General features: G+C 45.1%; 1 protein-coding gene across 1 annotated transcript; it reads left to right on the top strand.

Moving 5' to 3' along the window:
- Positions 1-63,163: 63,163 nt before the first annotated feature.
- STYXL2 (serine/threonine/tyrosine interacting like 2) lies at positions 63,164-203,650 on the top strand. The gene is made up of 6 exons (XM_073617369.1): positions 63,164-63,285; positions 91,682-91,810; positions 173,127-173,221; positions 182,948-183,179; positions 189,154-189,371; positions 200,202-203,650. The coding sequence occupies exons 2-6, from the start codon at positions 91,704-91,706 to the stop codon at positions 202,913-202,915; spliced, it is 3,366 nt and encodes a 1,121-aa protein (XP_073473470.1). The 5' UTR covers positions 63,164-63,285; positions 91,682-91,703; the 3' UTR covers positions 202,916-203,650.
- The last annotated feature ends 84,708 nt before the right edge of the window (positions 203,651-288,358 follow it).

Here is a 288,358-nt window from a genome sequence, read left to right as displayed (position 1 = left end):
AGTGTCTGAGTGGACACACGGAGCTGCAGCTCATGGCTCGAGTACCCCCATAGCAAGCTGCTTGCTGTGGGGCTCTCCACAGGAGGGAGGGGCCAGAAGCAGCGATAAGGGACCCAAGGAAAGGAGAATCCAGGCTGCTCAGTGCAAATCCACTGCAACAGAGCAGGTAAGTATAACAAGGTTTGTTAAAAAAAAAAAAAAAAAAAAAAAGAAAAATTATGAAAGTGATGTTTCAGAGCCACGCAGGACCCCTCCATCAGGCAATGTTGCTTCTCTTCATGTTCTTATTAAATGGTCCTCAATTTGAGCATTTTGATGTGCTAGTAACTACACTATATTGTCAAAAGTATTGGGACACCTGCCTGTACACACATATGAACTTTAATCGCATCCCAGTCTTAGTCTGTAAGGTTCAATATTGAGTTGGCCCACCCTTTGCAGCTAAAACCACTTAAACTCTTTTGGGAAGGCTGTCCACAAGGTTTAGGAGTGTGTCTATGGGAATGTTTGACCATTCTCCCAGAAGCGCATTTGTGGGGTCAGGCACTGATGTTGGACGAGAAGTCCTGGCTCGCAGTCTCCACTCTAATTCATCCCAAAGGTGTTCTATCATGTTGAGGTCAGGACTCCGTGCAGGCCAGTCAAGTTTCTCTGTCCCATCCATGTTTTAATGGGCCTTGCTTTGTGCACTGTCATGTTGGAACAGAACGGTGCCATCCCCAAACTGTTCCCACAATGTTGGGGAGCATGAAATTGTCCAAAATGTCTTGGTATGCCGATGCCTTAAGAGTTCCCTTCACTGAACTGAGGGGCCAAGCCCAAAAAAAACAACCCATACCATAATTCCCTTCCACCAAATTATTTGGACCAGTACTCAAAAGAAAAAGAAAAAGAAAAGGCTAGTAGTACTTGGTCCAATGCCGCTTCCCAACCCTAGCTATGAAGTCCAACATGAACCCCCTTCCTTGCTGCCACGGCTGATCTTGACAACAGCTAGGAAGGAGACAGGCAATTTCTTAATAGCAATTGTATTGGCTCTGAGCACTTTCTCCAGACAAGCAACAGCAAGAGGAATGCAAAGATCAACACCCCCTCTCTCCATTCCTGCTGCTAGTCAAAAAATAAATAAGTGCTCAGCCCAGACAGGCTGCTGGTTAAAAACCGTGTCCATTTTCTTCCTAGTTGTGGTCTGATCGGCCACAGTAGGAGGAGGGGTGCAGATCGGCTCTTGTAGCTAGGAATAGGAAGCACATAGCAACATGGGACAAAAGTACTACATGTACTTTGCCCCATAGGAGAAAGAACAGTAAAAAACAGTAATATAATAATACATTTGCATTAAAGAGGACCTACCTAGGCATACTGGCCTTTAATCACTGTCAGAGTAACACAAATGAAATCCGAGGCACCCTGTAAAATGAGATGTCCAATACGTGGGGATGGGTGATGAGACAACTCTTTACTCTCTTGAAGAGCCATCTCCAGAAAGTCTTTGTGGGGGGGGGGGGGGGGGGGGGGGGGGTGTCTACTGCTACCCAAAAACAAAAGGTTGTGAGTATAGATACACTTTTACACCTTGAGGCGGTACAGAACTCAGAAAAAAAAAAAAAAAAATGCATAAGTGTTGGTTGTGCTGGAAATTGTATCTTTTGTTTTGAATTCCTGCTGAAAAAAAATAATTGTGTACTTCCTACTACTCCTGTACCTACAACCTCATAGCTGTATATCCGCATTGTGGGATCTAAGGCACTGCTGCCCCTGACTGCTAGTCTCAGGAGATTTAGTGAGGTTATTGCTCAGTTATCCTTGCTGTAGGTGCTAAGGAAAAGAGTCCTGCCTCTACCAAGATGGCCGCCTCCATACAGAGGCAGTACAGAATAAGACATGGTAAGTCTTTCTAAAGAAAAAAAGATCAGCTGCAGAGAGACAACATGCAATACTAGTGACTAGTTATTTGCCCTTTGCTTGCCCTCCAGAGTTTAGGTCAGCTTTAAGATTATGCACTTCCATAGCGCCCAACTGTCCCCGATTTGGAGCAATGTCCCTCTGTCCCTCATTTTGGTCTGATCTATATAAAATGCACTTTTTAAATCAAAAAGTGTTTTCCAGTGCTAAACCTTTCATCAGATTTCTAAATTGCTGTATTTGTAAATTCCAAAAGCTAAATATTAAGAAATAGTAGTGGTAAATTAAAAAAAAAGCACTTTTGGGTTTAGCCAATCTTGTTTTTTGTACAATTCTCCTTTAAGGGGGAGTGGCAAGGGGTGTTGTCACCAGAAATAGCAAAACACCCCAATCTCCAAACACCAGAACTTCACTATAAAAGTAGAGGCTATGCTACTGCGCCTCCTCACAGTACAAGTCTATGATTTGGCTGATGGACCGAACGCACTATCTCCATGACTGACTGATCTGCTTTTATGTTAAAAGGTTCATTTCAAAAAGTCCCCCCCCCCCCCCCCCCTTAAATTGGTTGTAGCTCCATTTTAAGCATGCTTTAAGAGTATAGGAGGCAGAATGAAATAGACATAGACAAACACTAACATAAATATAATATATTATATTATATTATATATTGGTTAGATGTGGAATATCCCTTTAAAAAAAACCCTATGCCAGAATAATCCTATTATGGCCATAAAAGAGCAGTTTCACTCATTTGGCATTTCAAAGTGGAATTGGCAGCTGTAATATATTTATTTTAAATGACGGCTCATTAAACAAGGGTTTGACCTGAATCGTCTGACTCAAATACTTTATGGCTCTGCTTGTAGATTACACTTCATGTGGCTGTAACAAGCCAGTTTGAATGTATTGAAAGGTTTGGAACTGAACATGAAACCATCTTAAAAGGTGCATGCATCATTTATACACTTGGGCGGGGCCGCTGGTACTTTGGGGCCCATTCCCTTCACTCACAGCATGCACATCGCATTTTTGGCTTTCTTTTGGCTCAAGAATCAGTCTAGGGGTTTCTTTAGGAACAAGACTAGGGATGGGGTGCTTGGGATACCCTGAACTGAGCACTACTAGGCTTCTGGCTGCTCTGTACAAAATATCAGGCTGTATTGCGCTCTCTCCTGGCTAACTAGTACAATTCCTGTCTGTCTTGCACAGCTCCTAGCACACGTTTAGCAGCATTGCACTATGATTCTGACTCTAATCCAGGATCTCGCTTCGGTAGGTCCCTCAGCGACGCCTAGCTGGGACTGCTATGTCTTTAAATTAGGGGCTCCTTAGCTTCCCATCTCTCTCTCTGCCCCGGGGCAGAGCCCCCAGCACAGAGGTCTCCCCCAGAAGGCTGGACCCTGAAAATCTGCTACCAGTCCTTAGAATATTTATGGGCTCTTCCCCCACCTTCTGGGCACACCTCCCCAGGAATTGGCCGGAGTTCATAAATATTCAGGCTACCTGTCCTGCTCTTCCTTTCGCTATACTTCTAGAAATCTCTAGAAGACAGGAGGGAAGTAGCCTTGCAATCTACTCTAAACTAGGAGGGTGCTACACACTGTAAAGAGGACCATTCTGCTTTCCTGAATATTAAAAACACAATCAGGTCAGTGGGGTTCATTATCAAAAAGATATAGGGATGCCACTCTGATGCAGTATCTTCCTCAAGAATCACCCCCGCTGTCCGTCTGGGTCCCTGGCTTGGCACTCACTGATGCTCCACAAGCGTCACTTCCGCTGTCCAGCTGGGTCCCTGACTTGGCACTTGCTGAAGTTTTCCCACTTCTTCACTGTCCCCGGCTAGCCAGAAGTTTGCTCTGGTACTAGTCTCAACTTACTCACAGTGGTCTCCGGTAGCAAGACGAATGGACCCTTAGTGGCGCCAACTTCCCCCTCCGACCACAACTGGTTCCCCAGCCGGCGGAACGGTTACTTCTGGTTGGACTTCAAGCCCGCAGTCCCAACCCTACACTGCTTTTGGATAGGCCCTCAGACAGCCTAGCAGCCAAACGTCCCAGGGATAGGCCTTAGGCCAAAATTACATACACACTTTTTTTTTTTTAAAGACATAATAAAGAAGTAAACCAATGCACAGGACATTTACCTAGCAGGAGCCACCCGAAGCAAGTAGGCAGGGAAGAACATGGGCTGCTTGAGAGTTGGGTGAAAAGTATCAAAACAAGGACAGCAGGTTGGGACCAAGAGAGGTAGAACATTTACTCAGGAAGCCATGTTCACATCAATCATGTGCAAGCCAATTATTTTTTTAAATTTGTCTGCACATGATTGGGTATTCAATGTGAAAACAGGTTTACTTTGCTAAGTGAACATTTTGCACTTCAGTGAATCAAACCATGGAAGGGGTGCCAGCACACAATCGGTGAGCAACTCAATTTGGGTCAACCGGAAAACAACTCACATCACCAGTGAACAAGAGTCACTCAGGAAACTGGTAAAAAAAAAAAGAGGGTTCACAGGGCGACTTACCAATTTACTATTATATGCAGTGTCAAGCAGACCACCCTAAATAGGAAGTCTAGACTCTGGTCACCTGGAAGGAGGGTCCTGCTTTTAATGCTGAAGGGGGTCCTCGGCCCTGAGAGACAGCACAGCCAACTCTGAGACTTCCATAGGACTTGGATAATCCCCCCAGCTTACCAATTCCATCGTAAAAAGGAGCAGCAGTATACAGTGGAGGTCATCCGTCTTCTCACACTGCTCTTCCTCCAATCATCATGTAGGTGGTGTACCAGACTTATGGAGGAACCACGAGATAGCATGGCTGGGCACCGCTTTTTATGAAAAGGAGAAATAAAATTTAAAAAAAAAGTAGTGCATCAGACCTATGGAAAAACCACGACAGAGTGGCTTGGGACTGCATTTTACGATAGAGAAAAACTAATTCAAAATAGTCAATGGGCACAGGGACGAAAGAAAAAAAAAAAAAAAAAAAAAAGTAAAAAGGAAAGAGAGAAAAGAGATCTCCTCCCGTCAGACAAGACTGTTCTGTGTGGCAGAGCTGTGTAGATCACAGGACAGACATGAATACCAATCCTTTGGCAGGTAATAGATGTATTACATCTGGGTTTACCTGTCAGTCACCTTTGCAGCTTCTGAACCAAAGCTAAAACAAAAAGGAAAATGGTCCTGAAATTAGTGTAAATTTTGTGATGGATTTCTTAGAGAAGATTTTCTTGCCCCACTAGGGGGCTTAATGGCCAAATCACCAGGTAAAAAGGAACATTTATTGGAGGAATGTTAAACAACCTTTTAGCAAAGTGCAGAATGAGAATGAAAGGAGATGGGTTAGATAACTCAGCATGTTCAGACTAGCAGCAGCACCAACTGGAAGGTTTACATCAACAAAAGAGTATAACAAAAAAAAAAAAAGGAAGGAAGAAGGAAAACCCCACCACACAATCATGACAAGGCAAGTTGCATTAGATTGTCCTATTCCATGCAGGAGACATCTGCTATGCATTTAGTTCTGGTTCAGGTCACACCAAATATTGAAGGAAAGAAGAGGACATAGCGCCCAGCTCACCCTCCTGTCCCTCATCTGGAGCCATCCTTTGCCCGTCTTTCCTCGTCAGCTCTTCTAATTCTCAGTCAGATGTATAGACCTCTATAAAAACTATTTTACTCCTTAGTTATACTGCACTAACCCCTCTTATACATTTCTAAGTGAATGGATTTATTATTTTGAAGAGCATTGTAAAAAGGAAAAAAAAAAAAAATATATAGATTTTCACAAATTTGTATTTATTCTTAAATAAAGTCAACCCCCGATGTAGATCCATCGTAAATCATGGAGAAGGAGAAGGATAACGAGAAGGATAACGAGAAGGATAACGAGAAGGAGAAGGAGAAGAAGAAGATTTAACTTTTTGCTATAATAAATATCCCCCAAAAAATATATAAAAAAAAAAAAAAAAAAAAAATTTTCTCCTCAGTTTAGGCCGATACCTATTCTTCTACATACATCGCAATAAGCGTTTGATTGGTTTGCGCAAAAGTAATAGTGTCCACAAAATAGGGGAGGTTTTATGGCATTTTTATAATAGTTTTTTTTTGGCGGCGATCAGTGATTTTTATTGTGACTGCGACATTATGGCGGACACATTGGACACTTTTGGGACCATTCACATTTATACAGCGATCAGTGCTATAAAAATGCAGTGATTACTGTGTAAATGTGACTGGCAGTGAAGGGGTTAACCAGGAGGGGGCACTGAAGGGGGTTACATGTGTCCTAGGCATGTGTTCTAACTGTGGGTGGGGGTGGGCTACGCGTGTCACGACACCCGATCACAAGGAGCAGTGATCTGTGTCCTGTCACTAGGAAGAATGGGGAAATGCTTGTTTACATCAGCATTTCCCCGTTCTTCCTCTCCGTGAGACAATCGCGGGTATCCCAGCGGATATCGAGTCCGCGGGACACACGATCACACTCACGGAGCTCGCGCCCACAATGCCGCGTCTTAAAGGCAACATACAGGTACGTTAATATGCCTGTCCGTGCCATCCTGGCGACGTATATCGGCGTGAGCTGGTCGGCAAAGGGGTTAAAAACGCGCTGGAAAAACACATCAAGCGAAGCCGCATAGATGTGAACCTAGACTTACAGCCAAGGTTCTTTACGGTCTTTGGAAAACAGTTGCCTGCGAAATTTGGATCATCATAATATACCAGGAGAGAAAAATAAATAATTGTTATAGAAGGCTGTACTAAGGCAACAAATCCTTTTTCTAAAACCTTGAGGTCCTCTGTACTCCGCTTCCAGCTTTTTCATGCTGCACTAGTTTATTACTAGACCCCTCCGATATTGTCCTCCAGCTCCCTCTGGTGCAGGTTATGTACAAAAATCATGCCAAAAATTCTCAAAATTTGAAAGCTTGAGACTAGATTAAGAAAAAGGGATTAAGGGGAAAAAAAAAAAAAAATAAAAAATAAAAAATCTAAAAAGATAGTGTGTGCCTAAGCAGTATGTACCTTTTATCTTGAATTCCTCCTGAATAATAGCTAGCAGATCACTTCCTATTACGTGACTGTGCCTAGGCTCTCCTGTGCATTCAGTCGCATAGCTACAGTTTTCTCATTAAGTATTCAGACCCCCCCCCCCCCCCCCCCTTCTATTTTGTTGCTTCCTTATGTCAGTCTCCGGCAACTGTAGTATTGGCCTGCAATATAACAAAAATGTTTTAAAAAAAAATGCACTGCATATATCTGCATTGCGAGAGCCAAGGTACTGCTGCCTCTGACTGCTAGTCTCAGAAGATTTGGAGTGGAATTTCGATGAGGTCACTCTTCTGCCATTCACGGGTCTCCTTGCCGATGTTCTGTCAAAATATCCAACTCGTCAGAAACTCCTTACTACTTAACTTCCAGTTTTTTTAAACCATCAGTAATTGGAGATTGAAGAATTGCTGATTGGACACAACACCGGCAACCGAATGCAGTCTGATGCATACTATGAGCAGATATTGTTACTCCACACTGATACTAGCCAACAAAATGGCCGCCTCCGAGGTGGCGTCAACTTTGGCCTCGTTACCCGCTGTGCTCTCAAAACAGCTAAATCTTCCGGTACCAGCCTATATTCAGTAGCCGGTGTTGTTTCCAAACAGCAATTTGTCAAAAGCTCCCATTACTGATGGTTTAAATAAACTGGAAGTGACGTGGTTGGAATTTGACGAGTTGGCTAATTTGACAGCAAGCGTACTCAATCCAAAACGCACATGTTCCTTCAGCAATGGCTGAGCTAATAGATGGGTGCTGCAGCGACCAAGGCTGGAACCGTCAAACTGAAGAAATGTCACCCACACATCAAGGATCTCCATAAAAAATGGGTTCAAACCTTTATTGAAGATCACATAGTTAAGCGTTGCTAAACTGCTGTAACTATGAAGGCCTCTTGAGCTCCCCCTAGGGAAAGAGAGCCTTGACTGATGGGTGCATGGTCAGGTGCCAGACAAAGGGCAGGATGGTGATGAAACATGGGGATGGGACGGGCCTGAACTTAGGGAACGTGTGCCCCAGGGAATTCTGGGTTTTGCGGAAGAATTGGATGGAAGAGCTGCCCACCCTCCGCCCCTTTTTTCTCTGTTATGGTATGTCACAGCTTGCTGCGGTTTCTTGACCTTGCCAGTATTTAAAAGTTACTGTAATAGGCTATGCCCTTGATGAAAAATTGGAAGTAGGTCGTTTGTCCAGCACTTATGGCAAGGACAGGCCCTACTGCCCCCCTCTTTTGGAATTGAGTGCTCACAGTACGGACTGACTGGCACTGGTTAAATGTGTTCACATGTTACGTGGTGGAATTTAATAAAAGCTGTGGGCCTTTCCAACCTAATGGTTGTAAGTGTTTTTATTTAATGGGGTAAAAGGGCAAGGGTGGTGGGGGATTATATCCCATTGTGTTACAATAATTTGTACCTAGGCCCATTGCTCCTCAGCAGTCATGATCTTCAATGAAGCTTTGGACCCATTTTTTGGAGAGCCTCGGTGTGCTGGTGACGTTTCTTCAGTTCGGCTAATTTGACAGAACACCGGAGACTGACATAAGGAAGCATAGCCCTGCCTCTACCAGAATGGCAACCTCCACACAGGGTCACCATGTAGAACAAAGGCATGCAAGTCTGTAATGAAGGAAAAAGAGGACCACAGACAGTACCAATGACTAGTCCTTTGCCCTGTACCTGGCTTTTTTTGGGCACAACTTCCATATTTCACTTCCTCTTTGAGAAAGAAAAAAAAAAAGAAGGAGAAAAATCAAATCAGTTCTCTGGTAAGGTAAAAGGAAATGTATGCAAATCTATACAAGTTATTTGTCCAGAAACATGCTAGAGTCAAAATGTTTGTGAGATGCATGCGATCAGCCTTAAGCTTGGGTAACAGCAGTTGAATCAGGTTTTTCCAGTTTTGTTGAAAGCCGCCCCCCTCCTGCCCCGAGGCCAGGATTCCTCACCGTTTCACCTGAGAGTCAAACGTCATGCGAGACAACACGATGCCGACCGTTTAGTTACGTCACAACTGTGGCCAAACCCATGTGATCCCACAAAACTCAATCTGAAGATCCCTCCCTTTCTGGGTAATGACTGCTACAGGACAGAAACTATATACTGGAAACCGATAAGATAAGAATTTCTTGTAGTTCAGACCTGGATGACGCGGTATTGCCATTTTGCAATGTTAAAAGTAAAAAAACTTTCCAAGTCTGCATGAAATCCTGACGTGTCACAATAAAAAAGGGAAAACCCTTTGCAATAAAGTATATGCAAAGCCAAGAGTTCATTTTAGTTTTGGGTGGAGCAGGGAATGGTTAAGCCCTGTCTGGTTTTTCTTTGTGCCCATGTCCCCGCCAGGGAGACTCACTCTGTTTGTACTGGTGACCCATTGTCTCTGATACAGAAAGTAATGGAACAGAGGGAAATATACCAATCAAGGACACTTGTTTTGGTGGCAATTAAAATGGGATATTCTTGCATTGGAGAGATTTTCTCTGGTTTTACTGTTGTGTGTTTTTGGAGCAAGAAATGGTGATATCTGCATGATGTGACAACAAAGAAAGAAAAAACTGGCAACTGGACACATGTATGGCCTCTCAGCGGGTTGCATTTAATGCCCACAGGATGTATATGGGGCTCAAGGGAAGTTTACTGTGCTGGGAGAGCACTAAAGTATCATGGAAAGCTCCTGATTGGGAGCTTTCGATCATGTGACCACTTCTACAGCCGGTCACATGATCGGAATGCCCACCTCCTGATGTTTTGATCCCTTTAGGACCCGGGAGGCAGCAGCGGGGAAGGGGGTTAAGGAATCCTGTATGCAGAAGAATAAGGGGACCATCATGGTTGGCCCTCCATCCTTATAAAAATAGTAATAATAAAATTATCTATCTATCTATCTATCTATCTACATACATACATACATACATACACACACACTGTTAAGTTGATCATTTCAGAGTCACAAATTTAAGCAGCCCATACACTTTCTTGCAACCACACTCTTGATTTCAAAAGCCCCCCCCCCCAATCAACACAGATAGTGTTTATAGGGGGAATCCCTCCTGCCGAGCCATTGTATTCTCACGGTGGGGGAAGCTGTCCTCACCGGCACAAAGACAGCGATTATCGCTAGTGGCCGATATAGCCGCCAGCAATAATCACATGCAAAAATCTGGTTCCGGCCTTAGATCAAATACAAGAATACCAGCTGTTCTGGATAGTGCCAAATTTCATTATGGCGATTGAGGCCACAAGTGGTCGGTTCTTGCATAATTTATGCAAGCAGGGTAAGCCTGACCACTATTGTAAGTGGGCGGAGACTACAGTCACTGGGCAGGACTGAGGCAGACTGTGGACAAAGTGAAGTGTTGGCAAATATACAGATATGGAGCATTGACATTCATGATTTGCATGCACATCCCAGGTCAGCATTTTACACAACAGATAGAAGTACACATAGTAAAAAAAAAAAAAAAAAAAAAAAAAAAAAAAAAGCCAGGCAATTGGTATTTTCAGAGGAAGGTCAGCTGTAGCAGCCTCTGTATTCCTTTCACTGCAGATCTGCATGAACCCAGCAGCAGAAGCCAGACATATTGCCACCATTACTATTATTTACATTCCAGTAGTCAGCCAGTTGCCAAGGACATGCTGGAAGACACATGGTTCACATTGTGTGCATAATCCGCTCATCAATCAAGTCATACATACCATATTACAGCACAGAAAATGCAGATGATGTTTATTCAGACCTCAGATCACCCCCAATTCCTGCACTTTCCTGAACCTGAGACCAATTCCTAAACCTTTAGATCGCCCAAATTCCTATACCTTCAGATCTCAGACCATCCCAGTGTTACCAACCTCCCGAAGTGAAATTTACTGACAGGACGCCAATAATTTACTGACGGCACAACTGGAAATTTGCTGACAGGCCCCAATTTTTTACTGGCTTTACAAATTAGACAAAACGGCCGTTTTCAGGGCAAATATCAATATTTACGCTATAAAAATGTAACTAGTGTGATTAGCAATGTGCTTAAAAAAGGTATAACAGAAGGCAAAAAAAAAAAATAAATAAAATTTCTCCTTCTACATGAAGGTCAGTTTAATATAACCCAGCACAGAGTTCCCCATTACAGTGCACAGACCCTGATGTAAAAGGGGAATGCTGCAAGGGGGGGGGGTCCTTCAGACCATCCCCAGTCCCTGGACCCTCGGACCATCCCCAGTCCCTGGACCTTCACACAAGGCAGGGTCGTAATATTTACCTCTCCGATGGATGGAGATTCCTGACTGTACTCTGTTCAGGAGTTAGGTTGGCTAAAGAACCATCAGCATCCAGAACACTTCCGGGTGTTTCGGCTGTAACCATTAGTTGGGTAGTTGCCTATAGCAAGAAGGCAGGTTCTAGGGACAAGAACCTCATTTGGATCAGTGGAAGGTTAGTACGGGCTTCCTCCATATTACTTTCTGTGCAGATCCGCATGAATTGGGCAGCAGACTTCAGACAAGCCCTTGCTTTTATTTACATTCCACTAGTCAAGGCAGTTGCTAAAAACATGCTGGAAGACGATGTGAATACAGAAAGGTGTGACACCCGTCCTGTACAGATGCAGAATTCCCTCACCAATAAAGTCAGTCATTTATACCATTAGACAATACAGGAAATGCATTATTAAGACTTACAAAACGTAGATCACCCAATATCCACCCAACATTTAACATAGTTATTATAGTACAATGCAAGTGTGTTGGACAATTAATGACATCACACTGCACTTATGCATGTAACGTGTTAACAGCAATGCAAAATGTGACCTTATTTACTTCTCTGGTGGGTGGAGATACCCGACTACCCTCTGCTCAAGAGGTAGGTCAGATGAAGAATTGTCTTCTGGGTGGTATGGCTGGTCCCCAATGGTTCCTCATCCTGGCCAATAAGTTACTATAGAACACATTGTTGAGACCAGGAGGAGGAACCATCAGTTGGGTGGTGTCTTATAGCAACCCTAAGGCTCTGTTTCCACTACTGCGAGTTGTTGTGCGACTTGACACATGTGAAGTCCCATGACAAGTCGAAACCCATGTATTTCAATGGCCCCCCGTTCTAATTGGTGCAACTCAAGTCGCAGTGACTCCAAAAAAAGATTCTTGCACTACTTTTTTCCTACTTCGGTGCGACTTGTTCTCACATGGCTTTCACCAGTCGCATGACATCGCAACACAAATCGCACAGCAAAGTCGCAGTGTAAATCGCACAACTTTTGGGACGCAATAGTGGAAACATAGCCTTAAAGTGTGCAAAACCCTAAGCCTTAATGAACACGGGACGTTTTACAACCTCTCCTGAATGATTTAACTTGACAGATAGTAGCCGAAGTTTAAATATGTCCGCTTTGCCGCATTCACATGCCACGTTTGCAGTTATTTCTTATTTTTAAAAATAGTCAAAAATGAAAAACACCTGTAAACGAAACACGACTAAACGCAAGTTACAGCATTTACCAGCTGTTAAAAGGCGTTTCAAATGCCTCTGAACATCCGCATTTTTTTTTTGCGTTCCAAAAAAAACAAAAAAAAAAAAACAAAAACAAAAAACACCCAACTTCTCCTAAATGTCCGTTTACCAGCAGCAGTGTACATGAGTCCTAATAATAAAATGAATTTCTTTGTTTTCTTTTGGTCTCTTAATTATACCATTGCAATACTTTTGTTATATTGGTTTAATAAGTACAAAAACAAAACAAACACCTGTTGAGCCTTCCAGAAATTCAGTGAGCTCCTAATTTTATATGCCGGCTCTCAATAGTTACATTTTTCCAGTTCTCTCTGTGGACTATAGAACACCTCCCAAAGCGTTATGGAGATTAGGTGCAAAAGATGTCTACGGTTGTCCTGTCCTGGTGACAACACTGCCACTCTGTAGATACAGTACAGCAAGCGAGAGTTGTCACCTTAGAACATGAAATGTGTTACTGGCCGCGTAGACACAGTTGTACTTTCCGACAGGAAACGTTGGATGTGAGCTTGTTGTTGGAAAGTCTGACTGTGTGTAGGCTCCATCGAACATTTGCTGTCGGACTTTCCGCCAACAAATGCTTGAGAGCTGGTTCTCAAATTTTCTGCCAACAAAAAAAAACAAACAAAAACGTTGTTGTCGGAAAGTCGCACAAACATTCACGCATGCTCGGAATCAAGCAGAAGGTGCTGCACTGGCTATTGAACTTCCTTTTTCTCGGCTCGTCGTACGTCACCGCATTCCCATGTTCTGAATCGTTGGCCAACATTTGTGCGACCGTGTGTATGCAAGACAAGTTGGAGCCAACATCCTTCGAACAAAAATCCACGGTTTTGTTGGCGGAAAGTCCGATCGTGTCTGTTAAAACTCTCTCACTTTTAGGCTAGGTTGAGATCTTGGTATCCCAGGATCATGTGCTTTCCCGAAATGCAGAGAAAAACGCACTGCCCTTTAGCAGACACATGGCGGTGCCATGAATTAATGGCACCCACGCACATCCGCAAATATGTGCCAAAACCGGTGCAGTGTATTTTTGGAAAAGAGGGACATCTTTTCTGCGTTTCTCGCCTGTTCGGCAGCCCATTAAAATGAATGCGTGGAAACGTGCCCGTATATAGTTGCACCCGTAGGGGTGAACTGAGCCTTATGCCCAGTGTGCAGTTCAGCCAAGGAGGGGGGGCTCCAGCTTCTTCCATTTGAAAGTGACCAAGCACCACGCTGCTGTAGGCACCTGTTCAAGGAGCTTTGTTAGACGTTTCAGAGAAGGATTGAGGGGAGACTCCCAGGAGAAAAGGTTTTGGGGTTGAATGGGATCCAGGATCCAAAGATGGGATGGACTAAAGGAATGCACCATTCGCCAGTAGGGAGCGATTGATGGGCATGACCAGTAGCAAAACATACTTTTAGATACCCTTTAAAGCAACCCATATGCAGGCGATGGCCCCCCGCCCATAAGAAAACGCCCTTCAGGTATAAACGTATAAAGGGGGAGCTTCACCCACCCCTCAAAAAAAAAAAAAAAAAAAAAAAAAGTCAGCATCTACAGATATTGTAGATACTGACTTTTAATATTAGGGCACTTACATGTCCAGGCATCCAGCGGTGTCCTCACCCGAGCCCATTCTTCAATCAGCTATCGGGTGCTGGCGCCACCATCCTGACTAAGGGAAACCAGCAGTGACTGACCATTCACATTTCTGTTCTCAAGTGCTTAGAAGAAAAACCGGTGAACATACCTCCAAGCCGAAATACTGTTGGAATCTTAGCAGAAAATCAGATAAAGTTTTCAAACGTTTCTCAACCACTAAACCAGTGGATGTCAACGTATGAGCTAAAGGTGGCCTCAAATGTGGCCCCCGACATCACCAAAAGGGTCACATCTAATGTTCAATATATCAAGCTTGAAAGGACTGTCAGAGACTGCAGACCTACTAGAGGAAATGATCAGAGAGTGAGGACAGGATACATTTGTGGCTGGAGATATGCTGCAGAGGACAATACAAAACTGGGAACATGTCATAACGAGGCTAGAAGAGATCAATCCCACTACAGACTGCTGAGCTTGGTGGGCTGCAAATCATTAACCAAAGGGCCACATGTGGCCCTCAGGCCGCAGGTTGGGCACCATACCATCCTTTGATATCTCCCAGAAAGATGTGCCCATCTAGGACATGAATTCGAAGCCCAACCCAACAATCGGTTGGGGGGGGGGGGGACCCTTACACCCTATATCAAGTGTATTTTTAATTTTATCCATTACAGGCGTTTGACCTCTTCTGGACCACGCCACGCGCATATACTGCGGCAGGGTGACCCTCCTGCATGAAATCAAGTACCTGTATGCGATTTTGCGCAATGCGGCGCGCGCACGCCGCCGGCGACACGCTCCTACTGTGATTTGACACAGCCTGAGCCAATCAGTGGGTCCGGCAGACCCGATGTTCGCCGGCACCCCAAGAGCATTCTTAGGAAAGGCAGAATGGTGGTCTGCCTATGTAAACAAGGCAGACTGTAATTCTGTGAGAGGGGGAGATGGAGACCTTGTGTCATTAGTACAGTGAAAGTGCATGTTGTTCTTTTTTTGTTTTTTTTAAGCACTGATCACTTTATTAGTGTCACTGGTCCCCAAAAAGTGTCAGTGTCCAATTTGTCCACCACAATCCTGCAAAAAAAAAAAAAAAAAAAAAAAAAAAAACACCCCACACACCACACAAACCAAAAACCTCCTGATCGCTGCGTTTACTAGTAAAAATAAATGAATATAAATTCCATAAAAATATCCCATAGTTTGTAGACGATATAACTTTTGCGCAAACCAATCAAGATACACTTATTGGGATTTTTTTTTTTTACCAAAAACCATGCAGCAGAATACATTTTGGCCTACATTGATGGCCAGTTCCGTATTGTCTAATTTGCACAGAAGCCAATTAACCTACCAGCATGCACAAATGGAAGGCTGGAGTCACACCTATGCGTTTTCCCCTCGAAGGAGTTTTCCATTGAAATCAGTGGAAATGCATAAAAATGCCAACGTGCATTGCAATGGATAATGTATTGAATGTCAGAATACCCATCACGATAGGTCAACATACATCAGTACTTGCATCTTAGGGCCCTTTCACACTGAGGCGGTTTGCAGGCGCTATTGCGCTAATAATAGCGCCTGCAAACCGACCCGAAAGTGCCACTGCTTTGTCTCCAGTGTCACACTGGAGCGATGCGCTAGCAGGACGGGAAAAAAAAAGTCCTGCTAGCAGCATCTTTGGAGCAGTGAAGGAGTGGAGTGTATACCGCTCCTGCCCATTGAAATCAATGGGATGGCGCGGCTATACCGCCGGCAAAGCACCTCTTCAGAGGCGCTTTGCGGTGGCATTTAACCCTTTCTCGGCCGATAGCGGGGGGTAAAACTGCCCCGCTAGAGTCCGAATACCAACGGTAAAGCGCCGCTTATAATAGCGGCGCTTTACCGCCGACGCCGCCCCCGTGTGAAAGGGCCCTTATGGTATGCATTTTGATGGTCCAATGGAAAATGCATCAACCACATAGTTCTACTTTTAGGGCTGGATGTAGACACAAAAAAAAAAAAAAAAAAAAAAAAAGAAGAAGGGGGAAGGGCAAAAACTTTTTTGTTTTGTTTTAAACAGAGTGGAGATGCATTAGAACCCCTGTCAGATTTTATTGATTTATTGCGGTCTGTGTCCCCATAATGGAGATTGACCCTCTCTATTCCTCCTTGAGACCGTCACACCAAAAGTGAAAAAAAAAAAATTCCAGATTTTGGGGTGTCACCAGAACAGGAATAGAGAGGAAATCTTCAATCTTCCAATGGGGACAACCAGGGATTGCATCTCATTTCAGGTTTCAAAAAAAAAAAAAAAAAAAAAAATAATAATAATATTAATATAATTTTTTTTTTTCAGAGGAGAACCGCACCCAGCCTTTGGTTTAGCGCTAGCAAGCAAGTCTTTGACAATTGTCATTACTTTGTCTGGAATGATTATGCTTATCTTGTAATCTTTCTTTGAGACTATATGAAATAAAGCAACAGAGATTTTTTTAAGTGCAGCAACCTCTTGTATTATGTAAATTTATATATATATATATATATATATATATATATATATATATATATATATATATATATATATATATATATATATATATATATATATATATATATATATATATTTTTTTTTTTTTTCCCAAGAGGAGGAAGAGGAGCCACATGTAGTTGCGAGTCATATTATAAAACTTTAGACAAAATGAAAAGATCACACTCAGTAAGTTTCATTTCCAGTTTGGCTCTGGGACAGGAAGTGAAGTGAATATATTTTTATTAATAATAATAATAATAATAATAATAATAATAATAATAATAATAAATCTTTAGTTCTACTGTAAAGCTAACTCAAAATTTGTAGTTATTAAATACCCAGAAGGATAAACATGTCAGCAAATATTTAGAAAACAGATTTCCGCCGCCGTTGCCGTACGCCAGAATAAACTTTATATGTAAAGATTATCGGCGTTGTGTGAATTCTATAGCAATCTGTATTATATAAATAATAACGTCTGATAAGAAATATCTGAGTTTACCCAGCAAGCAAAACACCGATAGCTGGAGACTCCCTCCCAGCACCCTGAGCAGTAACCTGAGCTGGAGGGTGGAGGATGGGGATGGAGGGGACTTACCTGCACACAGGTAGACGACGATCGCTCCCCTTGTCTTCATGGTGGGGATCTGTAACCCTCAAGCTGTGTCCTCACCAGAGATCTCTAAATCACACAGGACTATCTCAGCTCCAACCAAGAAGAAACCTTCAACTGAAATGTCCCCTCCCTGCTCCCTTCTCTCTTCCTGGCTCATACACACAGGTATCAGCCAATCACAGCCTTTCTTTTGTCCTTGGTTGTCTGGGACTCCTCCCCTCCTCCACACCTTTTACCATGTATTAGTAAGGAGCTACTGCTGGTCACATGGTGCGCTTCACTTTATGATACATTGTTTCAGTTCTTTTTTCAGTTATGCAATTTGAACCCAGCGTAATCTGCTGATTTGTAGGATAGTTACTTTGTAAAACCTCCATTCTGGGACTACAATGACATATTGTACGTATTGTACATACACATTATTATTTTTTTTTTTTATTGTTTCAAAAATGTTATAAAACAATAAAAACATATAAAAAATAAAAATGGTTCTTGCGCATATCCACAAGCACATAGGTGAGTTATAACTCCGGCTATCGCTTTGCATTTCACAGATTTTATTTATTTTAAAATGATTTAGCCCCCCCCCCCCGTTCACATTGGTCACAGGTCAAATCGCATGTCAAATCGCAGACTATTGTCGGCAATAGGAGAGTCCTAATAGGTGCGACGCTGACTTTGCGGCGCCACATCGATTTTCAAAACTAGGTCCTGCACTACTTTTGCCGACTTCGGGGGAGGGGGAGATTTCAATAAACATCTGTGCATGAACCCGCACAGATGTCTTTCAAGTCGCCCCCTCCGAAGTCGGACTGAAATGCGGCTTTGAAACTGTGCGCGTTCAAATGAACTTGCGGAAACGCACTACAGTCCATTTAACATGGTTTCCTATGGGACACGTTCACATCTATGCTTTTTTCAGCTGTTGTCTTTTTTTGGAAAGGGTCAGGGACTTTTGTAAACTCAAAACGGTGCTTTTTGGTTCAATAGACTCCAATCAAGATGCAGCAGAAGCATGTTGTGTGTTTTTGATGCATTTTTGATGCGTTTTATGTTTTTTTTTCATCTGCCCAACAACACATTGCTAAAAACCCATAAAGAAAAAACGCAAAATGTGTGAAAAAACATGGCAAAAATGCGTGTGCAAATACACAAAATGCACTGCAGAAATGGATCAAAAGCAAACTGCATAGGCGTGAACCAGTCCTAAGGCCCCTTTTACACAAGAGGTCCGATCGGGTCTGGCTGTCAATTTTTCAGTTCCTCCATATGCACCATTGCATGGCAGTCTGTTACATGGAGTTGGGTACATGTATTGTAGAGGTTTATGATTTATATACATATGTACCATTGGTAATAGTTTTTTCTTTTTTTTATCATTTGTGTTTTTTTTTTCTTCTTTTTTTTTTTCCTGTTTCAGTATTGCTAGTTTATTTGTTAAAGCGGAGGTCTGCCCTCCTCAAGTCAGCAGCTACACATACTATAAGATTAGGACACCTACCTGTCCTAGAATCCAGCGATGTCCACACCCCAGCTGATGTTTCCATCGACTGTCAGGTGCTGCCACCGCCATTGCCGGGTCCCTACTGCACATGCGTGAAGCGCACTGGACTTCCTGAATGGCCCGTCGGTGGGGGGAGGAGAAGGGGAGGCCAAACTTCTGACGGACTCAGTGGGGGCAGCGTCCGCCGGAAGTGGGGAAAGGGTACCTGTCAAAAACAGGTACCCGCTCCCCCCCTCCCAAAGGTGCCAAATGTGGTACAGGGGGGGGGGGGGGAGAATCCGATAAACAGAAGTTCTACATTTGGGTGGAACTCCGCTTTAATGATTTTAATCGCTTCAGCCCCGGAAGATTTGGCTGCTGAATGACCAGGCAATTTTTTGCGATTCGGCACTGCGTCGCTTTAACTGACAATTGTGCGGTTGTATGGAGCTGCACCCAAACAAAATTGATGTCTTTTTTTCCCCACAAATAGAACTTTTTTTTGGTGGTATTTGATCACCTCTGCGGTTTTATTTTTTGCGCTATAAACAAAAAAAAAGGGATAATTTTGAAAAAACGCAATATTTTGTACTTTTTGCTAAAATAAATAGCCCGTTTTAAAAAAAAAAGCTAATTTTTTTCTCAGTTTAGGCCAATATGTATTCTTTTACATAATTTTGGTAATAAAAATCGCAATAAGCCTATAATGATTGGTTTGCGCAAAAGTTATAGCTTCTACAAAATAGGGGATAGATTTATAACATTTTTATTATTTTCTTTTTTTATACTTGTAATGGCGGTGATCTGCGTTTTTTATCAGGACTGCAACATTATGGCGGACAGATCGGATACGTTTGACACATTTTTGGGACCATTGTCATTTATACAGCGATCAGTGCTATGAAAATGCACTGATTACTGTAAAAATGTCATTGGCAGGGAAGGGTTTAACACTAGGGGGCGATCAAGGGGTTAACTGTGTTCCCTCTCTGTGTTCTAACTGAAGGGGGGAGGGGACTGTCTAGGGGAGATGACAGATCTCTGTTCATACTTTGTATGAACAGACGATCTGTCTCTTCTCCCCTCAGAGAACCGGAAACTGTGTGTTTACACACACAGATCCGGGTTCTTGGTGTGTCACCAGCGACCGCGGGAGCAGCGGGTGAGCACCCCTAGTGGCCACAGGGTGAAGCGATGTTACATAACGTCGTTTCGCCCAGCCGTGCCATTCTGCCGCAGTAAAACTGCGGCGGCTGGTCGACAAGTGGTTAATCACCTGTGTCCACTTGTTATACACTGGTAATTGTGGGTGTACTTCCTGTTGGCTGCACACATAAATAGCTGAGGCCTGGGTTGTATCTTTGTTATGAGTAAGCACGAGTGATTCGTGTGAAACGCGTCAATCGTGTCCCTGTGTATCTGTCTGACTTGGCAACAATAAAGAACCATCAAGACTTTGACTTCCCTGTGGTGTGCTACCATTTTCCTTTCTCTGTTGTCAGTCTCCCAGTCTGTAGCCACCCCCACTGGGAGAAGACAGTGATTATTGCCAGCAGCTATAACAGCTGCTGGCAAGAATCGCAAGTGAACCTGGCAGGCTGGTTGTACCCAAGTTGATCGATCGATCAGCTTGGTACATTCAGCCTGCCCACACACGGTTCCAATCTCGGCCGATTACTGCTGAACCTTGACGCACCTAGCGTTAATATGTGTTTAGATGTGTTTTCATGCATTTATACGCATCAATTGTTTTTTTCGGTCAAAATGCTGCTTCTCCTGGACGTGTTGGCAGTGTGGGGGTTTTTTTCTGCCTCTAAGCGCCTGTAAAAGCCTATGTGTGCATGTACAACTCAGCTAACATGCAGGGGCATTTAGAGGCAGAAAAAAAAAACAGACTCCACTAAAAGCTGCGTTTTTATCATAAGCGTTGTTACATTTTGGTAATCACGCGACAAAGTACTCAGGTGTAAATGGGGGCTTAATGGCTCCTAAACTAAGCTCTATTCTGCATACTCCACTCGTCCTGTGCCAGGACCCCCTTTCCCATGAAAGCATGCACGACATGGGCCAAAGCCAGAAATCTCTGATTATCCCCAGTTCTCCACAATTCTTACCACATGCTTGAAAACTTCTGCATGAGATAATAAGTATTTCCAATGTCCCCCCTATTCTTTTCTTCATGGAATTAGGCCGTATAATGTCAGACTGTAGTGATCCAAGAAATGGCATCACTGATTAGCGCCCCTAACTACCCTCAATGTAGTTTATCTAAACCAGTGGTCTCCAAACTGATTTTTTTGCACTGATCACTGTATTGGTGTCACTGGTCCCCAAAAAGTGACAAAAGTGTCAGTTCGGTGTCCGATTTGTCTGCCGTAATATCGCAGTCCCGCTATAAGTTGCTGAGCGCAGCCATTACTAGTAAAAAAATAAATAAATAAAAATATCTCATAGTTTGTAGACGCTGTAACATTTGCACAAACCAATCAATATACACTTATTGGGATTTGTTTTTACCAAAAATATGTAGCAGAATATACATATTGGCCTAAATTGATGAAGAAATTGGATTTTTTACATTTTTTTTTTATTGGATGTGATTTATAGCAGAAGGTAAAAAATTTTTTTTTTTTTCAAAATAATGTCGCTCTTTTTTTGTTTATAGTGCAAAAAGTAAAAACTGCAGAGGTGATCAAATACCACCAAAACAAAGCTCTATTTGTAGGAAGGAAAATACACAAATGTTATTTGGGTACAGCGACGCACGACCGAAGCAATTGTCAGTTAAAGTAAAAAAGTACCTGATCACCAAAAATGGCCTGGTCATGAAGGGGGTAAAACCTTCCGGAGTGTTTAAGTAAAAAAATACCTAATGATGGACAATCAATCTGCAATGAAGCGTAGGTGACAAGGGAACAGATTGTCACAAATGCCCCTAAATCCTAAAAGCCCAGAAAATTAGGGACTAATGTGGATGGTTTTGGTTTCAGGCTCAGAAAAGATCAGGATTCGGAATGAATTATTAAACAGGAAGTGCGGTCAATAGCAGAGTAGGACAAGTGCAGTCAAAAGGGTCATAAAACTGCTGGAGGCACGGTGAAGTCACAGGTCACATAGGGTGTGTCTGCAGTACAATAATGCAGTTCCAGGACATAGCCCTCTGATGCCCAAGGCCAGGGTGCCAAAGTGCCCTCCATTGCCCCTAAGCTCTTTAATTTGGTGCTACAGAAAAGTAAGGGAATAAAAGGAGTTAAAAATAAAGGTTAACTAAAATTTAGCCTAGCTCTGAGGAAGGGGGAGCGCCCCCCGAAACGCGTTAGCTGTGCCCAGTGTCCTGTGCATGTCCATGCACTCTGTTTATGGCCTTTTTGTCAGTTGCATTTTGTGAGTACCCACTTTTATATAAAAGTTTCTTATTATTAAATTATCTTTGGTAGCGCACTAGGTGTGCGCGCCTTCCATTTCTGTTTAACTAAAATTTAAACTAAGGATTTTCAGCTACACATTTTATTCTGTGATTAGTCCCTTTTATAAAGGTGCCAGAATTGCATTTTCTGGTACAAAGCAATTTAAAAAAAACACAAATGAATGCAAATGTATAAGGTTAACATGCTAATAATAATAATAATAAAATATAAAAAAAAAGAAAGAAAAAGAAGCAGATGATAAAAACTGAGTAGGGTTCAATAAATGTTAATAAGGGGCTAAAAAAACTGTTTTAATTTTTTTTAATTTTTTTTTACTGCACTTAAAAGTAATTTATGAATGAAAGGTATGATAGTAGTCTTTATCTATAAATAAATGCAGAGTATGACCCGAGCTGTCAAATTTATATTTCAGACCTGAAGATTACATAGGAAGAACGCGGATCTCCCTGTGTAATCACCGGAGCTCTGACAGCCAGGCATTGTGCTGTGTTTATCAGGGGATCACGACTCTCCCTGTGTAATCATTGGATCTCTATAAAGCCGGAGCCAAAGATGGTGCGATTTTCTTTCCTGCAACCTAAGAAAATCACTCGCATCCCCCATCAACATAGTCAGTGCTGATGGGGGAATCCCTACCGTGGAGCTATTGTGTTCTCCCAGTGGGGGGAAGCTGTCCCTGCCAGGAGAACACACAGTGATTATTGCTAGCAGCTATAGCCGCTGGCAATATTCACATAAAGGCAGGTTGTACCCAAGCTGTTCGATCAATCAACTTGGGTACAATCACCCTGCCCATACATGGTTCGAATCTTGGCCTGTCCCTGCTGAACTGGCTAAGATACGACCCGTCTATGGCCGGCTTAACAGCCAGGCATTGTGCTCTGCTTATCAGGAGAATGCGGCTCTCCCTGTGTATTAGTTGGAGCTCTATGATAGCCGAGCGTTGTGCTCTGTTTATGATGACAACACAGCTCTTCCTGTGTCATCATCAGTCATACCTCCCAACATTTTGAGATGGGAATGAGGGACACCTACTTGCAAATGAATGTAGGCATAGGACACGACCCCCCGGCACACCCCCTTAAAGGAGAATTTAAAAAAAAAAATTTTTAAATTCATAAGGACTTTTTTTTTTACCACTACTATTCCTTTATATTGGCTTTTAAAATTTTCAAATGCAGCAATTTAGAATTTGGATGAAAGGTTTAGTAGTGGGAAACATTTTTGAAAGATAAAAAATGCATTTTATATACAACTATACAGATTAGACCAAAATGAGGGACAAATTAGGAGGAAAGAGGGACAGAGGGACATTGCTCCAAATCAGGGACAGTCCCACGAAATCAGGGACAGTTGACAGCTATGATCAGTGCCAGGCTTGATAGAAGGTCTAAGAAGGGGTGTCAAACTCAATTTCATTGCGGGCCGAATCAGCATTATGGTTGCTCTCAAAGGGTTGGTTGTATCTGTAGGACTATATACATTTATCCAGGGCTGTTTTTTCTCAGAAAATAGGTGCAGGAACTCAACCATGCCCCCCCCCCCCCCAGCCGAACCGCAACGAACACTGGGGGTGGCCAAATTACAGTGGGAAGATCTTAATGGGGCAATAAATAACAGGAGTGCATGATGCATGAGTAGCCAGAAGCTGGCTATTGTGCCTGCAATTCAGGGACAGTATGCAGTGCTATTGATGTGGAGCTGTCGTGGGATGTGTAATTTAGAATGCTGGGGTTTCAATTTCAGCAGGACTGACCTGGCCTACAATTACTAGATTGCCGAGGAGAGAAGAACAGGCTGCTGGGAGAGGGTATAAAAGGCTGGTTCCGGCCTAGGTAGCTCTCTTGGGACGTCAGCCTGGATCTGCCAGCAGGATCTCTGTGCCAGTGCCGAGTTGCGGCCTGCATAGGAAAGAGTTGTACAGTTGCGTCCAGAGGGACATCTGCGGACAGCAGCACTTCCTACCTACAGCGGTCAGGAGGCTGTTCCTGATCCCTCAGCGGTGCCGGCACTTCAGATCCGGGTAGGCCGTAGCACGGTGTGACGGAGGTCGGACGCCATTTCCTGAGCCAGGGCCAAGAGGAAGTTCCCGAAAGAGTCATCATTATCATCTGCATCGCTATCAGCAACTGCTGTGACACTGTAGGTGAGCGGGCATCTGCCCATTTAATCCTATAAGACACTGCAAATAGACATCATTTGTCTCTGCCCAGATTTCTGTTACTTGAGGTTCCACTGTAAGCAAGTTCTTTACTCCAATAGACACTGTATGCAGACATCAGTGCTTTGCTCACACCCCTATCATCTGTAATCCTACTGGCTACAATAATACTAAAAAGCATCTATGGTAACCATGCATGCTTAGGTCATATAGGAAAAGGCTGCGATTGAAGAAGGGTCAATCACATACCAGCTAAATTGACTCTGTTCTATCATAAAGGATTATTCCATTCATTCATCATACATCATTCATCATACCTTAAGTGCTAACTGAAGGTTTGCAGGATTCCCTGCAGTTACTATTAACCTCTTTTATTCTCTCCTCATCTGCCCAAGTGACTAGTGTAAAGTTAGCACAAGTGGTCTTTTCTTTGTTTGAACTCCTATACATTAAGGTGAAAAAACTTCTGACACTGACCGGCCCCCTAGCCCCCCCGTTTTACTCACCTAACCCCCTTCGATCCCTCGGCGGAGACGCGCTGCACTCTCTGCCTGGGGTTCTCGGCTTTTGATTGGATAGATTGATAGCAGTGCAGCCTTTGGCTCCCGCTACTGTCAATCAAATCCAATGACGTGGGCCGAGTCCTACATTCTGCGTCTATGGACGCAAATGCTGGACTCGGAAGCGTGCCCGCAAGGTAACCCCCCCCCGGGAGAGCGCTTCTCCTAGGTTGTTATACAATGCGGGGAGGAGCTGATAGTGCCGCCGGGGGACCCCAGAAGAGATATGTATAGGGTGCACGGTTCAGGGGTGCCTTATGCACAGAGTGCAGAGTTCCGGGGTGCGTTATGTACAGGGTGCAGGGTTCAAGGGTGCACTATGTACAGGGTGCAGAGTTCAAGGGTGCGCTATGTACAGGGTTCAGGGGTGCCCTATGCACAGAGTGCAGAGTTCAGGGGTGCGCTATGTACAGGGTGCAGGGTACAAGGGTGCTCTATGTACAGGGTTCAAGGGTGCTCTATGTACAGGGTGCAGGGTTCAGGGGTGCCCTATGCACAGAGTGCAGAGTTCAGGGGTGTCCTATGCACAGACTGCAGAGTTCAGGGGTGCCCTGTGCACAGAGTGCAGGGTTCAAGAGTCCTCTTGTATAGGGTTGCAGGGTTCAAGGGTGAGCTATGTACAGGGTGTAGGGTTTAGGGGTGTGCTATGTACAGAGTGCAGCGTTAAGGGGTGAGCTGTGTACAGAGTGCAGGGTTCGGGGGTTCCCTATGCACAGAGTGCAGAGTTCATGGGTGTGCTGTGTACAGAATCCAGGGTTGAAGATTGCGCTACATACCAGGGGCGTAATTAGAAATAGCAGGGCCCCATAGCAAAATGTTGTATGGGGCCCCCCTGCAAACAGCCCCCCCCCACAGCTGCCCTAGTGTCAATGCAGCGTGACCTGTGCCACATACAGCGTGCCCTGTGCCCAATACAGCGTGACCTGTGCCCAATGCAGCGTGACCTGTGCACAATGCAGCATGACCTGTGCCCAATGCAGCGTGACCTGTGCACAATGCAGCGTGACCTGTGCACAATGCAGCGTGACCTGTGCCCCATGCAGCATGACCTGTGCCCCATGCAGCATGACCTGTGCCCAATGCAGCATGACCTGTGCCCAATGCAGCGTGACCTGTGCCCCATACAGCATGACCTGTGCCCCATACAGCGTGACCTGTGCCCAATGCAGCGTGACCTGTGCCCAATGCAGCGTGACCTGTGCCCAATGCCGCGTGACCTGTGCCCAATGTAGCGTGACCTGTGCCCCATACAGCGTGACCTGTGCCCCATGCAGCATGACCTGTGCCCCATGCAGTGTGACCTGTGCCCAATGCAGCGTGACCTGTGCCCCATACAGCGTGACCTGTGCCCCATGCAGCGTAACCTGTGCCCCATACAGCGTGACCTCTGCCCAATGCAGCGTGACCTGTGCCCAATGCAGCGTGACCTGTGCCCCATACAATGTGACCTGTGCCCCATACAGCATGACCTGTGCCCCATACAGCATGACCTGTGCCCCATACAGCGTGGAAGTAGAAGAACAACAATGGCGCCACTCTAAGTGCAGTATTAAAACAAATTTAATAAATCATAAAAACAGGTACTCACAAAAGTACATGTATTCAGGCATATAAGTACTGGGCAGGAAATGCCAGGTGTCCCAGGGGTATGATCCGGTCACGTCCTCAGATGTTGTTCCGCTCGGAGACGGGCTGTGCTGCTGTGTGGGCGGCAGATCCGGCTGCTGGAACGCACTGTGTGTGACGTGATGATCTGGGGGAACGAAGGCACTTCCGGGTCTAGGCAGGGGTGACGAATAGGCGACGCGTTTGCGGAGCTGCGCTCCTTCCTCAGGCCTCTGAGGAAGCGTGACCTGTGCCCAATGCAGCATGACCTGTGCCCAATGCAGCGTGACCTGTGCCCCATGCAGCGTGACCTGTGCCCCATGCAGCGTGACCTGTGCCCCATACAGCGTGACCTGTGCCCAATGCAGCGTGACCTGTGCCCAATGCAGCGTAACCTGTGCCCCATACAATGTGACCTGTGCCCCATACAGCATGACCTGTGCCCCATACAGCATGACCTGTGCCCCATACAGCGTGACCTGTGCCCCATACAGCGTGACCTGTGCCCAATGCAGCATGACCTGTGTCCAATGCAGCATGACCTGTGCCCAATGCAGCGTGACCTGTGCCCCATACAGCGTGACCTGTGCCCCATACAGCATGACCTGTGCCCCATACAGCGTGACCTGTGCCCCATACAGCATGACCTGTGCCCCATACAACGTGACCTGTGCCCAATGCAGCGTGACCTGTGCCCCATACAGCGTGACCTGTGCCCCATACAGCGTGACCTGTGCCACATACAGTGTGACCTGTGCCCAATGCAGCGTGACTTGTGCCCAATACAGCGTTGCCTGTGCCCAATACAGCCTGGTCTGCCTGTGCTCCATACAGCCTCACCTGTGCAGAGGAAGAGGCAAGCCACCCGGATCAGCTGAGAGCAGGATTGCCCTCATTCATTTGAATTTCCCGTCTTCCCGGGGGTCGTCGTCACATAGCCCCACCTCTTGGCCTGACGCCTTTGATGACGTCACACGTCCCGCATTGGATTGGCGTTCTGTCTATCAAAGGCGCCGGGCCAAGAGGTGGAGCTATGTGACGTGAGCCCCGGGAACACTGGAAGTTCTAATGAAAGCTCTTACATCGGGCAATTCAGCTCTCTGCTGATCCGGGTGGCTTGCCTCTTCCTCTGCACAGGTGAGGCTGTATGGGGCACAGGCAGACCAGGCTGTATTGGGCACAGGCAATGCTGTATTGGGCACAGGTCACACTGCACTGGGCACAGGTCACAGCTTGCCTCTTCCTCTCCTCTCTCTTCCCCTGGCTGGGAGACTGTGCCGGCGGTGCTCTCATCCTCACTGGGCCCCACTTGGCTGCGGACCCATAGCGCTCGCATGGGTCGCTATGGTGATAGTTACGCCCCTGCTACATACAGAGTGTAGGGTTTAGGGGTGTGCAGGGTTCTGCAGCCTCTGGCTGAAAAAAATCCCTGGGTGTGAGGGCCACATGAAATGGCCAGGTGGGCCAGAATCGGTGGGCCTTGACACATGTGGTCTAAGCCTTCTCCATGCATTTAAATACACACTAAAGAACCCAGAATGCTCTACAAATCCAGTGTAATGGATATACTCTGTATTAAATGTTTATTGCTAAGATAACAATTTTATATCGATAGCAAACGGATATAAAAAAGGTAAAGGCTGAACAAAAAATAAAATAAAATTTCCCAAGAGCCTTTATATTTCCCCCATCACACCCAGATCTTATGTAGGTAAAGAAACTACATAACAGAGGGCCTAGTTCATACTATTCACCAAATTCTTATTCTAGAATGGGAAAAAATATCAAAACTGACTGCCAAAAGATAAACCTGGGAATCAGGCCAAACCAAATGATGTGAGCATGTTTCGAGCCGTGTGCTGCTTTTAGAAGCAGGAGTAGTGAGGTCCGTGCAATAAAACACAAGCGTGTCTTAACATACACCATACTAATGGACAATAAAATATTATAGTGAATTTATGAGATTTTGCAGAGCTTAAGTAGGTAATTACGGATGATTGTGTAGTATACCTGAGATGAGATCATGGGCTGGGGTTAAGAGGTGACTTCTACAGCACCTATTCCCATGTGTGGCTAGGAAATCCAACTCCACCCAAAACTAAAATCTTCCCTTTGGGTTGAAGTGTACCAGTTCTGAAAAAGGTGCAGTGACTTTCTTTTGTGGCTTCCTTCTGAAAAGGCTAACTGCCTGGCTGTCTCTGGCTTCAGTAATCACCGAGTCACTGACCTGGACCCCCACTGAGCTGCTCAGAGAACTTGAATTGCTTCAGTGCTTATTCTGTGAACTTTGAGGACAAATTGTTGCACAATGCTTGTAGCTGCAGAGGTCAGTGAGCGCTTGTTTTAAAGCTGAATTCTGGTCAGCATGTACAAATGCCTTTTAGGTAGCTCCCTCATCTCTAATGCTTGCTATGTCTAGGGGGCTATACTGGAGAAACAAACTCCCATGGCAGTCAGTTTTCTCCTTTGCGCCTGCAATGTTGGCAGGTATTTGATGTCCTTGCGTACAATGCAGGAACACTGGTTCTGTATTGTACATAATGATGTTGGTGAAGGGGCAGCTGCACAACCGTGATGAGGATATTGGAACCAGTCATCAATCAAAGAGGAGGAACCCTGTGCAAGGAATTAAGCATGTTTCTCAGTTATACTCCCCTAGACTTAACGAGTATTAGATTCTTACTACAGAAGAGTACCAAAAGTGTTCTGTGCATCCATGTGATGGCAGTCCCATTTATGTTTATTGGAATGCAGTGGTTCAGATGCTGGTTCATGCTGTCGGTGTTTGGGGACCCTTTCTCTCTCTTTCTCTCTCCTCCCTCACTGCCCCCTCTCACCCCCTCTGTCTCTCTTTCTCTCTCCCCTTCTCTCTCACCCTTCTCTCTCTCTCACACACACCATCTCTCTCTCACTCCCCCTCTCTCTCAACCCTCTTTCTCTCTTTCTCTCGCCCCCCCCCCCTCTCTCTCTCACCACCCCTCTCTCTCTTTAACCCCCCCTCTCTCTACCCCCCCTCTTACCCCCTCTCTTTCTCACATTCTTACAAACCTGTGAAGAGTGAGAGGGAGGGGATTTGTGAAGAGGTGAGAGCTGTAAAGAGTGGGGGGGGGGGATTTGTGAATAGTAAGGAGGGGGAAATTTGTGAAGAGTGAAGTCAGAATTTGTGGAGTGTGTGTGTGTGTGTGGGGGGGGGGGACTTTTGAAGACTGTGTTGGTTTGTATGTAGGGGGGGGGAATTGTGAAGAGCGTGGGGGGGATTTGAGAACTGTGAAAAGTGTGTGTGTGTGTGGGATCTCCAAAGGGGGGGATTTTTGAAGAGGTGAGAACTGTGGTGTGAGGATTTGGGATTGCAGAGAGGGTAATTGGTATAATAATAAGGCGTTTCCCCCTATAACAGATTTTTATTGTCATTCTTTCTGGCCAGCCTATAACCCTAATGTAACGGTGACACGTCAGGGTTATTAGCTGGCTGCTTTGCTGTAACTAAGTTAAGGAGGGCGCAAATTACTTGCCTCACCTCGGGCACTGACAACACATGCTACGCCACTGAGTAAAGGTACCCAACGTGTAGAAGAGTGACCTGTATTAAGTGCCCAGCGTAGCCCAGAAGAACCCACCCATGTGACCCTTGCTTGGCGCCCAACGAGGAGGAAAACACGGAGGACGTGATGACCACCCCACAACTCCCCTTACAATTTGGCACCCAACGTGGGGCTATGCCCACTGCATACACTTGAAGACCAGTGCTAAAGGGACCATGGCAAACGTTAGCTAGTTAGAACTTGTCCAGGCTTGCCCAGCAATACACCACCTAAAAAGCACATGTCTACTTCCTGATTGGCTCCTGTATGAGGCTCCATCTCCTCATTGGTGGATACCCTGGTATAGGGTGTATATAGCAACTGGACTTGGAATGACGCTCAGAAGCTCCACTTGCTTTGCTGCCAGCCACTATGGCCAGCCCCCAACTACCATGGAAACAGACCACCACTGATACCGGGGAATGATACCAGTCTGCATATGGGTTTGCCCTCTGCCTTTCAGGCATCCAGGAAAAATTCCGAGCCCTATGCCCAACTTGCAAGAGGCACCTGGGCATCTTCTCCTCGGCGCATGCTGGAAGAAGAGCCTAGCTGTGAAATGAGACCGGACTATCTGCCCAGGAATGATTCCATTGCTGAGCCTCAGGCAAAAATTTTAAAGCCCAGCCATGACAAGATGGCCTCCCCCATGGCTTTTGGGGTTAAGTTGCCACTCTGCAAGGCATCTGCGGACCCTGCACCCCTTCAGGAGGAACATCGGAGTCCCTGCAAGCTCTTGCTGGATGATCTGCCACCACCTCCAATCCAAGGCACACTGATAGTGGATAGAACAGACAGTACCAGTGCCACTCTTCTGACCTTGAGGCCTGCAGCTACAGGAGCAGAGCCTAGGCTCCCCTGGTTGGTGTGAGCAGACACCATGGCCTGGACGGCGCAAAGGGTTTTCTGTGAGTGAGCCTTTTTCCTGGAGGCAAATCCGCAACTACCAGCTTCTCATCAGTAGAGTGACTCTGACCTACACCCACACAGATGATTTTGAATCCCTGGGTCATCAGGTGCACAGCCAGGCATCTTCAACCGGTTCCAGACTCTTCAAGAGCCTGATCTGGGACATCCTATCTCCCTGAGTCTTGGTATCCTCAGGATTGAGCCCACCCTAAGTATTATACACAGAGACACTGCATGCAGACACATTTACCCCCATCCTATCCACATTAAGGGCCCTCCTCTGGGAAACAATTTACTTATTCTATTCACCACTGCTGGTCGCCATTAATCAGCAACATCTTTGGGCCCCTACATAGCTAGCTGAAGATACTTTCACTTCAAGGACTCTTCTCTCCCCCCACACAAAGGATTCAACCCATATCTGTTCACCTTAAAGGGGAACTCTTACTCAAATTGTACGTTTTGTATTATTTTGTTATGTCTTTATGCCTGTGCCATCAGGGCTTAGAGGGAGCTGATTGACAAAAAGTATTTTTTTCCCCCTCTTGTACTTGAAGTCATAGGTCTCTTTAGTTCTGCTGGTTTATACTGCTAGGTTCACTGTTCCTGTCAGTTCTTTGCTTATCTCTGTAGTTTTTTGTATGCTAAATAAATGCACTTCGGGGAAAAAAAAACATATTCTACATTTATTTCCATTGTTGACTCAAGTATACCCAGTAAAGTATCCATTTGCAATTTCTGAAACCTTTTTATGTGTCTTTTGCATTCGTAATTTTTCTTTGAATAATATCAGAGCCCAGGGTGTCAGGAGGCTTGCAAGGTCAGGGCTTCCATTAGGGACGGTTATCTTACAGCGGCCCCTACGGGGATGGCGCTACACACGGACCTGCACCAACGCGGACGTCAAATTGGGACCAGCAGCTGTGTCTATGGAGCTGCTGCATCCTATTAGACATGAATGGGACTGCCTGCACGCGGAGACAAAGTTGGTCCTGTGCATTGATGTATGCATAGATACACCTGTGCATATGAGGCCTTAAAAGCTTCTTTAGGGGCCATTCACACTAGAGGCATTCGGGTACTTTCTTAACCACATGCCGACCAGCCGACACAGTTTTACTGCAGCAGAATGGCACGGCTGGGCGAAACGGCGTTATGTAACGTTGATTCGCCCTGTGGCAACTAGGAACGTGCAAGCTGCTCGCCCCTGGAGCCGATGCGAGTGATCACCGCCGGGCTCCCGCGATCGCTGGTGACACACCGAGAACCGGGATCTGTGTGTGTAAACACAGTTTCTGGTTCTCTGAGGGGAAAAGAAGGTATAAACAGCGATCTGTCATCTCCCCTAGACAGTCCCATCCCCCCTTCAGTTAGAACACAGAGAGGGAACACAATTAACCCCTTGATCGCCCCCTAGTGTTAAACCCTTCCCTGCCAGTGACATTTTTACAGTAATCAGTGCATTTTTATAGCACTGATCGCTGTATAAATGACAACGGTCCCAAAAATGTGTCAAAAGTGTCCGATGTGTCCGCCATAATGTCGCAGTCCCGTTAAAAATCGCAGATCGCCGCCATTACTAGTAAAAGAAAAAAATTAATACTAAAAATGCCATGAAACTATGCCCTATTTTGTAGACGCTATAACTTTTGCGCAAACCAATCAATATACGCTTATTGCGATTTTTTTTTACCAAAAAATACGTAGAAGAATACATATCGGCCTAAACTGAGGGAAAAAATTGTTTTTTTTTATATATTTTGGGGGATATTTATTATAGCAAAAAGTATAAAATATTGCGGTTTTTTCAAAATTGTCGCTCTTTTTTTGTTTATAGCGCAAAAAAAAAAAAATGGCAGAGGTGATCAAATACCACCAAAAGAAAGCTCTATTTGTGGGAAAAAAAGGATGTCAATTTTGTTTAGGTGCAACGTCGCACGACCGCACAATTGTCAGTTGAAGCGGCGCAGTGCCAAATCACAAAAAGTGCTCTGGTCAGGAAGGGGGTAAAATCTCCTGGGGCTGAAGCGGTTAAGCACATTTCCATTTGCATATACAGGTACAGTAAAAATCTATGCATTCCAGTGAGCCTAGTTCACACCACTGTTTTTTTGTTGCAGTACACTTAAAAAAAGTACAGCAGGATGCATTTGTTTGCAATGCAGATTTATGCAACGCACCACAACAGGAAAAAAAAAACAAAATAAAAGTGAAAACGAATGCAAAAAATGTTGTAAACAATGCATTGCAATGCAACACAACTCCAGCAATTCAGGTCAAATAACAGCCAACCTGTTGCATGGAATATGGCATCCCACACAAGGTCCTACTGCCCTGGGAGTATAATCTTTGCTTTAAACTGTACATCTCAAGGAAGGCTGGGGGTATGGTTTTGCTTACTACACCCAGGGCTGCTGTTAAGCACAGGGCCCCATACAGCCAACCTGACAGACTGCAACCCCCCCCCCCCCCCCCAAAAAAAAAAACAGTTTACTATGCTTCAATTATGAATGAACACAGCGAGTGATCGGTGCTGATCACTCATGTTCATTCAGGAAAGGAAGGGGCTCATATATATGACATGTTTGCTGGACCCTTCCCCTACTCTCACTATTGTGTGTGTACAGGAAGGAGAGGAGGGAAGCCAGCTGCACCGCAGGGGTACACAGGGGGCCTGGACAGCAGGGGGAAACATGTGGTTTACCGATAGGGTGATTGTTGTGGCAGAGGGGGGGGGGCAATTATTGGAACCGATTCCCTGTATGGCTCTCTCTGCAGCAGCTGAAAGTCGGCGGGAGGGAGGGGAGAAGAAGCCAGTTTTCAGCTGCCTCCAGGAGAGCCATACAGGGAATCAGTTCCTGTAATTGCGCTCTTGCCATGCCAATCACCCCCCCCCCCTGCTGGCCTGGGCCCAGTACAAGAGGAACAGTGGTACCCCCTTATTCATGGCCCTGACTACACCCCGAAGTGATCATAGCTAGAATCCCCTTATTCCAGAACTCATGTATGGGGCACAGCAGTGTGCGTGCGTTTGTGCGTGCCTTAACATGCGTTCGCTGGTATGAATGAACCTTAAGGGGGCCGCAGATGTGAGACTGCATGACCTATTCTATTCCTTCTTACCCATATCCCCCAACTACTGGAAGTGGTCCATTGATTGTTGGTGTGAAGTGTTTTGACGGCAGTGTGACCATTTCCAGTATGACATACCAAACAGTGATAGCTGGAATTTGATTGGCTGCTGTGGAGAATGCAGGCAAATAGCCTTCCCTTGACTTCTGTGTACAGTCTGCTGAGTTGTCAGTCTTTGTTGGTGGATGGGGTGAGGACGGTTTATGGAAAAATGCCTTGTTTCCCTTACAAATGACTCGGAGGATCTGTGGTCACCGCCTACGTTTACAACTCCTGCCACTCCTGTAATTAACCCCGACATGCAGTGAAAGTATTTGTTCAGCAATGCTTTACTTCACTTGCTGGCCTTTCAGTTTTACAGGTGAAAAGTGTGTCTACGGACGCAATTTCATGGAAATATCCTTTGCCAATAATAGAGATACTAGGGCCGAAACAACTGATCGATTAATCGACAACTAATCGATTATGAAATTAATCGATTACTATTTTCATAATCGATTAATCGGCCAGTAACATAATGGGGTTAAAAAAAGCTAAAATTAGCCCTATATAGTACAAAAAGAGCAAATAATCTCTACTGTAAATATTACTTTAAATTAAATAAATGTAGCGCTAAAAAAACATGTATGGGTGATCTCTGTGCACATACACATAATGTCCCAATGGTGCCGTGTTGCTGAAACACAAAAGTCCCCAATCAGTGTAAGTGATCCGTGTGGCAATATATTCAGCTTCTCAACGGTGTGCTCAGATATCTTCAAAGTAAGTGAAAAGATGGAATACGCTTACCGGATGGGTTGGATTCTACTGCCGTAAGCATAGAATCGGTAAAGCTTTGTGCCACCAAGGGCAGAAATGTGGAGTGATGGAGGCAAGGGTAGAGCCTCTGTCACGCATAGATGTCCCTCACGGTCCACTGGAACTGGATCAAAGATGGTGTCCACAGGTAAGTAGTTCCTTGATGCACCAGAACATGTGGAGAGAAAAGGGATGCTTCCACATAGTGTGACTCCGTATATTTTTATTGCTAAAAAGTCGCAGTACAGGTAACAAAAACCATAAAACGTGATCACGAATAAAAGCAGTGTATGGGGTAAGTAAAAACACCCCATACACTGCTTTTATTCGTGATCACGTTTTATGGTTTTTGTTACCTGTACTGCGACTTTTTAGCAATAAAAATATACGGAGTCACACTATGTGGAAGCATCCCTTTTCTCTCCACATGTTCTGGTGCATCAAGGAACTACTTACCTGTGGACACCATCTTTGATCCAGTTCCAGTGGACCGTGAGGGACATCTATGCGTGACAGAGGCTCTACCCTTGCCTCCATCACTCCACATTTCTGCCCTTGGTGGCACAAAGCTTTACCGATTCTATGCTTACGGCAGTAGAATCCAACCCATCCGGTAAGCGTATTCCATCTTTTCACTTACTTTGAAGATATCTGAGCACACCGTTGAGAAGCTGAATATATTGCCACACGGATCACTTACACTGATTGGGGACTTTTGTGTTTCAGCAACACGGCACCATTGGGACATTATGTGTATGTGCACAGAGATCACCCATACATGTTTTTTTAGTGCTACATTTATTTAATTTATGGTTTTCATTCTTGTCACGTGGTTTGTAGCAGCTTACCCACTAATACCCATCTTCATTTTTTAGGGTAGCGCATTAATCATCCCCCCTCGTAAATATTACTTTCACTGTTGCACAGTAAAAAAACGAAGGGCTAATTTTTTATTTTTTTTAAACTCCATTATGTTACTAAGGCTCCATTCACACTAGCGCGTTTTTTGATGCATTTTGCATTTTGCAGAAATGCACGGGAATTTTTTAACATGGGTTCCTATGGAACATGTTCACATCAATGCCTTTTTGTTTCTCTGCATTTTTGGAAAGGGTCAGGGACTTTTTTTCATGCAAAATGCAGTGTTTTGCATGTAATAGAATTCAATGGACAAGCATCAAAAACGCAAGTGCACCGTTTTTGCAGCGTTTTTGCAGCGTTTTTGATGCGTTTTTGCCGTTTTTTTTTTTTTTTTTTTAATTTTTTTTTAGACTGTAAAAAAACCTGAAAAAAAAAAAAAACTCAAAACGCGGCAAAAACGCAGCAAAAACGCTACAAAAACGCTGCTCAAAAACGTGGCAAGCATGAAAAAAAAAAACTCCAAAAACGCTCAAAAGCAACATGCATAGGTGTGAATCGAGCCTCAGGCCCCATTCACACTAGCGCGTTTTTTGATGCATTTTGCATTTTGCAGAAATGCACGGGAATTTTTTAACATGGGTTCCTATGGAACATGTTCACATCAATGCTTTTTTGTATCTCTGCGTTTTTGGAAAGGGTCGGGGACTTTTTTTCATGCAAAAAGCAGCGTTTTGCATGTAATGGTTTTCAATGGACAAGCATCAAAAACGCAAGTGCACCGTTTTTGCAGCGTTTTTGCAGCGTTTTTGCAGCGTTTTTGGTGCGTTTTTGCCGTTTTTTTTTTTTTTTTTGTAATTTTTTTTTAAGACTGTAAAAAAAATGAAAAAAAAAAAACGCAAAACGCAAATCGCGGCAAAAACACGGCAAAAACGCGGCAAAAACGCTACAAAAACGCTGCTCAAAAACGTGGCAAGCATGAAAAAAAAACCTCCAAAAACGCTCAAAAGCAACATGCATAGGTGTGAATCGAGCCTCAGGCTTGATTCACACCTATGCATTTTTAGTGCTTATTGCATTTTGCAGATTTGCACTGCAGTCCATTTAACATGGTTTCCTATGGAACACATTCTGTAGTGCAAATCTGCAAAATGCAAAAAGCACTAAAAATGCATCGGTGTGAATCCAGCCTGAGGCTGGATTCACACCTATGCATGTTGCTTTTGAGCGTTTTTGGAGGTTTTTTTTTCATGCTTGCCACGTTTTTGAGCAGCGTTTTTGCGGCGTTTTTGCCGCGATTTGCGTTTTGCGTTTTTTTTTTTTTAACAGTTTTTTTTACAGTCTAAAAAAAAAATTAAAAAAAAATTAAAAAAAAAAACAAAAAAACAAAAAAAACGCCAAAAACGCATCAAAAACGCATCAAAAACGCTGCAAAAACGGTGCACTTGCGTTTTTGATGCTTGTCCATTGAAATCCATTACATGCAAAACGCTGCTTTTTGCATGAAAAAAAGTCCCCGACCCTTTCCAAAAATGCAGAGATACAAAAAGGCATTGATGTGAACATGTTCCATAGGAACCCATGTTAAAAAATTCCCGTGCATTTCTGCAAAATGCAAAATGCATCAAAAAACGCGCTAGTGTGAATGGAGCCTTAGGCTGGATTCACACCTATGCATGTTGCTTTTGAGCGTTTTTGGAGGTTTTTTTTTTCATGCTTGGCACGTTTTTGAGCAGCGTTTTTGTAGCGTTTTTGCCGCGTTTTTGCCGCGATTTGCGTTTTTTTTTTTTTTTCATTTTTTTTTACAGTCTTAAAAAAAATTACAAAAAAAAAAAATTAAAAAAAAAATTAAAAAAAAAACGGCAAAAACGCACCAAAAACGCTGCAAAAACGCTGCACTTGCGTTTTTGATGCTTGTCCATTGAAATCCATTACATGCAAAACGCTGCTTTTTGCATGAAAAAAAGTCCCCGACCCTTTCCAAAAATGCAGAGAAACAAAAAAGCATTGATGTGAACATGTTCCATAGGAACCCATGTTAAAAAATTCCCGTGCATTTCTGCAAAATGCAAAATGCATCAAAAAACGCATTAGTGTGAATGGAGCCTTAGGCCTGGTTCCCACCCATGTGTTTTTTGGTGCTTTTTGCAGAAATGCACTACAGTTCATTTAACGTTCAAATCTATGCTTTTTTCAGCTGCTGTGTATTTGGGTGCTTTTTTGGTTCAATATACTTCAACGGAGAAGCTGCAGAAAAGCATATAATATTACAGTTCTGTTTGAAAATCTGCAAAACAGTCTAGAATTTTTTTTTCTTTAAATAAAAAAATTTCATCTGAATCTGATAATATTTACCAGATTCAACCTCTAATAGCCGGACTGGTCTGACGGTCTATCCGACCGACTTTCGGCGGACTTCCAACAGACTTTCCAAACGAACGGACTCCCGCACACACGACCGGACCTTCCGGCAGAATAGGTCCGACGGTCTTCCCGAAGGACTTTCGACGGCGTTACGGCGGACTTCCGGACTTGCCCACACACGTTCATTTTAAACGTGATGAAGTACGAGGGGACTAGAAAAGGAAGTCAATCTCGCCGCTTTTATCGGCGAGATTAACACCTTGCGAGCCCCGTCGCAGAGCATACCAGGCCCTCAGGTCTGGGATGGATTTTAAGCGGAACCTACTACGCCGAAAAAACAGCGTGGGGTCCCCCCAAAATCCATACCAGACCCTTATCTGAGCACGCAGCCCGACCGGTCAGAAAAGGGGGTGGGGACGAGTGAGCGCCCCCCCCCCCCCGAACCGTACCAGGCCGCATGCCCTCAACATGGGGACAAGGTGCTCTGGGGTGGGGGGGGCGCAGGGTGCCCCCCTTCCCCAAAGCACCCACCCCCCCATGTTGAGGGCATGCGGCCTGGTACGGTTCAGGAGGGGGGGGGGGGCGCTCGCTCGTCCCCACCCCCTTTTTCCTGACCGGCCGGGCTGCGTGCTCAGATAAGGGTCTGGTATGGATTTTGAGGGGGACCCCCACGCCGTAGGGGGTTCCCCTTAAAATCCACACCAGACCTAAGGGACATTGTCGCCTCCCTCTCGCGCTCGCTGCAATAGGAAAATGTGTTTTTCCTATTGCAGCGAGCGCAAGATGCATAGTACCCTGTCGCCGAGAACCAGCGCGATGGGATCGCGCTGGAAACATTCTCGCGGGCAGGTGCTGTAGCTGCCCTTGCATCGTATTTGAACGGGCTTCCCAATAGGAACTGGGTCCGGCGGAGTTCCGGCGGAAAGATTTGAAGCATGTTTCGACCAAATAGGTCCGTCGGAAGTCCGGTCGAAAAGTCAGCTCGTGTGCATAATGGTCAAATGACTTCTGTTCTAAATCCTATTCAGTTGTGGCTTCTCCCTTTTGTCAGTAGGTGGCATTGCTGCCTTTAATACATTAGTGTGATAAACTACAGTACGTTCAAGTTATGGATAAACATACTTTTCTCAGCCTATCAGATTCGCTGCTATGAATGCCAGGAAAAGATATTTAACCACCTCAATACCGGGCACTTACACCCCCTTCCTGTCCAGGCCAATTTTCAGCTTTCAGCGCCGTCGCTGTTTAAATGACAATTGCGCGGTCATCCAACACTGTACCCAAACAGAATTTTTATCATTTTGTTCCCACAGATAGAGCTTTCTTTTGGTGGTATTTGATCACCTCTGCGGTTTTTATTTTTTGCTAAACAAATAAAAAAAGACCTAAAATTTTGAAAAAAAATAAGATTTTTCTTTTGTTTCTGTTATAAAATTTTGTAAATAAGTAAGTTTTCTCCTTCACTGATGGGCACTGATATGGCGGCACTGACGGGCACTGATAAAGGCGGCACCAATTAGGTGGCTCTGATGGGCACTCATGGGTGGCACTGATAGCTGACACTGATGGGCACTGAAAGGCTGCACTGATGGGTACTTATGCATACTTTACCTCCCAATATTTTGAAATGGGAATGAGGGACACCTACTAGCAAAAGCATGTAGGCATAGGACACACCACACTGCCACGCCCCCTTAAAGGAGAATTACCTAAAAAAAATATGATTAGTTAAACCCACAAGGTTTTTTTTTTTTTACCACTACTATTCCTTTATATTGGCTTTTGAAATTTACAAATTTAGATTTTGGATGATAGGTTTAGAACTGGGAAACACTTTTTGAAAGATAAAAAGTGCATTTTATATACAATTATATGGATCAGACCAAAATGAGGGACGCATGAGGAGGAAAGAGGGACAGAGGGACATTGATCCAAATCAGTGACAATCCCTCGAAATCAGGGACAGTTGGGAGCTATGCTTATGGGTGGCACTGATAGGCGGCACTGCTGGGCACTGATATGCGGCACTGATTGGCATTTCCCTGGTGGTCTAGGGTGGCATACCTGGTGGTCCAGTGTGGAAGCCATCCCTGGTGGTCCTGTCGGCATCCTGGTGGTCCAGGGTAGGCATCCGAGGGGGGGCTGCGCTGATAAACAATCAGCACAGGCCCCCCCTCCCCTGTCAGGAGAGCAGCCGATCGGCTCTCCTCTACTTGCGTCCGTCAGATGCGAGTGAGGAAAGCCGATCAGCGGCTCTTCCTGTTTACATTTGATTGATTGATGATTGGACACGGCTGATCACATGGTAAAGAGCCTCCGACAGAGGCTGTTTACTGAGATTGGTGTAGCAGTGTGTCAGACAGACGCCGAGATGCATGCCCCCATAGGCACACGAGAGCGGTTGTTCTGGGTGGACGTCATATGACGGCATCCCAGAACGAAAGCCGCGCCTCCCAGCGTCATTTGACGGCCGGCGGGCGGGAAGCGGTTCATGAAAAGAAATCAAATGATCAGGGTTAATCTTCCCGCCCAGGGCTGAGGCCTGGGTGGAAGTGTGTACCGTTCCTGGCTGCTAGGCCTGAAGCCTGAGACCTATCCAGGCAGCTGCCGGCTGCTGGGCCTGTCCGAGGCCTTTCCGGGTGTTAAAGTTTATGCAGAGGAAAGCCTGCCAAAGATCCGGAAATGATTCTAGAGGGATGGCGTTCTGAGGAAGCACCAGAGGTGACTCTTTATGAGCTGGAGACTTTGAAGTGGCTGGGAGGACTTCAGAGAGAACTCATTCAAGGGAATCTGTGTATGAAGCTGTGAGTAAAATTCAGTTACTAGAGGAGACAGCCTGTCCTACAAAGTACAGATGTGCTGGTTCAGCTCTTTTTCCTGTACTGCTTTCTACCTTATCTCACCTATTTGTGTCTAAGGAGTCTGCCTATTGCTGATCGCTATTAAGGGTGTCCTGTGCCCGATACCCTCTCTCCCACATTTTTCCTGTTTGGAAAAATAGACTTCTCTCTTGTTTAAAGCATAAAAGTGACTGGCACCCAACTTTCTTGCTTTCTTTCTTGTTCGTCACCCACCATGCCCAATATCCTGCACCCTGAGCATGTATGTCAGTCCCCCACCACCCCCCCCCCCTCCCCCATAGTCACCATCAAGCTCCTGGAAAATCGGGGTAGGAGCCACAATAGTATTGCGCTATATTGCTCTTAAATTTAGTTATTGCTCTCCAGTTGATTACTTGAATATATATATATACTGTTACTGTTTGTTACTTTCCCACAGAAATATTGCAGCTAAGACAATTTCTGTGTTTTATCACAACGTGTGTTTCTCATTGGTCCTTGCACTTACACTATTGCCAGGTGTGCCAGAGGGGGCTGAGACTGTTATTGGGGTTGAGAGGCAGAGTACGGAACCAAATACACTTAAGTTGCTCCTGCGGCGGTAGCGCTACATGTGTATAGAGGCGGAGTTACTGAGAGCCTCACGTGCTGTGGACTGTGGGGTATAGACCTGCTGCTCCTACCTGTCTGTTCTTACACCAGAGAGACTGAACCTGTGAGGATCGGAATGCTGGGGACAAGCCACCAACTTTTGGGACCCTGAAGACTGCAGACCGCTAAGTGTCCGGGGCAAGGTTCACTGTGCCTGAAGACAGGTGAGCGGATGCAACTGTGCTTATTTCACTACTGTTTAGCAAGGTAAGTACTTCAGGAGACTGCCTTTTTGCTTAATAGCTTAAAATACAAATCACTGCATGCAGTCCTAAAGAGACAGTAGTAAGTGCATCACCGTACAGATGGATCCCAACGTTAGCTGGTTTAAGTGTGCAAATTAGGTACTAAGTACTATACAAGCACTGCGCAAGGGTACCCCCTCTAAGGAAAACCTACATATATCTATGTCCAGGGGTATATATACAGAGTGCACACTGGAACATGTTACTTGGTCAGTTGTTGCAGAGAGTTACTATGAGACTTTTCATTGCCATTTACACTTTTCACTATTTATGCTGTTCTTTATTGATGCTGTGTTTATCAGGTTAACTTGGTTTAGTATTATTGTGATCTAGGTTAACTGACATATCATAGCCTAGAATTCACGTTACTGCAATTTAACAGATTCTTTACTTGTTTATTAATGCTTGCGTACTGTCATTTACAGTACCTTGAAAAAGTATTCACACCCCTTGAAATTTTCCACATTTTGTTATATCAAAAAACGTAAATGTATTTTATTGGGATGTTATGTGATAGACCAACACAAAGTGGCACATAATTGTGAAGTGGAAGGAAAATGATGAATGGTTTTCCAAATTTTTTCAAATAAATATTTGAAAAATGTGGCGTTTTTATTTAGCCCCCTTTACTCTGATACCTCTAAACTAAAATCTAGTGGAACCAATTGCCTTCAGAAGTCAGATTCAGCCCAGGTGGGAGAATCTGTCCACAGGACAACTATTAGTCGTGCTCTCCACAAATCTGGCCTTTATGGAAGAGTGGCAAGAAGAAAACCATTGTTGAAAGAAAGCCATAGGAAATCCTGTTTGCGAGAAGCCATGTGGGGGACACAGCAAACATGTGGAAGAAGGTGCTCTGGTCAAATAAAACCAAAATTTAACTTTTTGGCCTAATAGCAAAACACTTAATACACATCACCCTGAACACACCATCCCCACCGTGAAACATGGTGGTGGCAGCATCATGTTGTGGGGATGCTTTTCTTAAGCAGGGACAGGCAAGCTGGTCAGAGTTGATAGGAAGATGGATGGAGCCAAATACAGGGCAATCTTAGAAGAAAACCTGGTAGACCCCATACACACTATTAGATTTTCTGCAGATTTTAGCCTTCAGATTTACCAAAACCATGTAGTGCAAGGGCCTACCTGATTGCATACAAATTGAAACTCTGATGGAGCGTACAAGCAGTCAGATTTTCCGTCAACAGCCTGTCATCACACAATTCCCGTAGGTAAATCCGATCGTGTGTACGAGGTTTTAGGTTTTCATGAGAGCAGAGAAGTGCTTTAATCAGCCATCATATTGGTATCACTACCAGTAATGTATTTATTGTTCTCTGTCTTTTATGCATTTGCAGGTAAACATGACTCACTCTTCTTCTTTGTACGCAATAAAGTGGACAATGTGTCATCCCAGGTAAATAGAAGATACTTAGGATAGGAGTTTCCTGCAACTGCAGGAAGTGACCTTTTCTCTTTGTTTAATCAAAAGTAGACAGGAGTATTGCTCAATGTCCAGATCTTCTCTACCATACCGCCACCTAGTGGCTATTATAAGTAATGCAATGAATAGTTTTTATTTATCAGTTATATTAGAATTCCAGGTTTCATGTCACCTTAAATGTTTTTTTGGGCCAAGGTGACCCAAACAAACGATTTTGATTACATAATAATACAGCTGCTATGTGTGCTATAACATATTGCGGTAGCATTAGCTACATGCAGTAAGCGACGCTGTGCTGCTGCCAGAATGAAGAAGTTGAGTTTTTCTCCTCCACTCAGGAGAAGTCTTGTATACATCCTTGAATACAAGGCATTCTCTGATTGGTTGAGGTGGAAATTTTGACGTTGAGTTTGAAGAGTGAATGGAAGTTAGCAGGTAGTCAGCATGCATTCTGGGTCCTCATTGCTTCCTGTGTATTTGTGTTTCCACAGAGGAGCTTGGATGACATCAGCGGTGAGATCAATGACTGAGGACAACAGACATTTTTATATTATATACATGTCTACATTAGTAAGGATTTCAAGGCTCACTACACCCACAACTGACATCTCTGTCTTTGGTAAAGGCTGTAGAGTTAAACCACCTGAAAGCTTTTTATGTCTCCCAGAAACCCAATTGGGATTTTGGGATAGGTGCTGAATTTTCTGAAAACTGGTGAAAAACAAGTTTGCCTTCCATTAAATTGCAGTCCCTCTTGGCTCCTCATTGAATGAATGCTGAAAATGTCCACCACAAAATTTTATCTTTTGGTGACATTTCTGGGAAATATGTTGAAATCAATATTTTAAAAAGGTTCTGTGAACAAAGCCTTGCGGTGCATCAACACAGAGGGAAACAAGGAGAGGGAGTAGGGTGGAAATGAGAAACCCTGAAAGTCAACTAAGATGTCAGAGGAGATACCTAAAGAGGAGAGTCTGGAGTAGTGGTGTCAAGAGAAAACTATGGGTTATATATGGGTCATACAGAGCATGAAGAGCGAGGAATAGTGGTCTAGAGATGACTAAGGACAGGGTATGAGGAGTGAGAATGAAGTAGTGGTCAAGAGAAAACTATAGGTTATATATGGGTCATACAGAGCATGAAGAGCGAGGAATAGTGGTCTAGAGATGACTAAGGACAGGGTATGAGGAGTGAGAATGAAGTAGTGGTCAAGAGAAGACTATGGGCAGAGTATGAAGAGTGAGAATGAAGTAGTGGTCAAGAGAAGACTGAGGACAGGGTATGTTCTGTCTCTGGGACAGATAGCTAAACCTCCTTATCCCAATAACTTCAGATACCATATTTCTTTGATCTCAGTTTTATTAGAACAAGCCAGGTGAAACTACAAAATAACAGAAATAGACCTCAATAAGTATAATATTGCATACAATACAGCATACATTGCATAAACAACGATATACAGTACAAGATGAGATAATAAAAACTTACTTTTTAAGTTCTCTAAGGGGTGATGACGATAGATTGAGAAAGACATGTCTTCCTTCCTGCAATGTGTTGAAAAGAATGGTGGCTGGTTCACTTCCTGTTAAGATTCTACCCAGAATTCCCTGCTTGCTGACAACTTCCTTAATTACACATACAATAAAACAATAAAACAGAACTGCAGCAATACCAAAAAGGAATGCTAGATGGAGCCTGCACACCACACATGATTGTCTTAAGTAAATTACACATTTTGCATGTAAATTTAACAACACGGGTACAAATAAGGTACAAATAATCAGCAAGACATCTGGTGGACAGAACAGGGTATGAAGAGTAGTGGTCAAGAGATGACTGAGGACAGGGTATGAAGAGTGAGAACGAAGTAGTGGTCAAGAGAAGACTATGGGCAGAGTATGAAGAGTGGGGATGGAGTAGTGGTCAAGAGAAGACTGAGGACAGGGTATGAAGAGTGAGAATGGAGTAGTGGTCAAGAGAAGACTATGGGCAGAGTATGAAGAGTGAGAATGGAGTAGTGGTCAAGAGAAGACTGAGGACAGGGTATGAAGAGTGCGAATGGAGTAGTGGTCAAGAGAAGACTATGGGCAGAGTATGAAGAGTGAGAATGGAGTAGTGGTCAAGAGAAGACTGAGGACAGGGTATGAAGAGCGAGGATGGAGTAGTGGTCAAGAGATGACTGAGGACAGAGTATGAAGAGCGAGGACGGAGTAGTGGTCAAGAGAAGACTAAAGACAGAGTATGAAGAGCGAGAATAGAGAAGTAGTGGTCAAGAAAAGACAAAGGGCAGAGTATGAAGAGCATGAATGGAGTAGTGGTCAAGAGAAGACTATGGGTAGAGTATGAAAAGCGAGAATGGAGTAGTGGTCAAGAGAAGACTATGGGTAGAGTATGAAGAGCGAGAATGGAGTACTGGCCAAGGGAAGACTATGGGCAGAGTATGAAGAGCGATAATGTAGTAGTGGTCCAGAGAAGACAAAGGACAGAGTGTGAAGAGTGAGAATGGAGTAGTAGCCAAGAGAAGACTATGGGCAGAGTATGAAGGATGATAATAGAGTACTGGTCAAGAAAAGACAAAGGGCAGAGTATGAAGAGCAAGAATGGAGTATTGGTCAAGAGCAGAATTAGTCTAAACACTATAACAAACAGGGCACTAGATTTAGATGTTATAAGGGCCACTGAAATTGTCACTGGGCACACTGGCTCCAGTTTGGCAACACTACACAAAACAGGGACTCCCCGCAGGAACATGGAAAGGACCCAGAGTTGAGAATCCACATACAATCAATCCAATGACAGCACTAAACAAATGTCCAAAAGTCTAAGGCAGGAATCTCCAAAGTTTCAAAACTAAGGGCCATGTTTACGGGCCTTCAGACATTAGGAGGGCCAAAGTGTAGCCTGCAGAAGTAGAAAAATGTCCTGACATCAGTGGGAATAAACAAGGCCCCATCTTTGGTATAAGGGGAAGGAATAGTATCCCATCATTGGTGTCAGTGGGAGGAATAGTGCCCCATTGTTGGTGTCAGCGGGAGAAACAGTGCCCCATTTTTGGTATCAGTGGGAATAACAATGCCCCGTTGTTGGTGTCAGCGGATGGAATAGTGCTTAATTCTTGGTGTCAGTGAGAGGAATAGTGCCCCAAGGGCAAGATAAAGGCAAGCAAACGGCTGCATTTGGCCCCCAGGCCACAGTTTGGAGACCACTGGTCTAAGATCTTTAATGACAAAATTGATTTCTAGCAATGAAACGCCAACACGATTTGGGGGTCAAACACACTTCGGTTTAATAAAGGCTTAGTAAATTTGACTATGCCTAAATTGACTCAGGTAGGCAGATACCAAATGGATCACTGCTTGAGACAGTTTCAGGAGGACAGGTTAAAGTGGTTCTAAAGGCAATTCTTTTTTAAATTAAAATAAAAAATATGTTATACTTACCTGCTATGTGGAATGATATTGCACAGAGCCAGCATCTTACCTCTTCTTTCCCCCCCCCCCCCCGGCGCTGCCCACCCCTTCTTCCTGTGGGAGCATGTGGGCGAGCTCCCTAACCGGGCTGTGTGCATCCATAGGCAGACAGTGTGGTTCGACCCCACTCCCTCCTCACAGGATTTGACTGACAGCAGCAGGAGCCAATGGCTCCCACTCCTCCCAGATTATCCTGTGAGGTCAGGAAGAGAGGGGAGAAGAGATGCAGATGGGTCAGTGCTGGAGAAAGAGAGAATTGAGAGAGGTAAGTGTTGGGGAGGTGGGAATAGTTAAAGAGAGAGATCGAGGGGACCCCCTTCCGCCATGGACATCTGCTGCTGTATCCTGGGAACTGGTGAGAGAGCTATCTGCCCATTATTGGCGCGGCTGGCATTACTGATAGCTGAACACCAGCTGCATCCCTCACATACTGCATCTACACCAGCCTTGCACAGCACCTCTTCAAGACCTATACCCTATCAACTCTATACCACTGTTCTACTGAACTACATCTATTCTGCGTCTGTGCAAAAACGATTCCACCTCAATAGTATACATTAACTGCATGCATGTTCATCAGGACTGTTGTTAAGTGCATCAACGCCTCTTACAGGACCCAACGATAGCCAGCAGAAGGACTACCTCTGTCATGCAACCTGCCCACCAATCCCCCTCCGTCTCCCTACACCCATTCTTGTTATCTTAAACACTAACAGTGCTTACCAGATGGTCTTAAGAGCTAGCATAGCCACCATTAGTGCAGTTTAGCTTTGATGGTTTATAGATTCAGTCTTGTTTCTGTCACTGCTGCTACAGTCTGTGGTGTCCTCAAGCTGCAATCCAATACTCCGGCAGCGGCGACTTCTCTCCTTGGCAGACACCAGCCACCTGCAAAACTGTTAAATCAGCTTGCCATAGGCTCCTCCACAACCCTGACCTGCCAAGATGAGGAGGAGCCTAGGAAAAAGGACATGACATCTTCCATGCTGCATCTGAGGTTGGTGTGTTTGAGGGAGGAGGAAATTGTATTGGGGACATGCGTGGCAGGGCAGAGTAAGAAACATTTGTGCTGGGCATAAGTGTGCTAGAAGGAGGGAAAGAAAAGAGAATTAATGCTAGGTGGTGGAGGATACGCACTTTGGAGGGATATATGCCAGGAAGAGGGGTTGAGGAGGGGGAGAGGTTTTTTTTAGGGGGTGATTGGGGGGGTGCTAGGAAAGGTGATTTGGGGGAGATTTGTGCTGGAAGGGTGGGGGTTTTTTGCTAGGACTAAGAAAGGATTTTTTTTTTTGTGGGGGGGTATTAGTAAGGGGGACTTGGGGGGGGGGGGCTTTTGAGCTTGGAGGGGAAATTTGAGGGGTAGAGAATTTGTGCTAGGATGAGTGATTTTTTTTCTTCCAGGGGCGGGGTGGGGGAGGGTGAGGATTTGAGCTGGGAAGGAGATGGGGGCCAAACATTTGTGCTGGTAGGGTTATTTCGGTGGGGGCTGGTTTTTGCATTGGGAGGAGGGCGAACTATTGTTTGGAGAGCTTGCATTGGAAATATGTGTTTAGCAGGTTAGTGTGCAGACGACCAGACTTTCGACGAACTGAATCACGTCGGACTTTTCGACGGACTTTCGACGGACTTCCGTCGAATCGGACTTGTCTACACACAATCACACCAAAGTCAGACGGATTCGACCGTGATGACGTACAACCGAACTAAAACAAGGAAGTTCATAGCCAGTAGCCAATAGCTGCGCCCTAGTGTCGGTTTTCGTCCGTCGGACTAGCATACAGACGAACAGATTTTTCGTCCAGACTCGAATCCGTCGGAAAGATTTGAAACATGTTCCAAATCTAAAGGCTGTCTGATTTGCAACTGAAAAGGTCCGCTGCAGCCCACACACGGTCGAATTGTCCGACAGATTCGTTCCGTTGGACAAGTTTGGTCGAAAAATCCGGCCGTGTGTACACGGTATAAAGCTTGATTTTTTTTTTATGTAGGGGGGGGGGGAGAATATGTATTAGGGGTATATGTGCTAGTAGGGAGGGGGATTTGAGGAGGGGGGAGAGGATTTTTGCAGGGGGGTGGTTTGTGCTAGGAAAATAATTTTTTTGGGGGGGAGAGTTGTATTAGGAAGGGGGGATTTGTGCTAGTAGGGATGATTGGGGGGGGGGGTGTTGAGTTCGGAGGTGGCATTTAATGGGTAGAGGATTCTTGGGTGATTTATTCTTTCTTTTTTTTGGGGGGGGGTGTTGTGCTAGGAGGGGTCATTTCGGGAGGGAGATGATTTGAGCTTGGAGGGAGTTGGGGGGCCAAATGTTTGTGTTGGGAGGGGGGATTTCAGTGGAGGTGGGGTTGCATTGGGAGGAGGGGGAACTTTTCCTTGGAGAGCTTGCAAAGGGATTATATGCTTAGGGTGTTAGTGTGCAGATTAGTGCTTGATTTTTTTTTTTTTTTCTTGGGGGGGGGGGGGGTGATTTTTGTTGACATATATTCCTCATACATCTTGGGAGGAAGGGGGGTGAACAGTTTGGCATCTCCACCTTGGGCACTAGATGACCTTCTCCAAAATGGAGCACAGTGGAGAAGTTCAGTGTTGGGGTTCACATACACTTTAAATCCAGCTGGTCCCTTCATATATTTATGTGAAAAGCTTTAGCCAATCATTATAGATTCCCCTCCGGTAGCAGAGTGTCAGTCACATGTCCCTGAGCGGCACGATCGTGGATCCCGGCACTCAGGGCGTTAATGGCGGAGGCATTAAATGCGCCGCAGAAGACATATTTTGTTGGGAGCGCAAATTGCCTGGCCGTCAGAAAATCAATAAACACCCCAGCGACAACAGCGAAATGAGAGTTATTTTCCCTGATCACTATCTTTGTGGCCAATGTGTACTTAGAGCAAAGCAGAGTCTCTCTCTGGACGCGTTGTGGCAGCTGACGCCGCCGGTAGACATCCCTTCCCTGCCTGCGCTATTGTTGTGACACCGCATGGCGGACCTGGGACAATGGAGAGCGCAAACAATTGTCCCTTTGCATCCCTTAAAACCTGCAGTCTATGGCGGCGTTCATACCTGTGCACAGATCCATTCCTATTACATTTCTCTGCTGCCATGGAAAATTCTTAGTGGGTCATTCACACCAGCAGGGGTCTCTACCGCCGCTCTAAAAAAGCCATCTGAGGCAGATCACCTTTCAGAGGGCGGTAGAGCAGCAGCTGCCAGGCATTCAGGAGGCAATACTGCCACTCTGTGAATGTTTACTTAATTTTTTGACAGCCAATTGGGGATTTCCTATTTAACCTCTTAAAGCGGAGTTCCGCCGGAAAAAAAAAAAATTTAAAGTCAGCAGCTACAAATACTGCAGCTGCTGACTTTTAATATATGGACACTTACCTGCCCAAGGTGCCCGCGATGTCCTCACCCGAAGCCGATCTGTCTCTCGGCTCCCGGGTGGAGGCGCCGGCATCTTCGTCAAGGAAACCAGGAAGTGAAGCCTTGCGGCTTGACAGCCTGGTTCCCTACTGCGCATGCGCAAGTCGCTCTGCGCAATCTCACTGGTCCCTGCTGTCTTCTGGGACCTGTGTGTCTCCCAGAAGACAGCGGGGGGGGGGGAACAGAGGAGGGGCCGGACATGGCGTAGATCGCCGCGGATACTGTGGATTATACAGGTATCTCCCCCCCCCCCTCCCCCCTGAAAGGTGCCAAATGTGACACCGGAGGGGGGGGGGGGGGGGAGAAATCTGATCAGCAGAAGTTCCACTTTGGAGTGGAATTCCGCTTTGAGGACCGAGCCTCTTTTTTGACACTTGTTGTTTACAAGTCAAAATGGCGGTCATTGCAATACTTTATGTCACACAGTATTTGCGTAGAGGTCTTACAAGCGCAATTTTTTTTTGGAAAAAAGACACTTTTTGAGTTAAAAAGTAAGACACCAGTAAAGTTAGCCACATTTTTTTCTATATTGTGAAAGATAATGTTACGCCGAGTAAAGTGATACGTCACGCTTCAAAATTGCGCCCGCTCGTGGAATGGCGACAAACTTTGGCACTTAAAAATCTGCATTGGCGACGTTTAAACATGTCTACAGGTTACCAATTTTAGGTTACAGAAGAGGTCTAGTGATAGAATTATTGCTCTCGCTCTACCGTTTGCGGCAATACCTCACATGTGTGGTTTGAACACCATTTTCATATACGGGCGCGACTTCGTTTCTGCGCGCGAGCTCAGCGGGACAGTGCATTTAAGAAAAAAAAAAAAATTTGCACTTAAATGCGCAGCGCAGCGGGAGGGGGGACCCCACTCTCATCTCCGATAAAAGTGATCTTGCGGCGAATCTGCCGCAGAGACCCCTTTTATCCTAAAGAGAAACGCACGCCGCTTCTGAAAATACCGAGGTGATGGCAGCTATCTGCTGCCATAACAACGGTATTTAGCGTTGTTAGAGGACTGTGGGGAGAAGTTAGCCTGGAGGGCTAGTGAAAGGGGCAGCTGCAGCCAGGTGGGTTGGCAGTGCCTGAAGAGGTGGTCCTGGGATCAGTACTAGTAGCCACAGGAGTAATACAAGCTGGACACTGAACTTTGCTACAAAACCAAAGGGGCCTCGGGTTCCTGCCTGTAGTGGGCTATTGCTTCATCTAACTGAGTGACTGTTGGATAATGCACAGTGTTCCAACTGGGATCTGCAAGTGAGAGTTGGAGGAAGAGTGGAGCTGTATATAGAGAATGTATATAGGAAGAGTTGTCCTTGAAATTTGTTTTGAAGTCAAGTGGGCATCCCACAATCTCCCATCTCTATCAAAGTTATTATCCCCCAATAAACAAAAAGAAAAAGAAATCACGGACTGTTCTCTGACTCTGCAGTGCCTGTGGAAATTCGGTGTGCCTGGCTGTGCAGGGTGGGGGATCCCAGTTATCTGCGGCCCTTAAAGGGGTGCGCTACATGACTTTGGATCAAACCCAAACCAAAGCAATCCTCATCCCTAATGGGCACCATTGAATATAATGGGAATCTTGATATTGAACATTGAAATGCTTTGAGAAATGCACTTAAACCACTTAAAGTGGAGGGCCACCCTAAGATAAAAAATAGCATGAAAAATCCAAAAAAAAAAAAAAAAAAAAAAAAAAAAAACATTTGAAAAAAAAATGTTTTTTTTAAACTTACCTGAACCCTTGTTGCTAGGCAGTCTTCCCAATCTGCCTCTTCCTATTCCGCGGCGTGTTCTGCTCCTAGCTGAGCGGCCCCGTTGCCTTCTGGGAACTGTGTGTGTGTTCCCAGAAAACCACGGGGGCCATTCACAGAGCGCCGCGCCGCTCGCGCGTGCGCAGTAGGAAACTGGCAGTGAAGCCGCAAGGCTCCACTGCCTGTTTCCCTTAGTTAGGATGGCGGTGCCGGGACCCGAGAGCCGAGGGACGGGTCGGCCTCGGGCGGCCGACATCGTGGGCACCCAGGACAGGTAAGTACTTATTTAAAAACAGCAGCTACAGTGTAGCTGCTGACTTTAAAAAAAAAAATTTTCCTGGCCAGAATCCCGCTTTAAGGACCGCCCACGGCATATATACTGCGGCAGGGCGGCCCTATTGCGTGAAATGACGTACCTGTACATTGTTTCGTGCACGAGATGATGTGGCCGCGCGCACAGCGGGGGGAGCCAATGCGCGGTTCTGGCGGGCCGCGATGTCCGCCGGCCACCCGCGACCGCTCCTCAGAGAGTCAGAACGGGGATCTGTCAATGTAAACAAAGCAGATCCCCATTCTGATAGGAGAGTACAGTGAGATCTGCTGTTCCTAGTGATCAGGAACAGCGATCTCTCTCCTCCTCCAGTCAGTCCCATCCCCCACAGTTAGAAACACCTCCCTAGGACACATTTAACCTCTTGATCGCCCCCCTAGTGTTAACCCCTTTCCCCGCCAGTGTCATTTATACAGTGATCAGTGGATATTTTTAGCTCTGATCACTTTAACCGCTTGCCGACCAGCCGCCGTGATTATACTGCGGCAGGTCGGCGCGATCCCGCTTACCGTCGTAGCTATACATCGGTCCCTTTAAGCAGAATAGCAGGCGCGCACGTGTCCGCTGCACAGCGGGGGTGACGATGCTCGTGGCCGACGGTCGCGATGACCGACGGGCACGAGCGATCGTGGGCACGAGAGGCCGAAAACACACACATCCTAGTTCTGTGAATAGAGGAGAGAAAGATCGTGAGTCCCTATGAGCTGGGAACCACGATCTGTCATTTCCTCTAGTCAGTCCCCTCCCCCACAGTTAGAACACACACACATAAGGAACACAGTTAACCCCTTGATCGCCCCCTAGTGTTAACCCCTTCCCTGCCAGTGACATTTAAATAGTAATCAGTGCATTTTTATAGCACCGATCGCTGTATAATTGTCAGTCGACACAAAAATGTGTCAAAAGTGTCCGATGTGTCCGCCATAATGTCGCAGTCTCGATAAAAATTGCAGCCATTACTAGTAAAAATAAATAAATAAAAATGCCATAAATATATGCCCTATTTTGTAGACTCTATAACTTTTGCGCAACCAATCAATAAACGCTTATTGTGATTTTTTTTACCAAAAATGTGTAAAAGAATACATATCGGCCTAAACTGAGGAAAAAATTTGCTTTTTTAAAAAAAAAAAAAATTGGGGCTATTTATTACAGCAAAAAGTACAAAATATTGTGTTTTTTTCAAAATTGTCGCTCTTTTTTTGTTTATAGCGCAAAAAATAAAAACCGTAGAGGTGATCAAATACCGCCAAAAGAAAGCTCTATTTGTGGGGAAAAAAGGACATCAATTTTATTTGGGTACAGTGTCCCACGCCCGCGCAATTGTCAGTTAAAGCGACGCAGTGCCGAATCGCAAAAAATGGCCTGGTCATTCAACAGCCAAATCTTCCCGGGACTGAAGTGTCAAAAGTGTCCGAATCTGTCCGCAGCAATGTCGCAGTCCTGCTAAAAATCGCTGATCACCGCCATTACTAGCAAAAAAAAAAAAAATTATAATAAAAATTCCATAAATCTATCCCCTATTTTGTAGACGCTATAACTTTTGCTCAAACCAATCAATATACGCTTATTGCGCTATTTTTTTTACCAAAAAATAGGTAGCAGAATACATATTAGCCTAAACTGATGAATAAATTGGTTTTTTTAATATATTTTTTTGGATAAGTATTATAGCAGAAAGTAAAAAAATGTTTTTGTTTTTTTTTTCAAAATAGTCTTTTGTTGTTTATAGCGCAAAAAATAAAAACCGCAGAGGTGATCAAATTGTAAAGAAAGCTCTATTTGTGGGAGAAAAAAAGGACGCCAATTTTATTTGGGTACAGCGTCGCGCGCCCGGCACAATTGTCGGCTAAAGTAACGCAGTGCCGTATCCCAAAAAGTGGCCTGGTCATGAAGGGGGTAAAACCTTCCGGTCCTTAAGTGGTTAAGGCCTCATGCACACTGGACATTTGGTCATCTCTCCTAGACGCCTTTCCTCCTAGCAGTAACGCTTTGCAGGAACAATATTTGCACAGAATGTGTACATCCTTTCTATGTTTGTGGGTTTCCTTTATATGCTCAGACCTCCAAACACACACAGTGCTGTTAATTGTCATTATAGCTATGCCCACTAGGTGTCGCCCAAATCCCACAAATATGAGACACTGGAGGACATCCATCACACAGCCATTAGTGACCAGTGTGATAGAAACATCAAATTTACAGTGCATATACCATAGCTCCCAACTGTCCCGGATTTCGAGGGACTGTCCCGGATTTGGTGCAATGTCCCTCTGTCCCTCTGTCCCCCTCATTTGTCCCTCATTTTGGTCTGATCTATATAGTTGTGTATAAAATGCACTTTTTATCTTTCAAAAAGTGTTTCCCGGTGCTAAACCTTTCATCTGATTTCTAAATTGCTGCATTTGTACATTTTAAAAGCCAATATAAAGGAATAGTAATGGTAAAAAAAAGTCCTTGTGGATTTACTTACCTTTTTTTTTTGGTTAATTCTCCTTTAAGGGGGTGTGGCAGGGGGCGTGTTCTATGTCTACATACATTTGTTTGTAGGTGTCCCTCATTCACATCTCAGAATGTTGGGAGGTATGGATATACTGCGTATTCAAGTAACAGCAGAGTCCTACGGCAGTGCAGAGTATTACAGGAGAGGAGAGTTAGCTAGAGGAAGGAACACAGTACTACTCCAGCATGTAGGCAGGTGCAGTTTACTTTATCCACTGCAGGTGGCGCTCCCCTGCAGCTGAAGAACAAGTCAAGAGGAACTCAGTTCCTCTATGGTTTCCTGGGTCACTGGCAAAGCACCCAATTAGATGTTGCAGTCCCATGTGACTCTGGTAGCCATCTTGGGTCAGGCAGAGCCTATTTTAGGGACCTGGCTCCCAGGTTTGGTATGCTTTATGCGAGTCGGCAGTAAAGGGTAAGGTACCCTGCCTGTTAGGGACAGTACTAGCGGTAGGGAAAGGTTCCTGACGAGGAGGGAAAGCACAGGGTCGCAACTCCTTTGGACCACATTCCGCTTGGGCAAGAGATGACCAAGCCAAATTCCGCTCTCCTAACAGACGCTATCAACCCGGCTGATATCTGTTCTCTTCACATGGATTGAAACCATGAGTGTACCCAGTTGGGCAGGCGTCCCTCGGGGTTTGTTGTGAATTGGGATGGCATCACTTTAATATAAACTTTACTATTGCACCTGACTGTGTGAATTATTGCCACCGCACCACACTAGTGGAGAGTATTTCAGGAGAGGAGAGTTATAGAGGAAGGAGCAGAGTCCTCCAGCAGAGCAGATTATTTTAGGAGAGGAGAGTTATAGAGAAAGGAGCAGAGTCCTCCAGCAGTGCAGAGTATTTCAGGAGAGGAGAGTTATAGAGGAAAAAGCAGAGTCCTCCAGCAGAGCAGATTATTTTAGGAGAGGAGAGTTATAGAGAAAGGAGCAGAGTCCTCCAGCAGAGCAGAGTATTTCAGGAGAGGAGAGTTATAGAGGAAAAAGCAGAGTCCTCCAGCAGAGCAGATTATTTTAGGAGAGGAGAGTTATAGAGAAAGGAGCAGATTCCTCCAGCAGAGCAGAGTATTTCAGGAGAGGAGAGTTAGATAGAGGAAGGAGCAGAGTCCTCCAGCAGAGCAGAGTATTTCAGGAGAGGAGAGTTAGATAGAGGAAGAAGCAGAGTCCTCCAGCAGAGCAGAGTATTTCAGGAGAGGAGAGTTAGATAGAGGAAGGAGCAGAGTCCTCCAGCAGAGCAGAGTATTTCAGGAGAGGAGAGTTAGAGGAAGGAGCAGAGTCCTCCAGCAGTGCAGAGTATTTCAGGAGAGGAGAGTTAGATAGAGGAAGGAGCAGAGTCCTCCAGCAGAGCAGAGTATTTCAGGAGAGGAGAGTTAGAGGAAGGAGCAGAGTCCTCCAGCAGTGCAGAGTATTTCAGGAGAGGAGAGTTAGATAGAGGAAGAAGCAGAGTCCTCCATCAGTGCAGAGTATTTCAGGAGAGGAGAGTTAGATAGAGGAAGAAGCAGAGTCCTCCAGCAGAGCAGAGTATTTCAGGAGAGGAGAGTTAGATAGAGGAAGAAGCAGAGTCCTCCAGCAGTGCAGAGTATTTCAGGAGAGGAGAGTTAGATAGAGGAAGGAGCAAAGTCCCCCAGCAGTGCAGAGTATTTCAGGAGAGGAGAGTTAGATAGAGGAAGGAGCAGAGTCCTCCAGCAGTGCAGAGTATTTCAGGAGAGGAGAGTTAGATAGAGGAAGGAGCAAAGTCCCCCAGCAGTGCAGAGTATTTCAGGAGAGGAGAGTTAGATAGAGGAAGGAGCAGAGTCCTCCAGCAGTGCAGAGTATTTCAGGAGAGGAGAGTTAGATAGAGGAAGGAGCAGAGTCCTCCAGCAGTGCAGAGTATTTCAGGAGAGGAGAGTTAGATAGAGGAAGGAGCAGAGTCCTCCAGCAGTGCAGAGTATTTCAGAAGAGGAGAGTTATAGAGAAAGAAGCAGAGTCCTCCAGCAGTGCAGAGTATATCAGGAGAGGAGAGTTAGAGGAAGAAGAAGAGTCCTCCAGCAGAGCAGTGTATTTCAGGAGAGGAGAGTTGGATAGAGAAAGGAGCACATGAGGTAATCACCTTTAAACAGAAACAATATTATGTTCTTCATTTATTTATCCACGCTGACATTGTAACCTTTACTGGTTCCTGACTTGGCCCCGGGGAAGTCTCATGTCGGACCCCCTCCTCCTCCTCCCGCTATCACTGGACCACGCTCTGCCCCGGGGATTTAGCAATGCTGAAACTGTTTTATGAAAAACAACTTCTCTGTTGTGGGAAAAAGTAAACTTATTCAGCTTATGGTGAAATATATTCCAGGAAGAATGAAATATGCTAATGTAGGTATAATACATGCAGAAATATGCACTAGTGCTGGAAAATATGCAGAAGCTCAGAGTCCCCAATATTCCTCCCTGACACCCATGAGAAGGATCCAAAGGCCAAGACACCACCGAGCGCCGCAAAGCATTCTGGACTTCCTTCAACGCCAACAACAGTGTTTAATGAGAACAACCAATTATCTTCTCTGTTATAATTACACTGGTATGCTTTTATATAGAATTGAAGATATTATCTGTCTGTCTGTCTTTCTCAACCAGGGTTCCTCCAGAGGTTGTTAGGGGTTCCTCGAGCAATGAGCAATTTCTGCCTCTCAGGTAAGTTCCCCCTGACCCCAAATATAAGGAGCGTTCTTCCCACCGACCATCACACTAATGTCCTATGGCCTGTAGAGTCATTTCTATCAGGGGTTCCCTGAGACCATAAAGGTATTTCAAGGTTTGAATTGGTTCCTCTGTGTTAAAAAGGTTGAGAAACGCTGTTGGATGGATGGATATTGGATGAATGGACGTTGGATGGATAGATTGATATAGTTACATAGTAGGTGAGGTTGAAAAAAGACACAAGTCCATCAAGTCCAACCTATGTGTGTGATTATATGTCAGTATTACATTGTATATCCCTGTATGTTGCGGTCGTTCAGGTGATTATCTAATAGTTTCTTGAAACTATCAATGCTCCCCACTGAGACCACCGCCTGTGGAAGGGAATTCCACATCCTTGCCACTCTTACAGTAAAGAACCCTCTACGTAGTTTAAAGGTTAAACCTCTTTTCTTCTAATTTTAATGAGTGGCCACGAGTCTTGTTAAACTCCCTTCTAAGAAAAAGTTTCATCCCTATTGTGGGGTCACCAGTACAGTATTTGTATATTGAAATCATATCCCCTCCCAAGCGTCTCTTCTCCAGAGAGAATAAGTTCAGTGCTCACAACCTTTCCTCATAACTAATATCCTCCAGACCCTTTATTAGCTTTGTTGCCCTTCTTTGTACTCGCTCCATTTCTAGTCCTTCCTGAGGCAAAAAGGACGTTCTGGACAGCCGCACTCCAGAATATAGCCTTTATTAGTAAAAAGTCCAACAGATACAAGCCACAGCAAAAAATGGGACAAACGAACTGACGCGTTTCACACTTAACAGTGCTTAGTCATATGACTAAGCACTGTTAAGTGTGAAACGCGTCAGTTCGTTTGTCCCATTTTTTGCTGTGGCTTGTATCTGTTGGACTTTTTACTAATAAAGGCTATATTCCAGAGTGCGGCTGTCCAGAACTTCCTTTTTGCCTCATGTTGCTGTATGCTTAGCCGGCACCTGGTGTTCCAGTTCCGAGAAGATTTCTCTATCCACATTTCCACCTGGAGCAGTGATCCCTTTCACATCCTTCCTGGGGACTGGTGCCCAGAACTGGACAGCGTACTCCAGGTGCGGCCGGACCAGAGTCTTGTAGAGCGGGAGAATTATCGTTTTATCTCTGGAGTTGATCCCCTTTTTAATGCATGCCAATATTCTGTTTACTTTGTTAGCAGCAGCTTGGCATTGCTGAGCCTATCATCTACTAGGACCCCCAGGTCCTTTTCCATCCTAGATTCCCCCAGAGGTTCTCCCCCAGTGTATGGATTGCATTCATATATTTACCACCCAAATGCATTATTTTACATTTTTCTACATTGAACCTCATTTGCCATGTAGTTGCCCACCCCATTAATTTGTTCAGATCTTTTTGCAAGGTTTCCACATCCTGCGGAGAAGTTATTGCCCTGCTTAGCTTAGTATCGTCTGCAAATACAGAGATTGAACTGTTTATCCCATCCTCCAGGTCGTTTATGAATAAATTAAATAGAATTGGTCCCGGTACAGAACCCTGGGGAACCCCACTACCCACCCCTGACCATTCTGAGTACTCCCCATTTATCACCACCCTCTGAACTCACCCTTGTAGCCAGTTTTCAATCCATGTACTCACCCTATGGTCCATGCCAACGGACCTTATTTTGTACAGTAAACGTTTATGGGGAACTGTGTCAAGTGATTTTGCAAAATCCAGATACACCACGTCTACGGGCCTTCCTTTATCTAGATGGCAACTCACCTCCTCATAGAAGGTTATTGAATGGATGGATATTGGTTGGATGGATGGATTGATAGACATTGGATGGATGGATGGTTATAGGATGGATGCAAGCATGATGGATATTGAATGGATGGATATTGAATGGATGGATTATTATTAGTTGGATGGAAGGACATTGGATGGATGGATGGATTGATATTGGTTGAATGGATGGATGGATATTGGATGGATTGATATTGGATGTATGGATTGATATTAGTTGGATGGATATCGGATAGATGGATATTGGATGGGTGGATGGATTGATATTGGTTGGATGGATGGATATTGGGTGGATGGATGGATGGATGGTTAATGGATGGATATTGGATGGATGGATGGATATTGGGTGGATGGATTGATGGTTATTGGATGGATGGATGGATGGATATTGGATGGATGGATATTGGATGGATGGATGTTGGGTGGATGGATGGATATTGGGTGGATGGATGGATGGTTGGATAGATATTGGATGGATGCATGGACATGTATGTAACTATGTAACATTGAATGGATTCATGAATGGATGAATATTGAATGATGGATGGATACTGGATAGATAGAGGGATGGATATTGGATGCATGCATGGATCGATATTGGATGGATGGATGATTTTCGATGGATGGCTATTAGTTACATAGATACATATTATGTGTCATATGTTGTGTCATGTGTTGTCATATGTTGTGTCATATGTTGTCATATGTTGTGTCATATGTTGTGTCATATGTTGTCATATGTTGTGTCATGTGTTGTCATATGTTGTGGCAATACACTTTGACATGTGCGTGTTCACAAGTGTGAATAGAGGTGATAGAACACGTGTGAACGGCCCCTCAGTCAGGTCTGATTCGATGCATTTTTAGTGCTTTTTGCATTTTGCAGATCTGCACCGCACTCCATCTCACAAGGTTGCCTATGGATCACGTTCTGTGGTGCAAATCTGCAATATGCTATTATGCTAATAAAATTTATAGCAATTAATTGATCGGCGTAGGGTTTGATCGATCCCCATGAGTATAATGATTGTGTAATGTTTTCCTAATCGTCAGTACATAATCCTCGTGTGCCTCACCTCATAGGAAGCCAATTGTTCCATCTGTGTAGCGATCGATCGCAGCTCTTAGAAATTCATTACTAATCTTGACAATCAATTGTTGGAATTTTAGAAAAATAAAGTCTCCTGTGCTTCTATCCAAAATCGGATTGGTTGTCATGATTCATTTTGCGATCACCAATTTGTATGACGGTATTGTGTCAGCAAACAGGTTTTGGGCATAGAAGACACTGCAGGAGGGGACAAGAGATTTGCAGTGACAGAGCCCCCCCCCCCCCCCCATAGTACAGACAGGCTGGGAGACATGACACCAGGCCTGTGGGGGAGGGGATACACAAGATTCTATTTCTGTCTGACAATACTCCCGATTCTATTTCAGTCTGATATGTGTCCATGTGACTGCGAGAAGAATCCCGTATAATGCCTGACGGCAATTGGGCCAAAATTAAACCTTGCGGGGATCCCCCCCAAAAAAATCACCCTTCAGCCACATTATCATCAATTTTTTTTTTAACATAAATAAAATATTTTATATACTTTTTTTAAAATTATTATTTCAATAATATTTTATATACTTTTTTTAAGTTATTATTTCAATAATATTTTATATACTTTTTTTTTACTTTTGAATAGATGGAGTCTTTTATTTTTTATTTTTATTATTATTTCAATAAAATTTCAAAATCAAATTCATGCATTAAAAATAAATGTAAAAATTGAGGTTATTTTAAATAAAACATTCCCCAGTCAAATTATGTTTCTGATTTTAATTATTTTAAACTATAAATAAAACAAATAAATAAAAATAATCGATTAAATCATTTCACGTTATGGCTTTTCAGTTTGATAACGTTGTATGGATAGAGCAGTATTAAACCCAAAAAGCAAACATTTCTTACATTGCAGGTTATCAATTCATACAGTAGATGAGATGGCTGCATTTGTTTTCTTTTTTTTTTAGGCTTTCTTTGATCTATTTTCATCTGGTGATCCAGCCAGCAAGCCTGTTGTTTTTTTTCAAAAGAACAAGCTCTCCAGCAGAATGTATCAGTTACAGGGATGAGGCAAACCATTCAACACTGGCAAAGGTGCTTACAATGATCAGCTTTCATTTATTTATGCAAAACCTCTATCCCAAAATGAAAACTGAAAAACAGCTGTAAGAGCTTATAAAGTGTGACCTGGAGCTTGGCTTCAATTGCTTAGTATATTCAAATCTGCTAGTCCATCTAACACTCCCCTCTCCCCAGACTGACAATGCTGCTGTCCAGAGGTGCCCCCTGTGCTCCTTCATCCAGAGTGGGGGCGCTCTAACAAAGGAGGTGTGTTACTGACCAGATCACCAGGTAATAACAGAGGGGACAAAAAAAAAAACAACTAATGCAGCCACCACATCTAATGATTCGTAAGCTGCAATATATGACATTTGTGGTTGTGGGTTTAATGCTGCTTTACCTATTGTAAAGCTAATATGGATACTATTGTTCGTTTTATGTGGTTTGTGTCACATTCGCTTGTTTTTTTATTTTTTTTTCCGGAAGCTATTTATGGCACCTGGCTGGCCCCTCCCACCAGCCATGATCTGCCCGCACTGCATAGAGAGGCATGGAGACCCGGTGATGATGTCACTGCACCTACAGTAAGACCCCTTTCACACTGGGGCCCACCCATGCGTTAGCCGTAAAGCACCGGTCCTTTTAGCGCGCGCTTTGTCGGCTTGTAGCGTGGCTCTTTTGACCCCAAAGAAAGGGTTGAAAAAAACGCCCGTGTTGCGGTGCTTTTCAGGAAAAATATAACCAGATAAGATTTCAGCTTTAAAATTTTTGATCCAACATCACTTTTCGATTGGATGACAACAGTCACCAAATAGGGGGAATCTCAGAGATGGCAATAAAAAACCTGACGGAGGGGGTTCCAATCCCCTTCCACACTATCCGAAAAAAAAAAAAAAAAAAAAGTTATTTTAGATACTTTTTTTTTTTGTGTAGCTAAAAAAACTTTTTTTTTTTAGTTTTGGATAGCGTGGATTTTTACATTTCTGTAAATATTTTATTCTAACTTTTTATATATATATATAATTGTTATTATTATTCAGGATTTTTATAGCGCCAACAGTTTACGCAGCGCTTTACAATGTAGAGGAGGAACAGTACAATTACAATACAGTTCAATACAGAAGGAATAGAATGGCCCTGCTCATGGAGTTGTACACATATATATAGATATCTATATCTATATATAGATATGTATATCTATACATATCTATCTATCTATCTATCTATCTATCTATCTATCTATCTATCTATCTATCTATCTATCTATCTATCTATCTATCTATCTATCTATCTATCTATCTATCTCTATAGATATCTCTATCTCTATCTCTATCTCTATAGATATCTCTATCTCTATCTCTATCTCTATCGATATAGATATAGATATCTCTATCTCTATAGATATAGATATAGATATCTATATAGATATAGATATAGATATAAATATAGATATAGATATCGATATCGATATCGATATCGATATCGATATAGATATAGATATAGATATAGATATAGATATAGATATAGATATCGATATCGATATAGATATAGATATAGATATAGATATAGATATAAATATAGATATAGATATAGATATCGATATAGATATAGATATCGATATAGATATAGATATAAATATAGATATAGATAAAGATATAGATATCTATATAGATATAACGTATACATAATATTTTGGCATCTCTTCCTTCCTTTTTTTTTTTGAACACAACTTTTGGCCGTATTTTTCACCTGTCGCAAAGTTTGTGTTGCTGTGTCACACTTGATGTGATTTGCAGGGTCCCGGCCCCCCCCCCCCTCCTCTGACATTCCATGTGGGGACACGCTATCAGCAGCCAATGCTGGCCGGCTACTAAATATAGCGCGCTCAGGGCTCACAGCCTGTGACTTCACCCTCCCGGGTGTGAATGAGTCGGTGATTCTCAGCGAGGCACCCCCCCACCACCACCACCACCGTCACGCCAGGTAAATCTGTATATTTCGTGTCCGTATTCTTGTTCCTGAGTCCCGTCTGCTGTCAGTGAGCCCGAGCTCCAGGTCTGGGTGTGACAGGCGCGCCGGCTACGCGTTCCAAACGCCCCCCCCCCCCGCTGCTTTGTGGGGTCTCGCTCCTCGCTGGAGCTGCACGCTTAGCTGGAGCCTGACTTAACAAGCCAGCTGTCTGCGGACCTCAGTGGCCTATGACAGCCGCCCGGCTAAGGACGCACAAGAGCGAGCCGGCTACACTTCTAATGCTTGCTGCCCCCGAGGGGCTCCGTCCACTTTATTGAATTATAATAAGCTGTAGAAGAAAACATAGGAGAGCAACGGCAGAAGAAGACCAAGTGGTCCATCGAGTCTGACCCTTTTTTTATTTTCTTTTATCCTTTTTGGATCTCTGTCTGTTGGTTGACTCACTACCTTTGCTGGAAGTCTACTCCAAGCATCAATTACTCTTTCGGTAAAATAATACTTTCTAAGATTAGTTTCCTCCGGATAGTTGAGCTGGGCAGAGGGTGCACTGTGGTATTCAGTATTTTTCATTGGGAATTTTTTTTTTTTTTTAGATTGTAAGCTCTTTTGCCCGGATTCCAAAGCTGGTCATACAAATGGCGACTTTTAGACCATTTTAGGGCTCGTCCACACCAGAACACGGGAAGCCTGCGTTCCAGGCGCGTTTCCCACACCACGTTCAAAACGCATTGGGTGTGCAATCTTCTGCGGGTGTCAATATATTCCTAACGGCATCCCAAACACAGACCGCAAATGCATTGCGTTTGCCTGCTTTAGATCGCATGCTACAGCAGTATCAGCGCGTTTCTTTTTTTTTTTTTCTTCCCCTTTTATTGGTTGAACTGGATGGACTTGTGTCTTTTTTCAACCAGACTAACTTTGTAACTACAGTGCCTTGAAAAAGTATTCATACCCCTTGACATTTTCCACATTTTGTCATGTTACAACCAAAAACGTAAATGTATTTTATTGGGATTTTATGTGATAGACCAACACAAAGTGACACATAATTGTGAAGTGAAAGGAAAATGATAAATGGTTTTCAATTTTTTTTTTTACACATAAATATGTGAAAAGTGTGGGGGGTACATTTGTATGGCGCCCCCCGGAGTCAATACTTTGTAGAACCTCCTTTCTCTGCAATTACAGCTGCAAGTCTTTTTGGGGATGTCTCTACCAGCTTTGCACATCTAGAGAGGGACATTTTTGCCCATTCTTCTCAAAACATCTCAAGTTCTGTCAGATTGGATGGAGAGTGTCTGTGAACAGCAATTTTCAAGTCTTGCCACAGATTCTCAATTGGATTTAGGTCTGGACTTTGACTGGGTAATTCTAACACATGAATATGCTTTGATCTAAACCATTCCATTGTAGCTCTGGCTGTATGTTTAGGGTCGTTGTCCTACTGGAAGGTGAACCTCCACCCCAGTCTCAAGTCTATTGCAGACTCTAAAGCCGTGTACGTACGAGCGGAATGTCCGACAGAAAAAGTCAGACAGAAGCTTTTCATCGTCTATTCCGATCGTGTGTATGCCTCATCCGACTTTTGTTTTCAAAAATTCTGACGGACCTAGAGATGGAACATGTTCTAAATATTTCCGACGGAACCAATTCCTATCGGGAAAACCGCTCGTCTGTATGCTGCTCCGACGGACCAAAAACGATGCATGCTCTGAAGCAAGTACGAGACGGAAGCTATTGGCTACTGAACTTAACTTTTCTAGTCCCATCATAAGTGTTGTACGTCACCGCGTTCTTGACGGTCGGACTTTGGTGTGACCGTGTGTAGGCAAGACCGCTGGAATGGAATTCCATCGGAGTTTATTCATTGGAGTTTATTCCGACAGCAAAACCGGTCATGTGTACACGGCATAACAGATTTTCTTCTAAGATTGCCCTGTATTTGGCTCCATCCATCTTTCCATCAACTCTGACCAGCTTCCCTGTCCCTGCTGAAGAAAGGCATCCCCACAACATGATGCTGCCACCACCATGTTTCACAGTGGGGATGGTGTGTTCAGGGTGATGTGCAGTGTTAGTTTTCCGCCACACATAGCGTTTTGCTTTTAGGCCAAAAAGTTCAATTTTGGTCTCATCTGACCAGAGCACCTTCTTCCACATGTTTGCTGTGTCCCCCACATGGCTTCTCACAAACTGCAAACAGGACTTCTTATGACTTTCTTTCAACAATGGCTTTCTTCTTTCCACTCTTCCATAAAGACCAGATTTGTGGAGTGCACAACTAATAGTTGTCCTGTGGACAGATTCTCCCACCTGAGCTGTGGATCTCTGCAGCTCCTCCAGAGTTACCATGGGCCTCTTGGCTGCTTCTCTGATGAATGTTCTCCTTGCCCGGCCGGTCAGTTTAGGTGGACGGCCATGTCTTGGTAGGTTTGCAGTTGAGCCATACTCTTTCCATTTTCGGATGATGGATTGAACAGTGCTCCATGAGATGTTCAAAGCTTGGGAGATTTTTTTTATAACCTAACCCTGCTTTAAACTTCTCCACAAGTTTATCCCTGACCTGTCTGGTGTGTTCCTTGGTCTCCATGATACTGTTTGTTCACTAAGGTTCTCTAACAAACCTCTGAGGGCTTCTCAGAACAGCTGTATTTATACTGAGATTAAATTACACACAGGTGGACTCTATTTACTAATTAGGTGACTTCTGAAGGCAATTGGTTCCACTAGATTTTAGTTAGGGGTATCAGAGTAAAAAGGGGTGAATACAAATGTACCCCACACTTTTCACATATTTATTTGTAAAAAAAAATTGGAAAACCATTTAGAATTTACCTTCCACTTCACATTTATGTGCCACTTTGTGTTGGTCTATCACATAAAATCCCAATAAAATACATTTACGTTTTTGGTTGTAACATGACAAAACGTGGAAAATTTCAAGCGGTATGAATACATTTACAAGGCACTGTATGTAACTATGTAACTATATGACAAAAAGTTGAGCTCATCACTAGGTTGCTTCTCTTTTTATTTCCAGTTATACAAGGGGGGTGGGTCCAGAATGACCTGGGCTCAGTGGAAGTAGGTTGAATGGTGCTGGTTTTCAGACTGATGACATCTAGTGGCAGAAACAATGTACTCCGGGGAAAAGGGGAAATCTCTGGTTTGAAGCTGAATATTGTAGCAAAATCTGGCCTCGCCCTTTTGTTGCCACCATTGTAAGGCTTCCATCGTCAGCAGTGGGGGCTTTTATATACACCCCTGTCAATATTCCTATCGCACACGTTCCTGTGAAGTATGGCTCCTAAAATGGTGGGTGCTGTAGCGATTACCAATTGGGTCCTGGAAACAACAAGCAAGTGTACATATTCGCCAGCACACCATGGATCAACAACTTCCATACAAAAGTTTCTTTTATTGAGAGAGATCACATCACAGAGATAAGTGCAACGTTTCGGAGCAGAGCAGGGCCCCTTCATCAGGCCCGACGAAGAGGCCCTGCGAGCCTCCGAAACCTTGCACTTATCTCTGTTATATACACTCCTGACTGCTGTAATGTATAAACATTACATGCCGACTGTCAGCTTTCAGGGTCTGTTGGAACGTACCTGCCTGTCATGTTTTTAAGGCTTGGCTGTCTCACCTACTGACCTGGGACCAGCATGGTGAGTGTCCTCGGGTAGTGTAGAGGGGGGACCAGCAAACATCTAGTACGTTGATCTCCACTGGCTATTAGGAATTGCGTTGGTGTGCTATTTTGTGTGTGATATTTTGCACTAATATCGTATGACATAAAAAAATTGGAACTACCACCATTTTATTCTTCAGGGTCTTGGCCTTCAGAAAATACATAATGTTTGGGGGTTTTGACTAATCTTCAATTTGCATTTTAACAAGTGTGTGGGAAAAAAAATGCAGCAAAAGTGTTTAAGTGGGGGTGGGGGTGGGGGGTGTCTATTGTTTCTAAGGAGGTCCATTGTTGCTGGTGGGGGATCTACTGTTGCTGGGGGTGGGTCTTATGTTGCTGGGGGTCAGTTGTTGCTGGGAGGGATCTGTGGCTGTAGGGTAATCTGTTGTTGCTGCTGGGGACTATTGTTGCTGGGGGAGGGGGTATTTTGTTGCGGGTGATCCATTGTTGCTGGCTACTGGAGAATCTATTGGTGCTTGCTGCAGGGAGACTTGTTATTGCTGCTGCGAATTTCCAGTTGAGTTTGCCCGCAGCAAAGTCAGCTGGAAGTGGTTACCTTTCAAAACCAGGTATCTGCTCCCCCCGAAAGGTGCCAGATGTGGCAGTGGAGCTCCGCTTTAACAAATTCCATAAAAATTACTTAGTACCAAAATTCTTACTTGGTTCTGTATTCTCTAAAAGGGGCAGTACTGGGAGGTGGATAGGTGGTGGAACCAAGGAATGGTGCAGGAGGTGGATAGGGGGTGGAACTAAGGAATGGTGCAGGAGGTGGGTAGGGGGTGGAACCTAGGAATGGTGCAGGAGGTGGGTAGGAAGTGGAGACCAGGGGTGACTGGGAAAGGGGGAATTCCTGCACCTATTGTCTGAGAAAAAAAAGTCCTGCCTATAGGCAATGGCGGTGCGTCCATAAGGGCACACGGGCGCCGCCCCTTCTCTCCTGCCACCCCCTAGCACCAATAGATAGATTCATGCATTGCATGAATCTATCTATGGCCGCCGCTGTCACCCCCTATTTAGGCGCCCGGCCCCTTTTCGGGCGCAGGACGCCTTTATTACAGTGGTGGGGGGTGGTTTTGAAGCACCTGATTAGGGCCATAGGCTCTAATAGGTGTCAAAAAAGGTGACCTGCGAACGCCATGCTGGGCGCTCGCAGGTCACTCAGCTGTGTGTTAGAAAAGCGAATGAATATTCGCTTTCCTAACACTAAACCGCCTCTCCGCCAATCAGGTGCTCGGATCTGTTACCCGTCACCTAATTGGCTGAAACGGCAGGCGCTGTGATTGGACGCCAGGCGTCCAATCATAGGAGAGAAGAGGAAGAGAAGATGGGAAAAGACATCGAGGAGCTGTCCCACCGAGACAGGTAAGTGCAAACGGTGGGCCGGTGGGGGGCACATTGGCAGCATTTGATATGGCACAGTGGCTGCGTTTGATGGGGCACAGTGGCGGCAATTGATGGGCACAGTGGCGGCAATTGATGGGCACAGTGGTGGCAATTAATTTGCACAGTGGGAGAAATTGATGGGCACAGTGGGAGCAATTAATGGGCACAGTGGTGGCAATTGATGGGTACAGTGGCTGCGTTTGATGGGCACAGTGGCTGCATTTGATGGGCACAGTGGTGGCAATTGATGGGCACAGTGGCTGCGTTTAATGGGCACAGTGGCTGCGTTTGATGACACAGTGGCTGCGTTTAATGGCACAGTGGCGGCAATTGATGGGGACAGTGGCTGCGATTGATGGCACAGTGGCGGTAATTGATGGGCACAGTGGCTGCATTTTATGGGGCACAGTGGCTGCATTTGATGGCACAGTGGCGGCAATTGATAAGCACAGTGGTGGCAATTGATGGGCACAGTGGCTGCATTTGATGGCACGGTGGTTGCGTTTGATGGCACAGTGGCGGCATTGATTGGCACAGTGGTGGCAATTGATGGGCGCAGTGGCTGCATTTGATGGGCACAGTGGCTGCGTTTGATGGCACAGTGGCGGCAATTGATTGGCGCAGTGGCTGCATTTGATGGCACAGTGGCTGCGTTTGATTGGCACAGTGGTGGCAATTGATGGGCGCAGTGGCTGCATTTGATGGGCACAGTGGCTGCGTTTGATGGCACAGTGGCGGCAATTGATGGGCGCAGTGGCTGCATTTGATGGGCACAGTGGTGGCAATTGATGGGCACGGTGGCTGCATTCGATGACACAGTGGCTGTGTTTGATGGCACAGTGGCGGCAATTGATGGGCACAGTGGCAGCAATTGATGGGCACAGTGGCTGCGATTGATGGTACAGTGAGGCTGCAATTGATGGGTTTTTTTCAGAATTTTTCAGTTTGCGCCCCCCAAAAATTTTTGAGCACCAACCGCCACTGCCTATAGGTAAGCCTATAATAAGGCTTATCCATAGGTACAGTAAATATTTCCTAAACGGGCGCCGTTTAGGAGATATTTACTTTAGATGCAGCTGGTGACATCACCGGCACATGCGCTCTGAACCTGTGCCACTCCTTCAGAGTCCTGTGACATAAACGGCGGCTCCCACATGCATGTGCGAGAGTGACGTCATTGCGTCCTCCGGCCACTCACACAGCCAGAGGTTGCGAACCCGGAAGGAAGACCGGGTGAAGATGGAAGCGCCTTCAGTGGTAACAGCGCGCCGCTGGAGGGCTTCGTTCTATTCTAAGCTTCACATAATAGTATGCACCACACAGGTTAAAAAAAAACTGCGGTTTACTACCACATTTTTATATTGTTATTTTTTGGTTGGAGTTCTTTATTACCAGTTTTATTGATATTTGGGCCGTTTGTTGGAGAGATTTCTACTTTTTATTTCCCGCCCCAGTGACTATATGCCTTGTGGTGCATTGCAGTAAGCTGTGCATTGGGCTCTACTATACATTGCATTGGGGTGCCATTCACAATAAAGAGCAGATGCGTTGTGGGCGACGCACGTTCACTTGCGTATTTTAGCATATATTGCCCCAAGTGTTAATTGGCCCCTTCAAAGTCCCAACTAAATTAAGACTTACATTAGTTGAGCTCCGGGGCAGGGAAAGGTCAATGAGTCAGTGGGGATGAGAGGTCAGATAGCTTTGCTCATTGATCTCATTGATCTGCTGTTCCCGGCTGTTTCCCAATTACATGACAATGATTAGCTCAGCTTCCACACTTCAGTACATAACGAGCATTAAATAATGTATAGAAGACATCATTAAAGTCCCTGAGGGTCGGCCGCAGCCATTAAAGGAACTCCCAACGTTCAGCAATCAATTACCGGCATTTAAGCTCAGTATGGATTTTCTGCTAAAACACAAAACGTTTGCTGCCTGACATCCATGGAGTTAAAGGTACGCTCCGGTGTAAATTGAAAAAGAAGTCTTGAGGTGCCCACAGGGAGCCCTACCTACAATGACATACACCCACCGGCCATTTTATTGAGTACCCCTTGCTAGTACTGGGTTGGACCCCCTTTTGCCTTCAGAACTGCCTTCATTCTTCATGGCAAAGCCATAGATTCACAAGGTGTTGGAAACATTCCTCAGAGATTCTGGTCCATAGTGACATGATAGCATCACGCAGTTGCTGCAGATTTGTTGGCTGCACATCCATGATGCGAATCACTCGTTCCACCGCTTCCCAAAGGTGCTCTATTGTATTGAGATCTGGTGAGTGTGGAGGCCATTGGAGTACAGTGACCTCATTGTCGTGTTCAAGAAACCAGTGGTGAGATGATTGGAGCTTTGTGACTAGAGATGGGCTCAGGCATGTTCGAAACCCCACATGCCCGATCTAGAGTTGCCACCTCATCCCTTTAAACCCGAACACATATGAATTACATAGGTTCTGAGGCTAATTAAATGTAGATAAGGCACCAGTGAGTTTAATTACCACCTTAATCAGCCACAGAACCTGTGTGATTAATATGTGTTCGGGTTTAAAGGGATGAGGTGGCAACCATAGCCTGATCCCGCCAGGAAGCCGACTAATCACATGTCTATTCATAGGCAGTGAGACACTTCCCGGTCCACAGCTGCAGAGATCGGGGAATGTCTCACTGTCTGCGATTAGCTGCGTGCAGTGTCGGCTTCCTGGCGGAATCGGGCATGTGGGGTTTCGAACACGCCCGAGCCCATCTCTATTTGTGACATGGTGCATTATCCTGCTGGAAGGAGCCATCAGAAGATGGGGACACTGTAGTCATAAAGGGATGGACATGGTCAGCAACAATACTCAGGTAGGCCGTGGCGTTTAAACGATGCTCAATTGGTATTAAAGGGGCCCAAAGTGTACAAGAAAATATCCCCCACACCATTACACCACCACCACCAGCCTGAACCGGTGATACAAGGCAGGATGGATCCATGCTTTCATGTTTTTAAGTAGGGTTGCCACCTGTCCAGGTTTTGAATCATGTGCCTGGGTTTCAGGCAGACTGCGGACACATTATTTAGACCGGGCTGTGGCTCCCCAAGTAACCAAAATAGTCACAAATCTGTTGCCGTTTGGGAGCTGTGGCAGGCTGTCTGGGGGCAGGTTCGGCATCACTGGAGGGCAGGGCAATGATGTCAGCAAGAGCAATTTGACCACACCCACTGTTTGCTGTTGCACGCTATGTGCACCGCATTACTATTCTCCTTGGGGCACCCAAAGGTGTGTTCAGGTTTGGCCTGAAGAAAAGGTGGCAACCCTGTTTTTACGCCAAATTCTGACCCTACCATCTGAATGTCTCAGCTGATATTGAGACTGATCAGACCAGGCAACATTTTTCCAATCTTCTATTGTCCAATTTTGGTGAGCCTGTGCAAAATTAGCTTCCATTTCCTGTTCTTTACTGACAGGAGTGGCACCCGGTGTGGTTTCCTGCTGCTGTAGCCCAACTGTGCGTTCAGAGATGGTATTCTCCTCTGACCTCTGACATCAACAAGACATTTTTCGTCCACACAGCTGCTGCTCACTGGATACTTTCTCTTTTTTGGACCATTCTCTGTAAACCCGAGAGATGGTTGTGCATGAAAATCCCAGTAGTTTTTCAAATACTCAGATCAGCCTGGCTGGCACCAACAACCATGCCACGTTCAAAGTCACTTAAATCCCCTTTCTTCCCCATTCTGGTGCTCAGTTTGAACTTCAACATGTCGTCTTCACCACATCTAAATGCCTGAATGCATTGACTTACTGCCATGTGATTGGCTGGTTAGCAATTTGTGTTACCAAGCAATGGAATAAGTGTACCTAATAAAGTGGTCCATGAGTGTATATCTGCCAATCTGGGAACTCCTGCTTGGGGGGTGCAGGAGGAAACTTCCCAAACACACCCCCTATAGGCTTCTTGTTGTCTGTTAAATACCAAAAGTCTCACCTAAAAAAATGCCTGTATGAGAGTTTTCTAACAACCACTGACCATATTATGACCCTCCTTGAAAGTTTGAATTGGATTGGTGATATAGGAAATGGAGACAGGGGATGTTACACAGCACAACTCCAGGAAGTGCACGCCCAGTGACTCTGCAAGGTGCTTTGTGAATTCTTGCAGCAGGAGATTACACAAAACCCAGTTTAAGGCATTTTAGGGGAACTTTTTTTATTTCAGGACAGTTGTGATGTTGGCTGGATAGCAGAACTAGCCTATTGATTGCTTTCACCAGTCTGAAAGGAGCTCTCAGACATTACATGGACAGAAAACAGCAAGGATCAGGTGACAGCCACATTTTGCTCTTATGACAGGTGCTCTATAAAGCTGTCAGTCAGGTTAAAGTGAACCTGTAGTATTGAAGCTGTACCAAAAACAAGCAAATGACCCAAGACAGGAGCTTCCTACTCATCAACCAGTGGACAAGGAAAAGGGGGGAAGGCAGAGAAAATGAACAAGCTATAAATGAATCTATAGATTCCTTGTTAACCCCAGAAAGTCCATGTAAATGAGTCCATAAAGTCTGTATCCTGCTCCACCCAACACCAGCGACTGCTCCTCATTAGAGTGAGACGACCTCTGAGAAAATAAACTGGAACAGCAGAGAGCACCAGACTAAATGCAGTAGTATGAACACACTTTTTATTAAAAGATAATTGGCAACTCACTTTTAGCTGTAAGAACAAAGCATGTCTCCGCTATTTAAAACACTGCTCTACATAGGTCCGCAAGGTGGATAGTCGGGATGCTGCTGTGGCCACCAGCAGGATCAGATGCCGCTGTAGGGTAAGCCAGGTAATGCAGAGAACTAGGCTTGAACACACAGGGGTACTAGACAGAAGGTGACGTCACCATGGGAGGAACAGGAAGCAGAGGGGCGTGGTTACATATTTCAAAGCCCTGGGGCTTCCTCCTCAAACCAATGTTGGAAGCTATGTCCAAAAAATCGTGCATAGGGCAAAAGTCTAGTCACCTGTATTCACTGTGGTCTACCTGCATCTGATCTTTCCCCCATTACTGACCTAACTTGCCTTGTTCTGCTCTCTATGTGGAGGTGGTCAGCTTGGTAGAGGCAGGGCTTTGCTTCCTCATATCAGATTCTCCAGCAAGGAGGACAGTGAGCAGTAGAGCAGTAGACTTTTTTGGGTAGGTACTAATTAGGCACAATTTATTTTCAAAATGTCCCCTATAACATAGCAATTCTTCAATTTTTGAGTTTGGTACCAATTTAAAGTTGGCCACGGACAGCCAACTGTAGGAATCCAACTGTAGCGCTTACCCCCTAAAGGGCCGGCTGAGTAGTCCCAAGGTTCTTTTCCCAAACTAGTGTATCAGCAGAGAAGCACACAGCTTCACTGACTCTTCTGGTTCAATTAACAGTCTAGGGCAGAGGTCTCAAACTGGCGGCCCTCCAGCTGTTGCAAAACTACAAGTCCCATCATGCCTCTGCCTGTGGGATTCATGCTTGTAACTGTCAGCCTTGCAATGCCTCATGGGACTTGTAGTTTTGCAACAGCTGGAGGGCCACCAGTTTGAGACCCCTGGTCTAGGGAAATCCTTTTCTGATGCTTTATTATTAGTTGAACTTGGATAGGGTATGGGGAAGCCATGAAGAAACTCCAGTAACAAAATGTAATAACACAAGGACACTTCTCACTTTCTTAGAACAGTCCAAGGGAGAATACCATAGAAAATGTCCAAATCTGAGCACATAGTCGCTAGGATCTCACACACTGGTTTGTACAAACAGATGTCTCTGGATACTTGGATGCCTCCTTCCAATTTCAGCCAGACATTTCCCCTATGAATACTCCAGACCAGATCCTCAGTGAAATCCCCTAAACTGTTCCAGTGAAATCCTTTAGAACAGGCCCCCCAGCTCAAACACAATTGGGACCACGATTGAGCACTTCAGCGGCCTCCCAGCATACTTGATGAGCAGTTCAGCAGGCCCCCCAGCTTAAGCATAGCAAGGACCTCGATAATAAAGTGTAGAAACACAGTTGGACTGCCCAGAAAGGCAGCAGCCCTTCAGGGTGGGAACTTTTTCTGGACCAGAACAGGGCCTTCTGGACAAGAACAGGGGTCTCTGGCCCAGACTATTTATGCACGCCTCAACCACCTACTGGGCATCCTCCCCCAGGAATTGGCTGAGACCACATAAATAGTTAGACTGTGGGCTTGGCTCTTCCAGCCCTCTAAATTCTAGAATCCCTCTGACAGCAGGGGTAAGCAGTCAAACCTAGAACCAGTGAAGCCTAGAACAGCCCAAAGCAATCACAAACTGCTCCACTGATTGCAGGGAAGAACTACATTTACCTAGTCTGTTTAGCAGCCTGCCTAGGAGGGTGCTACACCACATAATGCTCTGACAAGGACTGGGCATTTTTAGAGCATTGGAAGACTAAGATGATGGGCATTTTTCCCTGGACTTTTACTAATAAGATATGTTGGCTGGTATCCCTGGGTGGAGATACTTCATTTTTCAGGCATCAATTAGAGCAGGATCTTCAGTCAGTGACACATGCCGGTATACTTACCAACATTATGCCCCCCATTCCTGGAGTGTTGTTAACCTTGCTCATGGTCTGTCCTTTGTTGACCCACTTTCTGGATGGGTGCGCCATAGGTTTATAGGTTGGTCTCATTAAACCCCCCTCTAAATATACAGAGACCACACTTCACACCCACTTTATATGTTGGTCCTGCCTTGAGCCCACTGCTAAGTACCTGGGGCTCTCCAACCCTTGTGCTTGATCATTACAATTGATGCCTTTTTGAGTAATTGCACATGTGCAGTAACTCAAACAAGGTTGGTGCTGTGATCCCTGGACACGGGACGCAGCATTGGTGGGACAGAGGGCCAAGATGCGGGACTGTCCTAGCAATTCTGGGTCTGTTGGCACGTATGTGCTGGGCATTTCATCTGTACACCTAAAATAACAGTATCTGCCAGAGGGAAGTCTGCTCTAACATGTAATGTGACTGATCGCTGATGACCACAAAGGAAGCTGGTGGAAGATGTGAAAAGGTGCGCCACTTGACAGGGGTTGCTAACCTCCATTTGCATGAGGTCTAAAAAAAATTTGGGGGATTTTTTTTTATATATTCGGCACCTCTGTTGCCGCGTACACACGATCGGAATTGCGGCCCGCAAAAGACCGATGAGAGTTTTTCGTCGGAAAATGCGACCGTGTGTATGCTCCATCGGACTTTTGCTGACTGAATTCCAGCCAGCAAAAGATTGAGAGCATGTTCTTAATTTTTCGGTCGGAAAAAGTTCCTATCTGAAAATGCAATCGTCTGTGACAATTCCGACGCGCAAAATTTCTACGCATGCTCGGAAACAATTCGACGCATGCTCGGAAGCATTGAACTTTATTTTCTCGGCTCGTCGTGGTGTTATATGTCACCGCATTCTTGACGGTTCAGCGAACTTTTGTGTGACCATGTGTATGCAAGGCAAACTTAAGCGGAATCCCGTCGGAAAAGCCATCATATCTTTTTCCGACGAGAAGTCCGACCGTGCGTACGCGGCATAAGGGCCAATTTACACCAGCAGATGCTCAATATGGTGCTGGCGTGTGTTGTGCATTGTGCTACAATGTGTTGTGACAAGGCATCACAGTGTTTACTTTTTTCTCTTTTATGCTTCATCAATTGGCATGACCAAAAAGGCATCAATTGCAATGATCAAGCACAAGGGTTGAAGAGCCCCATGTACTTAGCAGTGGGGTCAAGGCAGGACCAACATATAAAGTGGGTGTGAAGTGTGGTCTCTATATTTATAGGATGGTTTAATGAGACCAACCTATAAAGTGGGCCTGATTTGGGCCCACTCACCCAGAAAGTGGGTCAATAAAGGATTGCATAGAACAATTTTGTGTCATGGTGTTGAGCTGTGTTGATCAGTGCAGATTAAAGCAGCACCTATTGTGAATGAGCCCCATAAGTATTGTAGAAATTTTTGCTCTCAGAAAAACTAAGCAGGTCGTTATATTGAGAGTCCATTGTGCCTGCTGCAGACTTTATCCTGGTGTCCCCAGAGTCGCGGGGCCAAGACTAAACCACACAACAGGCAGATGCCATCAGCAAGGCCACCTGTGGACAGAAGGGGTAGCATGTCAATCCTCCCCGCCCCCACCTAAAACACCAACAGCCAGGTCCATCTGCTCTCCTACCAAACCCTCCCCCAGGCCTGTTCACAATTCTCTATTTTCTTGCAGTAAAACACATTTTTTTTTAATGTGAAAACAATTCCATTCTTATACGCCTTAACAAAAGTTATTTTCAACATTGTAAAACTGCAGATTTCATCCCTGGTGATCCTTCAATGAAAGATCTTCGTTAAGGCACTTCCTGTTATAGGGTGATAACAACCCCCCCCCCCCCCATTTCCCAGTTGGGCTACTGTGTTGTCAGCCCATCACTTGGGCTTCAGCTGGAGGCTACACGTGACTTTTCTAACACACATGACACTGGAGTAGTCTGTAAGAGGGGACTGGCGACTGGCTAATAAAGGCGCCAAGAGCACAAGTCCTAGCCCCGCTTCTCCTCCTATTAGAACAGTGACCCTCCTGCTTGAGGATTTAACCCTCCACCATCTTGTGCCCTACTCCATGCCAGAGGCCTCCTCACAACATTCCTGGCCGTTAAAGTGATTCTAAAGTCGCAACGTTTTTTACCTTCATGCATGAAGGTAAAAAACCTTCCGTGTGCAGCAGCCCCCCCAATACTTACCTGAGCCCCATCCGATCATCGCAATCCAGAGATCTGCATGAGAGCCCTGGCTCTCCAGGGACACTCCCTCCTCATTGGCTGGGACATTGGCTCCTACTGCTCTTAATCACAGCCAGCGAGCCAATGAGTAGAGAGAAGGGATGGGGCTGAGCCATGGCTCTGTGTGTGAATGGAGAGAGCCTGCTTAGGTGCCCTAATTGCAAGCTGCTTGCTCTGAAGGCACTGGGCAGTAGGGAGGGGACTGGAGCACCGGGGAGGGACCTGAGAAGAAGAGGATTGGGGCTGCTCTGTGCAAAACCATTACACAGAACAGGTAAGTATAACAAACAAAAATTTTAATATCACTTTTTTCCTATATCCCCAAAGGAAAGAGTGTCCACACAAAGATAGGGATGCTACACTTGGCACAAACAGTCAAATCACATAGACATACTATCTGGGGGTCGCTTGACAGTACATTGTTAATCACATTTAGTGGACGATCCACAGTAGTCACATGTAAAAGCATCACTCTTCGTAAGCCACCTTCTCTTGACCACTTTAAGACCAGGCCTGTTTCTGACCTTTGTTGCTTACAATTTAAAATCTGTATTTTTTGCTAGAAAATTACTTAGAACCCCCAAACATTATATATATTTTTTTTAGCTGAGACCCTATAGAATAAAATAGTGGTCGTTACCTGTTTAGAGTTACAGAAGAGGTCCTGTGCTAGAATTATTGCTCTCGCTCTAACGATCACGACAATACCTCACATATGTGGTTTGAACACTGTTTACATATGCGTGCGTGACTTACGTATGTGCACACTTCTGCGTGTGAGCTCGGAGGGATGGGGCACCTAAAAAAAAAAAATATATATCTTATTTAGTTTATTTTTTATTTTTACACTGTCCCATTCATTTTTATTGATCACTTTTATTCCTATTACAAGGAATGTAAATATCCCTTGTAATAGAAACAAGCATGACAGGTCCTCTTTATTGAGATATCTGGGGTCAAAAAGACCCCAGATCTTTTATTTACCTTAAAAAAAAAAAAAAAAAAAAAAAAGTCTTTTTGACTTTAAGAAGAAAAAAAAATCCCTTTAAGGCCGAGAGGCAGGTGTTGCTCTGGTCCTCCAAGGGCATAGAGCCGAGTGGGGGCTATCTTGCACAGGCATCAGACGGAATGTGCCACCTGACCCACTGCTTATAAAAGTGATCTTGTGGCGAATCCGTCGCTGAGACCACTCTTATATGAAAGCTGGCCACCTGCTGCAAATAAAGATACCAGGGTTGTGGCAGCTAGGTGCTGTCATAACCCTGGTATTTAATGTAAAAATAATGACATATATTTACAGTCACTCTCCTCCTGGCATCATTAGTACTCACTGGAATGGGATCTCTGCAGTCTCCTTCTACATGGGTGCACCTCTCCTGGGACCCTCTAGGGCAGGGGTGCCCAAGCTTTTGAGGAGCGAGGGCCACTTTAGCGACTTGGTAACTGGTTGTGGGCCACAATGAGTGGCCACAATGAGCGGCGCTCTCCTCTATGGGCCCTCCGATCCGATCCACTCAGACAGAAGGGCACGGATCCCCTTCTGTTTTTTTAAGTGGATCGAATTGGAGATAGGCGGGTGTAAACTGACACATTTAGTCCGTTTACATCTGCCGCACTATAGAGTACAACTGGGTCCAATTGGGTCCGCCTGAAAAATGGACAGGCGGACCTGAACCGACCGTTTATGTGAAAGGGGCCTAAGGCTGCTTTCACACTGATGCACTGCGGTTTACCTCCACCTCAACTGACCCCCATCTTCACTTCTTCCTCAGGATTTCTGCAGGTATCCCTGGCTGCTGCTGTCCTCCAGGGCTGGTACTGCTGGCTGGTACTGCTGGTGGGTACTGCTGGCTGGTACTGCTGGTGGGTACTGCTGGTGTGTACTGCTGGGGGGTACTGCTAGCTGGTACTGCTGGCTGGTACTGTTGGTAGGTATTGCCTGCTGGTTCCCGAACTACCATCCCTATGCATCAGTGTGACAGGAGCCAGCGCTAGACGAAGCACGCGGCTGCAGTAGAGAGCAGAGCCAATGCTTTCTGTATTGCTCCTGTCACAGGCGGGGTACATTTGGTATCACTCCGCCTGTGACAGGAGCTGGCGCCATTCTTCACACTGATGCTCCGGGATGGCGGGTCGGGAACCCGCGATCTGGGCCTGCCAATCCGCCATCCCAGAGCAGGAGGTGGCGGGACACATCAGAGGGCGCATTTGGCACGCAGGCCAGTAGTTGGGCACCCCTGTTCTAGGGGGATAGCCTCACTCCAAGGAACACATTTTTAGTTTTGGATACAGCAGAGAGGGATTAGAATACCTGTTGGGTTTTTATAGCTGTTTGCAGGGCTTTTTTTCAGCTGGAACTTGGTGGAACTCAGTTCCACCATCTCTGACTCAGGCCCTCTGCTCCCTGCTCACCACTATCACTTGTAAACGCAGGAGTCCGTCTTCTGTGTTTACCAGTGATAGCTTGTCTCCCAATGGCTCCCACAGATCTTATCTCCTGAGCAGCTCCCACTGAGTGCAGAATGGGAACAAGGGAGATGCAGGTGCCTGGCGGATGCAGACACGGTGTGGTTGAGTTCCTGCACCTATTTTCTGAGAATAAAAGCCCTGGCTGTTTGTGTCCCCGTTAGGGAGATTCCCCCACTCTATTTGTCCTGTTTAATCATAAGTGTGCGCAGCCTATTGTATTAGGGTGTGCACCTCAAAGCTCCAGCACATACAGTATGCCTTTGTGACATATTAACCGGCCTCTTCCCCACTCGTCATCCTAAAACAATGGGGGGGAGCAGGTGAGCACACAGGGGGACCTGGGCAGCAGAAAGAAAAAAAAAACTGGGACAAGAGGGGTGGCGTACATTGGTACAAATCCCCCATATTTTTCTCCCGTGGCAGCTGAATATCGGTGGGAGGAAGAGGAGGAGAAGCCTACTTTCAGCTGCTGCAAAAGAAAATACAGATCGGTCCATTAATTTCCACTCCAGCTGCCTACCCTGTCCAGGTTCTGGGGGTCGGCAAGTAAGAATTGCGGCTTACCTGTCACCTGCCCACAATTGATGGGTTGCCAACTGCAGGATTAGGGTGTGCCCAGGCACACCTGGCACACCCCTTGCGCACGCCTATGTGTTTAATGTTATCACTGTGAGTGAAAGAAAATCCCACTACTTACAGATATTAATGGAGGCTGACCCCATGTCTTCAGTCCCTCTGACATTCTCCATACAGCCCTTTCCAGATACAGATAGCAGGCCTTAGATTGAACGTTTGATCTAGCTCCGTGTCCCCACGGTTAGTAATAGGACTCGGCGGAGAGGCCCCAATAGCAGCCACTTTGAAAACCCTCCTTTCTGTATTCTTGATGGCCCTTCAGATGTCTTAAGCGGCCCTCGAAGACTACGGATAAAATTCCTGCAGCGTCAGAGGGCCCGGGCAGTGTGCTGAGGATCTCTGAAGGCTTTAGAGGCAAAGCGAAGCCAGCCTTCAAACTGAAAAATGAAAAGCTTTCTCTGCCCTCCGCAGAGGAGCCGCCGATGTGTGAGAATTCTCCTAACACTGAAACATTTAGCTAGAACAGAGCGAAGATACGCACACGCACACACACCAAAGGCGCAAAACCTGACCTGCCGTGTCCTAGTAAATGAAATTTCAACTATTGTGTGCCTGAGGGTATGGCGGGCAAAGGAAATTCTTAAACGGCAAGCAGAACAGAGTAAAACAAATTATCACATATAATGTATAAAAGCAGACCGAGTCTTTGAAATGTCTCACTGTTACAATAGTTTTGTTAAGTCCAAGTAATATATTTTTTTACATGTGTTTCCTCTGGCACTCATTGTGCATAAACAATGATGGAGTACTATACCTTCCACTGACACCAATGATTGGGCGATATTCCTCTCACTGACACCAACAATGGGGCAATATTCCTCCCACTAACTCCAAGATGGAGCAATAATTCTTCCCACTGACACCATTGATGGGACATTTTTATTCTCTTGCTGACCTCAACGACCGAACACTATTCCTTCCAATGAGACCAATGATAGGGAACTATTTTTCTCACTAACACCAATGATGGGCCACAGTTCCTTCCACTGACACCAACAATGGGGCACTATTCCTCCCACTGACGCCAATGATGAGGCACTGTTTTTCCCACTGAGCTCAATGATGGGGCACTATTCTTCTCACTAATATCAGTGATGGGGAACAATGTGACATCATTCCTCCCACTGACACCAATGATGGGTCACTATTCTTCCTAATGACACCAATGATGGGACCACAACATGATCCTTGTATATTTAGTCACCATGATTCTTACCCCCCGATACATACGTAGATGTTACCTCTGGTCAGAGAATGGCCATCAGAAGAAGGAAAGCTTTTTTTTCCAAGTTACCTTCATGCTATTCTTCTTCCCTATCCACTTTGTTTCCTTCATTACATCTCAGGGCTGCTGATCTCATGTAGCCATTTTGTATTCATGTCCTATCTACATGCACTCCATAATAGGTTTCCCGATGGAGATAGGTTTCCTGGTGGCTCAGGTTAGGTTTCCAGATGGAGGAGATAGGTTTCCTGGTGGCTCGGGACAGGTTTCCTGATAGTAATGGGTTTTCTGGTGGCTCAGGATGGGTTTCCTGATAGTGATGAGATTTCAGCTGGCTCAGGATGGGTTTCCTGATAGTAGGGGGATTTCTGGGGGCTCAGGATGGGTTTCCTGATAATGATGGGATTTCTGGTGGCTCAGGATGGGTTTCCTGATAGTAGGGGGATTTCTGGGGGCTCAGGATGGGTTTCCTGATAGTAGGGGGATTTCTGGGGGCTCAGGATGGGTTTCCTGATAGTAGGGGGATTTCTGGGGGCTCAGGATGGGTTTCCTGATAGTGATGGGATTTCTGGTGGCTCAGGATGGGTTTCCTGATAGTAGGGGGATTTCTGGGGGCTCAGGATGGGTTTCCTGATAGTAGGGGGATTTCTGGGGGCTCAGGATGGGTTTCCTGATAGTAGGGGGATTTCTGGGGGCTCAGGATGGGTTTCCTGATAGTGATGGGATTTCTGGTGGCTCAGGATGGGTTTCCTGAAAGTAGGGGGATTTCTGGTGGCTAAGGATGGGTTTACGGATAGTAGGGGGATTTCTGGGGGCTCAGGATGGGTTTCCTGATGTTGATGGGATTTCAGGTGGCTCAGGAAGGGTTTCCTGATAGTGATGGGATTTCTGGTGGCTCAGGATAGGTTTCCTGATGTTGACAACAGTGGACAATGCCTTCATAATTAGTGAGATTTGTAGTCTCCATTGGAAGCATGTGTGCAGGGTGACAATTCAAGAGAGCAGTTGAGAGACAGGGACCTTATAGAGCGTTCTATAAGAGGAAATGTCTTTGTGTTCAAAAATGTTATGTATAATAATAGAAAAAGTACATCTGCAATAAATGTGACAAACAAAAAAGTTGCTGTAAACAAGTTTCAAAAGGATGAGTGCAGGAAGCGTCTTCATGGTAGGATCACCACCAGGGCTGGTGCTAGACTATTTTGTGTTCTAGGCAAGACCAGCTACTTGCAATCCCCCCTCCCCTCCAAAATAAAAGCAAGAAAACCAGCGGCCATGGACAGTGGCGTAACGTGGTTTGTCGGCGCCCGGGGCAAGGCAAATAATTTGCGTCCCCTAAAACATGGGCTATTAGGATCCATGCACACTAGCAGCTCCAAAACCGCTATAAATAAATAATATTCGCTTTTTTTGCCAGCGTTTTTGCACTGTTTAGGAGCGTTTTCAAAAAAGTGTTTAGAAGCGCTAGCGTTTATAAGGAGCGGCGTCTGCTGGCATCCTTAACAACCAGCTAGTTGTCAAGGAGCGGGCCAGCAAGCTGGCCATTGCGCGCCTAACAACAGATAGAGTCATCAACTGTCAGGAGGGTAAACAAACAATTGCTGGCCATGAAAACTTCAGAAAAAAATGCCATGGCCTGGCATGGATTTTGAGGGGAACCCCATGCCCAAATAAGACATTTAAAAAAAACGGCATCGAATACCCCCCAAATCTATACCAGACCCTTAGGTCTAGGTCTGGTATGGATTTTAAGGGGAACCCCATGCCAATCTTTTTTTTTTTTAAATAGCGTGAGGGTCCCCCTCAAAATCCATGCCAGACCCATCAACATTGGGACAAGGTGCCTTGCGGGGGGGGGGGGAGCCCCCTTACCCCAAAGTACCCTCCCCCCATGTTGAGGGTATCTGGCCTGGTATGGTTCAGGGGTAGTGCTGGCTCTGATCATCACTGCTAATATTTTATGGGCCAAGTCTCATAAAAAAAACAGATCCCAAAGGGGAAGTTTAAACGGACACAAAGTGGGGGGGGGGGGGGATTTACTATAGCTGGAGCATGCAAAATCTGGTGCCTCTCTGCAACAGCTCAGCTTCCATGTTTTATTGTCAAAGCTTAATTGAACAAGCTGTTCAAGCAAGTTAGAAGCTGAATGGCTAGCATGCACAGCTGCACCAGAGGGTGCTCCAGTTTTAGCAAATCTGCACCAAAATGTCAAAGACTATTCGATCAACTGCAGGAAAAAGGTTTACGCCTAGTATAGCTATCCTTAGATGTCAGGGAAAGGAAGTTGAGGGAATGTGGTCTGGCTTGGTTAACGGGCGGGGTGCTCACCCCCCCCCTTTTCCTGGCCTTCCAGGCTGCATGCTTGAATAAGGGTCTGCCATGGATTTTGGGGGGGACCCCCATGCAAATTTTTTTTTACATTTTGGGGTGGGGTTTCCCTCAAAATCCATACCAGACCCTAAAGGGTCTGGTATTGATTGGGGGGGACCCCCAAGATGCTTTTTTGACTCATCCATTGTCAAGGACGCATCGGCCGGCTAGCCGTCCACTCCTTGACAACCAGCTCTTTAAAAATGACTGTAATTAACCAGAAGGGCTAGCGGCAATTGTCTGGGGCATCAGACCCAGCACACTTGGAACGTAGCGCCCGGGGAGACTGCCTGGGCTACGCCAATGGCCTGGACTGCACCCAAGGAGGCTGCCCAGTTTGCCTAGCAGTAGCGCTGGCCCTGATCACCACCTTTTAAATTAAAAAAGCTACAAACTTAAAAATATTGAAAATGACTTTCAAAATTACATGAACATTAAAGCTTATATGAGATTTTAGTGGTTAGGTTTACTGTATATATACTTTAGGACACAGCAACAAAAATGTTTGAATCTTTGCTCCTGTGGATTGACATTTTTTCATAGCAAAGTCTAAAATAAAAATAAAAGTCTCAGAAAATAAAAACTCAGCTCTCCTATAGGAGTGTAGGCTTTTATTCATGGATGGTCTTCTGCTGGACACAGCTGTAAAGAACGGTCATCGGGTCACTTGTGGAGTCAAAAATAAAAAATATAAAGGTTCAAAGCCTCTAATATTTTTCTGCTGGTTCCTCTGCAAACTCAGCATGAATTTCGAAAGATAAAAGTGATCTCGGCGTTGTTTCAATCCACACTACTAGGCGATCGCGCTTCACTTGTTACCGGTCAACTTTTTTCGGGAGTTTGAGAAACCTCAGTTTTGCTTTACTCTCCCTTTCCTTTTTGCCAAAGACTTTCAGCATTTTCGTTTCTGATGTCTTGTAATCAGATAAAAGAGGGGAGAGATGAAACATCCGTCCGTGTAAGAGACTCATAAATAAGACAAGTGGCCGGACTACAGAGCGCCGGTCTGCGCCGACATCAGAGGCGTCAGATGTGTACGGAGATGAATATGGAGCAGGGCAAGGGATGGCGGAATTTATCAGATACTTCTGAGAAAAAAAAACAAATTAATAAAGGAAAAAAGAAGAAACTCTCTTAACCCTGGCTGTGTACGTCTCACTCAAAGAGAAATCCGAGTTCTAAGATTTTACCCAGGTGAAGGGAAAGACTGGAAGTATCCATACATAGACTGTTTTACAGAGCCAATTAATGCTTTGGGGTCCACTAAACTGTGTATGTGTGCAAAAATCAGATACAATTCATAGACGAGCTCGTAACACCAAAAAATTTGGTCTCTAAAACAGAAGATCCAGGATAATATGGAAAATTGCTTTCCATGCTTACCGTAATTTTTCTTTCCTGGAGGCTCATCATGTCAGCCTACCATTGGGGTGGACCTGACCAAATAGTAGGTTGACATGATAAACTCCAGGAAATTTATTGATGGTGAATTTTACACCTGCCAAAAGCTATGCAATTCAATCCAGTGTGGAAGAGGGGCTTCAAGGTTGGCTAATTTTGGCACCAAAGCTCCAGCACTGCTAGAACAGCGTGCCTCCTGCTATCTTGTGCTCTGCTACGTACCATAGGCATGCACATAACATTCCAGACCATAGACCCAAGGAAGGAATGTCAGCACAAAAAAGTAGTTTAAATCACCAAATTTTACTTAATGAGATGGAAGGAACAAAGTAGAGAGTCAATACAAGTTTACACTTCAAACTGTTGTTTACTGAAGGAATGTTATCAATAACTAAATGACAATCTCTTATCAAATTCAAACATTTCACAGTGAACACTATATTCACGGTTCTCAACTAAGCACATCAAATGCTTATGTGAATAGGCTACAGGAGAACAGAGGAGTGACTTTTGTGAGTGTCAGGCCCCTCTCTCTACTGCTCCTCCACTGTAGCCAGGAGCTGGATATATACATATTCCTGCAATCAGGAGACATTTTGGTGTGTATTGCAAGGGGAGCTTTTTTCCCCCTAGTGTTGAGTGTGATGCTGACCTGTACATGCTTATTCAGAGACAAGGCTGAGCAAAGCATCTTGGGATATGTAGTCCATATGGATGGGATTCGCCCTCTGGCTGAATCATGTGGATCTACAACTACCAGCTGGCTGATGGGGAAGAATAGATTGCTGGGAGAGACTATAAAAGAGAGGGAGGAAGGCCTGGTGCGCTCTCTTGAGACCGGCGTGGATCTGTGTGTAGGGACTCTGTGATAGTGTGGGCTGCAGCTGAGTCGTGGCACTGGCAGAATTGTCCAGCGAATATCTGAAGGGGCGCTTGTGGACAGCTCCTCCTTAGCTGTTCGGCAGCAGTTTCGAGGCTGTTACTTCCCAGTCATCCAGCGGTGCATTGGATTCGGGTGAGCCGTGGCGTGGGGCAGTGGAGGCCTGATGTCATCCCCTGAGCTAAAATCTTGAGAGATCTTCTTCATCATCATCTTCTTCATCATCTTCTTCATATTCATCATCATCATCTTCTTCTTCATCTTCATCATCTTCCTTATCTTCATCATCTTCTTCATCTTCATGATCATCATATTCTTCATCTTCATCATCATCATCATCTTCATTCCTGGTTCCAGTGTGATGAGCTGGAAACTTTTTAAGATGATGATGATCTCTCAGCAATGTGGGTCAAGGGATGACATACGCAGGATGTCTGGGTAGGAATGGCTTCCAGGCTGCCGCCGTACAGTAGAGAGGAGCTACGCACAGGTGTCCCTCCAAATGTCCGCAGGATAATTCTGCTAATGCAGGCCACGATTCAGCTGCAGCTCACACTATCACAGAGTTCCAGCATACAGATCCACGCCGGTCCCAAGAGAGTGCGCTAGGCCTCCATCCCTCTTATAGACTCTCCCAGTGATCTGTTCTTCACCATCAGCCAGCTGGTAGTTGCAGTTCCACCCAATTCAGCCAGATGGCGAATCCCATCCAAACGGACTACATATCCCAAGATGCTTTACTCAGTCTTGTCTCTGATTAAGCAGGTAACAGGTCAGAATCACACTCAACACTAGAGAGAAAAACAGCTCCTACTACAGCAATGCCACAAATGTCTCCTGATTGTAGGAATATGTATATATCCAGCTCTTGGATACAGAAGTAAGCCGCAAATAGCATTAGTCACATCACGTCGACATACTGTACATTCCAGAGTCACTTGACTTTACTCAGTCAATCACATTCAGTGGACGGTCTGCAGTAGTCACAAGTGAAAGCATGTGTAGCACCTCAATAGCCATCTCGCTTACAGTCTCCTTTGCCCAGGGTTATTAGAGTTCACAGGACTGTGCTAGGTACATCTCTCCTGGGAACCCTCCAGGGAAGCAGCCTCACACAGGGATCTCCAACCTGGCCTAAAAGGCCTTTTGCAATCCGCCCTAGCCCCCAACTCCATAAGGGACAGAATGACTACAGCCGGCTCCTCCTGAGGAACAGATCCACTCCACGTGGCCTCCTGCTTTGTCATTGTTTACGTATGCTGGATACATCCTCATAGGTGTGGGGTGTTCAGCTCCCAGGCTCCAAGTGTGTGTGTATTTGAGTGTGCGCCTTCAGACCTGGCTTATGAGTGGGTGCTGACTCACCCCTGACATCACTGTGGGAGGGCTCTACCTAAAAGGGACCTAACACCTGGTGTTACTACCTGCAGTACCACATACTATTTTGGTCCAGAGCCACCTAGTGGCAAAGTAGCTAACTGCACCTGCCTACAAGTCAGCCTTTAAATCCAGAGACCCCCTATAGCATAATTAGGTCCCCGACCTCCACTGCGGTGAAGTAGTACGGCCTGGTCACATCCCTGCCCCCAGCCTAACACTAAATGATATCCTTTTTTTTAAAAATTATTCCATACACATCCATTACCTTAAGCCCCGCAATCCACAGTATTTTTCATGATACTACTTCTTGCTGTGTTTATCTGCCACCTTGTGATATCCTCTGTGAGATCACGAATCCCAATCCCTGCTGACTTTTAATATTAGGACACTTACCTGTCCAGGGGATCCCAAGATGTCGGCAACCCAGCCAATTTTTCAATTGGCTCTCGGGTGCTGCAGCTGCCATTCCTTCGTAAGGGAAACCGGCGGCTTAACAGCCGGTTCTCTACTGCGTATGCGTGAAGCATGCTGTGCTTTCTAAATGGCCTGTTGGCAGTGGAAGGAGGAAGGGGGCCGAACCTCCGGGGGACCTTGCCGCGGTGCGGTCTCCCGGAAAGTGGGGATGGGTACCTGTCAAAAACAGGTACATGCTCCCCCCTCCGAACCGAAAGGTGCCAAATGTGACAGCGGAGGGGGGGAGGAAGAAAAACAAGCAGAGCTTCCCCTTTTGAGTGAAGCTGCGCTTTAAGAATACATGCTTAAATAGATATTAAAAAATAAGAGTTTGGTGTCTCTTTAACCACTTCAGCCCCGGATGATTTGGCTACTCAATCACCAGGCCATTTTTTGCGATTCGACACTGCGTAGCTTTAACTGACAATTGCACGGTCGTGCAACTTTGTACTCAAACAAAATTGACGTCCTTTTTTCCCACAAATAGAGCTTTCTTTTGGTGCTATTTGATCACCTCTGCGGTTTTTATTTTTTACGCTATAAACAAACAGAGGGCCAATTTTAAAAAGAACATTTTTTTTTACTTTTTGCTATAATACATATCCAAAAAATATATAAAAAACTAATTTAATTTAATTTTAATCAGTTTAGGCCAATATAAATTCTTAATACATATTTTTGGTAAAAATAAATCACAATAGGCGTATATTGGTTTGTGCAAAAGTTATCGCGTCTACAAAATAGGGGATAGATTTAGGGACTTTTATTTTTATTGTTTTTACTACTAATGGCGGCGATCTGCGATTTTTAGCGGAACTGCGACATTGCAGGGGACAAATCTGACCCAAAATGACACGTTTTGAGGACCAGTGACATTATTACATTGATCAGTGCTAAAAAAAAAATGCACTGATCAATGCAAAAATGACACTGGCAGGGAAGGGGTTAACACTAGGGGGCGATCAAGGGGTTAAGTGTGTTCCCTCAGCGTGTTCTAACTGTAGGGGGGGTGGGCTACTGGTAACATGACAGAGATCACTGTTTCCGATCACTGGGAACAATAGATCTCTGACATGTCACTAGGCAGAACAGGGAAATGCCTTGTTTACATAGGCAGTTCCCCGTTCTGCCTGTGTACAAGGCAATCGCGGGTCATCGGCGGAGATTAAGCCCGCCCGACCGGCGGGCACTCTCCCGCAGCATGCAGCACGAGCGAGAGTGCATCCAAGCCGTCGTAAAGCTACGGCGATTCGCGCAGGAGTGCCATACTGTCTCCATATAACAGTATACTGGCGGTCGGGAAGAAGTTAAGCTGGCCAAATATTTCTATAAAAATTCTCAGTACTTTCGATGACGTGACAAATTTTGTTTCAAAGTACTTCAAAAATGTATTTTGCTTTTAACATTCGATTTTGGAACGAATGTGCTTTCCTGGACGAAAACCACATTCACTGTTAGAAATTTGCTCAAAATTTTCCACTCCTTCGAATTTTATTGTTACTGTGGTTGAAAATGAACGCCCATTTGACCCCAGTAACCATTAGAAATTTGAACGCATGTTTCTAAAATGGAAAATTACGATCAAAAGCCTGCTAGTGCATGGCCTGTTTTACCCTTTCCAAATAATTGATGATACAAAAGGTCAACCACACACACAAACATTAGCTCTACCTCCGTACCTCTGCTGCCCGTGGGAAACCGGTCTCAAGAGCTAGGCTTCTGTTCACCTTCCATACCATTAAAATAGACACAAATGCTGGAGTCCGTCTATAATCCTTATTATGCCTCATTGGTTACAGGGCAAGTTATCCAGGCTATACCCATGACCAACAAGACGCTAATGCATTTCAGCAAAAGCCTTGATCACAGCTAAGATTAAGACTTTTGCCGAAATGCGTTGGAGTCCTCTTTATCTTTTGGATACTTGCCTTTTAATCAATAAAGCATAATAAGGATCATAGATGCACTCCAGAATTTGTATGAATTTTAATGATACAAAATGTGAACCTAAAACTTTTCAAATGTTTATGTTTTTGTCCGTTTTTCACTTCACTTCAATATTAAAAATGGTGAACTAAACTGGGTTAACTGGGTGAGGATCTCATGTGTATAGACTAAGGTGTCCGTTTATGAAGCAGTGAAATCTATTCACTGCTTCGTTCTCCGGCATTCACAGTGAAGATCTTTCTCCTCTGTGTGCCAGTTTATGAAGCTTTGTAGATCGCTTCACCTTTGGAGGAGTGAAGAGATCTACAAATGCTTCAAACAGTGGAGAACGGCCCCTGATACTGGAATCTCGTGAGACTTTACGAGATTACAGCACCAGAAATACAGAGATGTCAGTTTATTAAGCGGTGATAAATTATCACCGCTCAATACACGGACGATTAATGTTAATAAAATAATGAGTCCCCCTACATTATATACATATGTATACACACACACACATTATATATACATGTATATACACACACATTATATATATATATACATATACACATTATATGTATATATGTATATATATGTATACACATAAATATGACAGGGGGACATGCTAACAGTGTTGGGGGGTCTGAACGAGGCATAAGGAAGTTAAAAATCTTCCTCCTTCCCCCTCAGATCCCCCCAGATTTCCTCTTCACTCCCCGATTCACCACCTCTGAGCTGGTGAACCTGGGAGTGTGAATTCTGACTCAGATCGCCAGTGAAGCGGTGAGATCACCGCTTCATAAACTGGCCGTTACTGTGTCATTCATGAGAATTCTCCGTGTGTAGAGATAATCGGCGGGAGAACAAGTTCAAACATGTTCTCCCCCGATTATCACTGTTTCATAAACTGTTTATGGACTGTGATCAGCGGTGATCCTCGGGATCACCGCTGATCACTGCTTCATAAACGGACACCATAGGCAGAGTCACCTAATTGCTCCCATGAGGATCATTGGTCAGATAGGTTAGAAAAGTGGTTGTCAACCTCCGTCCTCAAGTACCCTCAAAGAGCCATGTTTTCAGGCTTTCCTTAACTTTGCACAGCTGCTTTAAATCAATATCAATGACATGGTATTGATAAGAGCTATTTTATCTAAGGGAAGTTCCCAAAACATGGCCCATTGGGGATACTTGAGGACTGAGATTGAGAACCACTGGGTTAGAAAACAAGTTCACACGCTTTATGGAGTACTTTGTGTTGTCAACGGCCATCCAGATGGTGCCTGCATGCTTGAATGTTGTCCCATGCCTATAGCCACCTATAAAGTCAACCTATGCTTTGCCCTTGCAGGTAAATAAAGGAAGGGGGTGGGAATAGTGGTGACATCATTGCCCAAATATGGCCATGTGGCCTCATTTAGGCAGTGATGTAAGGCTCCTTTCCCTACCCGTTTGCTTATGTGGGATTCCTGACCATGTAGGTGAATGGGCCAGGTGACATCACTGGTTGGTAAGGATGCTTCCTTAGCAGCCAATGACAGCCGGAAGCTGTCACATTCATCCACGTCAAATGCCCGTAACATTCAGCATTCAGACAAACATCCGAACAGCCAGTGTTTGGTCCAAACTTATGTTTGGACCAAGCACTAAGCTCATCCCTAATGACTGCGTATGCTGGTAAATTTGCTGGAGATATCTATATGTACTCAGCTTTTCATTTCCTAATCCTTTCTATAAGACTCTCAGACCACTTTTACATTTAAATTCTAAACTTGATTATTTTCCTTCAGGTCCATCAACCTGCCAATCACAATGGCAACAGCCCCAGACGAGGAAAAGGAGCAAGTTGTACCTGATAAAGATGATGATGATATTTTGGCTGTCCAAGCACGCTACATGCGTAGCCCATCACCTACCAGGTGAGTATCAAATCTACACGCCACCATATTCATCCTGCGGGTAAACTTGGCCAATTGGCTACCCCAGAAGAGGGATTGGTTTGATTGTATTATGTTGTTTCCTCCTTCATATTTTATAGTAAATAGGGTTTCACTTTTTTTTGCTGAAGGCTCTTCTTTAGGCCTCACCCAACTCCCATCCCTCTGTCTAATAAAAGAAAAATAGTACACAATGAGGCATTCACATTGGAAAATAAAAATGGTAGCTGGATGGGGCTTAGTTCTAAACTCAGGGTTAAGTCGAACCCTTCAAAAAGTGAAGCCAGTTTAAAGGACATACTAGTCATACTAGTGGACATCTTGTGGTGTCTGTTCTCAGAGAGGATTTTCACTTTCACAATAGGTGACATCTTCACTTTTCAATATAAAAAAAAAAATTGTTACAACTGACAAGACACCTTGGCTTTCTTGCTACACGTTATAGTTTTGCAATGTTTTCATTTGCATTTATTGGTACAGAGATCATTTTTAGACTCAAATTAAGGGGATTTGGCAGGGAACTTGCAAGGATTTTGCAGGAAAAAGTTGTATGAAAAAACTTTATTTGGCAACCGACATTACATTGGACTGCAGCCCACCTTCATTAAGAGAACTAACAGACACACACATACCATATACTGTATATCATCTCTAGTCCAGTGTTCCCTAAACTGTGGCCCGTTTGCTTGCCGTTAAATAGGGCACTATTCTCTCTGACACCAACAATAGAGTATTATTTCTCCCACTGACATCAGTGGTGAAGCACTAATAGTTCCCCTGACACCAACGATAGGGCACTATTCCTTCAACTTACACCAATGATGGAGCATTATTCCTTCCACTGAAACCAATGATGGGGCACTATTCCGCCCACTGAAACCAATGATGGGTCACTATTCCTGCCACTGACACCAACAATGGGGCAATATTTCTCCCACTGATATAACAAGACACTATTCCTTCCACTGATACCAACAATGGAACACTATTCCTCGCACTGGCACCAAAGATGGGGCGCTATTCCTCCCACTGACACCAATGATGGGGCGCTATTCCTCCTACTGACACCAAAGATGGGGCGCTATTCCTCCCACTGGCACCAACGATAGGGGTGCTATTCCTCCCACTGGCACCAACGATGGGGTGCTATTCCTCCCACTGACACCAACAATAGGGCGCTATTCCTCCCACTGACACCAACAATGAGGCGCTATTCCTCCCACTGACACCAACAATGGGGCGCTATTCCCCCCACCGACACCAACAATGGGGCGCTATTCCTCCCATTGACACCAACGATGGGGCGCTATTCCTCCCATTGACACCAACGATGGGGCGCTATTCCTCCCACTGACACCAACGATGGGGCGCTTTTCCTCCCACTGCCAACGACGATGGGGCACTATTCCTTCCACTGACACCACTGATAGGGCACTATTGATCTTTTATTAAAAAGAATCAAGCAACCAATTTTATACAAAAGTAAAAAACAAAACCAAAGTACAAAACTTCAACATAAATCCAAGGAATACACATCCATGTTCAGAATATATACAATATATACATAATCCACTACCAAAACTATTTACATAAAGCAGCAGAGAGGGCCTAAGAGGCACAACCCATCACCTATGTACGCAGCCATTTATCAAAAAATAAATCCAAATAATAATAATCTAGGGTGATAAGAGACAGACAGCCACACCCGGGAAAGAGACTCCTGGCAGTCAGGGAGGCTTGAAACCCCTCCACGCCTTCAACCAAGCCCCCTGACTCCGCTTGTCTCTCTCGAGCACCCGAATCTTCTCCACCTCATGCAGAATGTCATACACCACCACCTCAACAGGAAGAATTTTACGCCGAATGCAGACCTGACACCGTGCGTTCCAAGTGAAATAACGGACTACTAGGCTAACTAGAAAAAGTGTATCTAAACAAAAAAGCCCACCAGTATTGAATGCTCCATACACCCACTCAGCATAACCCAGCCTGGAGAGGAAAGGGACACCGAGGGCCCGCCCCACCTGTTTGTACACTTCTATGTTAAACGGGCAATGAAGCAGAAAATGGTCCATAGTCTCCTCCTCACCTGCACACTCCTCCCGAGGACAGCTACGATCCACCCCACTGCGGAATTTCAAATTGCCCCTAACATAGAGCCTCCCATGGAAGCACAACCAGGCCAGATCCCTAAATTTAGGGGGTACTCTGTCCAAATTAATAAGTCTTAACCCTGCCCTCAAAACTGGGCCTGGGCAATCCCTTAAGGCCAGTGGGTCATGAAAGACTTCGCTCAAGACTCGACTCATAAGGACTTTCCTCGGAACCGATCTGAGATCTTCAGCCGACAATCGCCACTGCCGTAGTAACTTCAGGCACGGAGCGACATAGGCTGGTAGCTGACCACGATGACCCCTGAGATTCTTCACTTGGCCACCCTCTTCCCAAAGTCGCAGAAAAGGCCTAAACCAAGATCTAAAGATGCCTACCCATCCAGGAGGTTCCACTGCAAGCATATTACCAATGTTAAACTTGAGAAAAAGCAGTGAAAAGAAAAGAACTGGGTTGACCATACCTAAGCCACCCTCCCTCCTGGATAGATAGGTGACATTCCTCTTGATGGGGTTCAGTCTGTTCCCCCACAACATCTGGAAGAACACACTACTGACCCTAGCATAGAGAGACACTGGCAAGATGCAGACAAAGCTGACATACAAGAAGATCGGAATCAGGTAAGTCTTAATCAGATCAACCCTTTCCCTCATAGATAACTTCCATCTCTTCCAGCTGACCACCTTAGTATTGGCAATTTCCAGTCTGCCTTCCCAGTTTTTGAGGCCATAATCGCCAGGTCCAAATTCAATGCCTAGAATCTTAATTCTTTCCTGGGGCACTGGAAAGGTGTCTGGGAGATCAAAACCCTCACCTTCCTTTCCCATCCAGAAAACTTCAGTCTTTTCCTGATTGATCTTGGAGCCTGATGCTTCAGAATACCGTGATGTCAGAGAGACCACCTCCTCTGCTTCATCCGCCCCAGTGACAATCACGGACACATCGTCCGCATAGGCAACAACCCTCAAAGGCGGCTCACCTGGGAGCCCCACTGGCACCCCACACAACATGCCGCTCTCTAGCCTCCTGATGAAGGGGTCGATTGCAAACACATAGAGCAAGGGACTCAGGGGACAACCCTGGCGCACCCCGGAGCCAACCTCAAAGGACTGCCCAACCCAACCATTAACAAGAGGAAAGCTTTCTGCCCCCTTATACAAGACTTTTAACCAATTGACAAAACCACCCGGCAGACCGTACGTACTAAGGAGCAACCACAGGTACTCATGGTTAACACGATCAAAAGCTTTTGCCTGATCCAATGTCAGCAAATACTTTCCCCAGCCTGCAGCCCTGCATCGCTCCAAGGCCTCCCGGACAGCTAAAACTGCTGTGAAGGTGCACCTACCCTGGACCGAACAGTGCTGATGACGAGAAAGCAAAGACTCTGCTACTGACGATAGGCGCCAGAAAATGATCTTTGCCAGTATCTTTCTATCGACATTAAGAAGGCTGATGGGGCGCCAATTCTCAATCATCGAAGGATCTTTACCCTTTGAAAGAAGAATCACAGCTGAGTGCCTCATGGAAGGGGGAAGTACCCCCTCTGCAAGGCAACTGTTAAAAACCTCTACCAAATGTGGGGCCAGAATAGGCTTAAAAGCTTTGTAAAACTCAGCCGTCAAGCCATCCGGTCCAGGTGACTTTTTGATGGCAAGCTGTTCAATTGCCCTCATCACCTCTTCAACTGTGATCTCCTCTGTCAAATTCATCAATGGGACATCTTCATCATTTAGACCTGGAGTAGAGTCCAAAAAGCTTTCCATCTTGTCACGGTCAAGCTCTTTCCTCCCAAGAAGGTCAGCATAAAAGGACCTAACGACCTCCAGAATCCCTGACCTGGACTTTGTCAAGGAACCTGTACTGTCCTTAAGGCCAACGACCGTTTTAACAGCTACACCTTGTTTGCAGTTCTGGTAAGGGTCAGGCGAGTGGTACTTCCCATAGTCCCTCTCCAGAACCAAAGAGGCATGCCGGTCATATTGACACTTCCTGAGAAGGAGTTTCACTTCCGAGATTGCCCCAGGATCTCCTCCTCTCGAGACAAGAATATCCAGCTTCCTCCGTAAACGTTGGTAGGTCATGTATTTATTAAACTGCTTTCTATTGGCTAGGCCCCTGAAGAATCCAGCAATCCTCTTTTTGGTCAGCTCCCACCACTCAGCCTTGCTGCTACAAAAGTCCAGGATGGTCACCTGTGCCTGAAAGAATTCCTCAAAGGATTGTCTAACATGTTCTTCCTTGAGTAGAGTCGAATTCAATCTCCAGATGCCCTTACCCCTCTGAGGGGCGTCTGAAGCATTCAGGACCACAGATAGCATACAGTGATCAGAGAACTCCACTGCCTGCACCACTGGGGGTGAGAAAGCAGAGGTCTCCTTCAAAAAAAACCTATCTATTCTACTCTGACTATTACCTCGATGAAAGGTGAACCCAGTGTCATCCGGGAGGTGCTTAATGTGCACATCCACAAGACCAGCATCCCTAACCATACTATTTAAAAAAACGCTATCATATCCCAGCCTGTCCTTGAAGTCCTTCCTGTCCTTGGGCCTAGTTACTGTATTAAAGTCACCTCCAAAGACCACTTGCCGGGATGTAAAAAGAAATGGCTTGATCCTTGTAAAAAGGCATTTCCTGTCCCACTTTGTGTGCGGCCCATAAACATTAATTAGGCGCAGGTCCTGCCCTCCCACAAGGACGTCTAAGACCATACATCTCCCAATCTCCACCTCAATAACCCGCCGGACAGTTACCATGCCGGTTTTAAACAACACCGCCACACCGCCGTAAGGCTCGGCCGCAAGAGACCAGTAAGATGGACCATACCTCCACTCTCTCTTGGCCATATGAATATCTGCCAAGGAGGTGAGCCTAGTCTCTTGCAAAAATAAAATTTCAGCATCTAATTGGCTGAACAAAAAGAAGGCCATAGAACGAGCTCTTACTGACTTAATGCTGGCGACATTTATTGTCACCACTTTTAACGGAGGGGGAACCGCCATTTGGGTTATTGGGTGGAATGCTTCTTAGCTCCCCTCTGCTGCTCATCACCAGAAGCCTCTCTCTTTCTTGAGGCCGCCTCAAACTCCATCTCAGAATCAGAACTTCGCTCCGAAGAAGCTCCAGATGAAGAAATTTCCCAATTAGAGGACCTATAACGGTTGGAGACAGGCACTGGAGCCTGTTCCGTCCTCACCACCTGCTTCTTCCGCTTCCCAACCTTCCTTCTCTCCTCCAGGTACTGCAGGTCAGCTTCAGAGATGCCGTCATCTCTTACTTTTTTCTGTGAAGTCTTTACAGAAGACTTCTTTATAGAGGAAGAAGCAACCTTTTTAGTACCCGCTACCACTCCTGGTGGGGGGGGGGTGCTCCCTTTGAATCAGACTTAGGAGGGGTAGACTCCTGGGGGGTAACTGACTCGGGGGGCATAGACTTGGAAGGTTCTGACACAAGAGGAGGGGATACAGTAGGCTGGGGGGACACAGAGACAGATACAGAAGGAATACTTACAGACACAGGAGGGGTGGCCACAGGAACTGGAGAGGGATCCTGAGCAGGACCAAGGGAGTCGGTCACCGCAGAGGAGGATGGTACACCAGGGGCCTCACCCTCCATCCTGTCCAGCCTTGACATGTCATCAATTACCTCCTTCTCCATATTGTGCCAGGCTTCAGGACATCTGCTATAGGGGTGGCCAAGGCGCAGGCACAGGTTGCACCTGATCATCTCGGTGCAGTCCTTGGCCATATGACCCTGACCCCGACACACTGAACATATCAAGGCTGAACAGGAAGAGCTCAAATGCCCCTTTTCTCCACAGCGGTGACACAGCTTCGGCTGACCAGGGTAGAAAATAGTCATCCTATCCCTCCCTATAAAAGCTGAGGAGGGCAGGTGACGGACAACATTCCCATCCCTGGCCAACCTGACTGTAACCGACCAACCCCCAGTCCAGATGTTACGCTCATCAAGTATTTTATCGGGCTTAGTCAATACCTCACCATAATTCTTTAACCAGACCTCTAGATCTCGAGCAGGAACACTCTCATTAGTGAGAATAATTGTGATTTTTTTCACTGTAGACCTTTGTGAAACTGCAACTGGGGTCAGACCTTCCCATTCGGGTCTTGACCTGCACCGAGCCTCATATCTCTCCCAGAACAGGTCAAGACCCTCTGGCCTGGTGAAACTAATAGTATATTCCCGGCTCCCAGCAACATGTATTAGGGCATACAGATCGTTTGCCCCAAAACCCATCTCCAAAATCATGTCCACCACTGCACGCCGTGCTGGAGGGGTTGCACCACCTTCCCATTTAAGAATCACTACATTTCTTCTTGGACCCCCAGCAGAAGCCAGAGACCCAAGACCAGATCCCAGGGTGCTCAAGGTGGTAGGTCGCAGGAGGAAAACCCTCTTGGGGGCGGAGCTACCAGGAGCAGAGCGTACCACCTGAGCAAATGTAGGCTTATCAGGGCCAAGGCCCCACACGGATGTTACATTAGTCTGTACATTACAATTATTATTATCTGCTGGAACGGAGTTGGTAGGACTGTCCATCACACTTGAACTGGGACCATTATTCATCACACTTGTACTGAGATGATTTTTATCAGTCACACAAACATTCACATTCCCATCAGGAATAATCACAGTTTCTGCTGCAATACCAGCTGTCTCCTGAAGCTGTGCTGTAGAGTCCTCAGCAGCTGTGGGGCAAACAGCTTTAGACTCAGCTAAAGGGGGGTTAATTGGCTCTGCTGAATCTTGTAGTTCATCTGCAGGAATGTCATTTTTTAAATGCAAACTTTGCTGTACTGCAGCATCAGCAGGCACAGCATTGCTACACATGGGATTAGCAGCCTGATTGTCACTGGGCACATTGTCTGTATCAGTCACAGTGTTCACAAAAACAGTTTTATGCACCACATGGGGCTTGACAGGCTTTACCTTGTCAGGCATGTTATCAGTAATGTCCTCCTCATGGAACACCAACTGATCTTCCCGTATAGGAGACTCCATTGCCTGGATGGCCCTGAGCATGCCTCCTGAGTCCTGGGAAGGCATGGGGCTGCTTACCTCTCCCTGAGGGGGCAGGGGGTCTGAACTGGGGGTCTCCTCCTCCACCTCCATTTTTGTCATCCTGGCAAACCTTCTGTCATTGCAGAACTTTTCCTTAAATGGCCCATCTCTTCCTTCCATGATGGACACAATGGTCTCCTGATGTTCCACCCGGACCTTGGCCAGTTGGATCTCCGGATCCATGGACCCACGTTTCTGGCTGTGCAAGCCCTCACGCTGTCTTCTCAAGCGCTTCAGCTCCGCTCTCAGTTTATAGAGTTTGTCTCTTTCCCTATTCAGGGCTTTAATCCCGGCCACCACTCGCTCCTGAATTGCCTCTGAGCCTTCATCCTTACCAGGGACAGAGAGATCACAAGCCATGGTTTGTACAGAGGAAGGCATGTCACCTGATGGCCCAGGAGATGGCTGGGAGCTTCCAGCAGGAGAGGCCCTGCTGGCCTCCATGGCTTCCCCAGAAAGGGGCCAGGAGAGCTGGGATAGATTTCCTCACCAGTCCCCTCTCACACGGATCAGCAGCAGCTCCAGAGGCAGCCTCCTCCTGACACACCTGTGCTCCAATGATGGGTGGGGCACTATTCCTCCCACTGATACCAATGATGGGGCACTATTCCTCCCACTGACACCAGCAATGGGGCACTATTCCTCCCACCAACACCAATGATGGGGCGCTATTCCTCCCACTGCCAACGACGATGGGGCACTATTCCTCCCACTGACACTGACAATGGGGCACTATTCCTTCTACTGACACCACTGATAGGGCACTATTCCTCCCACTGACAACAGCAATGGGGCACTATTCCTCCCAATGACACCAATGATGGAACCCGGTTCCTATTACTTTTCCAGTTATTTGGGAGGACTGCATTATTTTTTCCTTTTGAAATATTTGTTGGAATGGGGGGTCCCCATTAAAATCTATAACAGACCCGAAGAGTCTGGTATAGAATTGGGGTGGACCCCAAGCTGTTTGTTGTGTGGGGTCCCCCTTAAATTTTTTAACCTACAGCACCAGGTATGAATTATGGGGGAACTATCTGTTCTCAATTGCTCTTATGGCCGCGGATGAATGGGGCCGGTAATGTCACTCGTTCTTAAGGATTTGGCATCGCCTGCAACTGCCAGCGTACTTAAGAACCATTGACCGTAGGGTGCTGTCACGTATATTAGTGGTAATAATACAGTTATTATACATGATGTTTAGATGTTCGTCCAAATGGCCGAACAGCCAAGGGTCAGTCTAAATTTCTGCTTGGCCTGAGCCTTAAGCTCATCTCTACTCAGAATACATGGTACTGTATACCTGACCTATTGAAAACAATGCACTCCCTGTGAGGCTGATAACTTATATCAACTCTTGTTAAAGTGTAAACCCTAAATCAATTTTCAGTAGTTGTGGCCCCATGCTTTACTGTATGCCATCAGTCTGCCATGTGCACTTTTTGAATTTTTTTTTGAAACTCCGCGGTGCAGTGTACACACTCGAAACAAAACACCAGATGCAAAAATAAGTGAGCACACAAATGTGAAGCACACAAAAATGTACAGGGTGTACAAATGGTCCTTCTCCAAAGAGAAAGCACCCTGGCCTTAATTCCCCAGGGCGCAAGGCTCCTGACAGGGACTGGGGTACTCGGGGTCCACCCAGCTGAAGCCAAGTGGACCCCATTCTTCGGGAGACCTGCCAAAGCAAGGTCTACCCAAGTACTAGGTGAGGCTCTTACAAAAGTTCTCCCCCTCATGGGAGGGGAGAACCTGACCAAGAGCCAATCCCCGCAATGCTTTCAGGTCAAGTCCAAGGGCCTACACCCTACTATGGGGCTAACTGTCAGACAACAGAGCATGCATGGCAGGCTGACAACGCTGCTGTTATTTGTCAAGGAGATTGACGGAGGCTGCATCACTTGAATAGAAGGATGGTAGGAGGGACCTTTCAGCTCGATCTTTTTAGGTGATTTACAGGATCCGAGTTCTACTTTAAAAACTGTAAAACTTCTCTAAGTGGGAACTTTCTCATTCATGAAATATACAGTTCTGCTGCCAGCAGAATTCTATTCTGAAGGATCGGCACTGTCCTATTCCCTGCAGCGTAATAAAAGATGGAGACACGGTTATAATCTTAACAAATGACTCCGGCTACAGAACAAGCGAGAATTACACATGCATCTGAGGAGCTGCTTAAGTATGCAAATTAAATTATGCGTATGCAGATAGCAATGAATAGGGCTTAGCGGCATATCTTTGCATACTTAATTCTCATTTGACTATGCTAATCGGTGCTGGCGGTATGTGAGGGGAGATAGAGATATATCCAGGAGCTTGTTTGTCTGTATTGAGACTCGCGGTTAAAGCAGAGCTCCAGCCAAAAAAAAAAAACAAGCAAAAAATGTAGAGCCCATAAAAGATAAAATAACAAAACAAGCTTTTCCTGCAGCAATCCAGAGATTTCCTCCTCATTTCTTTTTTTGGCCACTAGATGTCCTTAGTCTGATAGCCAGCAACATTCAACCCACTTTAATCCTAGGTCACCATGGACATGCCCCCAACCTGTGACTGGACAGTGAAAGAAGAAGTAGGACAGTGATTAGCTCATCTTTCTGCCACTCTGCTCTCTACTCCTATCAGCGTGCTTCTTTTTTTAGCACATTAACTGATTGGCTCCTTGTGTTGCTTCTTCCTCTTGCACTCCAGCCCTGCTGTACAGGGATTTCAAGAGGCTGATACTCCCAGCAGGGTCCTTCTCTTCCCCATAGTGCTTCAGTAATAAAAATGTTAGCTGCGCAAACCCAAAGACCCCCGAAGACGTGCATTTGCATGAAACGCGTAGGGCGGAGCTTACAATGGGACATCACGAGAAGCAGCGGCCATAGTTGTAAGTTCGGCCCGGATTTTTTCCTTGGATTTCCAGTCTATCGCATTTACAGTTGATTCTTTGCTTATTATTGTGTATTACCTTTTACTAAATGCAATAAATAGTAATCTATGTTGGGTATTTGTGGCTCTGTGTGGTGAGCAATTTCCCCAAACAGCACAATGTAATTATCTGCTGCCCCCCCAGTGAAGAGGAGAGAGAGGTGCCGGTGGTGTTTGCAGAGGATTGGAGCACAGCTGAGGAGGAGTGTGATCCTATTATCATAAGCTGCAAATATGGGCACTTGGGCAGCAATACAATCTAGGGAGAGCGTAGTGGTGGAGGTGTGGTGTTACTCACTCTGGGAAGACGAGTTTTGCTGACTCACCTAAAGTGAGCGAGTTAAGATTTATTTATACTTAGTTACATGTATTTTACACTTTATTCATTAAATTTTATTTTTATTATATTTATTGGTAATGCAGCTCAGTGAATTGATTTGGCAGTTATATTGGTTTTGTGGACATTGGTTATATGCACTTTGCACTTTATTGATGATATTTTATTTGAATTATATTTGTTGATTCACACAGTTTATTAAATTGATTTGGTAATAATCATATTGATTGTTGGGGCGCTGCACATTAAATATATATCCTAAAAACATTGTTAAAGCTTTGTAGGGCATATCTCCTACATCCACGGCGCCCAAATGGTCAAAGTGGGAGCAAAATATAGTACAAATAGTATCAATTACAATGGATAGAATAGTCCATTTGGGGGGCATTGGGCAGATTCACCTTTTATTGGTGGTAGTCAGTGGAAAGAATGCCCCCCCTTACAGTGGTGGTCAGAATGCCACCCTTGCAGTCATGCTGTTGGCTCTACCAGGAACAGGACATAGGAGATACATCCTAATAGCTTTGTCGAAGAGTTGTAGGGCAGATCTCCTACATGTACTGCACACAAGTGGTCAAAGTGGGAACAAAATATAGTACAAATAGCATCCATTACAATGGATAGAAAAGTCTTTTGTCACTGAAGTTCACCTTGATGGGTTAGAACAGCCTTTCCCAACCTTATAACATCAGAGGAACCCTTGAAATAATGTTCAGGTCTCAGTAAACCCCTGCTGTGAATAGTCCATTGGGGAGGGCGGGGGTATGCTCAGATGCACCTTAGATTGGTGGTGGTCAGTGGGAAGAAAGCCCCCCCTTACAGTGGTGGTCAGAATGCCACCCTTGCGGTCATGCTGCTGGCTCTACCAGGAGCAGGATGTATGAGATACATCCAAATAGCTTTATTGAAGATTTTTTAGGATGTATCTCCTACATCTAAAACATGCAGATGGTCAAAGTGGGAGCAAGATATAGTACAAAAGGCATCAATTACAATGGATAGAAAAGTCTTTCATGACTGAAGTTTCCCTTAATAAGTTATAACAGCCTTTCCCAACCTTATAACTTCAGAGAAACCCTTGAAATAATATTCAGGTCTTGGTGATCCCCTACTATGAATAGTCCATCGGGGGAGGGGCATTGGGCAGATGCACCTTAGATTTGTAGTGGTCAGGGGGAAGAGTGCTCCCTCTTACAGTGGTGGTCAGAATGCCACCCTTGCAGTAATGCTTCTGGCTCTAACAGGAGCAGGACATAGGAGATACATCCTGATAGTTTTGTTGAAGTTTTGTAGGGTGTATCTCCTACATCTATGGCACACAAGTGGTCAAAGTGAGAGCAAATATAGTACATATAGCATCCATTACAATGGATAGAAAAGTCTTTCATCACTGAAGTTCCCCTTAATGGGTAAACCAGCCTTTCCCAACCTTTTAACCCCCAGGAGAATGCTTGAAATAATGTTCGGGTCTCAGGGAACCCCTACTATGATTAGTCCATTGGGGGTGATTGGGCAAATATTCCTTAGATTGGTGGTGGTCAGTGGGAAGAATGCCCCCCCCCCCCCTTACAGTATTGGTCAGAATGCCACCATTGCAGTCATGCTGCTGCCTCTACCAAGAGAAGGACGTATGAGATACATCCTAATAGCTTTATTGAAGATTTGTAGTGCATATCTCTTACATCTATACATCTATAGCAAATATAGTACAAATAGCATCCTTTACAATGGCTAGAAACGTCTTTCGTGACTGAAGTTCCCCTTAATAGGTTAGAACAGCCTTTCCCAACCTTATAACTCCAGAGGAACTCTTTAAATAATGTTCAGGTCTCAGGGAACCCCTACTATGAGTAGTCCATCTGGGGAGCATTGGGCAAAGACCCCTTAGATTGTTGGTGATCAGTGGGAAGAATGGGAAGAATGCCCCCCCCCTCCCCCTTACAGGGGTGTTCAGAATGCCACCCTTGCAGACTGCAGTCATGCTGCTGGCTCCCCCAAGTGGTGTTGGACCTGGAAATATGCAGGTCAGACAGTTACCCACTACTCAAGGAATGCCTAGCCTCCTCTGAAGGAACCCTGGTTGAGAATGGTTGAGTTGAGTTAAGAGTATACAGACATCCCTTTTTACATGGAGTGCATGATGTGTTCACTAACGGTTGCAATAAGTTCTGAAGCCCCAGAAAGCTCCATACCAGCAGGAAAGGGGGAGGGGAACGAGACAGAGAGAAGAAAATGGGGGGGAAATAAAAATTTACGACATCCATTTGTTCCTCGCTGAAATACTTTTCACAGTTTAACACGGCCCTGGGACATTTTCTAATTTTCTTGTTTTGCCATAAATTGATTCCCTCGGTACTTGTTACACTTTGGCTAAGCTTTTCATTTATCAGTTCTTCCACGCTAAAGTGAGAGAGCGAGAATGACACCTTTGCTATTTTGTCACAGTTGTCAGTTAAAGGCACCGGCGGCCTTTATTGGGCTAAGGAAAGGTGGGGGGGAGGGGTGAGAAGGTAAAGTTGCAGCTGCTTCGCATATAAGAAAAAATAGAGTTAATTTTGTTACCCCGACATGTGGAGTACACAAGGCTATTGGGATATGGCCATTACATAGCTGGACCAATGATACGTATGGGTTTATCTTTTTCAGGCCCCATTTTTTGAACGACGACCCTTTGCATTCAGCACCTCAAAACATTTCTGAAAAGCAGCATTGTATAGCTTTTAATGATACCTTCTGCAAAGTCGAGGAATCCTGATCCTCATTACCCCTTACCTTTCAAATTAGCCCCACCCCCTTTCACATTGGAGTCCTTAGCCCCTTTAAGATCTACACAGCTAAAAGCCATTAGTTGTGTATATGGAACATACCTCCAAGGGGAAAGGACACTGCGCGGATTGTTTTTTTGGTGCATAAGGACGAATAGACTAGAAGAATGTACACTTTTGCAATCTTTATTCACATAAGATATATAGATAAAAACGTGTGTGCGCCATTCTTAAGATAAACAATATATTTCCTTCTACAGTGTTATGGACTTCCCTGTACGTATATAAACTTTAGCCTTCAAATCGTAACAGGGGAGGTCCTGGTCCACCCTGTTGTTGCCTCTACGCGTTTCACAGAATAACCCACTTCCTCAGGAGGACTTTTTTCACAATTCTCAGTTTAAGGCACCTGCTGCCTTTATTTGGTGAAGGGGAGATGGAAGGGGAGCAGATAAAGTTGCAGCTGCTTCATAAGTAAGAAAAAATAGGGTTAATGTTGTCACCCCAGTATGTGGAGTACATAAGGCTATTGAGATATGGCTATAATATAGCTGGACCAATGATATGTATGTATCCATCCGTGCAGCGGCCTCTTTTACCTGTGCATGCGCTTATTTTTTTCAGGACATTGTCAGGTCACCTGGGACCAGGTGACAGATGCACTCTGTAGGAGTCGGAATTGCACCGCTAAGGTAGTGGACCCTAGGACTGACTGCTGCGGATTGAACCCTGGAAGGTTCAGGAAGCAGGTCTACAGGATAACTAACATGGATCCCAGTGGGAGCTAAAGCATAGATTCCCCAAGGCGCGGAGTCTAAGAGCCAGCGGGTGTTCACCAGAGCCTCTAGTGGTGAGGATGGACTGTGCTGCAGTCTGGCTCCAGGTCGCGGCCCCCAGGGTCTCACAGCTCACACTCACCGTAGACTACAGGAGAAGAGGAAGGAGGCAGCAGGCTGGAACGACAGGGAAGTAAGGGGTAAGCCAAAGGTCAGGGCAACTAGCAGACAAGGATAAACATAACATGCCAAAGGTCAGGGTAACAAGCAGACAGGGAGAGTCGAGAACAGGCCAAAGTCGGTAACAGGAATCAGACGAAGGAAACACAGCAAGTACACACGGAGGCTAACACACAATAGTTGATCAGCACTGCTGGCTTGCAGTGCACAGGTTAATATAGGGTTCCCTGATAGGGCCTGGGGTGGGGCCATGCTTAGAGGAGAGGTTATAAAACCAGTCAGATGAGAAGCAGCTGGTCATTAGAGATGAACACATGGAGTTCAGGTAAGCTGACAGAGAAAACTCTATTGCATAACCATGACAGACATTTAGAAAAATTTTTGGGCCCAGCTTTTGAACCGTAATCTTTTGGACCTAGCACCTCAAAACATTTTTTAAATGCAACATTATATATCTTTTAATTGTCCTAATTTAAGTCCTCATTCCCCCTCACTTTTCAAATCAGACCCTCCCCCTTTCACAGTGCCCTTAGCCCCTTTTAAGATCTGCACAGTGAAAAGTCCTAAGCTTTGTATATAGAACATACCCGCAAGGGGAAAGGACACTACGGATTTTTATTGGTGCGTAAGGACGAGTAAACTAGGAGAACATACACTTATACAATCTTTACTCACATAAGATACATAGATAAAAACGTGGCTGCACTACTTTTACAATAAACAATAATGAATGTTTTGGACTCCCCTATACGTATATAGACTATAGCCTTCAAATTTATCAGGAAAAGTCTTGGTTGACCTTGTTGCCTCTACGTATTTCAGAGGATAACCGACTTCCTCAGGAGGACTCCAAGGGGTGATAATCTAAATGATCTTAATATAAGCAAGTATCTCTTACAGTACAGAAATACATGTAGAAAGAATTATAAAAGCACATGCAAATCTATACATATATGCACCAATTGTGGATGCAAAAAATTGGCTTACTCACTGGAGCATAGGCTCCCCTCCACCAATACTACAAGCAAGGAAGAGCCTTAGCTGTGCAGGTCAGAGATAACAAAATCCAGAGAGTACAAAAAAAAAAGTCAAGAGGCCCTACAGGAGGGGTGTCCCAGAGTCCAGCATCCCCCCAAAGGGAAATGCAAGTTGTCCCATATGTGCAAATTCTCCTGCTACCTTCAGCTTGCCTCTAAGGGGAAGCTGTATGATATATACTTCCCCATCTAAATTCAGGTCCATCCACCGGAGAAACCTGTTACCAAGCCCCTTGTAGCGACTACAGCTACCAACTTGATATTATAGTCCCACTTAAGGTGCCCCTCTTATAGCAGGGGCATTGCTTGCATTTGACCCAGACAGCTCTAATAAAACCTCTCAGGCTGGGGGGGGGGGGGGGGGGGGGGGGTGTTATCTAGTGGCCAACCAGGGAAACTACAACAGGCCACATACACGCTCTACCCTATATGACTTTTGGAGACTTTTGGAGACTTCGGGGGTAGATTTGAATAGACATCTTGCAGGAATCCGCACGGATGTCTGTCAAATCGCCCCCGAAGTCAGACTGCATTGTCGGTTTGAAATTTCAAGCCTGCCCCCAATGTGAACCTGGGCTTTCTGTTTTGGCTATGGGACAGGAAATGAAGGGAAATCTCCCTAAGGCTGGATTCACACCTATGCATTTTTAGGTGTCCGTTTATGAAGCAGTGAAATCTATTCACTGCTTCGTTCTCCGGCATTCACAGTGAAGATCGTTCTCCTCTGTGTGCCTGTTTATGAAGCTTTGTAGATCGCTTCACCTTCGGAGGAGTGAAGAGATCTACAAATGCTTCAAACAGTGGAGAACGGCCCCTGATACTGGAATCTCGTGAGACTTTACGAGATTACAGCACCAGAAATACAGAGATGTCAGTTTATTAAGCAGTGATAAATTATCACCGCTCAATACAAGGACGATTAATGTTAATAAAATAATGAGTCCCCCTACATTATATACATATGTATACACACACACACATTATATATACATGTATATACACACACATTATATATATATACATATACACATTATATGTATATATGTATATATATGTATACACATAAATATGACAGGGGGACATGCTTACAGTGTTGGGGGGTCTGAACGAGGCATAAGGAAGTTAAAAATCTTCCTCCTTCCCCCTCAGATCCCCCCAGATTTCCTCTTCACTCCCTGATTCACCACCTCTGAGCTGGTGAACCTGGGAGTGTGAATTCTGACTCAGATCGCCAGTGAAGCGGTGAGATCACCGCTTCATAAACTGGCCCTTACTGTGTCATTCATGAGAATTCTCTGTGTGTAGAGATAATCGGCGGGAGAACAAGTTCAAACATGTTCTCCCCCGATTATCACTGTTTCATAAACTGTTTATGAACTGTGATCAGCGGTGATCCTCGGGATCACCGCTGATCACTGCTTCATAAACGGACACCTTAGTGCTTTTTGCATTTTGCAGATTTGCACTACAGAACGTGTTCCATAGGAAACCATGGTGAATGGACTGCAAAATGCAAAAAGCGCTAAAAGCGCTAAAAATGCATAGGTGTGAATCCAGCCTAAGGCAGTTTTAGTGCTTTTTGCATTTTGCAGATTTGCACTACAATCCATTTAACATGTTTTCCTATGGAACACGTTCTGTAGTTCAAATCTGCAAAATGCACTAAAAATGCATAGGTGGGAATCCAGCCTTAGATTCGTTAGGTGCCGTTCGTTTCGATACGGCATTCGTTATTTCGGATAATTCGTAACTTCTGATAAATTGGTATTCGTTACGTTCATTAACAGCCAGATTTGAAAGGAAATTCCAATACCTATAATTTAATATTTAGTAATAGTTAAGTTATTATTAGTTAGTTATTATTTCAGATTTTCGAACTTTCAGGTTTTTGAATTTACGAATTGACGTATATTTGAATTTACAAATATTCTGAAAAAATTGTTAAACGGGTTTTCGTTAACTCGGACATCTCCGAATTTGTCGAAATTCGTTAAAAAACAAATTTGGAACGAAACGATGTCTAGCATCCACTGATTTTAACACTGATTCTTGAGCTCTTCAGACGCATTTTGTTAACGCAAAAGCTCTTGAAAAACTTCTCCGTGTGAAAGGGCTCTAAGCTAAGTGAACATTTTTTACTCCCCCCCCCCCCCCCCAATTGTTCTAAGCTTGTTTTAGATCCTAAAAGGTGACAACGCCTTTACAACCCAAAATAGAAAAATGACGGCTAAACGGCGAACGATTGCTATTGGTCAACTGGACACTTTGTAAATCAGCCCTGATAGACCAGAGATGGTCGGTGCAATTTCACAGACAGCACCCCCCCCCTCCCCCTCCTCTTCCTCGCACTCCGCAGACTGTTTATAGCTACACATAATTGCAGTCAGTGCCTTCGATTGTTCAACACCCAGCAGAAATGTTTCTTGTTCACATAAGTCAGAGCGAAAGGTTACAGAAATCAGGAGACTATAATGTCGGAGATGAAGTTTTATAGCTGGAGGTGGAAGATGCAATTGTGTCATAAAACATAGCTGGAGGGACAGGGACATTGCAGCTATTAGAATGATCACCGGATGGGCAAAGGTGAGTGCTCTTCTGCCCCCTAGTGGTCGCAACAGAGAATGAACCGAATAAAATAGTCACGCTATGGGCAGGTTCACGTCTGTGCGATGGTGCGTTTTGATGAAACCGCATCAAAGGCAAGTTATTTCTTTCAACACAGTTCACCGAGGACCTTACACATTAATGTCACTTGTCCCGATCAGTTAACCTGTAGGGCTAACAGCAATCTGACCATACATCTATACAATTAGGGCCCGGTTCAGACCTATGCAGGTTGCAGTTTGCATATTGCAGGTGCATTTTGCGTATTTCAAAACATGATTTTCATCCATTGAAGTCTATGGGACCCGAAAAACAGAAAAAAAATCCCTGGTCCTTTTCATAAAATACACAGGTGAACTACATCCATAGAAAACCATGTAAAATGGTGAGTTTCTGCAAAACCGAAAACGCACTAAAAAAATGCATAGGTGTGAACCAGGGCTAACTTTCGATTTAACAAAACGATGTAATATAAGGAATGACCTACAGTTGCGCTCAAAAGTTTGCATACCCTGGCAGAAATCATGAAATTTTGGCATTAGTATTGAAAACTTTGTTTTATTTAAGGATAGTGATCATATGAAGCCATGTATTATCACATAGTTGTTTGGCACAGTAAAGGCTTCTTTATGGCAACCCAACTAATTTTTGATCAAGTATTGTCGTAGTGTGCTTCGTAACCACTTCAATACTGGGCACTTATACATGCCCAGACCAATTTTCAGTTTTCAGCGCTGTGGCACTTTAAATGACAATTGCGCGGTCATACAACACTGTACCCAAACTAAATTTTTATCATTTTGTTCCCACAAATAGAGCTTTCTTTTGGTGGTATTTGATCACCTCTGGGATTTTTATTTTCTGCTAAACAAATAAAAGAAGACCGAAAATTTTGAAAAAAAAAAATGTTTTTTTTGTTTCTGTTACAAAACTTTGTAAATAAGTAAGTTTTCTCCTTCGCTGACAGGCACTGATGGGGCTGCACTGACAGGCACTCATAAGGCAGTACTGATGGGCACGATGAGGTGGCACCAATGAGGTGGCATTGATGGGCACTGATAGGTGGCACTGATATGCAGCACTGATGGGTACACATAGGTGGCACTGATGGGCACTGATAGGTGGTACGGATGGGCACTGATAGGCGGCGTGGATGGGCACTGATAGGTGGAACAGAAGGACACTGATAGGTGGCACGGATGGGCATGGATGGGCACCGATAAGTGGCACTGATGTACACTAATGGATGGTACTGATGGGCATCACTGATTGGCAGGCATTATTGTTTGGCACTGATTGGCATCCATTATGGGCACTGATTGGCATCCATTGTGGGCACTGATTGGCATCCCTGGTGGCCATGGGTGGCATACCTGGTGGTGACTAGTGGTGGGCATCCCTTGTGGTCCTGGTGCCGTCCCTGGTGCTCAAGTGTGGGCATCCTCGAGGGGGCTGCGCTGATAATCAATCAGCACAGACCCCCCCTGTCAGAAGAGCAGCCGATCAGCTCTCCTCTACTCACGTCTGATAGACACCATTGAGGAAAAGCCGATCAATGGCTCTTCCTGTTTACATCGTGATCAGCCGTGATTGGACACGGCTGATCACGTGGTAAAGAGTCTCCTTCAGAGACTCTTTACCTAGATTGGAGTTGCAGTGTGTCAGACTGACACACTGCAACAACGATCGCCTGACGTCCGTTCAGGATAACACAACCACCGACGTCATTTTGCTATATGGCGGGCGGCAAGTGGTTAAAAACCACCACACCATTTTTTCCAGAGCAGCCTGTATTTCTCCTTAAGGTTACCTATGGGTTTTTCTTTGTATCTCAAACAAATCTTTTGGCAGTTGTGGCTGCAATCTTTCTTGGTCTACCTGACCTTGGTTTGGTATCAAGAGATCCTTGAATTTTCCACTTCTTAATAAGTGATTGAACAGTACTTACCAGCAAATTTAAGGCTTTGGATATCTTTTAATACGCTTTTCCATCTTTATAAAGTCTCATTACCTTTTTATGCAGGTCTTTTTATAGTTCTTTTCTGCTCCCCGTGGCTCGGTATCTAGCCTGCCCAGTGCATTCATGTGACAGCAAACTTATTGACTATTTATCAGTGGCGGCTGTTGCTCAAAATTTTTGGGGGACGCAAACTGAAAAATTCTGAAAAAATCCATCAATTGCAGCCTCACTGTGCCCATCAAACATAGCCACTGTGCCCATCAAACGCAGCTATTGTGCCCATCAAACGCAGCCACTGTGCCCATCAAACGCAGCCTCTGTGCCATCAAACGCAGCCACTGTGCCATCAAATGCTGCCACTGTGCCCATAATGTGCAGCCACTGTGCCATCAACTGCAGCCACTGTGCCCCATCAAATGCTGCCACTGTGACCCCCCTACCCGCTCGCCACCTGCCCGGCACTTACCCTTTCTCGTGGCGGGTCAGGCTGGCAGCGAGCGACGGCGGTGAGCGGTGTGACCTTGCAGCGGGTCAGACAGCGGCTCCTGTGTCCTCCATGCATCTCCTCCCCTCTTCCTGATCAGGCATCCAATCGCAGCGCCTGTCCTTTCAGCCAATCAGGTGACGGGTAACAGACCAAAAAAAGATGGCTGTGGGCCGACAGCACAACATGCGCCGTTCTGATGCCTGCTGGGCTCGGGAAAACTCGTACATGCTCGGCCAGGAGGGCGCATGCGCAGTGATGTGATGGCATCGCCTGGCGCCATTTTTGAATGGCAGACGCTCGTTCTCGGTGGTGTCTTGCCACAGCAGAGAAGGTTGGTCTCTGCCTGGAACAGAGTGCTGACTGTGACCATCCATCCAATCAGACGTGTATTGTGCTGATCAGCCTCCCCTGTTCTGAGCCAAGTATGGAGGAGGACGAGGGAGGACAGCTAGATAGAGCAGAGCAGACCTGAGCCATCCACAGAGACAGACCTGAGCCATCCACAGAGACAGACCTGAGCCATCCACAGAGACAGCACACAGCAAGGTCACTCCAACTATAGAACACTACACAGGCCTCCTAATAAATGAGACACATAAGGGTTTGGTATATATGTACATACATTGGGAGGAGGAGTGAGGACACTCATGTGAGGGGGTAATATAAATGGGGCAAAGGAAAACACTACTATGGTGTGTGAAGGGGATGCAGGAGAACACTGATATGGAGAGGTAATATGAAGCGGGACAGAGGAGGAACCTACTGTGAGGGGATGAGAACCCCCTCCTGTACCATGTCCGCACGGCCTCTGACCCCCTCCTGTACCATGTCCGCACGGCCTCTGACCCCCTCCTGTACTATGTCTGCACAGTCTCTGACCCCCTCCTGTACCATGTCCGCACACTCTCTGACCCCCTCCTGTACCATGTCCGCACGGCCTCTGACCCCCTCCTGTACCATGTCCGCACGGCCTCTGACCCCCTCCTGTACTATGTCTGCACACTCTCTGACCCCCTCCTGTACCATGTCCGCACACTCTCTGACCCCCTCCTGTACCATGTCCGCACAGCCTCTGACCCCCTCCTGTACCATGTCCGCACACTCTCTGACCCCCTCCTGTACCATGTCTGCACACTCTCTGACCCCCTCCTGTACCATGTCTGCACACTCTCTGACCCCTTCCTGTACCATGTCTGCACACTCTCTGACCCCTTCCTGTACCATGTCCACACAGCCTCTGACCCCCTCCTATACCATGTCTGCACACTCACTGACCCCCTCCTGTACCATGTCCGCACACTGTCTGACCCCCTCCTGTACCATGTCTACACAGCCTCTGACCCCCTCCTATACCATGTCTGCACACTCACTGACCCCCTCCTGTACCATGTCTGCACACACACTGACCCCCTCCTGTACCATGTCCGCACACTCTCTGACCCCCTCCTGTACCATGTCTGCACACTCTCTGACCTCTTCCTGTACCATGTCCACACAGCCTCTGACCCCCTCCTATACCATGTCTGCACACTCACTGACCCCCTCCTGTACCATGTCCGCACACTCTCTGACCCCCTCCTGTACCATGTCCGCACGGCCTCTGACCCCCTCCTGTACTATGTCTGCACACTCTCTGACCCCCTCCTGTACCATGTCCGCACACTCTCTGACCCCCTCCTGTACCATGTCCGCACAGCCTCTGACCCCCTCCTGTACCATGTTCGCACACTCTCTGACCCCCTCCTGTACCATGTCTGCACACTCTCTGACCCCCTCCTGTACCATGTCTGCACACTCTCTGACCCCCTCCTGTACCATGTCCGCACACTCTCTGACCCCCTCCTGTACCATGTCCGCACGGCCTCTGACCCCCTCCTGTACCATGTCCGCACGGCCTCTGACCCCCTCCTGTACTATGTCTGCACACTCTCTGACCCCCTCCTGTACCATGTCCGCACACTCTCTGACCCCCTCCTGTACCATGTCTGCACACTCTCTGACCCCTTCCTGTACCATGTCCACACAGCCTCTGACCCCCTCCTATACCATGTCTGCACACTCACTGACCCCCTCCTGTACCATGTCCGCACACTGTCTGACCCCCTCCTGTACCATGTCTACACAGCCTCTGACCCCCTCCTATACCATGTCTGCACACTCACTGACCCCCTCCTGTACCATGTCTGCACACTCTCTGACCCCCTCCTGTACCATGTCTGCACACACACTGACCCCCTCCTGTACCATGTCCGCACACTCTCTGACCCCCTCCTGTACCATGTCCGCACACTCTCTGACCCCCTCCTGTACCATGTCCGCACACTCTCTGACCCCCTCCTGTACCATGTCCGCACACTCTCTGACCTCCTCCTGTACCATGTCCGCACAGCCTCTGACCTCCTCCTGTACCATGTCCACACAGCCTCTGACCCCCTCCTATACCATGTCTGCACACTCACTGACCCCCTCCTGTACCATGTCCGCACACTCTCTGACCCCCTCCTGTACCATGTCCGCACGGCCTCTGACCCCCTCCTGTACCATGTCCGCACGGCCTCTGACCCCCTCCTGTACTATGTCTGCACACTCTCTGACCCCCTCCTGTACCATGTCTGCACACTCTCTGACCCCTTCCTGTACCATGTCCACACAGCCTCTGACCCCCTCCTATACCATGTCTGCACACTCACTGACCCCCTCCTGTACCATGTCCACACACTCTCTGACCCCCTCCTGTACCATGTCTGCACACTCACTGACCCCCTCCTGTACCATGTCCACACACTCTCTGACCCCCTCCTGTACCATGTCTGCACACACACTGACCCCCTCCTGTACCATGTCCACACACTCTCTGACCCCCTCCTGTACCATGTCTGCACACTCTCCGACCCCCTCCTGTACCATGTCCACACAGCCTCTGACCCCCTCCCCTCCTGGTCGGGTGCACTTACCCCATCTATGCAGCTCTTCACTGGCAGGTTCCCTTGCTTCCCGGCGGCATCGGCTCTCCCTTCCCCTGCCCTCCATGGGCATCGCCGGGTTCTGTTTCCTCCCTCCTCCTTGGCGGCCAATTGGGAGTCTTCTCTTTTTTCAGCCAATCAGAAAACGGGTCTCAGATCTGCTTCTGATTGGCCAGATTGAGGTTCAGTCCCTGTTGTAACATCTGGGTGGGCTCATGGTGCAGTGCTCTCCGCTCCGAATCCACCCTATTTTGAAGCCTATTAGAGCCTACGGTGCTAATCAGGTGCTTAAAAAAAACACCTCCGCCATTGTAATTCAGGCGTAGGCATCCTGAAAAGGGCCGGACGCTAAAATAGGGGGTGGCGGGGGCAGCCGTGGATAGATTCATGCACAGTATATCCATTATACATATAGGGGGGTGGCGTGGAGAGAGGGGGCCCGGGCGCCCCTAATGGACAGGCTGCCACTGCTCTGGCCCCCCTCCTGTACCATGTAAATGAAGAAATATGTTTTTTGACTTCTGTTTACCTTTAACACATTGCTAATAGCACTAGCTACATGTTTATAGTTTTAATCTTGATATTTGCACTGAAAACTGGCATTTTATGTACTTTTTTTTTGCAATGTCAGTAAAAAATGTGGCTCTGTCAGCAAATTTCATGATTTATGCGAGTAAAAAAATTGGTGCCGTTTGTACATTTTGGTGTCCTGCCAGTAAATGTCACTTTGGTGGGGTTGGCAACACTGGCAGGAAGGGGGTGAAAGTGCCCAGTAGGCATGTGGTTAATAGTCATAGTTTTGGAAAGGGATGTTCAACAATCTCACAGAGGTATGATGATCAGATGTCCACAAACTTTTGGTCATATAATGTATAATAAATTACACTCACACACATATACAGTATGTATAGGTAGTCTGAACAATAGGTTATATCTGGAAACTGCAGTCAGTAGCTTTATTTGTCCACTAGATGTCGCTATTATACATAGGTAAAGGCAACAGCAGAGTTTATATTGAAAGATCCAGCCAGGTTGGCTTTGCACTGAATAGAAGTTATAGAGAGTAACAGACTACTAGTTGAGAGTCTTTACAAAGGACTAAACCACAAAAGAGATATTAATCTCAACAAAATGATTTATTATTGTGGCGGTCTCCGAGCCACACATATAAACTTATGTTAAAGTGGGTGAAATGTATATAAAGCAAAACATTCTTTCTAGTTTTGGGTAGAGTAGGTTAGATTTTGTTTTAGCAGTATATGTATTGGGCTAATTTCCCTTCATTTTCTGTCTGGGAGACACCACAGGAAGTTGGAGGAAGTCTAAGGGGAAATTCCCTCTTGGGCAGATGTCAGCTGGAACAGGTGTCCCCATAGGAAGATTCCCCCCTTACCTCCTGTTTTGCGGTGGTAACTATGACATTTTGATAAAACAATGGTCACCAGGACAAACCGAGACGGTAAATCCCCCCTTGACAGATGTTCTATCCTTCCCCACCGTCTTTCATTTTAAAATAACTGATTTGACTAGAGCTCCACTTTAATCTCAAGTCACCATACTGACACAGTTTAAAAGCAGAAGTCCAACCAAAAATAAAAAGATAAAATGTATAGTCCATTAAAAGGATAAATAACAAAACCAGCTTTACTATAGAGATTTCCCCCCACAGTGCTTTTTTCTGCCACTAGATGTCCTCAGTGACATGGGCGGCAATATTCTACCTGATTCCTATGAACACTGGTTGTTCTTGACCCCACCCCCACTCTGTGATTGGACAGTGACAGGGGCAGCAGTACAGTGATGAGCTCATCTCTTTACTCTCCCCTTCTACTCTTATCAGCCTATGAACTGATTGACTGCTATTGCTGCTTCTTCCTTTCACACACCAGCCCTGCTGTACAGCCCTTGTACCAGGTCACATTAAGGTACTTGCACTGCTTTTATTTAAAAATAGATTTAACAATGATTACAAAGCTGCATTCCTGTGTCTTTTATATCTAACTAGACTTCAACTTTAACTTAAGTGTTACTAAACCCAGGACCATGCATTCACTATATCTGATCTCCCCAGGACCCTGCATTCACTATATCTAGTCTCCCCAGGGCCCTGCATTCACTATATCTGGTCTCCCCAGGAGCCTGCATTCACTATATCTGGTCTCCCCAGGAGCCTGCAGTCAGTATATCTGCTCTCCCACAGTACACAGGACATGGAAATGCAATTATTTTAGTAAATGTAAACTGCTAAATACCTTTTCTCATCAGCAGTATAATATAGCAGTCTTATGACTTCTATCAGTGTCTGGTTAAAGCTTGTATGAGACGTTTTCATTCTACTCTGACTGTCATATGAGGCTACAGGACCCCTGACCCTCTGTCTGGACAGTGCAGATTGGCCCTGTGCTGATCACATGCATCCTCCTAAAAAAAAAAAAAAAAAAAAAGAAAAAAAAATATCTCTAGCAATATACATCAAACTGAGCATGTGCAGAGTGACTCTCTGTACTATCAGCAGATGGGTTGGGGACAGTAAAAGAAGGGGAGGATCAGAGAAGACAGGATCAAACAGCCTTTTTACACAATGCAGAGGATTAACCCCTTAGGTTCCACAGTGAGTATAACAAGCATGCTTTACTGTATATACAGACTGATTTTACTGTTGTGGGTTTAGTAACACTTTAAGCCTAATTTACAAAAAAATAGGAAATGTTATCTGGCATTCAAATTGTGAAAACAAATCATATTTGAATAGGAATAGTTAATGTTCCATCGATTAGGAAAAATGAACCAGTGGAGCATTGCAACAGCTTTCATTCACAGTTTTGCTGTGAAATAGACCTAAAGGCCAGAAAGATCAGATTAAAAGCATAAAAAAAAAACAGTAGGAAGGCCAGACCAATTGATGAGCGAGTCCAAATAGCTTTATTGTGTTGATAAAGTTTCAAGAAATGGCACCAAATTATCAATGTATAAATGAGTGACGCTGCCCCTTTAACCACTTCCTTCCCCGCCCAAAATCAAATGACGTCCGCAGGAGGGATCTCCCATTCTGGGCTGACGTCATGTGACGTCCTGGGCTTCCCGGCCGTCTAGGGGGCACGCGTGTGCCTCCACGTCACTCAGGAGCCGATGTGCGTGCCCGGCGGCCACGATGTCCGCCGGGCACCTGCGATTGCCGGTAACAGAGCCGGGACGTGGATCTGTATGAGTGAACACACAGATCCATGTCCTGTCAGGGGAGAGGAGATCGATCGTGTGTTCCCAGTACAGAGGAACACTGATCGGTCTCCTCCCCTTTGAGTCCCCTCCCCCTACAGATAGAATCACTTCCTAGGTAACACATTTAACCCCTTGATCGCCCCTGTCATGGTTATGCAATAGAGGTTGTTTGTCAGCATACCTGTTTCCATGTGTTTATCTCCTAAGACCAGCTGTCTCTCACCTGACTGCTTTTATTAACTCTCCTCTAGCATGGCTCCACCCCAGCTCCTATCAGAGAACTCTATATTAACCTGTGCACTGCAGGTCAGCTCTGCTGATCAACCTTTGTGTGTTTGGCTTCCTGTTCCTGCCTGCCGTGTGCTCTACATTTATTTCTGTTACCGACCTTGGCGTGTTCTATACTATTCCTGTCTGCTCGTGACCCTGACCTTTTGGCGTGTCCCCGACTATCCCTGTTTGCCTGTGACCCTGAACCTTGGCGTGTACTCTGTTGTCATTGTCTGCTTGTGGCCCTGACCTTGGCTTATTCCTTACTATCCTTATCCTTCTGTTGCTTACTGTGGGTGTGAGCTGGGGGACCCTGGGGGTCGCGACCTGGAGCCAGTTGCAGCCCAGTCCATCCTCACCATCAGAGGCTCTGGTGAAAACCTGCTGGCTCTTAGACTCCGCGCCCCAGGGAATCCTACGCTCTAACCTCGGTGGGATCCTTGTTGGTGTTCCAGCGACCCTGCCTTCCTTATACCCGGACTCCCATCCGCAGCAGTCAGCCGTAGGGTCCACTGCCTTGCGGTGCACTCCTGATCCCAACGGTGTGCATCTGTCACCTAGCCTCAAGGTGACCTGACAGCCCCCTAGTGTTAACCCCTTCCCTGCCAGTGACATTTTTACAGTAATCAGTGCCTTTTTATAGCAGTGATCGCTGTATAAATGTGAATGGTCCCAAAATAGTGTCAAAAGTGTCTGATATGTCCGCCGCAATGTCACAGTCATGATAAAAATCGCAGATCGCCGCCATTACTAATAAAAAAATAAAAATAAAAATGCCATAAATCTATCCCCTATTTTGTAGACGCTATAACTTTTGCGCAAACCAATCAATATATGCTTATTGCGATTATTTTTTTTTACCAAAAATATGTAGAAGGATACATATCGGCCTAAACTGAGAATTTTTTTTTCTCTTTAATTATACCGTATATACTCGAGTATAAGCCGACCCAAATATAAGCCGAGGCACCTAATTTCACCACAAAAAACTGGGAAAACTTATTGACTCGAGTATAAGCCTAGGGGGAGAAATGCGGCAGCTACTGGTAAATTTTCAGGATGCGGTGCGGCATGGACAAGACAGAGGCTGCCGGGATCACTGTGCCCATCAATACAGCCTCACTGCCCATCATTGCAGCCTTACCATGCACATCACCGCAGCCTCACCATGCCCATCATTGCAACCTTACCGTACCCATCATTGTAGCCTCACCATGCCCATCATTGCAGCCTAACCATGCCCATCATTGCAGCCTTACCATGCCCATCATTGCAGCCTTACCATGCCCATTATTGTAGCCTCACTGTGCCCATCACCGCAGCCTCACCATGCCCATCATTGCAGCCTCACTGTGCCCATCACCGCAGCCTCACCATGCCCATAATTGCAGCCTTACCGTGCCCGTCATTGGAGGCTCACTGTGCCAATTATCGCAGACTCACCATGCCCATAATTGCAGCCTTACCATGGCCATCACCGCAGCCTTACATGCCCATCATTGTAGTCTCACGCCCATCATTGCCACCTCATTGTGCCCGTCATTGCAATCTCAGTAGTGACTGTGTGCCCATTCATCCAGTCAGTACATGGACTACACAGCGGGCATCTCCCGCTGTATCTAGGAGCTCAGTGTGAAACTTTCGGCCGCACTGTGAGAAAAGTCCCGCCCTCCTCCTAGACCAGCTTGTGTGATAGACGCAGTGTTCTGTCTAATACATGAGCTGGTCTAGGAGGAGGACGGGACTATTGTCACAGCGCGGCCGAACGTTTAAGTCAGCGCTGAGACACAGCGTTCTCCCGCTGTGTAAGGGAGGGGGAGAGAGACACATCGGTCTCACGCTGTGTAAGGGAGGGAGAGCCACAGTTAAAAGCGGCCCCAGGGCAAGCTGCCTAATGTCCGTTATCCCTGCCCTGACTCGAGTATAAGCCGAGAGGGGGGTTTTCAGCCTAAAAAATGGGCTGAAAAACTTGGCTTATACTCGAGTATATACGGTATTTATTATAGCAAAAAGTTAAAAATATTGTGTTTTTTTTTCAAACTTGACGCTTTTCTTTTGTTTATAGCGCAATAAATAAAAACCGCAGAGGTGATCAAACACCACCAAAAGACAGCTCTATTCGTGGGGTACAGTGTTGCATGATCGCGCAATTGTCATTCAAGTTGTGACAGCGCTGAAAACTGAAAATTGGCCTGGGTGAAAATGCCCGGTATTGAAGTGGTTAAAAGTGAATAAACACTCAAGTGGATAAGGCTGTGTAGAAAAGGGTGTGGCGCTACCTCTAAAAAACCAAAAGATACATTTAATACTCGACTAAAATCAAATTGGGAATCTAATACCTCTGATTATATATAGAATATAAACTAAAAAATGATTAACAATCAGCTTCAAAAGAATATACAATCAAGAAAAAATCCAATAAAAAAATAAATAAAAACCGTGTGATGCGAGTGATAAGAGTGTCAAATCACCCTAAAATATATGTGGGGTGTTCACACTCACCAACAATTTTTGTAAAAAAACTCAAGGTTGGTAGATATCTCTACACCAGCGACACAGATGCTTCCTGATGACGGGTATCACATGAAGTGCATAGAGACTGTTTGCCCATCCCTCACTGACGTCACTTCCATGCCTGCTGGTTTCTACTTCCTCTTGCTTTGGAACACACACAGGTGGCCGCCAAGACGGCGTACAGAGGTACCCCAAAGTTATTGATGTTGGTGCTAGCACATAGCACTTTCAAATGTGAGTGGGCATTGGTTTTTAACCACTTGCCGACCGCTGCACGCCAATATACGTCGACACAATGGCAGCGGTGGGCAAATGGGCGTACCTGTACGTCCCCTTTAATTGGTGGGGCTAGCAGGCGCGCGCGCTGCGTACACCACGACCATGGACTTGATGTCCGCCGGTCACCCGGCGATCATGTCACGGAGCCACAGAACGGGGAAGTAAACATCCCCCCCACAGTTAAATTCACTCCCTAGGACACACCTAACCCCTTGATCGCGCCCTAGTGTTTAACCCCTTCCCTACCAGTATCATTTACACAGTAATCAGTGCATTTTTATAGCACTGATCGCTGTATAAATAACAATGGTCCCAAAATGGTGTCAAAAGTGTCCGATGTGTCCGCCATAATGTTGCAGTCATGATAAAAATCGCAGATCACCGCCATTACTAATAAAAAAAAATGAATAATAATAATGCCATAAAACTATCCCCTATTTTGTAGACACTATAACTTTTGGGCAAACCAATCAATATACGCTTATTGCGATTTTTTTTACCAAAAACATGTAGTAGAATACATATCGGCCTGAAATGAGGAAAAAATTTGGTTTTTTATATGTTTTTGGGGAATATTTATTATAGCAAAATGTAAAAAATATTGTTTTTTTTTCAAAATTGTCGCTCTTTTTATGTTTATAGCGCAAAAAATAAAAACCGCAGAGGTGATCAAATAACACCAAAAGAAAGCTCTATTTGTGGGAAAAAAAGGACGTCAATTTTGTTTGGGTGCAAAATCGCACGACCGCGCAATTGTCAGTTAAAGTGCTCTGGTCAGGAAGGGGGTAAAATCTTCCAGGGCTGAAGCGGTTTACCTGCATTAGCTCCTGCTATTAAGCTTTGCTACGCTATGATTGTCCCTTTGTTGTGTCTCCTATGGCCCCCTTCACACTGGGGCGGGGGCGGCGTCGGCTATTGTTAGCGGCTGTTTCGGGTCGGTTTGCAGGCGCTATTATTAGCGCAATAGCGCCTGCAAACCGCCCCAGTGTGAAAGGGGCCTAAGTCTTTCTTTGAGCATGATTGCCTGAAGTTCAACAAAGAACAAGGAATTATCATTACCTGGGTCGCTGGTGTAGAGATATCTAACAACCTCGAGTTTTTTTTACAAGTGTGTGAACACCCCATGTATATTTTAGGGTGATTTGATACTCTTATCACCTTTAGAACTACATACGTCACAATATTTTTGAACTCTCATGTTTATCACGGTGTGATAAAACATGAAAGTTTTTTTTTTTTTATTGGATTTTTTTCTTGATTGTATAATCTTTTGAAGCTGATTGTTAATCATGTTTTAGTTATATTCTATATATAATCAGAGGTATTAGATTCCCAATTTGATTTTAGTCGAGTATTATATGTATCTTTTGGTTTTTTAGAGGTAGCGCCACACCCTTTTTACAAAGCCTTATCCAAATAGCTTTATTGGTTCCAATGTTGATCACATAAAATAGGCAACGCGTTTTGGAGCCAAACTGTTCCCCCTTTCATCAGGGCTTGTCAGAACTTGTAGCAGACCTCCTCCCTCCCAACCTCAATTCTTTTTCCTGCTACCTTTTCTTTTTTTTTTTTTTTTTTTAAGGGGCTCCTCTAAATACTTCTGGGATTCCCCCCAAGGCAAAACTGACATCTCTCCGGGCCACAGCCTTCTCCTGGGACACTGATGTCATGTATTCCAGGACGCTTTGGGTTACTCCATGGCGCAGGCGTGACATCAGGGTCTCCGCTGTCTAACCATCTTACCCTTTTCACCCCAGCAGTGTTCCTCTATCTCTGAACCCCCTCCTCTCTATGGTGCTCCTGGCCGTGGTCGCACCCCTACCTCCTCCATTTACAATGCAGGGTATAGCCTTGCATTGTACAGGATGACACCAGTGGACTGTTCACAACCCAGGGCACTGGAGGGAGAAGGGGAAAGTCTGACAGGGAAGCCAGGGGTAGGGTATGTAATGAAACCTTTTCCAGATATAACAAGCAATTAGGCATTGCAGTGCTGGGAAGGGGGGGGGGGGTAAAGTTTGTCCAATTCCCAGACTTGGGCTTAAAGCTTTGAGTCCTGGAAGGGAGCCCATTTTTTTTTTTTTTATACATGAGCAACGTTACCAGCGCCAATGAGCTCATCAGATTATTTTGTTCTCCTCGCCGCTTTGAACAAATGAGTATTAAACTCCCAGCACCTCTTGGATATGTCTTTGGGGAGATCACATTACACAGATTGCAGTGTGAGCCACATGGAAGGAATACACACCTTCTTATCAGTTTTAAGTCTGATTTCCCCCTTGCCTAGGGCTGCTCCCCTTATTCTAGGACTCTGTTGCAGTGGCATGTCTGTATATTTGTGAATTGGAAACCCAGAGCCCCCAGCTCCTGAGCCGAATCTCTATTTTTAATCTTGTGATATCAACCAGGCTGAATGAGTCACTCGTGTTAATCGCTTAACAATTTCCAAAGCCACACTTTGGGTTTGTGAGAAATGAGGTGAAAATTCACTTTGTGGTATTACAGCCGACCGCAGGCTCTTCCGTGCGCAAAATCCATCATTTCACCAGCCCATACAGTCCACTTAAAGGGAAAACCTCAATTGCATTGAAAATTGATACAATGTGACCCCTGTGTCCCCAACAAGTCATAATTCATCCATGGCTGAATCCCCTCGTGTCTGAGAACTGGGAGCAGGAGGGGGTGACCTGCCACTTACCCATAGCTGTTTACTTTGACCCCCTTCCTCTGTTTTTCCTCCTCCTTTCTTCCCCCAGCACTGTTTCTTATTCCTCCTATCCCCCTTTTCCTCCCCCTCTTTTCTCCCTGCCCCCCTTTTTCCTTCTCCTCTCTTCTACCTGGCCCCCCTTTTCCTCCTCCTCTCTTCTCCCTGTCCCCCTTTTTCCTCCTCTCTTCTCCCTGTCCCCTTTTTCCTTCTCCTCTCTTCTCCCTGGCCCCCCTTTTCCTCCCCCTCTCTTCTACCTGCCTCCCTTTTTCCTTCTCCCTGGCCCCCCTTTTCCTCCTCTTCTCTTCTCACTGCCCCCTTATTCCTCCTCCTCTCTTCTCCCTGCCCCCTTTTTCCTCCTCTCTTCTCCCTGACCCCCCTTTTCCTCCTCCTCTCTTCTCCCTGGCCCCCCTTTTCCTTATCCTCTCTTCTCCCTGGCCCCCCTTTTCCTCCTCCTCTCTTCTCCCTGCCCCCTTTTTTGCTTCTCCTCTCTTCTCCCTGGCCCCCCTTTTCCTCCACCTCTCTTTCCCTGGCCCCCTTTTTCCTCCTTCTCTCTTCTTCCTGGCCCCCCTTTACCACCCTTTCTCTTTACCATGTTCCCCTTTTTTCCTCCCTCTCTCTGCTCCCTGGCCCCCTTTTTCCTCCCCCTCTTTTCCCTCAGGCCATCTTTTCCTCCACTCTCTTCTCCATGTCTCCCTTCCCCCCCCTTCCCCTTGGATCTTACCCACCCCCCTTTTTTTCCCCTGACCGTTTCCCCCACCCCTCTTCTTCTCCATGTCCTCCTTTTTTCTTCCCCTCTCTTCCCCTCGGCTCTCCTTTCCCTCCCTGTCTCTTCTCCCTGGCCCCCCTTTTCCTCCTCCACTCTTCCCACGGCCCCCTTTTCCTTCCCCTCTCTTCTCCCTGCCCCCCTGCCCCTCTTTTCTCCCTGTTTATCCTCCACCTCTCTTCTTTCTGACCCCCTTCCCCCCCTCTCTTATTCCTGGCCCCCTTTTCTATTTCCCTCTCTTCCACCTGACCCCCCTTTTCCTCTCCCCTCTTTTCCCCCTGGCCCACTTTCACCTCCTCCTCTCTTCTCCATGTCCCCCTTTTTACCTCCCCCTCTCTTCCCCCTGGCCCCCTTTTCCTCTCCCTCTCTTCTCCACATCCCCCTTTTTTATCCCCCTCTTTCTTGCCCTTGGCTTTCTTTCCTCCCCCTCTTTTCCCCCTGGCCCCTTGCCCCATCCCTTTTCTCCATGTCTTCCTTTTTCTTCCACCTCTTTTCCCCTTGGAACTCTTTTCCCTCCCTGGCCCCTTTTTTCTCCCCCTCTCTTATCCCTGGCCCCCTTTTTCCTACTCCCCCTCTTCCTGAACCTAGCATCAGGTGATGTTAAATTCATACATATTCAGTAATGTGTTAGTGTGACACTTCCAGGTATTTCATACCACTTATAGAGGTCACAGTACTCCGCCTGACAATGCCTTCAACTGCTTTTTTCTCCAGAAAGACAAAGCCATCTTTGTTCAGGTATCATCCAGGGTCACCATCTACTTCCTGGACTGAGATGCCAGCTCAGAGGTGTCGCAATCGTGTAAATCCCGGTGTCTCTCCAGTTCTTCGCTGTTGTCACAAATGTCTGACACAGATCAGATGCTGGCTGTAGCCTCTCGTGATTTTCTACAAAGTGACAATGTTGCAGAGGAGACTGAGGAAATGCTTCCTCCTGACTGCAGCAGACTGATGACATCATCACAGCCTAGGCTAAGTCACTGGAGTTCAAGGATGGCCTTTTAAAGCTGAAAGCTTTTTAAAAAAAATGATCATTGAAGGTTCACTTTAAGCATTAAAACACTTCTAATTTCTCATCCATGCAAGTTTTTAGCATCTGTACTCAGGATTGCCCAGAATCTTCACCCTCTGCTCCTGTAACTGGCTCCAGGGCTGTCTTATTGCATAGGTACTCCTGGGCACTGCCCAGGGGCCCCAGGTGCATGAGGGCCCCATGATAATTTTGCACTACATATTTGCCAACTGTCCCGGATTTGCCGGGACAGCCATGCTTTTTACTAAGCTGTCCCAGGATGGCCGAGTACCAGGCAGCATCCTGGAACCTGTACTGTGCCCTCCTGATCCCAGTATTGTGCCCTTCGGATTTCCCCCCTGTACTGTGCCCTTTGTGTTGATTAGTCTTTGATTTATGGCATGCTTTCTTATTGTTTAAAATCAATTTTATTGAAAGTACTAATAAATATATGTTTAATTCTATCAACAATTATTACTTTAATTCTTGAGTAGGTGCATAAATTGGGGCAGGCTGGTAGGGGTCCCAGTGCATTACTTTGCCCAGTGGTCCATGATTCTATTAAGATGGCCCTGACTGGCTCACTGGCACCCAAAAAAGTCGGCCTAGTGAGGTCAATTTGCTATCATCCTGTTCAATGGAATACGGCATCCCCTGCAATGTTCCTAGCCTTACTGTAACAGGTCTATCTTTGGTGATAGACTACACATCTACAGGGATATCAGGAAGTTATTCTGTACTATGACAACGCCAAGACTGCTCAAGTGATGAGAATACAGGGGCAGCATCCCCTACTGAGCACCAGATGATTTTTAGCAAGTGCTCTCGAATGGCCTATCTCCAGACCTAAAATATGACCCATCTCCATACCTATAATATGGCCATCTCCAGACCTATAATATGACCCATCTCCAGGCCTATAATTTGGCCCATCTCCAGACCTATAATATGGCCCATCTCCAGACCTATAATATGGCCCATCTCCAGACCTATAATATGACACATCTCCAAACCAATAATATGACCTACCGTATAATATGGCCCATCTCCAGGCCTATAATTTGGTCCATCTCCAGACCTATAATATGGCCCATCTCCAGACCTATAATATGGCCCATCTACAGACCTATAATATGACCCATCTCCAAACCAATAATATGACCTACCGTATAATATGGCCCATCTCCAGGCCTATAATTTGGCCCATCTCCAGACCTATAATATGGCCCATCTCCAGGCCTATAATTTGGCCCATCTCCAGACCTATAATCCCATCTCCAAACCAGTAATATCACGTACCATATAATATGGCCTATCTCCAGACCTATAATATGGCCTATCTCCAGACCTATAATATGGCCTATCTCCAGACCTATAATAGGACCCATCTCCAGACCTATAATATGGCCCATCTCCGGACCTATATTATGATGTACCTCTGGATCTATAATATGACCTTTCTCTAAACCTATAATATGGCCCATCTCCAGACCAATAATTTGACTTTTCTCCAGACCTACAGTGCCTTGCAAAAGTATTCACCCCCCTTGGCTTTTTACCTACTTTGTTACATTACAGCCTTTAGCTCAATGTTTTTTTATTCTGAATTATATGTGATGGATCAGAACACAATAGTCTAAGTTGGTGAAGTAAAATTAGAAAAATATATACATAAAACTATTTTTCAGAAATAAAAAACTGATAATTGACATGTGCGTATGTATTCACCCCCCTTGTTATGAAGCCCATAAAAAGCTCTGGTACAACCAATTACCTTCAGAATACACATAATTAGTGAAATGATGTCCACCTGTGTGCAATCTAAGTGTCACATGATCTGTCATTACATATACAAACTTTTTTGAAAGGCACCAGAGGCTGCAACACCTAAGCAAGAGAACTCTCCAAACAAGTAAGGGACAATGTTGTTGAGAAGTACAAGTCAGGGTTAGGTTATAAAAAAATATCCAAATCTTTGATGATCCCTAGGAGCACCATCAAATCTATAATAACCAAATGGAAAAAACATGGCACAAAAACAAACCTGCCATGAGACGGCTGCACACGAAAACTCACGGACCGGGCAAGGAGGGCATTAATCAGAGAGGCAGCACAGAGACCTAAGGTAACCCTGGAGGAGCTACAGAGTTCCACAGTAGAGACTGGAGTATCTGTACATAGGACGACAATAAGCCGTACACTCCATAGAGTTGGACTTTATGGCAGAGTGGCCAGAAGAAAGTCATTGCTTTCAGCAAAAAACAAAATGGCACGTTTTGAGTTTGCGAAAAGACATGTGGGAGACTCCCAAAATGTATGGAGGAAGGTGCTCTGGTCTGATGAGACTAAAATTGAACTTTTTGGCCATCAAAGAAAACGCTATGTCTGGCACAAACCCAACACATCACATCACCCAAAGAACACCATCCCCACTGTGAAACATGGTGGTGGCAGCATCATGCTGTGGGGTTGTTTTTCAGCAGTCGGGACTGGGAAACTGGTCAGAGTTGAGGGAAAGATGGATGGTGCTAAATACAGGGATATTCTTGAGCAAAACCTGTACCACTCTGAGTGTGATTTGAGGCTAGGACGGAGGTTCACCTTCCAGCAGGACAATGATCCCAAACACACTGCTAAAGAAACTCTTGAGAGGTTTAAGGGGAAACATGTAAATGTGTTGGAATGGCCTAGTCAAAGCCCAGACCTCAATCCAATAAAAAATCTGTGGTCAGCCTTAAGATTGCTGTTCACAAGAGCAAACCATCCAACTTGAAGGAGCTGGAGCAGTTTTGCAAAGAGGAATGGGCAAAAATCCCAGTGGTAAGATGTGACAAGCTCATAGAGACTTATCCAAAGCGACTTGGAGCTGTGATAGCCGCAAAAGGTGGCTCTACAAAGTATTGACTTTAGGGGGGTGAATAGTTATGCACATTGACTTTTTCTGTTATTTTGTCCTATTTGTTGTTTGCTTCACAATAAAGAAAAAAACATCTTCAAAGTTGTGGGCATGTTCAGTAAATTTAAGGATGCAAATCCTCAAACAATAAATGTTAATTCCAGGATGTGAGGCAACAAAACACGAAGAATACCAAGGGGGTGAATACTTTTGCAAGGCACTGTTTAATATGGTCTATCTCTAGACCTATAATATGGCCCATCTCTGGACCTATAATATGACTCATCTCCAGTCCTATAATACGGCCTTTTTCCAGACCTATAATATGACCTATCTCTGGACCTATAATATGGCCTATTTCCAGACTTGTAGAAAAAAGCAGTCCGTATCCGAAAGTAAGCATGATAAAACTTTCTGAAATCTTTACTATGTATATAGGTGACCCGGAGGGGAATTTTTTTCCCCTCAATTTCACTTTAAAAGAGTAAATTTATTCATGACAAGTGAATAAAAAATATGCATACAAACCTATGCAAATTATATGGCAATGTATTCAGATGAGGATTAAGCATGTAAAGATATGCAACTTAGATATGCAAAAATATACCTAATTAACCTATTTAACCGGCAGTGAGTGGATTAGGAAGTATTTCATATGCAGAGATATGCTGTCTGGAATATTTGCATATGCATGTGTGCAGATTTGTCTGAATATATAAAAAGTAGACACGGACATAGAATGTTCTACATTTTCATAACGATGTGTGTTCTCTAGTGAAAGTAATGCCGCGTACACACGACCGGACTTTCCAGCAGAAAAGGTCCAACGGAATCATTCCATGGGACATTCCGATCATGTGTGGGCTTGATCGGACTTTTGCTTTCGAAAATTCTGACGGACCTAGAAATAGAACATGTTTCAAATCTTCGGAAACAGTTCCTATCGGGAAAACTGCTCGTCTGTATGCTGTTCAGACGGACCAAAAACGACGCAAGGGCAGCTATTGGCTACTGGCTATTGAGCTTCCTTTTTCTAGTCCCGTCATACTTCATCGCGTTCTAAACTATCGGACTTTGGTGTGATCGTGTGTAGGCAAGTCCGTTTCAGAGGAACTCCGTCAGAACTCCGTCGAAAAAAATGTCAGAGTTTATTCTGATGGAAAAAACGGTCATGTGTACGCGGCATGAGATGGAGAGTGTGAACTCCTAAACCTATCAATATCTATACTATATTGTCAAAAGTATTGGGACGCCTGCCTTTACGCACACATGAACTCGGTCCACACACAAGGTCCATAAAGGCATGGATGACCGAGTTTGGGGTGCAGGAACTTGACTTGACCGAAACAGAGTCCTGACCTCAACCCAATAGAACACCTTTGGGATGAATTAGAGCGGAGACTGCGAACCAGGCCTTCTCGTCCGTGCCTGACGTCACAAATGCGTTTCTGGAATAATGGTCAAACAGTCCCATAGACACACTCCTAAACCTTGTGGACAGCCTTCCTAGAAGAGTTGAAGCTGTTATAGCTGCAAAGGGTGGGCCAACTCAATTTTGAAACCAATGGACTAAGACTGGGATGCCATTAAAGTTCATGTGCGTGTAAAAGCAGACGTCCCAATACTTTTGACAATATAGTGTATCTATAGTCTATCTATCTGTCCATCTTTATTCCAATGAGCTACAGTTGTGCTCAAAAGTTTTCACCTCCTTGGAAAATTGGTAATATACAGTAGGTACCATTTTTGAAAGAAACATGAGTGAGCAGACAAAACGCAGTTCTTTTATTTCTTATGGGATTCATATTCTGTAACTGTAGTTCATAACAGAACAGTGTAGTCTTGGACTCTGATCTATCCTTTAAGCTCCACGTCTAATCACTTTCCAAATCTTGCCACCTCAACCTCCGCAACATCTCCAAAATACGCCCCTTTCTAACCAATGACACAACAAAGCTCCTAATTCACTCGCTGGTTATCTCTTGCCTCGACTACTGCAGCTCCCTCCTCATTGGATTACCTCTACATAGTCTATCCCCCCTTTAATCCATCATGAATGCTGCTGCCAGACTCATCCACCTTACCAATCACTCTGTGTCTGCTACTCCTTTCTGTCAATCCCTCCACTGGCTTCCGCTCACCCAACAAAATAAATTCAAAATACTAACAGCTACTTACAAAGCCACCACAACTTAGCCCCCCCGCTATATCACTAGCCTAGTCTCAAAATACCAACCTAATCGTCCTCTTCGTTCTTCTCAAGACCTCCTGCTCTCTAACTCCCTCGTCACCTCCTCCCATGTTTGCCTTCAGGACTTTTCCAGAGCCTCTGCAATCCTGTGGAACTCCTTAACCCAATCTGTCAGATTATCTCCTACTCTATTAGCTTTTAGATGATCCCTGAAAACCCATCTCTTCAGAGAAGCCTACCCTACCCACAACTAATGCCGTGTACACACGGGCGGACTTTTCGACCGGACTGGTCCGACGGGACGAATCCGACCATGCGTGTGCTTCATCAGACCTGCAGCAGACTTTTTCGGGCGAAAATCAGATGGACTATAGATTTGAAACATGTTTCAAATCTTTCCGATGGACTCGAGTCCGGTCGAAAAATCCGCCCGTCTGTATGCTAGTCCGACGGACGAAAACCGACCCTAGGGCAGCTATTGGCTGCTGGCTATCAACTTCTTTATTTTAGTCCAGTCGTACGTCATCACGTATGAATCCGTCGGACTTTGGTGTGATCGTGTGTAGGCAAGTCCGTTTGTTCAAAAGTCTGTCAGAAGTCCTTCAAAAGTCCGTCGGAAAGACCGTCGGACCTTTGATGCCGAAAAGTCCGCCCGTGTGTACACGGCGTAACAACTGTATTTTCATTTTCTCCATCTGATCATCCCCCACAGCTATTACCTTTTTGTTCCATTCTAGATTGTAAGTGCTAATGAGCAAGGCCCTCTGATCCCTCCTGTATTAAATTGTATTGTAACCGTACTGTCTGCCCTCATGTTGTAAAGCGCTGCGCAAACCGTTGGCGCTATATAAATCCTGTATAATAATAATAATATCTATCTTTTTATTCATCACATACCAATATTCTATTTATTAATCTAACTGGAGTATTGTATTCGCTAATTATCTGTTACTTATAATATCTATCTATCTATCTATCTATCTATCTATCTATCTATCTATCTATCTATCTATCTATCTATCTATCTATCTATCTCTCTATCTCTCTATCTATCTATCTATTAATGTGCCTCATTTTGTACCTACATTCTTTCTTTCTCTGTGTTATTATAGTAGCCTTAGTAGCCTTTATCCCTGTATGTGAAGAGAGATGATGTCATTGATTAGTCTGGACAGTTATGATGTCATGTTTTATTATTGAGGGATGATGTCATACCTGTGAAAATATAACTTCGTGTTAGTGATTCTACTTCTAGTTTTAGAGCAGTGCTGTCCCAGCTGTAAATATAAAACATTGCTCATATTTCCTAGCATTTTAAAATAATTTACAAGGACACATTTTTGATCATCAGATGACTGTAAACTATGTAATTCTTGAGGCCACATACAGTCTCAAAGATGTTGGTTTTTACCAAATAAGACATAAGGGAACATCTCCAACAACAACACAGGCAGAAAAAAAAATGGCTTTTTTTGTTTTTAGTAGGGTAGAGGAACTAGAACCCCTGTCCGATTTTTGTTTTTCTGCCCCTGTTGAAGATGTTCTGTCACTTACTATCAGGAGAAACCGGTTTCAGTGTGAAAGTATGTAAGTGCGTGGAGATCTCTCTAAGGACTTGTTCACATTAGGTGCAGTGCAGGAACGCGTGCAAAATCGCACATTTTTCCATACCGCACAGAGATGTGCTGCCTTCTTCCTAATTCTTAATGGCACCCCCATGTGTTTGTAGCTGTTAAAGCGCATTATGCCGCAGTACCATACAGTGTGGTGCAGCAAAACTTTTAAAATTGTGCCTGCGCCTGGTTTACACATTTCATATGCATAATAAAAAAATATGATGTGTAACGCGGAATAAAAGCGTGCACGCTTGGGTGCACCTCATGGTGTGAATGAGCCCTTACGGAGGTCCGGATAACAGTAAAAACCCAACAAGAATTCTAATAATTTTCTACTCCATCCACAACTAGAAAGAACATTTTTGGCTGTTTAGCACCGTCCTAGCTAGGTTACTCAGTAAATATAGTTTTTGGCTCCTGCTGTAGCCAGAGGAGCAGTGATTGTTTAGTTTGTTTATTTTGGTCTACTTAGGGCAGGGCCATCTTTAATATTGATTGGACCTTGGGGAAAAATTTTCTTGCACCCCCCCCCCCCCCACCATGCAATTTCACTCTCCACCTGCTCTGAGACCTACAATTATTAGAAGCTAGACTCAAAATCAGTTTACTGTATCAGATCAGGCAGCTATTGCAATTGGTTGCCAGAGGTTACAGCATATCATTACAGCTTACTGACTGGTCGCTGGAGGTTACAGCACACATTACGGCTCACTGATTAGTTGCTAGAGGTTACAGCACATGATTTCTGCTTGTTGATTGGTTGCTAGAGATTACTGTACAGTAATACGGCTCACTGATTGGTTGCTAGAGGTTACTGCACATCATTACTGCTCACTGATTGGTTGCTAGAGCTTACAGCAAATCATCTCCTCACTGCCTGCACACCATGGACTGGGGAGGTGAGGGGACCCATCAATAGACAGAAAACTCCTAAGGATCCTAGAACTCCTGGGATCAGTGGCAGTGCTGAAGGGAGGGGTGGGTGTGATCAATGGCAATGTTGATTTTTTTTTACTGACTATCAATATAAAGAGGAGTTTCAACACTGGCCACCAATGTAATAGAGGTTTACACTGACCACTAATGTAATAGAAGCATTCACAGTAACCACCAATGTAAGGAGGGGTTTACACTGACCACTAATGTAAGGGGAACATTCACACTGGCCACTGGTGTAAATGAAAGGATTTACACCAAGCCCCAATGTAATGAGAAGATTTACACTGACCACTGAGACATTTAGCCTGCAGTCACATTTGAGTGTCGGGAACGCATGCAAAATCACATTGCTGACACCACAGAAAAGTGCTGCTCTTTAGCAAATACACAGCAGTGCCATCAATTGTTAATGACACCCTCACGCATCTGCTGACATGTGCTGTGGCACCGTGTGATTTTTGAAAAGGGTTAGGGACTTTCTTCTGCATTCCTAGCGCATAAAGCAGCCCATTGAAATTAATAGGCTGCCCTACATGTGACCTAAATCTTTATCCACCCTGTCAGTACACCTTTGCATCCTAAAACCCCTACACCCCAAACCTCCCCATCCTCTCCACTCCAACCCCCCAACCCCCTTTAACTCCTACCTGCCTCCTCTGCTCATCTTTGCACTCACCTTCCTTACTTCTTTACACCCCCTCCTTGCTCACCTGTGCTCCCCAAACTGTAATTCCTTCTCTGCTTTCCTCTGCATACCCCATATTACCCTCCTCCCCACCAATTTGCTTTCCTTTGCAGAACAGTTGCAGCAGGACTTTCAAGCATGCCCTTTTGTCTCCCCAGTGGGCAGCATTCAGTATAGCCGATGGTGGATATAACCTATATATATGAATGCTGTCTTTATTTACATATCAATGCCGCCAATCCGTGGCTATTTACATATGAATTGTGTCACTATTTGCATATCTATGGCGATTATTTACATGTAAACACAGGGTCTGCAGGTGAGTCATCTGTACACAACAATAGGGCAGAGCTGGGCAGCATTAGTAGCAGCACTTCACACTGAGATGTTATGACACAGGCACAGGACTAAAACTTCAAGGGACAAGGGAATTTAAACCAGGATAGCTGGCAAGTATAAGGGCTGCTGCTTTGGGCCCCACAACAATGACAGGGCCCAGGGCAGCTGCCCCTTTTGCCTTGCCCTAAAGACAGCCTTGACTTAGGGCTGCACTGGCTGGGAGTTTGATTGCTTCTGCTTAACCCTAGGTGAAGTTTCTACAGTTTAGGGAGGGAGAATTTAAATGACCAGCCTGACTATTTAGCAGGATTCAGCCAATCCCTGGGGAGGTGTGCCCAGTTGGTGGCTGGGAGAGCTGTTAAATAGTTTGGAGCCCTAAAGAGATTGTCTCTTGTCCCTGAGGGGATAGAATAGTGAGCTGAAAGGAGGGGCTGCTTGCTCCTTGTGCCCATGGGACTGGATGTCGAGCTACTTACAAAAGGCTGCACCTATGAACTGATCCTGTTCCTGTTCCAGAGTTCTGTGAGTAGAGTCTCCTATTGGTTCTGCAAGTTGCTTCATGGTCCACAGCCGAGAACTTATAGACTGTTCCAATCTAGCCTATCTGTCCCACCAGCTACTTCATGGTCCTCAGCCATGAACCTATAGACTGTTCCAATCTAGCCTATCTGTCCTATCAGCTGCTTCATGGTCCTCAGCTGAGAACCTATAGACAGTTCCAGTGTAGCCAATCTGTCCTACCAGCTACTTCTTGGTCCCCAGCTGTGAGCCTATAGAATGTTCCAGTCTAGCCAATCTGACCTACCAGCTACTTCATGGTCCCCAGTTGTGAACTTATAGACTGTTCTAGTCTAGTCTACCTGTCCTACCAGCTACTTCATGGTCCACAGCCCTGAATCTATAGACTGTTCCAGTCTAGTGTATCTGTCCTACCAGCTACTTCATGGGCCCCAGCCGAGAACCTATAACCTGTTCCAGTCTAGCCAATTTGTCCTACCAGCTACTTCATCGTCCCCAGCCATGAACCTATAGACTGTTCTAGTTTAGCCTATATGTCCTACCAGCTACTTCATAGTCCCCAGCCATGAACCTATAGACTTTTCTAGTTTAGCCTATCCCAGCCGTGAACCTATAGACTGTTCCAGTCTAGCCTACCTGTCCTCCCAGCTTCCTTATCATCCCCAGCCATGAACCTATAAGATTGTTCTAGTTTAGCCAATCTGTCCTACCAGCTACTTCATGGTCCCCAGCCGTGAGCCTATAGACTGTTCTAGTCAAGCCTATCTGTCCTCCCAGCTTCTTCATCATCCCCAGCCATGAACCTATTAGATTGTTCTAGTTTAGCCTATCTGTCCTACCAGCTATTTCATGGTCCTCAGCCATGCACTTATAGACTGTTCCAGTCTAGCCTATATGTTCTGCCAGCTACTTCAAAGTCCCAATCTGTGAACCTATAGACTGTTCCTGTCTTGCTGCATCTCATTTACAAAATATCCTATCTGTCCTACCAGCTACTTCATGGTCCCCAGATGTGAACCTATAGACTGTTCCAGTCTATCCTATCTGTTCTGAAAGTTGCTTGATGGTCCCCAGCCAGGAACCTATAGACTGTTCCAGTCTAGCCAATCTGTCCTACCAGCTACTTCATGGCCCCTAGCATATAGACTGTTCTAGTCTAGTTTATATGTCCTACCAGCTACTTCATGGTCCCCAGCCATGAACCTATAGACTGTTCCAGTCTAGCCTATCTGTCGTATCAGCTGCTTCATTAACCCAGCTGAGAACCTATAGGCTTTTCCAGTATGGCCAATCTGTCCTACCAGCTACTTCTTGGTCCCCAGCTGTGAGCCTATAGAATGTTCCAGTCTAGCCAATCTGTCCTACCAGCTACTTCATGGTCCCCGGCATATAGACTGTTCTAGTCTAGTTTAAATGCCCTACCAGCTACTTCATGGTCCCCAGCCATGAACCTATAGACTGTTCCAGTCTAGCCTATCTGTCCTATCAGCTGCTTCATGAACCCAGCTGAGAACCTATAGACTGTTCCAGTGTGGCCAATCTGTCCTACCCGCTACTTTTTGGTCCCCAGCTGTGAGCCTATAGAATGTTCCAGTCTAGCCAATCTGTCCTAATAGCTACTTCATGGTCCCCAGTCATGAACCTGGATAGGGATGAGCCGAACACCCCCCGGTTCGGTTCGCACCAGAACCCGCGAACGGACCGAAAGTTCGCACGAACGTTAGAACCCCATTGACGTCTATGGGACTCGAACGTTCGAAATCAAAAGTGCTCATTTTAAAGGCTAATTTGCATGGTATTGTCCTAAAAAGGGTTTGGGGACCCGGGTCCTACCCCAGGGGACATGTATCAATGCAAAAAATTTTTTTAAAAACGGCCGTTTTTCGGGAGCAATGATTTTAATGATGCTTAAAGTAAAAAAAAAAAAAGTGAAATATTCCTTTAAATATCGTACCTGGGGGGTGTCTATAGTATGCCTGTAAAGTGACGCGTGTTTCCCATGTTTAGAACAGTCCCTGCACCAAATGTCATTTTTAAAGGAAAAAATCTCATTTAAAACTGCTTGCGGGTTTAATGTCATGTCGGGTCATGGCAATATGGATGAAAATCAGTGAGACAAACGGCATGGGTACCCCCCAGTCCATTACCAGGCCCTTTGGGTCTTGTATGGATATTAAGGGGAACCCCGCACCCAAATTAAAATAAGGAAAGGTGTGGGGCCACCAGGCCCTATATACTCTGAACAGCAGTATACAGGCGGTGCAAACAAGACAGGGACTGTAGGTTTGTTGTTAAGTAGAATCTGTTTGTAATTTTGAACATTTTTAACGTGTTTAGCTCCAGCCAAAAAATCTTTTCTAAGCTTTTTGGAAAACATAGGGAAGGGTTATCACCCCTGTGACATTTGTTTTGCTGTCTTTCCTCCTCTTCAGAAGATTTCACCTCACTTTTTTGTCCCAATGAAAAATGTTTTTTGAAAATTTGGGTTTTTTTGTGGAACAAGGATTGGAAAGCATCAGTGGAAAGGAGAAATTGTTTTCCCATATTAACTCTTACAGGAGAGAATTTCCCTTCCTAGGGGTAGATTTCATCTCACTTCCTGTTGTCTCCTTCCGTTTGCAAGTAGGAGTCGTTTGTAAGTTAGATGTTTGAAAGTAGGGTCCTGCCCTATATACTCAGCAGAAATTTGGGCCTTAGGTGTTGCTGTGGCCACAACACTGTAAGCCCTCACAGGGCCCTGCTGTGAAATATTAGATCAAGAATTGTAATTACATGCCCCTGTTGAACAGGAGCTGAAAAATTAGGCCTTAGGCACTGGTGCTGGTGCCACAACACTGCAACCCCTCACAGACACTCTAGTTGGAACGCAGGAACGAGCCCTGCTGCAAAGTATTGCTTCACAAATTGTAATTACACGCCCCTGTTAGACAGGGGCAGAAAAATTGGGCCTTAGGCACTGGTGCTGGTGCCACAACACTGCAACCCCTCACAGACACTCTAGTTGGAACGCAGGAACGAGCCCTGCTGCAAAGTATTGCATCAAAAATTGTAATTACACGCCCCTGTTAGACAGGGGCAGAAAAATTGGGCCTTAGGCACTGGTGCTGGTGCCACAACACTGCAACCCCTCACAGACACTCTAGTTGGAACGCAGGAACGAGCCCTGCTGCAAAGTATTGCATCAAAAATCGTAATTACACGCCCCTGTTAGACAGGGGCAGAAAAATTGGGCCTTAGGCACTGGTGCTGGTGCCACAACACTGCAACCCCTCACAGACACTCTAGTTGGAATGCAGGAACGAGCCCTGCTGCAAAGTATTACATCAAAAATTGTAATTACACGCCCCTGTTAGACAGGGGCAGAAAAATTGGGCCTTAGGCACTGGTGGTGGCGCCCAGAACCAAAAATGTTCTTACAAGCTATCAGCGTGATGATTGAGGAGGAAGAGGATAATTACTCAGGGATAGTCACTCAGCATCAGCATAGGCAGTCTTTGAAGGGATCTGAGATTTCAAAAAAAATTATTCGGTTACATCAGCATCAGGTGCTTGGTAGCTGGTGGTGATCCAAGACTCATTCATTTTTATGAAGGTCAGCCGATCGACCGAGTCGGTGGACAGACGCACCCTGTGATCGGTTACCACGCCTCCAGCAGCACTGAATGTGCGTTCCGAAAGAACGCTGGATGCAGGACAGGCCAGTAGCTCAATTGCATACTGTGCAAGCTCTGGCCAGTGATCCATCCTCAAGACCCAGTAACCCAGAGGATTTTCGGTGGGAAAGGTGTCCAAGTCTGATCTTGCCCCTAGGTATTCCTGCACCATGTAAAACAGACGCTGGCGATGGTTGCTGGAACCGATCATACCTTGGGGCTGCGGACCAAAAAATTGTCTGAACGCATCGGTCAGACGGCCACCTTCTCCACCGCTCCTTCTTTGACTGACCGAAGCCTCAGCAACACGTTGTCCAGAAACAGGAGTTTGTAACCTCCCAGTCTCTGGGAACGCGTTGCACAGACCTTTCTGCAAGGCCTCCCGAAGATGTTTCATCCTCTGCTCCCTCTGCGATGGCAAGATAAGGTCCGCAACCTTACCCTTGTAACGTGGATCAAGGAGGGTTGCCAGCCAGTATTGGTCCTTCTCCTTGATACCACGAATACGAGGATCCTTACGCAGGCTTTGCAGGATCAGGGAGGCCATGCAGCGTAGGTTTGCTGAGGCATTCGGTCCGGAGTCCTCTGGGTCACTAAGAACGACATGGTCCGCAGCCACCTCCTCCCAGCCACGTACAAGTCCATGTGTTTCTTGGGACTGATCCCTTAAAGACTGCTGCTGATGCTGAGTGCCAGGCTCCACCTCCATACTGACACAATCTTCCTCCTCCTCCTCTTCCTCCTCGTCCTCTTCCTGTGTGATCGGCGGGCACGCAGGAACACTGTCTGGATAAAGGGGGCCTTGAGAGCTAAGGAAGTCCTCCTCTTCCTGCCTCTGTTCTGCCTCAAGTGCCCTGTCCATTATTCCACGCAGCGTGTGCTCCAACAGGTGGACAAGGGGGACAGTGTCACTGATGCATGCACTGTCACTGCTCACCATCCTCGTGGCCTCCTCGAATGGTGACAGGACAGTGCATGCATCCCTGATCATGGCCCACTGGCGTGGGGAAAAAAAACCAAGCTCCCCTGACCCTGTCCTGGTGCCATAGTCGCACAGGTACTCATTGATGGCCCTCTGCTGCGTGTGCAGCCGCTGCAGCATGGCCAACGTTGAGTTCCACCTGGTGGGCATGTCACAGATTAGGCGGTTCTTGGGCAGGTTAAACTCCTTTTGGAGGTCCGTCAGCCGAGCACTGGCATTATATGACCGGCGGAAATGCACACAGACTTTCCTGGCCTGCCTCAGGACATCCTGTAAGCCCGGGTACCTGCCCAAGAACCGCTGCACCACCAAGTTAAGGACGTGAGCCAAACAGGGCACATGGGTCATTTGTCCCTGTCGGAGGGCAGAGAGGAGGTTGGTGCCATTGTCGCAAACCACCATTCCTGCCTTAAGTTGGCGTGGCGTCAACCACCTCTGAACCTGCCCCTGCAGAGCTGACAGAACCTCTGCCCCAGTGTGGCTCCTGTCCCCCAAGCACACCAGCTCAAGCACCGCATGGCATCTTTTGGCCTGCGTACTTGCGTAGCCCCTTGAACGCCTACGGAGCACCGCTGGTTCCGAGGAAGAGGCCATGGAGGAAGAAGAAGAGGAGGGGGTGGAGGAGAGAGGTGTGTCACAATCAGCATTTTGGAGGCGTGGTGGCGGAACAACCTCCAACACTACTGCACCTTGTCCTGCATCCTTCCCAGCTGCCAGCAGAGTTACCCAATGCGCCGTGAAACTTAGGTAACGTCCCTGTCCATGCCTGCTGGACCATGAGTCAGCGGTAATATGCACCTTACCGCTGACCGCCCTGTCCAGCGAGGCATGGACATTGCCTTCCACATGCCGGTAGAGAGCCGGAATCGCCTTCCGTGAGAAAAAGTGGCGTTTGGGTACCTGCCACTGAGGAACCGCACATTCCACAAACTCACGGAAGGGGGCAGAGTCTACCAACTGAAAAGGCAGCAGTTGAAGTGCTAGCAATTTTGCCAAGCTAGCATTCAACCGCTGGGCATGTGGATGGCTGGGAGCAAACTTCTTTCGGCGGTGCAGCAGCTGGGGCAGGGAAATTTGCCTGGTACAATCTGACGTCGGTGTACCAAAAGCAGATTGCCCACAAGTACTTGGCTGTGACACACCTAATTCTACACCTTCATTCCTCTCACTGCAGGTCTCAGAGAGGACTGAAGGTCTAGTGGGGTTGGAAATCTCAGCTGATGAGGAGCAAGGAGAGATCCTCTTTGTTCTTTGGTGTGGGTCTTTTAGATACGCTTGCCAACGAACTGCATGGCAGGTCAACATATGTCTGGTCAAGCATGTGGTACCCAAGCGGGAGATGTTTTGGCCACGCGAGATACGCTTGAGACATATGTTGCAAATAGCAGCGGTGCGATCTGATGCACTCGTCTCAAAAAAGGCCCACACCAAAGAACTTTTTGAATAACGCGCAGAGACTGCAGCGCCCTGCACATGTGGAGCTTTGGGGTGTGATGCAGTCAATGTGCTGCCCTTAGGCTGGCCCCTGGAGGGCATCCTGCCTCGTTGGTGATGTGCCGCCGCCTCCTCCTCCTCCTCCTCCTCTCTCCTATCAGGCACCCACGTTGAGTCAGTGACCTCATCATCCCCTCCCTCCTCATCACTGGAGCAAACCTGGCAGTATGCTGCAGCAGGGGGAGCATGACTGCCAGATTGCTGTCCTTCTTGGGCACCCCCTCTGTCCGTGCTCATGTTACTGCCTTCATCGAGCTCAGTATCGTCATCAGAGCCTTCCAAACGCTGGGCATCCTCCTGGAGCATGTACCCAACACTGTGATCAAACAGTTCGAGGGAATCCTCATGAGGACATGGTGGAGCTAGGGAAGGAGTCACTGATGACATTGAGCTGAGGGAAGAGGCCGCTGCTTTGCCAGACAAAGCACCCTGGGCATGGGTGAGAGAGGATGAGGAGGATGAGGACGGCTTGGTCATCCACTCGACCAAGTCTTCCGCATGTTGCGGCTCAACACGGCCAGCTGCTGAAAAAAAGGCCAAGCGTGTCCCATGGCCACGTGCTGATGAGGATGCACCGTCTCCACGACCAGCACTAGACACAGAGCCTGCTTGCCCTCTCTTATTGGCTTGTGACTGTCTGCCTCTCCTTCTTGGCCTTCCAGACATACTAATGGCCTGTAGCTGCACTAAGCTGGGATAGAACACCTGTAATTTTCTTCAGGTAGCTTTATATACTGTAACCAGACAAGCCTGCCTGTCAGTAGGAAGATAACAGGAACGGATCTAGCTGAACACTGTGAGCAGGACGCACTGTACTAAATGTAAATAGTCTAGCTGCCAGACCGTGGTACTAATAGGATCAAATAGAACACCTGTAATTTTCTTCAGGTAGCTTTATATACTGTAACCAGACAAGCCTGCCTGTCAGTAGGAAGATAACAGGAACGGATCTAGCTGTACACTGTGAGCAGGACGCACTGTACTAAATGTAAATAGTCTAGCTGCCTGACCGTGGTACTAATAGGATCAAATAGAACACCTGTAATTTTCTTCAGGTAGCTTTATATACTGTAACCAGACAAGCCTGCCTGTCAGTAGGAAGATAACAGGAACGGATCTAGCTGAACACTGTGAGCAGGACGCACTGTACTAAATGTAAATAGTCTAGCTGCCTGACCGTGGTACTAATAGGATCAAATAGAACACCTGTAATTTTCTTCAGGTAGCTTTATATACTGTAACCAGACAAGCCTGCCTGTCAGTAGGAATTTAACAGGAACGGATCTAGCTGAACACTGTGAGCAGGACGCACTGCACTAAATGTAAATAGTCTAGAAGATAACAGGAACGGATCTAGCTGAACACTGTGAGCAGGACGCACTGCACTAAATGTAAATAGTCTAGAAGATAACAGGAACGGATCTAGCTGAACACTGTGAGCAGGACGCACTGCACTAAATGTAAATAGTCTAGAAGATAACAGGAACGGATCTAGCTGAACACTGTGAGCAGGACGCACTGCACTAAATGTAAATAGCAGGAACGGATCTAGCTGAACACTGTGAGCAGGACGCACTGCACTAAATGTAAATAGTCTAGAAGATAACAGGAACGGATCTAGCTGAACACTGTGAGCAGGACGCACTGCACTAAATGTAAATAGCAGGAACGGCTCTAGCTGAACACTGTGAGCAGGACGCACTGCACTAAATGTAAATAGCAGGAACGGATCTAGCTGAACACTGTGAGCAGGACGCACTGCACTAAATGTAAATAGTCTAGAAGATAACAGGAACGGATCTAGCTGAACACTGTGAGCAGGAAGCACTGCACTAAATGTAAATAGCAGGAACGGATCTAGCTGAACACTGTGAGCAGGACGCACTGCACTAAATGTAAATAGCAGGAACGGATCTAGCTGAACACTGTGAGCAGGACGCACTGCACTAAATGTAAATAGCAGGAACGGATCTAGCTGAACACTGTGAGCAGGACGCACTGCACTAAATGTAAATAGTCTAGAAGATAACAGGAACGGATCTAGCTGAACACTGTGAGCAGGACGCACTGCACTAAATGTAAATAGCAGGAACGGATCTAGCTGAACACTGTGAGCAGGACGCACTGCACTAAATGTAAATAGTCTAGAAGATAACAGGAACGGATCTAGCTGAACACTGTGAGCAGGACGCACTGCACTAAATGTAAATAGCAGGAACGGATCTAGCTGAACACTGTGAGCAGGACGCACTGCATTAAATGTAAATAGTCTAGATAGAAGATAACAGGAACGGATCTAGCTAAACTGAATACAGTGTATATATATATATGCAACACCTGGGATGCATATATATACACAATACACTGTAAGTGCAGCTAACTGACTGACTGTTCTGCCTAATCTATTTAACTCAAATCAAATGACACTGTCTCTCTCTCTCTCTATCTCTCAGCACACCGGAACACACACTACACAGGGCCGCCGTGCAGGCGGCCTTATATAGTGTGGGGTGTGTACTAAATCCCCTGAGCCATAATTGGCCAAAGCCACCCTGGCTTTGGCCAATTACAGCTCTCTCTACTGACGGCGCTGTGATTGGCCAAGCATGCGGGTCATAGTGCATGCTTGGCCAATCATCAGCCAGCAATGCACTGCGATGCCGCAGTGAATTATGGGCCGTGACGCGCCACACGAATTTAGCGCGAACGGCCCATAACGTTCGCAATTCGGCGAACGATCGAACAGCCGATGTTCGAGTCGAACATGGGTTCGACTCGAACACGAAGCTCATCCCTAAACCTGGATGTGGTCTCAGCGGGGAGCATTGATAGCTTCAAGAAACTATTAGATAATCACCTGAATGACCGCAATATACAGGGATATACAATGTAATACTGACGCATAATCACACACATAGGTTGGACTTGATGGACTTGTGTCTTTTTTCAACCTCACCTACTATGTAACTATGTATGTAACCTATAAACTGTTCCAGTCTAGTGTATTTGTCCTACCAGCTACTTCATGGTCCCCAGCTGAGAACCTGTAACCTGTTCCAGTCTAGCCAATCTGTCCTACCAGCTTCTTCATTGTCCCCAGTCATGAACCTATAGACTGTTCTAGTTTAGCCTATCTGTCCTAACAGCTACTTCATGGTCCCCAGCTGCGAACCTATAGACTGTTCCAGTCTATCCTATCTGTTCTGCCAGCTACTTCATAGTCCCCAGCTGTGAACCTATAGACTGTTCCTGTCTTGCTGCATCTCATTTACAAAATATCTCTTGGTCCCCAGCTGCGAGTGAAAAGAGACTGTTGCTGCTGTTAAGAGAATTGCTTCAGGAGAACGGTGTTCAAGAGTTTCGGAGTGTTCCACATCACCCCAAATTCCTTCCCCAATTCCTAAAGGCAATACAACTCAGAAAAGACAAACCCCTGGAGTGATCATTGAGTCAGATGGAATGGACTGTTGCTGTGTGCCTGGCTGTCTCTGCACTGTAGTGGGAAAGAACCTGTCACATCTAAGTGGCCCCTTTGGGGTTGTGCTACAGTTGTTATCAGACTTTAATGTAGAACTAAGGGCACAAATCCTGTCAGGTTTATTTTTTGCCATCTGTGTTCCATTGGGGAGATTTCCTTTCACCTGTCCTATAGCCATGGTTTGGTGAGAGAAAAACCCTTCAAAGTAAGGGAATCCCTTGTTGTCACCAGAACTAGTGTCCCCATTGGTAGATTTCGCCTCTATTCCTGTTCTTGGGACAACCCAAAATTTGGTATTTTGTTTTACATATTGGTAAACAGGACAAATAGGAAGAGTGAATCTCCCCCACGGGGACATAGACAAAGAAACTGACATGTTCTAATTCCTCTACACTCTATCCAAAACTTAGCTTTGCCTTTAGTTATACTTTAACTGTTATCAGATATTAGCTCGATCATTCCTTTATGTAACCCACCACCATCATTATATCATTGGTTCTTCCCTGGGCTTTCAGCCACCAAGAAGGATCCTGTTGCAATCAGAGTCGTATGATACGTACAGAATCTGTGACCTATAGAGGTGAATACCAGCAATGACAGTATGATATTCCATACCCTGTAACAGCAACAACAGCTCCAGGGTTCAAAGCTCTAAACCTGCTTGTCTTGTAGATCAGAGAGGTGGGAATATATCAATCACTCATCTGTCATTGTATCTGCATGAAAGGCTGGAAGCCCAGAAGGGACCTGATAGTAGTATAATGGAGGTGACAGTTGTATAATGTAAGGAGCAGAACCATTATCTCTTCAACTAATATCAACACTGAGGTTTGGGTTTGGTGGTACCATGGGTTTGCGGCAAATCCTGTGTGTTTGAGGTCTGTGGTCCTAGCGAACTAATGCAGGAATTCACCTGGCCAAATTCTTTGTAACCATATGCACCGCATAGCCTTTGATCTTAGGTCAGTTGGCTTAAAAAAGACTTGTCGGGACCTGGATCACCAGCAGGTGTCTTCCAGCAACCAGTACATCCCAGTCTCCACCTGATGCTTGATGCTGGGAGGGTATTTAGTCCCTCCTCTCCCAGTATCTCTCACTTCAGTGTTTTGCTCTGCTAGCCAGATACTGCTTGATGTTTTATCCTGTACCTGTCTCCTGCCTGAGCCTGATGTTGCCGTGTACATATATCCTGTACCCTGCTGCCTTGTACTTTTGTACTTTTTCCCCTTGTTCCTGATCCCAGTCTTGGTTCCCCCTTCCTGACTGTCCTTTACACCTCCAGTTTTACCCTGTTGATACGTGTTTCCCCACTTTGTATACATTGTATTTTAGTTATGTGCTAGTTAGATTTTCTGTCACCATATGCTTATGCACCCCAAAGCTCAAACACACACATGTGTGACTGTTAGGTACCTGGTAGTTGAGCCTGACTGGTAGAAGGAGACCTCTCTTAAACGCTGGTTCAGGAGCCGCTGGAAGTGGGAACAGTGGTCTCCTGAGCGCAGTGGGTAGGAGGGCCTGATGCAGGTTCCAGCAGAAGCAGATACCGGAACTGGAAGGATGTCCCTCAGGGATGGCTGAGCTGCGGATGCAGGTAAGCTGGTGCAGGCCGGAAGGCAGGCAGACAGATGAGAAGACAGCAGCTGGATGCTTGACAAGCAGGCTGAGAGCAGCGTCACAGGACACAGGCAAAGCAAGGTCAGACAGTCCGTTTTGGCAGGAGATCAGGCAGGTATAAGCAAGAGGGATGATCCAAGGATAGTCAGGCAGGCAGGGGTTCGGCAACAGGTAACAGGATAAGCAAGGTCAGGCAAGCCGGGTCGGATAGGAGACTGGAGAATGGTCAGACGTAGCCGGGTCACTAGCAGTATAACAGACAGGCAGATACAGGAACTCAGGTGCAGACTAGAGCTGCAGACGAACAGCACCTGACAGGAGCACCTGTCATTCTTTTAAAGGGACCTTGGCGACAAAATAGCGCTAGCGCGAACGGGCGCGCGCGTACCCGCGAACGGGCACACGCGGGAGCGCTCCGGTGCCCCCCTGGTGGGGAATTGAGCTGAATTGTCCTGGAAAGACTCCTCATGCACCTGCGTGCACGCAGATTCGTGCGACGGCTACTGACATACCCCTAACATTGCCCCCTCCCAACGGGCAGCCTCCGGATGCCCAGATAACTCTTCTTTTCAGGACGAGCAGAGAAATAGGCATGAATCAAACGTTTGGCATGAATATTACAGTCAGGTTCCCATGAGTTATTTTCCGGACCATACCCCTTCCACTTAATTAAAAACTGTACTTGCCCAGACCTCTTTCTGCAGTCAAGGATGGCTTCCACTTCGTACTCCTCATTGCCGTCCACCAGAACTGGTTCAGGGACCCTGGTGCCCCTATCAGGAAAAGGATCATCTACAGCAGGCTTCAAGAGTGACACGTGAAACACAGGCTGTATCTTAAGTGAGTCAGGTAAGCACAATTCATAGGACACCTCGTTAATTTTCCTTTTCACAGGGAAAGGCCCAATAAATTTAGGGGCAAGCTTCTTGGAAGGACATGTTAATCTAATATTATTGGTAGACAGCCATACCTTGTCGCCAAGCTGAAGGTTTAGATCTCCTCTTCTTTTCTGATCAAAGAACCTCTTGTTGTCCGCTTGCGCCTTGGATACCGCTTCCTGCAAGATCCGGTTATTATGACTGAGGAACTGCACTGTGTCCTGAACCACTGGAACTGAGGATTCTGAAAGAAAATCTGGTAAAAAAGATGCATGAAACCCATAATTGGCAAAGAAAGGGGATTGACCGGTGGCAGAGTGACTGGCATTATTATAAGCGAATTCCACTAGGGGCAGCAAGGACACCCAATCATCTTGCACAAAAGATGTAAAACACCTAATGTATTGCTCCAGAGTCTGATTTGTCCTTTCAGTTTGCCCATTTGTTTGGGGATGGTATGCTGAGGACAGGGCTAGTTCAATTTTCAGAATTTCACAAAGGGCTCTCCAAAAGCGTGAAGTAAACTGTACCCCCCTATCGGACACTATATTTGCGGGGATTCCGTGTAACCTGACAATTTCCCTAATGAACACACGGGCTGTCTCCACAGCAGAAGGTGTTTCTTTTAGGGGCACAAAGTGGGCCATTTTGGATAGCCGGTCAACGACCACAAAGATCGCCGAACATCCTTCAGAGCATGGCAATTCAACTATAAAGTCCATTGCTATCATCCTCCAGGGCCTATCTGGTATAGGCAATGGTCTTAGTAGTCCCCAAGCTCTGTTCCTGGGAGTTTTATTCTGGATGCAGACAGAACAGGAGTTGACATATCTTCTGCAAAATTCCTTCAGGTTAGGCCACCAAAAGGTGCGCTGCACCAGCTCAAGAGTCTTACGGGCCCCAAAATGTCCTGCAAGTGGATGGTCATGCAAAAGTGTCAGCACCTTGACTCAGACGTTCTCTGGTACAAAAATTTGACTTCCCCTCCATAATAGTCCATCTCGAGATGTTAAAGAGGACCCCTGGAGACTTGAAGGTTCTGGGGATGCTTCTCTGATCATGGACAGAAGATCTGTTTGAAGGAGAAGGAAACTATTTGCCGGCAAAATAGTGTCAGGTACAGAAAAGTCTTTAGGATTATCAAACATGCGCGACAGCGCGTCTGGCTTTACATTTTTGGATCCCGGCCGGTAGGTGATATGAAAACAAAACCGTGTAAAGAATAGAGCCCAAAGGGCCTGTCTGGGTTTTAGTCTTTTAGCAGATCTTAAATATTCGAGATTCTTGTGATCCGTATAAATCAGTACCGGGTGGACTGCGCCTTCAAGCAAATACCTCCATTCCTCCAAAGCTGTCTTGATAGCAAGTAGCTCCCGGTCCCCCACATCATAGTTCCGCTCAGCTGGTGAAAGTTTCCTAGAAAAGAACCCTACGGGATGCATCAGGTCCTTGTTGCCTTGCCGTTGGGAAATAACAGCACCCACGGCTACTTCGGAAGCATCAACCTCCAGGATAAAGGGCAAGGATGGGTCAGGATGGCTAAGAATCAGAGCTGACGTGAAACGTCTCTTTAACTCTTCAAAGGCCCCCTGAGCTTCCGGGTTCCAGTGGAAACGAAGATTCTGCTTAGTTAGCTGCGTGATGGGGGAGATGATGGCAGAGAACCCCCTGATAAACTTCCTATAAAAGTTTGCAAACCCAATGAAGCGTTGTACGCCCTTCTTGTCCATGGGTGTTGGCCACTCTAACACAGCAGACACCTTCTGAGAATCCATTTTGATGCCGGTTGAGGAGATCACTAACCTCAGGAACTGAATCTCCTCTTGTTCAAATTCGCACTTCTCCGCCTTAGCATACAATCTGTGCAGGCGGAGTCGGGCCAGGACTTTACGGACATGTTCCCTATGTTGCTCAAGTGAACTGGAGAAGATTAGAATGTCGTCCAAATAGACGATTAGAAAGATGTCCAGGAAATCTTTAAACACATCATTGACCAGATGCTGAAACGTGGCAGGAGCATTGCAAAGGCCGAAGGGCATGACTAGGTATTCATAGTGTCCAAAACGGGTCCGGAAAGCCGTCTTCCATTCATCCCCGGCCCGAATGCGGACCAGATTGTAGGCCCCTCTCAGATCTAATTTGGTAAAGATAATGGCAGACCTTAATTTTTGGAACAGTTCAGGTATTAGGGGCAACGGATAACGGTTTTTGACCGTAACTTTGTTTAGCTCCCCGATAGTCCACACAAGGGCGAAGCGTTTGATCTTTTTTGGAGACAAAAAATATTCCGGCACCAGCTGGTAAAGTGGACTGTCGGATGAAGCGTTTTTCAAGGTTTTCATTTATGTAAACCTTAAGTGCCTCTTGTTCTCTTTCAGATAGCGGAAAAATGCGCCCAAAAGGAATCTCAGCTCCAGGAAGCAGCTCAATTGGACAATCATAGGGACGATGGGGTGGCAGAGAGTCTGCTCCCTTCTTGCTGAACACATCTGCAAATTCCTGATAGACCTCTGGTATATCTTGAAGCAGATCTGGGTCAATGTCCATACAAAGTAAGGTAGCAGCAGAATTAACGGGTTCAGGTAGACAATGTCTTTGGCAATAGGGTGACTGAAACTTGATCTCGCCCGTGGCCCAGTTAACAAGAGGATTGTGGGCCTGAAGCCAGGGCATGCCCAAAATGATTGGGAAAAGTGGAGATGAAATAACGTCCAGGACTAGGATCTCTCGGTGCTGAGATGAGCAGGTGGCAGACAGAGGAAGGGTTTCTTGAGAGACCTGTCCAGATCTTATATGGGACCCATCGGCCAGAAAAACTGAAAGTCTGTGTGTCTTATTCTTTAAAGGAAGATCTTGTTGGGTGGCAAAAACAGAGTCAACAAAACAGCTACATGCCCCAGAATCAACAATGGCGTTGACTTGAATTGTTCTTCCCTGGAGCTGTAATGAGAGAGGGAGAACAAGTTGAGTGGTATTGGCGGTTAAAGCGGATAAACTGGTTGGAGTAGAAGAAAAACACTTACGACTCTTTACTGGGCAGTTGTTCACATAGTGGCCCGTCCCGCCACAATAGAGACAAAGATTCAGTTGGCGCCTGCGCGCCCGTTCTTCGGGGGTCAGAGTAGTACGCATAAGTCCCAGTTGCATAGGTTCAGGAGCATCAGTTGTTTGGTTGACTGAACTTGGGCAGGCAGAAGGTAGATACCGGGAGGCAGGAAGCGGGGCTCTTGCGTTCATCCACATAGGCCGCGTTTGTTGAGAAGATCGTTCAGACCGGCGCTCACGAAGGCGTCAGTCGATTTGGATAGTAATAGCAATGAGCTCCTCCAAGGTGTCAGGCATTCCTACCCGGGCAAGCTCATCCTTAAGACCCTCAGATAGCCCCATGCGGAACTGGTGGCGTAGGGCTGCGTTGTTCCATTGAGTGTCCGCGCTCCAGCGTCGAAAGTCCATAACATAGTCCTCGGCCGGCCTACAGCCTTGCTGGAGCGCGAACAAAGCTGCCTCAGCCCGCTGAGGGTCCTCATATAGCTGGGCCATGGCTTCAAAAAAGGCGGGTAAAGACTGAATCTGTATAGCGTTGGTTTCAAGCAGGCGGTGGGCCCAGGTCTGGGGTTCCCCCTGGAGAAGGGATATGACAAATCCCACTTTGGTAGCTTCCAAGGAAAAAGTCCATGGCTGTAGGCCGAAGTAAAGTTGACAAGCGCTGCGGAAAGCCAAAAACTTGGTTCGGTCACCAAAAAACTTTTCAGGAACAGGGACTCTTGGCTCCGGTGGCAGCATAACCACAGAGGGTGGTGCAGCAGCCTGTACTGGAGCAGCTGCGGAAGCAGGAGCCACACCACCGGGACCACTGAGGTTTAACACTTGACCCTCCAGTCTGTTGTAACTGTCTTGTAAGGTCTTTACTGCTTGGGTGAGTGCTGCTAAGTGCGTACAGATCTCCTTGATGGGAGAGGTCTCTCCTGCAGGCTCAGCCATGGCTGTTCGTACTGTTAGGTACCTGGTAGTTGTGCCTGACTGGTAGAAGGAGACCTCTCTTAAACGCTGGTTCAGGAGCCGCTGGAAGTGGGAACAGTGGTCTCCTGAGCGCAGTGGGTAGGAGGGCCTGATGCAGGTTCCAGCAGAAGCAGATACCGGAACTGGAAGGATGTCCCTCAGGGATGGCTGAGCTGCGGATGCAGGTAAGCTGGTGCAGGCCGGAAGGCAGGCAGACAGATGAGAAGACAGCAGCTGGATGCTTGACAAGCAGGCTGAGAGCAGCGTCACAGGACACAGGCAAAGCAAGGTCAGACAGTCCGTTTGGCAGGAGATCAGGCAGGTATAAGCAAGAGGGATGATCCAAGGATAGTCAGGCAGGCAGGGGTTCGGCAACAGGTAACAGGATAAGCAAGGTCAGGCAAGCCGGGTCGGATAGGAGACTGGAGAATGGTCAGACGTAGCCGGGTCACTAGCAATATAACAGACAGGCAGATACAGGAACTCAGGTGCAGAGCTGCAGACGAACAGCACCTGACAGGAGCAACTGTCATTCTTTTAAAGGGACCTTGGCGCCAAAACAGCGCCAGCGCGTACGGGCACACGCGGGAGCGCTCCGGCGCCCCCTGGTGGGGAATTGAGCTGAATTGTCCTGGAAAGACTCCTCGTGCACCTGCGTGCACGCAGATTCGCCCGACGGCTACTGACATGCCCCTGACAGTGATATATATATATATACAATGGGAATGGAAAGTATTCAGACTCCCTTAAATTTTTCACACTTTGTTATATTGCAGCCATTTGCTAAAATCATTTAAGTTCATTTTTTCCTCATTAATGTATACACAGCACCCCATATTGACAGAAAAACACAGAACTGTTAACATTTTTGCAGATTTATATAAAAAGAAAAACTGAAATATCACATGGTCCTAAGTATTCAGACCCTTTTCTGTGACACTCATATATTTAATTCAGGTGCTGTCCATTTCTTCTGATCATCCTTGAGATGGTTCTACACCTTCATTTGAGTCCAGCTGTGTTTGATTATACTGATTGGACTTGATTAGGAAAGCCACACACCTGTCTATATAAGACCTTACAGCTCACAGTGCATGTCAGAGCAAATGAGAATCATGAGGTCAAAGGAACTGCCTGAAGAGCTCAGAGACAGAATTGTGGCAAGGCACAGATCTGGCCAAGGTTACAAAAGAATTCTGCTGCACTTAAGGTTCCTAAGAGCACAGTGGCCTCCATAATCCTTAAATGGAAGACATTTGGGATGACCATAACCCTTCCTAGAGCTGGCCGTCTGGCCAAACTGAGCTATCCGGGGAGAAGAGCCTTGGTGAGAGAGGTAAAGAAAACCCAAAGATCACTGTGGCTGAGCTCCAGAGATGCAGTCCGGAGATGGGCGAAAGTTGTAGAAAGTCAACCATCACTGCAGCCCTCCACCAATCGGGGCTTTATGGCAGAGTGGCCCGACGGAAGCCTCTCCTCAGTGCAAGACACATGAAAGCCTGCATGGCGTTTGCTAAAAAAACACCTGAAGGACTCCAAGATGGTGAGAAATAAGATTCTCTGGTCTGATGAGACCAAGATAGAACTTTTTGTCTTTAATTCTAAGCAGAATGTGTGGAGAAAACCAGGCACTGCTCATCACCTGTCCAATACAGTCCCAACAGTGAAGCATGGTGGTGGCAGCATCATGCGGTGGGGGTGTTTTTCAGCTGCAGGGACAGGACAACTGGTTGCAATCGAGGGAAAGATGAATGCGGCCAAGTACAGGGATATCCTGGACGAAAACCTTCTCCAGAGTGCTCAGGACCTTAGACTGGGCCGAAGGTTTACCTTCCAATAAGACAATGACCCTAAGCACATAGCTAAAATAACGAAGGAGTGGCTTCACAACAACTCTGTGACTGTTCTTGAATGGCCCAGCCAGAGACCTGACTTAAACCCGATTGAGCATCTCTGGAGAGACCTAAAAATGGCTGTCCACCAACGTTTACCATCCAACCTGACAGAACTGGAGAGGATCTGCAAGGAGGAATGGCAGAGGATCCCCAAATCCAGGTGTGAAAAACTTGTTGCATCTTTCCCAAAAAGACTCATGGCTGTATTAGATCAAAAGGGTGCTTCTACTAAATACTGAGCAAAGGGTCTGAATACTTAGGACCATGTGATATTTCAGTTTTTCTTTTTTAATAAATCTGCAAAAATGTCAACAATTCTGTGTTTTTCTGTCAATATGGGGTGCTGTGTGTACATTAATGAGGAAAAAAAATGAGCTTAAATGATTTTAGCAAATGGCTGCAATATAACAAAGAGTGAAAAATTTAGGGGGTCTGAATACTTTCCATCCCCACTGTATGAGAGAGAGAGAGAGAGAGAGAGAGAGAGAGAGAGAGAGAGAGAGAGAGATACACATACTCTTTTACTGTATATGTGTAAACAAACATTTTGAACTGTATTAAAACATTTTTTAATGTTTTATTACATTTTACATCTTATGGCACAGCCGGTCAGAGGGGGAGAGAGGGGGGCGAGAGGGAAAGGGGGGTGAGAGAGAGAAAAGGGGGGGGTGAGAGAGGTGGTGTGATTGAGAGTAAAGGGGAGGTTAGAGGGGGATTGAGAGAGTGTGTAGGTGGTACCTGGGCTGCCTCGCACGTGTAGCTGGGTCACAATCTTTTTAAGCAGGTTCAAGGGCACTCCAATTTCTCAGCCCAACCCGATACTGTCCCATGCATAGATGGTGGCCTGAGACCTAACTTCCCATCCTTCTAGTCTTTGTACGATTCACCTACTCTTTCCCGGGAGTACTCCCACTCTTCCCAGATAGCAAGGGTAACTTGCCACAAATTTGTGGCAGTGTTGAATTGTAAGTGTGTTAACTTGCTGCACATTTTCACTGGCAAGTTGTACGCTTGCAGAGCACTTGAAGCACAAGTTCTCGTTGATACTATTCCAATTTGTAGCAAATTTGCACGGCAAGTCTCAAAGTTGCAGTGGTGAGTCTACAGCAAGAGCTCTGCAAGTCACAGTGCGCCCTGTGGAGAGATGACTATTGCACAACATAACTGATCCAGAACTTGCAGCAGACTTGCAGAATGTTTGCAAAGAAAGTTGATCTGGAGGAGTCATGCAATGCAGACTTGCTGCAATTGCACAACAAACTTGTGAAGCCTGGCAAGTCTATCAATAGCTTAGCAAGTCATTTTCAAACTTGCAGCTCATAAGCTTGCTACAGACGGAACAATAAGTATTTGATCCCCTGCAGATTTTGTAAGTTTGCCCACTTACAAAGAAATGAAGAGTCTATAATTTTTATAATAGGTGTATTTTAAATGATAGAGACAGAATATCAACCAAAAATCCAGAATAAAACATGTTATGAATTGAGTTGCAGTTCAGTGAGTAAAATAAGTATTTGATCCCCAAGCAAAACATGACTTATGCCGCGTACACACGAGCGGACTTTCTATCCTACTTGGTCCGGCACACTTTCCGACGGACTTTGTCCGCCAGGTGCGCCGGACTTTAAAACGAACGGACTTGCCCACACACGCCGGGATTTTCCGGCGGGCTAAGTCCGCCCGTCTTTCCGACGGACTTTCGCCGGAGTTCCGGCGGACTTTCAGAATGAACGGACTTGCCCACACACGGACAAGTCCGTTCATTTTGAACGTGACTCAGGTGCGACGGGACTAGAAAAGGATGTCAATCTTGCCGCTTTTATCGGCTAGATTGACACCTTGCGAGCCCCGTCGCGGGGCATACCAGGCCCTTAGGTCTGGTATGGATTATAAAGGGGAACCCCGCTACGCCGAAAAAACGGCGTGGGGTCCCCCCTAAAATCCATACCAGACCCCGATCCGAGCACGCAGCCTGGCCGGTCAGGAAAGGGGGTGGGGACGAGCGAGCGCCCCCCCCCCTCCTGAACCGTACCAGGCCGCATGCCCTCAACATGGGGGGTGGGTGCTTTGGGGGAGGGGGGCGCCCTGCGCCCCCCCCCCCCAAAGCACCTTGTCCCCATGTTGATGAGGACAAGGGCCTCTTCCCGACAACCCTGGCCGTTGGTTGTCGGGGTCTGCGGGCGGGGGCTTATCGGAATCTGGGAGCCCCCTTTAATAAGGGGGCCCCCAGATCCCGGCCCCCCACCCTATGTAAATGAGTATGGGGTACATGGTACCCCTACCCATTTACCTAGGAAAAAAGTGTAAGTAATAAAACACACCACACAGGTTTTTAAAATATTTTATTAAACAGCTCCCGGGGGGGGGGGGTCTTCTTCCGGCTTCGGGGGTCCCTCCGCTTCATCTTCTCCCGGCGTCCGGTTGGTTCTTCTCCGCTCTCCGGCCTCTTCTCCCGGTGTCGCAGGTCTTCGGCCGGCCCCTCCGCTCTCTTCATGTAGCTCTATTGCGAGCGGAGGTCCGGACTTCTGGGCTTCTTGGCTTCTTGGCTTCTTGGCTTCTCTTCTCTTCTCTTCCCCCAGATGTTGACACGACGCTCTCTCCGGCTGGACTGGTTTCTGAGGGCTGCGTTGTGACTTATATAGGCGGAGACCCCGCCCCCATATGATGTCACAGTCCCTGGGCATGCTGGGACTGTGACGTTTTAGGGGGCGTGGTCGGGGGGCGTGGTCGACCACGCCCCCTAAAACGTCACAGTCCCAGCATGCCCAGGGACTGTGACATCATATGGGGGCGGGGTCTCCGCCTATATAAGTCACAACGCAGCCCTCAGAAACCAGTCCAGCCGGAGAGAGCGTCGTGTCAACATCTGGGGGAAGAGAAGAGAAGAGAAGCCAAGAAGCCAAGAAGCCAAGAAGCCCAGAAGTCCGGACCTCCGCTCGCAATAGAGCTACATGAAGAGAGCGGAGGGGCCGGCCGAAGACCTGCGACACCGGGAGAAGAGGCCGGAGAGCGGAGAAGAACCAACCGGACGCCGGGAGAAGATGAAGCGGAGGGACCCCCGAAGCCGGAAGAAGACCCCCCCCCCCGGGAGCTGTTTAATAAAATATTTTAAAAACCTGTGTGGTGTGTTTTATTACTTACACTTTTTTCCTAGGTAAATGGGTAGGGGTACCATGTACCCCATACTCATTTACATAGGGTGGGGGGCCGGGATCTGGGGGCCCCCTTATTAAAGGGGGCTCCCAGATTCCGATAAGCCCCCGCCCGCAGACCCCGACAACCAACGGCCAGGGTTGTCGGGAAGAGGCCCTTGTCCTCATCAACATGGGGACAAGGTGCTTTGGGGGGGGGGGCGCAGGGCGCCCCCCTCCCCCAAAGCACCCACCCCCCATGTTGAGGGCATGCGGCCTGGTACGGTTCAGGAGGGGGGGGGGGCGCTCGCTCGTCCCCACCCCCTTTCCTGACCGGCCAGGCTGCGTGCTCGGATCGGGGTCTGGTATGGATTTTAGGGGGGACCCCACGCCGTTTTTTCGGCGTAGCGGGGTTCCCCTTTATAATCCATACCAGACCTAAGGGCCTGGTATGCCCCGCGCTCGCCGCAATAGGAAGATTTGTTTTTCCTATTGCAGCGAGCGCGAGATGCAATACCATCCCCTCGTGTCGTATTTGGTCTGTCGGACCAGCCTACACACGAGCGGGCTTTCCGTCGGACCAGCACACACACGAGCGGACTTTCCGCCCGAAACTGAGTCCGACGGAAAGATTTCAAACATGTTTAAAATCTAGGTCCGGCGGGCTTTTGGGAAGAAGTCCGCCGGAAAAGTCCGCCGCCGCCCACACACGGGCGGATTGTCCGGCACACTCTGGTCCGCCGGACCAAGTATGCCGGAAAGTCCGACCGTGTGTACGCGGCATTAGTATTGGTGGAGAAATCCTTGTTGGCAAGCACTGAGGTAAGATGTTTCTTGTAGTTGGTTACCAGGTTTGCACACATCTCAGGAGGGATTTTGGTCCACTCTTCTTTACAGATCTTCTCTAAATCCATAATGTTTCTTGGCTGTCACTTGGAAACTCGAAGTTTCAGCTCCCTCCATAAATTTTCTATAGGATTAAGGTCTGGGGACTGGCTAGGTCATTCCTTGACCTTTATGTGCTTCTTCTTGAGCCACTCCATTGTTGCCTTGGCGGTATGTTTTTGGTCATTGTCATGCTGGAAGACCCATCCACGACCCATCTTCAGTGTTTTGGCTGAGGGAAGAAGGTTCTCATCCAAGATTTAGGAGTAACCCTTCAAGGGGAACCCCTGCTTAATTCCAGCTCCCTACATCTGGAGATATTCCAGTGGGGGAAACCATTTCTAGAGGGGATAGCCGCTTTCTTTGGATAGATCTCTTTCTCCTACCTGATGGGCCAAAGACATTAAAAAAAGTGAACTTTGCCACGCTAGGACAGTAAGTGTGTTACTGTCAGGGTCCTAAGATGAGAATAAAGGAAACAAATATTCAGTTACCACTTCTGAAGTATGGTAAGCTGGTGAAAAAAAAAATTGCAAGGTAGTAATATAGAAGATACCTTTGCTTGCGAAGGCTCCATGGCTGTCATCTTGATCCTGGCTTTTCTACATAGTAGATCTGGTACAACCATCAGGTATTCACAAAACTTCATTGGCCGCATGCTTGATAGGGGTCAGTGACCCACTAGGTGGTGAAGCCAGGATGACAGCCCAAGACAGCTGCACCTTGAAAAGTCTAATCTCTTGCCCTCCATACTTGTTCTAGGTCAGTGACTAACATGGGTAGTAAAGCCAAGGTGAGAACCTGCTGTCGTAAAAAACAAAGACGCTAGCCCTGGACACTCCCATATTTGTATCAACATATCTTCCCTTTAGGGTGGTCTGACTAATTTATTTTTTCCTTCCGCACATAAAAAAAAAAATTAATACATTTAAAATAATTATTTAATAAAAAAAACACATATTTAATTAATATGTATTATTTATTTAAAGATATTGATAAAAAAACACAAATTATACAAAAATTAAATAAAAAAAACCATGAGATATGACTTTCTAAATTCATGAAGGTTGTCCCAATGAGAATTCTATTTTAGATCCATTTTTTTATTAATTATTGTAAAGTATGAATTACAAAAATATATATTTATTTTCATAATTGAAATTATAAATTATTTTGTTTTATTTTGTTTATAAATTATAAACAAAACTGCACCATTAAAAAATAAATGTATATACTTTCATGTGAATTTTTTTATCTTACTTTTTCACTTTTTTTATATATATATATATCTATATAGATATAGATCTATATCTATATAGATATAGATCTATATCTATATAGATATAGATCTATATCTATATAGATATAGATCTATATCTATATATAGATATAGATCTATCTATCTATATATATACATATATATATATATATATATATCTATATATATATATAGATATATATATATAGATATATATATATATATATATATATATATATAGATATATATATAGATATATATATAGATATATATCTATCTATATATATAGATCGATATCTATATATATATGTTTATTTTTATAGGGTGGTTGTCAACTGGACCACAAAATGAAATTTTCAGCAAACAGATCTATTTATATGTCCCATACTGCAGATTAATAAAGAGCAAGGAAATCAAGGGATTTATTCATCAAAGTTCACAGTGATTTTTTTTCCTTTTTTTTGTAGTATGCACTAAATAAATAATCACTTTGTACATAAAAAGATACTTTTTCTACAGGATGGAATATTTAGAAAATAAATTATGCACTCAATGTCATTTTAAATATATATATATATATATATATATATATATATATATATATATATATATATATATATATATATATACACACACACACACACACATATATATATATATATATATATATATATATATATATATCTCACAAAAGTGAGTACACCTCTCGCATTTTTGTAAATATTTTATTATATTTTTTCATGTGACAACACTGAAGAAATGACACTTTGCTACAATGTAAAGTAGTGAGTGTACAGCTTGTATAACAGTGTAAATTTGCTGTCCCCTCAAAATAATTCAACACACAGCCATTAATGTCTAAACCGCTGGCAACAAAAGTGAGTACACCCCTAAGTGAAAATGTCCAAATTGGTCCCAATTAGCCATTTTCCCTCCCCGATGTCATGTGACTCGTTAGTGTTACAAGATCTCAGGTGTGAATGGGGAGCAGGTGTGTTAAATTTGGTGTTATCGCTCTCACTTTCTCATACTGGTCACTGGAAGTTCAACATGGCACCTCATGGTAAAGAACTCTCTGAGGATCTGAAAAAAAGTATTGTTGATCTACATAAAGATGGCCTAGGCTATAAGAAGATTGCCAAGACCCCGAAACAGCTGCAGCACGTTGGCCCAGACCATACAGCGGTTTAACAGCACAGGTTCCACTCAGAACAGGCCTCACCATGGTCGACCAAAGAAGTTGAGTTCACGTGCTCAGCGTCATATCCAGAGGTTGTCTTTGGGAAATAAACATATGAGTGCTGCCAGCATTGCTGCAGAGGTTGAAGGGGCGGGGGGTCAGCCTGTCAGTGCTCAGACCATACACCGCACACTGCATCAAATTGGTCTGCATGGCTATCATCCCAGAAGGAAGCCTCTTCTAAAGATGATGCACAAGAAAGCCCGCAAACAGTTTGCTAATGACAAGCAGACTAAGGACATGGATTACTGGAACCATGTCCTGTGGTCTGATGAGACCAAGACAAACTTATTTGGTTCAGACGGTGTCAAGTGTGTGTGGCGGCAACCAGGTGAGGAGTACAAAGACAAGTGTGTCTTGCCTACAGTCAAGCATGGTGGTGGGAGTGTCAAGGTCTGGGGCTGCATGAGTGCTGCCGGCACTGGGGAGCTACAGTTCACTGAGGGAACTATGAATGCCAACATGTACTGTGACATACTGATGCAGAGCATGATCCCCTCCCTTCGGAGACTGGGCCGCAGGGCAGTATTCTAACATGATAACGACCCTAAACACACCTCCTAGATGACCACTGCCTTGCTAAAGATGCTGAGGGTAAAGGTGAATTACTGGCCAAGCATGTCTCCAGACCTAAACCCTATTGAGCATCTGTGGGGCATCCTCAAACGGAAGGTGGAGGAGCGCAAGGTCTCTAACATCCACCAGCTCTGTGATGTCATCATGGAGGAGTGGAAGAGGACTCCAGTGGAAACCTGTGAAGCTCTGGTGAACTCCATGCCCAAGAGGGTTAAGGCAGTGCTGGAAAATAATGGTGGCCACACAAAATATTGACACTTTGGGCCCAATTTGGACATTTTCACTTAGGGGTGTACTCACTTTTGTTGCCAGCAGTTTAGACATTAATGGCTGTGTGTTGAGTTATTTTGAGGGGACAGCAAATTTACATTGTTATACAAGCTGTACACTCACTACTTTACATTGTAGCAAAGTGTCATTTCTTCAGTGTTGTCACATGACAAGATATAATAAAATATTGACAAAAATGTGAGGGGTGTACTCACTTTTGTGAGATACTGTATATATATATATATATATATATATGTGTGTGTGTGTGTGTGTGTGTACACAATATGTGTGTGTGTGTATATATATATATATATATATATATATATATATATATATATATATATATATATATATATATATATATATGTGTGTATATATGTATGTGTGTGTGTATATATATATATATATATATATATATATATATATATATATATATATATATATATTTATTTAAAATTACATTGAGTGCATAATTTACTTTCTAAATATTCCATCCTGTAGAAAAAGTATCTTTTTTATGTACAAAGTGATTATTTATTTAGTGCATACTACAAAAAAAAAAGGAAAAAAAATCACTGTGAACTTTGATGAATAAATCCCTTGATTTCCTTGCTCTTTATTAATCTGCAGTACGGGACATGTAAACAGATCTGTTTGCTGAAAATTTCATTTTGTGGGTCCAGTTGACAACCACCCTTATTAACAGTTGTGATGTTCTTGCACGGAGTGGACAGCTCATTGGTTAGAGCTGGGCTTTTCTAGTAATAATTTGTATGTACCGGCATGGGTATATTAGGACAGCTTGCCATTGTTAATGGTTATTCCTGGAAATTGACAAAATGGCCAATATCACATTTGCTAGTACACACACAACCAAACAACAGTAGCAATATTAAAAAAACAAAAGGCAAAAAAACATTGGTGCCAGATTATTTTCTCCTGAATCTACAGATTTTACTTTTATTTTTATTTTTTATAAACTGCTGTGTTATTACATAGCAAAGCTCTGTGCAGTCTATGAAACCTTTATGTGTTTTATTTCCGTTCTATTCTGTTATTTTTTTTTTTTTTTGTTATTTTAATAATCAGAACTTACTTTATTTTACATTTGTAATCATTTTTCATTTTATCCTAGTTATTATTTTATTTATTTGATCTAATTCTAGTTATTACTTTAAATTATTCTAGGTATTATATAATTACTTTAATTTTATCCTACTTTTTACTTTAATTTTATCCTAGTCAAGGCAAAAAAAAAAAAAAAAAAGCAACGATAAAAGGCTGGCTTAAATATATTTTGCTAAACATTAATGATACTTTAATACATTCAAATAAATAAGTGTTTTCAAATTGTCAAAAAGAATAAAGTAAAATTGGGAATGCATGTATAATATGATAACAACAAAAGCATTTTTTTATTTATATTAAATGTATTTATTTTTTTATAAGATCAGTAAGATCTTCGAAGCCAAATGACAATACAAGAAAAGCAGATTTATATTTTATATCTTTGAGGAGAGGTAGTATTTTATTTTTCTGTAAAAAAAAAAAAAAAATCTGGCATTTTCTGCCCTTTAATTCTCTTCTGAGAAAAGCAGGACTAAAAACACAGGATGAGGCGTCCATCTCCCCAACTCCCAGAATGCTTTGTGACTGACATGAAAAAGCCTTGATGATCCTTCCCTCTCGACCTGTATCCAGATGGCTACCCTGGTATCGATCCGTTGGTAATATATAACATGATGAATGTGTAGGGCTATTTCTGTCACCTTGGATACAAAAACCACCAGCGCTAGCTGATTGAATCCCCTGCCATTATTTCCACTGCAGAAACAGGATTTTTTTTTTTCCTTTTTAAAATTTATCCTTGTGATGTATTTTCGTACCAAGGCTCTGTGTGTCGCTGACCATTTTGGCATGCATATAATTGGAAGTTGGAATGCAACCAGATACAAGGGGGGGGGGGGTGGGGAAGAACATAGCTCTGGGGCTACTGCTGAGGAAAATGAAAAAAATAAAATAAATAAAAATAAATAAATAAATAAATATGTAAGAGAACATACGATAAAAAAAAAAAAAAAAAAAACAATCTACTAACAGAAAAGTGCGGTGGACGCGACAAATGGGGCTTTGTATTATTTTGGAATGATATATCATATCCCCATAGATTAACCTTCTACTAGGAACCGAGCCATGATGCATTGGGGTGATAGAGGGAGAGAGCAAATAAAATATATATTCTATCATGGAACTATGTGAGGAGGACTAGCATTAATTAAAAAGACAGAATCATTTTAGATATCCTGCGTCCCAGTGTTTTTTGGCAAAAGGAACGACGCTCGTCATCTGGGGCAAGTTTTAAGGCAGCAAACAGTGACTGAACCCGGCAGAGGCGGCTGGAGGAAAGAGGGACAACATGGAGAGAATGTACAACTCCAACAAGAGACTACATTTCTACATGGAGAAGAGATACGTGATAAAATAGTACAATAATTAGATAGATAGATAGATAGATAGATAGATAGATAGATAGATAGATAGATAGATAGATAGATAGATAGATAGATAGATAGATACATTATTGGTATATGATAGGTAAACAGATAAAAAAAGATTATAGGTAACATATATAGGTTATGGATTATAGGAGATAGATAGATACAGTAGATGGATTAATAAATATATAGATTTTCGGTATGTGATAGGTAAATAGGTACAGAGATAAAAAGAGATAGATAGAAAGATAGATTAAAAGTAACATATATAGGTTTTGGAAGATAGATAGATAGATAGATAGATAGATAGATAGATAGATAGATAGATAGATAGATAGATAGATAGATAGATAGATAGATAGATAGACAGATAGATACGGTAGATGGAATAATAAGTACATATATTATTGGTATGTGATAGGTAAATAGGTACAGAGATAAAAAGATATAGATAGATACATTATTGGTATACGATAGGTACAGAGATAAAAAAACATATCTAGGTTATGGATTATAGGAGATAGATAAATAGGTACAGAGATAAAAAGAGATAGATAGAAAGATAGATTAAAAGTAACATATATAGGTTTTGGATGATAGATAGATAGATAGATAGATAGATAGATAGATAGATAGATAGATAGATAGATAGATAGATAGATAGATAGATAGATAGATAGATTATAGGTAACATATCTAGGTTATGGATTATAGGAGATAGATAGATACTGTAGATGGATTAATAAATATATAGGTTATTGGTATGTGATAGGTAAATAGGTACATAGATAAAAAGAGATAGATAGATAGATAGATAGATAGATAGATAGATAGATAGATAGATAGATAGATAGATAGATAGATAGATAGATAGATAGATACGGTAGATGGAATAATAAGTAAATATATTATTGGTATGTGATAGGTAAATAGGTACAGAGATAAAAAGATAGATAGATAAATTATAGGTAACATATATAGGTTATGGATTATAGGAGATAGATACTGTAGATGGATTATTAAATATAGATTATTGGTATGTGATAGGTAAATAGGTACAGAGATAAAAATAGATAGATAGAAAGATAGATTATAAGTAACATATATAGGTTATGGATGATAGATAGATAGATAGATAGATAGATAGATAGATAGATAGATAGATAGATAGATAGATAGATATTGTAGAGAAAATAATAAATATATTATCGATATGTACGGGGTAAATTGATAGACAGATAGCTTATAGGAGATAGATAGATTATAGAACAGATTTTTAAAGTATTGTAATGCCACGGATAAAAAGATAACCAGGCACAATGGTAGATGGATAGATGCTATAGATAGATAATTCTAGGAGTGGAGGGATAGAAGGATAATTGGATACACAGACAGATTATAGATATAAAAGGTGGTGGGAATTACAATGGAAGTATCCGGTATATACAGATGGAACTTTTCCTTTTATACCGGATTGTTACAATGTATCCCTCTGTGCATGTCTCTATGTATACGGAATACTGAATGCCGCTCTGTTTATCCTTGTTTTGTTTTTCTGTAATAATCAAAAAGATCCGCCGGTACTTTTAAGTGTCAAGAAAAGAGCTGTTGCCATGACAACCACTAATGCACAAGGGGAATCACTGCTGACCACCACAAGCTCCCTTTCCTATAGAAGTGCCCAGGATCAGGCGCTCCCCATCACCAGCGCTCGTCACTCCTGTGCCCCCAGCCAGCCCAAACTATTTTGGGTCTTTGTGGAAACTATTCATTAGGGCCGGTCAACGACCAGAGAAAGCATGCCTATACCGAGAACACATGGAGCCTGCCGCCCTTGACCTCTTTCTTCTATGGGAAATGCTGGTCCCCTGGCTGTTTGGTTGGTTCAGTGGCTTCAGTCATTTTTGAATTATCGACCCAGAACATATGGAAATCTGGAGCTCTGACTATGCTTGTTCTGTGTGATTGGCACAGATTAGCTGTTCAGGTCTTTTTAGGGGGTCTGTTTATTAAAAAATATATTGCTACCCGCCTCTCTATAAAAAATTAGAAGAGGACTTGAATGGGTGGATGGCACATGGTCTGTCATGGTTAGGCAAGTAAAGATGACACTTCTGCCACGCTTATTGTATTATTTTCGTTTCCTACCCATATAGCGTTAGTGAGATCTGACTTGGTGAGATTCCAGGCCAAGCTTATTAATTTTGTGTGGCATGGCAAGAATCACAGAGTTTCTAAACAAGTACTCTTTACCCATAAAATGAAGGGAGGCCTCGGCCTACCACACCTTATGCTGTACTATCAACACCCAGATAGCTCAATTATCGGTAGTGTATTCCCGGGGCGGGGGGGGGGGGACCCGAATGGGTTGCCATGGGGAGGAAGTTGACTAAACACAATTCCAATAGATTTCCTTAAATGGCAACCCAATACGGACAGACCTCCCATCCTCGTTCTCACCTTATCTAATTCCCTGGCGGTTTGGGATAAGGTCTTGCACAATCCCAACTTGGTCTCACCCTTCCCTCTACTTGCTCATCTTTTAAATAATCCTGCTTTCCCTCCTGGACAAGATCCTGAAGCCTTCCGCTAGTGGCTCTACAAGGGTCTCTACCGTATGGGGCACTTCTCCACTCCCCCGAGGTCATTTTACCTTAATACATTGCAAGTTACGTCTGAAGATGCCTGCATTGGAAAGTTTTAGGTTCTTTCAGAACTCTCATTTCTACGTCAAGACCCTTAAGTGACCCCTTATGAAAGCTGGTGTGAACAGAAAAAGGGACAGAGGAGAGGGATCTCTATTATCCATTGGCTTCTGCTTGACTCTGATGTAAAACTAACATATATGCAAGTGTGGGACTCGGACACGGCCTCTGAGAGCGAACTGGACCATTGGCAGTCATCCTTCCACTTTGCCTTTAAAGGGATACTTGATGTCTCTTTGGGGGAATCGAGTGTTATGGTCCTTACAAGATGGTACATGGTTCCAGCTAGCATAGCGAGGCTATTTCTGACCTCCTTACCATTATGTTTTAGGGGCTGCCAATCTCTGGGTACCATGCACCAGGTTTGGTGGGAATGCCCTAAAATCAGGGGCTACTGGAACAAAGTCTTTATTATACTAAGAAATGTTACCGAAAAATCGGTTGCCCAGCTACCCCATATAGCTCTTCTTAACAAAAAGGTTGCTGATTGCTCCCGTGCAACACAATAATTCATTTTATGCCTTTAGCTGCCAAACTTGCCATAGCCCGATCCTGGAAGCACCCCTCAGTTCATATTGCAAGTTTCAGGTGCAAAGTTTCCTGGATCATGCTCAATGAGCACCTGGCAAATAAACTTACTGACTCACTTAGTGTCTAAATTTATGAAGATATGGGAGCTTGGGCAAACTACAACCATACAGACCTGTAGGTCTTCTCTGTTGCCTTTTTCGGGAACCCCTCTTTGGTCCTCTTAGTGTAAATTGACAAGACAGAGGCCTCCACTAAGTTTCCTACCCCCCCCCCCCCCCTTACTTTGTCCCCCTCTCTTCTTTATCTCCACTTTCTAAGGCTTGTTTACACTTGACAAAGTTTCTAACGCTTAACATACACTCCTTTAGCCTTAGTATGGGCTTAAGACTCACGTCAATGAGCTTTAGTATGGGCGTTAAACTGGCGTTTTACAAGCCTTAAAAAGGCTCCCCAAATGCCCTATGTGCAGTTTTGATGCATTTCATGAGCGTTAAGGCTCGTTAAAACTGCTTCACACATGGGATATTACAGGAAATACACTCATTTTAACACCCCCCCGCAACTGCACTGGAACACCTGCCAGGGCATTTGCAAAGCGCTACCATAGACTTGAATAGGAGGCGTTGAAAGGCTTCAAATGCCTCCTGACTCAACATCATGTGGCTTCATGTTTTGGTAATGTGCTATCCATTGTATCATTTGCATAGGAGTTTGAGGGGCATTTTTAACACTGCTTTCAATTCTAAGTAAATGTATGGTCATTTGGGTGGGATATTCCCTCCCATATTCCCTCCCCCTTTCTTATTTTATTTCTTTTTTGGTCACTCTGAATATCATTAGCGTTTATATGCTCTTTGAGTGTTTTTGTTGTAGTTTTCATTGTATCCAAAATGATGCTGTTATTGTACCTTTATTGCGTTTGGATTGGGACCCCAGCCCGTGTAATCTCTTTGTATAACGTACCCTTTGTACTTTGACTTTCTTTAAAGCGGAGTTCCAGTCTCCCAATGCGATTTTTTTTTTAAGACTCCACTCTAACTTGATCCACTCTATATGCAATCTTTAGATAGTGTTATTCATGGAGTCCGTTTTATTTATGTTTGAATTTAATAAAAGTACCTGGATCTCGGAAGCTGACAGGGTCCATCTTCACTGTGGGCATCTGAAGCCCTCTTCTACTTCTATTTCCGGGAATCGGTGCAGTTGGCTACCCAGCATGCACCTCCCGATCTCGCGCCTGTGCAGTAATGCCACCGCGCTGTGCTCCTTCCTCCTGAGTCCTAACACATTACCATAGCGGCGCTGGCGGACGTTCCCGTCGGTCATCGCAAGATTTGGGCACTAGGCGATTGGCAAGGACTCCTGGGATACATGACGCCGCTATCACAGGAGCTCTTGCGAATCACCTAGTGATGTAATCGCCTAAGCGGGGACTGCCGGAAGAAAGAAGATAATTAAAGGTATTTCCTTTAAAAAAAAAAAAGAATTTCCATAGTGAAAAGAATGCTAACAGGGGCCACCATAGAGAGGAAGTGTATAAAATGCGTGGAACTCCGCTTTAATAATAAAACAGATTGAAAGTAAAAAAAAATATTGTCGCGCGAATACCTTAAGGTATAATTAAAGGCAAAACTTTTTTTTATAGTTTTGGATAGAATGGAGAGGGTATAAAACCCTTGTCAATTTTTATTGCTGTTTGTGGCCCCCTGTTAAGGAGATTCGCCCTCTCTATGTGTACCATTATCATTTAAAGTGAAAGTAAGAGAGAATCCCACATTTTGGGTTGTCCCCAGGAAAGTCATAGAGGGGAAATCTTCCAATGGGGACACTAGTTCTGATGAGGGGGGGGGGGTCCCCAAGGAATTCAATTATTTGCAAGGATTTCCCCTCACTTCCTGTTTGGCTATGGGATAGGAAGTGAAGGGAAATCTCTGCAATGAAACAGAGATGGCAAAAAAAATCTGACCCGGGTTATATTACCCTCCCTTACTCGATCTAAAATGAAAAAAAAAAGTTTTGCCTATAGTTCTACTTTAAGCATTTGGATGTTCACCACGAATAATAACTGTATTGTGTATAATGTTTATTTCTTATATCTACAGCTCCATCTAGTGGCCATAATTCAATATTTTCCTGATTGAGGCATTTCAGGAAAATACCACATAATGGCCAGTAGATGGAGCCGACGATCAAAGGAAATAAACGTATTATACACATTGATTATTCAGGGCGTTTGTGTGAATACTTAAGGTAAAAACACCACAATTTTTTTTTTAAATCAATAAACCCCTTATTTGTATGGAGAACATTGCTTCTGAAGAAGTGGCTTGGGCACAGTGTGGTCAGTTTTCTAATTGTGCTGAGAATTCAGCCTGCTCTCCCCCAAAAATCAGACTTGTACTGACATGCCCCCCCATTAGTACAGACCCCCCAAGACAAACCACCCCCCCAGCATAAACCAACCTCATCAGCAAGCCCCGCCCGTTACCGCACCAGCTCGGGCGGTTCTGGTTCATAAAAACACCCAGGCGGCAGCTGGAGAGGAGAGTGTGCAGCCACAGCGCCGGGGTGGAGAGCAGATCGTGACAGGCTTGGGCAGCAGGCAGGAGTGAGACACAGAGAGGAGGAGAAGAACTGGAACACGTCAGGCACGGACCGCCCCCCCCCCGTGACATCACTGCGCGGCTGATCTCTCTCCACACAGAGACAGCCCCTCCAATCTCCGGCTTGGGCAGGAAACACAGTGGCGGCAAGTCTCTCTTCCCCTGATCCGCTCCTGTCAGTTGCTGGCGGAAAGAGCCACCTCTGGACACAGACAAGGAGAGGAGGAGGGAGGGCAACACTCTGGCGCTTCAGTGCCCCCACCTCTGTGGCACCTGGGTGCGCTGCACCACGCGCACCCACCCAGGATCGGCCCTGATTATGTGATCACTTATAGAAAAGGGGGGGAAGGTGTTTATGATATATTTTTTTTTTTTATGTACAGCATACACAGATGTTTTGCCTTTCATTTCTATTTTAAACGGAATTGATTGTTTTATAAGGAGAGGGTTCACATATACTTTAACTACAATGTTTGTTTTTTTAATTTCTATTGCTATAGATTATTGGGTATATTGCTTACATATTCTACCCACTTGCTGACCGTGTGCTGTAGCTTTACTGCTACAGTGCCGGCCATATACGTGATTCTGCTTTTCCAGGTAAGGGACGCCCCACCTCTGCTGTGATATGTCACAGCACAAGCCAATCAGCAAGTGCTGTCCAATGGATGATCCCTGGCACCCTGCTGATCAGCAAGGAGGAAGACAGGACAGAGCTCTATGTAAACAATACAGAGCTCTGTCCTGTCAGCGGGGAATAAAAACCAGCACATCCCTTAGTAAAAGCGCCACATAGTACACACATACAGTGCCTTGAAAAAGTATTCATACCCCTTGAAATTTTCCACATTTTGTCATGTTACAACCAAAAATGTAAATTTATTTTATTGGGATTTTATGTGATAGACCAACACAAAGTGGCACATAATTGTGAAGTGGAAGAAAAAATGATAAATATTTTTTTTTATTTTGTTTACAAATGAATATGTGAAAAGTGTGTGGGGTACATTTGTATGGCGCCCCCCTGAGTCAATACTTTTTAGACCCTCCTTTTACTGCAATTACAGTCGCAAGTCTTTTTGGGGATGTCTCTACCAGCTTTGCACATCTAGAGAGGGACATTTTTGCCCATTCTATTTTGCAAAATATCTCAAGCTCTGTCAGATTGGATGGAGAGCGCCTCTGAACAGCAATTTTCAAGTCTTGCCACAAATTCTCAATTGGATTTAGGTCTGGAATTTGACTGGGCCATTCTAACACATGAATATGCTTTGATCTAAACCATTCCATTGTAGCTCTGGCTGTATGTTTAGGGTCGTTGTCCTGCTGGAAGGTGAACCTCAGCCCCAGTCTCGTCTTTTGTAGACTCTAACAGGTTTTCTTCTAAGATTGCCCTGTGTTTGGCTCCATCCATCTTCCCATCAACTCTGACCAGCTTCCCTGTCCCTGCTGAAGAAAAGCATCCCCACAACATGATGCTGCCACCACCATGTTTCACAGTGGGGATGGTGTGTTCAGGGTGATGTGCAGTGTTAGTTTTCCACCACACATAGCGTTTTGCTTTTAGGTCAAAAAGTTCAATTTTGGTCTCATCTGACCAGAGCACCTTCTTCCACATGTTTGCTGTGTCCCCCACATGGCTTCTCGCAAACTGCAAACAGGACTTCTTATGGCTTTCTTCTTGGCACTCTTCCATAAAGGACAGATTTGTGGAGAGCACGACTAATAGTTGTCCTGTGGACAGATTCTCCCACCTGAGCTGTGGATCTCTGCAGCTCCTCCAGAGTTACCATGGACCTCATGGCTGCTTCTCTAATGAATGCTCTCCTTGCCCTGCCTGTTAGTTTAGGTGGACGGCCATGTCTTAGTAGGTTTGCAGTTGTGCCATAATCTTTCCATTTTCGGGTGATGGATTAAACAGAGCTCTGTGAGATGTTCAAAGCTTGGGATATTTTTTTATAACCTAACCCTGCTTTATACTTCTCCACAACTTTATCCCTGACCTGTCTGGTGTGTTCCTTGGCCTTCTGATGCTGTTTGTTCACTAAGGTTCTCTAACAAAACTCTGAGGGATTCACAGAACAGCTGTATTTATACTGAGTTTAAATTACACACTCTATTTACTCTATTAGGTGACTTCAAAAGGCATTTAGTTCCACTAGATTTTAGTTAGGGGTATCGGAGTAAAGGGGGCTGAATACAAATGCACGCCACACTTTTCACATATTTATTTGTAAAAAAATTTTGAAAACCATTTATCATTTTTCTTCCACTTCACAAACATGGGCCACTTTGTGTTGGCCTATCACATAAAATCCCAATAAAATACTCTTACATTTTTTGGTTGTAACATGACAAAAAGTTTCAAGGGGTGTGAATACTTTTTCAAGGCACTGTAAACAATGGTTAGACACACATTTAAACATTGAACGCCTTAGATATTAAATCCCTTTCCAGCCAGTGTCATTGGTACAGTGACAGTGTATATATTTAGCGTTGATCACTGTATTAGTGTCACTGGTTCCCACAAAGCAAAAGTGTCAGATTGCCCACCATACTATCACAGCCCCGTTATAAGTCGCTCATCACCGCCATTAATAGTATAAATAAAAATTCCAGTATATATCCCATAGTTTGTAGATGCCATAACTTTTGAGCAAATCAATCGAATATACGCTTATTGGGATTTTTGTTTTTACCAAAAAAAATGTAGCAGAATACATATTGGCCTACATTTATGAATAAATTTGATTTTTAAAATGTTTTTATTAGATATGTTTTATATCAGAAAGTAAAAAATATTGTTTTTCTTTAAAAAAAAATTCGGCATTTTTTTGTTTATAGCGCAAAAAATAGAAAAAACGCAGAGGTGATCAAACACCCCCAAAAGAAAGCTCTATTTGTGGGAAAAAATCATATACATTTAATTTATGTACAGCTTTGCATGACTGCGCAATTGTTAGTTAAAGTAACACAGTGCCGAGTCACAAAAAATGGCTTGGTCAGCAAGGGGGGTAAATCTCCTGAAGGTCAAGTGGCTCTATAAAGCCATATTTTTGTACTTAGTGGGGTTGATTTACTAAAGGCAGATAGACTGTGCACTTTGCAATGTGCAATTGCCCTCCGCAACAGCAGTTGCTCCAGAGCTTAGTAAATGAGCAGAAGCTCTGCTGACTTCCATCATCCAATCACGTGCAAGCAAAAATGCAGTTTTTTTATTTTCCTTGCATGTGATTGGGTATTGTTTGCAAAGTGAAGCTTTACCTCATTTACTTAGCTCTGGAGCAACTGCACTTTGAAAAAGCGCACAGTCTATTTGTCTTTGGTAAATCAACCACAAAGTTTTACTAAACCCACAACAGTAAAATCAGTCTGTATATGCAATAACGCCTGCTTGTTATACTCCCTGTGGAACCTAAGGGATTAATCCTGTGCATTGTGTAAAAAGGCTGTTTAATCCTGTCTTCTCTGATCCTCCTCCTCTTTCACTGTCCCTAATCCATCTTGTGATAGAACAGAGGCTAGGGGACGGGCTGCACATGCTCAGTTTGGTGTGTATTGCTTTTTTCTTGGGAGAGTGCGTGTGATCAGCACAGGGCCAATCAGCACTGTCCAGACAGAGGGTCAGGGGTCCTGCAGCCTCATAGGACAGTCAGAGGAGAATGAAATCTCCTCCTACAAACTTTAACCAGACGCTGATACCCTGTTTCCCCGAAAATAAGACCTATCGTGATTGTCAGTGATGGCTGCAATATAAGCCCTACTCCCCAAATAAGCCCTAGTTAAAGTCATTGTAGGTCTTATTTTCAGGGTAGGGGATATTTTCGGGGAAACAGGGTAGGGCTTATTTGGGGGGTAGGGCTTATATTGCAGCCATTACTGACAATCACGCTAGGTCTTATTTTCGGGGAAACAGGGTAGAAGTCACAAGACTGCTATATACTGCTGACCAGAAAAGGTATTTAGGCATTTATATTTATTAAAACTATTGCATCTCCATGATCTGTGTACTGTGGGAGACCAGATATAGTGAATGCAGGCTCCTGAGTTTAGTAACACTTTCATTAATACATTTGCTTCATTTCCTTGGTTTGTATTACACATCTCATGTACGCGGTTTACTGACCTGGGTCAGTGTCACTCATTTTGAGCTCCCTGATAGATATAATTTTATAGCAACTGTTGTGCTGATATGTATTTTTCAATGTTTTTCTATTCTGTGGGTCATACCCGTGGGATGTTTTACAATTGGCGATTTATAACAAAGTTTATTTTTCATATATCTTTGTGGTGCGGAGATTTGCTTTAGGGGGTACTTTTCGTTTTTTTGTGAATTCTTTATGTGTATGGAGTAGCGTGCAATAAATACTCCGACATCTAGGATGTGACCGATGGAAAACATGTGACTGATAGGCTTTAATTTTACAATTCTATTTGCAGTTTTTCTACAATTTCCAGCGCCTATACGGAGAGTATCTTTATGGAACCCATTCACCTGTCATCCTCCGTGGCAGCCAAGAAGATAATAAATGAAGGTGAGCTTCCAGCTGATATTAAAACACAGTTTAAAAAGGCTTAATATATAGCCGGTGCAATACATACTGGACATGCAAGCAATGCTTGAGAAGAATTGTTATAATAGTGCAGCCTCACTTCTCAGAGATCACTCCATGTTTGATTATCTACTTGTATTTTCTCCCTGTCAGGCTAAGTGTTGGACTCTAAGGTTGTCCTATCTCCCACCTGAGCTCAGTGCTAATAAGAGACTTTCCTGGAATTTTATGCAACTTTACATGCCTCCATGAAAATATAGTTTTTTTTCACATACAGTGGGAGAAAATAATTATTTGATCCCCAGCAGATTTTGTAAGTTTGCCCACTTACAAAGAAATGGAGGGTCTATAATTTTTATCATAGGTGTATTTTAAATGACAGAGGCAGACTATCAACCAAAAATCCAGAAAAGAGATGATACAAATGTTATAAATTGAGTTTCAGGTCAGTGGGTAAAATAAGTATTTGATCCCCTACCAACCAACAATAATTTTGGCTCCCACAGACTGGCTACAGTAGGAGCTCATGTGGTACACAGATTAGTCCTGTCAATGTAAGAAGGAGCTCCTAACAACAACTCGTTATGTGTATAAAAGACACCTGTCCACAGAATCTCTTCTATTCAAACCTCACCATCATGGGCAAGACCAAAGAGCTCTCAAAGGACACCAGGGACAAGATTGTAGACCTGCACAAGGCTGGAATGGGCTACAAGACCATCAGCAAGAAGCTTGGTGAGAAGGAGACAACTGTTGGAGCGATTATTCGCAAATGGAAGAAATACAAAATAACCATCAATTGCCCTCAGTCTGGGACTCCATGCAAGGTTTCGCCTCATGGGGTAAGGATGATCATAAGAAAAGTGAGGGATCAGCCCAGAACTACACAGGAGGAGCTTGTGAATGATCTCAAGGCAGTTGGCACCACAGTCACCAAACAAACCATCGGTAACACAATAAGCTGCCATGGATTGAAATTCTGCAGCACCCGCAAGGTCCCCCTCCTTAAGAAGGCACATGTACAGACCCGTCTGAAGTTTGCCAATGAACATCTAAATGATTGAGAGAAGGATTGGGAGAAATTGCTGTGGTCAGATGAGACCAAAATTGAGCTCTTTGGCATTAACTGGACTCGCCGTGTTTGGAGGAAGAAAAATGCTGACTATGACCCTGAGAACACCATCCCTACAGTCAAGCACGGAGGTGGAAACATTATGCTTTGGGGCTGTTAACCCTGCCAAAGGTACAGGCGACTTTACTGCATTGAGGGGCCAATGGACGGGGCCATGTATTGTAAAATCTTAGATGAGAACCTTCTTCCCTCAGCCAGAACACTGAAGATGGGACGTGGATGTGTCCTACAGCATGACAATGACCCAAAACATACCACCAAGGCAACAAAGAAGTGGCTCAAGAAGAAGCACAGTAAGCTCATGGAGTGGCCTAGCCAGTCTCCAGCCCTTAATCCTATAGAAAATGTATGGAGGGAGCTGAAACTTTGAGTTTCCAAGCAATAGCCAAGAAACCTTAAAGAGGAGTTCCGCCTGCCCCTTTAAAAATTAAAGGTAGGCAGCTACACATACTGCAGCTGCTGATTCTTAACACTAAGACACTTACCTGTCCTGAAGTCCAGCGATGTCTGCACCGCATCCGATGTTTACATCAGGTGGTCGGGTGCAGCCACCACCATTGCTTGTAAGGGGACCCGGCAGTGTAGCCTTTCGGCTTCACGGCTGCATCCCTACTGTGCATGCATGAAGCGTGCTGCACTCTCACTGGCCCAGAAGAAGGGGAGGGAGGAGGAGGGGGTCCGAGCTGCTCACGTACTTCTCTGTGGCCCGGTCTCCCGGAAGTGGGGACAGGTAAAAAACAGGTACCTGCTCCCCCCCCCCCCCTCCCTGGAGGGGGCGGGGGGTAATCAGATAGGCAGAAGTTCCACTTTTGGGTGGAACTCCGCTTTAAGGATTTAGAGAAGGTCTGTGAAGAAGAGTGGACCAAAATCCCTCCTGAGATGTGTGCAAACCTGGTCACCAATTACAAGAAACATCTGACCTCTGTGCTTGCCAACAAGGGTTTCTCCACAAAGTACTAACTAAGTCAAATATTTATTTTACTCACTGAACTGCAACTCAATTTATAACATTTGTATCATGTGTTTTTTTCTGGTTGATATTCTGTCTCTATCATTTAAAATACACCTATGTTAAAAATGTATAGACCCTTCATTTCTCTGTAAGTGGGCAAACTTATAAAATCTGCAGGGGATCAAATATTTATTTTCCCCGCTGTAATACATAATACAGAACAGTAAAATTCTCTACCTTTCATAATTAAAAAAAAAGCATTCCTGAACACGGTAACATGATGTTGGTAGGACTATGATGTCATCCACCCAAGTAAACTCTGACACCAAAGCTTACTCAGGGTGAACTTCTGCAGCAGGGAAGTATAGATAGATAATTAAGTTGCTTGGGGGGGTTGGCTATCAAAGGAAACTTTCGCTGCGCTCTGATTGGCCAAAGTGACAGTGCCCCTTTATTGCTAGGTCCCAGCGTTTTTTTTATTCAGTGGAAACGTAGTTCTAGCACCTCCAGCACTGAATGTACATACAGTGGAACCTTGGTTAACGAGTAACGCGGTTAACGAGCGTTTTGAAAGACGAGCAACTTTTTAAAAAAATCCTGACTGTTGTCTCGCAAAACGAGCAGAATTCAAGCTAATGGGGTGTGCAGTACCGCATTTGGCCAGAGGTGAGGGGGCGCCGGTGACACTCGGAATGGTTCAGTTCCTGAGTGTTTCCAAGCTTTTTCGAGGGTTTCGAGTTCAGCCGAGCTGTCCCCAAATATTTCCGAGGCTCTCTGGGGCCCCCCCCACCTCAGGCCACATGCAGTATTGCATGCAATAGAAGTCAATGCGGAACGAATTATCTTCATCTCCATTGACTTCTATGGGGAAACTCGCTTTGATACGTGAGTGCTTTGGATGACAAGCATTCTCCTGGAATGGATTTTGCTTGTAATCCAAGGTTCCCCCGTACTGGCAAGGGGTGCTGGGGTGTGCTGGAGAGTCCACTGATGCTGGCTGCTGGGGGAATTATTGTCGTTGGTGGGGATCTATTATTGTTGCTGTGGAGGGCTGTTGGTGCTGGTGGAGGATCTAATGTAGCTGTAGGGGACTCATATTTTTGGGGGTCAATTGTTGTTGGGAGGGATCTACTGTTGAGGGATGGGCCTATTGATGTTGGGGAGTATTTTGTTGCAGGGGTCTTATGTTGCTGGGGGTGTAGTTTGTTGTGGGGGGGGGTCTATTGTTGCTGGCTGCAGGTGATCTATTTTACTGCTTTTCCTGTTATCATTAACAAATTCCATACAAGGTGCTTAGCACTACAAATGATAATTGGTTCTGTATTCTCTAAAAGGGGCGGTGCTGGGAGGTGGGTAGGGAGCAGAGACAAGGAATGACTCAGAAATGGGAGTACCTGCGCCTATTCTCTGATCTAAAAAGCCCTGCTAGGTCCACTTTAACTGCTTACATACAAAGATTTTCCCCCTTAATGACTGGCCATTTTTTGCGATACGGCGTCGCTTTAACTGACACTTGCGCGGTCGTGCAACATTGTACCCAAACAAAATTGACGTCCTTTTTTCCCACAAATAGAGCTTTTTTTTGGTGGTATTTGATCACCTCTGCTGTTTTTATTTTTTGCGCTATAAACAGAAAAAGAGCGTCAATTAAAAGAAAAGGTATATATATACATATATTTACTTTTTGTTATAATAAACATCCCAAAAAAACAAAAAAAAAAAAAACAAATCTCTTCATCAGTTTAGGGCAATATGTATTCTTCTACATATTTTTGGTAAAAAAAAATCGCAATAAACATATATATATTGGTTAGTGAAAGAGTTATAGTGTCTACAAAATAGGGAATAGATTTATGGCATTTTTATTATTATTATTTTTTACTAGTAATGGCAGTGATCCGCGATTTTTAGCGGGACTGCGGCATTGTGGCGGACAGATTGGACACTTTTGACACTCTTTTGGGACCACTGACATCTATACATGCTATCAAAATGTACTGATTACCTTGTAAATTTCACTGGCAGGGAAGGGGTTAACACTAGGGGACGATCAAGGGGTTAAATGTGTTCCCTGGGAGGTGCTTCTAACTGGGGGGGGATGGGACTGACTGGAGAATGAGAGAGATCGCTGTTCCTAATCACTAGGAACAGCAGATCTCTCTCTCCTCCCCTGACAGAACAAGGATCTGTTTGTTTACATTGACAGATCCCCGTTCCGGCTCTCTTTCCCGCGACCACGGGTGGCCGGCGGACATCACAGCCGCCGACCACGTGCTTCAGGTCCCCACCGTGCAGCACGTGCACGCCTACTATGGCTCTTAAAGAAGCTGACGTACAGCTACGGTGATTCACAGGAAAGAGCCAACCTGCCGCAGTATAATGACGGCGGCTGGTCGGCAAGTGGTTAAAGCTGAACTTCATGAACCAAATTTTTCATGTAAACATATTCCTCAATAACCGCAAAGAATATACATTTAGTTTGCATGCACCAGATACTTCGTTGTAAAAGTAAGGGTGACATCATGACTGTGGTGTACATAGCAGAGCTGTGGGAGGAGCCCAGCAGGTCCCACCCACTATAGGTTTCCTGCAGAAAACTACAGGAGGGGGGCGGAGACAAGACCAGTCACCCTGCACAAGGAGAGAGAGCAGCAGTGAGCGGTCTTTATTACAGGGAGTCTCACACTGGATTACTGCACAGATCTGGAAAAAATACACAAAGCACACCGAGATTCGAAGAAGAAGACACATGGCTCTTGTATTTGGATTATATTTACTTATCTCAGAGTTCAGCTTTAAAGACGCGACTGCTTGTAGTTCCAATGTTAATTGCAGCTGCTTGTTTGGCTATAAAAGCACTAAAGCAGGAGCCAGTGAATTAGAGGGAACCTTGACTTCCAGACAGGAACATGATAGTAAATGTCAGTGTAATAAATGCCGCCTATGTGAGACTTGGTGCCGGGCCAGAACACAATGAGGAATTCTCCGAGAACACACAGACATATTAATATAACACACGAGGGGGTGAGCGGAAAGGAAAGCTAGATTAAAATAGCAAAAAATGAATAATCAAGTCATTGTACCATCTTTATTGCAAGCATTATTGGTAACTGTAATAACACAATACAAGGAGAACTGAGCAATAAACAATATATACAAAGTAAAAACAATACTTTTTTTCAAAGAGGAAGGATGCCTAAAAAATAATCTTCTTTTAATTTCGTAATTTCTTTGGATAGCGTAGAGATGTTCCATGAATATCAGAAAAAGGACAACACCGCACATTGGTTCTGGCTGGTTGCTGGCAAGTTGAATCCCATGCTGGCTTCTTATAGCTGTTGGGGGATTTCATTGGGGGGGGGCATTGTTGGGACTTCATTAGTGGCTCGCGGTATATTTTTTGGGGGGAGGGGGTGGCAAACAATCCAACTGCCACGGTCGGTCGGTCACCAGACCCGCACTTACCCCATCTAGGTCGCGGGCACCTTTTCCTCTGGGCGGTGGCTCCTCCTCCTAGGCTTCACGGCGGCTTCCCCTGCGTCAACGCCTCAGGACCCGCTTCCTGATTCCTGATTGGCCGGGAGGAGATATATTTATTTGCTATTGTCACACAACTGGGTGGGCTCAGGGCGCAGTGCTCTGCACCCCCGAGCCTGCCCTTTTTTGAAGTCAATTAGAGCCTCTAATCATGTGCTTGTTAAAAAAAAAAAAAAAAAACCCTATTGGAATTCATGCGTCCGGCGTCCTGCATGTAGATTAGGGGGGCGACGCCCCCGCGCCCCATATGGACGGGCCGCCATTGGACTTCGTTGGGGACATTCCTGCACCACGGGGGAACCGACATTACAAAGCCAAACAATGGCGTCACCTACATCATGATAGTTTATGTTCACACTTGTGTGTTGCGGAAATGCGTACAAAATCACACTCTTTCCCGCAATGCACAAAAAACACACAACCCTTTAGCAGACAAGCAACAGTGCTATTCATTTTTAACACCACCCACAAGCATCTTGCTAACGCATGCGAGTTTTGGTTTGGCTCAGTTTTTAATCATTTAAAGACCGCAATACCCTGGTATTTTTGGGGGGGGGGGGTTTTCAGCCATTTCTCTTTCCCATAAAAGTGAACCAAATGGCTGAATAGCCGGTGGATTGCTTTTAGAAGCAGCAGGAGGGGTGATCCCCTCTCCTGCCGCTCACCAGTGTTTCTCTGGCTTACCGTCCCTACCGGCGAGCCCAGGAAACGATCTGACAGTTTCCGCGGCTCGTCACAGAGGGGAGAAGAGACCAGATCGTCTCTCCCCACCTCTATGATCTAGGAGGAGCGGAGCAACGTCATGACATCACTTCCAGTCTAGGGCGGAAGTAAACATTTTTTTATTGATTGTTTTAAGCAAAAGATAACATTCTTTTTTGATCTTTTGCTTTCAAAGCTAGAGGAGATATATGGGGTCTTATAGACCCCAGATCTCTCCATGAACAGGACCTGTCATCCCTTATTTCTATTACAAGGAATGTTTACATTCCTTGTAATAGGAAAAAAAGTGATTTAAAAAAAATTTAAAGGACAGCGTAAAAATAAAAAATAAAATAAGAAAAAAAACATTTAAAGCGCCCCATCCCACTGTGCTTGAGCACAGAAACGAACACATGCATATGTAAATGGTGTTCGCACGACACGTGTGAGGTATCGCCGCGAACTTTATAACAGGAGCAATAACTCTAGCGATAGACCTCCTATGTAACTTTAAACTGGTAATCTGTAAAAACTTTAAAGTGTCGCCTATGGAGATTTTTAAGTATCACAGTTTGTCGCCATTTCACCAGCAATTTTAAAGCGTGACATGTTAGGTATCTATTTACTCTACATAACCCCATCTTTTATATTTTACCAAAAAATTGGGTTATTTATTGTTTTTTGGGTTATTTATTGCTTTAAAATTCAGTGTATTTTTTCCAAATAAATTGCATTTGAAAAACTGCTGCGCAAATACCGTGTGACAATATAATGTTTGGGGTTTCTAAGTTATTTTCTAGCAAAAAATACTTATTTTAAAGTGCCAGAGAAGGCCTGGTCCTTAGAGACTTCTTTTGCATGTTTCTTGCACATAGGGCAGCCCATTGAAACGACTAGGCTGCCCTAAACGCGACGCAAGGGAGCGTGCAAAAATGGAAGCAAGCTCTGTCTTGCATAGGTGTGAATGAAGCCTTAGTCTGGGTGTAAGGCATTCACATTTAAAAAAATGTGTCGCACTTGCGGTACCATTCATTGGTTACCCCCAAAGTGGCCAGTAGACGCATATGTCAAAAAGCATGACAAAAGTGCTAAAACACGTGATTGTAAAACACGCAAAGCTTGGCGCCCAAAAAGGTGCAGTAGCTTCTTTGGCGCATTTGTCACGTGTAGGGCAGCCCATTCAAATGAATAAGCGACTCTATATGTATAGCACACAAACGCTCAAGAAAAAAGGCTAAAAAATGTGCATTCACTTGACACTAGGAAAGCCTTTAACCACTTGCCACAGCCAGGCACCACAACGTACCCACAGATCGCAGTGTACTTTCTGGTTTGTCAGCAAGTTTTCAGCCAATGTTTTAAGTTGCAGCTGCAACCTAATCAGCTGTGTTTACAAATGTCCAGAACTCGATCTGGCTGTTTCTTCTCCCTGAAAAGCAGGGAGAAAAAGAAGCCAGATCTGTGAGTAAAAGCAGGACACAATATAGGTTAGGCACACAGTTAACGCCTTCATTGCCTCTTAATGTTAACTCCTTCCCAGCCAGTGTCATTAGTACAGTGTCAGTGTACCATATTGCCACTGATTACTGTATTAATGTCACTGACGACATCAGTGTCAGTTAATCAGTTAGTGTCCCTCCCAGCTGGTGTCAGTTAGCGTCAGATTGCCCACCACAGTCACACCATAAGTCGCTGATCACCTCCATTACTAGTATAGTGTCTGTATGGATCAGTATCTTGATCACGATCAGAACTATACTAGTGTCCCCAAAACCACAGTTTGTTTTTTTTCCAAGACATGCAACAGAATACATTTTGGCCTAAATTTATGAATACATTTTATTTTATTGAATATGTTTTATTACAAGAAAGGAGGACCCTCACCATGCCAATGTCTAACTATTAGAGAAAAATTATTGAGAAAGTAAAATATACTATCTCAAAAAAGCAATGGACTTTATGGGCACAACATGAGGCAGTGCATGTAAAAGAAAAATAATCTTTATTACAATTACTGTTAAAACCACACACATACTAAAATCATGACAACAACCTCTACTTAACAGTAGGTCAACAAATACCCAATTACAGACATGGGGGCATTGATCCAATCGTATAAGACGTATGAAGGTCCATCAATGTAGAAGACAATATAAGTAGATATCAAGAGTCAAGTCCAAAAGTCCTCCGTGCATATTTGTCAACGCGTTTCACAAAAAGGTGCCTTCTCAGGACAGATAGGTGCTGATTGACCTTGAAAAACAGATTCTGGGCAGTAACAGGTCCTAAGGGCGGACCAAGGGGCCGCCCAAAGGGAAAACCAAAGGTACCAGATGACAATGGCAAGGTAGCCAAAATCTCTGGCCAGAGAGGGAGGAAGTAGATATTAATTCATGGGAGGCTGGTAAATATACCAGGAAGTATAGGTGGGTGCACCATAGAGCTCCAATTTTAGATGTTTACAAGTGCAGAGCGGCCCCAAACAGTAGGTGAACATTTGATGTGTATGGTGCACATCCACCAGAGGCTGGAGTTTAGCATTTTAGGCCACAACACCATAATACCCCTCCACACATATTGTCTACTTGGAACATTTTCAAAATGGGTCTTGCTTGTCACCAGGTACAGTGTAAAAGTGCCTTATTGTATTGGATTCGACCCCAGACAGAGAAAGTATCCCCCCGCTTAGGAGCTCACAAGTAGAGCTTAGCCAATCGCCCAATAGTGTGGGGGAACCTCCCTTGAAAGATCCACACATCTATGGTGTCCCCTCCGGTTACACATACTGCCTCATGTGCCCATAAAGTCTGTTGCTTTTTTTAGATAGTATATTCTACTTACTCAATCCTTTTTCTCTATGTTTTAGAACAAATATTAGAAATATTGTTTATTGTTTTCCAAATTTGTGGTCTCGTTTATATAATACATTTTCTTTTATATATATATATATATATATATATATATATAAAACAGGAACAGGAGTAATCAAATATTACCAAAAGAAAGCTCTATTTGTGTGGAAAAAAATGATATAAATGTGATTTGTCTGGACCATGCTTGTATAAACTGTGTTGATATAGGCATTGCACTCTCTGCAGTCTCTAATGACATGAAACACAATTCTCCTGGCAGGCATAGACCAAATGATCTTTGCCTTGGCTTTAGGTCAAACAAGAAAGCTGGTGATTGGTTGACTTTAGGCAGGGAAATTTAAAATTCTATTGATCTTGTAGAAATAGATTCTGCTCTTTAGATGTTCTGGCTTTCAAAATTAGATAAATGCCTTTATGTTATATCCTGGACAAGGACTGATATTAATAAAAGTGTGGTGGGGGTACAGGTTCTCTTTATCCTAGTACTGATACATGACTTCCTACCATTACAGAGCTGAAACCCAAGGAGGTGAAGATAGAGCCACTGAGCCCAGAGCTCCTGGAGACCCCTGAACAGCTTCTGGTGGAGGACCTCTACAACCGAGTCAAGGATAAGATTGATGACCGCAGCTTGTTCAACACCCCCTGTGTTATGGATCTACAGAGAGAACTGCTGAAAGACCACCTGGACCATCCCCTGAATGAGGTGGATGAAGTCTGGCCTAACGTCTTCATCGCTGAAAAGTGAGTTCACACTGGCAGACTGATATAGATAGAGCGGGGCCACCTTCCTCCCTATGTGGACATCACACGCCTACCTCTAGGTATACAAGTTGCAAGGTGTCATGGTTTTTCAGCCCAAATCAACACTGTCCCATGCATGGATGGTGATCTGTGGCCTAAAACTTCCACCCTCCTGGCCTGCATACAGTAAAGTTAATCCCCTGTTTCCTAGGAGTACTCACATACTTTGTCCAAGGGTAGGCTTCCAAGACCTAGGCAGCCAGGTTTCCACCAGGAGACACATCTCTCACTGCACCTTCCAGGCATTGTATGTGTTAAACACTTCACCCATTCTATTATCACATGGAGGCTTCTTCTTTCAATAAACTTTTTCTTTACTTAGAGAACCCTTACAATGAACAGTACAAATATTACCGATAACACATGCCAAATACTGGTCTAAGAAGACTTAGTAGCAACATGAACTACTTGTGGCTTTCAGCTAACGTAAACTTGCACTCTGAGTTCCATGCTATACCTCCTTCTATGAGTCATCCAGTCCTCCCAGAGGGAAGAACAAAGGGACACACCAGTTCCCCACTTTGTTAGGCCCTGGCTCCAGCACTGCAGATCTTATGTCCTTCTGGGCCATACCTTTCTCCCTGTGAACCCCCAGAGTAGGGAAACTGACCCCCCAGCTCCTCCCCTTAAGGGGAGCGCATGCATCCCTGGAACAACCGGACTCTTCTCTTTATTGTCCATGCTCAGCCAGAAGTCTCCTAGACTAAGAATCCACTCTCCGTATATAGGGGCTCCCACAATGCACCTGAGAATTGGAGGACCAACCAACCCTTAAGGGGGTCTCCACCTGCCTACAGATAGATTGTAGGTATGAGACAGACAGAAACAGATAGAGAGATAGATAGATAGATAGATAGATAGATAGATAGATAGATAGATAGATAGATAGATAGATAGATAGATAGATAGATAGATAGATAGATACTGCAGATAGACAGAGATGGAAGGATAGATATAGACATCACACATGTGCTGATGATTCCCCAGGATGGAGCGCACGGCTTGGTAATATCCGTCTATAACACTATAATGGCACACCGCGGCTCACCTTTATTCGGCACATTATGGTGTAATCAGGCCGGAGATTTCTCATTGCCGGACTGTGTCATTGGAAAGGCTGATCTCTGGAATACGGCTCTATTCACCAGTAATGTTCCGGGGGAAAGCAGCAGGCCAGGCTCAGACAAGGAGGCCACGCTGTCACTGACAATGGTAATGATGGAGCTGTGTGTATATATATACAATAATCGCTAACACCAAATTTTATGAAGACAGACTGTAGATACACTATATTACCAAACGTATTGGGACACCTGCCTTTACATTCACATGAAACTGGTACAAATCATTTGGTGGAGGGGGGATTATGGTGTGGGGTTGTTTTTCAGGAGTAGGGCTTGGCTTCCAGTGAAGGTAACTGTTAAGGCATCAGTATACCAAGACATTTTGGACAATTTCATGGGGATGGTCCCTTCCTGTTTAAACATGACTGCGCACCGGTGCACAAAGCAAGGTCCATAAAGACATGGATAAGCGAGTTTGGGGTGGAGGAACTTGACTGGCCTGCACAGAGTCCTGACCTCAACCCAATAGAACACCTTTGGATGAATTTGAGTGGAGACTGTGAGCCAGACCTTCTCGTCCACATCAGTGCCTGACCTCACAAATGTGCTTCTAGAAGAATGGTCAAAAATTCCTATAGACACACTCCTAAACCTTGTGGACAGCTTTCCCAGATGAGTTGAAGCTGTTATAGCTGCAAAGGGTGGGCCAACTCAATATTGAACCCTACGGACTAAGACTGGGATGCCATTAAAGTTCATGTGTGTGTACAGCCGTGACCAAAAGTTCAAAGATTAATTTTCACAAAGTCTGCTGCTTCAGTGTTTTTAGATCTTTTTGTCAGACGTTACTATGGTATATTGAAGTATAATTACAAGCGTTTCATAAGTGTCAAAAGCTTTTATTGACAATTACATTAAAGAGGAATTGCTCACATAATTTGTAATAAAAACATCTTTGCCATTCTGACTTTTCCCTCCAACCACTTTGAATATTATTTTCTATATACTGTGATTCTGTACTTGCCAAACATGCTGCAGAAATCCCCCTCCACTGAGTCTGGCTGCACGCATTTTAACTGTGGGCAGCTGAAGCTGCTGCCTTTTCACTTCCTGGATTTACACAGACACACAGAGGCACACCTCCAGCTCTGCAGCCCTGCAGCTCTCATTGGCCCTCTTATGACTCCCCCCCCCTTTCCTGGCAAACTCTCACGAGAGAGAGCTTTGCATGATGTCATAAGTCTAGGCTAATGACCAGACAAGAAACAGGAAGTGGGCTGTATAAGGTATTTACTGGCAGAAAAAAAAAATGTTTTACTATCCAAAGTGAAAACAACAAGGGCAGAAGATTTAATAGATGGAAAGATGCAAAAATGACTGAAGGTCTGCTTTTAGTTTATGCAGACCTTTTTGCAGAGTTGATCCTTCTTTTTCAAGACCTCCTGGCATGCTGTCAATCAACTTCTGGGCCACATCTGGACTAATGGTAGCCCATTCTTGCATAATCAATGCTTGGTGTTTGTCAGAATTTGTGGGTTTCTTTTGTTCACCCGCCTCTTGAGAATTGACCACAAGTTCTCAATCGGATGAAGGTCTGGAGAGTTTCCTGGCCATGGACACAAAATTTTGATGTTTTGTTCCCCAAGCCACTTAGTTATTACTTTTGCCTTATGGCAAGGTGCGCCATCATGCTGGAAAAAGCATTGTTCCTCACCAAACTGTTCTTGGATGGTTGGGAGAAGTTGCTCTCGGAGGATGTTTTTGTACCATTCGTTATTCATGGCTGTGCTCTAAGGCAAAATTGTGAGTGAGCCCACTCCCTTGGCTGAGAAGAAACCCCACACATGAATGGTCTCAGGATGCTTTAATGTTAGCATGGCACAGGATTGATGGTAGCGCTCACCTTTTCTTTTTCCGGATGCCCCAAACAATCGGAAAGGGGACTCATCAGAGAAAATGACTTTGCCCCAGTCCTCAGCAGTCCAATCCCTGTACCTTTTGCAGAATATCAGTCTGTCCCTTTTTCCTGGAGAGAAGTGGCTTCTTTGCTGCCCTTCTTGACACCAGGCCATCCTCCAAAAGTCTTCTCCTCGCTGTGCATGCAGATGGAATCACACCTGCCTGCTGCCATTCCTGAGCAAGCTCTGCACTGGTGGTGCCCCGATCCCGCAGCTCAATCAACTGTAGGAGACGGTCCTGGAGCTTGCTGGACTTTCTTGGGCGCCCTGAAGCCTTCTTCATAAATGCAGTGGACATGTTTTTTTGGGGATTAAGTTCATTTTCATGGCAAAGAGGGACTTTGCAATGAATTGAAATTCATCTGATCACTCTTCATAACATTCTGGAGTATAAGCAAATTTCCCTTCATAAAAACTGAGGCAGCAGACTTTGTAAAAATTAATATTTGTGTAATTCTCAGAACATTTGGCCACGGCTGTAAAGGCATGAGTCCCAATACTGTTGGTAATATAGTATAGGATAGATAGATAGATAGATAGATAGATAGATAGATAGATAGATAGATAGATAGATAGATAGATAGATAGATAGATAGATACTGTAGCTAGATATAGATGGATTGATACGATACAATAGGTATGATAGACAGATAGGAAGCATAAATATTTAGCAGGGACGTGCGGTGAGGTGAGTGGCTTGTGAGGCACTGGCTAGTATCAGAGCCAGATACACAGGTTACATAGGCCGCCAACATTAGATCGAGAGCAATAATTCTAGCACAAGACCTCCTCTGTAACTCTTAAACATGTAACCTGTAAAAAAAAATTTAAAAGCGTCACCTATGGAGATTTTTAAGCACTGAAGATTGCTGTCATTCCACAAGTGTGTGCAATTTTAAAATGTGACATATTAGGTATCTATTTACTTGGTGTAACATCATCTTTCACATTATCCAAAAAAATCAGGCTAACTCCAAAAAAAAAAAAATGCGTTTGAAAAATTGCCGCGCAAATACAGTGTAACATAAAAATTTGGCACGAGCACCATTTTATTCCCTAGGGTGTCTGCTGAAAAAAATATATATATATCATTTTTGGGGGTTCTGAGTAAATTTCTAGCAAAAAAAATTCTGATTTTTGCATGTTGGAAAGAAGTGTCAGAATTGGCCTGGGTGGCAAGGGGTTAATTACCATAAGTAAGTAATATACAAATCATTTTTTTTTTTTTAAGGTAATTTACTATATTTTCAAAAACTGTACTCAAGCAGGTGGCTTAACGGACAAATTACTGACGTTTGAAGTTATAACTACAAACCAGTAATTTCACATTAAATAGATAAATAATAAATTATTATGTTACAACATGTAGCATAATAATATTGATTTAGCTTAATTAAAACAGTACCATTTCAGCAAGCAGCAAATTCTCATTTTCTGAACTGTGTGGGAAAAACATGGGATTATGGGTAATCCTTATACCCACAAACCTATGCTATTTCCTTGTCGTTAAGAGGGTTGGGCTGGAAGGGAGCATTTATCTTTTAGACATACGCCCCCTTCTTTGACACTGCAGTGAGAGGCGTGCCTCCACTGCAGCAATTTTATTGGACAGCTTGTTCCAATGGTGCTTTACCATTGGTCCAAGGCTCCAAGCTGTCCATTGAGCTCAGTGCCTCTGACAAGAAGTGAGAGGAGAGCTCCACTGTGAGCTCATCCTCTCAGTCTGCTGCAAGCAGAGTGTGCCAGCTTGTATTTAAACTGCCCGCTCTGTATGTAGCTTCTGACAGCCTGTACAAGAAGCCCCGTATCTCCGGAACTATAAGTGGCCGGAGCCCCAAATTTTGACCAGTGGGTGGGGTATGACTTCAGCTACCAAGCCCCACCGAGCTACGACCCTAGAAGCTCAATTTTTTTTTTTTTTTATATATTCATGGTAGGTGAGGTTCTGCCTCACCTGCCTCCCCTGACTGCACGTCCCAGATAGATAGATAGATAGATAGATAGATAGATAGATAGATAGATAGATAGATAGATAGATAGATAGATACTGCAGATAGACAGAGATGGAAGGATAGATATAGACATCACACATGTGCTGATGATTCCCCAGGATGGAGCGCACGGCTCGGTAATATCCGTCTATAACACTGTAATGGCACACCGCGGCTCACCTTTATTCGGCACATTATGGTGTAATCAGGCCGGAGATTTCTCATTGCCGGACTGTGTCATTGGAAAGGCTGATCTCTGGAATACGGCTCTATTCACCAGTAATGTTCCGGGGGAAAGCAGCAGGCCAGGCTCAGACAATGAGGCCACGCTGTCACTGACAATGGTAATGATGGAGCTGTGTGTATATATATATACAATAATCGCTAACACCGAACACTCCACGTTCTTTAATGTGAAACTCATTCCAGATAGAAATACAAGATTTCACTTTTTCCGCCTGCTTCATTGCGGCTTCATTTTCTCGGTTATATTTCATTACTTTTTCTTTCTCGTATTTCAAGCTTCTCCTTGGCTTTGTTGCGCCCTTCCATCTCCCTCCCAGAACAAATGACAGCTAGATTCAGCCTAACATGATTGTAAATGCTGCCATGGACAGTGCAGCTCACAGACACCTCACTATAATAGCAGTATGCATGGGGGCATTTTTTTAAAATAAAGGTATCTCTTAAATTCATGATTTTTTTATTGTTATTTTTATTTTTTTACCGTTTTTGGAATAGTAAAGAACAATAGCCCTGTCATCACTATGTCTTAGCTAATAAGGCCCTACTAATAATGAAAACATGACTTTTTGGGTGGACTGGCTCTTTAAATCCATAGGAGCCGTGTTAGTGGATCACGTGACCTTTTACAGGTGCCTGACTTCCTCTTGTATTTTAGGAGCGTGGCTGTCAACAAGGGGCGCCTGAAGCGGATGGGCATCACTCACATTCTGAATGCCGGGCACAACACCACAGTGTTTACCGGGCCCGAATTCTACAAGGGGATGGAGGTCCAGTACATGGGCGTTGAAGTCGATGACTTTCCCGAATGCGACATCTCAAAGTTTTTCAGACCAGCTGCTGAGTTCCTCGATGAAGCTTTGCTCACCTACAGGGGTAATTATTATTTATGTGTGTGCATTCATTTTTTTTTTAAAGGAATATTCAAGAGGGAGGAGAGGAGTGGAGAGGACAAAACATGAGAGGAGGAGAGAAGAAGTGAGTAGAGATGGGTGGAAGAAACAAGAGATGAGAAAAAAAGAGAGTGGTGGAGGGCATATGGGAGGAGAGGAGTGGAGAGGACAAGAGATCAGAGGAGGAGAGAAGAAGTGAGAGGAGATGGTTGGAGGAAACAAGAGATGAGAGAGTGCTGGAGGGCATACAGGGGGAGAAGAGAGGAATGGAGTGGAGGAGTCATTAAATGAGAAGAAGAGAGGGGGAAAGAGTGTAGATAGGGGAGGGGACAAGTAAAAGAGAGAGGAGACGAGTGGAGGGCACATGTGAGGAGAGTAGTGGAGGGGACATGAGATTAGAGTCAAGGATTGGAGAGGAGAGGGGAGGAAAATGGGGACAGGGAGGAAGAATGAGGTGAGGAGAAGAAAGGAGTGCAGGGGACAGGAGATGAGTGAAAAGGACAAGAGGTTATAGTATATGACAAGAGATGAGAAGGGAGGAGAGGCCTGGAGGACAGAAGAGATAAGAGGAGGTAATAGCAAAGAAGAGGAGATGAGTGGAGGGATCAAGAGATAAGAGAAGGGGACAGGAGTGGAGAAAAATAGAGAAGTAGAAGGGCGCAAAAGGGGAGAGGAGTGGAGGAGCCAAAAGATTACAAGAGGAGAATGGAAAAGAGAGGATATGGGTGAAGGTGACAAGAGATGAGACAAAGAGAGTGGAGATTGAGATGAGAGGGATGGAGGGCACAAGTGAGGAGAGAAGTGGAGGGCACAAGAGATTAGAGAGGAGAATTGGGACAGGGAGGAAGGAAGAGGTGAGGAGAGGAGAGGAGAAGAAAGGTAAGGAGGGGACAGGAGATGAGTGGAATATACAAGAGATTATTGTATAGGACAAGAAATGAGAGTGGAGGAGAAAAGGAGCAAGGAAAAAAGAGGTGAGGAGAAAAGAGGAGAGGACTAGAGGACAGAGGAGGCGAAAGGAGGAAATAGGAAAGAAGAAGTGGGAAAGCTTCAGCGAGTGACAAGCCAGGGACCCAGCAGGTTAGCAGGGGTGACGCTTGAGGAGTATACAGTGGGATAGCTGTGGAAGAGCTCATGGGATCCAGTGACTGGGATCTGGAAGTCTAGTGAGAGATTGGGAGCTCTGTGAGTGAAGACCTACAGTGGGATACTGTGACATAAGAGAAGAACTATTCTGTGTTACCAAGAGTTATGTACGACTACTTTTAGTGACTTTTACAAGTTCAGTTGCCATAGGAGACAGCGGTCCTACCTATGTAGATGTGGCATCCGGCTGGAGGCCTTTCCCTGTATAGCTGTCTATCTATAGTGTCTCGGAGTCTGCCAATTAACATTGCATCTACCTAAGAGTGTCCTGGCCCTAGCCCTCACTCCCTCAGTTCTTGTTAAGAGACAATAAATCTCTTGTTCGCATTCAAAAAGTGCCTGGCGCCCATCATTTCCATCTTGCATCACACCCACCATGCCTGGTAACCTACTGTACAAGGAAGGATGTCAGCTCTCTCTAACTCTTGAGGTCACCCTAGAGGTCCGGGAGGTCGCTACAAGAGGAAGAGAGAGGGAAAGAGAGGAGATAAGTGAAAGGAACAAGAGATGAGAGGAGGAGGAGAAAGCACAAGAAATTAGAAGATGCAGGGGACAAAAGATGCGAAGAGGAGAGAGGAAATGAGTGAAGGGGACAATAAATAAGTAAAAGGGAGAGGAGATAAGTGGAGAACACAAGAGGGTATAGGAGTTAAAGAGACAAGGGATGAGAGAGGAAAGGAGAGGAGAAAATGAGTGGCAGGCTCAAGGGAGGAGAGGAGTGGAGGGAAAAAAGAGATTTAAGTATAGGACAGGAGAACAGAGTGGAGAAGAAGAGGGACAGGGAAGAAGGCAGAGTTGAGGAATGGAGGGGACAGGAGATGAGAGAAGTGGATGGGACAAGAGGAGAGAGGAGGGGAGGATAAGGGAGAATAAGAGAAAAGAGGTGAGAAAATGAGGGAAGAGGAGGGAAGGGGTAGAACATAGGGGCTTGGAGGGTGGGGGGACAGGCGATAAGAAGACCTAAGAAGAAATAGAGAGAAAAAGTCCTGGACAGCCGCACTCAGAATAATGAATTACCTTTATTGAATGCCACAGCAGAAAATTGCAGGAAAGCTGACGCGTTTCACACTGTAGTCAGTGCTTTGATTAAGCACTGACTACAGTGTGAAACGCATCAGAATTCCTGCAATTTTCTGCTGTGGCATTCAATAAAGGTAATTCATTATTCTGCTGTGGCATGTATGTTTTATGATCATCATTTATTAAAGGTAATTCATTATTCTGAGTGCGGCTGTCCAGGACTTTTTCTCTCTACTTCATTACAAGCATTGCCGACACCTGTTATTTCCAGCATGGAGGAGATGTCTGTTCCTGATTGACCTCCCTAGAGCGGTGATATCTTTTTTTTCCAAGACCTAAGAAGAGATGGAGAGGATAGGATAAGGGAGAATAAGAGAAAAGAGGTGAGAAAATGAGGGAAGAGGAGGGAAGGGGTAGAACATAGGGGCTTGGAGGGTGGGGGGACAGGCGATAAGAAGACCTAAGAAGAAATAGAGAGAAAAAGTCATGGACAGCCGCACTCAGAATAATGAATTACCTTTATTGAATGCCACAGCAGAAAATTGCAGGAAAACTGACGCGTTTCACACTGTAGTCAGTGCTTTGATTAAGCACTGACTACAGTGTGAAACGCGTCAGAATTCCTGCAATTTTCTGCTGTGGCATTCAATAAAGGTAATTCATTATTCTGCTGTGGCATGTATGTTTTATGATCATCATTTATTAAAGGTAATTCATTATTCTGAGTGCGGCTGTCCAGGACTTTTTCTCTCTACTTCATTACAAGCATTGCCGACACCTGTTATTTCCAGCATGGAGGAGATGTCTGTTCCTGATTGACCTCCCTAGAGTGGTGATATCTTTTTTTTCCAAGACCTAAGAAGAGATGGAGAGGATAGGAAGGAAAAGGAGAGAGTAGAGGAGGAGATGAGAGAAGTGCAGGGGACAAGAGATGTGAGAACTGGAGAGGAGAGAACGGATGAGAAAAAGCTGAGAGGAGGGGAGGATAAGGAATAATAAGAGAAAAGAGGTGAGAAGATGAGGGAAGAGGAGGGAAGGGTTAGAACATAGGGGCTTGGAGGGTGGGGGGACAGGAGATAAGAAGACCTAAGAAGAGATGGAGAAGATAGGAAGGAAAAGGAGAGAGTAGAGGAGTGAGCAGGAGATGAGAGAAATGTAGGGGACAAGAGATGTGAGAACTGGAGAGGAGAGAACGGATGAGAAAAGGCAGAGAGGGGGGGAGGATAAGGAAGAATAAGAGAAAAGAGGTGAGAAGATGAGTGAAGCGGAGGGAAGGGGTAGAACATAAGGGCTTGGAGGGTGGGGGGATTGGAGATAAGAAGACATAAGAAGAGATGAGAGCAGGGTAGGGATGAAGAAGATAGGAAGGAGAAGGAGAGGGTAGAGGAGTGAGCAGGAGATGAGACGATCGGTAGAGCAGTAGAAGAAGGGAGAAAGATGAAAAAGAAGAGGACAGGAGATGAGAAGGTGGAGAGGTGATAGGAGGAGAGGAGCATAGGGCGGAGGAGTGAGGAGATACGCATTTGTTCTAGTTTTGTAGATGTTTTATTAAACTGTTAGGCTGGCCTGAACTATAGGGGTTGATTTACTAAAGACTGTGCACTCTGCAAGTGCATTTGCTCCAGAGCTTAGTAAACGAGGCAAAGCTTCACTTTGCAAAGAATACCCAATCTCATGCAAGGAAAATAAAAAAAACAGCATATTTGCTTGCACATGATTGGATGATGGAAGTCAGCAGAGCTTCTGCTCATTTACTAAGATCTGGAGCAACTGCACTTTACAGAGTGCACAGCCTATCTGCCTTTAGTAAATCAACCCCATTGCCTTCTTCAATGAAGATATACTTCTGTATACAATCCTGATGTTTTTTGCACATGCTTGATTCTCGTTCCTCTGAACACATAGGCTGCTGTTCTGTTCTTGAGCGGAGTTGCGCACACCACAGAGCTGCCACCAGTCCCTTCTCGGAGAGAGAGGCCCCTGTGTCCACAAAACAGATAAAAATACCCTGCTGCTGCTTGACAGACCTGAAATTGGGTGATGAATCATCAGGGGTTTCAGCGATATTTTAGGCGTAACAATAACAAAGGATAAAAATAAAATTGCAGAATAATAATATAATTTACAGTCACATCTCGGTTTTCTGGAAGTAGTTGGACTCTGCGCCTGAGCACACACAAGTTACTCTGTGCTACTGCAAGACTCCACTTGAATAGAACTGTGGGTGGAACAAGCTGGATATTCAGATGGAATAGAACACATTCTTTATTACACCTCAAGTTACCTAACACAGGTTTTCACAACTAAATACAAACTTGTACCTGCCAACAGAGCTTAAAGTAGTACTAAAATTACATATAAACTAGGGTTGCACCAACACCCATACCGGTATAGGTGCCGATACCGAGTATTTTCATGAGTAATAATAATAAACTTTATTTTATATAGTGCCTTTAACCACTTGACCTCCGGAAACGTTACCCCCCCCCCTTCATGACCAGGCCATTTTTTGTGATAAGGCACTGAGTTACTTTAACTGATAATTGCGTGAACATGCGATTTTGTACCCAAATAAAATGTATGTCATTTTATTCCCCACAAATAGAGCTTTCTTTTGGTGGTATTTGATCATCACTGTGCGCTATAAACAAAAAAAAAAAGACCAACATGAAAAAAAAAACAATGTTTTTTACTTTCTGCTATAAAACATATCCAATAAAAAAAAAATTAAAAACTCAAATTTCCTCATAAATTTAGTCCAATATGTATTCTGCTACATGTTTTTGATAAAAAAAAAAAAAAAAATCCCAATAAGTGTATATTGATTGCTTTATGCAAACATTATAGCATCTACAAACTATGGGATATATTTATGGAAATTTTATTTATTTATTTTATATTAGTAATGGCGGAGATAAGTGACTTATAGCGGGACTGCGATAGCAGGACTGCGATATTGCGGTAGACTATCGGACACTGACACTTTTGACACTTTGCGGAAACCAGGGACACTAATACAGTGATCAGTGCTAAAAGTATGCACTGTCAGTGTACTAATGACACTGCCTGGCAAGGGGTTAAACATCTAGGGCGATCAAAGGGTTAAATGTGTGCCTAACCAGTGTTTTTGTATTTACTGTGAGATGCTTTCACTAAGGGATGTGCAGGATCACACACACACATTATATTACCAAAAGTATTGTGACGCCTTCCTTTACATGCACATGAACTTTACTGTCATCCCAGTCTTAGTCCGTAGGGTTCAATATTGAGTTGGTCCACCCTTTGCAGCTATAACAGCTTCAACTCTTCTTGGAAGGCTGTCCACAAGGTTTAGGAGTGTGTCTATGGAAACGTTTGACCATTCTTCCAGAAGCGCATTTGTGAGGTCAGACACTGATGTTGGAGAGAAGGCCTGGCTCGCAGTCTCGAATTCATTCCAAAGGTGTTCTATCGGGTTGAGATCAGGACTCTGTGCAGGCCAGCCAAGTTCCTCCACCCCAAACTCGCTCCTTCATGTCTTTATGGACCTTACTTTGTGCACTGGTCCAAATCATTTGGTGGAGGGGGGATTATGGTGTGGGGTTGTTTTTCAGGGGTTGGACTTGGCCCCTTAGTTCCAGTGAAGGGAACTCTTAAGGCATCAGCATATCAAGACATTTTGGACGATTTCATGCTCCCAACTTTGTGGGAACAGTTTGGGGATGGCCCCTTCCTGTTCCAACATGACTGCGCACCAGTGCACAAAGCAAGGTCCATAAAGACATGGATGAGCGATTTTTGGGTGGGGGGAACTTGAGTGACCTGCACAGAGTCCTGACCTCAACCCAATTTAACACCTTTGGGATGAATTCGAGTGGAGACAGCGAGCCAGGCCTTCTTGTCCAACATCAGTGCCTGACCTCACAAATGTGCTGGAAGAATGATCAGACATTCTCATAGACACACTCCTAAACCTCGTGGACAGACTTCCCAGAAGAGTTGAAGCTGTTAAAGCTGCAAAGGGTTGGCCAACTCAATATTGAACCCTACGGACTAAGACTGGGATGCCATTCATGTGGGTGTAAAGGCAGGTGTCCCAACACTTTTATATATATATATATATATATATATATATATATATATATAGTTTTTACAAGCATCAGAATCTATTTGTTATGGAAGACATTTTGGTTCCAGCAATAAAACAGATCTTCCATATGACGGGCTACTAAATGGTTATCTATATTGCATCCAGTCAATGGAACATTTGTATGAGTTATGGGATTAGCATAATGTTTTCTTTTTTTGTGTGAGTGTGTGTTTTTTTTGTTTGTTTTTGTCCTGTTTGCCTTTTGATTTACTTATGCGATATAAATTATAGAAAAAATGTTTTTTTTTTTAAGTTTATAGTGGGTAGGAGTGAAACTTTCTGTTAAGGATTGATTGCTGTCTAATGTCCTCATTGGAGAGATTTCCCCTCACTTCCTGTCCTGTTAGACACCAGGAAAAGGAAAAAGAGGGTGTCCCTAGTAAAAGAAGACAAAGGGAGCAATAAATAAAAAGCTGATAGAGGTACTAACCCTTCTCCAGTTTATGAAATGAATGTGCCCTAGCAGCCCCCATCACAGAGATATCCCATCACTTTCTCCTCTGTCTGACTCTTGTCCAGGGCCTAGACTGGGGTAGGGGGTGGCAGGAGGGGCAGCTGTCCTGGGCACAGTGTCTTTAGGTATTGGCAGCAACCTGTAGAGTATATTCAACTGAGCTGAGGACCTGCCCTCACCTATTTCATCTTTTACTGATCCGCCCTGCTGCTTCCAGCTCCCGTACAAGACAGAAGAAGCCTGAGCAGAGGAACATGTCTCCAGTGGTGAGGTCTGTTGTCTGCACCTTGGAAATACTTAGGGTGTGCAGTTTGCAGCAGGTTCTGGTACTCTGATGGTGCCAGCCACCATCAAACATTTTTTTTCGTTGCACCTTGCAACTGTCAAACAGGCAGAAGCAGCGCTGATGTACCATCTTTGCCATGTGCATGGGTTGACCTTGTCCTGGTATCGCTCTTGTCACACGCACAGTAAAAGTAAATCTTCCCAATGGGGACACACACAGCAAAAGGACACATAAGGCAATATAAACATGACTATGGTTCTAACCCACACAATTTAAAAAACTGTTTGGCTGCACTTAGGCTTCAAAGACTGAAAAAAGCACCAATGCTGTTTCCAGTAAAGGTGGCCAAGGAAAGTAAAGGGCGGTCCAACATTCACATATGATCTGGTGGCTGGCCACCCATAGGCATCTGTCCCGGTTGACAAGTACCTATTTCATTTAGCCTATAGAGGAGGGTAGGAGTCCAGGAGAGATACATTGCTGACACTTTAGAAGAAGCATCCATGACACTCAAATTCGGGAACTATGTTGGGTTTTCTAATAAAAAAGCCAAGCACTATCGACATGCTTATTGTCTGTAACGAAATTAAAAAAACAAAGCAACGGTGGGATGGAGTAGAAACAGCTGCCTTAGATGGGATAATGTGCCGAATGTTACGTTGTCACCTCCACCAAAATATGGAGGCCAATACGTTAAATGTAACATCAGAGTGACAATTGTAATACCTGGGCATCCTCTAGCTCTGTGAAAATTGAAAATGTTGCTACATAAGAAAAACAAATTGGATATTGTAAAGCAGTCTGCACACTTATCATTTCCATTGATGTAAACCAGGGGTCTCCAAACTTTCTAAACAAAGGGCCAGATTACTGTCCTTCAGGCTTTAGGGGGGCTGGACTAGGGCCACTGGAATTAGAGAATGTTCTGGCGTCCAGTGGGAGTAAACAACGCCTTATGTTTGGTGTTAGTGGAAAGAATAGTGCCCTGTTTTTATGTCATGATAACGTTCTTAATGGAGTCCTTCCTGACGCCCCTCCATTTATTTATAGGAGGACATCTTCGTTCGGTGACATAGTAGTAAAAAAAGGTCTTGGACCCCCCTACTAGACCCCAGATGTTTTGGGATTGTGCCGGTTTTTATGCATGCAGAAAATCTAAAGCATGTCAACAAGTGAACACCCACATCAGAGGCTTAGATAGGTTTAGGTCAACAGCCAATGATGGGGAATGATAGGGATAATGTAGCCCATTTTCTTTGTTCTTTTTTTTTTGCCTCATTCCTCTGTTTTGAGGCCTCCTGTGTAATTAGATTATTGTATACTCTCATACTGAATTGGACCATGTTCTCTTAGTATAGGTGAGATTATATATATATTTTATTTTATACCTTTCCTTGCAGAGTGACATTATGGTGGTGTATAAACTAATGTGTTGTTTGCAGTCCAACTATTATAGTCTAACCTGGCATATTAAATATAGACTTGTTTTAGAGTTTCTTCCTGCCATTCATACCTATCAGGGATCTTATAAAATATATTACTTCATTTTGATCTCTATAGGATTTTCCTGATTGTTTGTATATAAGTATCTGCTTCTTATAGATATATATTATATTTTATTATATTTTCTTAATATATTTTAAATATCAACTCGAGTGTTGAGGAATAGGATTGTGTATGACACATGACACTGCGTGTTGATGCAGTGAAGGATTTGTTTTCATATACATATTTGTTTTAGTATAAGTGAGATTGATAATAAATTGTTGCTAAATATAAATTTATATACCATCACTTTTGTGCTTATGTCGAGATGCGATTTCGCTGCAGTGCACTTGATAGTTGCTATAATTAGTGATAGGCGATTAGGCAAGCAATTTTGCTGAGGTGCATTTGTTAATCGCAGCGAGCACGCATCCCTACTTTTATTTGAAAGTTTGCTTATTATATTATGTCCTCCATTGTATTTTTCCACTATTTTTCCACTATGTATTGATTTAAGTGGAATTATGCCCCTAGCTTTTATCCCTGTAGAATTGTTACACTTTTGGATGTGAGGTCACGAATATATGTATTAATGGGGCGATGGCCAGTACACCCATGTGAAAGTGTTGGTCCTATCTCTCTCCTGTCTATAGGTTGCCTAGTGTGTATTTTACATGACATTGCTGTTTTTATTCAACTTTCTTGTAAGCATAGTTTTATCGGTTGTGGGCATGTCCCCAATAAAACAGTGTTACTCTATATGAATTCCTTTCTTTTTGCATGTAAAATTGGGTGAGCCTCTTAAAGAGATTACCGTGAAATACTTAAAAGCAGGATCCTTTTTCACATCACAAGGAGATACCAGGTTCCATTCATTGCAGTCTCATGAAAGGATATGCTCATCAGAATAGGAGTTCATCCAGGTGTACCAGGAGATATTAAGGCTATATTTTGGCCTGTTTGTGGTAAGTGCATTACCAACGGAGATCACTTCTGAGCACGAGGTTTCTTTTACATTGATGGTGTTTATATTTTGATGCTTCCCTGCAATTCTGAGGGGTCACGGAGCACCACATTTTCCTTACGGACTTCTGTTGGGACTTTGTCGCATGTGAATTCAGATTAATGTGCGGTTTACAAGTTATTGCACTTATTTGTCTTTTAGCTCCGTTAATGTTGTGATAATTTTTATCTAATTTTATCGCTGCATCTTTATCAAATTACTTCATTTTATAATAGCTGTTATAGTGCATCAATTTCCTTTTTTTTTCCTTGAGCACTAGGATCAGTGATATATAGTGTTTCTGATATACCTTTACTGTTTTTATGTCAGTTGGAGGAATAGTGCCCCTTTATTGGTGTCAGTGGAAAGAATTCTGCCCCATTGTTGGTATCATTTGGAATAATTCTGGCCCATAGTTGGTATCAATGGAAGGAATTATGCCCCATCATTGATGTCAGTGTAAGGAATTGTGCCCCATCGTTGGTGTCAATAGAAAGAATTGTGCCCCATCTATGAAGTTAGTGGGAGAAATTGTGCCCTTTAGATGGTGTTAATGGGAGGAATAGTGCCCCATTGCTGGTGTCAGAGAAATGAAATATTCCTCATTGTTGGTGTCAGCCCCAAGGACCAGATAAAGGCAAGCAAAGGGCTGCATCTGGTCCCCAGGCTGCAGTTTGGAGACCACTGATGTAAGCCAATCAGATAACTTAGTGGCAATAAAACCGTTTTATTTATCAGGAATACCAACAGAGGATTTTGAGAAAGAGAGAGAGGAAAAAATATAAGATTTCTCACTTTCTGTCCTGGTGGTGACCAATATCACAGGAACAGAAAGTTGAAGGAATTTCTTCAGACATGAAAGTGGACTTACAAAAGTTCTTATCCTTTCCCCACCATATTAAAAATAAGTGTTTTTAATGGATGAGTGTGTCTTCTTTGGAGAATTCTCCTTTTGTCATTGTCCATTGTCACTAGAACAGGAAGTGAGGAAGATTCTTCCACATGGAAAAACAGACAGCCATAAAAGCCCAACAGGGCTTGAGTTCTTAAAGTATCAAGCTTTTACAAACATACTAAATTTACACCTGACCGACGAGGGGTCTTCAAAAAGTTTCCGCACTTTTTAAAATTTATTAAAAAAGTGCAGAAACTTTTTGAAGAACCTTCGTATAAATGCAAACCTAAAAAAAATCAACTAACATCTAAAAGTTATATTTTATTTAGGATATTTGCATCTTTCAGAGCAATGGCAATCTCAATTCTCAATCTCAATTTTTTTTTTTACAGGTAAAGTTTTGGTGAACAGTGAGATGGGCATGAGTCGATCAGCAGTCTTGGTTTCAGCATACTTGATGATCTTTCATCACATGACCATTCTAGAAGCCCTAATGACGTTACGCAAAAAGCGAGCAATCTACCCCAACGACGGCTTTATTAAACAGCTTAGAGAACTTAATGAAACCTTGCTTGAGGACCGTGAATATTTTGACGTTGATGACGATGATGATAATACCAGTCAAGGTTCCGTCATACAAGCCAAGGCACATTCAATAGTGGTAGAGGAAGAAGATGTGGAGAGTGTCATTAGTGCCAAGGCTCACTCTATCACCGTGGAGGAAGAAGATACAAATAGCGTCATGGGCAGTGCCATGAGCATGATGGGAAAGTCAAGTGTGGTTTCAAAACAGCCTACACTCATTGACGAAGATGAAGAAGAAAAACTTTATGAAGAATGGAGAAGAAAACAAGGGCTTCCAGCTAAAGAGCTACCAACAAAAGAAAGTGGACAAGGCCCTCAACTTCCAGAAGACGCAGATAAAGATTATGTCCGGCAGATGATTTACAACTGGCAGAAAGAAAACAGTAAATATCAATCCCTTGACCCTGGAGATGATGTAAGTTCTCTAATGAGTGAGAGAGGATATTCGCCCAGTGAAATAAGCGATGTGGAAAGTGTTACCTCTCAGGAGATTCGGATGCTGAAACAGCAATTTGCTGCAAGTAGAATGAAAAAGGGGAGATCGGACTCCGTATCTACAGAAAGTACCTGGGACATGTGGAATGAAAGACTCTTAGAAATTGAAAAGGAAGCCAAGACTAAGGCTGAGAAAGGGGATAAAATTACAGTCAAGGACATTGATGAGGAAAGTCTTTGCTCAGAGGCAGGTTCCCTGTTCAACTTTTGCAAAAACAACAAAAGTAAACTCACTCCACTGGAAAGGTGGAAGGTTAAAAGAATTCAGTTTGGTTTCCACAAAAAGGATTCCGAAGCGTCTGATTCTCAAAGCAAAGATGAAAACAAGAAGAGAGAAGATGATGAAACCAGTCAGTCGGATGTTGATGTAACAGCTTACCAAGCATGGAAGTTAAAACAACAAAAGAAAGTGGGCAATGAAAATAAAGATGAAATTGTCGAAATTGCCAAAGGTGAAGACAGCGCAACTGTTAAACGTAGGCAGAGGAGGGTTGAGCTCCTGGAACGCTCCAAGCAGAACTTAGAGGAGAGCCAATCTATTTGTGGTTGGGATAATGAAAGTTCATTGAGCGGTACTATCCCACTAGCTGCTCTTTTTGCTGGTGCCCAGTCAGCTAGTGGTGCTAGTGACACAGCGTCCGTGTTAAGCATGCAAAGCAACAGATCACGAGTGTCTCAGGTAAGTCAAGCACAGGTACCCCTAGCTCCTCCACCCAATCTGCCTCCTGGTGCTGGAGATGCCATTGCCATCACAAGCATTCAAAACTGGATAGCAAATGTGGTGAATGAAACCATAGCTCAAAAAACTAATGAGATCATGATGATGTCCCGAGCTTCCTCAGCTATGAGTATGGCTTCTGGAGATCTTGGAAGAAGAGCGGATGACGACAGATCTTCAATACTTGGTAGAGCTGATGGGTCCTGCCTGTCTGGTTCTGGGCTGCAACAAAGGGACTTTAAGAGTACGGACTCTGTGTTGTCTTACAACACATCAATGAGTTCAAATACAAACATATCAAGTGCAAAGAGGAAGATCACCCAAACCAGTGTGCCTTTGTATGGACTCTTCATGGATGATGTTGACCTGAAAAAGCTTAACCAGAAAGAAAACGAATTGAGAGAGGAGCTCACAGAAAAATTATCCCAGTATCGTAAGGAAAAAGTTGTGTCTGATAACAAGCGCAGCTATTTGTTCAAAAAGAAAAAGGCAAAAGACAATGATGAGGAAGAAAAAGAGAAGGAGAGCGTCTCAAGTACAAACTTTCAGAGTTCCCGACTGCCTACAAGTCGAGAGTGGGACAAAAGAGAAAAGGCTTCCTATTCAGGCAGTCAGTTTTACAGTTCCAAGAGTACCAGCTCCGAGCTGGAGAGAAATATTAGCAAATGGCTCAATAATGTGAAAACCGAAAGCAAAACAACATCAGAAAGTGAGAACATTTCAGAAAAGATTGCAAGGAGATCAGACCATCAGAGAGAGACAAATTCTGAAGTTGGGGATTACAGCAGGAGATTAACAGAAGAAGACAAAGACGCTTCTTCATCTTACCAGAGTTACAGAGACACCCAACGATCTTCATCAAGGTTTTCAGCATCCTCAGAAGAAGAAAGCAACTACGTATGGAATTCTAAGGCTCACAACTCTCAGTACATGAAGAATGAGAGCCCGGAACCCCACTTCAGTGACCATTTAGAAGACAGAAACGGATTGGACGACATTGACCTCTCCAGCACTGGGAGAGCTAGAACAAGTCGTTTTCAAGATCTTGAAGATTCCAGTGAGACGGACTCATTTGATTTCAGCTCCAAAAGAAAATTTACTCCAAGTTCCAGGAAGAGTGAAGATGACGAGGACAAAGAGAATGGAAATCCAATGGAAAGTCAAAGTTCTGAGGGAAGATGGTCTCGGTATAGAAAGAACAAAGAGGAAGCAAAAGAAATGGATGATGATGATGCTATCATTGCTGCCTGGAGGAACAGGCAGGAGGAAGCCAAAGCAAGACTTAGAAGATGCAAAGAAGAAGACTAAATTTATGTACACCTAAATATTGTCCAAAATATTCACACATCTTCATAAAATTCATAAACATGTGAACGTGGGCATCTCCATGAAGCTTATATTTAGCTTTTTTGCATCCTTTTGGATTCTCAGCAAGTTTAGCGAATCATATTTATTTAATGCCAAAGCTATTTGCCACCCAGACTAATGCCATAAGATAGATAGCTACGAAAGTTATGGAGAGAGCCACACAGCATGTGGAAGGGTAAACATAAGTGTCAAGCCTTATCATATCCACACACACCCTACAACATTTCAAACAGGAAAAAAAAGATATACCGTACCTTCCCTCGTGCAACCAGCCCCCCTCATAGAAACTACAGGCATAGCCACATTTCCCTTTTATAAAGACACTAAAGTTATCTACAGACCAATAAATGGCCCAAAAATCAACGTGCATGTTTAAAAACCAGAACTGTGCTGGGTGAAAGTATAAAGTTGGAGAGTCTGTCCACGATGCTCAGTTAAAAAAAAGTGAACCCCAGGTAGTGGCTCCTACATTGAGTCCTGACCTATAATTTGGATGATTCATATGACAGTTGCAACACAAGGGTATTCATAAAGCCTCCATACATAGTCAAATCTACGTACCATTTCACGACCACAAAGGCAGGGTGTAACAACATGCCCTGAAATTGTTGAGTGTAACCCCAAATCCTACACATTTTGTATACTTTTAAATAAAATGTGAATGTATTTTTTTATCCCCTAACCAAAAGAGAAGAGGTCTTCTTATGATGAAATTTGTTTACTATGCTGTTTACTATTTTGACAATAAACATTTTTTGCTTTCTTGTCTACTATGGTCCCCATCATTTATTCTGTGTGGTTTGTGTTTTCTGGCTTTATTAATAGAGGGAGTTTTCAGGTTTTCCCAACTGGTATATTTGGCAAGACTTTGCTGACAAAGTGAGCACCTTGGGTAAAAAGTCATACACCTGAAACTTTCAGTTCCAGATTTTACTAATGATGGGTCAAAGGTATAAAGGTAACGGGTTTTGGAGGAATATGGCTGCCCCTTCTTCAGGGATCTAGGTGAGAATATTGGATGTTATCTGGTAATACAATAATATGGACCTTATTTGGTCATCCAAGGGGTTCAACTGCTCCTCCTTCTTAGGGGGTTTTGGCGAGAATGTTTTGGTGTTATATGGTAATACAGTAATATGGACCTTATGAGGTCCTCCGAGTGGTTCAACTGCTCCTCCTCCAGGGCTGTAGGTGAGAATGTAGGGTGTTATATGGTAATACAATAATATGGACCTTATGAGGTCCTCCAAGTGGTTCAAATGCTCCTCTTTCTGCAGGGCTCTAGTTGAGAATGTTATGTGTTATATGGTGATACAATAATATAGACCTTATGTGGTCCTCCAAGTGGTTCAACTGCTCCTCCTTTAGGGCCGTAGGTGAGAATGTAGGGTGTTATATGGTAATACAATAATATGGACCTCATATGGTCCTCAAAGTGCTCCTCCTTCTTCGGGACTCTAGTTGAGAATTTAGGGTGTTATATGGCAATACAATAATATGAACCTCATATGGTCCTCAAAGTGGTACAACTGCTCCTCCTTTTTCAGGACTCTAGTTGAGAATTTTGGGTGTTATATGGTAATACAATAATATGTACCTGATATGGTCCTCCAAGTGGTTCAACTGCTCCTCCTTCAGAGCTGTAGGTGAGAATTTTGGGTGTTATATGGTAATACAATAATATGGGCTTTATATGGTCTTCCGAGTGGTTCAACTGCTCCATTTTCGTCAGTTCAGAATGTCGAGTATTATATGGTAATACAATATTATGGACCTTATGTGGTCTTGCAAGTGATTCAACGGCAAATGTCCAATATTATCGCTCAGCCCTGAAAAATCCCTCAAGTGACATCGGCATCGGGCGAGCAGACGCCGCAGCCGGCGGGACCGCGTGGAGCGCCCTGGTGTGCAGGAGAGACAGGAGCTCCACGCTGCACAGACCTTACACTCCGGTTCTCTGTCCTGTGAGCATAGCCCGCCCTGGCTGCTCTGGATGGCGCCCCCCACACCTGATCCTTACGATATAGAGCCACCCTCCTTGCCTCACTGAACAGGGGGTCTGTCACAGGCTCGAGCGGGACACTCTCTGGGGCACACAGACGGCGGCATCCTGCCTTGTAAACCCCGCAGGCAGACACAAGTGCAGTGTCCTGGGGGGAAGTGAGACTCAGGAGCTACGTGATGTGCATCCAATACAATCAAACTCCCTGTGATACCAATACACCATGCTTTGCCTGTTACAAAAAAGCTGATATGTGCCACTGACTTATAGCCATCCTTCTTGTCCCACTGCACAGTGATTTCTCTGGGGAGCTAATCTGGGGCATAAAGAAAGCCACATCCGCCACTGCAGAAAGTTTATACGTGGAGCACCCTGATGTGAAGCGAGGGACAGAGGCTTCACATTGCACAGCTGCTTTAATTGGGCCCCTTGAGATACATATCCGCACTGTCCTGCCTGGGCATGCGTAAGAGGACCTCCGGTGCACAGAAGAAAAAGCAGTCGGCCCAAAAAACCCCACCGCCGGCCAGGGACACACGTGCAGCGGTGCGACTAAACATGGCGTCCCAAACGGAACACACAGAACCCTGTGCAGAAACGTCTCAACTAGCTACAGATCAATTCCAAGCACTAATGCAGGCGATAACAGGTTGCCAAACCACCCTTACCACGAAAATAGAACAGATGCAATCAGAAATGGGCCTCATAAGACGTGATATGGACAAATACCGTGATAGGCTGACGGAGGCTGAACGAAGGGTAGGAGACAATGAGGATGTCATCCGGGACCATAGTGCCTCAATCCGTACATTGCAAGTTAAGATGAAAACGCTGGAATCCCGGGCTGAAGACCAGGAAAACAGAAATCGCAGAAATAACCTGCGACTGGTGGGACTTCCGGAAGGAGTAGAGGGAAGAGATCCGGAGGCTTATACAGAGCATCTGCTCCGTACTCTTCTTCCACAAGCTCCATTCTCTACACATTTTGCGGTGGAGCGCGCCCATAGGATGCCGTCGGTCCGGGGCCCACCGGGAGCACCGCCACGAACCTTCATATTCCGCATGCTAAATTTTAGAGACCGTGATTTAATCCTTAGAGAAGCCAGAAGAGCTGGGGAACTGAGATCCGAAAACGCGAAGATTATGCTGTTCCCCGATTATTCGGTCGAGACGCAAAGACAACGTAGGACATTCGATCAAGTCAAAGCCCAAATGCGCACCAGGGGGCTCAAGTACAGCATGCTATTCCCAGCACGGCTTAGAGTGGTGGACGGAGAGACTACAAAATTCTTCACTTCCCCGGAGGAGGCGTCCAGATGGCTCGAGTCCTTACCACGCAGTCATTGATCTGTAACTCAGAGACCACCAAGAATACCTCTTTCCTATGCCCGAGATGTCTGGCGGTAAGAAAAGCAGTTTTTTGTTTTTGTAACCTCCTCTTTCACTGACTCCGGCAGACCACAGAGAGTGATGCATTTGTCCCCCCCCCCCCTCCCTTTTTTTTTTTTTTTTTTGGAGACCAGATCTAGATTGTGAACTGGATGCAATGTCGAGTGTTGTCATAATAGGCGACCGATACTCTGCTGAATGGTCTGGTGTTCGGGGTTGGGGGGGACCTGCCACCTTTGATTCACCTCCGACGTTTGACTTTTTTTTATTTTTGCCGTTGCTTCCCCCCCTTCCGTGGTCCCACCCCTGGATGCAGGATGTACTGAAATCCATACTCTCTATAATTATCACCCCCCCCCCCCTTTTTTTTTTTTTTTTTTTTTTTTTTTTTTTCCAGTGCTAAGGAGTGAGAAATGGATCTTGCATTTGAGCGGTTGGGGTGGGTGGGGGGCTGAGGTGGCTTCCCCGGGCCTTTTACAGTCAGAGTCATCTGATTAAACATGACATTGGTATCTCCACCAGAACTGTGATTCGCCTATGGAACTGCCGATCAGAAGGAGAGGTTAGGGGTGGAAAGCTTTCCCCCTTGGATTGGTCTTAATTGAGAAGCATAAGTGTTTAATATGTACTGTTTAACCCTGTTTATTTCTTACAGGTTGAGCGAATGGCTCGTGTAACTAAGATTGTACCCTTAGAGTGATCTAAGAGTGAGTTACTGTGTAGATGCTGAAGGGTTTCCTTGTTCCCTTATCATGTTTTTTCTTTTTTATCAGCCATGGCCTACAGGTAATGCGGGTAGTGGAGTCCCTACGCTCCATCGGGTCCTAGGTGTGTCGATTGCTACACACTCCCCCCATAGGAATTTTCTCCTACATTTAAGTTGTTTTTTTTTTTTTTGGTTGTTATGGGTACTCGAACACCCCTGGGTTCACTTAAAGGGGTGTGGGGTGGGATGGGAGGGAAGTTTGGTTTTATTTGTTTGTTTTGTTTCTTTTTTGTTCTTGGTTTTCTTACACTTACACGCTTGAATGCATTTAAATTCAAATGGTTCTATGACATCAGAGGTTTAGGTTATGCTAGTAAATCTCCTGTCCTACTACCTTCCTGCAAATTCCCTGCTTGCCCACTGATGGGGGTGGGGGGGGGTGAGGGGGGGTCTTTTGTAAGCCCCGGAGATATGTGGTCCCCCTTCCAAGTTATCTGTCCTACCGGGATATGGCTCCACTAAAGATCTTGTCCTGGAATGTCAGAGGTCTTAATCATAAAATCAAGCGCTCCCTAGTCTTTGATTACCTTAAAAAATATACTCCACATATCTGCATTCTCCAGGAGACACACTTGGTGGGAGGTAGAGTAATGGGACTGAAGAGGCCGTGGGTGGGACACCACTACCATGCTACGCACACTAGTTATGCCAGGGGAGTTAGTATCTTGGTCCACAGATCTCTCAATTTTGAACCCCTGGATGTACTTATAGATCCAGAAGGCAGATATGTGTTGTTACATGCTGTTATTGACACAGTAGCCGTGGTGGTGGTGGGTGTTTATCTGCCGCCTCCGGCGAATATCTCCCTCTTACAGAAAATAATTACCCTGATTGCCCAGTTTCCCACGGATAACGTGATCCTAACGGGGGATTTTAATATCCCTCCGAACCCCTCTCTAGATAAACTGTCCCCTGACCCCGCCACTGATTCAACGCTGTTCCGCTGGTCCCAGACAATGGGATTGGAGGACGTGTGGCGATGGAAACACCCATCGGATCGTATGTACACATGTCACTCCTCCTCCTATAATACATTATCCCGTATTGACCTTTTCTATGCCAGTTTACCCATGCTTCCCAAAATTATAGATATTGAGATACTCCCAAGGGGGATATCTGACCATTCCCCGCTGCTATGTACGCTGCAAACTGATACCCCACAGGCAGATAGAATCTGGCGCCTGTCTCGGTTCTGGATTGAACATCCTACTATAGAAGTGGAGATGGTCAAAGAAATCAAACAATTCTGGTTATCTAATGCCAATTCCGCCACACCAGGGACTGTATGGGACACCTTTAAAGCCTACATTAGAGGTTGCTATATGTCATCCATAGCCAGGGAACGTAGAAACGACGCGATGTTATTGGAGGAAGCGGAGGCTAAGGCCCGAGAGTTAGAGACTAGGTTTGCCCTTACCTCTAACCCAATTATAGCACAGGATATGAAGGTGGCCTATCGGGAGGTTATGCTACTCAGAGTGGCCAAGGCAAATAAACGCCAATTGGCCCAGACACAGAGGATATTCGAACAAGGGGACAAAACAGGCAGGCTCCTAGCCTGGCTGGCCAGGGAACAATCCTCGATCTCCACCATAGCCCGTATTCGGAAGAGTGACGGGACTCTAGTATCAGACCCGGTAAATATTAATGCTTGCTTTGCTGACTACTACTCGACTCTGTACTCCTCTAAGACACAATATTCTCCTGACGAGCTCTCAGACTTTTTAGACAGGGTAACACTTCCGGTCCTTACAGACGCAGCGAGGGAAAGCTTAGATGCCCCAATAGCTTTGGAGGAGGTTCAGCAGGCCTTGGGTTCTTTGCAGATGGGGAAGACCCCGGGAATAGATGGTCTCCCCTCCGAATTCTATAAACTCTACATTGGTGAGGTAGCCCATAGGATGCATGCAATGCTCACGGAGACCCTACGAACTGGGGAGCTCCCACTGTCTATGGCACAAGCCATTATAGTGGTTATACCCAAACCAGGGAAGGACCCCCAACTTTGCCCTTCATACCGACCCATATCCCTGCTTAATGCTGACGCAAAAATACTTACTAAAATACTAGCCAGACGCCTGAACGAAGTAATACTTACTCTTATTCACGAAGACCAGTCAGGCTTTATGCCGGGGAAGGGCACAGATATAAACATTCGTAGGTTGTATGCGGTCCTGGCCTCTGGGGAGGAGGATGCGGAGGACGGGATTGTGGCCTCTTTAGACGCAGAGAAGGCCTTCGATTCTGTTGAGTGGGGCTATCTCTGGGAGGTACTTCGCAGATTCGGTTTCGGCCCGGTCTTCCTCTCCTGGGTCAGGATGGTGTACAGGGCCCCGACGGCTAAGGTACGCACGGGTACGGTGCTTTCTCCGGCATTCCCCCTTAGTAGGGGGACCAGGCAGGGGTGCCCTCTTTCGCCGGGACTTTTTGCCCTAGCGATTGAGCCCATGGCTGCCCTCCTCCGTGCTGCACCAGAGATTCGGGGAATCACAAGGGGTTCAATACAGGAAAGGGTGTCTTTATATGCCGACGACACCTTGCTGTATCTTAGGGATGATGGTACTTCCCTACGGGCAGCGCTGTCGGTAATTAATAATTTTGGCAAATTCTCGGGCATATGCATAAATTGGGGGAAGTCAGTCCTGTTCCCTCTCCATGCTGGCTCTGCCTCCTCGCAGGCAGATGGGCAGCTTAGTAGAGTCCCTCAGTTTAAGTATTTAGGTGTAGAAATACATCGGGATTTAAAAAAATATATGGCCCTCAACCTAAACCCAGTAGTTAATCACCTTTCTCAAAGATGCGCCACATGGAAATCCTTACCTCTAACACCAGTGGGCCGCGTTAACTTAATCAAGATGTCGGTATTACCCAAGTTTACCTATTTATTCCGTCAAACTCCAATCTCTATACCGATAACCTTCTTTAAACATCTCGACAGTATTGTTACCTCATTTATCTGGAATGGAAAGGCCCCTAGAATAGCTAGATCAACTCTACAACTGCCAGGTGTGCTAGGGGGACTGGCCCTGCCCTGTTTTCTGAAGTACTACTGGGCGGCGGTCCTGGTGACTGTTAAGTGGTGGTTCTCGGAGGACCCGACTAATCCTGCTTCCACCACGGAGGCGGCATTGGTTGGTTCGTTTGCGGAGTTGGGCAATTTGGTTTATAGGGGCCCCAGATCCAATCTTCGGGTGACTCTTCCCATGAAGACGACCCTTAAGGTTTGGGACACGGTCCAAAAACAGCTCATGGGACCCAATGACTGGTCCCCTGCGACTCCCTTATGGGGAAACCCTCGCTTGCCTCATTTTCGCTCTATTCCTGATCCGGTCGTGTGGGCTAGATATGAGGTCAAAACTTTGAGGGACATATTAGTACAGGGTCAACTGGTTTCTTTTGATGCCTTAAAAAGAGATAAGGACCTCCCGAACCATATGTTCTTTAGATTTCTTCAGCTGCGCCATGCATTCCGGTCCCAATTCCCTGGCCCGCTGAATTTGGAGGGGTCGCCTGTGGAAAATACACTTAAATCCCCAGATACTGGGAAAACACTGTCCACACTGTACAACATATTTGTGTCCCATGACACATCTAGAGTGTCCCAGCTGTGTGAGCTATGGCGAGGGGATATTCCGGAGCTGACAGATGAGGACTGGGAGGAGGGGATTCAGCAATATTTACCCCTTACAATTTCGGCTAGAGATAAATTCATGCAACTGAAGTTTCTTCACCGTGCATATTACTCTCCAGTACGTTTAGCGAGAATTTACCCTGATAGGTCGGCGAGGTGCGCTAGGTGTGGTTCGGATGATGCTGACTTCTTCCATATAGTCTGGTCCTGCCCTGGTGTGAAGGAATTCTGGGAAAATGTACTTGCTGATATTAACTCCATTGGGAGATTGATGATTCCATACAGCCCGATCCCTCTCTTGTTGGGCATTTGCGATTTCCTAGAGGTCTCATGGGGGAAGAAACTATTCATCTTCTATGCCACATTATACGCTAGAAAGGCAATCCTATTACAGTGGAATCAGTCCCAGCCACCCACCAGACAGCTCTGGCAGTCCTTGATAAATAGGGCACTACCATTATATAAAATGACATATATGGGAAGAAATTGCCCCAAAAAATTTGGGAAAATTTGGGCAGCATGGGTGAAGGCAAAACATCTTACTATTGACTGAGGCCCCCGGGTTGTGGCTCACGAATACTGATATAAATTGGCCCTCATAAATGGATTTCTGTGTCTACCTGTGAGAGTGTGGGATTAAGGTGTACGAACGAAAGGTAATCAATGTGACCTCTTATACCTCCACCCGAGATGGGTGTAATGTTCTTGTTAATATACTGTTGGATTCACTGCTACTCCGGCATTTGTTAAGAAATGTAAGAAACCTCTGAAAGATGTCTCTATCTATGTCTAATCCGCTTTAAACTGTTTGTTTTGGAAAACCTAAATAAACTTTTTTGTTAAAAAAAAAAAAAAGAAAAATCCCTCAAAACACATTGTCTGTATACACCTTTGACCAATCATCAACAAAATCTGGACCTGAAACGTTCATATTTATGACTTCATTTTTTGAGGTGCCCCTTACCACACACAAAAAACCCACAGCCTGAGGGGCCAACACCCTGCCTGGCTACCTGTAGGATTTAAGCAGCACAGGACCCCCAAGAACCCATCAACCAGCCATTAGAAAGCCCCAGAGATGGAGACCTGAGTATGAAAAAAGAACCCTGAATCCTGTTCAGAGCTACCGCAAACCCCAAAAAATCATAGATTCCTGACCCAGTCAATTTCCAGGGGGCCCCAGACGAGTGTTCTCTGAGAACAAAGCAATCAGACTGTTGATTAAAGCTTTTTCTGTTTGACATGTTACTAGCATTTTCAAGAGGTCATCTATTAAACCTACATATTACCCTAAAGTAGAGCTAAAGGCAAACATTGTTTTCTTTCATTTTGGATAGAGTAAGGGAGGGTTATAACCCTGTCAGTTTTTTTGCTATCTGTGTCCCATTGGGGACATTTTCCTTCACTTCCTGTCCCTTAGTCAAAACAGGAAGTGAGAGAAAATCCCTCCATAGTGAGGGAATCCCGGGGTTGTCACCAGAACTAATGTCCCTATTGGAAGGTTTCCCCTCTATTACTGTCAACCCAAAACTTGGGATTTTCCGGTACTTTCACTTTCGTTGATAACTGTAAACTGGACAAATAGGGAGGGTTGATCTGCATAATGGGAGCACAGACAGCAATAAAAACCTGACAAGGGTTCTAATTCCTCTCCACTCTATCCAAAACTAAAATAAAGTTTTGCCTTTACTCACATTTTAAGTGCAAGTTTCCTTTAACAACTTGCTGTCCGCCCGTTGTACATGAATTGATGGGTGAAACACTCCTGAGGGCAGGATGACATTTTAAAGCATCATTTTTTTTAAGTGCTCTTGCATGCGTCCTGGCACTTGCCCGAGCACTGTACTGTGAGCGCACTGAGGAACGGTACAAGAAATTGTGTCATTCACCCCTCTACAGTATATGTCAGCTCCATCCTGTCTCTGTGACCTGTATATTAACCCCGTACCTCCCTTATGCTGCCTATCTGTACATTAACCCTCCTCATCTCCATCCTCCCACTGTATATGACCTGTACATTAAACCCTTCACCTCCTCCTCCCTCTGTGCATGACCCATACTATTAATGTATCCAGTGCTCTATTACCAAGCACCATGTTTTAGCCCCCTCAATAACACGTTTCTTCATTTCCAAAAGATGTGGCGAAAAAATCAGATCATCTTGGCCACCAATGATAGCGGGGGGGGGGTAGTACAAAGTGTTTGGGGGTTTATCCGTGATACCTAGCCATTGCACACAATGCAATTTCTTTTATTTCTTTTAGATCATAGCGATGAACTTCTGTCTGTAAATGAGGTCAGTTTACCCACTTAAAGACTAATCTTTTTCTGACACTTGTTGCTTACAAGTTAAATCCCTATTTTTGGCTAGAAAATTACTTAGAACCTCCAAACATTATATATATATTTTTAGCAGAGACCCTGGAGAATAAAATGGCGGTTGTTGCAATATTTTATGTCACACTGTATTTGCGCAGCGGTCTTTCGAACTTATTTTTGTTTTTGTGAAAAAATACAATTCAATTAATAAAAAAAAAAACTAAACAGTAAAGTTAGCCTGATTTTTTTTGTATATTGTTAAAGATGATGTTACGCCAAGAATTGTGAGAGAATTGTGATCTTTATTCTAAGCAAAAAAAAAATTGTGATTCTCATTTTAGCCAGAATCATGCAGCTCTAGTGTCCACTTATGAAAAAAGGAAAGGAAGTCATTTCAAGGGTTTTCCTACTGTTCTGGATTTTGATATGTGTTATAACTGAAAGTTTTTTGTTTAACATTTTTAGCTATTTCTTCCTTTATATAGTAACAAAATAAAATTTCTCAGAATATTACAGTGGTTCTAAAGCAGGGGTGCCCGCGGCACCCTCTGATGTGACCCGCCACCTCCTGCTCTGGGATGGCGGGTTGGCAAGCCCAGATCGTGGGTTCCCGACCCGCCTCCCCCGAGCATCAGTGTGAAGAACGGAGCCGGCACTAGAGGAAGCAGAGCTGATGTTTCCTGTATAGCGCCAGCTCCTGTCACAGGCAGTGATACCAAATGTACTCCGCCTGTGACAGGAACGATACAGGAAGAACTAGCTCTGCTCTCTACTGTAGCCGCATGCTTCCTCCAGCGCTGGCTCCTGTCACACTGATGCTTAGGGATGGTGGGTTGGAAACCACCATCAGCCAGCAGTACCCACCACCGGTGCCCCCAGCAGTACCCACCAATCGTACCAGCCAGCGGTACCCACCAGCAGTATCTGCCAGCAGTACCAGCCAGCTGTCCCCACCAGCTTGATGCTTGTGGATGGTGGGTTGGGAACCAGCCAGCAGTACCACCAGCAGCAACAGCCAGCATTACCCACAAGCAGTAACAGCCAGTAGTACCAGCTAGCAGTCCCCACCAGCTTGATGCTTGTGGATGGTGGGTTGGGAACCAGCCAACAGTACCAGCCAGCAGTACACACCTGCAGTACCAGCCAGCAGTACTCACCAGCAGTACGAGCCAGCCATCCCCACCAGCTTGATGCTTGTGGATGGTGGTTTGGGAACCAGCCAGCATTACCCACCAGCAGTAACAGCTAGCAGTACCAGCTAGCAGTCCCCACCAGCTTGATGCTTGTGGATGGTGGGTTGGGAACCAGCCAACAGTACCGGCCAGCAGTACACACCTGCAGTACCAGCCAGCAGTACTCACCAGCAGTACAAGCCAGCCATCCCTTCTTTCTCTAAGTGATTCTTTCTACAAGTGATATGCACTTCATTCTCTGCACTTCAGTGATTGCACGAAGCAAACAAATACAGCAATCTGCACTGGAAAGCAGCTAACAGACTGCAGGTGACCCGTCTCTCTATTAAGCTCTCCTTCCACTCTGTAACATGCACTCTCTACCACTGCTTCTGACACTCCTGTCCTCTCTCCTCAAACTCTCTTACCTTCACCCCCCCTCTCCACCCGCCTGCTTACACATATCACCCTGCCTTCTGTCTTCCCCCTACTACTGCTCTTACCAACTCTCGCTCATTCTACATCCATACACTGATAAAACCTCCAGTACTCTGAGACATGCCCCTTCACATAAATCACAGTCCCACATTACCTCCCTCACCCTCCTGCTTCTCCTAATCTCTGGTGACATATCCCCAAACCCTGGGCCACCATCATCTGTCTTTGCCCAACGCTCCCATCCCCCTACACCCTCTGGCAGGAGCCGCAACCCACAGAACTTGGTCCATATTCCTCTTTCCAAAACCAGCCCCCCCTTTTCCTGTGCCCTGTGGAATGCACGTTCTGTCTGCAACAAACTCACCGCCCTCCACGACCTCTTCATCACAAATTCCTTTAACCTACTTGCCATTACTGAAACCTGGCTTCATGAATCGGATACTATTTCTCCTGCTTCCCTCTCCCATGGGGGCCTTCTTTGGACTCATTCCCCCAGACCAAGTGGACGGAAGGGAGGTGGAGTGAGAATCCTTCTAGCCCCATGCAGCACCTATCAGGTTCTTCACCCACCTCCCTCTCTGACACTCTCCTCTTTTGAGGCACATTGCATTCGTCTTTTCTCTCCCATTTCTCTAAGAATTGCTGTCATCTACCGGCCCCCTGGACCGGCATCAGCCTTTCTTGATGACTTCTCTGCCTGGCTACCCTACTTTCTCTCTTCTGAAATCCCCACAATTATTCTTGGGGACTTCAACATCCCTGTCAACACTAACACTACTATTACTTCTAAACTTCTCAGTCTAACCTCATCGCTTGACCTGAAGCAATGGATACAGGCTCCTACCCACTCCAACGGCAACACCCTTGACCTTGCCTTCTCCTATCTGTGCACTCCGTGCAACCTCTCCAACAATCCATTCCCACTCTCTGATCACCACCTTATTAGTTTTGCTCTCTCCTTGTCTTCCACCTCTTCTCCCTCCAACCGCCCAACAGTTACACGCAGAAACCTTCGCCACCTCAACCCTTCTCTTCTCTACTCTGCTACTGATCACCTCTATGACAAAATCTCCCCCCTGTCCTGCCCCAACCTAGCTACTTTCATTTACAACAGCTCACTGTCCTCCTCCCTAGACAAGCTGGCCCCCCTCACTACACGCAGAATTAGGCCCTGACTGCTACAACCCTGGCAAACAGATGACACCAGAAGTCTCAGAAAACGTAGCCGCGCTCTTGAGCGCCTGTGGCATAAGACTAAGACCCAGGAAGACTTCACACAATATAAATCTGCCCTCCTAAAATACTACTCCTGCCTTCACACTGCCAAACAGACCTACTTTATCACACTCATCAACACCTTCTCATCCAGTCCACGTCAACTCTTCTCTACCTTCAACACTCTACTCTGTCCTCCACTGCCTCCACCCACCAACTCAATCACCGCCCAGGAGATTGCCAATCACTTCAAAACTAAGATTGATACAATTCATGAGGAGATCGCCAATGCGCAAAAACCTCCCCCATGCAACACCCCATGTCCACAGATACAGTCATTACTTCCCTCATTCAACCCTGCTACTACTACTGAGGTTGCTAAACTTTTATCTAGCACTCATCTAACCACTTGCCCCCTGGATCCTGTTCCCTCGCAAATGCTACGCTCACCCTCTGACTCGATTCTACGCTCTCTAACTCACATTTTCAACCTCTCCCTCTCTTGTGGCATCTTCCCAAACTCTCTAAAACATGCGCTAGTCACCCCCATACTAAAAAAGCCCTCACTGGATCCCACCAATCTCAACAACTTACGTCCCATCTCCTTACTCTCCTTCTCCTCCAAACTTCTTGAAAGACTGGTCTACAACCGATTAAGTGACCATCTGACCATGAATAAACTTCTTGATCCCCTTCAGTCCGGTTTTCGCCCTCAACACTCCACGGAAACTGCTCTCCTTAAACTCTCAAATGACCTACTAATGGCTAAAGCCAATGGACACTATTCTGTACTACTTCTCCTGGATCTCTCTGCTGCCTTTGACACAGTGGACCACCCACTCCTCCTCGAAAAACTCCACTCCTTTGGTCTCCATGACTGCACTCTTCGCTGGTTCTCATCCTACCTATCCCACCGCTCCTTCAGTGTCACTTACAACTCTACTTCCTCCTCTCCTCTTCCTTTTTCCGTTGGGGTCCCCCAAGGTTCTGTTCTCGGACCTCTCCTTTTCTCAATCTACACCACCTCCTTGGGTCAGTTGATTGCCTCCCACGGCTTTAAATATCATCTCTACGCTGATGACACCCAAATCTATCTCTCCACCCCCCAGCTCTCTCCATCTGTCTCCTCACGCATTACCAACTTATTAGCAGACATATCAGCCTGGATGTCACATCACTTTCTCAAACTCAACCTATCCAAAACCGAGCTCATGATATTTCCTCCCTCAGGTGCCACTTCCCCTGATCTCCCTGTCAAGATCAACGGCTCAACTATCAACCCATCTCCCCACGCCAAGGTCCTAGGTGTAATCCTGGACTCTGAACTAACCTTTCGACCCCACATTCTATCACTATCCAAAGCTTGCCGCCTCTGTCTTCGCAACATCTCCAAGATACGCCCCTTCCTAACCATTGACACCACAAAGCTTCTAATCCACTCCCTGGTCATCTCCCGCCTTGACTACTGCAACTCCCTCCTCATTGGTTTACCTCTAAATAGGCTATCCCCACTTCAGTCCATCATGAACGCTGCGGCCAGGCTCATCCACCACACAAACCGCTCAGCGTCTGCTACACCCCTCTGCCAATCCCTCCATTGGCTGCCACTCAGTCACCGAATTAAATTCAAGATACTAACTATAACTTACAAAGCCATCCACAACTTGGCCCCTAGCTACATCTCTAACCTAGTCACAAAATACCAACCTAATCGTTCTCTTCGCTCTTCCCAAGACCTCCTGCTCTCAAACTCCCTTGTCACCTCATCCCATGCTCGCCTTCAGGACTTCTCCAGAGCCTCCCCCATCCTCTGGAATGCTCTACCCCAATCCGTCCGTTTTTCTCCTACTTTATCCACTTTCAGACGATCCCTGAAAACTCATCTCTTCAGAGAAGCCTATCTGGCCCCCACCTAACAACTGTACATTTATCTTCTCAATCAGCACATCACCCACAGTTATTACCTCTTGTATCTCTTGACCTCCCCTCTTAGATTGTAAGCTCTAAGGAGCAGGGCCCTCTGATTCCTACTGTATCAAATTGTATTGTACTTGTACTGTCTACCCTCAAGTTGTAAAGCGCTACGTAAACTGTTGGCGCTATATAAATACTGTATAATAATAATAATAATAATAATCCCCACCAGCTTGATGCTTGTGGATGGTGGGTTAGGAACCAGCAGGAGTACCCACTAGCAGTACCAGCCAGCAGTACCCACCAGCGGTGCCCACCAGCCGTACCCACCAGCAGTACCCACCAGTAGTACTAGCCAGCAGTACCAGCCAGCAGTACCCACCAGCAGTATCGGCCAACAGTACCAGCCAGCTGTCCCCACCAGCTTGATGCTTGTGGATGGTGAGTTGGGAACCAGCCAGCAGTACCCGCCAGCAGGAACAGCCAGCAGTACCAGCTAGCCGTCCCCACCAGCTTGATGCTTGTGGATGGTGGGTTGGGAACCAGCCAGCAGTACCAGCCGGCAGTACATACCAGCAGTACCCGCCAGCAGTACCCACATTTGTTTTGTTTCGATACGTTATTTACATAAATTTGTTTCGTTAGATTCGTTTAATCCATTTAATTCCTTTTCAGAATTTGTCTCATTTATTCGTATTCGAATGGATTCGAATTTTCAGAATTTGAATAGTTTTCAAATCAATTTCGAATAGTTTTTAAATTCTAATAGTTTTAGAATTTTTTTTCTTTTCTTATGTATTCTAATTCAAATTTATTCTATTTGAAATTCGAATTTCAGAAGATGATTTTATTCTTTCTACTTTATTCTATTATTTTTTTATTCTATTATATTGTATTCTTTTATTTTCTATTTTGTTCTGTTTTACTATATTATATTATATTCTTTTATTTTCTGTTATATTCTTTTCTATTCTATTTTTTTTCTATTTAATTCCTTTATTTTCTATTCTATTTTATTCTCTTTGGAAATTGGAAAACTATTCAAATTTGAAAACTATTCTAAATCAATTTGAAAACTATTCAAATCAATTCAAATTCGGATTTCATTATTTCAGATTTGTTTAAATTCTGTACTATTGTCATTTGGAAATTCGGATACATCCGCATTTTTCGAAAAAGAAAATGAGTCTGAATTTAAATTTGTAACGAAACAAACAGCACATGTCTAGATTTGGGAAGAGGTGAGAGCTGTGAAGAGTGTGTGTGTGTGTGTGTGGGGGATTTAGGAAGAGTGGGGGGGGGAATTTGTGAAGATTGGGGGGGTGTATAGAGGTGAGAGCCGTGAAGGGGGGGTGCAGAGGTGAGAGCTGTGAGGAGTGGGGGGGGATTTGTGAAGAGTAAGGGGGGTGTGTGTGAAGAGCTGAGAGCTGTGAAGAGTGGGGCGGGGGGAAATTTGTGAAGAGTGGGGGGGTGTGAAGAGGTGAGAGCTGTGAAGAGTCGGGGGGGGCAATTTGTGAAGAGCGGGGGTGTGTGAAGAGGTAAGAGCTGTGAAGAGTGGGGAGGGGCAATTTGTGAAGAGTGGGGGTGTGTGAAGAGGTGAGAGCTGTGAAGAGTGGGAAGGGGCAATTTGTGAAGAGTGGGGGGTGTGAAGAGGTAAGAGATGTGAAAAGTGGGGGGGGCAATTTGTGAAGAGTGGGGGGTGTGAAGAGGTAAGAGCTCTGAACGGGGGGGCAATTTGTGAAGAGTGGGGGGGTGTGAAGAGGTAAGAGCTGTGAAGAGGGGGGTGCAGAGGTGAGAGCTGTGAAGAGCGGGGGGCACAGAGGTCAGAGCTGTGAAGAGTGGAGGGGCAATTTGTGAAGAGTGGGGGGGGTGTGAAGATGTGAGAGCTGTGAAGAGTGGGGGGGTGAAGATGTGAGAGCTGTGAAGAGTGGGGGGTGTGAAGAGGTGAGAGCTGTGAAGAGTGGGGGGGGGGTGTGAAGAGGTGAGAGCTGTGAAGAGGGGGTAGGTTGTGAAGAGATGACAGCTGTGAAGAGTGGGGAGGATTTCTGAAGAGTAAGGGGGGGTGTGTGAAGAGCTGAGAGCTGTAAAGAGTGGGGCGGGGGCAATTTGTGAAGAGTGGAGGGCCTGGAGGGAGTGGAAAGAGGTAAGAGCTGTGAACAGTGGGGGGGGGGGCAATTTGTGAAGAGGGGGTGTGAAAAAGTCAGAGCTGTGAAGAGTGGGGGGGTTTGTGAAGAGTTGGGGGGGCAATTTGTGATGAGTGGGGGGGAGTGAAGTAGTGAGAGCTGTGAAAAGTGTTGGGGGGGGATTTGTGAAGGGTAGGGGGGATTTGTGAAGAGGTGAGAGCCGGTGTGCGAGTCTACGAGTTTACAGATGAAGGGGTGGATCTTAAACAGGAAGGGGTGGGACAAATACCAAAATACCCCACTGGGGACAACACAGGAGCACAACTGGGAGACAGGGGCTGAGCGTTGTCACCCTATAACAGGAAGTGCCGGAACAAGGACCTTCATGGCAGGATCACCAGGGATTATTTTAATGAAAGCTGCTGATTCAAGAAAACATTTAAAAGGACTTTTTGAAATGACATTCACAAGCACGTAGGAGGTTTTAGTAATTGGGTTTACATATTCTGTAAGATCTTGCAGGGCTGTGTTAGATCAAACATTTTGCTCATGCCATCTGCAATAACGACACAAGCAATAAATGAACACGCGTTTCGCAGTCTGTCATTGTCCGCCAGGCAGCTTTTCTTATTCTCCAATTCCACGTGTGTTTTTTTTTTTCCCCTGACAAGGCCCCAAGATTGCTGTGAACCAGAGCCGGGGAGATCTGATGTTCAATTAGGCGAGAAGGAACTTGCAAGATAGAAAGGAACGGGCAGGCGGCACACAGCTAAAGATAACGATCTCGGCCCCCCCCCCCCCCCCCCCCTTCTCTGGAAAAAGAGGATTAGCTCAACTTTTCTCTGCTGCTGCAGCAATGCAAAGAAATATCTCAGCCCTTTCACCGGGGGCCGGAGAGTAGCTGGGGGCAAGGAAAGGGCCGGGCGAGCTGCGGGGCACCCGGGGCTGATGAGTGGCACGTCTCAGCGTGCCAATTATTAAACTTCTGGGTTCTCTTTACTTTTGTTTTCTATATTGAAGGACATGGCTTCATTCCGGAGCACAATCCTGCCTTGTTTTTATTTTCTTTTTAGAATATCAGATGACTTGTACAGTTTTGTGATTTTCCGTGGCTGATCCAAGAATCGTATGCTGAGCGGTTCAAAGGTTAACCCTTTTGCTGCTGGAGACGTGTTTTTATTTTTTTTGCACACATTTAAAAAAATTTATGTAGGCCTTAAAACCCCAACACATCATGTATTTTCTGAAAGCAAAGGTCCTGGAGAATAAAATGGTGGTCAATACAATTTTGTCACATGACATTAATGTGATTTTCAGTAAAGAAAAAGCACACAAAAGTTTATTTTAGGGCACAAAAATGCACTATATTACCAGTTTTTTGGTAGAATTCACTATATCTGGTCTCCCCAGGACCATGCATTCACTATATCTGGTCTCCCCATGAACCTGCATTCACTATATCTGGTCTCCCCAGGAGCCTGCATTAACTATATCTGGTCTCCCCAGGACCCTACATTCACTATTTCTGGTCTCCCCAGGACTCTGCATTCACTATATCTGGTCTCCCCAGAAGCCTCTATTCACTATATCTGGTCTCCCCAGGACCCTGCATTCACTATATCTGGTCTCCCCAGGACCCTGCATTCACTATATCTGGTCTCCCCAGAAGCTTGTATTCACTATATCTGGTCTCCCCAGGACCCTGCATTCACTATATCTGGTCTCCCCAGAAGCTTGTATTCACTATATCTAGTCTCCCCAGGGCCCTGCATTCACAATATCTGGTCTTCCCAGGACCCTGCATTCACTATATCTGGTCTCCCCAGGACCCTGCATTCACTATATCTGGTCTCCCCAGGTGCCTGCATTCACTATATCTAGTCTCTCCAGAAGCCTGTATTCACTATTTCTGGTCTTCCCAGGAGCCTGCATTCACCATATCTGGTTTCCCCAGGACCCGGCATTCACTATATCTGGTCTCCCCAGGACCCTGCATTCACTATATCTGGTCTCCCCAGAAGCCTGCATTCACTATATCTGTTCTCCCCAGGACCCTGCATTCACTATATCTAGTCTCCCCAGGACCCTGCATTCACTATATCTGGTTCCCCAGAACCCTGCATTCACTATATGTGGTCTCCCCAGGACCATGCATTCACTATATCTGGTCTCCCCAGGAGCCTGCATTCACTATATCTGGTCTCCCCAGGACCCTACATTCACTATTTCTGGTCTCCCCAGGACTCTGCATTCACCATATCTGGTCTCCCCAGAAGCCTCTATTCACTATATCTGGTCTCCACAGGACCCTGCATTCACTATATCTGGTCTCCCCAGGACCCTGCATTCACTATATCTGGTCTCCCCAGAAGCTTGTATTCACTATATCTGGTCTCCCCAAGACCTGCATTCACCATATCTGGTCTCCCCAGGACCCTACATTCACTATATCTAGTCTCCCCAGCACCCTGCATTCACAATATCTGGTCTTCCCAGGACCCTGCATTCACTATATCTGGTCTCCCCAGGACCCTGCATTCACTATATCTGGTCTCCCCAGGACCCTGCATTCACTATATCTGGTCTCCCCAGGAGCCTGCATTTTCTATATCTGGTCTCCCCAGGACCCTGCATTCACTATATCTGGTTTCCCCAGGACCCTGCATTCACTATATCTGGTCTCCCCAGGACCCTGCATTCACTATATCTGGTCTTCCCAGAAGCCTGCATTCACTATATCTGTTCTCCCCAGGACCCTGCATTCACTATATCTGGTCTCCCCAGGACCCTGCATTCACTATATCTGGTCTCCCCAGGAGCCTGCATTCACTATATCTGGTCTCCCCAGGACCCTGCATTCACTATATCTGGTTTCCCCAGGACCCTGCATTCACTATATCTGGTCTCCCAAGGACCATGCATTCACTATATCTGGTCTCCCCAGGAGCCTGCATTCACTATATCTGGTTTACCCAGGATCCTGCATTCACTATATCTGGTCTCCCAAGGACCATGCATTCACTATATCTGGTCTCCCCAGGAGCCTGCATTCACTATATCTGGTCTCCCCAGGAGATTGTTTTAATTCAGCCATATTGGAGGGTTTTCCAGCATGAATGGCCTGTTTAAGGTCATGCCACAGCATATGAATAGGATTTAAGTCCAGACTTTGACTAGCCCACTCCGTAACCTTCATTTTGTTTTGTTTTTTTGAACCATTTGCTGGTGTGTTTGGGATCATTGTCCTGATGCATAACCCAAGTGCGGTTGAGGTCAGGAATTGATGGCCGGACATTGTCCTTCAGGATTTTCTGGTAGAGTGCAGAATTCTTGGGTCCTTCAGTTATGGCAAGTTGTCCAGGTCCCGAAGCTGCAAAGCAGCACCAGACCATCACACTACCACTTCCTTGTCTGACTGTTGGTATGATGTTCTTTTTATGAAATACTGTGTTAGTTTTTTGCCAGGTGTAACGGGACATACACCTTCCAAAAAGTTCAACTTTTGTCTCATCAGTCCACAGAATATTTGCCCAAAAGTCTTGGGGATAAATCAAGATGTTTTGTGGCCAATGTGTAATGAGCCTTTGTGTTCTTTTTTGTTCTTTTTGGTTATGGCCTTGGAACTCTCCCATAGATGACTCTCCCATAGATGATAGTCTCTTTCTTATTGTTGAATCATGAACACTGACCCTGAGGCAAGTGAGGCCTGAAGTTCTTTAGATGTTGTTCTGGATTCTTTTATGACCTCCTGGATGAGTCGTCCTTATGCTCTTGGAATAATTTTGGTAGGCCAGCCACTCCTGGGAAGGGTCACCACTTTTCCAAGTGTTCTCCTTTTGTGGATAATGGCTCTCACCATGATTGGCTGGAGTCCCAAAGCCTTAGCAATGGCTTTGTAACCCTTTCTAGACTGATACATGTCAATTATTTAGTTTCTCTTCTTTTCTTGAATTTCTTTAGATCGCGGCATGATGTGTTCCTTTTTGAGATCTTTTAGTGTGCTCCACTTTGTCAGACAGCTTCTATTTAAGTGATTTCTTGATTCAACAGGTCTCGCAGTAATCAGCCCTGGGTGTGGCAAGTGAAATGTAACTCTAAAATGTGGTTAATTGCAGTTCATTCATGATTTAGCAAGGGGGGCATGGGCGTTCGCAGGTAGGGGCAAGGGGGGTCACGTGCCCCCCCCCTGGAATCAGGGATCGGATCTTAAATTCAGCATAGTTGTGTCGATATCAGGATGGGGTGACACCATCAAGTTGCTTTCAAGCCCCCCATCAGTGTAGTGTGACTTTGGGCTCTTTTCCCTGCTCAGTCCAGCAGAGAACTCAGCGGCACTGTGACAGGAGAAAGGCTAACTGCGGGCTATCAGAGGTTTCCCCCGCTCGCCCCCCCTTTCTTCTATCAGGGAGAAGAGACGGCGGCTCTCACCAGGTTCCCCGCCCAGCTTCCTGCCCGTTCCGTTCCTTTCCTATTTGCCATAACTGAGGGCCAATCAAAGGAGACTAGGAGAGGAGAGCATCATGGGACATGTAGTCCCAAAGATTGGCGGCCCCATTTTCCACAGGGAGGAGGCTACAGCTCGATCAAGATAGAGATTGAGAGACTGCAGCTTTAAAAAAAGCTGAGGGAGAGAGCACTACAGGACAAAGAATAAGGAGTGTGCTGGGTGGAAGCCAGAGAGAGCCATGCTGCTCAGCGCCACCAGAGAGAGAGCTACCCTGCCCAGCGCCACCAGAGAGAGCCATGCTGCCCAACACCACCAGAGAGAGAAAGACTGAGCCACTACCAGGGTACAGACATGCTACACCAACTACTGACCAGAGTCGCCCCCAGGGAACCCAGAGCGATTGTCCAGCCGGAGTGATTACTGCTGTAGTTTCGCTGGGTCTGGTAACAGGGCGTGTTGGCCATTATCCATTACTTATCCTAGGGACGGTACTACGTCTGCAGTCTCTGACCATGATAATTACATTGTTGAAAAGGGGCGGTGCATGGGTGACCCTAAAATGATGCCCCCCCCGAAAAAAGTTCTGCGGACGCCCATGAAGGGGGGCAATTACTTTTTCACATAGGGCCAGGCAGGTTTGGACAGCTTTTTGCCCTTAATAAATTAAATCATCATTTAAAAACTGCATTTTATATTTATTCAAGGTTATTTTTGTGTAAGATTAAAATTTGTTCGATGATCTGAATCATTTATGTGTGACAAATATACAAAATAATACAAAATCAGGAAGGGGCAAAAACTTTTCCACAGCACTGTATATATATATATATATATATATATCGATATATATATCGATATATATATAGATATATCTATATATATATCTATATATACATATATATACATTGTATATACTGTATATATAAAGTATATATAATTGTTTTTTAAATAGATGCCAGTGCCTGACCTGGTATCAGTGTCTTAAGTCCCTGTACTGCATAGCTTAGGCTGGGAGAAGGTGAAACAGCGCAAGGTGCCAATCATTTCTATTACACAGGGCAAAAGGGCCAGCTGCCCAGTCATTGTTGTGGGGCCCAAAGCAGCTGGCCCTTGAGACCTCGCTACCCTCAAATAGTTGATAAGTGAATTTGGCTATCACTCAGAATGTTGGGGGCGCTGGTGCTTGGTTGGGTGTTATGTATGCAGCCTGTGGGGTAATTGGCAAGCTTGGAAAGGTAAACTTTGTCCGGGGAGAGCACCTGTCAGTCCCGGGCACAGTCACACCGACCACTCTCCCCCACCATGTTCACCAAGCTGCAGATCATCGGCCCGCTAAAAAATGTCTTCAATGGAGCCTGACATCCTCTGGATACTATCAAGGTGAGCCTACTGGGGAGACAGTGCCGGTGTGTGCAGGGAGGAGGTAGTATGTGAGGAGGAAGACCTTTGTAATGATAGGGAAAGTATGGGGGAGGGGAGGTCCTGTGTAATGATGGGAGTAGCATGGGGAAGGGGGTCCTGTGTAACCATGAGGGTAGTATGGGGAAGGGGGTCCTGTGTAACCATGAGGGTAGTATGGGGAAGGGGGTCCTGTGTAACCATGAGGGTAGTATGGGGAAGGGGATCCTGTGTAACCATGAGGGTAGTATGGGGAAGGGGGTCCTGTGTAATCATGGGGTTAGTATGGGGAAGGGGGTCCTGTGTAATCATGGGGGTAGTATGGGGAAGGGGGTCCTGTGTAACCATGAGGGTAGTATGGGGAAGGGGGTCCTGTGTAATCATGAGGGTAGTATGGGGAAGGGGGTCCTGTCTAAACATAAGGGGATTATGGGGAAGGGGATCCTGTGTAACCTTGAGGGTAGTATGGGGAAAGGGGTTCTGTGTAACCATGAGGGTAGTATGGGGAAGGGGGTCCCGTGTAACCTTGAGGGTAGTATGGGGAAGGGGGTCCCGTGTAACCTTGAGGGTAGTATGGGGAAGGGGGTCCTGTGTAATCATGAGGGTAGTATGGGGAAGGGGGTCCTGTGTAATCATGGGGGTAGTAAGAGGAAGGGGGTCCTGTGTAATCATGAGGGTAGTATGGGGAAGGGGGTCCTGTGTAACCATGGGGGTAGTATGGGGAAGGGGGTCCTGTGTAATCATGAGGGTAGTATGGGGAAGAGGGTCCTGTGTAATCATGAGGGTAGTATGGGGAAGGGGGTCCTGTGTAACCTTGAGGGTGGTATGGGGAAGGGGGTCCTGTGTAACCATGAGGGTAGTATGGGGAAGGGGGTCCTGTGTAACCTTGAGGGTGGTATGGGGAAGGGGGTCCTGTGTAACCATGGGGGTAGTATATAATGGTGAAGGGATAGAGCACGGATAGCCATTCAGAATACTAAGGACTTTTTGATTTCTTATGGTTTATGATTCCAATGTGTATATGTTCTAGTGTCCAGCCTTGAGAGTAATGCTGGCCATACACTATACAGAAAATCGGCCGAACCCATTTTCGAAAAACGAACGTTCGACCGTGACCGCAAACGATCGTGCCATCATATAATGACCGATAATCTGTTCAGTGGACATGAATAAATAATTTTGTGTTCGTTTTTTTACATATACCTAGTGCAGGCAGTTCGGACGGGAAACACATTAACCTTGCAATTTATCGTACGTTCGGCAGAAATTTTCCAAACATGCCGTTCGTTTTTTTTCCACAAAAACGTCACAAACGATTATCGATTTGTACCCACTAACTTGCCGAAAAACGAACGAAGTGTCCATACGAACGATTTTTCGGCCGATTTTCTGTATAGTGTATGGCCAGCATAAGACACATGATTATATTTATTTCTGTATATGCACAGCAAGAGCTTTATATATATGGTCCAATATCTTCATTATTTGGAGTAGATTCATCCTTGAAATATATAACTTTGTCAACTTACCAACAGCACTACAATTACTATATGTTAATAATATGTTTATATCTACATGTGGATTTATGAGTACTCACTTTTGAAACACACGTCACTTTATGGCACAGGATACAAACAAGATATGCATGTGTGCGCTGTAATATTTTCTTCTATTGTATGGTCTTATGGCTGCACCATCTTTAATGCATTTTTTAGAGTGTGCCCCCCAAATATCTTGTTTGTATATTGTATGGATTCTGACCAAATCCCTTTGGGTGCGGAGCACCTCACTACATAACATAAGTACCTTTTAATTAGTGTCCACTTGTGTCATGGGTGGAGACCTTATGATTCTCCCATTTAGAAGAGTGTATTGCTCTCATGGTTCAGAGATGCAGGTTCTCCCACTCCATGGATAGTGTAGGACCCACTGATTATGGGATACTTTGTCGCAGTAAGTGGGCTTAGCACCATATAGCAATATGGTGTGACCAAATCCCCATATTTTTTGATAATGTTTTTTGGAAATGTTTAGGTGTTTTAAACTAGCCTTGCTTGAGGTAAATGTCTTTTTTGCATGTGTGCGCTGTAATATTTTCTTCTTCTTTTATGGCACAGGAGTCGCTTTATTCACATTTATAATTTGATGGGACAGCGCAACGCTATTTTTTATTTATGATGACAGAGAGATAAACTCATCAGTCTCCTGCTACTCCTTGTACTGTTCTATCACAGTTGAGGGGAGGTACAAGACCTGTAGGTGTCATTTAACGGCAGTAGAGAAAAATCATCTCTTTTGTCTGGCCTCTACTGTGTGGCAGAGCTGTATAAATCTCAGGACTACATGGAGAAAAATAAAAATCTTATGGAACAGTGTTCGGGGCAAGGTCCTTTAGAACCCAAGGAGGAAAGTCCAAAATTTCCCCTCCATGAATTGTAGCCTACTTTAGCTGATTGGATTGCAGGTCCTGCCCTTTTTGGGTACCCTTGGCATCTGCCTCTTCTGCATTTTACAGTATCTCACAAAAGTGAGTACACCAATCTCATTTTTGGAAATATGTTATTCTATCTTTTCATGTGACAATACTGAATAGATGACACTTTGCTACAATGTAAAGTAGTGAGTGTACAGCTTGTATAACAGTGTAAATTTGCTGTCCCCTCAAAATAACTCAACACACAGCCATTAATGTCTAAACCGCTGGAAACAAAAGTGAGTACACCCAACAGATGCTCAATGGGGTTTGGCCAGTCCACCACCTTTACCCTCAGGTTCTTTAGCAGTTTGGGGTCGTTATCATGTTGGAATACTGTCCTGCGGCCCAGTCTCCGAAGGGAGGGGATCATGCTCTGCTTCAGTATGTCACAGTACATGTTGGCATTCATGGTTCCCTCAATGAACTGTAGCTCCCCAGTGCTGGCAGCACTCATGCAGCCCCAGACCATGACACTCCCACCACCATGCATGACTGTAGGCAAGACACACTTGTCTTTGTACTCCTCACCTGGTTGCCGCCACACACGCTTGACACCATCTGAATTAAATATGTTTATCTTGGTCTCATCAGACCACAGGACATGGTTCCAGTAATCCATGTCCTTAGTCTGCTTGCCTTCAGAAAACTGTTTGCGGGTTTACTTGTGCATCATCTTTAGAAGAGGCTTCCTTCTGGAATGACAGCCACGCAGACCAATTTGATGCAGTGTGTGCCGTATGATCTGAGCACTGACAGGCTGACCCCCCACCCCTTCAACCTCTGCAGCAATGCTGGCAGCACTCTATTTCCCAGAGACAACCTCTGGATATGATGCTGAACACGTGCACTCAACTCCTTTGGTCAATCATGGTGAGGCCTGTTCTGAGTGGAACCTCTCCTGTTAAACTGCTGTATGGTCTTGGCCAGCGTGCTGCAGCTCAGTTTCAGGGTCTTGGCAATCTTCTTATAGCCTAGGCCACCTTTATGTAGAGCAACAATTCTTCTTTCAGATCCTCAGAGAGTTCTTTGCCATGAGGTGCCATGTAGAACTTCCAATGACCAGTATGAGAGAGTGAGAGCGATAACACCAAATTTAACACACCTGCTCCCCATTCATACCTGAGACCTTGTAACACTAACGAGTCACATGACACCAGGGAGGGAAAATGGCTAATTGGGCCCAATTTGGACATTTTCACTTAGGGGTGTACTCACTTTTGTTGCCAGCGGTTTAGACATTAATGGCTGTGTGTTGAGTTATTTTAAGTGGACATCAAATTTCCACTGTTATACAAGCTGTACACTCACTACTTTACATTGTAGTAGAGTGTCATTTCTTCAGTGTTGTCACATGAAAAGATAGAATAAAGTATTTTCAGAAATGTGAGGGGTGTACTTACTTTTGTCAGATACTGTACCTGCGTATTTAGCTGTTTACCTGGAGTTCAGCTTTCATTTTCTATTCTGATCGGGGTGTACCAATAATATATGATCATAATATTGCTGTGCTAATTAAAAAGCCTTCGATATCGAATTAAGGCTCAGAAGGGGATAATAGCGATTAATAAAATCAGCTGGTCCCTGGTTCATTTCAGATTTTTTTTTTATGGAGATTCTGATCATAATGCACATATCTCTCTGCTAAAGAGGTGCCTGGGCAGAACGCTGTGACATTTTAATAGCCCCGTCTGTGTTGTCACAGCCACATTAGGGCCACTTCATTAGGTGCTTTAGCATACACCTTTAGTCAGAGCAATTATAGGGCGCCAGGCCATCAATATATTGATGTAGATTACAAGGGATGTCATGCATTGAGTCCTCCACAAACACAATTTGTTATCATCACAATTACATGTTGTGTTTTGTTTTTGTGATCGACTAATGAAGGGGGGGGGGGTAGTCTTAACCTTTTAATGATGCATATTTTAAAGCACACCTCCTTCCCCCTCACCTACTTTTCGGTATTCCACTTCTACACCTCCCTCTCTAAAAATGCCTTTTTTTTGGGAAACTCTCCTTGCACCCCCAGAATACTCACATCACACATTCAGCCGTACGCCCCCCGTAGGGGCTGCTGGATATTGTGGTCCCACCTGTCACCTCTGCCCAGCCCGGCATTCCCTTCCCATTCACCTTAGAGTCAGCGAACAGTCCGTATGTTTGTTTTGTGTTTTATTGAGGGATTTTGAACTTGGATAGGGTAAGGGAAATTATGGGATGCCCAGAATCAATAGTAGAATCAATTGGATGATCGGTTGGAACCTCTATTTACTCTTCTAGAACTCCATCCTCCTCCAGCACAATGCTTATTTGTAGACTGTTTCTCTCTCTCTTGTACAATACTTGGTTCCAGGCATAGCTAGCACATGGTAGGTAGGGTTGCCACCTGTCCAAGATTCACCCGGACAGTTCAGGTTTTGAATCACGTGTCTGGGTTTCAGTTCACCTGAACATTATTCAGACCAGGCTGTGGCTCCCCAAGTAACCGAGATAGTCATACACAAATCTGTTGCTGTCCAGGAGCTGCGGGCAGCTGTTTGGGGGCAGGTTTGACTGAAGGGTAGGGTGATAATGTCAGCAATTTGGCCACACCCACTGTTTGCCAAGGCGCGCTCTGTGCGCTACATTACTATTCTCCTTGGGGCACCCAAATGTATCCCAGGTCTTTTATAATCCTATAGTGTTTACAGCAAAAAATTGCCCTGTGCTGCAAAAGTGTTCGGGTTTGGCTTGAAGAAAAGGTGGCAACCCTAATGGTAGGCTCAACTCTGACAGGCCTTAGCAACTGCCATTTGCAGGCAGGGACCGCGGACCCCCTTAGTGTAGCAACAAATAGTGAAAGAAAAGTCTTTTAATGCTAGCTGTCCTATGGTGAACCACTGCTCTCAGTTAGTCCTCTTCAGGCCCTGCCAGCCTTCCTGGCTGCAGCTGCCCGACTCCACTGCCCATGACATCACAGTCTCTCCTGCTGGCTCTACATCCATGTCAGACTGCACTCTCCCAGTCCGCTCTGGCATGCCTCCCCAGCTCTCCCAACTGTGCTTGTCACTCACCAACCCTCCTGGCTGCACTCCCTTGGATCCCTCCTGGCGACTTGCCCGGCAACACTAGGTCCCGTTGTCCTTCTCACTTCCTCTCTGCAAATCCTGTCCAGATCCTTCTTTGTTTCTCAGAAAGGCTCTGACTTGCACCTGAACCCCACAGGCCCAAGGTCACCCTCCGCCCCTCCCCCCCAGACTGGGGAGTGCCTCAAAGGCCCCGACAACCTAGTGCTCCATCTCCAGCTTCTTTCACCCGACAACTCCTCGCCAGCAGGGCTGACTCTAGGTATTTAAGGAGGCCTGCCCCCTGCCAATCCAAGTTGGGGATTGGTCAGGGCTCCTTAGAACACCCCAGGCAGCTCCACCACTCTTCCCATCCTCTCTTCTAGAAGCCAGAGGGAGGTAACTGAGAAGCGATGCTGCATGTGAGTCATCTGCTGCTAGTCTAGGCCACTCTCAGCCCTAACAGATCGAAACAAACAGGCTAGGTCTGATTAAATTTACCCGCACTCACAAAAATCCTACTTCTAGCACCTACCTACAGTAGAGGGTGCTACACATATTTCAGGAGACCGGTATGGTGCTTTGTTATCAAGGGGCCGGCTATCTCTCCCTGGTTATAGCAGCCGGCCCACCGTTGTAAAACCTGAACCCGCACCGCCCTCTTCTTCCCCGGTGTCATCAGGGGGATGGGTGTCTCTTCCTGGTTATTACAGCTGAACCTCTGCTGCACACCCGGTCCTGTACTGACCTTTTCTTGTCTGGTGTCATCAGGAGGACAACTGTCTCTTCATGGTTATTGCAGCTGGCCTGCTACTGCGCACACGATTCTGTACCAATCTCTTCTGCTCTGGTATCATCTGGGGGCCGGCTGATTCATTCTGGTTATTGCAGCTGGCCTGCCACTGCGCACCTGATCCCATACCGGTCTCTTCTTCTCTGGTGTCATCAGGGGGCTGATTCTTCTTGATTATTGCAACTGTCCTGCCACTGTGCACCCCATTCTGCACCAGTCTCTTCTCTGTTATCATCAGGGGGCCTGCTGTTTCTTCCTGCACATTGCAGCTGGCCCACAGCTGAGCATCTGGTCCCGTATCATCCTCTTCTTCTCTGGTGTCCTCAAGGGGCCGGCTGTCTCTTCCTGGTTATTGCAGCTGTCTTGCCACTGCACACCCGGTCCCATATCACCCTCTTCTTTTCTTATTTCATCTGGGAGCTGGTTGTCTCTGGTTGGTTATTGCAGCTAGCCCATCGCTGCAAAACCCGGTCCCACACCACCCTCTCCTTCTCTGGCGTCATCAGGGGGCAGGCTGTCTCTTCCTGGTTATTGCAGCCAGCCTACTACTTCACACCCGTTCCCTCTGCTGCCTTGATTTCTCTGATGTCATCAGAGGCTTGTCTTTTCCTTTTTCTTGCAGCTGACCCACTGATAAAGTCCTGCTTCGCATGTGCACCAATAGGGGAGGGCAGCATGGGGCTGGGTGTGCAGTGGCAGACCAGGTGCAATAACCAAGAAGAGACCACAGGCCTCGGATGATATCAGAGAAGAAGAGGATGGTGCGGGAGCAGGTGTACAGTGGCCGATCAGGTGCAATTACCAGGAAGAGACCTCTGGCTCCAAACTATGTCAGAGAAGAAGAGAGCAGTGAGAGACTGGGTGTGAAGGAACGGGCCAGATGAAATAACCAGGAAGAGACCTCTGGCTCCAAATGATGTCAGAGGAGAAGAGGGCGGGGTGGCACTGGGCGTGCAGGGGCGGGCCAGGTGCAATAACCAGGTAGAGACCTCTGGCTCCAAGATGTCAGAGAAGAAGAGGGCGGCGTGGGACTGGGTGTGCCGGGCAGGCTGGGTGCAATAACCAGGAATAGACCTCTGGACCCAGATGATATCAGAGAAGAAGAGGGAGACGGGGGACTGGGTGTGCAGGGGTGGGCCAGGTGCAATAACCAGGAGGAGACCACTGGCCCCGGATGATGTCAAAGAAGAGGAGGGCGGGCGTGGGACTGGCCGTGCAGGGGCGGGTCGGGTGCAATAACCAGGAAGAGACCTCTGGCTCCAAATGATGTCAGAGAAGAAGAGGGCAGCGTGGGACTGGGTGTGCAGGGGTGGACCATGTGCAATAACCAGGAATAGACCTCTGGCTCCAAATGATGTCAGAGAAGAAGAGGGTGACGGGGGACTGGGTGTGCAGGGGTGGGCCAGGTGCAATAACCAGAAGGACACCACTGGCCCCGGATGATGTCAAAGAAGTGTAGGGCGGCGTGGGACCAGGTGTGCAGGGGCGGGTCAGGTGCAATAACCAGGAAGAGACCTCTGGCTCCAAATGATGTCAGAGAATAAGAGGGCAGTGTGCGACTGAGTGTGCAGGGGTGGGTCGTGTACAATAACCAGGAATAGACCTCTGACTCCAAATGATTTCAGAGAAGAAGAGGGCAGCGTGGGACCAGGTGTGCAGTGGTGGGCCGTGTGCAATAACCAGGAGGAGACCACTGGCCCCGGATGATGTCAGAGAAGAGGAGGGCGGCGTGGAACCAGGTGTGCAGGGGCAGTCCAGGTGCAATAACCAGGAAGAGACTTCTGGCCCCAAATGTTGTCAGAGAAAAAGATGGCGGCATGCGACTGGGTGTGCATGGGCAGGCCAGGTGCAATACCCAGGAAGAGACCTCTGGCTCCAAATGATGTCAGAGAAAAAGATGGCGGCATAAGACTGGGTGTGCAGGGGCAGGCCGGGTGCATTACCCAGGAAGAGACCTCTGGCTCCAAATGATGTCAGAGAAGATGAGGGCAACATGAGGACAGGTGTGCAGTGGTGGGCCAGGTGTAAGAGCCAGGAAGAGACCGCTGGCCCTAGATGAGGTCCAAGAAAAAGACAGGTGGTGCGGGACTGAGTGTGCAGGGGTGGAAGTACAGATCCCTACAGAATACAACTGGATAAAGAGGCATGTGAATGTGTTTTTGCTCATAACCCAGCAAACATGCACACCTGTTAAAATGCACATTTAAAGCCTGAAGATTAGAATAAAACCCCCCAAAACACTTTTTATGACACACAATATTAGCATATAACTTGGCAAACCTTTCTAAGAAATATTAGCGGGTTTACATCTACTTTAATGTAAAAACAAAAAAATAGATATTAGAATTTACAAAACAAAATATAAAGAATTTGTTGTGCAGTGCTACGGCTTGGACAAGGATCCCAGTCTTCCCCTCGGGAAGGGTTAACCTGTTTTTCACACTGTTGCAGAGATTTAAAAAAAATGAAAGTTGCTTGCTCGGAACGCGGCGGTTTTAATATGAACTAAGCTGCTTAGTTGCTGTGAATTACTGCTCAGCTGTGTCTCCCTCCAGCGTGTCACGTTATTTGAGGCTCTTTTGCTGCTAATGGGATGACTGCCTATATGAAGTATCTCTGGGTATAATGCACTGCGGGACTCAGCACAGACTTTTCACTTAATGCCGGATTTTATTTCACTGTATGGAGAAAAGCAAGATTTAAAGGACACATTAAAGAGCCCGGGATAAAGAGTTCTGTATGCAGTGCATTTGTGTTACTTTCATTTGTGCTTTACAGTATTATCTCATCGTGGCCCCCCGAAGCCACATAGGCAGATGTACAAATCCTGATTTAGGGCAGGCGCACGCAAATGCGTTTTTTAGAGCATGGAAATACACAACAGTGTTGCAGGCTCTTTCTGCGTGCATTTTCTAAGCAGTTTGGTCATGCACAATATATAAATAGGAAACAGCAAAAAGGGTAACTGCTCTACCGATTTCATTTTTCTTTAAAATTTGAAATTCATTTTTTTTGCAAATAAAATGCATATACAGGATTGTCACCCCCTCCCCCCCCCACAAAGGTATACAGTACCTGCAGTCAGGGCCGGATTAACATAGGGGCTATTGGAGCTGCAGCTCCAGGCCCCTTACCTTAAGATAGGCCCATTTGCCCCAAAAAAAAAAAAAATTCACCAAAAGAAAAAATCCACCAAAAAAACCCAAAAATGATTGAGCTTCGAGAGTCGTAGAGACCCTCAAAGAATTTGGTAGGTAGCCGAAGACTTACCCCACCACTGATCAAAATTTTGGTCTCCTAGGACCTATGGTTCTGGAGATACGGGGCTCCTTGTGCACCCTGTCAGAAGCTACAAACAGAGCGGCCTGTTTAAATACAAGCTGGCACACTCTGCAGCAGACAGAGGATGAGCTCACAGTGCCTTAATTACCTAAAAGCAATATATAATACTTATTTGTATATTACTTACTTATGGTAATTAACCCCTTACCACCCAGGCCCAGATTAACATAGGGGCTATTGGAGCTGCAGCTCTAGGTCCATTTGCCCAAAAAAAAAAAACATTCACCAAAAAAAAAAGAAAAATCCACCAAAAAAAAAAGATCAAGTTTCGAGAGTCATAGAGACCCTCAAAGAATTTGGTCGGTAGCCAAAGACTTACCCCACCACTGGTCAAAATTTGGGTCTCCTAGGACCTTAGGTTCTGGAGATATGGGGCTCCTTGTGCAGCCTGTCAGAAGCTACAAACAGAGCGGCCTGTTTAAATACAAGCTGACACACTCTGCAGCAGACAGAGGATGAGCTCACAGTGCCTTAATTACCTTAAAACAATATTTAATAATTATTTGTATATTACTTACTTATGGTAATTAACCCCTTACCACCCAGGCCAATTCTGACACGTCTCTCCTACATGTAAAAATCGTAATTTTTTGCTAGAAAATTACTCAGAACCCCCAAACATTATATATATTATTTTAGCAGACACCCTAGGGAATTAAATGGTGGTCATTGCAACTTTTTATGTCACACGGTATTAAGGCAGCAATTTTTCCAACGTGCTTTTTTTGGAAAGAAACTGTTTCGTGAATAAAAAAAAACCACTAAAGTTAGCATGATTATTTTGTACAATATGAAAGATGATGTTACGCTGAGTAAATAGATACCTAACATGTCATACTTTAAAATTGCGCACACTTGTGGAATGGCGCCAAACGTCAGTACTTAAAAATCTCCATAGGGGACGCTTTAAAATTTTTTACAGGTTACATGTTTAGAGTTACATCAGAGGTCTAGTGCTAGAATTATTGTTCTCGCTCTAACGATCGCGGCATATGTAACCTGTGTGTATCTGGCTCTGATACTAGCCAGTGCCTCACCAGCCACTCACCTCACTCACCGCACGTCCCTGACCCAAATCTTAAAAATACACGCGGACAGGGCTATACGAATGCCGTAGCTGTGCTGCTTTACTTCACAGCTGCAATTTTTTTTATTTTTTTAGCTGCAGCATCTTTAACTCAGCCTGCAGAGTTTGATAGGCAGCACCACCTGTCAAACTCGCTTATTGATTTCAATGGGGCCACTCTGCAACTGCAATTCAAACTCGCTCGCAGTGGCAGCATAGTCCAACAATGTAAAAATACTATTCAGCAATGTAAAAAAAAAACCAAGGAGGTGACATGAACGCCTGTCAGCTGCTGCTATACCACTCATTGAAAAGCAATACACCACAGATCACTTTTCAGAGGGCAGTAAGCATTACCGCAAATGTGAAAGAAACTTGAAACACATCATCCATTTCACACTCCACACCAACCAAGTCACTTCCCAGCCATATTAGTCACCTCCCTTCAAATTATATCACAGGTGACCATTTCCCAACCTGCAGATGACAGACCCTACTTCAAAAGATATCACTCCCAGTTACTCCCCCCACCCGCTGATTGATATCCCTCCATGACCACCTCACCCCCCCTGCTGACAGACCTCTCTCCCCAGCCTGTCCCCACACACCCTCTCACCTGCTGACCTGTCGATGGGGGAATCACTCCCGCAGTGTTATTGTGTTCTGCCAGGGGGAGCCTTCCCTACCCTACAATGACCAGTGTTGCTAACCATAGCTGGCAGCACTGATTGTTTTGGGAAAAACCTGACAGGCTGGTTTTACTCAAGTCGATTAATAGATTTACTTGTGTACAACCAGCTAGCCCATACATAGATCGACTATGGCTGGTCTCTGCTTAATTGGCTTAATTTCACTAAACTCCCGCTAAATATCCTTCAGAAAACCTTTACATTTTTTCTTCCCAGATTCCTTCATCCTCCTCACCTGTACATAGTGCCCACTGTCATACTCTCCACACTCCTCTACTATACATAGTGCTCACTGTCATACCCTCCACACTTCTCACCTGTACATACTGCCCACTGTGATACCCTCCACACTTCTCCCCTATACATACTGCTCACTTGTCAAACCCTCCGCGCTCCTCTCATGTACATAGTGCCCACTGTTATACCCTCCACACTTCTCTCCTATACACAGTGCTCACTTGTCATACCCTCCACACTTCTCTCTTGTACATAGTGCCCACTGTTATACCCTCCAAACTCCTCTCCTGTACATACTGCTCACTTGTCATACCATCCACACACCTCTCCCTCACCTGCACATACTTCCCACTTTTATACAATCCATACTCCTCCCCTATCCCTCTTACCCTAAAAAACAGTTCGTTAAAATTATATTGAATATCCTCAATGTTACCAGCTCTAGAATGGGCACACTTTTGTTAGTTCAACTAAAGGAAATCTTCTCAGTCCTCATATTTGTTCTGCCCATTATTAGTACTCATTTAATTTTGTGATTACTATTGTGATGTATAGAGGAACATAGGGGATGTCAGCTACTCTAAATATACCACTGGTAAAAAAGTGTCCCTGAAAATATTTTTGAAATGTTGGCAACTATGCACTTGGGCACTGCCCAAGGGCCAGCGGGTAAGTAGGGGGCCCCATGAGAGGCTCCTGGGATCCTGTAATATTAAAGCGATAGTAAACTTCACCAACATTACTACTTTTTAGAGGCCCTGAGGTAGGTTATGCCATAATGTACTAGTATCCACAGCATATTAGCACATTAGGGTACACTTTTCTGTCAGACGGAGCCCTCCAGCGCTGCAATGTGATCAATCCGGCGGGTCCCAGGCATTTCCATCTTCACCCGGTCTTCCTTCCAGGTTCTGTGCCTTTGGTCACTTGCCTTGGCCGGGCTGCATTGCTGTCACTCCCACACATGCTCATGCGCATCCTCTCTCTCTCTCATCCTCCCTCCCTTACTCCTCATCCCTCTCTCATCCCCTTTCTCTCTCTCTCTATTTATTTTCATTTGTTATAACAAAAAATAGTTTGCATTTTTTTTTTTTTTTTTTTAATAAAAAGCCCCACCAAAATCCTCAGCACCAGGCCCATGATCAGGGGCGTAACTACCACCATAGCGACCCATGCGGGCGCTATGGGGCCCGCAGCCGAGTGGGGCCCAGTGAGGATAAGAGCACCGCTGGCACAGTGGAAGAGAGAGGAAAGGAAGAGGCGAGCTGTCCGTATCAGCAGAGAGCTGAATTGCCCGATGTAATAGCTTTCATTAGAACTTCCAGTGTTCCTGGGGCTCACATCACATAGCTCCACCTTTTGGCCCGGTGCCTTTGATAGACAGAACGCCGATCCAATGCGGGACATGTGACGTCATCAAAGGCGTGGGGCCAAGAGGTGGGGCTATGTGATGATCAGCCCCGGGAAGACAGGAAATTTAAATGAAAGCTATTACAGCGGGCAATCCCGCTCTCTGCTGATCCGGGTGGCTTGCTTCTTCCTCTGCATAGGTGGGGCTGTATGGGGCACAGGCAGACCAGGCTGTAGTGGGCATAGGCCATGCTGTATGGAGCACAGGTCACGCTGTATTGGGCACAGGTCACGCTGTATTGGGCACAGGTCACGCTGTATGTGGCACAGGTCAAGCTGCATTGACACAAGGGCAGCTGGGGGGGGGGGGGGGCTGTTTGCAGGGGGGCCCCATACAACATTTTGCTATGGGGCCCTGCTATTTCTAGTTACGCCCCTGCCCATGATGTTTGATGTTCTTAATCTGGCCCTGCCTGCAGTGACAATGACAAGGTCATCTTGAGCCCAGGGCGAACATGCTAAATGGCGCCCCCCCCCAAGATGTATGAGTATTATGTATCAGCAAGAACTCCCCCCCCCCATAAAAAAATGAGTGCTAATCTGCATGCTTACCCCCTAAGCATAAATCCCCCCTCCTCCCAATACAAATCTGCCCCCCTCCTAAAATCCCCTTCCCAGCATGAATATTTGCTTCCCCAACCCCCTAGCTCAAATCATCTCGTTCCCTTTAACTGACAATTACACGGTCGTGTGATGTTGTACCCAAACAAAATTTATGGGCTTTTTTCCCCAGAAATAGAGCTTTCTTTTGGTGGTATTTGATCACCTCTGTGGTTTTTATTTTTTGCGCTATAAACAAAAAAAAGAGTGACAATTTTGAAAAAAACAAATTTTTTACATTTTGCTTTAATAAATATCCCCATTTTTTTTAAAAAAACATTAATTTCTTCATCAGTTTAGGCCAATATGTATTCTTCTATATATTTTTGGTTAAAAAAATCGCAATAAGCGTATATTGATTGGTTTATGCAAAAGTTATAGCGTCTACAAAATAGGGAATGGATTTATGGCATTTTTATTATTTATTTATTTTTACTAGTAATGGCGGTGACCAGCGATTTTTATCAGGACTGCAACATTGCAATGAACAGATCGGACACTTTTGACACTTTTTTGGGACCAGTGACATTTATACAGCGATCAGAGCTAAAAATAGCCACTGATTACTGTATAAATGTCACTGGCAGGGAAGGGGTTAACACTAGGGGGCGAGCAATGGGTTAACTGTGTTCCCCCTATGTTTCTAACTGTGGGAGGAATGTGGCTGACTAGAGGAGGCGAGAGATTGTTGTTCTCTCCTCTCCCCTGACAGAACCAGATTTGTGTGTATACACACACAAATCCCGATTCTCGCTCTGTCACGAGCGATCGCGGGTGCCCGGCGGACATCGCACCTGCCGGGCACGTGCATTGGCTCCGGACACACGCTGCGCACGCGTGCCCGCTACAGCGTCTTAAAGAGCCGATGTACAGCTACGACGGCTAGCCCAGGGGAGCCAACCTGCCGCAGTATAACTGCAGTGGCTGGTCGGAAAGTGGTTAATTAGAGTTTAACCCTAGGACCATGCCACCCCCCACCCTCTCAACTTTGGTCCCCCTGCTATTTACAGCACCACTTAAAGACCTCAGATCAGCAGAAGACATTATGAGAATTGCAGGTTACACTGGGCCGGTTGACGCTCCCATTCCCCTTGAAAGTGGCGGGTCGCACACATGCGTCTATTTCTCTATAGGCTCTATCAGATAAGGAACAAGTGCATCCGAGCTACTACCTCCTGTGCAATGCCTGGTGAGCCTCAAGAACACAGCACTCAGCCTATGAAGTCTCTGTAAACTTCCATATAGTCCATACAAAAAAGGAGAAAGGCTGGTGCTATGAAAGTCAGCTAAAAATAGCTAAAACATTGTTTTATTATTGCATGTGAACAGCAGTCAAAAAGAAATCCAACACGTTTCGGCCATCAGGCCTTAATCATGACTGAGCAATGGTTTACCCCTTAGGGACCGGAAGGATTTGCCCCCTTAATAACCAGGCTGTTTTTTGCGATACGGCACTGCATCGCTTTAACTGACAATTGCGCGTCCGTGCGACGTTGTACCCAAACAAAATTTATGTCTTTTTTTTCCCACAAATAGAGCTTTCTTTTGGTGGTATTTGATCACCTCTGCAGGGTTTTTTGTGCGCTATAAACAAAAAAAGACCGACAATTTTGAAAAAAAAAAAAACTATATTTTTTACTTTTTGCAACAATAAATATCCAAAAAAATGTAAAAAAAACTAATTTCTTCATCAGTTTAGGCCGATATGTATTCTGCTACATATTTTTGGATAAAAAAAATGCAATAAGCGTATATTGATTGGATTGTGTACAATTTATAGCATTTACAAAAAGGGGGATATATTTAAGGCATTTTTATTATTTATTTAATTTTTTTTTACTAGTAATGGCGGTGGTTAGCAATCGGACACTTCTGACACTTTTTTGGGAACATTATCTTTATACAGCGATCAGAGCAAAAAATTTCCACTGATTACTGTATAAATGTCACTGGCAGGGAAGGGGTTAACACTAGGAGGTGATCAATGGGTTAACTTTGTTCCCTATGTGTGTTTCTAACTGTGGGGGGGAATGTGGCTGACTAGAGGAGGAGAGAGATTGTTGTTCCTACTTAGTAGGAACACACAATCTCTCTCCTCTCCCCTGACAGAACCGGGATTTGTGTATTCACACACACAGATCCCAGTTCTTGCTCTGCTACGAGCGATCATGGGTGCACTCGCATCGACACCGGGAACATGCTGCGGGAGCGCGCGCGTGCCTACTACAGCGTCTTAAAGAGCCGACGTGTACAGCTAGTAACACTAGGGGGCGATCAAGGGGTTAAGTGTTCGCTAGGGAGGTGTTTCTAACTGTGGGGGCAGTGTATTGACTGGAGGAGAAGAGAGATCGCTGTTCCTAATCACTAGTGTAGCACTACCCCCGAAGGAGCTGCTAATGGATGTTTGATTCTGCACCCTGCCTCTCAACGCCAAGAACGGTCTCAACCCCTCTGGCACACCTGCTTGGTAATATTAGTGTTGCACCCAGCAATAGAGAGAAACACAATAATGATAAACCATAAAGTATATTTGCCATAGCCCTGGATCCCGTCACTTCACTAGCTGTAGTAGTAAATAGAGACTCACACAGAATAGCAATTAACCACTCACAAAGTTTACTAAAGTGGATATTAAACACGATGAACAATGTGACAAATCAGAAACAATAAATGACAGTAGATAACAGTTAGTGTATACGTGAAACGGTGAGTTCAATAATCACAGTAGGGAGTATATGCAGACAGGTGTATAATGGGACAGGCGTTCAATATGCTGCAATTTCTATATTAAACATCTTCCCACCAAAACCCCAATACAAACACACCAAACTGTTATAATATAATGTTACTTACATCCAACAGTACAATGCAATATTTACCTTGCACTCAAGGGCTCCCCCTAGGTGGTAATTAAAAAGGTAATTAAATTCAAACTATAAAGTAGAGCTTTGACGCTTTGCAGAAGATGATGAAAGTTCCTTGTAACGACACTCCGAGTATGAAAGGGGTTAAAGCCGTTTAGGACATTCCATTTCCGAACACAAAGGCAGCTACCGAACACTCCGATCAGCCGAACAAGGAACCCATACAAATAATTCTCCCCCAAGTACGAGACAAGATGCTCTGTCTTGAGGTTCAAGCAGAAATTATTCTTTATTCAAACACATGTTATACAGGGTGGGTTAAACTGTCCAATGACAATGGACACACAGGTCAGGTGTGTATAACTTCTGATCAGTAAACAGTCTTAGCAGGGGGGCTGTTGGAGGAATCCCCCCTTCCTCCATAGAGATAAACATCCCATAATATCCAGAGCAGACAGACATAATAGAACATTGGAATACAGCCACATCCTAACCGATCACAGCAAAGAGTCCACAACAAAATGAGACAATATACAATATATACATATATACAAGATTGAGTCCGATTAGTACAGATCAGACTGAATTTCTCATTCACCTCGCAAAGTGTATTGTTCCCTTAAAACCCAGGGTCCATAATCAGAAGGCAAGAGGGGCTTGCATTCAGTCCTCTACAAAAGCCTCTGTCCCGGCTAGGTCTGTCACATTCCTTTTCTCCAAGTATCTTCAGCTAGCCTATATTTTAAACTGCAGTATTTGTAATCCAACAGGGAAACAAAGAGAAAGCAAACTGTGGAATAAATGATGTGTTGATAACTGTTTGACTGAAGAAATAGGGCACTTGTAACACTTCCTCCTTATGTGTGAATGTAATACAGTACTGACTTTATAGCACAGGGAATAACAGACACTAGAGTTCAGCTGTATGCGGTGTGTGAATAGGTAGGATCACTTCTGTGGGACTACAAGTCTCCCCAGCAGTCTAAATAACTCCTTTAGCAATTAGTGCACTTTACTGAAATGGGCAGGTGCCCTCTCACCACAATAGACCCAGAGGCTGTGAGACTCCGTCCAGACTCCCCTCTTGATGTCTCAGTCTGATGGAAGAACGCGCCACCGCGCTGTACCGCTCCTCAGGATGGCTGGGATGCAGGAAACTGCCAGATGTCCTGGCACTATACACCGATCCGCTTGCTAAGTTGGCTGGGCTGTATCCAGAAGTCCCTCAGAGGCTGGCGATCCTGCTCCGCGCCGTGGAGGCCGCAGTCTTTTGGTCACACACACACAGACCTCCCTGCTGGTTGTTGAATGGCGTCCAGAGAAAGGCCGAAAGCAGGCCATGCCTGTCCTTTTATCTGTTTACCCAGCAGGCTGTTCTGTGACTTGGCATTGTGGGTCTGTGACTTGGTATTGTGGGTCAGTAGTTCCCAGACTGATTTAACAACATGAGTCATTTTCTCATCAAACTACATTCCCCACAATGCATAGTTGTTTGCTTCTTAAAAGAAAGAAAGATCCTGGTAAAGTTTCAGCGATCACTAGAGGGAGCCAAACCCTTATTTAAGAAACAACACATTACTTAAAGTAGGGTTCCACCCAAAATAAAAAAACTACATGAAAAATCCTAAAAAAAAATACAAAAAAACATTTGGATATTTTTTTTTTTCTTTTTACTTACCTCTAAATGCCTGTTGCTAGGGGGTCCCTCGTAGTCTGCCTCTTCCAGTGCCTGGGCTGGTGACATCACTTCACCCTCGGCACAGGAAGGGCTCAGCTCTGCTCCCTCCCTCCTGTCAATCATCTGGGACCCATTACAGGTCCCAGGTGACTGAGCGGCCAATCACGGCGCGCAGCGCCGCTTGCGCATGCGCAGTGGGTGCCAGGCTGTGAAGCCACAGCCCGGCGCCCACAGTTGCAATGTCGGCGCCGCTAAACGGAGGGGGAGGCGAGCGGAGCTTTGATCCCCCGCATCGCTGGACCCTGGAACAGGTAAGTGTCCAATTAAAAGTCAGCAGCTGCAGTATTTGTAGCTGCTGACTTTTAATTTTTTTTTTTTGACTGGACCTCCTCTTTAACATAATAACTTTTGGTAGCAAACCCCTGTGCTACACAAGGAACAGCAGATCTGTCTATCCTCCCCTGACAGAAAGGGGATCTGTCAGTGTACATTGACAGATCCCCGTTCTGTCTCTCTCAGGAGCGATCGCGGGTGGCCAGCAGACATCGAGGCCACCGGCAACGTGCATTGGCTCCAGCGTCGCACCGCGGGCACATGCGCGCGCCCCCTAGTGGTCTTAAAGCGGCTGACGTACAATGACGGCGATACGCCTAGGAGAGCCAACCTGCTGCAGAACAACTACGGCGGGCGGTCCTTAACTGGTTAAGGTCTGACGACCGAAACGCGTTGGATTTCTTTTTGACTGCTGTTCACATGCGATAATAAAACAATGTTTTAGCTGACTTTCGTAGCACCAGGCTTTCTCCTTTTTTTGCATGGTCTATCTGATAAGCCAGCAAGCCACTCCCCCCTTACGTCAATGCGATTGGATAACCGGGCAAAAGGCACGTCCCCTTGCCATAATACTAAACAAACAGCTGCGTTCAATAAAGACATAATTTTGTACAAACAAGACGTGGAAACCTGCCGAAATGACCTCTTTAGCGGTAAATCATCCAATAACACGCTCACATCGCTGCCTAATTGTAATTCCCGAGCTCCCGGGTTGATCTACACTTGTTGGGTATTGATCTGCGTCCGCCGGCACATAATAGAGCACTTTAGTAGCTGGAAATTATCTGAAATATATTTTGTGACAACTAATGAAAAGGATAATTACTGCAGATAGGGAAAAATCAATGCGGGTGTCAGAGAGAGTATGGAAGAGAGCTAATGTCAGCGGGAGCGCGCCGAGGATCGCGGGAGCCTTACCCTCCACATGGAAGTAACTGGCCAGAGTCTCCGAGTCGCAGCCACCGCAAGTTCAAAGGTGAAGGGTCAGCGCCGGCTGCTGTGCGCGCCTTTCCTGAATAACTTGTAGGGGAGCGTTATAGATCAGAGGTCAGAGGCAGCATTCCACACTTTATTTATTTTGTAATGGAATATATTGATTCTGATCACTGCCAAAGCTTTTGCCTATTCATAAAGCGGCTCTGGGCTCTAATCCAGCTTTGCAGGAAGGAGAGCAATTTATGAAGAAATGATGTTGGTGTTTTTTACAGAAAAGTCTACACTTGGAGCAATCTGTTATGTTTAAGGGGAGCAGGCTGGAGAAGAAGCTTGACTCAGAACAGGGGTCCCCAAACTATGGCCCTTGGGTCCAATCCGGCCCGCTGCAAGATTTTATGTGGCCCTCTGATGTAAGAACTGATGGGGGGAGACTCTGATGACGACTCTGATGTAAGGAGGGACACTGATGGGGATTTGGATGTAAGGGGGGGACTCTGCTGGAGACCCGGATCTAAGAGGGGACTCGGATGTAAGGGGGATTCTGATGTAAGGGAGACTCTGATGTCCAGGCAATTCCAATTTAAGGGGGTCTTTGATGCGGATTCTGATGCAAGGCGGCACTGAAGGGGACTCTGATGTAGGGGGACTTTGATGTAAGGGGGCTTTGATGGGGACTCTGATGCATAGCTCCCAACTGTCCCTGATTTCGAGGGACTGTCCCTGATTTGGAACAAAGTCCCTCTGTCACTCATTCCTCCTCATTTGTCCCTCATTTTGGTCTGATCTCTATAGTTGTATATAAAATGCACTTTTTACCTTTCAAAAAGTGTTTCCCAGCGCTAAACCTTTCATCCAATTTGTAAATTGCTGCATTTGTAAATTCCAAAAGCCAATATAAAGGAAAAGTAGTGGTAAAAAAAAAAAAAAGCACTTGAAGCACTTGTGGGTTTAACCAATTTTGTTTTTCTGTACAATTCTCCTTTAAGGAGCGTGGCAAGGGGCGTGTCCTATGCCTGCATACTTTTGCTGATAGGTGTCCCTCATTCCCATCTCAAAAAGTTAGGAGGTATGCTGATGTAAGGGGGCTTTGATGTAAGAAGGATCTGATGGGGACTCAGATGTAAGAGGACTCTGAAAGGATCCCTGATGTAAGGGGACACTTTGATGTAAGGGGATCACCAATGTACGGGGGACTTTGATGGGGACTCTGATGCAAGGGGTCTCTGATGTAGGAGGGACTTTTATGTAACGGGGCTCTGAAGGGGACTCTGATGGAAGGAGGCTCTGAAGAGGACTCTAATGTATGGTGGATTTTGATGGGGACTTTGATGTAAGAAGGATCTGATGGGGACTCAGATGTAAGAGGGCTCTGAAAGGAGCCCTGATGTAAGGGGACACTTTGATGTAAGGGGATCACCAATGTAAGGGGGACTTTGATGGGGGCTCTGATGTAAGGGGGCTGTGAAGAGGACTCTAATGTACGGTGGATTTTGATAGGAACTTTGATGTAAGCGGTCTTTGATTGGGACTCTGGTGTAAAGGGGACTCTGATGTAAGAAGGATCTGATGGGGACTCAGATGTAGGAGGGCTCTGAAAGGAACCCTGATGTAAGGGGACACTTTGATGTAAGGGGATCACCAATGTAAGGGGGACTTTGATGTAAGGGGACTTTTATGAGGACTCCGATGTAAGAAGGATCTGATGGGGACTCAGATGTAAGAGGACTCTGAAAGGATCACTGATGTAAGGGGACACTTTGATGTAAGGGGATCACCAATGTAAGCGGGACTTTTATGAGGACTCCGATGTAAGGGGTCTCTGATGTAAGGGGGACTTTGATGAGGACACTGATGTAAAGGGGGCTCTGAAGAGGACTCTAATGTACGGTGGATTTTAATATGAACTCTGATGTAAGGGGACTTTGATTGGGACTCTTATGTACAGGGGACTTTGATTGGGACTCTTATGTAAAGGGGACTCTGATGTAATTCGATCGTGGCAGAATCGCATCACATTTGGTGTGCCATTAGGAATAATGACACCCCAACACACATTGCTCGTTCTGCCATGATTTGGGATTGCGGGCATAATTGAAGCAATCCTGCCACAGTCCCAAATTGCGAGATGTGAATGGGGCACAAGGCTGCGTTCACACTTTTGCATATCATTCCTGATACGCAATTTTGTAGTGCGATTTGCACACGATTTTGCGCCTTCCATAGGGCCAGCTCATTCACTTAAATGGGCTGCCCCTACGCGCCTTTGTTGCCCAAAAAGAAGCCCCTGCTCCTTTTTGGGGGGGGGGGGCGACAAGCTTAACGCGATTTTGGAAGGCGCAATTTGCCGCAATTGCCATGCGATCCTGCGACAATTGCTGCAAAATTGAATCATGTTTGGGATCCTAGTAAGGGACAATGTGCATTGCGCGTTGTGCAGCGATTCTGCCCGCGATCCCAACTCACGAGATGTGAACGGAGTTTTGTGAATTCGAGTTTCATTTTCTGGAACATTTGTAGAAATGACAGTTATCTGTTGTTGCATATTGAGCTTTTCCTCGATTTTATTTTTCTCAGTTTTATTTTTTTTTTTCTTAAACAGTTTAACGCCTCAAATAACTGGAAACTTTTAAGTATATTTTGTTTTTTCTTTCCATTTTAATTCTAATTCTGTATGATTATTATTATTATCATTTTATTTATTTTGCAACAAAACCGCCTCATTTGCATCCACTTTCATTAAGTGCGTCTTATTTGTCACCAGAGAAAATGCAAATGGTCTTTTTGCCTTGTAAACTTCAAAACTACTTAGCCTTTTCAACTTCTCGCTGCAAACAAATAGATACATTAGTTCCCTGCTTTGCATTTATAATGCATACATCTGAATGTCATGCATAGATTTGCATCCGCAATGATCTTCTTTTTTAAAGCTCGCTGCGATCCGGGGACCATCCATCTCTCACTTATTCTCCGATCGGTCATAAGACGATGTTCTCCGTTTTTCTTGACTAATGAAGGAGCACCTGTCATGTGAGTGCCGGGGGGGCGGTTTGTTCTCTAAGGCTGGCTTCACATTTGTGCGATGTGGGATTGCAGGTAAAATCACGAGCGTTCCCGCAATGCTCAAAACCCCTCATCCATTTTGCAGTGCCAATATTTCTTAGTTAAAGGAGAACATCAGGTATGGATATTTTATACTAAGTTACACTGATCCAGCTTGGAGTAATGAAACTATGTATATACTGTACCTATGGGATCCCTCTAGAACCCACGATTGCTCAGCCTGAAGCCCAGGGGCCACATGTGGCCCTTTGGCACTTTTTATGTGGCCTTGGGGCCCCTGCAGTCACTAATCTGTGTTTGCCTATTGCCCTGTTTTTGTGATTTCTAGTAGTCTCATGTCGCAGATCTCCAGTCAATGACTGTCTCCTGAAGCATGTACACAGTCTCTGACAATCTCTTGTATCATGTCTGCCATCTCTGACCATCTCTTGTATCATGTCTGCCATCTCTGACCATCTATTGTATCATGTCTGCAGTCTCTGGTCATCACTTGTATCATGTCTGCAGTCTCTGGTCATCACTTGTATCATGTCTGCAGTCTCTGACCATCTCCTGTATCATGTCTGCAGTCTCTGACCATCTCCTGTATCATGTCTGCAGTCTCTGGTCATCACTTGTATTATGTCTGCAGTCTCTGACCATCTCCTGTATCATGTCTGCAGTCTCTGACCATCTCTTGTCTCATGTCTACAGTCTCTTATCATCTCTTCTATCACGTCTGGTAGTCTCAGACTCAGTGGCGTCACTACAGCTGGTGTCACCCGGTGCGGAAAAACATTTTTGTCACCCCCCCTCCACCAGCTATGGTCCCCCTTCAGTACAGACCCCCCTCCTTCAGTAAAGACCCCCCCACTAAGTACAGACAGCCCCTCCAGCAGTATAGATCCTCCTCCCTCAGTACAGACCCCCCTCCATCAGTTTAGACCCCCTCAGTGTAGACCCCCCCTCATCAGTATACACCCCCTCAGTACAGACCCCTCTCCCTCAATACAGACCCCCCCTCAGTGCAGACCCCCCATCTATCAGTATAGACCCCCTCAGTGCAGCCCCCCCTCCATCAGTATAGACACCCCATCAGTGCAGACCCCTCTCCTCTATCAGTGCAGATCCCTCTCCATCAGTGCAGATCCCTCTCCATCAGTGCAGACACCCCTCCTCCATCAGTGCAGACCCCCCTCTATCAGAGCAGACCCCCTCAGTGCAGTCCCCCTCCTCCATCAGTGCAGACCCCCCTCCATCAGTGCAGACCCCCCTCAGTGCAGACACCCCTCCTCCATCACTGCACCCCCCCCTCCATCAGTGCAGACCCCCCTCAGTGCAGATCCCCTCAGTGCAGACCCTCCCTCCATCAGTGCAGACCCCCCTCCATCAGTGCAGGTCTCCCTCAGTGCAGACCCCCCATCCATCAGTACAAACCCCCCTCAGTGCAGACCTCCCATGCATCAGTGCAGGCCCCCCTCAGTGCAGACCACCCCCTCCATCAGTGCCAGTGCAGACCCTCCCCTCCCATAGCGCCCCCAGCACATGTCCATTTGCATTACATTTTTACACACCTCAGCGCGGGGTAGGCACAGCAGTGTGTCCCTTTGACTCCCTCCTCCTCCTCCTGTGTAGATGTGGAAGGCGGCTTTGGTCTGCTCCGCTGTGTGAGACAGGGAGAGATCATGCGAGAGATCAGGGTAGGGGGTGAGGACCGCGCGGCGTTAGCGGTGCCGGTGCCCGCGGGTGTCACCCCTCTGGCGGGTGTCACCCGGCGCGGACCGCACCCCCCTTGCAACACCACTGCTCTGACTATCTGTTTTATCATGTCTGCAGTTTCTAATCATCTCTTGTACCATGTCTGTAGTCTCGGATCATCACTTGTATCATGGCTGCACTCTCTGACCATCTCTTGTATCATGTCTGCAGTCTCTGACCATCTCTTGTATCATGTCTGCAGTCTTGGATGATCATTTGTATCATGTCTGCAGTCTCTGACCATCTCCTGTATCATGTCTGCAGTCTCTGGTCATCACTTGTATCATGTCTGCAGTCTCTGGTCATCACTTGTATCATGTCTGCAGTCTCTGACCATCTCCTGTATCATGTCTGCAGTCTCTAACCATCTCTTGTATCATGTCTACAGTCTCTCATCATCTCTTCAGTACAGACCCCCCTCCCTCAGTAAAGACCCCCCCACTAAATACAGACAGCCCCTCCAGCAGTATAGATCCTCCTCCCTCTGTACAGACCCCCCCACTAAGTACAGACCCCCCTCCATCAGTTTAGACCCCCTCAGTGTAGACCCCCCTCATCAGTATACACCCCCTCAGTACAGACCCCTCTCCCTCAATACAGACCCCCCTCAGTGCAGACCCCCCATCTATCAGTATAGACCCCCTCAGTGCAGACCCCCCTCCATCAGTATAGACACCCCATCAGTGCAGACCCCTCTCCTCTATCAGTGCAGACCCCCCATCAGTGCAGCTCCCCCTCCATCAGTGCAGACCCCCCCATCAGTGCAGAGCCCCCTCCATCAGTGCAGACACCCCTCCTCCATCAGTGCAGACCCCCCTCAGTGCAGACCCCTCCTCCATCAGTGCAGACCCCCCTCCATCAGTGCAGACCCCCTTCAGTGCAGAAACCCCCCCTCCATCAGTGCAGACCCTCTCAATAAGTGCAGACCCCCCCTTCATCAGTGCAGACCCCCCATCCATCAGTGCAGGCCCCCCTCAGTGCAGACCCCCCCATCCATCAGTGCAGACCCCCTCAGTGCAGACCTCCCATACATCAGTGCAGGCCCCCCTCAGTGCAGACCACCCCCTCCATCAGTGCCAGTGCAGACTTTGCCCTCCCATAGCGCCCCCCAGCACATGTCCATTTGCATTACATTTGCATTACATTTTTACACACCTCAGCGCGGGGTAGGCACAGCAGTGTGTCCCTTGGACTCCCTCCTCCTCCTCCTGTGTAGATGTGGGAGGCGGCTTTGATCTGCTCCGCTGTGTGAGACAGGGAGAGATCATGCGAGAGGTCAGGGTAGGGGGTGAGGACCATGCGGCGTTAGGGGTGCCTGTGCCCGCGGGTGTCACCCCTCTGGCGGGTGTCACCCGGTGCGGACAGCACCCCCCTTGCAACGCCACTGCTCTGACTATCTGTTTTATCATGTCTGCAGTCTCTGACCATCTCTTGTACCATGTCTGTAGTCTCTGACCATATCTTGTATCATGTCTGCAGGCTCGGATCATCACTTGTACCATGTCTGCAGTCTCGGATCATCACTTGTATCATGTCTGCACTCTCTCATCATCTCCTGTATCATGTCTGTAGTCTCTGACCATCTCTTGTATCATGTCTGCAGTCTCGGATCATCACTTGTACCATGTCTGCAGTCTCTGACCACCTCTTGTATCATGTCTGCCATCTCTGACCATCTCTTGTATCATGTCTGCAGTCTCTGACCATCTCTTCTATCATGTCTGCAATCTCTGTCCATCTCTTGTATGATGTCTGCAGTCTCTGACCATCTCTTTTATCATGTCTGCAGTCTCTGGTCATCACTTGTATCATGTCTGCAGTCTCTGACCATCTCCTGTATCATGTCTGCAGTCTCTGACCATCTCCTGTATCATGTCTGCAGTCTCTGACCATCTCCTGTATCATGTCTGTAGTCTCTGGTCATCACTTGTATCATGTCTGCAGTCTCTGACCATCTCCTGTATCATGTCTGCAGTCTCTAACCATCTCTTGTATCATGTCTACAGTCTCTTATCATCTCTTCTATCATGTCTGGTAGTCTCAGACTCAGTGGCGTCACTACAGCTGGTGTCACCTGGTGCGGAAAAACATTTGTGCATCAGAGGGGGCGGGGTCACACGGGGATGTCACTGTGTGGCCCCGTCCCCCTGACACTACGGGGAAGCCATAGGGATGTTCCCGTGCATCAGAGGGGGGTGGGGTCAACCGGCAACATCACCGTGTGGCCCTGCCCTGTCACCTGAGAGGATGATCATTACGTCGGATTGGTGGCGGCTTTTTTTTTTTCTTTTTAAGTCCGTTGACAGAGCAAGACTTTGTGGGACATTTTTATTTTTTAATAAAGGACTTGTCCCCAAGCCGTGTCATGTCATTTTTACCATTTTCACACTTTTTTTGCAAAATGGTAGGGGTACATTTGTACCCCGTTACCATTTCACACAGGAGTGGAAGCCGGGATCTGGGGGTCCCCTTGTTAAAGGGGGCTTCCAGATACTGATAAGCCCCCCGCCTGCAGACCCCCACAACCACCGGGCTAGGGTTGTGGGGATGAGGCCCTTGTCCCCATCAATATGGGGACAAGGTGCTTTGGGGGGCTACCCCAAAGCACCCTCCCCATGTTGAGGGCATGTGGCCTGGTATGGTTCAGGAGGGGGGGCAATCTCTCATCCCCCCTCTTTTCCTGCAGCCTGCCAGATTGCGTGCTCAGATAAGGGTCTGGACTCCCTCCTCCTCCTCCTGTGTAGATGTGGGAGGTGGCTTTGATCTGCTCCGCTGTGTGAGACAGGGAGAGATCATGCGAGAGGTCAGGGTAGGGGGTGAGGACCATGCGGCGTTAGGGGTGCCTGTGCCCGCGGGTGTCACCCCTCTGGCGGGTGTCACCCGGTGAGGACCGCACCCCCCTTGCAACGCCACTGCTCTGATTATCTGTTTTATCATGTCTGCAGTCTCTGACCATCTCTTGTACCATGTCTGCAGTCTCTGGTCATCACTTGTATCATGTCTGCAGTCTCTGACCATCTCCTGTATCATGTCTGCAGTCTCTGACCATCTCCTGTATCATGTCTGCAGTCTCTGGTCATCACTTGTATCATGTCTGCAGTCTCTGACCATCTCTTGTATCATGTCTACAGTCTCTTATCATCTCTTCTATCATGTCTGGTAGTCTCAGACTCAGTGGCGTCACTATAGCTGGTGTCCCCCGGTGCGGAAAAACATTTGTGTCACCCCCCCTCCACCAACTATGGTCCTCCTTCAGTACAGACCCCCCTCCCTCAGTAAAGACCCCCCCCACTAAGTACAGACAGCCCCTCCAGCAGTATAGATCCTCCTCCCTCAGTACAGACCCCCCCACTAAGTACAGACCCCCCTCCATCAGTTTAGACCCCCTCAGTGTAGACCCCCCTCATCAGTATACACCCCCTCAGTACAGACCCCTCTCCCTCAATACAGACCCCCCTCAGTGCAGACCCCCCATCTATCAGTATAGACCCCCTCAGTGCAGCCCCCCTCCATCAGTATAGACACCCCATCAGTGCAGACCCCTCTCCTCTATCAGTGCAGACCCCCCATCAGTGCAGATCCCTCTCCATCAGTGCAGACACCCCTCCTCCATCAGTGCAGACACCCCTCCTCCATCAGTGCAGACCCCCTCCTCCATCAGTGCAGACCCCCTCCTCCATCAGTGCAGACCCCCTCCTCCATCAGTGCAGACCCCCCCTCCATCAGTGCAGACCCCCCTCAGTGCAGACACCCCTCCTCCATCAGTGCATCCCCCCTCCATCAGTGCAGACCCCCCTCAGTGCAGATCCCCTCAGTGCAGACCCTCTCCATAAGTGCAGACCCCCCTCAGTGCAGACCCTGCCTCCATCAGTGCAGACCCCCCTCCATCAGTGCAGACCCCCCATCCATCAGTGCAGGTCCCCCTCAGTGCAGACCCCTCATCCATCAGTACAAACCCCCCTCAGTGCAGACCTCCCATGCATCAGTGCAGGCCCCCCTCAGTGCAGACCACCCCCTCCATCAGTGCCAGTGCAGACCCTCCCCTCCCCTCCCATAGCGCCCCCCAGCACATGTCAATTTGCATTACATTTGCATTACATTTTTACACACCTCAGCGCGGGGTAGGTACAGCAGTGTGTCCCTTTGACTCTCTCCTCCTGTGTAGATGTGGGAGGCGGCTTTGGTCTGCTCCGCTGTGTGAGACAGGGAGAGATCATGCGAGAGATCAGGGTAGGGGGTGAGGACCGTGCGGCGTTAGCGGTGCCGGTGCCCGCGAGTGTCACCCCTCTGGCGGGTGTCACCCCTCTGGCGGGTGTCACCCGGCGCAGACCGCACCCTCCTTGCAACACCACTGCTCTGACTATCTGTTTTATCATGTCTGCAGTCTCTAACCATCTCTTGTACCATGTCTGTAGTCTCAGATCATCACTTATATCATGGCTGCACTCTCTGACCATCTCTTGTATCATGTCTGCAGTCTCTGACCATCTCTTGTATCATGTCTGCAGTCTTGGATGATCATTTGTATCATGTCTGCAGTCTCTGACCATCTCCTGTATCATGTCTGCAGTCTCTGGTCATCATTTGTATCATGTCTGCAGTCTCTGACCATCTCCTGAATCATGTCTGCAGTCTCTAACCATCTTTTGTATCATGTCTACAGTCTCTCATCATCCCTTCAGTACAGACCCCCCTCCCTCAGTAAAGACCCCCCCCACTAAGTACAGACAGCCCCTACAGCAGTGTAGATCCTCCTCCCTCAGTACAGACCCCCCCACTAAGTACAGACCCTCCTCCATCAGTATAGACCCCCTCAGTGTAGACCCCCCTCATCAGTTTACACCTCCTCAGTACAGACCCCTCTCCCTCAATACAGACCCCCCCTCAGTGCAGACCCCCCATCTATCAGTATAGACCCCCTCAGTGCAGACCCCCCTCCATCAGTATAGACACGCCATCAGTGCAGACCCCTCTCCTCTATCAGTGCAGACCCCTCTCCATCAGTGCAGACCCCCCCATCAGTGCAGATCCCCCTCCATCAGTGCAGACACCCCTCCTCCATCAGTGCAGACCCCCCTCAGTGCAGACCCCCTCCTCCATCAGTGCAGACCCCCCCTCCATCAGTGCAGACCCCCTTCAGTGCAGACACCCCCCCTCCATCAGTGCAGACCCTCTCCATAAGTGCAGACTCCCCTCAGTGCAGACCCCCCATCCATCAGTGCAGGCCCCCTCAGTGCAGACCCCCCCATCCATCAGTGCAGACCCCCTCAGTGCAGACCTCCCATGCATCAGTGAAGGCCCCCCTCAGTGCAGACCACCCCCTCCACCAGTGCCAGTGCAGACCCTCCCCTCCCATAGTGCCCCCCAGCACATGCCCATTTGCATTACATTTGCATTACATTTTTACACACCTCAGCGCGGGGTAGGCACAGCAGTGTGTCCCTTGGACTCCCTCCTCCTCTTGTGTAGATGTGGGAGGCGGCTTTGATCTGCTCCGCTGTGTGAGACAGGGAGAGATCATGCGAGAGGTCAGGGTAGGGGGTGAGGACCATGCGGCGTTAGGGGTGCCTGTGCCCGCGGGTGTCACCCCTCTGGCGGGTGTCACCCGGTGCGGACCGCACCCCCCTTGCAACGCCACTGCTCTGACTATCTGTTTTAACATGTCTGCAGTCTCTGACCATCTCTTGTACCATGTCTGTAGTCTCTGACCATCTCTTGTATCATGTCTGCAGTCTCGGATCATCACTTGTACCATGTCTGCAGTCTCGGATTATCACTTGTATCATGTCTGCACTCTCTCATCATCTCTTGTATCATGTCTGTAGTCTCTGACCATCTCTTGTATCATGTCTGCAGTCTCGGATCATCACTTGTACCATGTCTGCAGTCTCTGACCACCTCTTGTATCATGTCTGCCATCTCTGACCATCTCTTGTATCATGTCTGCAGTCTCTGACCATCTCTTGTATCATGTCTGCAATCTCTGTCCATCCCTTGTATGATGTCTGCAGTCTCTGACGATCTCTTGTATCATGTCTGCAGTCTCTGGTCATCACTTGTATCATGTCTGCAGTCTCTGACCATCTCCTGTATCATGTGTGCAGTCTCGGATCATCACTTGTACCATGTCTGCACTCTCGGATGATCACTTGTATCATGTCTGCAGTCTCTCATCATCTCCTGTATCATGTCTGCAGTCTCTGACCATCTCTTGTATCATGTCTGCAGTCTGGGATGATCACTTGTATCATGTCTGCAGTCTCTCATCATCTCTTGTATCATATTAGCAGTCTCTGACAATCTCTGCGTTACTTTAACTGACAATTGCGCGGTCATGCAACGCTGTACCCAAGTAAAATTTGTGTCCTTTTTTTTATCACACATTTTTTTTGGTGGTTATTTATTTTTTGCACTTTAAACAAAAAGACCGACAATTAAAAAGAAAAAATATTGTTTTTTAACTTTCAATTTAAATTCAGAATCAATTTTCTTCATCGATTTAGGCCAAAATGTATTCTGCTACATATGTTTGCTGGAAAAAAAAAATCCCAATGAGCGTATATTGATTGTTTTTTTCGCAAAAGTTATCGTGTCTACAAACTATGGGATAGATTTATGGAATTTTTATTTATTCATTTATTTATTTATTACTAGTAATGGCGGCGATCAGTGACTTATAGTAGGACTGCAATATTGCGCAGGCATTCTGACACTAACTGACACTTTTGACACTTTGTGGGAACCAGTGACACCAATACAGTGATCGGTGCTAAAAAATATACACTGTCACTGTATTAATGACACTGGCTGGGGAGGAGTTAAACAGCTAGGGCGATCAAAGGGTTAACTGTGTGCCTAACCAGTGTTTGTGTTAACTATGTGTGGTGCTTTTACTAAGGGAAACAATGGATTTCCGCAACAGCTGGAGGGCCACCATTTTGAGACCCCTGAGCTAGACCCATTACTCAAGGTTTACTCTAAAGTAGTAGGAATAGTAGGCTTTTAAAGCATCACCTATGGAGAATTTAGGGTACTAAAGTTTGTCATTGTTTCACAGGCTCACACAATTTGAAGGCTTTGTTTGGTGTTTATATACTCAGTCGAACCCCATCGTTTATATTTTACCAAAGAAAAAAAAAATTGGAGCTAGCACTATTTAATTCTCCAGGGTGTCTGCTTTCAGAAGATATATTTTGAGTGTGGGGGGAGTTACCTAATCTTTAAGCCCCAATTTTTTTTTTTTAAACATGTGTGCAATCGCTCCTGCAGCAAAAGGGTTACGGTGGTTATAAACCATCAGACATGGAGATGAACAAAGTATATCCCTCTTAATGTGTACTTGTCTCAATCCAAAGCACTGAATAGATTTATTAAAACTGGAGAGGGCAAAATCTGGTGCAGTTCTGCAAAGAAACCAATCAGCTTCGCGTGAAAGGTCGCGTGCAGTTTTTGGCGTGTAATGCCCTTGTACATACGGTCGGATTTTCCGACGGAAAAAGTGCGATCGGATTGTGTTGTCGGAAATTCCGATCATGTGTAGGCTCCATCGGACTTTTTCCGTCGGAATTTCCGACACACAAAGTTTGAGAGCAGGATATAAAATTTTCCGACGACAAAATCCGATCAGTTAAATTCCGATCGTGTGTACACAAATCCGACGCACAAAGTGCCACGCATGCTCAGAATAAATTAAGAGACAAAAGCTATTGGCTACTGCCCCGTTTATAGTCCCGACGTACGTGTTTTACGTCACCGCGTTCAGAACGATCGGATTTTCCGTCAACTTTGTGCAAACATGTGTATGCAAGACAAGTTTGAGCCAACATCCGTTGGAAAAAATCCATGGATTTTGTTGTCGGAATGTCCGATCAATGTCCGATCGTGTGTACAGGGCATTAGTGTGCGTTGAATCGGTTGCCTCAGTGCAAAGTAGGCCACGTCTTAAGACTGAAAATCCCCTTCCTGAGAGCGCGGGAGCAACAAGAAAGTTGTGATAAAACTGGTTTAGGCAGAGATGGAAGGGGGTGGAAGAAGAAAAAAAAAAAAAAAAAAAGTTTTTTTGTTTGTTCGCAGAGCCCTGATCCCCACATAATCCGGCTGCATTTGGAAAGATAAGCGCGGACTCTGGGGCGGATTTATTTTTTAATTTACAGGTGTGTGTCTGCCATGTGGTCTCCAGCCAGCGTTGGGCTCGCACACTCCTATTACATTTCAGACGTCCTTTCAGCTTATTGTGCTGAGAGATCTGAAAATGTGCCAACGAGATCTGACAGTCCCGCTGTCTCTTCGCTAGTGACTTGCCGAGCAGACCTGAAATGAACGTGATGGAAGTTCCTCATCCTTTTCCTGACACTTTTAGGTGAAGCCTTGCAGATTTAAGCCGGAATAAAACACTACAGATTTATTCCGGTGAAAGAAAAATCCTTTCATATCACATATTTAGCACAATATCTATCCATCTATTTATCATCTATCAATTTATTTATCTAAAGTGAAAACAGTGCAACGCTAAGAATCAAATGTTGAGTATTAAGTATAAATGGGAAAACGAAATGTCTAAAAAAAAATATATATATATATAAATGGGAAAGTCAAGCGCTAATGTGAACAATAGTGAACACCAAAAACAAAATTCAGCTGCTACTATTCCAATATTTAGTCATTTCCTATTATATTTTTTATAAATGTTTTCATTTATTTTTTCATTGATTATCTATTTGATCTCACATATCAGCGCTTTACTATTCATATAACTATTCCAATGTGCTCTACTACCATATATAATATAGATGAATACTTGATTAATACTTGATTAATAGTGCGCTAGAATCTAAAAACCTGTTCCAACAGTGATACATAAACAAAAAACAACCACAGATAATGAATTGTCCGTACACATCTGATTACCGCAAAAAAAAGTCTGATATGTAGAATCTGTGATAAAAGTCCTTTAAACCGTGATCATAAAAAAATCCAAAAATGAAAGAAGTGCAGACAGAGAGTCACCACCACCTCAGTGGGAACTGCCTGCTCACCTTCCAGGAGTTTTCAGGCACAAAATCCTTATGATGGTCAGCCTCTATATGTTCCGATCCTGGATCACACTGGGCACAGTCCTCCTGGACCTTTCCAAAGGCAATCCAACCTCTCCAGGATAAGTTGATTCTCAAAACAATTAACATAACATCATTGCGCAAAACTGCTAATACACTGATTTCTTCCTCTGATTATAAAGTAAACACTCACATTTGCCTCAATGTACCGCGGATAATGAACGGTCAGCGTAAGAACCTTCCTCCTCGCTGCACATCCAGCGTGTTCAGTAAAAACAAACACCTGGATGTGTCGTCACAGGCTCCTCCCGACGTGTTGCGTCACAGGTCACGTGACTTTCTCAAGGGCATTTCCCTTGAGAAAGTTACGTTACCTGTGACGCACCATATTTTGCAGTAATCAGATGTATATGGACAATTCATTATCTGTGGTTGTTTTTTGTTTATATATCACTGTGGAACAGGTTTTTAGATTCTAGCGCACTATTAATCAAGTATTCAACAAATGTTGAGTATTGACGTATCAACATACCGTGTTATACAAAATAAATTGTGATTAGAATATACAAAAAACTCTAACACCATCATCTGATTGATAGAGTCTCTAAATAAAGTGCACTGTGCAAATTGTATATCAACATTGGTAGTATAGTCCCATTGGTGATTAAAACATCTTCAACACTCAATGGACTAAACCCTAATACCAAATGGCATGGTGATCAGATCTAGGCGAGACTATAGAGCAGGAGGTTTGGGGGCTGTGGTTGACCTTGGTGCACAGAGGAATACTTAATACTTCCTTGGTGGAAACAAATTACAAAGTGCTGTCCAGATGGTACCTGGTCCCCCGCGAGGCTGGCGAGTTTGTACCCTGACACTTCACCCCTTTGTTTCAGAGGGTGCGGGCGAGAGGGTACTATGTTCCCTGTTTGGTGGTCCTGTCCCAAGGTCCAGCGCTTTTGGATCAGAATATTCACTCTGGTCTATTCAGTGACAGGACAAAATCTACCTAAAAATATTAAAACGGCGCTGTTTGCGGACCTGCTGGATGAGATCCCTAGACACCTCCGATCTCTTATCTTTTTTATTTTTTCAGCAGCTAAAATTACAATAGCGCGAGCATGGAAAATCCCAGTGGTCAGTCTTGCACTGGTAAAACACAAAATTTCTTGGATCATGGTCAATGAAAAATTGACCATCATCCTTAGGGACAGACAAGCCAGATTTGATAAGGTGTGGTTCCCCCTGGATTAAATACCTCCAAGCCCCATAGTTCCTGGAAATGGGTGGTAAGGGGCCTAGGCCGAGGGCAATGACTCCTGCCTCTTTTCTTCTTCTTTCCACTCCTTCCCTTTTTTTCTCTTTTCTTTTCATCTCTTCTCTTTTAAGCTCAGTGATATTTACCTTATGAATGCAAGTGGAGAGTTCTGAAGCCTCTCATAAAAATCTATTAAAACGAAAACATTAATCCATTAGTATATATTGATGGGAAGGAATCCAGGAGTGTAGGATTAAAGGAGTCACCGCCGTGTGTGCATCCACCACCCAGGGGAGAAGATTTAATATGCTTACCAGAAGGTAGCATCAATCAGGCATGTGATATCAAAGCTCTGGATAGCGAGTGGTGCAATTCCTGCTCCTCAGCTGAACCACATCAGGCAACCTCGACCCTGGCATGTGAGAATATGGATCAGGATGGTAATGTCCCAGATGGTAGAAAACCTCCTTCCCCCACAGAACCGTTTGGTAGGTTTATGGTTAACAGCATCCATAAAAAACAACAGAAAGCCTCCACAAAGTGAAAAACCGCATGGTGACGGGTTTATTTGGAATAAAAATGCTTTACATAGATTCCAAGATGTATTGCATCAAGTAAAAAATCTTGTCAGGTGACCATTGCCCCCCCGTTGGGGTCTGGAGTGCACCGCAAGGTAGTGGACCCTACGGCTGACTGCTGCGGATGGGGCTCTAGGTGATACACTAGAGCAGGTACTCTGTAGTACAAACACAGATGACACTGGGAGCTAGAGCATGAGATTTCCCAGGGCATGGAATCTAAGAGCCAGCGAGTGTTCACCAGAGGCCCCTAGTGGTGGGGATGGATTTAGCTGCAGTCTGGCTCCAGGTCGCGACCCCTAGGGCCTCCCAGCTTACACTTACGGTAGACTACAGGGAGGTAGAGATGAAGGAGCAGACTGTGACAACAAAGGATAGTCAGGAGATAGCCAAAGGTCGGGGTAACAAGTAGGTAAGAATAGTCAAGAACAAGCCAAGATCGGTAACTGGAATCAGACATAGCACACAGAACAAGTAGCACATGGAAGCCAAAAACACAATATTGATCAGCAAGGCTGACTTGCAGTGCACAGACAAACATTACTGCATATCCATGACAAATCTCCTCTATGATCACAAAAGCATAAAATTAAAAAAGGAGCAATGGCATGGCACGGGTGGAAGATAGAGATGGAGTGTTAGGCTGTCGGGGCCTTTGAGGGCGCTCCCCAGTCTGGGGGGGGTGGGGGGTGTGACGTAGGGCTTGGGTGCTGACGGGACCCTCTTATAACCCACATAGGTGTCCCGACCAGGAGGCACAGGAGGAGCAAGAGAGGACAGCGGGAGAACACTGCCGGGCAAGTCTACAGGTAAGTCTCAAGCCAAGAGGGCTGGTGAGTGTTCACACAGTCGGGAGGACTGGGAGGCACACACGAGAGGACTGAGATGGAGCAGTATGGGTGCAGAGCCAGTCTGGAGGATTGTGGTGGCATGGGCAGTGGAAAGAGGCAGATGCAGCCAGGAGGGCTGGCAGGGCCTGAAGAGGTAGTACTGGGAGCAGTAGCCACAGGGACAGCTAGCACTGGGAATTTCAAAAATGTTGCTACACCATAGGGGCCCACAGTCCCTGCCTGCAAAGGGCATCTGCTTTAGGCCTGGCTGAGCCAGTGTCAGGCCTACTTATCAGTGCTAGCAGGTGCAGGAAGTACAAGCAAGTGAAGTGCTGGAGGTGTTGAGAAGAGATAGTCTGCAAGCAAGTGAAGTGCTGGAGAGAGAGGGGAGACTGTATATACTGTGTATGTATCTAGTTGGTCCCAATATTGATTGTTAATTATCTGGGCATCTCATAAATCCCCTATCCCTATCCAAGTTAATTCCCCTCAATAAAATACAAAAAAACAAGTGCAAGGATTGCTTTCATGTCTCTGGATGCTTGAAATTGTGTGCCTGGCTAGGCAGGGTGACAGACGGACCACTGCACTCAGCAGCCCCTACAGGGGTACCGCTACAACAGTAAAATGGATCCCCTGCAACCAGCAAAAATAGCCCCCCCCAAGCAACAACAGATCCCCCCAGCAACAATAGACCACTTGCAAAGATCTCCCAGCAGCCAGCATCAATACAGCCTCCAGCAGCCAGCAACAATGGACCCCCTCCCTTAACAACAGACCCCTCCCAGCAACAATTGGCAGCCAGCAACATAGAAACCCCCCAGCAACAATAGACCCATAACTCAATAATAGATCCCCAGCAGCCAGAAACAATAGACCCCTCCCTTAAAAGTAGATGCCTCCCAGCAATAATTGACCTACTAGAAACATAAGACTCCCTGGCAACAATAGATCCCTCCCTCAACAATAGATCTCCCCAGCAACAATAGATCACCCAGCAGCCAGCATCAGTGGACCCTTCAGCATAGCCCTGTACCCCTTGTTATTACATACATTCAGTGCTAGATGTGCCGGAACTGCTTTTCCCCACATTCCCGCTAAAATGAATACCTCTATTTATCTATCTATCAATTTATAGTCCATGGGGTTGATTTACTAAAGGCAAATTGACTGTGCACTTTGCAAAGTGCAGTTGCACTCTACAAGAGCAGTTTCTCCAGAGCTTAATATATGAGCAGAAGCTCTGCTTCCATCCAACTACATGCAAGCAAACATGCTGTTTTTTTATTTTCCTTTGCATGTGATTGGGTGTTCTTTGCAAAGTGAAGCTTTACCTCATTTACTAAGCTCTGGAGCAATTGCACCTGCAGAGTGCAACTGCACTTTGCAAAGTGCACAGTCTAGTTGCCTTTAGTAAATCAACCCCCATGTGTCTCCAAACTGCAGCCAGATGTGGCCCTTTGCTTGCCTTTATCTAGCCCTTAGAACACTATTCCTACCACTGACATCAACAACGAGGCACCATTTCTTCCAATGACACTAACAGTGGGGCAATATTCCTTCTACTGACACCAACAATGAGGCACTATTCCTTTCACTGACACCAACAATGGGGCACCATTTCTTCTATTGACACCAATGATGAGGCACCATTCCTTCTACTGACACCAACAATGGAACACTATTCCTTCTACTGACACCAACAATGAGGCAACATTCCTCCCACTGACACCAAAACTTGAGTACTACTTCTATCCACTGACACCAACGATGAGCCACCATTCCTTCCAATGACACCAACAATGAGGTACTATTCCTTCTACTGACACCAACAATGAGACACTATTCATTTCACTGACACCAAAAATGGGGCACCTTTTACTGACACCATCAATGGGGCACGACTCCTCCCACTGACACCAACGATGGGGTACTATTTCTATCCACTGACAACAATGATGAGGCACCATTACCTCCACTGACACCAATAATGGGTGCTATTCCTCCCACTGACACCAGCAATCGGGCACTAGTCCTCTCAATGACACCATTGATGGGGTACTATTCCTCCCACTGACACCATTGATGGGGTACTATTCCTCCCTCTAACACCAACAATAAAGAACTATTCTTCCCAATGATAACAACTATTGCCTCTATTCTTCCCACCATTACCAATGATGGGGCATTATTTCTCCCTCTACAGAACATAGGTGCTATGTCATTTTTGTACTGCCACAGACAACCAAGCCTGAGGCATTATACGGGGCCTTCTCTACTTCCACTGGCCACAATCCAGCCCTGTCCCCACCCCTAAAGTCTGACAGTAATTTGGCCCTGCGTTTTAAAAGTTTGGAGACCCTGGTTATAGTCAGTCTCTCTTTCTATCCACCCCTTCTAGATTGTAAGCTCTAATGAGCAGGGCCCTTTGATTAAATTGTATTGTAACTGTACTGTCTGCCCTTATGTTGTAAAGCGCTGCGCAAACTGTTGACACTATATAAATTCTGTATAATAACAATAATCAATTTTTTGCCTCAATTCACAAAGCTAAATCACCAGGTGAAGGATTTATTTAAAAAAAAACATCAACTACATGACCTCATCAATTGTAGGGTATGGGTACTGAGGTGCCCAGTGTAGTTAGCCAAATTGGCTACTAGGTGTCACAAGTTAGGGTCCCCACTAGAGATCCTCAGAGTAGTGAGTGAGGTGTACCATAGTTATTGAGAAAGTGCCACCCCTGGCCCTGCCAATGTGGGACATTTTGGGAAGAGGGCTCTGTATATATAGTCTGGTGGGAGTCTACTAGAGTTGGTTGGTCATGGGAAGCAGTGTAGGACCAAGGCATGCAAAGATGTGATCTTTAAGTCTCTAGCTTCTGGGAGATCCCCTTAGAGAGGAAATGAGGTATGTAGAGGTGCAGGACTTTTGGGACTATACACATTCTTTTGGCATGGGCTGTAGGATTCTAAAAAGCCCATTGGGTATGGGCTTCTCCTTGGCTTGGTTTTCATCTCTACAGTTTCCTATCTGTTTGCAACTAAGAAAATGTACTGTCAATATTGCGATGACTAAATGGATGTATATATGTAAACCAACTGCTTTGCAGTAAAGATATATGGCTTTTTCATTCTTCTTGCCCTACTATGAGAATGTCTTCTGGGAATGAATATGTGCTGGACAAAACTGATATTGGGGTCCATTGCCATAAGGCTTGAGGAAGGTTTTGAAAGGGCTACTAGATGGTTCTGGTTAGGCAAGGCTGGGGGCCTCCAGAGGGTGCCACTGTATTGGCATTCAGGGGAAGACCCTTTGTCCATAGCACCTCAGTGAGGGGTAACCTATGAAGGAATCGGTAAAGAATAAAGTTGGTCCCCCACCACATGCTATACACATGCAGCCCAGCACGTAGCTAGGCCATGATGCAGCATTTGGAGTCACAAATATAATTCTAGAAGCCCATTGGCTAGCGGTGACATGAAGGACAAGAAAGCCGCCGCGTTTGGCAGAATTTAAAAAAGCGAGTAAGAGGGCCCATGCAAGCCAGCAACGTGTGCAACAAAATAGCGTCCAACTTGGCTGATGCATCTTGGCTACTGGAGTCTGGACTCCACTTTTACTCCAAAAGGAGAATTTGCATTCTGCTGAAGAGGGGCAGAAGGATTGTTGTGACCAATATGCCCAGCTTGCACCTGACCATAATCTGGTCTGACTCCATGGCCGAAGACTCCAAAGTCCAAAACCAAAAAAAGCCAGGTAACGATGGAAGGCTGGTGATGGAGGTGAGCTCTGACATTGCAGTGCTGGAGGTGATCACTTTGCTCATTAAGTCTGCTGTGCATACTCGCATATTGTTGCAAAAAGCTCCAGGGGGCTTAAAATTTGTAATTTAGTTTTTAATTTTACTTCCGCTTTAGCTCTAATCCCTAACACTAAATAAACTCCTTCTAATCTTCACTTCCTAGTTTCTGAAAGTTGGGCATTTCTGTGACAAGATCAGCGGCAGAAGGTAGCGGCTCTAAGAAAACCACTGCATCTATCTGCATCATCTATCTAATCTAACCAATTATCTTATCTAGCTGATCATTGCACTTTCAATAAACATGCAATAATTCTCTATGGAGATTTGCTGTCCATAGTGCTGAAACACTTTTTCCCGGGTTCAGCTCTCTTGAACAGCTGTTTGTGACTTCTTCATTTTTAATAGAAATGCTAAACAAAATATGTTACTAGCCGACACTACCAGTCGGAACAATATGCACAGAAACGGCCATGCCCATAGAAGATAGACCATGAAAATACTCCTGGCATGTTGATACCAGATCACATGCCTTTATAATTTGGAGGTTGCTTTGGGAAAAGGTCCTCCAAAAAACAAGGGCAACTTTTCAAAAACATTTGTGCTAAAATGATACACTGCTGTCCAACCCAGTCTGTCACTGAGTGATCTTTGATACAATTTGTCTGATCATGAAAAGGACGAGGCCCCTTTTCTGGCCCAATGGGAAGCTCTCAAAGCTGTTCTTCGTAGGTTATTCATCCAACATGGAGCACGGCTTAAGATTGAGAGATCTAAGTCTTTATAGGATACCCTCTATAAGCTTCATTCTTTAGCAACCCAACATAAATCATCTCCTGAGTTGTTAGCGCCTATCTCAGCCACCAGATCCTCTTTGCTACAACTTAATGACATTGCTCACCATAATTACCAAAAACAAATTTCCTTGGGAAGATACCGTCATGGGAAAAAATGTAATAGGCCTTTAGCATGCCCTATCTATCCTCGTTCTGCGCAATCATTTATCCCAAGTATTATGACCTCCACAGGCAAACTTACCTCCTCACTGCCTCTTCTCCTAAATGTTTTCCAAGATTCTCTACGTTATATAATCTCCCCTCTCCGGTCTCCGATCGTGACAGTCCTTTCACGATAAAGGAACTGTTGGCTACTATGACTTCTTCTCCCTGGATAAAAGCCCGGGCCTGGACAGCTCTACACCCAAGTTCTATAAAACATATAAGGACTATCTCTCTATGTTCTTGATCCAAGTCTTAAATTCTTTTTCTGAAAGTAACCTATTTCTCCCTCAGATCCTTGCTGCCTCTGTACCGTTCCACCTATTCCGTTGACACATTCCAATAGCCCTGAAGAAGGTGGAGGCCGTTCCCCTGAAACACGTTGGCTACTGCATGTAACTTCAGCTACATACAGTACACAGTGCTGGGTTCTGGCTGTGAGACAGAGACTTCCTGTCCAACACCCGAAACAAAGCAAAGTCTGGCTGAGTGGTGCTCGGCCATTCATAGGATGCTTTGTATTCTGTGAATCAATACAAAGCTTCCTCTGATTGGCCGAGTCTGAAATCATGACGTCATCAGCCCCCCCCCCCCCACCTCCCCCCCTCAATCAGCCAGTCAGAGGAAGCATTGTATTCATTCACAGAATGCAACCACTCCTGCCAGAACTGATACATGCAGATCAAGTAGGGTTCATCCAGGGGTAGGAGGCATGTGATAATACTATCAAAACCCCTCTGCTCATGAACCATACCCAAGCCTCTAACATTCCCACTTGCCTTCTCTCCATCAACGTGGAGAAGGAGTTTGATAGAGGTAGCTGGCCTTTTCTTAGATCTAGCCACCCTGCTAGGACAGTACACCTGGGGATTGGACAGGTTCCCTCAAGTATGCAGATCAACCCTCCTGGCTTCTGCCCACTAACCTCTAGAAGTTTCTCCAAACTTCCAGGTCCAGGGGGAGACACCGGAGACCTGTCTATATGAGTCATCCAGCCTGACCTGCAGTAAACCCTAACCCAATTCCAGACTCACACTTACCAAGAGTCAATAAATTTGCCTGCATTATTCTAGTAGCACACTAGAGGGTGCTACACTTTGCAAACAGCTTTTACAAAATTCATATATGGGTCAATGAAACACAACTTTGTAGAACAATTTTATCTCTTCCAAAAACCAAAGTGGGTGCCGATGCACTGGATCTCTACTTACTTCATGCTGCAGTCTTGACTAGACTCATACATTGGTTTCATGGACTCCAATCCAAGCAACAGGTCTCCAAATAGCAGCCCATTTTACCTTGTGATCTTCAAACACTCCATTGGATTGACCTGACTTCCAGGGACTTCTCCTCCTTCATTGCCCTTTCTCATGTCTCTTTTTTTACCTATTGTTTTTTGTTTATTTGAATGAAACAAAAACTGGCGGCACAGGAAAAGAAAAGACTTGAAAACAATATTTATCGTTTTCTGACTGGAGTTGCCCTTTAATATATTATATACAGATAATCGGCAGTGATGGTATACAGTATTTCTGTGTCCCAGCTTTACAATAAATAAAAGCTGATGGCAGGCCATGGCAGCTTCCAGTGATGTAATTTAGTGATGAGACGGATCAGTAAAATGCTGAGCTGTACTTCCAATGTTCTGTTCTTTTTCTCCGTAAAATAATTATGACACCTCCATTATTCACTGAGATAAACGTGAGCCCAGGGTTTGTCTGACTCCAGCATGAAACACTGTTTATTTAATTCCTTTTTTTTCCCCTTTTTTTTCCATAAGCCATATAGCTGACACCAACAAGAAATGGTACAAAACCTACAGGCTGGCCAAAGGGACAGTAATTTATATATATATATATATATATATATATATATATATATATACAGTATCTCACAAAAGTGAGTACACCCCTCACATTTTTGTAAATCTTTTCTTCTATCTTTTCATGTGACAACACTGAAGAAATGACACTTTGCTACAATGTAAAGTAGTGATTGTACAGCTTGTACAACAGTGGAAATTTGATGTCCACTCAAAATAACTCAACACACAGCCATTAATGTCTAAACCGCTGGTAACAAAAGTGAGTACACCCCTAAGTGAAAATGTCCAAATTGGGCCCAATTAGCCATTTTCCCTCCCCGGTGTCTCGTTAGTGTTACAAGGTCTCAGGTGTAAATGGGGAGCAGGTGTGTTAAATATGGTGTCATCGCTCTCACTCTCTCATACTGGTCACTGGAAGTTCAACATGGCACCTCATGGCAAAGACCTCTCTGAGGATCTGAAAAAAAGAATTGTTGCTCTACATAAAGATGGCCTAGGCTATAAAAAGATTGGCAAGACCCTGGATCTGAACTGCAGCACGTTGGCCAAGACCATGCAGCAGTTTAACAGGACAGGTTCCACTCAGAACAGGCCTCGCCATGGTCCACCAAAGAAGTTGAGTGCACATGCTCATCGTCATATCCAGAGTTTGTCTTTGGGAAATAGACGTATTGCCAGCATTGCTGCAGAGGTTGAAGGGGTGAGGGGTCAGCCTGTCAGTGCTCAGAAAATACGCCACACACTGCATCAAATTGGTGTGCATGGCTGTCATCCCAGAAGGAAGCCTCTTCTAAAGATGATGCACAAGAAAGCCCGCAAACAGTTTGCTGAAGACAAGCAGACTAAGGATATGGATTACTGGAACCATGTCCTGTGGTCTGATGAGACTGAGAGAAACGTATTTGGTTCAGATGGTGCCAAGCATGTGTGGCACAACCAGATGAGGAGTACAAAGACAAGTGTGTCTTGCCTACAGTCAAGTATGGTGGTGGGAGTGTCATGGTCTGGGGCTGCATGAGTGCTGCCGGCACTGGGGAGCTACAGTTCATTGAGGGAACCATGAATGCCAACATGTACTGTGACATACTGAAGCAGAGCATGATCTCTTCCCTTTGGAGACTGGGCTGCAGGGCAGTATTTCAACATAACGACCCCACACACACCTACAAGATGACCACTGCCTTGCTAAAGAAGCTGAGGGTAAAGTTGATGGACTGGCCAAGTATGTCTCCAGACTGAAACCTTATTGAGCATCTGTGGGGCATCCTCAAACGGAAGGCGGAGGAGCGCAAGGTCTCTAACATCCACCAGCTCCGTGATGTCCTCATGGAGGAGTGGAAGAGGACTCCGTGGTAATCTGTGAAGCTCTGGTGAACTCCATGCCCAAGAGGGTTAAGGCAGTGCTGGAAAATAATCGTGGCCCTACAAAATATTGATACTTTGGGCCCAATTTGGACATTTTCACTTAGGGGTGTACTCACTTTTGTTGCCAGCGGTTTAGACATTAATGGCTGTGTGTTGAGTTATTTTGAGGAGACAGACAATTTACACTGTTATACAAGCTGTACACTCACTACTTTACATTGTAGCAAAGTGTCATTTCTTCAGTGTTGTCACATGAAAAGATAGAATAAAATATTTACAAAAATGTGAGGGGTGTACTCACTTTTGTGAGATACTGTATAAATATATATATATATATACATATACACTATATTACCAAGAGTATTGGAGCACCTGCCTTTACACCCACAGGGACTTTAATGGCATCCCAGTCTTAGTTTATAGAGTTCAATATTGAGTTGGCCCACCCTTTGCAGCTGTAATAGCTTCAACTCTTCTGGGAAGGCTGTCCACAAGATTTAGTTGTGTGTCTATGGGAATGTTTGACCATTTTTCCAGAATTGCATTTGTGAGGTCAGGCACTGATGTTGGATGAGAAGGCCTGGCTCACAGTCACCGCTCTAATTCATACCAAATGTGTTCTGTCAGGTTGAGGTCGGGACTCTGTGCAGGCCAGTGAAGTTCCTCCACCCCAGACTCGCTCATCTATGTCTTTAGAGACCTTGCTTTGTGAACTGGTTCGCAGTCATGTTGGAACAGGAAGGGGCCATCCCCAAACTGTTTCCATAAAGTTGGGAGCATGAAATTTCCCAAAATGTCTTGGTATGCTGACGCCTTAAGAGTCCACTGGAACTTAGGGGTAAAGCCCAACACCTGAAAAACAACCCCGCACCATAATCCCCCCCCTGCACCAAATGATTTGGACCAGTGTACAAAGCAAGGTCCATCAAGACATGGATGAGCGAGTTTGGGGTGGAGGAACTTGACTGGCCTGCACAGAGTCCTGACCTCAACCCGATAGAGCACCTTTGATATTAATTAGAGTGGAGACTGCGAGCCAGGCCTTCTCATCCAACATCAGTACCTGACCTCACAAATGTATTTCTGGAAGAATGGTCAAACCTTCCCATAGACACACTCCTAAACCTTGTGGACAACCTTCCCAGAAGAATTGAAGCTGTTACAGCTGCAAAGGGTGGACCAACTCAATATTGAACCCTACGGACTAAGACTGGGATGCCATTAAAGTTCACGTGCGTGTAAAGGCAGGCGTCCCAATACTTTTGGTAATAATATATATATATATATATATATATATATATATATATACATATATATATATATATATATATATATATATATATATATATATATATATATATATATATATATATATATATATATATATATATATAAATTTTTTTTTTTTTTTTTTTTTTTACAGAAAGAATTTTTTTTATTATTCAGATGTCACCCAGGATCATGTTATAAGCCATTTTACATGCAAATATTGCTCAGTGGAATTCTTTACATCTGTTGTTCAAAGCAACAATGGCAATTTTTTAACCTAGCAAAAAGAAAAATGCACATGGTCAGGGCCGTTTGTAGAAAATACAGAAATTCTCAGCATACATTCCGACTTGTCAGCACAAAAGGTTATTGAAACTATTTAAAACTTTTAAGTTAAAAGCAGAGTTTTTAATGTTGAATGTATTTGCAGATTAACTTGAAGACACACTACAGCATTAAGGCACATTATCATTGTTTGGCTGGTGCAGGTACTTACTGCAGGTCTTCAGCTGCCTTGAGTGAGTCAGAGCTTCTTTTGTGTGGTTGTACCTCTAAAGCAGTATTAAAGTTGTATTAAATCCAAAAGCAAACATTTATTATATTGCAGCTGACCAATTCTTACATGTGATGGCTGCATTACTTTTCTTTATTAGACTTTCTTCTGTCTAATTTTATCTGGTGATCCGGCCAGTAAGTCTGTTGTTTTTCAAATAAACAAACTCTCTAGCACAATGTACCAGTTTACGTGGATGAGACAAACCATTTACCACTGATAGGGGTGCTTACAATGATCAGCTTTTATTTATTCATGTAGAACCTTTATCCCAAAAGGAAAAACAAAATATTTGCTGTAACTGATTATAAAGTGTAAGCTGGAGTTTGGCTTCAATGTACTTACTTACTTTATAAATACGCAATGACCAGAAGGGACTTCCAACCCAGATGATGTCAAGTTTGACGAAACGCGTTGAGTCGAGCTTCTATCAAGGTCACTGCATGTTAAATGCTCATTCTTTGTGATCACATTAGTGTTGGATTAATTGAAACAGTGCTGTATTTTCTTGGACTTTTTATACTACGATTTTACACTATGTGTTGATGCTTGATGTGTTTCCACATGTACCCATGCTATGAGAGAGTGGACTGAACAAGTGGTGTCCCTTCCTATTGAACCCCATTGGAAGATCTGGAGTTGATTCCTTTCATTATACAGATGAATGATACCCTTGGTGATCTACTACAATACAAGCCCATTTGATTCAGAACTGTACAGATTTGAATCCACGTTTTTTGGAGAATCCACGTGTTTTGTTTGTCTGGTGGTGGTGGTCTACACCTTGAAGTAATCTAAGGATTATTTTGACACTTTCGGTGGTTATCCCATAAATCCTGTCACACATCATGGTGTTCCTGAGTGTGGATAATGCTCACATGTCAGGACTGGGCTCAGCCCTTCCTTCTCTGAGCTGGCCGCTCAGCTGTCAGCTAATTGCCAGCTCCTATCTCTCTCTCCATCGTTACCCAGCTGTTGTTGATTCTGCTCGTCAGTCCTGCCTACTTAAAGTCGTCCAGCTCACTTGATCTCTGCCTTCGCCTTTGTCAACATCACAGAGACCTTCTCCTGCGTTCCTGTTGAAGACTTGCACGGCTGACGTTCCTTCTGGCTCCTGATCCTGCTTGCTGTACTACTACGTTTATCTCTGGCTCTCTGACATTTGCTTGGCTGACTACCCGATTCGGTTACTGAACTCTGGCTTGTTTTGACTAAGCTTACTCTGTTTACCTTATTATTATTATTATTATTATTAATAAACAAGTGTGATTTAACTATACTTCTGTCTCGGTCTGATTCATGGTTCCTGATATCACATTTATTCATTGATTGGGACTTTATTATCAATTTCCTTTGCACTTTGACACTTTATTGTAGTATTTATTGTTGGAATGTACGCGGGAGCCCTCGGTTCCGGTAAGAAGCTCTGGCGTTACGGCACGATACGCCGAACCTTCGGAGCACATGCACCGCTGACCTCAGCAGCTGCATGCAGGGTGAATACCTCCTAAACGGTGCACGTTTAGGAGATAATCATTTTACCTACAGGTAACCCTTATTATAGGCTTACCTGTGGGTAAATATCAAAAAGCGGAGTATACAACCGTTTAAAGGCTAAGTTCACCTTATTTTTTTTTTTTTCAATTATTCCAGCTCCCCTATGTACCAATACTTATTTTTCAAAAATAAAACAGCTTTCCATTAATTCTATGCACGCTTACCTCACTCTCTTCATAGCTGTTTAAACATTACTTCTGCCTTACTTCCTGGTCAGACATTAGGACATGACACAGGAAGGAGTTGACCAGCAGAGGGTAGATGATGCATAGTGTGTGCTAATGAGGTCAGCTGGTCAAATCCTTCCTGTGTTTAACCACTTGACATCCGCGCTATAGCCGAATGACGGCCACTGTGAGGACCTGAATTTCCGGGAGGCATATGACGGCCTCCCCTGTGCACGTGCCCTGCAGGGCGTGCGCAGAGCGCGCTGTGATCACCGAGTCACTGAGACTCGGGTGATCACCGATCCGAATAAGGGGCCGGTCCCGGCCCCTTACCATGTGATCAGCTGTCAGCCAATAACAGCTGATCACATGATCAAAACAAAAGCTCTGTGATCATTTTTTTTTTTTTCCTCATGCTGACAGCGCAAGGAGAAAAAAAGGCCGATCACCGGCTTATCTGCAAGGGACATCGGTCCCGAAGAGGAAGAGGCAATTCTGCCTCATATGTGCCACCAGTACCCCCTGCCAGTGCCACCTGACAGTGCCGAATGACGGCCACAGCACGGACCTCAATTTCCGGGAGGCCGTCATGGGATGACCTCCCCTGTGCACGCGCACCACGCGCACCCTGCATGGCGCGCGGTGCGTGCGCTGTGATCACCGAGTCACGGAGACTCGGATGATCACAGATCCGAGTAAGGGGCCAATCCCGGCCCCTTACCATGTGATCAGCTGTCAGCCAATGACAGCTGATCACATGATGTAAACAAAAGCTCAGTAATCGTTTTTTATTTTCTCCTCGCGCTGTCAGCGTGAGGAGAAAAAAAAGCCGATCACCGGCTTATGTTAAAGGAACATCGGTCCCGAAGAGGAAGGAGGCACATATGCCTCATCTGTGCCTGCCATTGCCACCTGACAGTGCCCACAGTGCCCAGCAGTGCCACCTATCAATGCCCATGAGTGCCACCTATCAATGCCCACAAGTGCCACCTATCAATGCCCACAAGTGCCACCTATCACTGCCCACCAGTGGTGCCAATCAGTGCCACCTAGCAGTGCTGCCTATCAGTGTAACCAATCAGTGCCCATTATTGCCACCCATCAGTGCCCATCACTGCCACCCATCAGTGCCCATCACTGCCACCTATCGGTGCCCATCAGTGCCGCCTCATCAGCGTGCATCAATAAAGGAGAAAAATTACCTTTTTTTTTAATTTTATAACAGAATTCGAAAAAATTTTTTTTTTTTTTAATTCGGTCTTTTTATTTTTTTTTAACAAAAAATAAAAACCGCAAAGGTGATCAAATACCACCAAAAGAAAGCTCTATTTGTGGTAAAAAAAAAATTAATTTGGGTACAGTGTTGTATGACCGCGCAATTGTCATTCAAAGTGCGTCAGCGCTGAAAGCTGAAAATTGGTCCGGATAGGAGGGAGTGCCCGGTAAGCAAGTGGTTAAACAGCTATGAAGAAAGTGAGGTAAGCGTGTGTTGAATTAATGGAAAGCTGTTTTATGTTTTGCAAACTAAGTACATTAACCACTTCAGCCCCGGAAGGTTTTACCCCTTAATGACCAGGCCATTTTTTTGCGATACGGCACTGCGTTACTTTAACTGACAATTGTGCGCTCATGAGACGCTGTAGCCAAATAAAATTGACGTCCTTTTTTTCCCACAAATAGAGCTTTTTTTTTTTGGTGGTATATTTTTTATACATTTTCTTACACTAAAAACCAAAAAAAGACCGACAATTTTAAGGGAAAAAAAAACAATATATTTTTACTTTCCACTTTAAAACACATCCAATAAAAAAATGTAAAAAATCTAATTTCTTCATCAATTTAGGCCAATATGTATTCTGCTACATGTTTTTGGTAAAAAAAAAATCCCAATAAACAAATATTGATTGGTTTGCGCAAAATTTATCGCGTCTACAAACTATGAGATATTTTTATGGCATTTTCATTTATTATTATCAGCGATTTTTAGCGGGACTGCAATGTTGCTGCGGACAAATCAGACACCTGACACTTTTTTGGGAACCAGTGACATTATTACAGTGATCAGTGCTAAAGATATGCCTTGTTACTGTACTAATGACTGTACTGTATGTACTGTACTGTATGTACTGTACTAATGACACTGGCAGGGAAGGGGTTAACACCAGGGGCGATCAAAGGGTTAAGTGTGTCCCTTTGGGATGCTTTCTTACTGTGTGGGGGATGGACTCAACGTGTGAACAGAGAGATCCGTGTTTCTGCTTAGCATAGGGTTGCCACCTTTTCTTCAAGTCCAACCCGAACACTTTAGCAGTGCACAGCGATTTCTTTTTATAGTATAAACTATACATTTATTTTGCTAATAAATAACATTTATAATCATAGGAAGTTAATAACTTCCCTTTACATCAGATTCCACTGAGTTCCCTTTTTACATCTGAACTCGCAGAGTTCCCCTTCACTGTAAAGCCTCGTACACACGATCGGATTGTTGGTCAACAAAACTGTGGAATTTTGTCCGAAGGGCGCTGGCCCAAACTTGTCCTGCATACACACAGCCACACAATTGTTGCCCAACAAATACAAACGTAGTGACATGCTACGTTGTTTTTGAGCTCTTTAGCGCCACCCTTTGGGCTCCTTCCGCTAATTTCGTGTTAGTAGAAGTTTGGTGAGTGTTGATTCGCGCTTTTCATTTCGCGCTTTTCATTTCGTTCCTGAACGGCCGTTCGTCAACCAGACATGTTGCGGAATCGGAAGAGATAACGTGTTATTTATTATTGGTTATTGCTTTGACATTATTTTTTGGTTGAATAATAATGATTTGATTTGGTATATTTTCTATATTTTTGGATGCATAGAATGCACTTTTTGGTTAAGTTCTATTGGCAGATATCATGTCTAATTTTATTTGTTTTCTTTTCTTTTAATGCACAATAAAACAATAGTGTAGAATAATACTTGGCTATGTGTTTTACTTCAAATGACAGTTTCGGAGTCGGCAGTTACATTAAAAAAAATACAATGTAAAATGACAAGGGACACCAACATAGTTGTATCTTTGATCTTAAAAACTACAGGATAATGGTGTTGTGGTAACTTGCCCAAATTAAAAAAAAAAAAAAAAAAAGCATAATAATATTATTCTTGATATCACTAGAAAAAAAAAAGCCTTTGACAATTTGTTTGCAATAACTCCATCAGTATCACCAGCAAAGCAGCTTCATTATTATCCAATTAAAGAAGAGAATTGTGCGCTGCATTTCGACATTTCATAATTTGCCGCGTCACAAATGTTAATTCTCCATTACGAACGCTAGTTTACAAGACCGACTGCTTCTGCTTCCGAGCATGCGTGTTTGTACTTTGGACTTTTGTCCGACAGACTTGTGTACACACGCTCGGAAAATCCCACAACACACATTTGTCCGCGGAAAATTTGAAAAGCTGCCATCCAACATTTGTTGGCAGAAAGTCCGACAACAATTGTCCGATGGAGCGTACACACGGTCGGATTTACCGACAACAGCCTGTCATCATACAATTCCCATGAGAAAGTCCGATCGTGTGTACGAGGCTTAAGGGGGGACTCTGCAGACTCTGATGTAAGGGAGAACTCTGGGGACTCTGACATAAGGGATGCTCTGGGAACCCTGATTTAAGGGGGAACACTGAGAACTCTGATGTATGGAGAGGACTCTGATGTAAGGGGGGAACACTGTGGCCTCTGGTGTAAAGGGGAACTCTGATGTAAGGGGTGCTCTGAGAACCCTGATTTACCTTATTGTACTCACTTAGAGGCAGGAGAGAGAAGGTGGGAGACTTCAGTCACAGACAGGGATGGATGGTGAGCTCACTCACCCCTTGGCAGTCAGCACCTCTCATCCAGATGTATCTGAGGCTGCTGGACTTCAAATTTCTGGCCCCAACTTTCCTTTCCTGAGGCACAGTGCTGGGGATTGGAGTGTGGGCAGACACAGAGGGGTAGGGGCGGGAGAAGAGGTGCAGATCAAGCCGTCTCTCCTCTCTCATCTGTGTGTATGTTTGGGGAGGGGGGGAGGTTGATAGTGCTGGCTTTGGGCAGTGTGAAAAAGTGTAAAAGACACTTTCAGCTTAGACAGCTGCAACTGGGAAGCCATAGTCCAGTCTGAATAATGTGTCCGGGTTTCAGGCAGTCTGAAACCCAGACACATGATTCCAAACCCAAACTGCCTGGGTGAATCCTGGACAGGTGGCAATCATAGCTTAGCAGAAACACAAGATCATTCTGTTCATCCCTGTCAGAACAGTGATCTGCTTTGTTTACATCGGCAGTTTACCGTTCTGTGCCTCTGGGAAGCGATCGCGGGAGGCAGGAGGTGTGTTACTGGTCAGATCACCAGGTGAAAACTCCTAAAAAATTAAAAAATAAACGAATGCAGCCACCGCATCCAATGGTTGGTAAGCTGCATGATATTACATTTTTGGTTTGGGGCTTAATACGGCTTTAAACTCACAAAATAGAATTTCATATATCGCAGTCTTTGGATGTGGTGTCTGTATGAACTAGCAGATTTAGATTGACTTCAATAACAAATGAAAGCCAAACTCCAGCTAACACTTTTTAAGCAGTGGTAGCAACAGTTTTTATTTATTTCTATTTTTCAAATAATTTACATGCTCCCATGGGAAAGGGAAAGTTGGGTGTAAATGCCAGAAACACATTTGTGTCAATGGTGGTCTGAGAGCGTGCTCCCAACACACTGACGATCATGTGACCGCAGTGAGAGCCAATCACAGTGGTCACATGATTGAAGGGGGTTAATCCTTTTTTTTTCCATTTTTGTTTTGTTTGTGATTTTTTTTTTTTTTTTTTTTTTAATGTAACATAAAAAAAAAAAAGATTTTTTTTTTCATTTGTAAATAACTTTCCAAAGCTTTGTACGAGATTCATCATTTTAGTATCATTTTAAACAGGGCAAATTATGACATAAAATGTATACTTTTTGGCGACAGTAACACTATTTTCTTTCTTTTTTTTTTTTTTTTTTTTTAAATAACAATGATTTTTTTTTACTTTTGTTATTTTTTTTTTTTTTAGTCTATGGATTCTATATAAAAATAAAATCATTTTTGCAAAACAATATCACCTTCTTTTTCCTAAGAAATACTATGTGGATTACTTTATCTTAGGTAATGACAAAGTCATGGCTAAATAAATCTATAAATTAAAATGGTTTAATTTTTGGTCCACAGGGTTGATATAAGTATACACCGACCAGCTCTAACAATATCATAGCTCCCAACTGTCCCTGATTTCGAGGGACTGTCCCTGATTTGGAGCAATGTCCCTCTTTCCCTCTTTCCTCCTCATTTGTCCCTCATTTTGGTCTGATCTATATACAGTAGTTGTATATAGAATGCACTTTTTATCTTTCAAAAAGTGTTTTCCAGCACTAAACCTTTCATCCGATTTCTAAATTGCTGTATTTGTAAATTTCAAAAGCCAATATAAAGGAATAGTAGTGGTAAAAAAAGCACTTGTGGATTTAACCAATCTTGTTTTTTTGTAAAATTTTCCTTTTAGGGGGCGTGGCAAAGGGTGTGTCCTATGACTGAATACTTTTGCTGATAGGTGTCCCTCATTCCCATCTCAAAAAGTTGGGAGGTATGCAATATGACCTCTGACAGGTAAAGTGAATTACATTGATTATCTTGTTACAGTGACATCTGAAAGTGGGTGGGATATATTTGGCAGCAAGTGAACAGGTTGACCCTGAAGTTGAAAAAATGGACAAATGTAAGGATTTGGGCCAAATTGTGGCATGTTCCCGGTCTGTAGTGGTCAGGACTGACCAAAAGTGGTCTAAGGAAGGAGAACTGGTGACAGGGTCACGGGCGGGCAAGACTCATTAATGCACTGGGGTGGGGCGAAGGCTGGCTCATTTTTTTTTTTTATTGGAAAAACCAACTTTATTGAGATGCAAACATGGTAAACATACAGTAAAGTAAAGTATAAAGTAAATATAAAGTAGCATAAAGTATTCGGACCCCCTTAAATTTTTCACTCTTTGTTATATTGCAGCCATTTGCTAAAATCATTTAAGTTCATTTTTTTCTCATTTTTTTCACCCCATATTGACAGAAAAACACAGAATTGTTGACATTTTTGCAGATTTATTAAAAAAGAAAAACTGAAATATCACATGGTCCTAAGTATTCAGACCCTTTACTCAGTATTTTAGTAGAAGCCCCCTTTTGATCTAATACAGCCATGAGTCTTTTTGGGAAAGATGCAACAAGTTTTTCACACCTGGATTTGAGGATCCTCTGCCATTCCTCCTTGCAGATCCTCTCCAGTTCTGTCAGGTTGGATGGTAAACGTTGGTGGACGGCCATTTTTAGGTCTCTCCAGAAATGCTCAATTGAGTTTAAGTCAGGGCTCTGGCTGGGCCATTCAAGAACAGTCACGGAGTTGTTGTGAAGCCACTCCTTCGTTATTTTAGTTGTGTGCTTAGGGTCATTGTCACACAGCATGATGCTGCCACCACCATGCTTCACTGTTGGGACTGTATTGGACAGGTGATGAGCAGTGCCTGGTTTTCTCCACACATACCGCTTAGAATTAAGGCCAAAAAGTTCTATTTTGGTCTCATCAGACCAGAGAATCTTATTTCTCACCATCTTGGAGTCCTTCAGGTGTTTTTTAGCAAACTCCATGCGGGCTTTCATGTGTCTTGCACTGAGGAGAGGCTTCCGTCAGGCCACTCTGCCATAAAGCCCCGACTGGTGATGGGCTGCAGTGATGGTTGACTTTCTACAACTTTCTCCCATATCCCAACTGCATCTCTGGAACTCAGCCACAGTGATCTTTGGGTTCCTCTTTACCTCTCTCACCAAGGCTCTTCTCCCCCGATAGCTCAGTTTGGCCAGTCGGCCAGCTCTAGGAAGGGTTCTGGTCGTCCCAAACGTCTTCCATTTAAGGATTATGGAGGCCACTGTGCTCTTAGGAACCTTAAGTGCAGTAGAAATTTTTTTGTAACCTTGGCCAGATCTGTGCCTTGCCACAATTCTGTCTTTGAGCTCTTCAGGCAGTTCCTTTGACCTCATGATTCTCATTTGCTCTGACATGCACTGTGAGCTGTAAGGTCTTATATAGACAGGTGTGTGGCTTTCCTAATCAAGTCTAATCAGTATAATCAAACACAGCTGGACTCAAATGAAGGTGTAGAACCATCTCAAGGATGATCAGAAGAAATGGACAGCACCTGAGTTAAATATATGAGTGTCACAGCAAAGGGTCTGAATACTTAGGACCATGTGATATTTAAGTTTTTCTTTTCTAATAAATCTGCAAAAATGTCAACAATTCTGTGTTTTTCTGTCAATATGGGGTGCTGTGTGTACATTAATGAGGAAAAAAATGAACTTAAATGATTTTAACAAATGGCTGAAATATAACAAAGTGTGAAAAATTTAAGGGGGTCTGAATACTTTCCGTCCCCACTGTAGGTACACTCAACATAAGTTTACTAAATCATACAAAGTGTGTGATGGGTATAACATCTTTACAATATTAGTATCATTATCTTTTCCCCACATCTGGGTGTGGGTCGGTTAAGTACATGTCTCACCGTCCTCAAGCCATCTATCACATACTTTGAAATATTTTTGTGTACAACCTCTATGGGTATAGATCAGTTTTCTAAATAGAAGGGTGTCGTTGATTTCCTTTTTCCAGCTCTGGTTGGTAGGGGGTAGCGCCTGCAACCACGCCTTGGCCACAACTTTTCGTGCTAGGAATAGCGTTTCAAACATAAATATAGCTTGGTATTTATCAACTTCTGCATCTTGTAGTAAGCCCAGCAGACAAAGCTTTGGGTCAAGGACCGCTGGGGAGCCCATATTGTCATGGAGGAAATGGACTACTTGTATCCAGCAGGTCTGTATGTTAGGGCAGCTCCATATCAGATGGTAAAATGAGCCGGGGGCTAGGGCACACAAGGGACACATTGGACTTTGTGTGGGTTTAAACTTGGCTAGTCTCATTGGTGTCAAGTATGCACGGTGTATGATGTATAGTTGTCTCAGTCTGTCTGAGAGTTTAGGGGATGCAGTCTTGACCCCTTCCAGTATTTCCTCCCAGTCTGAGTCACCTATGGGTCCCACGTCCCGCTCCCACGCCATTTTAGCTGTCTGGATAACTGTGTTTGCCCTTCGGAGTCTGAGCGTATAATATACAGTATCTCACAAAAGTGAGTACACCCCTCACATTTTTGTAAATATTTTATTCTATCTTTTCATGTGGCAACACTGAAGAAATGACACTTTGCTACAATGTAAAGTAGTGAGTGTACAGCTTGTATAACAGTGTAAATTTGCTGTCCCCTCAAAACAACTCATCACACAGCCATTAACCGGTTCAATACAGGGCAATTTCACCCCCTTCCTTCCCAGGCCAATTTTTAGTTTTCAGCGCTGTCGCACTTTGAACGTCAATTGCGCGGTCGTGCGACGTTGTACCCCAAAAAAATTGACGTCCTTTTTTCCCCACAAATAGAGCTTTCTTTTGGTGGTATTTGATCGCCTCTGCGGTTTTTATTTTTTGCGCTATAAACAAAAGAAGAGCGACAATTTTGAAAAAAACACAATATTTTTAACTTTTTGCTATAATAAATATCCCAATTTTTTTTTTAAAAAACACATTTTTTCCTCAGTTTAGGCCGATACCTTTTCTTCTACATATTTTTGGTAAAAAAAATCGCAATAAGCGTATATTGATTGGTTTGCGCAAAAGTTATAGTGTCTACAAAATACGGGATAGATTTATGGCATTTTTAAAAAAAAAATATTTATTTATTTTTTTAGCGGCGATCGCGATTTTTTTTCATGACTGCGAAATTATGGCGGACACATCGGACACTTTTGACACATTTTTGGGACCATTCACATTTATACAGCGATCAATGCTATAAAATTGCATTGATTACTGTGTAAATGTGACAGGCAGTGAAGGGGTTAACCACTAGGGGGCGGGGAGGGGTTAATATGTTTCCTAGGGAATGATTCTAACTGAAGGGGGAGGGGACGCTCAAGGGGAGGAGACCGATCAGTGTTCCTCCGTTCTGGGAACACAGATCGCTCTCCTCAGAGCTGACAGGCTGTGGATCTGTGTGTTTACACACACAGATCCACGGTCCGGCCCGGTTAACGGGCAATCGCGGGTGCCCGGCGGACATCGCGGCTGCCAGGCACACGCACGGGGTCCCGAGCAACGCGGTGGGCGCGCGCGCGCCCCCTAGACGGCCGGGAATCCCAGGACGTCATATGACGTCCACCCAGGATGGGAGATCCCATCTGTGGACGTCATATGACTATGGCTGGGTAGGGAAGTGGTTAAAGTGGTGTTCCGGCCGAAATGATACTTTTTAAATAAAAATACCCCTATAATACACAAGCTTAATGTATTCTAGTAAAGTTAGTCTGTAAACTAAGGTCTGTTTTGTTAGTTTATAGCAGTAGTTTATTATTTTATAAACTTACAGCAGGCCGTGGCCATCTTAAGTCTGGGCATCTAGCCAGACTGTATTTCTTCCTGGATCTCATCCTTGCAGATCTTGCACATGCTCAGTGCAGCACAAGCAGTGTAACAGGTTTCAGGTCAGGTTTCCATAGCAATGGCAGTGTCAGAGGAAGTTGCCGCCCCTTCCCAGATGGCATTGCAAACAGGAAATGATGTGATGGGCCACGGCCAGGGAAGAGGAAGTGAAAAATGAATACAGCAGATATACAGTAGGTGCTGAGAAAAAAAATAAAAAAATATCCAATTCATTTACAATGCACAGTTTAGTGAGGGATGCTGAAGAGTTGTAAAAATGGGTGGAACTCCACTTTAATGTCTAAATCGCTGGCAACAAAAGTGAGTACACCCCTAAGTGAAAATGTCCAAATTGGGCCCAAAGTGTCAATATTTTGTAGGGCCACCATTATTTTCCAGCACTGCCTTAACCCTCTTGGGCATGGAGTTCACCAGAGCTTCACAGGTTGTCACTGGAGTCCTCTTCCACTCCTCCATGACGTCATCATGGAGCTGGTGGATGTTAGAGACCTTCCACTCCTCCACCTTCCATTTAAGGATGCCCCACAGATGATCAATATGGTTTAGGTCTGGAGACATGCTTGGCCAGTCCATCACCTTTACCTTCAGCTTCTTTAGCAAGGTAGTGGTCATCTTGGAGGTGTGTTTGGGGTCGTTATCATGTTGGAATACTGCCCTGCGGGTCCAGTCTCCAAAGACTGGGGATCATGCTCTGCTTCAGTATGTCACAGTACATGTTGGCATTCATGTTTCCCTCAATGAACTGTAGCTCCCCAGTGCCAGCAGCACTCATGCAGCCGCAGACCATGACACTCCCACCACCATGCTTGACTGTAGGCAAGACACACTTGTCTTTGTACTCCTCACCTGGTTGCAGCCACACACGCTTGACACCATCTGAACCAAATAAGTTTATCTTGGTCTCATCAGACCACAGGACATGGTTCCAGTAATCCATGTCCTTGGTCTGTTTGTCTTCAGCAAATTGTTTGTGGGCTTTCTTGTGCATCATCTTTAGAAGAGGCTTCCTTCTGGGATGACAGCCATGCAGACCAATTTGATGCAGTGTGTGGCGTATGGTCTGAGCACTGACAGGCTGACCCCCCACCCCTTCAACCTCTGCAGCAATGCTGGCAGCACTCATACGTTTATTTCCCAAAGACAACCTCTGGATATGATGCTGAGCACGTACAATCAACTCCTTTGGTTGACCATGGCGAAGCCTGTTCTGAGTGGAACCTGTCCTGTTAAACCGCTGTATGGTCTTGGCCACCGTGCTGCAGCTTAGTTTCAGGGTCTTGGTAATCTTCTTATAGCCTAGGCCATCTTTATGTAGAGCAACAATTCTTTTTTTCAGATCCTCAGAGTTCTTTGCCATGAGGTGCCATGCTGGTCAACTTCCAGTTACCAGTATGAGAGAGTGAGAGCGATAACACCAAATTTAACACACCTGCTTCCCATTCACACCTGAGACCTTGTAACACATGACACCGGGAGGGAAAATGGTTAATTGGGTCCAATTTGGACATTTTCACTTAGGGGTGTACTCACTTTTGTTGCCAGCGGTTTAGACATTAATGGCTGTGTGTTGAGTTATTTTGAGGGGACAGCAAATTTACACTGTTATACAAGCTGTACACTCACTACTTTACATTGTAGCAAAGTGTCATTTCTTCAGTGTTGTCACATGAAACAATAGAAATATTTATAGAAATGTGAGGGGTGTACTCACCGTATATATATATATATATATATATATATATATATATATATATATATATATATATATATATACACACACACGTGCTGAAATGGTTAAAAATAAGGTGACCAATGACATATAAACGGCACCTGATTATAGAATAGTCTTTATGCAAATGTAGACCTTGATAACAGGAAAAAAATGAAATCCAGGACTGAGCAATCAGCGGCCTGGGAACCTCTGCAAGAGTTCACAAACACACCATTATTCTTATTAGAGGAATATTTTTATGATGGAGCCTTGTTTAAGCCATTTGTCATCACTGCAATCACTAGGTGCAGACCAAACATTAAATTCAAGACGGAATGAATAAATTTCTGACGCATCACCATATACAGCAACAGTTTTCAATAATGCTCCTCTTAGTAAAAAGTCTTCCTTGAGCTCTAGTCTGGTGACTTTGACTAGGCTGAGATGATGTCATCAGTCTGCTGCAGGCAGGAGGAAGCATTTCCTCAGTCTCCCGTCTTCCTGAGATGAAATTGCAACATTGTAGCTTTGGTGACTGTGAATACAGATCATGCCAGGATTCTCCTGCTGCCGCCAGGACCTTAGCTGAAATGAGGCTTCACGACTGGCTCCCTATACGCAGGCTGCGATGTGCCCTGTGAATGGTCCCGTAGTCTCCTGGGACCTGTGACGTGTCCCAGAAGGTTGCAGGCAGGGAGGAAGTGGAAAAAAACTAGGTACCCCTCCCCCCCCCCCAAAAAAAAAAAAAAATATGGCAGAGGCGGGGGGAGGAGGTGGAAGAGTGGTACTTCCCCTTTTGTGTGAAGTTCTGCTTTAATATTCAAATTTGAAACAAATGGAATTTTCTGAGCGAAAGCCACATACACTGTTAATGCCGGTTCACACAGGGCAACCCAACTTACATTGCCACTTTGCAAGGTGATTTGGAGGCAACTTCAGCGCGAATTTGAGCATCTTGCAAAGCGACTTAAAGTCGCCTCCAGGACAGGCGACTTTAGCTGTGGCCAATCACAGAATAATCAGCTCTGTGGGAGGGAGGGGGCTGCCTGGGTAAACATCGGGAGTACCTGGGTATATTCTTTTCTCTTTCCTGTAAAGTCGCTTCAATATAGATGGAGATCTGACTTGGAGGTGACTTCTATTGAAATCTATGGATACAAGTCGCCTAGAAGTCGCCTTGAAGGAGTACGGGAACCTTTTCCAAAGTCGGAACGACTTTAGTACTGTACGTTAAGACGGCTCTCATTCTCTTCTATGGCATTTCTTATGTCCAGCGACTTGGGGCGACTTGAGGACTTACAAGTTGGATCCCAAGTAGCTATAGTGTGAACTGGCACTTAGGAATTTGTGTGTTTGATGAAAACTTGAAAGCTCAGCTACTTTGTATCTACCTCCACATTTATAATGTCTGTAACTTTCTGTTGCAATAAAGTTTGTTTTGGTACCATAAATTTGTTTGTTTTTAGATCTATTTTGCATTCTGCTCCTTCGAATTCTCTCGTCCCTGCAGATGAAAACAAACATCAGAAAATTGGACCAATGTTCATAAAATAAAAAATTTCAAATGAAATTCTGCTCGTGTATCACCAGCTTCAGCCCCCATTCACACCAGTGTGCCTTGTCATGCGATTTGACAGTTTAACCACTTAAGGTCCGCCCTATAGCAGTTTTACTGCTACAGGGTGGCACCTCTGCGCCAGATCACGCATATATATTTGATCCGGCTCTTCCAGGTAGCGGGTGCAAATGCGCGCCTGTGGAGGCTCGCGCCTGCTGTGATTATACATAGCGGGAGCTGAGCAGAGGGTACTGCGGATTCGATGTCCGCCGGCACCCACCGATCCTTTGGTAAAGAGTAAACAAGGCAGATCGTCGTTCTGTCAATAGGGGAGGCGTGGATTCTGTGTTCCTGCAAAGCAGGGACATGGATCCATGCCTTCCCCTAGTAAAAGTATCTGGCATGGTATACAAAAACGCTAGCTAGGCACACATTTAACCCTTTTATTGCCCCTGATGTTAACCCCTTCCCTGCAAGTGTCATTAGTACAGTAACAGTGCATATTTTTAGCACTGTATCACTGTATTAGTGTCACTGGTCCTCAAAAAGTGTCAGTTAGTGTCAGAATGTCTGCCGCAATATCGCAGTCCTGCTATAAGTCACCATGACTAGTAAAAAAATAAGTAAATAAAAATATCCCATAGTTTGTAGACGCTATAACTTGAGCGCAAATCAGTCAATATACGCTTATTGGGATTTTGGCCTAAATTGTTGAAGAAATTTGATTTTTTTTTCAATTTTTCTTATTGGCTATATTTTATAGCAGAAAGTTAAAAATGTTGTCTTTTTTGTTTATAGCCCAAAAAATAAAAAAAACGCAGAGGTGATCAAATACCACCAAAAGAAAGCTCTATTTGTGGGAAAAGAAAGGACATTATTCAGGTACAGTGTAATTGTCAGTTATGCCTCGTACACACGACCTGACTTTCCGGCAGAAAAGGTCAGACGGAACGAATCCTTCGGATATTCCGATCGTGTGTGGGCTTCATCGGACCTTTTCTGTCGAAAAATCTGACAGAGCTTAGAAATAGAACATGTTTCAAATCTTTCCGACGGACTCAAACCCTATTGAAAAAAAACGTTTGTCTGTATGCTAGTCCGACGGACCGAAAAGGGCAGCTATTGGCTACTGGCTACTGAAGTTCCTTTTCTAGTCCGGTCGAACGTCATCACGTTCGAAACAATCGGACTTTGGTGGGATCGTGTGTAGGCAAGTCCGTTTCGTCGGAACTCTGTCGGAACTCCGTCGAAAAGTCCTTCGGAGTTCATTCTGACAAGAAGTCCGCTCATGTGTACGCGGCATTAAAGTAACGCAGCAACGTATCACAAAAAATGGCCTGGTGATGAAGGGGAGGGGGGGGTAAATCTTCTGCAGTAGAAGTGGTTAAAATCACATGACAAGTCACACCCTATTTGTGCCTATGAAGCAGCTCAAATCGGTGCAACTCCGACTTGCACCAGTTTGAAAAAGGTTCCTGCACTATTTTTGTCGACTTCATATGCGACTTGCATAGACATCTGTGCATGAAGTCGCACAGATATCGGCAAGCCCAACATGAAATCACAGTGACCGGCGGCTTTGATATTGAAATCGCATGATTCCAAAGCCACATTCAGTGTGAACTAGGTGTCAATGTCTATGGCAGGCTGCGGCTGGATGCGGCTGAACGGTGGACCGAATTGTACCCGCGGTTAGGGCCCTATACGTTCAAGGACGAAGATGCCTGATGCCTATAGTGGGGCAAATGCCATTTTCCCATCCGAGCCAATGCAATGCGGTCTTTCAAAACAAAATGCATGAAAATCTCCCCCCCCCCCCCCGCTGTTAATCCTCAGTGAGAAATTTCTGGCACATCTTGCATTAGCGAAGTGAAAAGGCGTAGAAACTCTACCGCCATATGTAAGGACTAGATTGTACACCTGCCAGTTTTTTTTTCTGCATTATTATCCAAACATGAAAATTAAAAACAAGAGAAAAAAAAAAGATTTCTGTCTAAGGAAGCAGTATCTTTTTTTTTTTTTTTTGATGGGAGATCATTTGCGCAGGCTTTTCATGGCAATCCTCTGTAGCGGCAGTGCTGGAAAGCGTCTTGTGCATTGCCAATGACAGACTGTGCCATCAACGCAGAGCTGGAAGGACTACAAAAGACGACAGGAGGAGAGCAGAGCACAGGAGATAAGAGGG

The sequence above is a fragment of the Aquarana catesbeiana genome, linkage group LG02 (assembly GCF_042186555.1).
Source record: "Aquarana catesbeiana isolate 2022-GZ linkage group LG02, ASM4218655v1, whole genome shotgun sequence".
Classification (NCBI taxonomy): Eukaryota; Metazoa; Chordata; class Amphibia; order Anura; family Ranidae; genus Aquarana; species Aquarana catesbeiana.
This window is presented reverse-complemented; position numbering and strand designations above follow the sequence as displayed.

Excerpts from the sequence above, each read along its gene's own strand:
- STYXL2 (XM_073617369.1), top strand. The coding sequence starts at position 91,704 with ATGGCAACAGCCCCAGACGAGGAAAAGGAGCAAGTTGTACCTGATAAA. Across the intron at positions 91,811-173,126 it reads CGTAGCCCATCACCTACCAG|TTTTTCTACAATTTCCAGCG; the intron begins GTGAGTATCAAA and ends TTCTATTTGCAG. Across the intron at positions 183,180-189,153 it reads AACGTCTTCATCGCTGAAAA|GAGCGTGGCTGTCAACAAGG; the intron begins GTGAGTTCACAC and ends CTTGTATTTTAG.